Source organism: Pleurodeles waltl, chromosome 7 (genome assembly GCF_031143425.1).
Source record: "Pleurodeles waltl isolate 20211129_DDA chromosome 7, aPleWal1.hap1.20221129, whole genome shotgun sequence".
NCBI classification, from domain to species: domain Eukaryota; kingdom Metazoa; phylum Chordata; class Amphibia; order Caudata; family Salamandridae; genus Pleurodeles; species Pleurodeles waltl.
In genome coordinates, this window is record NC_090446.1 from 55331802 (window position 1) to 55620159 (window position 288358).

At 46.1% G+C, this 288358-nt stretch overlaps 1 protein-coding gene across 3 annotated transcripts; it reads right to left on the reverse strand.

Annotated features, from left to right (window-relative positions):
* Nucleotides 1-7395: 7395 nt before the first annotated feature.
* On the reverse strand, nt 7396-228721 carry LOC138247175 (killer cell lectin-like receptor subfamily B member 1B allele A). Of its 3 annotated transcripts, none has more exons than XM_069201919.1 (6): nt 228405-228721; nt 194883-194981; nt 175765-175821; nt 115907-116067; nt 39642-39748; nt 7396-7699 (listed from the first exon to the last, which is right to left on the reverse strand). In XM_069201919.1, the coding sequence occupies exons 1-6, from the start codon at nt 228487-228489 to the stop codon at nt 7564-7566; spliced, it is 645 nt and encodes a 214-aa protein (XP_069058020.1). In that variant the 5' UTR covers nt 228490-228721; the 3' UTR covers nt 7396-7563. The 3 variants fall into 3 exon arrangements, with proteins under 3 accessions (XP_069058020.1, XP_069058021.1, XP_069058019.1); XM_069201918.1 differs by having other exon boundaries at nt 7397-7699; nt 115907-116070; nt 228405-228717; XM_069201920.1 differs by lacking the exon at nt 194883-194981 and having other exon boundaries at nt 115907-116070.
* Nucleotides 228722-288358: the final 59637 nt, after the last annotated feature.

The window sequence follows — 288358 nt, forward strand, 5'->3', positions numbered from 1 at the left end:
GCTTGGCGCCGCGGTCTTCGCCCGCCGCCCGCCGCGGTGTGCCACGCCAGCGCATTGACCTCACATCCCATTGTCACACTTCACAGGTCAGGCAGCCGCCATTTCCAGGGCCCACATGGCTCAATTTCAACTGCGTCACACAGGCCTAGGCCTTGCATAGCCACTCAGACACGCCATTCACTGCATAGAGAATCGTTTACTGTGCTAGCTGTGAGTACGTACCTGTGGGTTGCTTGACTGTGTGCTCCATGTTGTCCTTCCTAGGCACCGTCCGCTGGGTTGGGCGAGGAGACGGATGAATCCTCCCGTGTACCGACCGCTGGTGGACCTGTCGACAATGGAAGAACGCCACATTATCCTGACCTACCGTCTTAACCGTGCCACTATCCATGAACTGTGTGCCCAGCTGGAGCCCGACCTGATGTCCCCCATCCGCCAACCCACAGGGATTCCCCCTCTGGTGCAGGTCATGTCAGTACTCCATTTCTTGGCAAGTGGGTCATTTCAGACAACCGTGGGAATTGCTTCTGGGATGTCTCAGCCCATGTTTTCGAAGGTGTTATCCAGAGTGTTGTCTGCCCTGATGAAATCCGTGAGGAGCTACATCATTTTCCCTGAGGTGGGCGAATAGGCTACAGTGAAGGGTGATTTCTACGCCCTTGGACATATTCCCAACGTAATTGGTGCCATTGATGGGACCCATGTGGCTTTGGTTCCCCCAAGAGACAGGGAGCAGGTGTACAGGAACAGAAAAAATTACCATTCAATGAACATCCAGGTGGTGTGTTTGGCTGACCAGTACATCTCGCATGTAAATGCCAAATTCCCAGGGTCAGTGCATGACGCCTACATCCTCAGGAATAGCAGCATCCCTTACATGATGGAACAGCTACAGAGACACCGTGTATGGCTAGTGGGGGACTCTGGGTACCCCAACCTGTCGTGGCTACTGACCCCAGTAAGGAATCCCCGGACCAGGGCAGAGGAACGGTACAATGAGGCCCATGGGCGTACTAGGAGGGTGATCGAACGCACCTTTGGCCTCCTAAAGGCCAGGTTTAGGTGCCTGCATATGACAGGTGGATCCCTAATGTACTCACCTAAGAAGGTGTGTCACATCATCGTGGCCTGCTGCATGCTTCACAACCTGGCTTTGCGCCGCCAGGTGCCTTTCCTGCAGGAGGATGGTCGAGACGGTGGTGTTGTGGCAGCGGTGGAACCTGAGGAGAGTGACGAGGAGGAAGACAACGGGGCTGAAACAGACAACAGGGACAGAATCATTGAACAGTACTTCCAATAGGACACAGGTAACATTTCAAAGATAATTTAGTAAATGTTAACTACTCTCCTGCATCTCTGCTGCCTGTCTATTTGCCCCAGTGTATGATGACTGAGTTTTGGCTTTTCCCTCCCTATTTCAGATCTGGGGTCCCCACTACGAGTCCTGTGCTTCGTTTCCCCATGGACTACAGCTTTGTGGCAGCTGTTTGTTGACTTCACCATGTACAAGGACATATTTGCACTGTCATGTCAATTACAATATATTGAAATCACAGCCAGACTCCAGATATTTTGGTGCAAAATAGGTGTTTATTTAAGTGCTCAAAATGGGATGGGTGGTTTCAAGTGGGTGGGGGCTATGGTGAAGGAATGTCCATGGCAGAGTCCAGAGTAACAGTCACACAGGTGCATTGTCCAGAGGCCTGTGGAGAGATGGAGCATGGGCAGTTCAAGGATGGACAGGGTGACAATGTGGGACAGTGGGATGACATCAGGTGGTATCCATTGCTGGCGGGGGTCTTGACATCCTACTCTGTCTTCTTGCGAGATCTCAGGGCCCTCTTGCGGGGTGGTTCTTCTCCTGCAGGAGGTGGGGGTCTGGTGGGCTGCTGCTGTGCGGGGGCCTCCTGTCCACTAGCGCCGGCGGAGGTGGTTGGCTGTTCTTGGTCCAGGCTAGTGGCAGGGGCCCTTGGGTGTTGTTGAGTGTCCGCCCTGGTGTTGACGAGGTCCTGCAGCAGCCCTACCATGGTAACCAGGGTGGTGTTGATGGCTCTGATGTCCTCCCTGTACCCCCGATAGTGTTCCTCCTGCAGTACCTGGATCTCCTGGAACCGGGCCAGTACCGTCGCCATCGTCTCCTGGGAGCGGTTGTATGCTCCCATGATGGTGGTGAGGACCTCGTGGAGAGTGGGTTCCCTGGGCCTCTCCTCCCCCCCCTGTCGCACAGCTGCCCTCCGAGTTGCCCTGTTTCCCTGGGCCTCTGCCCCCTGGCCGGTGTGCCCACTACCACTGCCCGCAGGTCCATGTTGTTGTTGGGGTGGTGGGTTATCCTGGGTGCCCTGTAGTGGTAGACACACCGCAGATTGACGCGCCCTGGAGACAGAGGCATGGGCCCGCTGGGTGGGAGCTGTGCTGGTGTTCCCAGAGGGGTTTGGGTCTGTAGTGGCCTGTGCCTGTGTGAGGGGAACCGACTGTCCAGAGGTCCCCGATGGTCCGGGCTGGTCATCGGTGTCCAGGTCGACAGAGCTGCTGTCATCGCTGACGGCCTCTTGGGTGGGGGGTGTGGAGAATTCTGGCCCCTCCGCCGCGGTGTGTTGACGGTCGGGTCCTGCAGGGGTATAGAGGTATGGTTATAGTTTCAATGTGTGGCATATGGGTGTATCTATGGGTTCTCGTGTCCCCAAGTGCTGGCATTCGTGTGTGGGGGCTTTGGTGAGGGTGGCTTGTGGGGGGGATGTGTATATGCATTGGGCATGCTTTGGTGATGGGTGTCCATGCTTAGTGGACGCATGCAGGCCTAGGTTTTGGGATGTGTGGGTTGTGATGGTGAGACATTGGCGGGGAATAGGTGTGCTGGGGGTGGGGGTGAGGATGGTGGTGGGGGTGAGGATGGTGGTGGGGGTGAGGGTGGGGGTGAGGATGGGGGTGGGGGTGAGGGTGGGGTTCGAGGATGGGGGTGAGGGTTGGGGCATGATTTGGCATGCAGGTGGGGGGGAAGCAGTATTGAAGCTTCAACTTACCAGTATCCATTCCTCCGCCGACTCCTGCGAGGCCGTCAGGATGCAGGATGTTCAAGACTTCCTCCTCCCATGATGTGAATTGTGGGGGTTGAGGTGGGGGTCCTCCGCCAGTCTTCTGCACGGCGATGTTGTGCCTGGATACCATGGAACGCACCTTCCCCCGTAGGTCGTTCCATCGCTTCCTGATGTCTTCCCGATTTCTGGGGTGCTGTCCCACTGCGTTGACCCTGTCGACAATCCTCTGCCATAGCTCCGTCCTCCGGGCAATGCTGGTGTATTGTATCTGTGTGCCGAACAGCTGGGGCTCTACCCGAACGATTTCCTCCACCATGACCCTGAGTTCTTCGTCTGTGAAGCGGGGTTGTCTTTGGGGTGCCATGGGGTGGTGTGTATGATGTGTGGGGTGGAGTATGTGTATTTAAGTGAGTTGAGTGTGGTGGTGTGTGTTGTTTTGTGTGTGGATAGTGTGTGGGTGATGGTGTTGAGTGGCTGTGGCTGTTAGTTTGTGGATGCTGGTGTCTCGCTCTGGCCTTCTTTCAGAATTTTTTAGCGTAGGGGTTTGTGGGTGATGTGGGTGGGTGTTTTATATTGTATTGTGTGTGTGGGAGTGGTGTGTGTATGTGTATCAGGTGTGTGGGATTCAAATCGTCCAATGTGGCTGAGTTTTGTTCGTTTGTGTGTATTCTGACCGCGGCGGTGTGTCCCGCCAATGGAATACCGCGTTTGAATGACCGCCGCGTGGATTCGTGGGTCGTAATGGCATGGGCGTATTTCTGTTGGCGTGACGGTGGAGGTTTTGTCACCTCCACTTTTCCGCCGACCGCTGGTCTGGCGGTCTGTTGTGGCGGTCGGATTTTCGGAGGTTTGCCTTCTGCGGGTCAGAATGACCGTGGCGGGTTTCCGCGACCGCGGCGGGATTATGGAGGATTTCTGACCGGCGGTAGGCGCCTTTTACCGCCGAGGTCAGAATGACCACCTTGGCCTTCTATCTGGACAGCAAACATAGTATGGACACTCAAATTAATAAGGTGTTGGCTAATTGATTTGGGTGGCTTAAATGGTAGCATGAAATTATTGGGCTCCTTTCAGTTTCTACTCAGAAAAACCGTTGCACATGCACTGATTACTTTACTGTTGGGTTATGGGAATGTCTTAAATTTGGGAGCCTCAGTTTGAACAGAATGCTGCTACCAAACTCTTATGCCCTGTTCCTCGGCATGTTTCAGTGTCAGTCCGTCTGCGTAAGCTTCATTGATTGACTATTGAGAAACGGGTCAAGTTTAACGCATTGTGCTTTATACACAGGGCTACGGCTCTTAATGCCCTTAAGTGTCCAACCAGCTTGGTGAACCCATATGTTCCTAACCGTCTCCTATGCTCACGTAGCTTGGGTCTCGCAGTCATCACTCGGCGAGGTGGGGGATGTTCCTTTAAATACTTAGGACCCAAATTATGGAGTGTGCTTCCTCCCAGAGTAAGAACCGCTATCTCGTTAGAGCTCTTTCAAAAGAAGGTGAAGACCTAGTTATTCCAGATTTTGACAGTGCTGCTCTAGTCTGTTTGCGCTAGCGCTGGAAAGCGCTGTTTGGGCAGCTGTGCACTTCATAAATATAATTCAATTATTCATATTCTGGTGCCTACTATTGTGCATCATGATGGATATGGAACTTTCCCTATTGTTGTTCCACCTATACTTTTTGTTAGAACTTTGGGGATCCCACAGACAAATGGATACTCTTCAAACCAAAGAAAATAACTTCTTCAGACACATAGCCAGACTGGGGAGGGGCACACCAATGCTCCCCCTCAGACTGGACCTGGGTCTACACAGTATCAAAGACATAGCATATCTAAGACCACTCCTGTACTGGGTCAGACTATGGAAAACGGATGAACTCGAACCCTACAGGGCAGCAGTTAAAGAACTACTGCCACCTCGTCATGGATGGGAAAAAGTACGGTGGCTTAGGGAGATGAAAGCAGCATGGACCAAACTGAGTCTATCCCATTATTGGGAGAATCCCGAGATGATTCCTGGCAATGCTAAACGCCTGATCAAAGACCACTATTGGGAAAAGATCTATGAGGAATCCCTCGGCTCAAATAGTTCAGGTCGGCTGACAGCAGAGTTCCTGCTGGTAAAGCATGTTCCTCTGTCTGAAAGCTTCCTGGACCTCCCTATACCAGCCCACGCTCGCTCCTTATAACTCCAACTTAGGTACGGAACATTGGCAGTCAACAGTTTCACGGCCGGCTGGTCGACTAACAGTTCTCCATCGGACAAATGTATAAACTGTCACCTATGTAAGGAAACTTATGAACACGTTCTATTTTTTTGCCCTCTGTATAAATGTCCTCGAGGGAAGTGGATTACCCCTCTGTGCAGAACACTGCCCTCGCCATCTCGCAATAGTGTACTCAGAATATGTAAATATGATACTTCCATACTGACAGTGTGCTCTGTTTCCAAATATTTGGCAGCAGCATGGAAAATTCGCAGCAGGATTATTTCAGATCCCAATCCATCAGTTGAAGAGCGGTCTAGCAGCCAGTAAACCAGCATTCGATCATATTAGTCTGGGACTCTAAGGAAAACCGAGACCTATCATGGATATTAGATTGTATCCCCGAGTATGCTGTTTAGTGGGTTACCACAACTATATAATTTTATAAATGCTAAGTTATATCCTATTCTGACCAATCTATTTAATAGAACTGACCAATCATGGGTACCATTCCTTATGGCCCGACCTCTTAACTTTCTTTTTTTTTAATCTGTGCTATTTTCTGGAGTTTTAATGTGTGATTTTATATAGTGATTGGTCTTAGAACAGTTTTTATCTTTTTAATAATCGATTAGATTGGTTCTAGAACAGTTTTTATCTTTTTAATAATTGATTAGTATTATTTTAGTGTCCAGCATTATGTACAGGGCAAGATCCGGAGACCACCCTGAGTATTCTTCTTTTTACAACTATTTATGGAAATATTTTAGCTATACGACCCCTTCTTATCCTTTCTTTTACTATACATTGGTTTATGGTTTTTATTTCTATGTATGTATGTTTACTTTTAAAAATGGCCTAAATTTGGACCGAATAAACTATTGATTGATTGATTGATACTTTTTGTGTGTTGCAACCTAATGAATATTAATCTAAATTTTAAGGACTTCCCATTCCTAACTCCCCCACTCCACCCTTGATATTATGAAGTGCTTGTGGCCATTTTAACTCAATTTAACTACCTTGAGGTAGTGGGCATATCTGGGAATACTGTTCTAGCTCAGCTCTCACGTTCCGGGCAGATCCAACAAACACTGAATTACACAGGATTCAGTCCTCCCCATTCGCCATGTAGTTTGTCACTAGTATAGGTCACTTTTGCAGGATTCAGACAGCACAGAGCAATCTTAAAGTGTGACCCGCCACATAGAACAATCACACCATGCCCCCCTCCGACAATTTAATTTTAAGTCATTTATGTGAGGATTCATATCACAATTTCTCATTCTCAGCATTCTCTGGGATTTCTACCATGGCTAGATTGTATCATTAAAATCTTCTTGGTGCTGTAGTGTTTTAGTAACTAGATCAGACATAAAAAATATCTAGTACTGGATAACTAAACTCTTTTGCCAGTTTAACAGAATTTTGTACAAGCTAATATCATTAAAACTATGGCGGTCATTAGGACCCTGGCGATCTTAAAACACAGGAGGGGCTGGCGGTCCCAATCCGCCAGGGCAGCGCTGCAAGCAGCGCCACCGTGGGGATTACGACCCCCCTCTCTGCCAGTGGTTACTTGGCGGTCGCACCGTCAGGTAAAGGCTGGCGGAGACTATGAGCAGGGTGCCTCAGGGGAGTCCATGCACTGCCCATGCACTTGGCACGGGCAGTACAGGGCCCCCGGTCATCACAGTTGCAATGTTCACTGCTTTGCAGATAGTGAACATCGCAACAGGTACTGTTGCACCCTACACACTACAGCATTGCTTCCGCTCTATGACCAGGGACGATGCTTAGGCTGTTTCCCGCTGGTGTTTCCGCCTGCTGACCCAGCGGGAAACTCCTAATGGAGCCACAGGAAGGCGGCCACCAAAGTCATAATCGACCCCTACGTGTTGTAGTCAGAATTGGACGTTCCCGGACATGTGGATGAGATGGTATTTCACACTGTGGCCTTTTTCAAGGCAAACACTCAAATGTACGCTGCAATTCATTACATAATTAATGCAACCACGCCTATATAACATATAACGAGGGTGTTAAATCACCTTGAAATGCTGATGGTAGGAGAACGATCAAAGACCCGTGTTAGGCATTTATAGCGCTTGTAACAAGAAAGATGTTGAAAATGAGTGTAGTTAGCTCAACTTTATCAAATTCAAGCCTTGCCAAACTAATGCCTTTATTTAATTGCATTAATCACTTCCAAGGCTTTCTACTTTGCCTTTGAGACTACAAACGGTTTCCTAGTATTTTAGTCCCATAAGGTTAATCCTGCTGTGACTTTATTGCTGTTGAAGTCATTGACTCCAGGTTTATACCCAGGAGCTGGAGATCTCTGCTTTCCTCTGGCAGATCCAGTAAAAACTGGTGATACAACGTCCGGATACAATGGAGCTGCTCTGCACCGTTCCACACCGGTCTCCATCAGCAGGGCCTGTAACACGGAAACTGTAGAAACAGGGACATTCATGTGAGAAAGTGGCTGCCAATAATAAGGCATATTTTTTTATTAGAAAACATTGTGCTGACAGACGTTCAATGTAATAAATACTTTAGTGGACATTTTCCTTAAAAAGGATTATACCTAGGGATTCCTTATGATATGAATACATGGAAATGTGTTGCTCTAAAATGGGTTATGCTCCAAATTGCAAAACGTAAACTCCGGATCTGATTTTCTTCGTTGTGGTCGAACTAGTTATATATATATCTTCAATAAGTGGTAGATACAGCTATTCCCCTTTCATGTCAATAAATCAGCGCAAAACTCCTGCGAGTAATCTGCAAATAAATGAGTGATAAAATGAGGGGTTTTCAACATGGACAATACAGTATGGACACTTGCAAAACTAGGATGTAGAAACTCAAACAGAAATAATATTTTCACAAGGAGTTGTCAATCGATTTACAAATGTATTTAAGTACATACAAAATAAAAAACAAACTTGGTTTTGCTTCAGTGGCACCCCTAAATGGGATGTTTACCGGGGGACATGAAAGAGGCTAAAGATCAAACTGGTGGAGCCACCTAGAATAGACAATTGTTAAGTTTGCGTGCATGTGTTTTATATAAACATACCTCCCTGGGGGAGGGGGCAACGGGAATGTGGGGTTAAGGGCAGTGCCTGGCCCTAGGCCAGGCCCTGCGGCCAATCCCATGCTGTGCACAGCAATGGACAAAAAAACCACTGAAATTCACCAGATATAGCTATCCCATGTAACTATAACCCGTGTCCTAAATCATGTGTAACTTGCTCCTGCACCATGCGCTGCTTGTACCCTCACATATTACAGCACTCGTGACATGTTTAATAACAGCACTGAAAACATCCCTAATGACCTCTGACTTTACATCAATGACAACACTACGCATGGCAAGGGTGAGTGTGGACCAGTGGTCGACACTCTCACTACCTCCTCAGTGCATCTGGCAGCCACTGGCCAATACTGGGGAGGCATATAAAGGCCCTTCTGGTGCAGGGCACCAGAGGGATTCCCGTATTATTTTTCAAACCCAGGCTGCTTGGGAAGGATTTCCAGAGTATCCTGAGTCTTTTCTTTTTTGTTTAGTGCAATGCCTATCAGGTAGCAGGGTACACTGACGTCACTACACTAAAGTGAAAGCAAAATGAGGCCCATATTGGAACAGTCTTTCTGCCCCACTGGGGAGTTGGTGGGGTAATTACCCCTCTCTGACCCTGGGGGGACAGAAAGCCTAATAGACACCAGGGTCCATTTAAAAAAAAACATAGGGGTTTGGATTTCCCACTATGGACATGGGGATGCCCTTACTCCCTCAAAACTAAGGTAGCAGTCTTTATGCCCCCCCAGAGGGCAGATGGGGTTATTACCACTGGGTGGAGCAGAAGGCCCACTAGACACTAGGGAATGTATTTTTTTTAAATATATGGGGGGACTGCCTACCATGGGCATGTCCATGCCACCACCCCGGCAAGACATAAAGGGCTGGTTTTAGAGTTTGGCTGATGGGGTTACTTCATCATAAACATGACAGATTTCCTGTCCACCATATTACAATCCCATTAGATCCTATGGGAATCATAATATCGCAGATGGGATTTCTTTCACGTTTATGATGGAGTAATCCATCTGCCAAACTCTGTCAGGCCATAATCTTTATGCCCCCCCACCCCGGGCCTGACCTGTAAGGCTGAAAGCTCAAGAGACAGCAGGGTCTATTTTTAAAATAAATATAGGGGTGGGGGCAGCCCACTATGGGCAGGACCAAGCCATCAACCCCCAAAAATCAATGGTGACAGTATTTCTGCCCCCTCCGGAGGGCAGATCGGGGGGATTACCCCCAATCTGGCCCACCACTTTTGGGGTGGCAGAAAGCCCACTACACCCCAGGGAATATTTTGCTTTTGTTTTTCAAAAAAATATAGGAGATGGAGGCTGCTCACCATGGGCCTGGTAATTCTATCACCCCAATAGGAATCTAGACAGTCTTTATGAACTGGCTTAATTATCTCAATTTTCACTTCCCAGGGGGCAGAAAGTCATTAAACAGCAGAGACTACATTTGCGTAGTATTTTTTGGTGGGGAGCGGACCTCCTGGGGTTTCTACCCCTGCTATACTCCACCTTGTGGCCTACTTGAAATTCTGCTCCTCGGAGGGTGGATAGGGGTATTCACCCTCAATCTGCCTCGTAGTGGGCAGAAAGCCTACCAAAAACCAGGGGGCTTATTTATGAGGCCCTAGCCGCACACTGCACCACTGGAGCGTAATTATTTTTTATACTGCGGTGGCACAGTGTGCCAACCCATGTTTACAAGGCCATGCAAAGCCACTGTGCATGGCTTTTCATGGCCTTGTAAATATGGACCTCTTTCATGCATAATACTGCGTGAAAAGGGTGTTCCATGGGTGTTGCTTAGGGTGTTCTCACGCAAAACCCATGGAACACGAAGGAATTTGATGCATTCACAGATTTACAAGTCTGGGAATGCTTCAGATTCCTATGCCACCTCAGCGATGGCGTAATAATTACGCAACAGAGAGAAATATCTTAATTTCTCCCCATTTTTTCCTCCTTCATTCATTCTGCACCATCCATAGAAAGGGAAAACACCTCTTGTGATTGGTTTTGTGCAGGAAGGTACACCTTCCTGCACAAAAACAACCACCCCCACAACGAATGCACCCTTGCACCATGGTGTCAGGAGTCAGCAATGTGTGCGCCTGCGAAGGGGGAGAGGACAGAAATGCACTATATCGTTTAGATTCAGTGCATTTCTGCCCTTTCCTGGTGGCACAGGGTGGCGCAGCAAAGAACGTGCTGCACCACAAGCCTCGTAAATGAGGCACCCGGCATTTTAAAATGGAGACAAAACAAATATAAGGAGGGTGCGGACTACCTTGGTGTCCAGCCATAACCCTCCCCAGAGGGGGAAACATTGTCTTTCTCCCCTAGGAGCAGGTAGGGGGTCTATTTTTCTCAAAAGTTAGCTATATTTTGCATACTTTCTCCATCCCCTCCAAGGAAATCCACAAGCACCGGTGACTTTTGGAAACCCTACGATGTTGGTAAAAAGGAGGACATAAATTTGGCCTAGATATCTTATGTGGGAAAAAAATATAGAGCCCTAAGAGAGAACTACCCGAAATAACCTTTAAAGGGTTCAGTACGGGGGGAGGGTCCACAGCAGTTATGGAGATAATAACTTGGGCACCATTTGAGGAATATGCACAAAACTTTGCAAACACAAAGTTTATCCACTTGAGCCTTTTTGTAGGATGTTTCAAAACGATCCATCAAACAGAGGCCAAAAAAAGGGTGGCGATCCTAATACTGCAGTTTCTTCTGTTTATTCACATAGGAAAGCAAGACCTCCAGTAAAGAAAAAGACAGAAGTGCACCAAATTTGACAAAAGTAAAAACTCTACTAAGAAAGCCTGCTTTCTTTTATTTGGTGTAAATCTGTTCTGCCATTGTTTGTGAATTTAGCATCTAAAAAAGATGCTCAGGTGAGCACAAAGTAGATAAACCTGGTAAAAAGTTAGATACCTGGACCGTAGGTGTCCAGATGTGCTCTGATTAGTCCATTCAAAGTGGACGGGCAGATTCGGATTGGCTCATCACAACAAGGAAAATATGTTGTGGTGACCATTACAGGAATCGGGGACTTGGTTCCTGAGTCCTGAAAATAAATTAAAGACTCCTTAAGAGGGAAAGCTGGGTGCACTCAAACCCCCAGGGCCATATGTAGAGGCCCCAAATGCCATTGTTCAGACAATAAAGTATGTGCTGGGATGCCACATCCCCTAGACACACAGCCAAAGGCCTTGCACAGCAGGGGGTTGCCGCTCACTGGGCCTTCAGCGCCTCTGGAGAATTAGGTAGAAGCTTGCCTATGGTCATAAGCAGTGCATGACTGGGTCGAAGTTATGGTTACTACACTAAAGTAAAACAGTTGAATTTCAGTGTTTGTCTATTTTAAATGTTAGGTCTTATATCATTTCAACACCTAATTACCATGCCCTGGGTACCTAAGTACCATTTACTAGAGAGTGATAGTGGCAGCTTAAGGTGTTTCCAATTACCTTCACAATGTATTAGGGATAGAACACTGGCACTGGGAACCTGGTTAGCAGGATCCCAGTGCACTCCATTCCAAGTTGCATCCAGAAACCAGGCAAAAAGTGTGTGTGGGGGGGTACTGCAACAAAGTGCCAGTTTCCCAAACAACACTCCCCCAGCCCACAGGCCAAGAGACTCAGACAATATCTTGTAGAGGCTTCCTACTCTGTCAGGTAAGGAAGAGAAGGGAAACAGACTGGTGAACTGACCCACCTCAACAGCTATAGGACCCAATCTGAAATATCTTACACCTGTACCACCAGTTGCTGCACTTTTCCTTTCTGTCTTGGGGGTCCACCTCTGCTATTCCTATCTTAGCAAGGGCAACCCCAACCCCTAGCTTACCCAAAAAGGCTACCCATAACTGGAGTAACCCCACCATGACCAACAGGGGCAGGGGGCCTAACTTACTATTTGGTATCGGGTCAGACCATGTCAAGGATGGTGCAGCCATAAACGCTAACACCCAGCAGAGGCCACTGACAGCTGTCAGTACCCAGAACCACAGATTTAGCTCCATACCCACAGGGGACAGGGCTAACTTACAGGCGTCTTTGGGTTCAGGGTGCCTGTCTGCTGCAAGGGAGTGGGGGATCTGTACCTCCGGCAGAAAACACCCTCCTTTCACTCTCTTTTCTGTCAACTGAAGAGCCACCAACTCAGGCTGAGCTGGTGCCTGACTAGTCAGGTTTTCTTGGGGGTCAAGCTGGGCTTCGCCAGTTCTAACAATGGAGTTCTTCCCTGATGGCGTAGAAACTCATTGGCTCTCTCGTGCCTTAGTTAAAGGTTGCCACCTTTCCTTTCCTTCTGCTTTCCCTTTTTCTCATGGGCCTACTTGCACTCACTGCAGGGGCAGAACCTTCAGAGTCCTTGGGAGAGATCTGCCACTGGGCTAAGTCCTGTTTTGGTCGCTGACCAACCTCTGGGTGGTCATTTCCAAGGCAGGCAGTCACGGGGGAGTTCTGTACTAACTACCACCCATCTCCAGCTAAGGGACCCATCTGTCTCTATAGGCAGTACAGATACTGACCTATCAGTGACTTTTCCTGGGATAACCCTTACCCTGGTAGTCTCTCCTGGGATATACTGGTTTGAGAGCACCAGCCTGTAATGCACAATTGTGTGACTGGCACAGGTGTCTCTCAGGGCAGTGGCTGGGATTCCATTCACCAGTAGGTGGCAGAAGTGTCTATTCCCTTATGGATTTTTCAATTCACCTGTAGGGCACACTTCCCAGTTAAAGGCTAAGTGGACCTCCTCATCTGAGGGGTCATCTCCAATAGCTACACTGGCTACCCCGGGGGCTTACTAGTGGGTTTGTTTTGGGACAAGAAGTGTCCTTGGTGTGGTGCCCTGTCTTTTGACAGTTGTGGCACCATGCCTCAGTGGCATCCCAGTTTGTACCCTGGTACCCACCTTTGTTTTGTGAGTTGTCTTTGGGCCCTCCCTCCAGGACATATTTTTGGGTGCCTAAGGACTCCATTTCTTTGTTCCTAGGGTTCTCCACCTTTTTCTCTTGGGGGTGGGGGCTTCCCTGTCTCATTCTTTTGGTCACCCTCTCTTGAGTTCTGGTTCTGGACACTCTAGTTCTCACCCAATGATCAGCCTTCCTCCCAAAAATGCACTGTATTCAGCCTTAAACAAGTCAGGCAAAAACGATGGGTAGAGATCATTACAAGAATTAAGATCAGTTCTAAACCAGGGGGTGCAAATAGCGGCATTCCTGGTTACAACTGACATAGAAACAGCATTGTTCCTCCTTTGCGACATTCAGAAATCCTGATATCACTGTTTTATTGTATATTTGTAACTTAGAGTTATGTTCAACACTTTTGTAATCAATTTTGGGAATCCCAACAAATAAAAACATTTCTTTACATAGACAAACCATGGAATATGGCTCAAATTATCAAGTGACAATCCTTAAGAAATTCTCTCACCAGGCCAGCTTCCAGATTACCACAACAACAGGTCCATAGAACCAGAGGGGCAAAACCAATTGTATTTTCCAAATAGCTTGAGCCTAACTCTTCATGGCAAATGATGGATGCAGCGCTCCTGGGCATCAACAGTAATCTGCAGTTATTTTCTGTACAATGGAGAATATCCAAGTTATTGTAGTCCCAAATCCCTGATCCGAAGGACCCTACAAGGCCCTAAATAAAACGGATTGTGCCCGTGTGAGGGCACCTTAGTTGAAATACACCTCTCTGACATGCGCAACCTCCTTGGCATAATCTATGAACAAATCTAAACACAGCCTCAATTGTTTTACTAAATTGTTGGTGCCTCAGGGTAAACAGTGGGGTCAAGGACAAAGGAGAATTAAATCAAATCCCCAGATAGTTAAAGTCATAGTTCTAGCTAACTGTGTGCCCCCTAACCAGTGGGACTTAGATTTAGTCTTTGCTAGGGCATAGGTCATAACAAACCATTTAAGAAAATTGACTTTTAGATCCAGGCTCTTCATAAAAGATAAAAACGAGTCCAAAAAAAGTTGAAGGCCATTAGCTGTTCTGATGATAACAACCACTACATCAGCCTGCAAAAGAATGGGAATCAGGCAGTTTAATATCCTAGGCAAATCTTTACCATTCTTTAATAAAATGCTACTGACATTATTTATATAGAGCAAAAAGAGAAAGGGGCCAACACACAGCCTGTGCATGCCTCTGCGTCTTCCAACTGATGGGCTGGTTTTGCCTGAGGGCCCACAGCGGACCGCTACAGGGGTTTCCAATGCATGTGTTTTATGGTATTAACAATTCTTTTTCCACCCCATGCTGTTTGATTATGGCACCTAATTTAGGGGGTGATTCCAACCCCGCCTGGCTGGAACCGCCATATGGCAGCTCCGCTGTCGAAAGACCGCTGGGGCCATTCTGACTTTCCTGCTGGGCCGGCGGGCGCTAGCCAATATAGCGCCCGCCTGCCCAGCGGGAAAGAGGCCTGCAACACTGAAGCCGACTCCGAATGGAGCCAGCGGTGTTGCAGGTGTGCGACGGGTGCATTTGCACCCGTCGCGCTTTTCACTGTCTGCTAAGCAGACAGTGAAAAGCATACTGCGGCCCTGTTAGGGGGCCCCTGCACTGCCCATGCCAGTGGCATGGGCAGTGCAGGGGCCGCCAGGACACCTGTTCCTGCCATCCTGTTTCTGGCGGTGAAAACCGGCAGAAACAGGCTGGCGGGAAGGGGGTCGGAATCCCCATGCCGCCATGGAGGATTCGCCCAGCCGGGGCTAATCCGGCGGGAAACCGCCGGACCCGGTTTTCCGACCGCGGCTGTATGGGCAGGGAAGCACCGCCAGCCTGTTGGCGGTGCTTCCGTCATTAGTGTGTTAAATGTATAAATGTACTAGAGAGACCCTCCAGTTTATAGCGATTTCGCGCATCGTTATTTTACAGCGAAATAAGCCGAACTACGCAATGGCCGCAACTTCTGCCGCAAAAAACAATACGCCTCCGCGTGCTGTTTATTATGATGTGTTCATTGCATTGACTTGCCTGTGCGCGCCGCGAAGGACAACAGGAAGGGAGCTAAAACGATCCTATGAGCAGCTATTCTAAGGGACATGAAAGAGTCAGGGAACAGGGATGGAAACTGTCGGTTCTTTCTCTTCCTTAATCTGCAAGAATGCATTTGTCCGCCTGAGGTATGTACCGAACAGCACAGAAAGAGGAACTTTCCTGAGAACACGATTTCTGTATTTGCAAGAAGAGGGCAGCTTTTGCCTGAGTGTCTGAGAATGAATGGGAAGATTATGTCAATGGTACTGAAGAAAGAAAACAAATTGAGAACAGGAAAAATCTTGAAAAAGAATGCATATCTATTTTGACTGGGCAAATAAAAACAATTGAATTAATTTCAGATATTTCTGCATAATGTCCCACACCTTACCCATCCCTTGTTCTCTCTACATTCTTAATTTGGTCTTGCATTTGTCACTGTAGGTTCGGTACCGCCTCAAGGAACGACACACACGGAGACCAGGTGTGCTTGCAGACACACACGAGACTGCGTCACCGCAGCTCTCTCTTTATTATATACTCGTGCTCCGTGCCCCTCCCGGACACGCAGAGCACGTTGTACAAACAAGGAGAGCCCGCATGGCTCTCCGCTTACTCTCTACATCCCCCCCATGTTTTACTCCACATGGAGACGGATTAACTGACAACTTAAACCAACGACTTAACATTACCCTCCAGGCCCTCACTCCGTAAGGAAGAAAACTGAAAGAAAACAAACTAAACAACCAATAACCAAACAGTACAATTCTGTAACAACCAGTGCCCCATCTTCTCACACTGTCCTCTTTAGATGCCCGGAGACCTTCTCACACTGTCCCCATCAGTCTCCAACACTGTTCCGTCATCAAAAGATGATGATGACATGCAGTTTATGACTAGTCAACTTGACAGACAAAGGGGGTCATTCTGACTCCGGCCGGCGGCGGAAGCCGCCGGCCTGGCTGGGACCGCCAGAATACCGCTGCGCGGTCAAAAGACCGCCGCGGGTATTCTGGGTTTCCCGCTGGGCTGGCGGGCGACCGCCAGAAGGCCGCCCGCCAGCCCAGCGGGAAACACCCTTCCATGAGGATGCCGGCTCCGAATGGAGCCGGCGGAGTGGAAGGGGTGCGACGGGTGCAGTTGCACCCTTCGCGATTTTCAGTGTCTGCATGGCAGACACTGAAAATCTTGGTGGGGCCCTCTTACGGGGGCCCCATGACACCCCATACCGCCATCCTGTTCCTGGCGGCCAAAACCGCCAGGAACAGGATGGCGGTATGGGGGTCGGAATCCCCATGGCGGCGCAGCAAGCTGCGCCGCCGTGGAGGATTCCCCAGGGCAGCGGAAAACCGGTGGTACACCGCCGGTTTTCCGTTTCTGACCGCGGCTGAACCGCCGCGGTCAGAATGCCCAAGGGAGCACCGCCAGCCTGTTAGCGGTGCTCCCGCGGTCGTTGGCCCTGGCGGTTTTTACCGCCAGGGTCAGAATGACCCCCAAAGTCTTTTAGCTGACTACTTGGTGCAGGATTGGGGCGTAAATCATACCTCGCACTTCTAGTGCGCACATTTCCATGCCCAGGAACACAGTCAGGCTGGGTTTGTTCAGTCACAGCTGGTCCAGATGCACTTTCCATCTCTCTGGATGTCATGGAGGGACCACCATTGATATCACCCATTTCACATTCTTCTTCTTCACCCAATTCTCTCAGGCCAGCCCTCCGAAAGTGTGACACATTTCGGGTCACCCTCTGTCTTCCTCTGGACGCAGTTATCATTGACCCTTTTACTCCAATGACCTCCCATACCTCAGGCTCAAACGGTGTCCTAAACTTCCCTCCTCCTCGCCGACATCTTACCACTACTCAATCTCCTTCTTGAAACCCTCGATATTTGGATCTTCGTTTCATACTGGCCTTCTGATTAGTAACTGCTCGTCGTCGTTGAGTGGCCTTGACATCCAGCGCAGGAGGTTTCCATTTAGTACCTGCTGGAATGCAGTCACGCGGAGACACCTTGAACATTAGAGCAGAGGGGGCACACCCAGTGGTGCTATGGGGTGTTTGACGATAAGCACTCAAGAACTGATACAAACACTGTTCACTGTCTTCCTTTTGCTCAACTCCAATTCTGAGGGCCCTATTCAAAGTTCGCATAAACCTTTCAACGTCCCCATTTACCTGAGGCCAGTAGGGCATTATCTTACGATGATGAATTGCCAACCCATCAAGATACGTGCAAAACTCTTGCCCCTGGAATGGGGGCCCATTGTCCGTTCTAATTTCGTCGGGCAGACCAAACAACGCAAACGTCTTTTGCAGAACTGGTCTTACATTTTCGAACGCCGTAGACGATACCAACTCGACCACAGGGAATTTTGTACATGAATCAATCAGGACAGCCGTCAATCTTCCATCCAGAAAACTTCCAAAGTCCATGCTCACCTTTATCCATGGTTTCAAAGTAGCCGGTTCGGTTGCCACTGGGCAACTCGGAGGTTCTATCGATGTGATAATACAGGAGTGACACTTCCCCACCATATCGTCAAATTGCTTATCCATACCAGGGAACCACACTTTGGCACGTAGCCTTGCTTTAGTTTTACCAGCACCTTGATGTCCTTGATGAGCCAACTCAACTACTCGAGACCAGAGACACTGCGGAAGCACAATTCTTCTTCCTCTAAGAACCAAACCATCACTATCTGTAGACAGTTCATCATGCACCTTCCATATACCTTGCACAGCCAACTTCTGATCTGGGCACGACACATTGGTCTTCTCTAGAAAATACTTCCATTTCTTATGGGTCAACGCTTCCTTGACATGACTCAGCACCACATCGCCCTGGGTAGCACTGACAATGTCAGCTATAAGAAGAGCATTGGGACATGCCGACTGTACGACCATGCTGACGAAGACCTCAGTACTTTCTTCATCTTGTTCTTGGTGTGCATCAGATACCTTCGGAGAAGGGTGACGAGACAGATAGTCTGCAGGATTACTCGCCCCAGGCCGATAAACGACCGTGAAGCGATAAGGCTGAAGTAGAACAGTCCATCATTCAATTCTCGGGGGTGCAAGACGTGGGCTGCCCGCAAACAACAAAACCAATGGCTTGTGATCAGTGACCACTTGAAACTCATGCCCATACAAGTAGAGATGAAAATGGCGGCACGCCCATCGAATGGCTAGCGTTTCGCGCTCAATCTGCGCGTACCTAGTCTCTACCGCTGACAAAGCCCTACTGGCATATGCCACAGGGATCCACTCTTGATGTCTCTGTTCTTGCAATAGAACGGCCCCTAGCCCAACGGGGCTCACATCTACCACCACTTCCGTTCTCCTGCGGGGGTTGAAATAAGCCATAGTTGACCTATCTAGCAATGCAACCTTAATGTCCACAAACGCCTTGTGGGCCTCCTGAGTCCAGTCCCAGCGATGTTGCCCTTTCGTGAGCTGTCGAAGAGGTTCAGACATAGTGGCAAGTTGTGGTATGAACCTTCCACAATACGTGGCCATTCCTAGAAAACTACGAACTTCCGTGGGACTTTGTGGAATGGGGGCTTGACAAATTGCTTCAGCTTTCCGTGGATCTACCTGCAGGCCATCTTTCGAGAAGATATACCCAAAAAAATCTACAGATGTTTGATAAAACGCACACTTATTTTTGTGCAGCATCAATCCTGCATCAGCTAACCTTTGCAGCGTTGCTCTCAAATGGCGATGATGCTCCTCTCTCGTCCGGGCGTGTATCAAGATGTCATCACTTAAATTGATCACTCCCGGTAGTCCAGACAATGTCTCTCTGATTGCATTCTGAAAAACTTCGGCAGCCGAGGATACCCCAAAACTTAGGCCCTCATTCTGACCCTGGCGGTCGGCGGAGAGACGGCGGTCGGACCGCGAACAGACCGGCGGTATTAAAAATGGCATTCTGACCGCGGCGGTCCCCGCCGCGACCGACCGCCACTTCTCCACTCCGACCGCCACGGCGGTCATGACCGCCGGGCTGGAGTTTGCGCACTCCGGCCCGGCGGTCGTCCCAAGACCGCCAAGGGTATTATGACCCTGCCTACCGCCGCGGTTTCTTGCGGGCGGGAACCGCCGTGCGAACCATGGCGGTAAGCACTATCGGGGCCAGGGAATTCCTTCCCTGGCACTGATAGGGGTCTCCCCCACCCCCCACTACCCACCCGAGTCCTCCCCCCACACCCTCCACCCCCCTGCCACCCCCCAGAGGTGGTACGAACCCCCTCCCCACCCCCAGCCCGACATGCACATACATGCACCCCGACATGCACACACCCCCAACATGCACATATACACACCCCCTACACACACATACACAACGGGGACACATACCCGCACACATACATGCAGACATGCGCACCTGCCGAACAGCACACATTACCCATAGACACAGCAGCACCCCCCGCCCGCATACACGCACTCACACACCCCCTCTACACACTCACACGCACACCCCCATGCACGCCCACATCACACAACACCCCCCCACCCCCTCCCCTCACGGACGATCAACTTACCTTGTGCGTTGGTCCTCCGGGAGGCGACGGGAGCCATGGGGAGGTGACCGCCAACAGAAGACCGCCAACAGAAGACCGCCACACAGAAATGTGGGTCGTAATTCTGTGGGCGGTGTTCTGCTGGCGTGGCGGTGGAGGTTGACCAGTCTCCACTTTCCCGCCGACCGCCAGTGTGGCTGCTGGCGGTTTTCCGGCGGAACGCTCCCAGCGGTCAGAATGCGCACAGCGGCATACCGCCACGGTCGGCGGTCTTCACCGCGGCGGTAACTCGGCGGTCTTGCGAAAAGACCGCCAGGGTCAGAATGAGGGCCTTAGTCTCTTATATCTTCTGAACCTCACATGGGTCGAGAAGGTGGTGATATTCCTACTTCCAGGGTCTAGTTCCAACTGATGATACCCCACGTTAAGATCCAGTTTCGAGAACCACTGTGCCCCATTCAAATCCGCAACAATGTCATCCATTGTGGGCATTATGTGTCTCGCTCTTCTAATGGCCTTGTTCGGCAACCGCATATCAACACAGAGACGAATCGCTCCCGGTTGTTTAGGCTTTGGCGCGATCACCAACGGTGACACCCAAGGTGTAGGCCCATCTACCTTTTCAATGACTCCTTGGTCTTCCAGCAGCTGCAATTCTTTCTCAACAACAGGGCGCAAATGGAACGGCACTCGACGATGTCTTAGCGCCACCGGAACCACACTGTGGTCTATGTGCAGTTTGATGCACTTTCCTTTCAGCCGTCCCAACCCCTCGAAGAGCTGCGGGAACTCATTGAGGAGCTGTTCCACCTGAGTGTCATGGACTTGACGTGCGAAGAACACCAATTCTAACTCTTCTGCAGTGTGACATCCTAGTAGAGTGCCACGATCCCCAGCCACCACATAGAACTTTGCCTCTGTTGACTTATCCCCGCTATTCACAGCTACCTGTACTGTCCCTTTGAGAGGAAGGGGGTCTCGTCCTCCATAGTTATATATTTTTGTAGTCGTTGGAGTGAGTATCGGGGCAGGTACTAATTTCTGGAAAAGAGTTTCATCCATAACATTAACAGACGCCCCTGTATCAATGAGTACGGATACAAGCATGCCATTGACGTGAACGTCGCTCATGGGAGGCGGTCTCTTCTTTAGTTGTCTCCCTCCCGTGAAAGAAATTACAAAAATGTCCTTTTCTTCGTCTTCATCGAAAACCGGGCCACTCATCATGACATGATCCCTTACTTCTTCCGTGCTTTTGGATACAGCTCTAACATTAGCATCTTTTCCTTTCGTTTCCCCTGGCTTATTCCTCCTGGATCTGCACACTTTAGCAAAATGGTTTGCCTTACCACAGCGGTTGCACGACTGTCCTTTCGCCGGGCACCCCATGTTTGCTCGGTGCTCATAGCCACAGCTTCCACAAACCCTATCATTGGGTTTGGCCGGGTTCGGTTTGCGCGGTACGACCTGGCGTGTCTGGACAGCATCTACCTGTTCCTCCTTAACCTGGACAGCACGAGTCGAAGACGCCGCAGCTAACGACTGACCCCTTACAGCTGCCATCGCGTCTGCTCGTACCGCAGACAGTTCATGCGATCGTGCAAGAATCAAAATATCGTCGAGGGACATACCCTGCTGTCGAAGAATGAGCTTTCTTAAGGCATTGGACCGGCAACCTTGGATGATCTGCGCTCGGATCTCTTCTTGTTGGTTGAGTCCTGTGCACGAGCTCACCAGCTTTCTCAACCTGGCGTAAAACATATCCATCGACTCGACTTCTGTCTGTTGTGCCTGTCTCAATTTAAAGCGTTCATAATCAGAATTAAGTTGAGGATCAAAGTGTCTATTTAAAGCAGTTACCGCTGCATCAAAGTCAGACTTGTCTCCTGTATCAGGGAGGGAATCAAACAGCTCCTGCAGTTCATCTCCTCCCATCAACAGCATTACGGACCTACGTACGGCCCCATCTGTTTCTCTAGCTGCGCAAAAATAGTTTTCTAGGCGATTTATCCATAAGCGCCATCTGGGCACCATCAATCAGTTGGCTAAACGGTGGTAATGACGTGATTGAGGAGTGAATACTATTATTCAGCTGTGCTGGGAGTTGGGGATTCCCTGGTGGTGGTGGTGGATCGCCATTGTCCTGGGGTGGGGCACTCATGCTTGCCCTCTCACGCTCCACTGATTCACAGAAGTTAACGTTTTATTTGCTTTTTTTTTTCTTTAAAACAGTCTTTGCATTAAATACTGGCTCACCCACACTTGTTTATGCTTGTTATTCACCACTGAGCGAGAAAGAAAAAAAAAAATTCTATTTAAAAAAATTTTTTTTTTACTTGTTTGCCGGCCTCTGCCTGCCAGTAGTGCCTCCGTTTTCACAGGCACTCGTTTCCTGTGTTACGAGGCGGTTGCCCGCCTTCTCTACGTTCTCTTATCTCTGTTTCCCCCAGCTCCAGGGGAAACATACGTCTTGCTGCTCTTCCGCAGCGGCCGAAGACTGTGAGGCGGAGCGCCCGATCAAGAAGGCCCCTGCGTCACTGTTGCTCCCCCGGCAACAGGACGCTCGAAGCCGGCGCGCTCGACGTGGTGCGCACTTCGGGGCAGGATCTCCCGGCACCAGGATGCACCTAATGCGAGTGCTCAACGGAGCGTTTCGCTCCACATGTTTATTTTCTCTTCTCTGGGGCGGGGCGTGGCTCCGCATCCGGCCTCCCCGGGCAGGGGGCCAAACCGCACACTCTCCGGGACCACACCAGGCGGTCGGTTTCCAGCAAACCAGGACCGCCGATCGCCTTCGTCGTCGGAGTTATTTTTTTTCCCGCGGTTTCCCTTTTCAGGCAGCCGACTCCGCACCACTTTTGGTACGTTTATTCTTCTCTTTTTTTTTAGTTTTTTTTGTTTTAAGAACTCCACCTCACCACTCACTTGAGGTTTTACTCTTTGAACACGTGGGACATCGACATCCCGCTCGTCGCCATTGTAGGTTCGGTACCGCCTCAAGGAATGACACACACGGAGACCAGGTGTGCTTGCAGACACACACGAGACTGCATCACCGCAGCTCTCTCTTTATCATATACTCGTGCTCCGTGCCCCTCCCGGACACGCAGAGCACGTTGTACAAACAAGGAGAGCCCGCATGGCTCTCCGCTTACTCTCTACAGTCACCACAGCACCTTTGTTCATCATTGCTGGGGCCGAGCCCTGAGGTGAAAAATCAACAGTAGTTTGTCTCAGTCTTGACTAGTTTACAACAGTCGGGCATAGCAGTGTGCAGTGGTTGACAAAAGTACTGGAAACAAAACGTAAAGTTGTAGGAGGATGGGTGGGGGTCATTCTTCAGAAGTTGTGGATCTGGACCAAAACGTGAGTAAAACAATATTCATTCCAAGACCACAGGGATGTTAGGTGTGTAGGTTGTGAACCAACAGAAGGGATCATTGTGACATACAAAACTTCTCAGAGAGAGTGCAAGAACATTTTAAAGTTGCAACCATGTTGTCTCCAGTATTGCTCGAAACCCGGTCATAATTTGTTTATTAAGCCCAAAGAAGGGAATATGAGGGGTCTGCATAAACAAGAAGTTGGACCTCAATGAAGAAAGACAGTGGGTGATTTGCTTTAGGTATTCTGCCTCATTGAAAGGGTTCTCCATGGTTTACAATCCCGTAAGCCTGGCACAGTCATCCTCAGAAATCAGAGCTTCACAGGAAGACGTTTGCTAGCCACTTTGTAACAGGAGACACATGTTCTGTTCAAAAGACATGTCCTTTGTAGTCCCTTTTCTACCTGCTTGAGCATATGGGTTTGGATAGCCAATGTGTTACTGTCCCCATTACTAAAACCATCTTTACTTTCATTCTCCTCAGCTGCTTGCATGCATGCCAGATATTACTCCTTTGATGGGAGAAAGTAGAGTCGGTGAGGGTTCACTGTGTATGTTGTGGGTGACGGCAACAGGGGCTCTGTTGGAGTTTTTATGCCTGCAGAGAGAGTACCAGAGGTTTTCTCCAGTGCAGATTGGCATGTTAGCTGTTCCCTCAGCTCTGGGGGTCGACTGGCACTGATGGCTATACACGGGGGCATGGAGCATGTACTCTATGTGACACCACAGTTTGCTAAGGAGCAGGTTTACCACGCTTCTCTCCCCGAAGGAATACTATGTGACTTTGCATGTGAAGAACATATCTGTTCACTTTCCCCTACTCTTTCCCCCAAAAAAGACACAGGTCTGACCAATGCAGTTCAAGAAGAGCAGAGCGTTTGGAGGTACCGTCCAAGATAATGGAGAGAGTAGTGACATATTGAGCACCTCCACACATTCACCCATTTACTCATAGAGCAAGCAATGCATCCTACCTAATCATCTGATCAACTTTTCATCTACTCGCCTACTCACTCGATCATCCACCCAAACACTCATCTATCAGTGCACTCATTATACAATCGCCCAGCAATCATATACCTCCTTCACACATGGATAACACAAACTCACCTTTTCCACTATCAAATCCTCTTGCCCACCAAGTCACTCAATTATTCTTACACATATCCCTCTTCCTTTCTATTATTCATCCGTTAAGCCATCCCCACATCCAAACTCGCCCATCAATTCTTCCACTCACTGATCCATTCATCCACTTTCCCATCCAAACACCAGCTGAGACACACACTCAAACTCACCCATCAACAATATTTTATAAACCTTTCAGTCATCTTCCACCATTAACTAATTCCCCCCCGTTCTTTTAGATGCATGTTTTATTTTATGTGGAATCCATCTTGTATTGTTCATGTTTTATGATATTGAATGATGACAAAGACCTGTAAAGTGTGTTCAGATTTGGGATGACCGCAGATAAACTAATATACCCAGAAAAATAGCTTGTAATGCAAGGCTCACTTAAAAGCGACACCTTACACGACATGCATTGCTTCATTTGCCCAGCAACAGACAGACATCTGGCTGTCCACATAGGTCTGAGGCCAAGAGCCTACATTTGATTGGACTGAGGTTGTGAAAAATTGTTTTGTTGACGCAGTGGAAAGTCCCACCCATTTGAGTAATGTGAAGGTCATGCTTGTGGTCATCTTGTATCACTCTGCCATCACGAAATGTTGTTTTACTGTTAATTATGAGATGCTTATGCTTGTGTAACTCCATGCATCTCCTGATCAACATCACACCATGTATTGGCTCACAGTGAAGAGGAAATCACCTTTTTGTATATCATGATTGGATACTGTGTTTCTACCCCTTTGTGGTTTTCAAGCATAAAAGTTCTGACAAATATTCTTATCCTCTTATAGGAAATGTTGCTTGTTAATGCAAGGCCCCATGAATTCCTGTATAAAGCTGCCTATGGCATTTGTCAGTGTTAGTTAATTCAGCTTCCACCATTCTCACAAGGGGAAAAACCTCACTCATCAATTCTTTCACTCTCATACACTCACCCGCTCCTCCATCATCCATCCACTCGCTCATCTATTTGCTCATTCAGTCAAGTATTCTCCATTCATCTGCCCAATGACACTTCAACTCACTCATCTATATAGCTATCACCCTTTGGCACTGCTCCTCCCACTCATTCTGATTCATACTCTCATTTAGCAATGCCCAGTCCTACTTACTCATCCACTCAGCCATTCAAACAGACAAACAGGATCCACTAATAAAGATGTTTGCACAGACATTCGGTGTTCCAATGAACTTGATGCAGTTTGTCAGAGGTCACACCCAGAACTTGACTCAATGCAGAAGAGGCAGTGGCCTTCAGTGCTGTATGTAAAATAAGTAGATTGCATTGAAGATGTGGCAAAACACCACAGAAATGTTTGGCAGAATTGAGAATAGTAAAGCAGACATGGAATTGTACACAACTCTAGACGCAGAATCCACATCTGGACACACCACACTTTTGTAAGACGTGACCTCCAGGTCCTTAGACATTAAATGACATTTGGCCCCCAGAACTTGACCATTATGCCACAGGTGACCTTGAGAACTACATTTAATTCCTTTTACCACAAAATAAGTCTCAATTCGAGGCATCGAAAAAAAAGAAAGCTGCTGCATGCTTAACTCACCCTTGGAGTACATCAGGTAGATGTGGAGAGCCCACAAGTAGTGAATCTGTGTTGGATGTATGTGTGCCTGGGAAGGTTACAGTACAGGGATTGAGCATCACTATGCAGTGTAGTTAGTGCATGTATTGAATGTATGTGTGCCTGTTGGGGATACATGATATGAGCCATGTGGTGCTATGTACTGCAGGCACAATGAAGGCATGTGCTGGGTGTGCTTGTGCTTGCTTGAAGTACAATACATGAAGCGTGAAGTGTTGTGCTGCACGCACATGGTGAGTATGTGTGCTGGCAGCATGTGTGTTTGCAAATAGCGCACACTGGTACAGTAAAGAAAAGCTTCAGTGTGTACTTGTCATGGTAATAAATGGAGGTAACAATGATGGACAATAAGTGTGTTGTGAATGTATACTGTGTGAGTGTGCCTGCAATGGTACATTACCTGGAAGACCCTGTGTTCTTTTTTGGGAAGCCCAGGACTGCCTGGTGAAGACATGAGGAGGAGAGGAATCCTGAAGACTGATTTGTGTATTGTTGCATTCCTGTGAGCTAGGTGGGGACACCCATTGGAGGAAAGGAGGAAAAGACTCCCTTTACACTTCGGAAGGTTGCTCTTTGATTCAGTGATAGACCATAAGGAAGGGGCCTGAACACATCTCAGGAAGGAGATGGGGCTGATAAGGGAATCATAAAGAGTAGGTCTGGGAACCTGAGATTAATCTTTAGATGCACATATCACAGTGGCTGACATCCATTTGTGAACTCTGGTCACTCCCATGAATTGTGTTGTCGGTCAATCAGCTTCAGAGTCTTGCCTGCTGTGACGGACATCTTTTCAAGGGGAAAGAAGAAAAAGAGGAGTGGGCACTCCAAAAGAAGCAGAACCCCAACATAAAACTTCAAAGACTCAGACCCTAAATCACATTTTGGTGTCTGGAAATGCACTATAAGAAGTTGTTGTTACTCTGTGCTGTTGTCTGAACCATTGGTTCCAGGATTTTCTACATTCAGATATGCAGGCTGCAGCAGCCGAGATCAATCATGCATACAGTTTAGAGTGTTTGTTAATGTATTTAGTGTTTATGTAGTGCTACTTTATAGTGCTCTATTTTGCATAAATGTCTCCACATAGCCCAAGTGATAGAGGTTAATGCAATATGCATAGCTTATGTGTGGTGGAGGGGACTTCTGATCAGTATGACAAGCATGATAATTCTTTATTTTGTGAAGCCTGAGCATGTAATACTATGGTTGTTATTGCCTGGTGTAAACTCAGCATGAGCTCACAATGTCTCAGTCACCATCCTTTATGTGATTGAAGACATTGTACAAGTTCAAAACAGAAAGTCCTTGGTGGGTATTTAGAATGGATACCATGGTTTAAAATAAAATCACAACTCATAAATATGAATAAATGATTGCCGATATGATAAAATGCCACAGAATTGTAGCAAAAAATGCAATAGTGTGCCTCAAAATGAAAGTTTTTCTGCCACAAAATTTCCAAATCCATGCTGCAGTAGCCTGTGGGGTCTGATGAGACAGGTCCATAAGGGACAAATGGAGAGTTCCCTGCTTCACTAGAACATATTTCCCCGCTAATGATACAGGTTGAAACATTGTTCCACCGTATCAATTCCCAGACGGAAACCGAACTGAATTTCTAATAGGATCTTTTTATAAAATCCAATGCCAATTTATAAAAATAGACTATATTTTTATCTTTAAAATGACAACAAAATGAATAAAATTGGATAAGGGGAACCGGAGATATGAATTTTTGAAAGAATTCGTATTTTTTAGCACCTAGAAACAAAAAGGTCACCTAGTCCCACCTCGACCGGGGCAAAGTCAAAGTTTAAGGCCGACCGCAATGGAGCCCTGCTTGGCTACAGCAAGCGTGAGGCCTCGGTCAAAAGTTTACCTTTAGACTTAGTCGTTTTCTTAAAGATTTTCTTCAGCGGATGAACTCGCCAGTCCGATCCAACCTCCCTGAAGCCCTTCCTCATATACGCATTGCAGGAGCCCTCGGTGAAGATTTCTACGTTCGGGCTTTGATGACTTTTTGAGATGAATATCCTTTGACCAGGCCGAACCTGAATCTTGATCCAACATCCCTGGAGCCCTCTTCAGATACACTGCTCGGGAGGTCCCGGTCAACTTTCTACGTTCGGACTTAGTCACTTGTTCGGGGATTTTCTTCAGCAGGACAAACCTGCAAGTCAAACTGGGTTGGGGTTGAGGCAAGCCGGCTAGAGTTGTGGCGGCAGGTTGGTCCCTTTATGGAGTCTTTTCCAATCTTCTCCAAACTTCTGCATCTTCTTCCAGAAGGTCTTTTAAGGTTCTTTTGGAGTCCACAGCTCACCCCAAGGTTCCACAAGCTCTTGAGTTGCTCCTTCAGGGTGCGTACTACAGCTCCCAGAATGCACCTGACTCAAACTCCAAAACGGACACTGGACAGTGGTCAACTGGTCAGTTTCTTCAGGATTTGATGACGGGACTCTGGTTAGCTATTTTTCACCTGAAGCAAACAGAGAGTGCCTCCTTGAACCTGTTGAAGCCAGGCAAAGTCCTTCTTGTGGTGAAGCCCAAGTGTACAGCTGGTTCAGCTCTTCAGATTGCAGTGTCCAAGTGCAGGTCAGGGCCCAGCAGGGCAGTCCTTCTTCTCCTGATGTTCTTCCTTGTAGGGATCTGGTAGGGATCTGAGGTGTGGGTGCAGCTCTGCCATATTTATCCTTGCTCCTGGGTAAAAAACAGGGGGGTTCTGGTTCTCCAATCAGATGCAGGGTCCTTCCCCCTGTGATGACCTGGGAAGTGTGGCAAAAATCAATCCCAGGGAGTGACATTCTTCAAAAATCTTTCATGCCTGAAACTGATTTTTGGAGGTTACGTCTGGCGTGGCTAAAAATCCTACACACACCCCTCTCCTGCCCTCTCCTAATCTAATCAAGAGGGCACCTAATTGTCTGGGGTTGCAGGATGTGAGGGAGGTGCTGGGTTGCTCCAAATGTCCTTCCTTGCCTTTGAAGACCAGCTTGGTAGCCCTCCCCCTTCCTGCTTCCCCATCTGCTGAGGTAGTTCTCCTCCCCCAGGCACATCCTTTGTGTTCAGCCCAGGCCACTTCACACCTTATCAAGCAGCCTGGCCAGGCTGCCAGAGGCTGGCCAATCAGAGAAGGGCACTACAGAGCTGAGGTTGGCAACTTTTTAGGTAGAGTTAAAAACTCTTTACCTGAACTAGTTATATTGAATCCAACAACTGTAAGTTGTGAAATGTATTATTATAACAATTAATTTGATACCAAACTTGAGGTACCTGACACTTAAGGGAACTTTGTTAATTAAAATAAAGTCTCCCCATTTAAACCTATGGAGGCTATTCACTAAAGTGAGGGAAAAACGCATTTGGCTATTTTACCTCAGCAGGGCTTAAAAAACTATTTTTATAAGGTCACTGCTTATAGTTACATGGCACCCAACCCTAGGGGCACATAGGGTACACCTTAGGGGTGACATGTGTAAAAATAAGGTTGTTTAAGACTTTTGAAGTACTTTTAATTCCAAAGTCGAATTTGATTTTTCTTTAATTTAAAAGCAGCCAGCAAGGCAGGCCTGCCTTTAAAATGACCCTGGGCACCTCAGCAGTGATCCTATGGATGCACTACCTATGCTGGGATCCTTAAACCTACATGCCCTACCATATACTAGGGACCTATAGGTAGGTTGACATAGACAATTATAATTAGCCTAATTTGCATACTTCTTTTATACAGAGCACAGGCCCTGGGACTTATTTGCAGTACCCAAGGCACCCTCAGAGTCAGGAAAACACCAGCAAAAAGTGAAAAATGGGGGCAAAAAGTTAGGGCGCCTCTGCAATCAGCCCTGTTTTCTCACAGGGCACATTAAAACAAATATCAGTGCCCACCTTAGCCTCTTCCCCTCTTTCAGAATACAGAGAAAGATTTGATGTCATAAATGTTGACATATAGAAATACGCCAGATGACAAACTTGAATACCATCCTGATTTAAAGTCAAGCGGGACAAATGGTGTAAAAGATGTCCTACTATTATCGGATCCTTAAAATTCACCACAACACAATCTGTCGGGATGGGCTTTGCAATCTGTCAGGGGTCCAGCAGGGAACTAGCAGGGTGATCGGTCAGAGGACTAGCTGAGTGAAACTGGGACAAGACTGGATGCTAAGTTTGTGTGTGGTTTCAGAAGAGAGTTCTAGAAGGCTGGAAGGGAAGCAGGATAGTAAAAGGCTGGTAACGGGCTATGACTATCTCACAGAAAGTCCGCAGGGCAAACACAAGAACACACAAAAGGAATATAAGCAGGGATAGGGTAGACAACTATCATAAATGATATATTGTCTGCTCCTCTGGAATGATCTCTCTGTGAGGTGGAAAGATCTTATACGAAAGGAAGGAGCAAATTAATCTCAGAGTTCTATGAGACACCCAGCAGCTCCTACAGAGAAGGTGTGCTGGGTGGTTATTTGTGTCAAAGGCACAAGCCTTGGAATCTAACTGGCACACTTGAAAGCAATGACAATCCAGATAACAAGACAGAGGAAAAGGGAACAAGGAACACCAAAACAGAAACTGGGCTCAGGAAAAACAGGACTGGAAATCAGGAACTGAACTGGGATTCTGAGAACAAGGCTAGGAAATGTCCGCACTCAAACAAGGGGAGACAGAAATATGCTGACACACAGGAACACAGAATAGAAGGCAAGGAGTCTGCATATAACAGGACAAATTAAGAAGATTTGCGTCCGGAGACTATGAATAATGCTGACGCAGGAACAGAGATGCAGGACAACAGGGGACAGAAACAGATACTACATATAGCCAAAAGACAGGAAAATAGGTACAGGGAGAAAGGAAACAGAATCAAAGGACAAGCCTGTAGTAACAGGAGCAGGAACATACAGAATAAGAAGACTCATCAGAAGTCAGTTGCAAAACCAGCACACTCTGCGCTCACAGGGCTGAAATAGCTGGAGACTCAGGGGAGAAGCACTGGTGCAGGGAGAGAGCCAGGTTCAAGGAATTAACCGGGTGCAGGGAATCAGGGAACCACCAATGAAGGGAAGGCTGAACTGAGAGGAAGGAAGACCAAGGAAACCAGGAAACACAAGACAGGGAATAGGAAAGCCTGGAATGGAGTGTGGATTGGAACAAACATAGAGCTGGGTACAGAATACAGAGACAACTGTAGGATCCAGGAACAAATCTATCAAACACGAAACCACCACCAAGACATGATCTAGGAAGGGTCTTAAAACAGAGGGAACTAGAAGGACCATAATGCATCAGGACAATATCCTGTACTGGAATACAAAGTGTATCTGGCGAGGTAAGGTGTAGATGTATAACATCATATTTAAAGATAAAGGCAGGAATCCAGAGGGCCTTGGGGAGAACCGCCTAGTGGTAGGATGGTAGAATCCTGACACAACCACCTATAGTACCTTTTGTATGGGGGTCAATCCATTCCACCATTCTAACTATAAGAACCTTATTATAAAAATAATTATGGCAGCTCAATTTTGGTCGATCATAACCAGTGCACCATCTTACGTTTTAATGATGAACAGTCCTCCTTTGATTCAGGCATAACAGTTGGTACGTCTTTCAGCACAATAACGTAAGGGGTGAGGAGCAGCGCAATTTTACCTCTACCTTTATATATCATAATTATGCAATTATATGCACAAATCTGACATTACACTCACTGTCTGCCTTAACTTCGTTAACGTGTAAAGTATTCAAATATTATTGAGGACTAATAATTGTAGGGATTATAGACCCATACATGAGTACACTATTGCTTAGTATAAACATGTAATCTTGTACTCTTCATTCATGTTTGACATGTATCCATCATGTTATACTTGTGTGTATATACAATCATGTATTTGAAGTTCTTGTTAACTGCTGAGTTAACTTAGCCTGATAAATGCATTCAGGGTTGCTCGTATATTCTTTTTTTTTTTGCAGGTGCATTTTCATGCTTCTCCTGAGTTGGAGAAAAATGTGTTTGTATTAGACTGCTGATAATGAGGCATGGAGGGAAGAACTTCGTAGTGAACATGGAGAATTAATGGTAGAAAGAGGCCTTCTGTTCATCATGTACCAAGACGGCAAGATTTTCAAGATTGAGGCTTACAGCCCAAGTTTTAATTCAATGGGAAACTTGAGGAAGGTTGCAAATGCTCCTCTCAAGTAGCTATTTGGTTGGTTACCAGTAGTGTGAAAGGAGCTAAGTATTTTTTGGAATCTCCGGTTATTTCAATTGGTGTGACCCCAGTTAGCAAGGCAGATTCCTTTTAGACTTGGAGAGGTGCAGACCTCTCTGCTTACTTTATTCCTGCAAGTGTGAAACCTTAAGCTAAACACTTATTCCCTTTCTACAGAAGTCTACAGAAGTCTACATTATGCTGACACTTTCTATGTTTCCTGTGTAGAATTACTGAGTAGATGGTCCTATAGTCGATCTTTGTTTAGAAGAGACAAGAGAAGTTTCTTTATGGGACATCTGTTTACTTGAATTTGTTTCTTTAGTATTGTGGCTGTCACTATTCTGGATCTCATTTTATCATGGCTCAACATACTGGGATATTTCAGCTCACCAGCTGTTTTATATTTTGAAATTATTCTTTGTATACTTATATACTGGATTGATTAGTAATATAAAATAAAATTCATTTAGCCATATTAGATGATTCCTGATCCATACTGTGGAGTCACATTGGCTTCACAAGCTAGAAATTTATTCCTGATGACCTCTCCCTTACAGCGCTTCAAGTCAACCAACAAAGGTCCATTCGACCAATGGGGAGAAATCTTTGATGAGTTTACTAAAAGACGCACGCAACTGCATGATGCCAGGTGTAATCTGGTGGTAAGTGGAGGGTGTCATTACAGTAATGATTGCTTTGTTTCCCTATATCAATTCCACTTGGGTTTATGCACTGACCGAAAAGTTGTGTAAGGGCATAATATACCAGTTCATGGTGATGGTTCTTGATATTATCATTTGTGCATTGATGCATGGGCACCAAGGATAGTGTCTCAGGGTGTTGAGATTAACTAGAGACTACCTTATGACATGATAGTGAAAAATAGTTCCTAGCCACTGATTGATCTACCATGTCCGATAGCTTGAGATACAGTTTTGAAAAAAATCAGTCAGCATTAGTTCTACCTTTTGAAGGAAGTGGTTACATATTTCCTAATCTGTATTTGAATGCCCTTAAATAACTCGTGACCAACAATTTCAATGTCACTATGATCCTTAGATACTCCATACACGCCCTTTTGTGAGTTCCTCTGTGTCTTAACAACTGAGGTTTGGATTGCACAAGCTTGAGTTGGTCGTAACTGTCTCAACTTCTTACTCGCGCCTTCTTTTCTCTTTTTTTTATTTGGAGGTGAAGTAAATAAACTTACAGAGCTTTCCCCTACTTCAGCTTTTGCCTCAGTATTGGGAGTTGACAAAGAAGGTAAACTTGTTTGCCAGGCCTCATGCAGAAACAGAATAACTGTACACTGTAGAGAAGCTGAGATGTTAACTGTCCTTGAAATACTTATGTTAATAAAGTCTGCTTAGCTAGAATTTTCTGCAATTAACCGACGAACAGGAGATGATAGATCTATGTATGTAACAATTTCGGTGTAAATCAGATGATGTACTTTCCCAGGACTCGAACAATAGAAACACTGACTGGAGAAGAAGATGCAACATTTTCGATACCTGATGAGCCGGATGATGAGGACATCGTACAGTGAACCAATCAACGAATAGAAAACAGAGTAATATTAGAATTCACAGATTTGCAAAATTAATTTTATTGGGTAGAGTAATAACTGGTGATTGACTGACAAATTACGATTTAGGGGGATGGACTGGCTAACTCTAATAAAAAGTCATAACATGGGGCAAAAACTCCAGATTGAGATTGAGATAAAGATGCGAGGGGAGAACTGATGGAGATGTTAGGTGTCGAGAGACGTGTAGGAAAGTCCCATCTTGCCTGGCATGTTACCCCCATTTTTACATGTATGCAAGTTTGTTTTTGCCTGTCTCACTGGGATCCTGCTAGCCTGGACCTCAGTGCTCATAGTTTGTGGGCTGAATGTGTGTACCTGTATAGTGCCTAACTGTGTCACTGAGGCTCTGCTAATCAGAACCTCAGTGCTTATGCTCTCTCTGCCTTTAAAATTGTCACTAATAGGCTAGTGACCATTTTTACCAATTCTAATTGGCACACTGGAACACCCTTATAATTCCCTAGTATATGGTACCTAGGTACCCAGGGTATTGGGTTTCCAGGAGATCCCTACGGGCTGCAGCATTTCTTTTGCCACCCATAGGGAGCTCAGACAAATCTTACACAGGACTGCCACTGCAGCCTGAGTGAAATAATGCACACGTTATTTCAAAGCCATTTTTCACTGCACTTAAGTAACTTATAAGTCACCTATATTTCTAACCTTCACTTGCTGAAGGCTAGGTGCAAAGGTACTAAGTGTGAGGGCACCCTTGCACTAGCAAAGGTGCCCCCACATAGTTCAGGGCCATTTCCCCAGACTTTGTGAGTGTGGGGACACCATTACACCCCGTGCACTACATATGGGTCAATACCTATATGTAGCTTCGCAATGGTAGCTCCGAATATGGCCATGTAACATGTCTAAGATCATGGAATTGTCCCCCATGCCAAATTTGGTATTGGGGTGCCAATCCCATGCATCCCTGGTGCTCCACCATGGAGCCCGGGTACTGCCAAACCAGCTCTCTGGGGTTTTCTCTGCAGCTACTGCTGCTGCCACCCCACAGACTGGGTTCTGCCCTCCTAGGGTCTGGGCAGCCAAGTCCCAGATAGGCAGAACAAAGGAATTCCTCTGAGAGAGGGTGTTACACTGTCTCCCTTTGGAAATAGGTGTTAAAGGCTGGCGATGGGAAGCCACTCCCAGCCTCTGGAAATGTTTTGAAGGGCACAGATGGTGCCCTCCTAGCATAAGCCAGTCTACACCGGTTTAGAGAACCCCCAGTCCCTGCTCCGGCGCGAAACTGGACAAAAGAAAGGGGAGTGACCAGTCCCCTGTCCATCACGACCCCAGGGGTGGTGCCCAGAGCTCCTTCAGTGTGTCCCAGACCTCTGAGTGGCCAGTGCCAGCAGGTGATGTCAGAGACCCCTCCTGATAGGTGCTTACCTGACTAGGTGGCCAATCCTCCTCTGAGGGCTATTTAGGGTCTCTCCAGTGGGCTTTTCCTCAGATAACGACTTGCAAGAATTCACCAGAGTTCCTCTGCACCTCTCTCTTCGACTTCTGCCAAGGATTGACCACTGACTACTCCAGGACGCCTGCAAAACTGCAACAAAGTAGCAAGGAGACTACCAGCGACATTGCAGCGCCTAATCCTGCTGGCTTTCTCGACTGTTTCCTGGTGGTGCATGCTTTGGGGGGCTGCCTGCCTTCATTCTGCACTGGAAGCCACAAAGAAATCTCCTGTGGGTTGACTGAATCTTCCCCCTGCTCCAGCAGGCACCAAACTTCACCGGTACTGTGGGACCCCTCTCATCTTGGCGAGCGTGGCCCTGAAACACAGGTGGTGGACCCAAGTGACCCAGACTGTCCAGTGGTCCAACTGTCCAAATTTGGAGGAGGTAAGTCCTTGCCTCCCCTCTCCAGACAGTAATCCTGTGCACCACGTGAACTGCAGCTACTAGGGCTTCTGTGCATATTTCCAATAAATCCTTTGTTCACAGCCAAGCCCAGGTCCCCAGCACTCTGTCCTGCAATGCTCAGCTCCCTGAGTTGATCTCTGGCTTCGTGGGACCCTCTTTTGCAGTGTTGAGATTACTGCTGTGTTCAGACTTCTTGAACCCGTGTTCAAGTGCTTCTGTGGGTGCTACCTTCTTGTGCATGGGCTCTCTCTACGTTGCTGAGGGCTCCCTCTGTCTCCTCTCCCAAGTGGCGACATCCTGGTCCTTCCTGGGCCCGGGCAGCACCCTTTTTTTTCAACCACAACTCTTGCAGCTAGCAAGGCTTGTTTGCGTTGTTTGGCAAAGAAACAACTCTGCATACTCCAGCACTCCGTTGGACATCTTCTGCACAAAGGAGAAGTTCCTAACACCTTCCGTTGTTGCATAATCTTCAGCTTCTTCCATCCGGAGGCAGCCATTTTGCACCTTCATCTGGGGTTTAGTGGGCTCCTGCCCCCCCTGGACACTTCCATGACTCTTGGACTTGGTCCCCTTCCTTTGCAGGTCCTCAAGTTCAGGAATCCGTCTTCAGTGCTTTGCAGTCTGTTGTGGTCTTTGCAAAATCCTCTATCACGGGTTTAGTGTGTTTCTGGGGTAGTAGGGTAATTTTACTCCTACTTTCCAGGGTCTTGGGGTGGGGTATCTTGGACACCGTTAGTGTGTTCTTACACTCCCAGCAACCCTCTACACACTACACTAGCCTAGGGGACCATTCGTGGTTTGCATTCCACTTTCTTAGTATATGGTTTGTGTAGCCCCTAGGCCTATTGCATCCTATTGTTTTCTATAGTGTTTGCACTATTTTCTGACTGTTTTACTTACCTGATTTTGGTTTGTGTGTGTATATTTTGTGTATTTTAGTTACCTCCTAAGGGAGTATATCCTCTGAGATATTTTTGGCACATTGTCACTAAAATAAAGTACCTTTATTTTTAGTAACTCTGATTATTGTCTTTCTTATGATATAGTACCTATATGATATCAGTGGTATAGTAGGAGTTTTGCATGTCTCCTAGTTCAGCCTAAGCTGCTCTGCTATAGCTACCTCTATCAGCCTAAGCTGCTAGAACACTACTAATCTACTAATAAGGGATAACTGGACCTGGCACGAGGTGTAAGTACCATCAGACACCCACTATGAGCCAGGCCAGCCTCCTACAAGACTCGATTCGAGTTCTGTCATTGGGCTCATGCTCTTGAGAGCCTGATGTGTTACTGTTCCATTAAGGACCTGAAGACGAAGACTGACGTTGTTGCTGATCCATTCCATGGCTAGGTAGCTATGACTATGTGACTGTTTACCTTTGTGCCTTTTCTTTCTAGGTACCAACTGCACTATTTTTGTAGCTTTTCTCTTCGTTAGATGTTTTCCAAATTCATGTTCTAAATTGTTTTTCGCATGAAGTCCCACATGCTAATGCTAATCTGGGCTAGGTAGGGTTCTTATGGATGACGTTGACAGAGACAAATGGTTGACAGATTGATTTGCTGAACTCTGCTATTGATTTTGACATATACTTCTTTGTTGGCTTATGTTGAAGCATTAGGGCATATATTTTCTCAAGATCTGATTAGATTATGTTATTGGTGGTCTCTAATGAACTTAGCTTGATTGGTTTGAATAAAGTTTGAATTGAAAACATGACTTAGTATTGTAACCAATAGGGAATATAATTGCTGAAATGCTTATTGAGTTGTGGTTATTTAGTACCGTCTATCTGCTTATTGATGATTTGTTCAATGGATATTGATTCTTATGTATTGATTATTGAAACATTAGTCACCCCGTAGCTAGGATACTCCATGCGATTCAAAAGGTTCATCGGCCTATATGCATCCCCTTGTAAGTTTACTTACTGAGTACCAGGCGCGCTAGCAGTTTTATGGTAGCAGAGGATGGTTAGTTTCCTTGGAGAACTAGTTATGTGGTGATTGATGGTTATGGTGGTAGTTTGAGTTAGGGTTAGTTGCTCATTATTATTGTGATTTGGATTTTATTTTTTGTAATGGCAATTGTAGCAAGATTGATGTCCCTTTAAGCCCAGAAATGACTTTCCCAGATCCTGGATCTCGCTAGTAGGGTTGGGTATGTTCTCAGCATTCAAGTGATAGTGTGAAAGTGGTAGGTTGCGCTTGCAAAGTCTTATGCAGACCACAGTTGAATTGTGATGTATGTGAGGGAAAGTAGGGAGTCTGCGTACTCCAGTTGAGGTTTAGTAGAAGTGTGCATACTCCGCAGTATAAGAGTAGGGAAGTCGTAGAACTTCATGTGTGTGGCGCTTTGTGCAAAAAAATTGTCCACGTGGTTGTTGGTGATGTACGGACCCTGCCTGGTCTAAGACTCCGGAGTATATTGACAAGTGTAGGAGACACGTGGTTATATGTTGTCATCTGTCTGGTTTAGTAGGTTGATCGGGCGTAGTCAATCAGTTGGTGTGTGAGTTAAGTAAGAGACATTTTTCGACTGAGATTTGGCGAGACCTATGTGCACCAGGACAGACCCATTGATCAGTTGAGATTGAAATTGGCGGGTCGAATTTTTCTTGTGAATGTGGGAGACTGAGAAAAAGGAATAGCTGCATGAGCAAAAGGGCCATCAGTGAAAATCCATATGGTCTCTGAAGCGATTGTGTACCTTCCTGTAGTAAACCAGCAGGTTTGTTTTTGGATATTGTTTTTTGATTAGTGCTCACAATAATTTTGCATTAGTTTTGTGTGAATCGAAGATCAGGAGGACAAGCCGCAAGACTTTGTCAGCCGCAGAGTGTGAATGTGATGTCAGAGTGAGCCGCGCTGGGACAGGTTGGTTAGTAAGAAGAGTCGCAAGCGGACTGGCAGCTGTCCGTAAGAGGCAATAGGTTGAGAAGGTGGGTGAAGGGAATCTTGGGAGTAAAAGTCATTTCCTTATTGAATCAAATACACAAAAACAGAAAAGATGAAGTTTTTCAAGGCGTTTAGGAGTGCCATGAAGGGTGATACATACATTAAGGCGACAGTGGGGGAGCCGACCTCACCAGAAAATTCCCCGGCATTTATCTGATTGAGGAGCGGGGTATCACGCCATGTCTTTGGTTGAAGCAGTGGTGCAAATTGACAGAGAAATAGGGATCTTTAGCGTTTCCAGAACATGGAACATTTAACTTGAGAATTTTGGATCAGTTGCGAATGACATATGAGACGAAGCCACTTCCGAGACCGGCACAGAGGAGGCCAAACAAGAGAACACCTCAGATTAACTATAGAAAAGCAGTAATTCAATGTTGGGAGCGAACAGAAATTATAAACTAGTCATTTTTAGGAGCCCGAACAGGTTCTATAAAGGAGAAGGAGAATTTGATATAGGGGTAAATGTTATATAGCATTATTGACTCTGTATTCTGTAACTAGAAATGTAAGAAAATGTAAGAAAATAAATAAAATGTTATTTAAAAACTGTATCGTGGGTGAACCCACGTCTACAAACCATTCTTGGCAGAGGTAGGCTTGCTTGCTTCAGTTGGTTACTCAGGCCAGTCCAGGACAGGTATTTATGCCACATCACTTTTAGAAGTCACTAGCTACCACTGATTTCATGGCAAACGATTTAGTGTTCTCATAAGATTTACCATTGATTATACAAGGCATGAAAACTTAGCACATTTTCTCAGTCTTGCTCTTTTCACCTAAGTGAACGGATGTTGTTATGGAAAGTCATGATTGCGTAGATGAGTAGATGAGTAAATCAGCCAATCACATCATCATCCTGCATCCCAAAATATTACAGTGATGTTGGCAGCCTCAGGCAAAGTGTTATAATTCACTGTTTGAGGGTAGATGCAAAATGTAACAAGCTCGACTTAAATACACCTGCAGAACACTGCCCCTTGCAAGAAAACCAGTAACACTTACACATTTGCATTCAGAGTAGATCCATTGACCCAGGTCCAACGTCCTCCTGCAGGTGTGATGAAAAGTCCAATCCAAGCCTGGTTGGTCAGTTTGGATGTAAGATAAATCTGTACACAATAAACACAAATATATCTTTGGTACACACATATTTCCCTTTGATGCAAATACTAACATCCAGCAATGTTTATTATGTGGAGTACATTCATGCTAATGCACTAAGTGACTCATGTCAGCAGACTGGTCAAGAGTTGAGATGTGCCCCCCGGTGCACAGCTGGAACCCACACATGCATGGTTGGCAATAATTTGAGAGGTATTTCTGCTTATGTAGTCAGCTTCTAATATCCAAATCACACCAGTTTATTCAAATTATACATTCAGTTCATCTTTACAATTACAATACCCCAGTGCATTTTGAGCAGGACCCCTTCATTAAGGAGCCCTTAATTACAATCCGATATTCATTCCTGAACTGATGTCTATGGTGGGCCTGATCTACACTGGAGTAAACAAGAGAGCTTGATGACCAAGGGGTTCATTGCTCCATAGTGACTAAGGTCCTGATTTTTATGTTGCCAGAGAGGGAACTCCGTTGCAGCGGCGACGGAGTTCCCACCCCTCCAACATAGTGATCTATTCACCCTATGTATGTTGGGGAAAAATAGATATATCCATATATCCATATGTATGCATTACATAAGTATCATACTTAGATATGGTTCTCACTCAACCTATCTCACTTCTCACTGTAACAAGCTGCTTGGAGCTGCAGAGGCTTCCAAATCTGACCTTGTCTGGACAAGCATCAATAACTGTTCAGAGTTCACTTATAGGTCACTTTGCGTTTCCTGAATTTCACATTACTTTTGCTCATCAGCTTGTTCATTTATGCCTACACTGAATTTCTATATATTTTGCATTTCTATGCTTGCCCATGCTTGGCACTGTGATCTTTTGGCGTGCTTATGTTGCATTTAAGTACTGCATATAAGGACCTAAAACCAGCGCCTCAGGGAAGAAGAAACCTGTTTTATTATGCACACGTCTTCATGTTTGCTCTTCCTCCTTGCTAGCCAGCAAGCATGCTATGGTACCTACAAATAAATTTCATTTTTTCCTGGGCAACTGCTGTGCATTGTGTATTTCTTTCATTGCTCCTGGGAGGATGCAAAAGTTTTTCCCTCACAATATTGATGCAGGGGGAACTTAAATTTGGCTACCACAGTGACTACTCTGTCTCCACCATAGCCAAACATCTCTGGTGGCCCAACAGGGTAAAGGCTGTCAGAGAACTTGCTATATGTCCATCTACCCACTTAAGCTGTGCGGACATATAGCTGTGTTTTTTTTATCCTTCACTGCCAGATGAGTCCCCGGAGTGAGGGACAGTAAAAAAGAAACATTGCCCCCTCCCCCCACCATGGGAGATGACTCTGATGGCAAGGGGGGCATTTTCTTTTTTATGTCTCATCTGACAACGTGCATGCACTGTTGCTGCAAGGGGTATTGTTTACAGTGCTGTGATGGGTATTGTTTACAGTAAAGGCCTTGGAGCCTGCCTTTCCTTAATATTTGTTGACACCATTGTCAATCTTCTTTTCTGCTTTCTAACTAGTCAGCACTAGCCCAACGTCACTTCCTTTTCTTTTTCCAGCGCATGGACCAAGCACAGATTGATTCTCTTTAATTAGTGTACATCTGCTACACATGCTGGGCCTGATTCACAAAGGTAAACTTAGACCAAAAGTCTAAGTTTAGACCAAAAGCCAAAACTTAGATGAAAAGTCTAACTTGACTACTAGTAAAGTTAGACATCTAAACGGAGACCAAAAGTCTAAACTTAGACCAAAAGTAAAACTTTAATACTAGTAAATTTAGACTTTTGGTGTAAGTATAGACTTTTCATCTAAATTTAGACCAAAAGTCTAAAGTTAGACCAAAAGTCTAACTTTACTACTAGTAAAGTTAGAGTTTTGGTCTAAGTTTACCTTTGTGAATAGGGCCCGTTATGATTGGGGCAATAATTTGACTTCTGTCTCCATACCACCCCTTCTCCATGTTGATTTTTTCACTCCTGCTCACCCGTGCTGCTGCTTGCGCACTCCTCCCCGTCATAGTAGCTTAATGTTCCTATCGATTTGCCTGAAAAAAGTTCAGGTGCAGCGTGAGCTAGTAGCACCATAGCGCTTTATATATGCCAATGCTTTTTTTCTGATTTCTTTCCCACAGTTGTTTTACCTGCTGTGATATCAGAGCAGCGTATACCTTTATTGTGTAAAGCCCCCTTTCTCCATGTTGCTGCTGCCACTCTCCTCCCCATCACTGTTGCCTGATGGTCCAGCCTGATGAAAAAAGTGCTATGGCGCACCAATAGCTGCTAGCTCACTGACAGTTCACTGACATGCTCCTTGCCGTTTTATAAAGAGTGGTCATGTTTTGGGTCTATTTTTTGTAGAACGAGTCATGTCAATTCTCTCTGTGGCCGGGATTCTAGTCTCGATTTGCTACGGGCTGGTTTTGCCCGTTCCCAAGATGTTGGCTATTGAAACCGTAAATGTACTCCCTGTTCCGGAGTCTCCAGGTTTAGTAAGTATGTTGTGGGCTGCTAGCTTTAAAAATTCCCTTTCTATGGAATGTTGGTCAGGGCTTACATTTACTTTTGCTGTGCTAGTTTTCATAGTTTTAATCTGCTTTTAGGAGTAAGACCTTTGTTTCTGTGATAAAAAAGATGTTTTTTGTTTACAATACCGTATCCACGGGTATCTTCAGCATGTCTGCTTCTTTTTTAAAGAAGTTTTTCATCAAACTAGGTGACAGAGTTTAAATTTTAGCTCTGTTCCTTGTGTCACTCAGCTGCACTGACGCATATTAAATGTGCTAATGTTTTTATTTTTTGTGGTCACAATTGTGCCTTCCTTATTAAATAACATGTTAGTTAAACAAGGTTGATGTTAAAATGTAATTTAGGATTTTGACTGCATGTACATCAAAACGAATTTGCATTTCTAATGTTAATGAAAGAATAACTTTGAAAATATGTGCAAATGAGAAAATGCAGTTCTCTGTTATACTTAATCTAATGCAATAACAAGAATTTTACAATTTATAATCAAATGTTGTACTTACACTGATGCTATATATTTATACTGGTGAATTTTTAAGTTTGCATATTATGTTTTTTCATTAACAAGTATTTTTCAAATGTGTTTTGTATTTTCTTTTGGTAGCATAACTTAGGCCTACAGATCTTCAATTTTGCAGTCATGTAATTGTGCTGAATTGTTTCTTTCCATTACGTGAAGTCTTACGTCAGGTTTATTGAGAAGCAAAGTCCTACTTGTAAAATCCTACTGTCTAACTGTGGAAGCTGAGTGTATTTAACCTTGAAGATATAGGTTGCAGGAACATGGCATACTTTTTGTTTCAAAATGTTTGGATTCACACAGATCAGAGATGATCACACCTGTAAGATAGAGGGTCATGTTTGCAAGTCCCTAGCGCCTCCTTGTGGCACCGTAGCATAATTTTTTTTTTTACGCTAAGGTATCGTCAAGGAGGCTTTTTTCCTGTGCCAGATTTACAAAGTGGCGCAATGTAAGCATTGCGCCACTCTGTAACTCCTTGCCCCACATTTGCCTGCACCATTTTCCCATCATTTTTAACACCTGCCAACGCAGGCGTTAAAGCAACGCTGCCATTGTTTCCAATTGGCCTCCCCTGGGCATTGCTGTACTAATGCCATCATTTTTGGCGCTAGTCGACCAAAGAGTCACAATAGCATAAAAAATGTTGACGCTATTGTGCTAACGTGTACCATGGTGCACTGTATTGTAACTACGGCACTACCATAGTGATGTTAGGGGGTCAGAGGGTAGCAAAAAAAAGGCTGATGCATCACTTCCTTGTAAATATGCCCCAGAGTACGCTTCTGGGAATAAACAGCAAACAATGAGAAAGGCCCAACCAGACAGAGCAACATAAGAGTGGTGGGGCTACCAAAAGTAACAGTTTTCATGACTTTGTACAACAGTGGCACCGCAGAAATTTTATTCAACAGACATATCAGGTTGTGGCTCATAGACTGAAGCTAGAATCACAGCATAGCCAGTAGTCATGAAGTTCCATCACTTCAGAGACAGAGACATAGGCCCTCATTATGATCTCGGCGGTAAAAAACGATGAGATCAGCGCTGGCGGTCAACAGAAGACCGCCAGCACAACGACCCCCCCCCCGCCGGCCGTATAATGTTTTCCCCACCAACCCAGCATGGAAAAGGGCCATAACATTGACAGTGGCTCCAAATGGAGCCGCCGCCAATGTTGGTGTGTGGCATGTGCAGCAGCACCCGTCGGGCATTGACCTGCGCGACGGGGCACGTCACAGGGGCCCCTGCACTGCCCATGCCAAGTGAATGGGGAGTGCAGGGGCCCACACGGGGCCCCCGAGCACCCCTTCCACCAGCCTTTCCCTGGCAGGGGAACCCACCAGGGAAAGGCTGGAGGAAAAGGGATCATTATCTGAAGGGCAGCGCTGCTTGCAGTGCTCCCCTGTCGGATAATGATTTCCTCCACCGGCAGGCTGCCTGTTGGTGGTAGCCTGGCGGTGGAGGAGGGCCGCCACAGCCGGCCCTCCCTGTGAACATTATATCGTGGTTCACACCGCTGTGCCGGTGGCGGTCTTTGCTGCCGCCACCGGCATGGCGGTCTGAACTGCCAGGGCTCATAATGATCCCCATAACGTTATGTTGAGATAAAAAGGCTTGCTACAACATTGATTATGCTGTTGCAGTAAAACTTCAGAGGTCCAGCTTTTTAGGGGTCAGGGGAAAATTGTGGGATTTAGGACTGAACTATACTCTTTCCCACCAAAATGAATGTCATAGCTTATCAATGCTCCTGTGTAGTAAAGTCACACTCGAAAGACAATGGCTTGGTGTTTTTGACGTTTATTTGTAGCGAAGGTCAAGCGTGACTTCTCTCCTTGCCAGTTCCTCACAACTGTCAAAGACTGGAATGTCGCCACTCACCTGACAACAATAGAATTATGACAACAGAATATTTACACACTGAACGCTTTAGTGCTTGGACTACCTTAGAAATAAATGATCAAACTATACTCTTTCCCACCAAACTGAACGTCATAGCTCATTATTGCTCCTACTTCTTTTTCACAGATCCGGAGGAAGCACTGGACTAGGGAGAAAAATTAGACCCCTGAAAGGTTTGGATTCCTAGACAGCAGAAACAGCATGCAGCAATGGAGATGCAGAGCCCCCAGAAAAAGGTGTCACCTGCATACTGGTCAGATACTGAGTTCATAAGGAGAAGGTGGGAGCACTAGCAAATAGTGGCATTATGTGATCAAGCCAAAGGAGTGAGTACTAAAGACTCAGTACAGAACGTTTTAGGAGACGTTTTACTCCAAAGGCACTGGAAAGTGACACAGACGATGGACCTAAGGTAGCTCCACAGACTTTAATTGGACTTTCTAAAGCACAAACCAAAATTACTTTTGAGGTGAGCATAGCAGAATAATCGCTCACCCATAGAGCACTTTCCAAATCTGGCTTGACTAAAGGTTCCAAAACAAAATTAAACTGAAACTGAACAACATGATTGCTCTTGGCTATAAGTGTGACAGGAAATGACAGAACACAGTCTGGTTGGAGAGATTATAAGAGACATCGGGAGGAGGGCAGGGGGAGCATACGACAAAAGGAAGTACATTCAGCAACAAAAGGGCTACCAAGAGGATGCAACGAGCACTCATTGAACTTGAAGCCTGTTCCCGCGATTCTCAATGCTCTGGACACAGGTCACAGAGAATTGAACAGTTATACGTTTTTGTTTAATGCTTGGGCAGAAGTGGTTGTTTTCTGTCCTGGGATAAAGGATACAGCTAGGGAAAAGCAGGATCTGATGCCCCTTGTAGAGGCAGTATGATAATAAATAAGAGAAAGGGGAGGGAAAGGAAGGAGTAAAATGCCTATAAACACATGGTGCATCTTCTGGAGGAACAAGCATTAGCAAAGCAAACTGGCGTAAATTGTCATGGAGTGGTGTAGAGTAGAGTAACATAGAGTGGAATTAAGTGATGCGGTGTGTTATAGAGTAGAATGGTGTGGAGTGTCATCGAGTGGTGTAGAGTAGAGTGGCACAGAGTGGAGTAAAGTGGAGTGTTGTAGAGTTGAGCAGTGTTGACTACAATGTCATGTAGTATCATTGAGTGGAGTGGCAAAGAGTAGAGTACAGTGGCAGGGAGTACTGGACAGTGAAGTGGCATAAAGTGGAGTGCCGTAGACAGGAGTGTCGTAGAGTGGAGTGTCATACAGTTGAGTGGCATGGAGTGGTGGAGAGTGTAGCGGCATAGAGTACAGTGGAGTACAGTTGAGTAGAGTGTCACAGAGTGGAGTTGCATAGAGTGCAGTAGAGTGGCATAGAGTGGAGTAGAATGTCGTAGAGAAGAGTAGAGTGAAGTAGTTTGTTGTTGAGTGGAGTGGCCTCAAGTGGAGTAGCCTCAGGTGGAGTAGAGTGTTGTAGAGTGGAATGCCATGGAGTAGAGTAGAATAGAGAGGCATGGAGTGGCAGACTTGAGCAGAGTGGAGTAGAGTGTAATGGAGTGAGGTAGGGTGGAGTATTATAAAGTGGAGTAGAGTGGTGTAGAGTGGAGTGGTGTAGAGTGGACTGTTAGAGTGGAGTGTCATAGTGGAAGGCATGGAGTGGTGTAGAGTGGAGAGGCATAGAGTGATATGGAGTAGTGTGTCACAGAGTGGAGTACAGTGGCGTAGAATGGAGTAGAGTGTCATAGAGTGTCATAGAGTGAGTAGTTTGTTGCTGAGTGGACTGGAGTAGTGTATAATTTCATAGAGTATCAGAGTGGAGTGACCTGGAGTGGAGTGGTGTAGAATGGAGTGGTGTAGAGTGAAGTATAGAGTCGCAGAGTGGAGTAAAGTGTTGTAGTTTGGTGCAGAGCGGAGTGGTGTAGAATGGAATGGCATAGAGTGGAGTAGAGTGTCTTAGAGTAGAGTGTAGTAGAGTGCAGTGTCACAGAGTGGAGTGGTGTAGAGTGGAGTGTTATAGAGAAGAGTAAAGTGGAGTAGCTTGTTGTTCAGCGGAGGGGTGTTGAATGGATTAGAGTGTTGTAGAGTGGAATGTCATAAAGTACAGTAGAGTGGCATAGAGAGGAGTGGAGGAGAGTGGAGTGGAGTACAGTGTAATGGAGGGAGGTAGAGTGCAGTATCACAGAGTAAAGTGGTGTGGAGTGTTGTGGAGTGGTGTAGAGCAGAGTGTTGTAGAGTGGAATGTGTAGAGTCAAGTTGAGTGGTGTAGTTTGGACTGTCAGAGTGGAGTATCATAGAGTAGAAGGAGTAGATTGCTGTAGAGTTGAATGGCGTTGAGTGTAGTGGTGCAGAGTTCAGTGGTGTAGCAGGGCGTAGGGAAGTAATGTGTGTTGTAGAGTGGAGAAGAGTGACGTAGAATAGATTAGAGTGTCATAGAGTGTAAGTAATTTGTTGTCGAGCAGAGTGGAGTGAGATAGAGTGGAGTGGTGTAGAGTGGAGACAGAGTCGCAGAGTGGAGTGGAGTACAGTGGAGTAAAGTATTGTAGAGTGCTGCAGAGTAGAATGGTTTGGAGTGGCATAGAGTGGAGCAAAGTGGATTGGCATAGAGTGGAGTAGACTGTCACAGAGTGGAGTGTTGTAAAGTGTAGTGTTGTGGAGTGGCATAGAGTGGATTAGAGTGTCTTAGAGTAGTTGTTGAGTCAAGTGGCTTAGAGTGGAGTGGCGTACAGTGTCATAGCAAAGAGTGATGTGGAGGGGAGAGGCATAGAATGGAGTGTCATAGAGTGGAGAAGTGTCAAGTGGAGTCCAGTGGTGTAGTCTGGAGTTTTGTAGAGTGGAGTGGCATAGAGTGGAGTGGTGTGAAGCAGAATGAAATAGTGTCATAGAGTGGCGGGGCATAGGGGGGAGTGAAGAAGATTTGCATAGAATAAAGTGGCAGTGTGGAGTAGAGTGGCACAGAGTAGAGTGGAGTGGAATAGAGTGGAGAGACAGAGTGGCATAAAGCAGAATGGCACAGAGTGGGGTGGAATAGAGTGTCATAGAGTGCAGTGAAATAGAGGAGAGTGTCCGAGAGTAGAGTGGCATAGAGTGAGGGTAAGTGGCATAGAGCGAAGTAGATAGAATAGAATGAAGTATGTCTTAGTGTGGAGTGGCGGGGAGTGGTGTGGAGTGGAGTGGAGTGCATAGAATGGAGCAAAGATGGCATGGAGTAGAATGGCATAGAAAGGCGTGGAGTGGTGTATAATGGCGTTAAGTGGTGTAGAGTGTAATAGCGTGGAGTAGCATGCCATATAGTAAAATGTCATAGATTGGAGAAGAGTGGAGTAGAGTGGAGTACAGTGTCATGGAGTGGTGTAAAGTGGAGTAGCATAAAGTGGTGAAGAAGTGTTGTAGAGTGAAGTGACATAGAGTGGAGAAAATCACCATAGCCAGGAGTGTCACAGAGTGGCATGTCATAAAGTACAGTGACGTGGAGAGGTGTAAGTGGAGTATGGTGTCCTAGAGTAGAGTCCTAGGGTGGAGTGGGGTTTAGTGGAGCACAGTGGATGAGAGTGGAGTAATGTGTTGTCCAATGGAGTGGTGTACAGTGCAGTGGCACAGAGTGGAGTAAAATGTCATAGAGTGAAGTGTCACAGAGTGGAGTAGAATGTCATAGGGCAAAGTGGCAGAGAGTGGAGTAGAGTCTTATAGAGTAAATTGCTGTAAAGTGGAGTAGATTGTCGTAGAGTGGAGTGGAACATCGTAGCATAGAGTAGAGTGTCCTACAGTGGAGTAGAGTAGAGTATCATAGAGTGGAGTGGTATAGAGTGAAATAGAGTGTCATAGAGTTTGAATAGCTTATAGTGGACTAGAGTGGAGTGGCGTAGAGTGGAGTAGGGTCACATGGAGTGGCATAGAATGAAGCATATCTTAGAGTGGCGTAGAGTGTCATTGAGTGACATGGCGTGGACTGTCGTAGACTGGAGTAAAGTGGTGGGAAGTGTCAGATTAGAACGGCATAGAGTTTTGTGGAGTGGTGTAGAGTTGACTGGAGTAAAGTGGCATGGGGTGTCCTGGTCTGTCATAGTGAGTAGGGTGGAGTCATGTAGAATGAAGCATACCTTAGAGTGGAGTGGCGTAGAGTGCCACGGAGTGGCGTAGAGTGAAGTTGAGTGCCATTGACAGGAGTGTTGTAGAGTGGAGTAGTGTAGCGTAGAGTGGAGAAAGGTGTTGTAGAGTGGTATAGAGTGGAGTAGAGTGCCATAGAGTGTAGTAGAGTGAAGTACTTTGTTGTTGAGTGGAGTGGTATTGAATGGCATAGAGTGTTGTATGGTGGAGTGGCACAGAGTGACATAGAGTGGAGCAGAGTCTCATAGAGTGGAACAGTGTGTTGTCGAATGGAGTGGCATTGAGTGTCAGTGGAGAGACGTCGCGACAAGTGGCGGGACATGGCGGAGAGTGGAGTATAGTGCCATGGAGTTGAGTAGAGTGGAATAGGATAGAATAGAGTGGCTAAAGTGGACTGGCGGAGAGTGGAGTGGAGTGGCATTGATTTGAGTGGAGTAAAGTGCCATGGAGTGGAGTGCCATAGGGTGTTGTAGGGTGTAGCGGGTTGGTGTAAAGTAGCATACAGTAGAGTGGCATAGAGTGGAGTGTCGTAGAGTGAAGGAGGATGGCATAGAATGAAGCAGTGTAGATTGGAATAAAGGCCCTCATTACGGCCCTGGCGGTTGACGGAGAAGTGGCGGTCTTACCGCCAACAGGCTGGCAGTAAAAAAATTGGAATTATGACCATGGCGGTTACCGCCATGGTCATCCGCCACTTTTCTGATCCGACCGCCAGGGCGGAGATGACCGTTGGGCTGGAGACTTGGGTCTCCAGCCCAGCGGCCGTCACAGGATCGCCGGCAGTATCACAACCCGGCTGACCGCCACGGATTTAATGGGGTTTGGAACCGCCATGAAATCCATGGCGGTAAGCACTATCAGTGCCAGGGAATTCCTTGCACAGGGAATTCCTTCCCTGGCACTGATAGGGGTCTCCCCCACACCCACCGCCGCATCCTCCCCCCACACCCTCCACTCCCCCACCACCCCCAAAGATGGCAGAACCCCCCTCCCCACCCCTATCCCCAACATTGCAACCCAGACGCACACCGTACACGCATGCATACACCACCAACACACATACCCGCACACATATCACCAAACATGCCAACAGCCACACACACAGTCATACACGCACACCCACATACAGACATACACGCACACATCCATTCAGACATACAGACAGACACGCACACATTTCCAAACACAACACACACCCGCATGCATACACGCACTCACACACCCCCTCTACATACTCACACATACACCTCCATTCACGCACACAACACAAAACACCCCCCACAATCCCCCCCCAACGGACGATCAACTTACCTGGTCCGTTGATCTTCCGGGAGGGGACGGGATCCATGGGGGCTGCTCCGCCGCCAGCATCCCGTCAACAGAACACCGCCACGCCGAATCACGGAATGTGATTCGGTGGGCGGTGTTCTGTTGACGTGGTGGTGGAGGTTGAGCAACCTCCACTTCCCTGCCGACCGCCAGTATGGCTGCTGGCGGCTCTCAGTCCGGAAAAGGACAGAGGGCTGCCAGCAGTCATAATTTGCGGAGCAGAATACCGCCAGCACTGGCGGTCTTCAGCACGGCGGTCTCTCGGCGGTCTTGCAAAAAGACCGCCGAGGTTGTGATGACCACCAAAGTGTTGTAGAGTGGAGTGACGTTGAGTTGAGTAGAGTGGCGTAGAGTAGAGTGACGTAGAGTGGACAATGAGTGATGTAATAGTGCATTGCCATACAGTCAACACATTTTTATTTGAAATTACCATTACATTTGCACAAACATAGTTTTACTGATAAAATTATAGAGTTCACAAACAATAGTGTGTGGAAATCAGCATCACCTAGTGCCTTGATTTGTTTTGCTCATATTAAAATATTTGTTCCCACCACACTTCAGAACTTCAAAAAATGACTTCATTTCTGCTTTACTAATTCTGATATTTTCTGAAATAGTTGTACAGTTAAATTACTGCCATTTCATTTTTATGGTGTGCTAGACAAAAAATAACACCCCACAACCTTTTCTTTCATCCCCCGTACCCAGCAAGGTTGTTAAATAAATCCTCTCCCGTTGCAATGCGAGAAAGAAAAGTAAACACCAACCTCCCTTTAGAGGCAGAGTAAACATTTGAACTTTGTCTTTAAAAGCACAGCAATGTGGCAAGATAAAAACAACATTTAACGGCTCGTTTATTGCTCATTCACATCTGAACTCCAGCATGGTTATTTTGGGGTTGCTTCAACACCCAACACCCTCCTCCGTGCAGCGCCTATGGCTTGGCCAAGAAAATTTCATTTGAGGATTTGTTTAAGTTATGCTATTAGGGAAAACACTGAACAAAATAAACAAGCGTGTAGCAGAACATTGATCTTCACAGGAAGCTAGATTGATGAATTGGTAGTGGCAGAAATAAGGAGAATCAGTCAAGTAGAAAGACAGGTGGCTGGAAACCGTTTCAAAGAAATATGTTTACTGCTTACTGAACTTTTTAGGGAGACAACTGAATACACATCTACTCTCCTTGAGTGCCTCACGAAAAAGAAAATAAAAGCTCCTCAAAAGCGAGAACTTGTGAAAGAATGCAAATAGCTAGTCAGTGAGGTGGTAGACAGGTTATACTCCACAGAAGAGGCAAAGACCTGCTGGACAGCCTTAAACAAATAAAGCCAGCAAGTAGAAAGCAAGTTACAAAACACAAAGCGAATGTAAGCAGTGGGTGGAATTAATTCCTAGCGAAGCTTTCAGCATGTAGGCAATATCTCTTTGCAACCAGACAGCTGTGCTGTCTTGTGGCTTCGTCCTAAAAAGGGGAGGTGGCTGTGCTGGATTCAGAAGAGAAGAGTCCTAATATCCACATGGTGTGATCAGAGTGTACCACTAAAAGATATGGCTTATCTAACAACTATTTGGCAAATACAGTTAACAGTTCAGTAATATGAAGACAAACAGAAGACTGCTGCTTCTCTCCTAACTGAAAGAAAAACACTTAAAGTTGTGTAGTACGGTTCCTGCTAATTAAATAAGACTGTGCTTTTGAGCAATATAAGCATCAAAACTATGAGGACTTAGGCCCTCATTACAACCCTGGCGTTAAAGTGGCGGTAATACCGCCAACAGGCCGGCGGAAAAAAAATGGGATTACGACCGTGGCGGAAACCGCCAACATAGACAGCCACTTTAACACTCCGACCGCCACGGCGGTACAAACAAACAGCGCGGCGGACACCGCCAACAGACAGGCGGAACACAATGTACGGCCCACCCTATCACAACACGGCTATCCGCCACCTTTTAAGGGGCGGAACCAATGCAAATAAAAGCACGGTGGAACCAGTATACAGAAGGGAAAACTATATAAACAAAAGTGGGGACTGGGAGATTACTGGTCCAGTGCACAGTCTCCCGACCTGAACCTATAATATCAAAATAAGTGCACTGTTCCACGACAGAGAGAAAACAAGAAAGAGATCAGAGGTGGCGAAACTATACTGAGTATACTTAGGAGAGCCCTCAAGCACCCTTTTGGGTGACAGGTATCATCATCGGGCTTGCTCCTCGCCAGACTGGTGCTGCAATGCCTGGCGGGCCGCCCAGCATTCTGGGTGGCACTCAACCATAATAAAATTGCTAACAACGGAGGTCTGGGAAAAGAATTGAATCAATGATGGAGAGTGTAGAACAAAAGACAAGACTCTAAAATTAGCTCTGAACCTAAGCCACTGTTTTAATGCGATAGAAATTGGGTTCAGGCCAATATTAAAAACAAAAGTATCAGAGTGTTACTGGGAATAATGTACCGTTACACTCTATAATCAGGGAAGGTAGTTCACCTAATCCTGCATGGTCAACATGTTTCGCGTCTATGTTTGGTCACAAAGTGATCCAGTGACGCTTCTTCAGGACCCACAAAAAAAAGCCTGTGATTATAAAACTACTTCTCCTATATATCAGTAATATTATCAAGTGCACGTACAGTCACTTACAGAGTGGAAGACAGAATATGCCTAAGTCAATCGGTCAGTATAGTCGCCCTGCATATAATCAAAAAGACACAAAACAATTAGTGCCAATAATCAACACCGAAAAAACATACAATTAGAAAACAATTATAGTGACAACCACCCATAATCAGTGTATAGTACTTAAAGGTGAAAAAGTTTCTGCGATGCTTACCATCCCATATTAGAGATTGGGCTCCCTAGGTCTGCGCTAGCATCAACCAAGGAAAACGAACTAAATAAAAATATTAATAAAAAATGATCATGTAGCACCGCATAGTAATACATGGAGACCTAGTGTCGGACAAATCTGAGTATTTTTGTCTAGGTTATGTCAATATATTCCACATTGGACACACTTGTGCATACAGATGTGTACATATTCATTAAAAGGAGCAATTGTGAAGAGAAAAGTATGTTTAAATATATTATAATACATTAGATAACAATGCCTCTGACCTTGATTTTTTTGTCAGTTTAAGCTACACAGTCTTCTCAATGATCGGTTACCCTAAAAATATATATATTCTGGGGTCATAGTGCCAAAAAACATGTGTTACAAATGCTCCTCTATTTGGTCATTTAATGTCCTCTCTTGAAAAAATTGGTGCTATAATTTCCAAGAGAGGCTAATGTACAATGCTAAACGTCTGTGCGGAAGGTCATAATAGCAAAAAATCCTGATATGTGATAAAAATTTTAACATCTCCGTGTCAACAACTCTGTCTAAATGAAACATGGCCCCTAAAAGCATCAACCTTCCCTTTCTTTTCCTATTTTTCTGGGGCGTCTGCACTCGAATAGTGACATTCAACAACTATCCGATGTCTCCGGACCTTCTAAGATGGCCGCCGAGACGATAGTCCTTTCTTTGTTTTTAGTACCCGGAACACCAGCCGGTGTTCCGGGTTACTCGCGCTATACAGCGCGAGTTTAAATAACCTCCCGCTCCATCCAGACGCCGTCTACAGGCGCGCAGCAGAGGGCAGGTTCCCGGACACACCAAGGACGTGATACAGTAAGCTAATATCTAGAAGCGAGATCTGTCGCGGTTTGCAGGCTTAATAGACCATACTACGGCCACTTGGTTTGTTTTACTGGTTACATGGTGGTTCTATTCCCATTTTTACCGGAAAAATGCCACGAGCTAATAAGATCAGGACATATCAGGATTTTTTGCTATTATGACCTTCCACACAGACGTTTAGCATTGTACATTAGCCTCTCTTGGAAATTATAGCACCAATTTTTTCAAGAGAGGACATTAAATGACCAAATAGAGGAGCATTTGTAACACATGTTTTTTGGCACTATGACCCCAGAATATATATATTTTTAGGGTAACCGATCATTGAGAAGACTGTGTAGCTTAAACTGACAAAAAAATCAAGGTCAGAGGCATTGTTATCTAATGTATTATAATATATTTAAACATACTTTTCTCTTCACAATTGCTCCTTTTAATGAATATGTACACATCTGTATGCACAAGTGTGTCCAATGTGGAATATATTGACATAACCTAGACAAAAATACTCAGATTTGTCCGACACTAGGTCTCCATGTATTACTATGCGGTGCTACATGATCATTTTTTATTAATATTTTTATTTAGTTCGTTTTCCTTGGTTGATGCTAGCGCAGACCTAGGGAGCCCAATCTCTAATATGGAATGGTAAGCATCGCAGAAACTTTTTCACCTTTAAGTACTATACACTGATTATGGGTGGTTGTCACTATAATTGTTTTCTAATTGTATGTTTTTTCGGTGTTGATTATTGGCACTAATTGTTTTGTGTCTTTTTGATTATATGCAGGGCGACTATACTGACCGATTGACTTAGGCATATTCTGTCTTCCACTCTGTAAGTGACTGTACGTGCACTTGATAATATTACTGATATATAGGAGAAGTAGTTTTATAATCACAGGCTTTTTTTTTGTGGGTCCTGAAGAAGCGTCACTGGATCACTTTGTGACCAAACATAGACGCGAAACATGTTGACCATGCAGGATTAGGTGAACTACCTTCCCTGATTATAGAGTGTAACGGTACATTATTCCCAGTAACACTCTGATACTTTTGTTTTTAATATTGGCCTGAACCCAATTTCTATCGCATTAAAACAGTGGCTTAGGTTCAGAGCTAATTTTAGAGTCTTGTCTTTTGTTCTACACTCTCCATCTTTGATTCAATTCTTTTCCCAGACCTCCGTTGTTAGCAATTTTATTATGGTTAAGTGCCACCCAGAATGCTGGGCGGCCCGCCAGGCATTGCAGCACCAGTCTGGCGAGGAGCAAGCCCGATGATGATACCTGTCACCCAAAAGGGTGCTTGAGGGCTCTCCTAAGTATACTCAGTATAGTTTCGCCACCTCTGATCTCTTTCTTGTTTTCTCTCTGTCGTGGAACAGTGCACTTATTTTGATATTATAGGTACAGAAGGGAAAACACTTACCTCTCCACAACCCCGAGGAACCAGGACGCCATGGAGCCTGAATTGCAGATCCTGCCGGCGATGGTCTTCCTGCTCCTCTATCAGGAGCTCTAACGACGGCGGCGATGACCACAGTGAGTATTGCACCTACAACACAGGGGGGGGGGGAGGGAAAAGAGAGTGACACACACACCCCCACCCTCACTCACAACACCATACACACAAATACATGCTGCAACATTACATATACACCCCCCTTCCCTCCTTGAATAACGCAAGGACAAAAAGAAATGATTGTCACGATTGTAATCAATAAAAATCCATTAGTCAAAAGTAAAAATCCAGTATATACAAATATGTACACCAACTACACAAGTCCGGATAGTGCACCAATCATTGTCCATGGACCACTGGGCCCAAAATGCATGGGCGAGGCCCACACATGATACCTAACTCCAAACGGAGAGAACACTGGAGGGGCATCACATAGAAAATATACAGGCACCTCAGGGGGAGGGGGGTCCCCTCAGCCTGATGAACGCACGACGCCACTGCTCCATGAGGGGGCTCCATGCCCATTGATGTATCCTGGGGAGTGCAAAGCCACAGTCTCTCAAGTCTTTTCAGTGGGTGGTTTGCCCACTGTTTATCCTGGGGAGTGCAAAGCCACAGTCTCACAAGTCTTTTCAGTGGGCGGTTTGCACACTGCCTTATCCTGTGGAGTGCAAAGCCACAGTCTCTCAAGTCTTTTCAGTGGGCGGTTTGCCCACTGCTTTATCCTGGGGAGTGCAAAGCCACAGTCTCTCAAGTCTTTTCAGTGGGCGGTTTGCCCACTGCTTTTCCTGGGGAGAGCAAAGCCACAGTCTCTCAAGTGGATAACAGTCTCCACTGGTTCTGGAGGGGTCTTGGTGCCCAGAGTGCTTCATCTTGCCAAGGACTGAGGTAGTGGATGAGATACTCCACTGGTTCTGGAGGGGGCTTTGTGCCTGGAGTGCTTCATCCTGCCAAGGACTGAGGTAGTGGATGAGATACTCCACTGGTTCTAGAGGGGGCTTTGTGCCCAGAGTGCTTCATCCTGCCAAGGACTGAGGCAGTGGATGAGATACTCAACTGGTTATGGAGAGGGGTTTGTGCCCAGAGTACTTCATCCTGCCAAGGACCGAGGCAGTGGATGTCAATCTCCACTGGTTCTGGAGGGGGCTTTGTGCCCAGAGTGCTTCATCCTGCCAAGGACTGGGTTAGTAGATGTCAATCTCCACTGGTTCTGGAGGGGGCTTTGTGCCCAGACTGCTTCATCCTGCCAAGGACTGAGGTAGTGGATGAAATACTCCACTGGTTCTGGAGGGGGCTTTGTGCCCAGAGTGCTCCATGTGCAGTGTGGCCGGTACAATTCCCCCACCTGGGTGTGTGTGCCACGAGATTGCCGAGGTACAGGTAGCATGATACGCCATGGAGGCAGCGACTTACCCCACACTGCTGCAGCTTCACATTCCATATGCAGGTGACAACTGTGATGACAGTGATGCTTCATGGAAGCTGCCTAGGGTCCTGGCACTCCCCACCAGACTCGGCCGACTGACCACTGGGGATGGTAGCCATGTTTGTGGTGGTGCCACTGGCTGAGGATGTCGCGGGGCTGCTGGTGGTGCTTGCGGTGGTGGCAGTTGCGGCAGTGCTGGCGGCGGGGTCTGTGGCGGCGGTGCTGGCTGCGGAGTCTGTGGCGGTGGTGCTGGCTGCGGGGTCTGTGGCGTCAGCGCTGGCTGCGGGGTCTGTGGCGTTGGTGCTGGCTGTGGGGTCTGTGGCGGCGGTGCTGGCTGCGGGGTCTGTGGCGGCAGTGCTGGCGGCGGGGTCTGTGACAGTGCAGGTGGCGGTGCAGGTGGCGGTGCAGGTGGCGGTGTTCTCCGCCGTACAGGTTGGCGTCGACGTGGACAGAAGGTGTGACACTGGTCCCTCAGTCGGTGCCACCATGCCCTCTCCTGACCTGACCTTCAGTTTTTGGCCCTTCCGCAGCTGTCTCGCCACTATCCCCTTTCGTTTTCCCTGACCCCTTGGTGGCAGGTGTTTTCGACTTCTCCCTCCGGGATGTGGGCACCTTTTTCACCTTGGCAGGTGGCGGAATGTCCTTGCCCTCGCTCCGTGGCACACTGGCAGCCCTGATGGTTGGCACACTCCATGACCCCGCAGTTGCTGGCACCACTGTGCCTCGGTATGTGGTGGCTGAGGTGCTGGGCTGGGACCTGGAAAGCCTGGCCCTAGGGGAAGGACGGGGGGGGAGGTGTAGGGAAGAGGTCAATATTAGCCAGGAAACGTTTTTTAGACACACTGGGACGGGTAGATGGAGGGGGTTTGGGTGTGGAGTTAGCGGTAGTGGTTGTACAAGGTGTACGTCTGCTGAATTTGTGTAAAGGTGCATGAGCTGGAGGCTGTTGTGAGGTGATTGGCTGTTGGGTGGGTGTGTGCCTGCGTTTGTGTAGTTTGGAAGGAGGGCTCACAGACACCCTGGGAGAGGAGGTTGGTGAGTGCACGTGAGCGGTGTGTGGTGATGGGCATGCCGGTGATGGAGGTAGTGGCTGAGGATGTAGTGCATGCAGGTGTGAGTGGAGACGAGACTGGGAGGGAGGAGGGAGACGTGGAGAAGGGGCACACAGTGGAGGCAGTGGATGTTGCTATGTGTGCATGGGTATGATGCTTGTGTGAGTGCCTGTGGGATGTGTGGTGCTTATGTTTGCCTGAGCCATCCTTGTGTGTTGAGGTGTGTGCATGCTGGTCTGATGGTGTGCTTGGGATAGGCTGAAGTACAGGGGATTGGGTCTGGGAAGAGGAAGTTGGAGTGGGGAGGCTGGACACAGGGACAATGGCTGCCATCAGTGCTGAGGCCAGAGCCTGAAATGCTCTTTGTTGGGCTGCCTGGCAAGAATGAATGCCCTTCAGGTATGCATTTGTTTGTTGCAACTGCCTCTCAACACCCTGGATGGCATTCAGAATGGTAGACTGCCCAACAGTGAGGGATCTCAGGAGGTCAATAGCCTCCTCACTGAGGGCAGCAGGGCTGACTAGGGCAGGGCCTGAGGTGCCTGGGGCGAAGGAGATGCCCACCCTCCTGGGTGAGTGGGCACGGGACACACGCTGAGGGGCTGCTGGGAGGGCCGTGCTGGTAGAGGGGGTGTCGGCTGTACCTGTTGATGTGGGGGGCACAGAGGGGCCCGCCACCACAAGGGAGCTCCCATCAGAGGAGGAGTCGCTGTCACTGCTGTCAGCTCCTGTCCCCGCCGTGGAGCTCCCCTCACCCTCCGTCCCACTGGTGGCTTCAGACTCCGTTGTTTCTCCCTCCAGGGCCAAGTGGGATGCAGCTCCCTCCTGCTCCGGTGCCAATGCTCCTCCGCCTGATGATGCTATTGCACACAAGAACAGGGAGACCACAAAAAGGGGGGGGAAGATAGAAGAAAGACATGTTCAGTGCATGCAACACCACTACCGTTGGCGGACACTACCGACACAGCAGCCCTCTGCACTACGCCATGCACTTATAGTTCCTAGATTAATCACATGCCCATGGGTTACAAGGCCTAAGCCCGATTGCTGCACACATGGAAGTCACAGGAGCCTGACTAGGTGTAGATGGCACTAACCAACAGTGGATGCCACATAGCCTGCCTCACAAGGGACCTTGCTACCAAGATCGCCCTGGCCTAGGGGAACCCACTGCCCATCTCCCCCACCCACACACCTCGTAATGCGCGCAGAGTCAGCTGAATGAGAGTGTACTCACCCCTTTGTGGCTGCTGTGATCCCCTCAAGCGCCCATCCAACTCCGGATACGCCACTGCCAGGATCCGGAACATCAGGGGGCTCATGGCGCGACGGGCACCTCTCCCATGTTGGGAGGCCATCCCCAGCTGGGCCTCCGCCGTCTTCTTGCTCCAGCAGCGAAGGTCCTCCCATCTTTTCCGTCAGTGGATGCTCCATCTGTGATGGACCCCCAGGGTACGGACGTCCTTGGCGATGGCATGCCAAATAGCCTTCTTCTGGTGGGCACTGACCTAGAGAAATAGTACAGGGAAAAGGAAATTCTTTACCCCTCCGGACCGTCATACTCATTGGCCCACGTTGCCACCCTTGCCCTGACGCACATACACTCACCGTCCGCACATGCAGGCCTCAGTCCCCCCCCCTTTATCTTCCATCCACACCACTCGAAACAGGCATTGCCCATGCAGCATGATCACAGTGTACTCACCTGGTTGTCTGGAGGACCGTACTGTTGTGTGTACTGGGGAGGACCCCATCCACTAGTTTCTCCAACTCCTCCGAAGTGAAGGCAGGGGCCCTTTCCCCAGACACATGAGCCATTGTCGCTTCCAGAATGAAGTCACAGCAGCACTTGCAGTGTAGGTCCTCTCCTGTGGAAGGTCAGGTATCAAGTCAGTGAACAGACAGAAAATGGCGGTCACATCCGTGGCGGTGCGTACCGTCACCACCGGTGTACATCGTCATTGGCTCCTCAGACCCATAGGGTCCAATGTTAACCAATGCAGGATTGCGCCGCGGTCTTCGACCGCCTACCGCGACGGTGTACAACGCCAGCGCAGTTAACTCATATCCCCTTGTCCCACCTTACAGGTCAGGCAGACGCCATTTCAGGGGCCCACATGGCATTAATATTAACTGTGTCACACCAATGTAGGCCTTGAATACACACAGTGACAGGCACATTGTGGATTAATAAATGCCTGCAAATAACATGTTGTGATACCTCAGTGTTAGCTGACTCTCTGCTCGCTGTTCTCGTCCATAGGGCACGTCTGCTGGGGCAGGTGATGAGATGACGGCATCCTCCGGTGTACAGACCGCTGGTGGACCTGTCTACAATAGAAGAGAGACACGTAATAGCCACCTACAGTCTTGATCGTGCAACAATCCATGAACTGTGTGCCCAGTTGGAGCCAGACCTGATGTCAGCTATCCGCCATCACACAGGAATCCCCCCTCTAGTGCAGGTCCTGTCAGTACTCCATTTCCTGGCAAGTGGTTCCTTTCAAACAACAGTGGCCATTGCATCAGGGATGTCCCAGCCAATGTTCTCTAACGTGTTGTCCAGAGTGTTGTCTGCCCTGCTGAAACACATGCGCAGCTACATCGTGTTCCCTCAGGTGGAGGATTTGCCCACAGTGAAAGGTGACTTCTATGCCCTGGGACATATCCCCATCATCATAGGTGTCATTGATGGGACACACGTGGCCTTGGTACCCCCCCCCCACAGGAGTGAACAGGTGTACAGAAACCGGAAGAGCTACCATTCTATGACTGTGCAGATGGTGTGTTTGGCCAACCAGTACATCTACCATGCCAAATTTCCAGGCTCAGTGCATGACGCTTACATTCTGAGGATTAGCAGCATCCCTTATGAGATGGGGCAACTCCAGAGGCACCGTGTGTGGCTAATAGTTGAGGACAAGGACCCTATACAGTGTGAATAGTTGTCTGGGTATGAGGTTGTCACTACGGGTTAGTGTGTGTCTAACAGTTGTCCCTCAACATTTGTAGGTGACTCTGGTTACCCCAACCTGTCATGGCTACTGACCCCAGTGAGAAATCCCAGGACAAGGGCAGAGGAACGCTACAATGAGGCACATGGGCAAACTAGGAGAGTGATTGAACGCACCTTCGGCCTCCTGAAGGCCAGGTTCCGGTGCCTCCATATGACAGATGGTTCTCTCTACTACTCACCAACGAAGGTGTGCCAGATCATCGTGGCCTGCTGTATGCTGCACAACCTGGCTTTGTGACGGCAGGTGCCTTTTCTGCAGGAGGATGGTCCAGCTGGTGGTCTTGTGGCAGCCGTGGAGCCTGTGAACAGTGAAGAAGAGGAAGCAGTAAAAGAGGATATCGACAACAGAAACAACATAATCGTGCAATACTTCCAGTGAGACACAGGTAAGATGTCACTGCCTCTCACATCTCATTTTCACTCAGTGTATGGACCCTGACCTGTCACTTTGCCTTTCCATTTCACAGATGTGTGTTCACTTTGTGCCCTCTGCTATATTTCCTCCAGCCCTACAGCTGTGTTACATCGCCATGTGAACTATTAAATTTGACATTGCTATATTCCATGGTTATTGCAATTACACGTTTGTGAAAGCACAGACTGACTCCAGATTGTTTTGTGATTAAACTGTGTTTATTTCTGTGCAAATAAGTGGAGGGGGTTGAAAAATGGGCAGGGATGATGGTGGAGGAATGTCCATGGCAGAGTCCAGTCTATTTGTTTCACAGGTGAATTGTCCAAAGTGCATAGGAAGTGGAGCAATGGCAGTTTAAGGACGGACAGAAGGGTGACATTCAGGGGGGTCTCATTTCCTGGTGGGGGTCTTGGCAATGTTCTCTGTCTTGTTCCTGGATCTCAGGGACCGTTTGCAGGGTGGTTCTCCATCTGCAGGGGGTGGGGTGCTGGTGGCGTGTTCCTATGGCGGTGCCTCCTGTCCACTAGCGCTGGCAGAGGTGGAGGGCTGTTCATCGTCCAGGCTAGTGTCAAGGGTCCCTTGTTGTGCTACAGTGTCCCTCCTGGTGTTGACAAGGCCTTGCAGCACCCCTACAATGGTGACCAGGGTGTTGTTAATGGACTTCAGGTCCTCCCTTATACCCAGATAGTGTTCCTCCTGCAGCTGCTGGGTCTCCTGAAACTTGGCCAGGACCGTTGCCATCGTCTCCTGGGAATGATGGTAAGCTCCCATGATGTTGGAGAGGGCCTCGTGGAGAGTGGGTTCCCTGGGCCTGTCCTCCCCCTGTCGCACAGCAGTCCTCCCAGTTTCCCTGTTTTCCTGAGCCTCTTTCCTCTGAACCGTGTGCCCACTGCCACTGCCCCCATGGCCATGATTTTCTTGGGTTGGTGGGTTTGCCTGGGTTCCCTGTAGTGGTGGACACACTGCTGATTGACGTGTCCTGGGGACAGAGGGATGGGCCCGCTGTGTGGGTTGCTGTGCTGGTGTTTCCGGAGGGGGGAGGCTCTGTGGTGGCTTGTGCCAGTGTCAGGGGAACCGACTGTCCCGAGGTCCCCGATGGGCCGGGCTGGTCATCTTGATCCAGTGTGCAGAGCTGCTGTCATCACTGTGGGTCTCTTCTATGGGGGACCTGGACATGTCTGGTACCTTCTGTTCGGTGACATTGGGTTGGGGTCATGCAGGGGTGTAAAGGCATGATTATTGCATCTGTGTGTGCCATCGTGTGCAATGGGTGAGTGACCCTGTACTCCAGTGCTTGCATTCTTGTCTTGGTCCATGTGTGATATTTGGGGTCTGTGTGGGTATTTGTAGTGGACGTGCTTTGGTGATGGGTGTCGATGCTTTAGTGTTGCATGCAGGGCTTGGTGTTGGGATGGGTGGGTTGTGATATGGGGCGTATGTGAGGTGTTGGAGTGATGGGGATGAGGGTGAGGGTGGGAGTATGTGATGGCATGCAGGTAGGGTGGGGGATATAATAGTAAAGCTTTGACTTACCAGAGTCGAGTCCTCCTGCTACTCCTGTGAGGCCCTCAGGATGCAGTATTGCCAAGACGTGCTCCTCCCCTGTTTTTAGTTGAGGGGGAGGGGGGGGTCCACCGCCAGTCATCTGTACAGCAATCTGGTGTCTGGAGACCACAGAACGCACCTTCCCTGTGGGTTGTTCCACCTCTTCCTGATGTCATCCTGTGTTCTGGGATGCTGTCCCACTGCGTTGACCCTGTTGATGATTCTGCGCCATAGCTCCATCTTCCTTGAAAGGGGGGTGTGCTACACCTGTGATCCGAATAGCTGTGGCTCTACCAGGACTATTTCCTCCACCATGACCCTGAGCTCCTCCTCAGAGAACCTGGGGTGTCGTTGAGGTGCCATGATGTGGTGTGGGTAATGTGTGAGGTGGTGTGTGTTGTAATGTGTGAGGGGATGTGTTGGTGTGTGTTGTTTGAGGTGCGTGGATGTTGTGTAAGTGATGGTGTTGTGTGTCTGTGGATGCTGGAGTTGTTTATGGCAGTGTCTCTCTCTGGCGTGGTATCAGAAGTCTGGTAGTAAGGGTTTGTGGGTGATGTGGATGTGTGTTTTATATTGGATTGGGTGTGTGGGAGTGGTGTGTGTATGTGTGTCAGGTGTGTGTATTTCGAATTGTCCAATGTGGTTGTGTTTTGTAAATGTGTGTGTATTTTGAGCGTGGCGGTGTGTACCGCCGCATGGATTCATGGGTCGTGATAGTGTGGGCGTATTCCTGTTGGTGTGATGGTGGAGGTTTTGTTATCGCCAGTTTATCACTGACCTTTGGTGTGGCGGACTTGTGTGGGTGTCTGGATTATGGCGGATTCCGAGCTGTGGGTCGTAATAGCGGTAGCGGAATTCTGAGGCCGTAGCGGTATGTTGCTGGTCTTCTGCACAGCGGTAAGTGGCATTTACCGCCAGGGTTGTAATGAGGGCCTTAGTCTGATTTAGATCTTGGCGGTAAAACCGATGTCCCGCGGCGGTCCCAAGTACTCCATCAAGCCAACTGTCTTCTGCCCACCATATTTAGATGCATTGCAGTTGAACCATGGGCCTCCCCAACGGAGGGCTCTTCCTAGCTGTCAGGCTGTCAGGATTCCACCAAGCATATTTAGATGTTACAGATGTGCTGGCAGTGTTCTAGTGGAAGATTGCTGAGGGCGGGGGACCATCGCGGAAACCATTGCACAATGTCAGTGGCTATTGAATTGAGGTATGTGTCACTCACACATACATATACTGTATCTTAGCCATATATGTCCACCTATATAACACACTACACAACACACTACATACTCACCAATATCCATTGCCATTACACAACAACACAACATGTACATTCTGGAAACACACATTGCCATACATCCATGACACTACATACACACATCACTGATACTATACACACACACATACAACACAACTACCAACACAATGACACACTCATCTACATAAACAAGCAAAAGCACAACAACACATGTCACAACTATCACCACACAGCAACACACACCTGATTGCAACACAACACACACCCCAACATACTCAACAGACATCAGACTCACATGCTTGTTGCACACATACTGACACAACCACATCACCCACTCCAGCCACCTCCACCTTAACCAGCCAATCCAATCTCACACACACATACTAACTCACATACACAACTGGACTCGTAACATCACAGGAGCAGGTTCCCTTGCAATGTCCACACATCAACATGGTTACAAGTGTGATTTCATCAATATTGTGATGACAGCATTCATTTAGTAATGAATACTGATACCACAGTAATGATTGTGTATGTGTGTGACATGCCTCTTGTACCAGTGTGTTCCCACCAATCTCAGACACAAATGTGGTCCTGGCATATGCATGTTACAGGTATTTAAAAAAAATACCTGTGACCTGTATATGTCTGTAGAGGTATTGAGCCCATATATAGTACCCACACAACATATACAGGCAGTGGCTATTCTCTACCTTTGAGTATGGTGACGTCACGGTTGTGTGTCGTCCGTGGTCCCGTAGCAAAAGCGATGGCCAATGCTGTCCAGTTGGGTTCAGTCCAAAACAGAAGCTGAAACATGTGCTCCTTTTCCCTCCAATCCACCAACTCAGATTTGGAGGCAGCACCCCCACGCTGGCTGAAAGGCACCTCAATATCCGCTTGGCAGGAATGCTGCTGGAGGCCCACCTCAGACCCCCCGATCCTATCCTACCACTGATACTGCTAGAGATTCCTGGTGGATTCGGCAGTGCAGCGGCGGAATTTCATCTATGGGACCACCAACATCTAAATCGGATGGGTGGACCACCAAGGCATGGGGTGGGCAGAAAATCCAACGGTATTTCAGTAGCAGGACTGTTACCTTCAAGATATAAATCAGGCCCTTAGACTGCACATACAATCAGAATATGTAGACCTAGTTCCTGGCTAGCTCACAGTGCGCCATCTGGGCCCATAAACAGATGGGGTACTGGATGGTGTCTGCAACATCAGAACATGACAACTCTAATTTCCCCAAGAAAATTATGGAAACAGAGCTACCCTTTCATTGTTAACACAGGCATTCCCAAAGGTAAATTCAAGAAGTACACAAATTAGGATTTTCAATATTTATTGAAACAATCGGACTCTTGTGTAAAATATTTGCGCTGCAATGATTAATACAAGAAAACACAATATTGTAACCAGCATTACCAGAATCGTGAACAAGATAAACAATTTAATCACTGTACCACACTGATCACATGGATACATTCAATTGTACTCCTACCTAGCTCTGCCTATCCTAATAAGCATAGGGTGTGCGGGGTCTGTCAGAATACCTTGGAGTGGTCAAACTCCCCATTTATCCCCAGACATGTGTCATCTGGTAGCCAGTCTTGGGGTAGAACAGGCTTCTGGCCCTCGAAAGTTGGTGATTAATTCATCCAGGCTAGGTTTCAGGCATGGGACGGCATCGCCAATCCACTGAAATGCTCCTGTGTCAAAACAAAGACTTGCCTGCCAAGGTTCTATCGCCAAGTGGCCGCCAATGCGGCCGTACACCCGCCGAACCCATTTTGACATCCCCGCTGGGCAGGAGGGTGGAAACAGAGTTTCCGCCCGCCGGCCCAGCGGGGATGTCGGCCGCAACATGGGAGCCAGCTCCGAATGGAGCTGGCGGTGTTGCGGCCGTGCGATGGGTGCAGCTGCACCCATCGTGCTTTTCACTGTCTGCTGTGCAGACAGTGAAAAGCAGGGTGGGGCTGTGCCTGGGGGCCCCACGACTCCCCTTCCCACCAGCCTTTCCATGGCGGTCTCTACCGCCATGGAAAGGCTGGCAGGAAGGGGACTCGGAATACCCTGGGCAGCGCTGAGGATTAAAACCGCAGGGACAACCATGGTGGTAAACCGCTGGTCCCGGCGGTGCGACCGACGGCGCTTTCACTGCAGTCGTAATTAGCAAGATTGTACCGCCAGCCTGTTGGCGGTACAATCGCCAAAAAAGCCCTGGCAGTCTTTGACCGCCAGGGTTGTAATGAGGCCCTTGGTGCTCGTTATAGAATAAACTGGGCCCATTCGTTCTGCGCCTTGGCTGTAGTCCAGCTGTTATTGTTAATTCTACCCACCCAGAGCTGTTGCTGAATGGACAACAACAAACAAGGACAGGTTGTGCAGTGTACCCCAGTTCTTGGACAGAATGGTCTATGGTGTGCTAATGAGACTTATAATCAAACCTTTTCTGAGTACAATACCTCATGTGGGCGCACAAGCAAAGGTGTGTTTAAAAGTCATTGTTTAAAAAGATGTAAACTTTAAACGTGAACATGTAGTATGAACATGTTTGTGCACAGGGCTTATGTAGCCCCACAACAGTTGTAATCATAGACCATTGTAGTAGGGCCCTGTAAGATTTTAAGTAAATAAATGTCAGGGTTGGATGCATCACTGAAGAGACTGGAGAGGTAAGTGGTGAAAGACAGCACACCCCTTAGACTTACAAGGGAGATATATGCTATCCTAGCGGAAAGGCAGAGTGCCAGTTGTTGGGAGCATATGCTGAGAAGGCTTATTTTCTCCTTTCTGCAGTATTTAGGCCCTCATTATGAACACGGCGGACGAAACCGCGGTGTTCATACTGGCGGTCAAACTACTGACCGCCAGCGTCCCTGGATCCCCGCTGGCCGTATAATGAACATTCCTGTGGGTCGGCGGGCGGAAACATTGTTTCCGCCCACAGGAATGCCTGGCCGGACATTGACGGCGGCTCCATCGGGCAGTGACCTGCGCGATGGGGCACTGCACTGCCTATGCCAAGTGCATGGGCAGTGCAGGGGCCCCCAGGGGTGCCCCGGTGCACCCCCTCCACCAGCCTTTCCACCAGGGAAAGGCTGGAGGCTAAGGGAACATTATCCGAGGGGCAGCACCACTGCCCTGTCGGATAATGATTCCGACCACCGCCAGGCTGCCTGACGGAGGCAGCCTGGCGGTGAGTGAGGGCCACTTATGGAAGCCCTCATAGGGTTCATTATGTGGCGGTGTGGCCCGCCATGCCGGCTGGCGGGTTTTCCCGCCACCGCCGGCATGGCGGGCCACACCGCCATGATCATAATGACCACCTAAGTCTTTAATTTTGTGATGTTGGGGCTTCTCATCTAGCGTTGACATTCAGGTATTGATAGTTTGTTAAGTAGGTAGACTAGGCTCTGAAGGCAGCATGTACAAAGCTATCTAGCAGTCGCAAATGCTAAAATCGCCTTTTGCGACGGCAAAATGACCTTGTAGGATGTATCATCCCTATTTTGCGAATTGGTATCCAGTTACCAACTCGCAAAGTAGGGATTGCAACTTGCAATTAGGAAGGGGGTTCCATTCGAATTGTGACTCGCAGGCCCATGTATGATTGTTTTGTGACCGTGAATGCGGTTGATAAAACAATCGGTTACCACCAATTTCACATTTTAAGGGAGACCTTCCCATTGTGAATGGGGGTGCCAACATTTCTTCAGAGAAGGGAGCGGTCCCAGGGGCCACAGCCCACTCTGAAAGAATTAAGCTAAAACACTTTGGCCCTCATTACAAACTTAGCGGGCGGCCCAAGGTTGTACCGCCAAGCGGCCGCCAATGCGGCTGCACTCCCGCCAGCCCCATTTTGACATCCCCCTTGGGCTGGCGGGGATGTCGGCCGCAACATGGGAGCAGCTGCACCCGTCGTGCTTTTCACTGTCTGCTGTGCATGGGCAGTGTAGGGGCCCCCAGGGGCCCCGTGACTCCCCTTCCCGCCAGCCTTTCCATGGCGGTCTCTACCGCCATGGACAGGCTGGGATGAAGGGGACTCGTAATCCCCTGGGCAGCGCTGCCCTGGAGGATTCAAACCGCCGGGACAACCATGGCGGTAAACCGTCGGTCCCGGCGATGCGACCACGGCGACGTAATTCGCAAGATTGTACCGCCAGCCTGTTGGCAGTACAATCGCCAAATAGTTTTTATTTTTTAAGTGCATCCCATTTTCCTTTAAGGAAAACGTGCTGCATATAAAAAAAAACAGCTTTATTTAAAAAGCAGTCACAGCAGACCATCGTTCCTGTCAGTGCAGCTATTCACAAATGGGTCGCCATTTGCAACCTGCCTCATGAATATTAATGAGGCAGGTCCCTTTCAACCCATTTGCGAACCGCAAACAGTGTGCCTGACACTGTTTTACATTTTGTTTTGTGACTCGCAATTTGCAAAAAATCGCAAATTGCAAGTCACAAAACAAAATGGTAGTACATCTGGCCATTGGTGTTTAGGTGTTGTAGCTGATCTTGCAGACTATCCAGGCTTGCAGGAAAATACAGGATAGATACTTCAGAATGAAGGAGATGAGGTAGGACTCCTTCAGATCCTTGAACAGCACTGCAGCTGCAGGAAGTATGCCTTTCAGGAAAGCAAGGGGGGCTTCTGGGATGCCTTTGAGCAGGGCATTGCCTTCATTTAGATAGGAGATGATTTGCGCATGAACTGTCATTCCGAAGTTGCCTCCGGTGAGATAATTATTTTCATGAGAGAATGGTGTAGCCAGACTGGTTTAGTCTTAGTGCCTCATGATGTCATTATGAGTTTGGTGGTTCGACAGTCGGCCTGCCAGAACCAAGGGGAGGAGACCGCCACTAAGCTTGAGGTCCTCCCCACCCTATTACACTGTTTCCACCGGGCTGAGTGGTGGAAACCTCTGTATTAGGAGGTTTCCGCCAGACAGGCCTACAGGCCTCTGGGAGCCGAGGCCAATCCCATTGCCCAGAGGGTGCCCCCAGCACTCTCGGAATGCGCACTGGCGGCCAATATTTATTTAAATCAAACAAGACCGAAATGTCAAAAATGAGCAAGGTGGCGATTCCTTACTCGCATGTGAGGCTGTGCATTATTTCTTCTCCGGCCGGTAGGCAATGCTTTGTTTTTTCTCTCCCACAGAGGAGCAATGCTGCGATTTCTGGACAGGCAACCTTGGGTCTGTGCAGGTTCACTGTGGTTTTGACGCCCAGCAACAATGGATGCAAAATTATGGCGCACAGTGGTGAAGAGCTGTGCTGTGTGGGTGATGCATTGATTTTGGCAGCTGCAAGTGGGTGTTGCGTTGATTTTCCAGCCACGTGGTTCATCGATTTTTCAGCTGCAAAGCAGGCGTTGCGTCGATTTTTCTGCTGCCTGTAGGAAAGTACCCTCTTTTTGCCATGGTTACCCCCATTTTCTGTCTGATGTCCGTGTGCTTGACTGTGTTCGCTGGGATCCTGCTAACCAGGACCCCAGTGATTATGCTCTGTCTAAGTTTGGTTGCTGTATACGGGTAACTCAGTTTTTCACCCACAATCATCGTACTGGTGCCCCCTTGTAAGTCTCTAGTATATGGTACTTAGGTACCCAGGGCATTGGGGTTCCAGGAGATCCCTATGGGCTGCAGCATATCTTTTGCCACCCACAGGGAGCCCATGCAAATGCTTCTGCAGAACTGCCATTGCAGCCTGCATGCATTCACCTTTCGCTGACATTTACACTGCACCACGTCACTTATAAGTCACCCCTATGGCAGGCCCTCCTGCCCTGAGGGCAGGGTGCAAAGTACCTGTGTGTGAGGGCACCCCTGCACTAGTAGAGGTGCCCCCACAACCTCCAGGACCATTTTTCCTGACTTCGTGAGTGCGGGATGCCATTATATGTATGTACTAGACATAGGTCACTACCTATGTCTAGCTACATAATGGTAACCCCGAACATAGGCGTGTTTGGTATCAAACATGTTAGAATCATACCCCAAGGCTTTTGCAAGAATTGGTTGTATGCTTTCATGCACTCTGGGAGGTTCCTTAGAGGACCCCTAGTATTGCCTTTTAAGCCTTCTGATGGTTTCCAGGCAGCCCAAGCTGCTGCCACCTCCCAGACAGGTTTCTGCCCTCCTGTTGCTTGAAAAGCTCGAGCCCAGGAAGGCAGAACAAAGAACTTCCTTTTGGAAAGGGGTGTTACAACCTCTCCCCTTGGAAATAGGTGTTATAGGTTTGGGAGGGTAGCATCCAGGAGCCACAGGAAATGCTTTGAAGGGCACATTTGGTGCCCTCCTTGCATAATCCAGTCTCCACTGGTTCAGGGGCCCCCAGTCCCTGCTCTGGCACAACAGTGGACAAAGGGAAGGATGTGACCACTCCCCTGACCATCACCACCCCAGGGGTGATGCTCAGAGCTCTTCCAGAGGGTCCCTTGGTTCTCCCATCTTGTTTCCAAGGTTGGCAGGGAACTCTGGGAGCATCTGAGTAGTCAGTGCCAGCCAGTGACATCAGAGCCCTCCACTGATAGGTGCTTACCTGGTTAAGTGACCAATCCCCCTTTCAAGGCTATTTAGGGTCTCTCCTTTGGGTGGTTCTTCAGATTCAGACTGCAAGACTCCAGGAGGATTCCTCTGCATCCTCCACTTCACCTTCTCACCGAAGAAACTGCATCTGGACCCTTCAGGAACTCTACGAACTACAACAAAGAGGCCAAGACAACTTCTGCAACATTGTATCTTCAGCTCCTGCTAGCAACGGCAATTGTTTCCCAGTCGTGCATCCTCAGAGGACAGCCTGTCTTCAGGCTGCATCAGAAGAGTGAAGGAATCTCCGTAGAGGTGAAGGCATGTACCTGAAGCAGGTACCTGGAACCTCCCTAGGAGTGAAGGCATCACTCCCCTACTTCAGCAGGCACCTGCTGCATTGATGACTGGTGGCTTGGATCCCCTCTCCTGCCGAGCTGCGTGGATCCTGCATCACAGGTGGTAGACTGAAGTGGTCCGACAGTCCTGACATCCTAATGTCCAACTTTGGTGGAGGTAAGAGCTTGCCTCCCCATGCAAGACAGTACCCCTGTGCACCACGTGTTTTGCAGTTGCCAAGGCTTGTTGGCATCCTTCTATGAAGTTCTTCGTGTAGCTCCGGCCCCCAGAACTCCATCCTGCAACGCACAGCTTCCTGAGTGGTTCCCCGGCGGCGTGGTCGCCTTTTTTGTAGTACTGCATTGGGCCTCCATTTGCATCTTCATTGTCCCCATGCCCACTATGACTCCCCCTCCTGGGTAGAGGCCACCTGGTTCTTCCAGGTCCCGGGCAGTGCAATTTTCGCTAACCGCAAGCTTTGCATTTAACAAGGCTAGTTGATGGACTTCAGCGATGTAAACCAGACTGCAATCTTCCATCACACGTGGGACATCACTTGCACCAACCAGGAACCTGATTCTGTATTCTTGGGTTCAATCCTGACTCTTCTTCTTCTTCGGTAGTTCTTCTTTTGCACCTTCATCTGGGTTAACAGGGGCTACTGTTCTTCCTCTACTCTTCTGTGCTTCTTGGACTTGGTCCTCTTCTGCCACAGGTCTTCAGGTCCATGAATCCACTGTTGGTGTCTTGCCGTCTCTTCTGGTTCTTGCATAATCTTCTTTCTCGTGTTCTTGTGTGTTCTAGGAAAGTTACTGTGTTTTACTCCTGCTTTCCTGGGCTTGGAGGTGGGTTCTACTACTTACCTTTCGTGTTTTCTTATACTCCCAGTTTCCCTCTACATACTACACTTGCCTAGGTGGGAAACTGACTTTCGCTTTCCACTTTCTTAGTACATGGTTTGTGTTCCTCCAGGCCCATTTTTAGCTATTGTGATTTTCACTAATTGCACTGTTTTCTAACTTTTTTCTTGCCTAATTTTGGACACTAGTGTATGTAATTTGTGTATTACTTACCAACTAGGGGAGTATAGCCTCTATTGAAGTTTTGGTATTTGTGTCACCAAAATAAAGTGCCTTTATTTTTGTAACACTGAGGCCCTCATTAGGAACATGGCAGCAATCACGGCCCTGCCGGCGGTGGCAGTAACTACCGCCAACAGGCTGCCGGTCCCGACCGCCAAATAATGAAGCTCATGAGAAACAGCCAGCGAGCAATACACACACCACCAGCACTGGAGTGCCGACTACGATGGAAGAAGCCCCAACCGCCCAACAAATAATGAAGCACAAGACTGACGCCAGTTCCGGGACGGGAACCATGGAAACGAACCAAATAAAAGGAAACACTCACCGTAGGCACACACAACACGGCGAAGCAGACATGGAGAGAGAGTTGCAAATAATGCCAGTCCTGCTCCTTGCAATATACTTCCACGATCAAGACCGCCGACAAAGATAACGACGGTAAGTACCGCAACCTAGTAAACAAGGGAAGAAAGGGCACAGTTACACAGCCATGCACCCCACCTAACGCACTCCCAACCCCTCACACCATCACAAGCCATACATACCAGAATAAGAGGTACTTACCCAACACAAGGCAAATAAAACCTGCCCAAAGTACACACATGTGCATACCACACCCCCACAATGAAACGATGAACCACGTCTCCATATTGTGCCAACGGCACCACTGGGCACACAAAATTTAATAGAACATTAAAACGTAATGTCCAAATAAGGCCATTGGCAAGTCTGTGAGAAATAGCCTGAGGGGCCCAAATGGCCTGAACTTAACTCCCACATGTGCACAGGGTACTTCACCATAAAGGGACATCAATGGGGCAGCCAGGCACCTCAGGGGCAGGGGGTGGCAGGGTGGGGACTTATGTCTGGGAGGGGGGGCTTGGGCTTACGTTTGGGAGGTGGAGGGGGTTTGGGTCTGCTCTTGGAAGGTGGGGGAGCAGGCTTGGACCCTGGGGTGGCAGATGGACCTGGGGCAGCATGGGGCTTCTTCCTCTCTGGGGTAGGGGCACGGGAATGGGAAGGGGGGACTGGGGCGGACTTAGACGGGGAAGGAATGGACAGGGCAAGGAGATGGGCACGTTTAGGGACGAGATGGGGTGGGCCAGTGGGTTTGAACAGGTCAACACAGGACAGGAAAAGTTTTTTAGGGGCAGTTGGGGTGGACATGGAGGAAGGTGTGGGAGTGGATATAGAGGGAGTGATTGTAACTGGTTTAGGAGTGCTGGATGTGGATGCAGGTGACTTTACAGTATGCTGAGGTGCAGTGGATGTGTGTTGTGTGGTTGTCTGAGAACATTTGAGTATCTTGGGAGGAGGGGGGTGGACACAGTGGAACAAGACAGGCTGCCAGTGTAAATGGATGTTGTCTGGGTGTCTGTAGGTCTGGTGAGTGTGCTGCATTTGTCAGTCAATGTTGTTGCGGTGAGTGCAGGTGTGGTGTCTGGTGTGGATAACTGGATGTCTGATGTTGTGGTGACTGCAAGGATGGGGCCAGCAGCAGTGACTGAGGGTGCAGTGCTTGTGGGTGTGCATATTGAGGTGACAGACAGGGAGGAGGGAGAGGTGGACACACTGGGGGACATGGATGTTGCTGTGTGTGCCTTTGTATGTCGGCTGTGTGTATGCCTGTGGTGGGAAGTGTGGTGCTTGTGTTTCTCTGTGTGCTTCTTGTGTGTTGATGTGTGTGCATGGCTGTCTGAACATGTGCTTGTGATGGGTGAAGGGAGTGGGGTGCTGGAAGGGGTAGAGGCGGTTGGAGGGGGGACGGAAAGACCAGGGACACTGGCTGCCGTCAAAGAGGAGGTCAGAGCCTGAAAAGATCTTTGTAGGCCAGACATGGCACCGTGAATGCCTTCCAGGTATGCATTGCATTGCATTGCTGCATCTGGGATGCTAGCCCCTGGATGGCATTCATGATAGTTGTCTGCCCTACAGAGATGGTCCTCAGGAGGTCAATAGCCTCCTCCGTGAGAGCAGCAGGGCTGACTGGGGTAGGGGATGAGATGCCTGGGGAGACGGAGATGCCACCCTTCTGGGTGAGCAGGCACGGGCAACTGGGTGGGGAGCAACTGGGAGGGCTGTGATGGTATGGGGTGGCAGAAGATGACACAGAATGCGTAGGCCCACTGATGTCCGCCACCACCAAGGAGCTCCCATCGGAGGAGGTATCAGAGTCACTACCGCCAGTGGTAGTTGCCTCCCCCGTGGTACTCCCTTCACCCTCCAACCCACCTGTCCCCTTGGCGTCGGTCGACTCTGCCTCCTTGGAACCGTGGGCTGCTGCATCCCCACTTGCTGGTGCCACTGCTCCCTCGCCAGATAATGCTGATGTACACAAAGAACACAAGAGCACAGGGGTGGAGAGACAAAACATGAGAAAAATCTGTAAGTACCTGAATGGATGTATATACGTGGTGCACACACACTCCCATCCGGCTTACACACCTACACGCAGTACCTACAACTATAGTCATGACTATGCCCCTGACTAGGGGCCACTACCCCAGCATAAAACTTACTTCCCACATGACACACAGACCTGATGAACTGTTAGACCTGCCCCTAATCACTTCCGTGCCTATGGGGGGCAGGAGTACTGGAAGACACCTGTCAGAGCGCCTGGCACTAGACAGCATACATACTACAGCACCCAAACACATCCATCAAAGTGGTATGAAACGGTATTGGTACTCACCCCCTTGTGGCTGCTGTGCTGCCTTCAAGCGCCCATCCAAATCCGGATATGCCACCACCAGAATGCGGCACATTAGGGGGGTCAGGGTCCGACAGGCACCCCTTCCTCATTGGGAGGCCATCCCCAGCTGGGCCTTGCAGGTCTTCCTGGCCCAGCGCCGCAGGTCCTCCCACTGCTTCCTGCAGTGGGTGCTCCGCCGGTTGTAGACCCCCGGGGTCCGCACCTCCCTGGCGATGGCCTGCCAGAGTCCCCACTTCTGATGGGCACTGACCTGTATGGGACACACAGAGAAGAAAAACAGACGTCAGGATATGGTCATTTGATACAGCTGACATATCGTTCCCTATGGGATGGACACTTCACAGGATCATTTTACCACCTCACTCACAGTACTTGCCACACAATCTATGCCTGTGCAGTTATATATCAACCACACATGCATACAGGCATCCGCCACCATCACACACATCCATGCAAGGCAAACGCCAACTCACCTGCTCCTCTGGTCGCCCATATAACTTGGCAAACAGCGGTAGGACCCCGTTCACCAGCTTTTCCAGCTCTTCCTTGGTGAAGGCCGGGGCCCTTTCCCCTGTGACTTGTGCCATTGTTGTAACCAGAGTCATGACACAGCAGCTCACTCAGTGGAGTACTTTCATGCACGGGTTCCGGGAGTCAAGTGAAATTGGGGTGACAACATGGCGTACGCTCTGCGGCAGTGTGCATGATAGGCCCAGGGTCCCCATTGACAAACAGGTAAACCAATGAATGGGTGCATAGCGGTGAACATCACCTTCCGCCATGACTACCGCCAGCGGAATGAGGTCACTTCCACTCCTTCATATCTAGATGCAGGAGTTTGCCATTTTGCTAGCACCACGTACATATTTCCTGGTCAGGGGCCCCATTCAGGGCCTTCAGGTCCCAGCCCTTTTTTGCCTGCCCACATGAGTGCCTGTTCCTTACATCAGTCTAGAGGTATCACTGCATACATGTCCCAAAAGTTGTACTTTATACATCGCTTGTGTGTGTAACCAACGTATTGCACAGTAGTTATTCGTACACAATATGTTTTGCATGTGCATGAGTGTCCCTCATATGTGTTCATTCTTCCCCCTAGGTACAGACCCATGTTGCGAGGGAGGGCCCCATCTGTGTACAGACCTCCTGTTGATTTGGAAACCATGGTGGAACGTCACATCATTGTCACCTACAGACTCAATCATGCAACAATCCATGACCTATGTGCTTTACTGGATCCAGTACTGAGACCGGCTAATCGGAATCAGCATGCCATCCCTATTGAAGTGCAAGTTCTCTCTGTATTCCATTTCTTGGCTACGGGCTCATTTCAGGTGACAGTGAGCATGGGTGTAGGGTTCTCAAAGCCAATGTTTAGCCGGATCCTGTCCAAATTCCTGGATGCATTTGTACAACACCTGCACACATATGTCAAGTTTCCCCAAAGGGCTGAACTCCCTGCCATCAAGTCTGAATTCTATGCCTTTGCTAACATTTCCCATGTGATAGGTGCCATTGATGGCTCTCATCCCCCCAAGAGTGAATGAACAGGTGTACAGGAACAGGAAGAACTTCCACTCAATGAATATACAATTGGTGTGTACTGCTGACGAGTACATTTCACATGCAAATGCCATGTTTCTAGGATCAGTTCATGATTCCTTTGTCCTGAGGAACAGCAGTGCCACACATGATGAAACAACTACAAGGGGACAGAGGATGGTTCATAGATGAGTGTGTATGACACTGGATCAGTACATAGCTGACAGCCAGGCTGTCTGCAAGTAATGGCATTTTGTTACAGTCCCATTTCAACCACTTTTGCAGGTCATTCTGGCTACCCCAACTTGCAATGGCTCCTGACACCTGTGAGGAATCCCAGGACAGATGCAGAGAGGAATTATAATGAGGCCCTTGGACGTACTAGGAAGGTGATTGCGCGCACTATACGTCTCCGGAAGTCTATATTTCGTTGCCTCCATCTCTCTGGGGGATCCCTGTGCTATGGCCCTGAGAAGGTGTGTAGAATAGTGGTGGCCTGCTACATGCTGCACAACGTGGCTATGAGGAGAGCTATCCCCCTACTAGAGGAGGAGGAGGGTGCTGTACATCCAGACCTGCTACTTCTGAGAGGGGATGAGAGTGATAGTGAGGATGAAGAGGGGGAAGATGTCCACTCCAGGAACGATCTGATCCAACTATACTTCCAGTGACTATGATGTACTGTTCCCTGATGATGTTGTCTGCACTGCATAATGTTTGTCTAACTCATTTGTTTGGGGATGTGGTGTCTGTAGTCATTGGCACTGTTACCTGAAGAATAAGGTGGCATGTGCCATGGAAACAAACATGGTGTACATTTTGGTTTACTCCAGACGATGTTGTGGGTGGGGTATCATTCCTGCAATAAAGGTATGAATATGGAATTGACTGGCAAATACATTCACAATTACAATTGAATCTTTATAATGACAGGGGACATACAAATTGGTGTAAATGTGTTTTATTTGGTGTCACAAATGCATTGGTGCGCTGTACAGTGATAGGGAGTGGGCTCATGGTGGATGTCCATACTAGGTACATGGGCTCAGCGATTGGCGGCAGTGGGTATTTGTAAAGAAATGGCTCCCTGTTGCAGTTACCCCGCACTTTTGCCTGATACTGATGCTGACTTGACTGAGAAGTGTGCTGGGACCCTGCTAACCAGGCCCCAGCACCAGTGTTCTTTCACCTAAAATGTACCATTGTTTCCACAATTGGCACACCCCTGGCACACAGATAAGTCCCTTGTAAAAGGTATCAGTGGTACAAAGGGCCCTGTGACAAGGGACGGTCCCTAAGGGCTGCAGCATATGTTGTGCCACCCTAAGGGAACCCTCACCTAACACATGCACACTGCTATTGCAGATTGTGTGTGTTGGTGGGGAGAAAAAGGCAAAGTCGACATGGCATCCTCCTCAGGATGCCATGCACACAAAATGCTGCCTGTGGCATAGGTAAGTAACCCCTCTATCCAAATGGTACCGTAGAACACTTCAAACCTAGAATCAATCTGACCAGAAGATTTGGCTGCTAAGACTAGAGCATTATAGAATAGTACCACTGGGAACGGCCCTGAGGAAGGTTGTCCACAATATCCTAAAACACCGAAACGCGCGTAGGCCTTCGGTCCCTACGGTACCATTTGGATAGAACTATGTCAGCATTGTTTCCTTTTTTGTGTATCAGATTATTAATGCTAATATATTAGAACAATTAATATTTTCATATTCTTATTATTCAAAATTGTTTTATTTCTATTATGTTATTCGGATTAGCTTTTTGATGTGTTGTTTCACCTGTAAATAAGACACGTTTATTCATTTGTATAGTTCAGTGTGCATGTGGTATGCTTGATTTAGGTGCTTCGTATGTCTTTCCTATTTCTTTGATTTAATATATATTCTTCATGATTGTATTATTATTGAACAATAAAATATTTGTATTTATAAAATAAGTTTATATTAATTATGCAATAGGACTACTTTATATGTGACCAAGCACCTAAGTATAGTAGCCTGATATCATGAGCATATAACTGGTCAGCAATATATAGTTAGTATCATTTTAAACCATAGTGTTGGTACGTGAAGATGATGGTATCTTCATGGTTATTTGAGTAGCTCTCATAGTAGTTTTTCTCTACATTGGTTATTTCCCTGCTTGAGCTACGCTTATTAGTTCAGGGAATCCCCTTATAATTATTTTCGTGTTACAATGCCCCAGGGCACTCCAGCTAGTGGAGATACCCGCCCCCTGGACACAGCCCCCACTTTTGGTGGCAAGTCCAGGGGAGATAATGAGAAAAACAAGGAGGAGTCACCCACCAGTCAGGACAGCCCCTAAGGTGTCCTGAGTTGAGGTGACCCCTGCCTTTAGAAATCCTCCATCTTGATTTTGGAGGATTCCCCCAATAGGAATAGGGATGTGCTCCCCTCCCCTCAGGGAGGAGGCACAAAGAGGGTGTAGCTACCCTCAACGACAGTGGCCATTGGCTACTGCCCTCCCAGACCTAAACACACCCCTAAATTCAGTATTTATGGGCACACCAGAACCTAGGAAACTAGATTCCTGCAACCTTAACAAGAAGAAGGACTGCTGACCTGAAGCCCTGCAGTGAAGACGGAGACGACAACTGCTTTGGCCCCAGCCCTACTGGCCTGTCTCCCAACTTCGAAGAAAACTGCAACAGCGACGCATCCAACAGGGACCAGCGGCCTCTGAAGCCTCAGACGACTGCCCTGCAACCAAGGACGAAGAAACTCCAGTGAACAGCGGCCCTGTTCAACAATCTGCAACTTTGTTGCAACAAAGAAACAACTTTAAAGACTTTATGTTTCCCGCCGGAAGCGTGAGACTTTCTACTCTGCCCCAACGCCCCCGGCTCCACCTGCGGAAAACCAACACCACTGGGAGGACTCCCCAGCGACTGCGAGCCCGTGAGTAGCCAGAGACGACCCTCCTGAGCCCCCACAGCGACGCCTGCAGAGGAAATCCAGAGGCTCCCCCTGACCGCGACTGCCTGTAACAAGGGACCCAACGCCTGGAACCAACACTGCACCCGCAGCCCCCAGGATCGGAAGGAACCGAACTCCAGTGCAGGAGCGACCCCTAGGCGACCCTCTGCCTAGCCCAGGTGGTGGCTACCCCGAGGAGCCCCCCCCTGTGCCTGCTTCCATCGTTGAAGTGAGCCCCGGGTCCCTCCATTACTTCCCATCTAAAACCCAACACCTGTTTGCACTCTGCACCCAGCCGCCCCTGTGTTGCTGAGGGTGTACTTTCTGTGCCTGCTTGTGTCCCCCCCCGGTGCCCTACAAAACCCCCCTGGTCTGCCCCGAGGACGCGGGTACTTACCTGCTGGCAGTCTGGAACCGGGGCACCCCTGTTCTCCATTGAAGCCTAGGTGTTTTGGGCACTTCTTTGACCTCTGCACCTGACCGGCCCTGAGCTGCTGGTGTGGTAACTTTGGGGTTGTCTTGAACCCCCAACGGTGGGCTACCTTGGACCCAACTTTGAACTCTGTAAGTGTTTTACTGACCTGTGAACTTAACCTTTACTTACCTCCCCCAGGAACTGTTGATTTTTGCACTGTGTCCACTTTTAAAATAGCTTATTGCCATTTTTACAAAGACTGTACATGATATTCTTTTCATTCAAGGTTCCTAAAGTATCTAAGTGAAGTACCTTACATTTAAAGTATTAACTGTAAATCTTGAACCTGTGGTTCTTAAAATAAAATAAGAAAATATATTTTTCAATATAAAAACCTATTGGCCTGGAGTAAGTCTTTGAGTGTGTGTTCCTCATTTATTGCCTGTGTGTGTATAACAAATGCTTAACACTACCCTCTGATAAGCCTACTGCTCGACCACACTACCACAAAATAGAGCATTAGAATTATCTCTTTTTGCCACTATCTTACCTCTAAGGGGAACCCTTGGACTCTGTGCACACTATTTCTTACTTTGAAATATCATATACAGAGCCAACTTCCTACATTATTGATCCATATGTCCCTTGCAAGTTGTTAAGTTGCTATTGGCGGGTGAGGATAGTAGCACAGTGGCACCCTTGAGAGACAGTTCAGGCCAAAGTCACTTTTTTGTGGGGGCCTTGGTCTTGGCAGGTGTTCCAGTGCGATATGTGGGTCTGAGGGACCGTTTGAGTGTCTGGTGCTGGGCTGCACGGGTAGGGGTGCTGGTCTCTTGTGTGCCCTCTGCCAGTGCCACCAGACCAGTTGCTGCTGCTGACGTAGAGGGCAGGTCTGTGTCCTGGGCAGTGGTAGGGGCTTCCAGGTTTGTGGGGGTCTCAGGCTGGGTTGAGTAGTGGTGCTGCAGCACCCCTGCAATAGTGGCCATGGTGGCATTGAGTTGTTTCCACTGCTCCATGGCCTCTTGATGTTGGGCTATCTGCAGCTTTTGACTCTGCTCCAGGGTGGCCAGGATCTGGCCCATCCTGTCTTGTGTATGGTGGTATGCTCCCAGGACCTCAGAGATCACCTCCTGGGCTGCAGCATCCGTCCTTTGGCCTACCCCTGTTCACTGATGCCCTCCCACTGGGCTTAGCCCTCTGTGCCTGTGTCCCCTGCACAGGTCTGGCAGTCCCACTTGCACTGGGGCCATCATCATCCTGCCTGTTAGTAGGTTGTGACTCTGGCCTCTGTACTTGTGGTCCGCCAGTCTGTGGCCTAGAGACACTGGTGTGGGGTCGTTTGGCCAGAGCTGATGTTGGTGGCTGGGTGGTAGGGGTGTCAGTGGTATTCTGGGTGGGGCTGCTGGAGGGTGACAGTCCAGGACTGTGTGACGGGCCAGGGTAATCCCCATTGTCCATACATCCCTCTCCAGTCTCCTGAGTATGGCCTCTGTCTCCATGTGGGGCGCTGGCACTCCTTGGCCTTTCTGTCAGGGTGGCATGGGTGGTGGTGCCTGTGGAGGGGAATAAACAGGTATGTTACATGTACTAATTCAAATTAGGATGCACAGCTCTGCCCTGTTGGGCCATGCAGGGACCTATTGTGGGGTTGTCCTAAAATTTTGCATGTGATGTGGAGGTGCATTGTGGGTGCAGTAGTGCCATTGTGATTCCTTGCAGGGGTAGGTGGCTGTGCACAGGAGGAGGGATGTGGGCCTGTTAGTGGGTTTGTGGGCATGCAGGGTGACTGGATGTAGTGATTGTGGCCTGGGTGGATAGTGGTCCTGGTGGTAGTTGGAGGGTTGGTGTGGTACATGCATTACAGGTGTGGTGGATATGAAGTAATTGTAGATGACTTACTCAAGTCCTGTCCTCCAGTGAGTCCAGTGAGGCCCTCAGGGTGCAGGATAGCCAGTACCTTCTCCTTCCACTCGGTGTAGTCGGGGGTGTAGGTCCTCCACCAGTCTTCTGGACCGCAATGTTGTGCCTAGATGCCATGGAGCTCACCTTCTTGCGCAGGTCATTCATTCTCTTGCGGATGTCGTCCCTTGTGCCTGGATGGTTTCCTACTGCGTTAACCTTGTTTACTATAGTCTGCCATAACTCCATCTTCCAGGCGATGGGTGTGTGCTGGACCTGTGCCCCGAAGATTTGTGGCTCGACCTTCAGTATTTCGTCCACCATTGTTCTTAGCTCCCTATCTGTGAAGCGGGGGTGCTTAAGGGGTGCCATGGTGTGTGTTGTGGGTGGTGTGTTGTAGGATTATTGGTGAGAGTGCTGTTGTGTGGTTCGGTGTGTGACTTGTGTGATGTTGTGTTCAGTGTATGCGTGTTGTGTTGTCAATCTCAGTTGTCCTATTGACGATGCAAAGGATTGTGGGGTGTGTATGCAAGTGTTTTATAGTGTTGTGGATATGTGTCAGGTTTGTGGGTTTCAAACTTGCCAATGTATGCATTTCTTGCTGTTGGGTCCACTTGATGGCCATGGCGATCCGTACCGCCAATGGTTGTTCGACATCCACTATCCGCCGCTGTGATTTGTGCATAATTATTTGAAGGGCGGGGGATTTGTCTGCTTGGCAGTGGCGGGGTGGGGTGTGCAGTCTTTCTGCCATCAAGGGCCCTGGCGGTGGCTGGAGGAAGCCGAATTTTTGGAGGTTTCTGGTTTTGGCATCATAATATGGCGGTGTGCTGTTCACCGCCAATGGCGATCTTCTGTTCACCGTCGCCACGGTGGTCGGCGGTGTTTCCTGCCATGTCCATAATGACCACTTAAGTATTTTCTTTCATGTGTGTGAGTACTGTGTGACTGTAGTGATATTGCATGAGCCTTGCATGCCTCCTAGTTAGGCCTTGGCTGCTCATCCAAACTACCCCTAGAGAGCCTGGCTTCTAGACACTGTCTACATTTCACTAATAAGGGATAACTGGACCTGGTATAAGGTGTAAGTACCACAGGTATAAGGTATAAAGTGAAGTACCATAGGTACCCACCACAAACCAGGTCAGCCTCCTTCACTGCATGGCTCCCGTAGATGGATTTCAGTCTTGGTTCCACCAGCTTCTCCTTTCAAGGGCCCAGGGACTGAAATAATCACCATTTGGCACATTAGAAATCTCAGCGTGAGAGTCCAGGTGCTGTCAGAGGAAGTCTTTGATGGCCCTGAGACTTCGGAACAGGGTGCAACCTCAGGCCAAGCCCTTGGAGACACTTCACAAGCAGGAAAACACAGCAAAGTCCAGTCTTTGCCTTTCTCAGGCAGAAACAGCAACTGCAGGCCAACCCAGCAAAGCACACTCACAGGCAGAGGTACAGTACTCCTCCTCCAGTTCTTCAGCTCTTCTCCTTTGCAGAGGTCCTTCTTGAATCCAGAAGTAATCTGAAAATCTGGGGTTTTGGGTCCACTACTTATACCCATCTCTGCCTTTGAAGTAGGCAAACCTCAAAGGAACGTCTCTGTTGTTCGCAAGATTTGGCCTTGCCCAGACCTGTCCCCAGACATACACGATGGGGTTGGAGACAGCATTGTTTGATGACGGGGACAGCCCTTTCAGGTATAAGTGTCAGCTCCTCCCACCCCACTCAAGCCCAGGAGACTCATCAGGATATGCAGGCTATACCCCAGCTCCCTTTGTGTCACTGGCCCTCATTACGACCCTAGAGAAAAATACTGCGAACAGGCTGGCAGCACTCTTCCACAAAATATAACTGGCGGTTTGGCTCAAGCCAAACCGCCAATGTACCAATCCGTCTGTCAGGGTGGTAACAGCCGCGGGCTGGAGACTTCAGTCTCCAGCCAGACGGCCGTCACTGTCCCACCCACGGGATTATGACCCGCCTACCACCATGGTTTTCGTGGCTTCCTTACCGCGACGAAAACCATGGCGGTAGGCACTATCAGTGCCTGGGAATTCCTTCCCTGTCACTGATAGGGGTCTTGGCACCCCTCTCCATCACCCCAGAGTCCTTCCCCACCCTCCCCCTCCAAATCCCCCCACGACATACACGCACATTCACGCACCAACATACACATGCATACAAACACTCGTACCCACATTCACCCACGCCTGCAGATATCTATTCACACACACATCCACACCCACTGACATACATACAAGCACCCATGCATTCACACAAGACAACATACACGCACTCACACATCCATACACGCACACACAAACAACACGCATCACACACCTGCATTCACGCACACACATTCACTCACACCTCCCCCCACACACACACACACAAAACCCCCCTGACCCCTCCCCTGTCAGAGCACCCGACTTACCTGCTTGCAGGGGGTCCTCAGGCAGCAGACAAAACGGGGTGCTGCTGCCAGCAGCAGCATCCACCAGCAGAACACGCCAAGCCGTATCATGTGTCATGATATGGTCTGCGGCAGTCTACTGGCATGGCGCTGCTGCTGGCAGCAGCGGCACCTTACCAACGTCCGCCGCCATGGCCGCAGCCGGAATTCTCCAGCCTTCTGGTGGAATTCCGGCTACGGTCATAATACGGCGGACGGTAGGTAGCCACGGCGACATGTTTTGGCTGCCATCGCCGCGGCGGTAGGCGGTAGGCAGTCATTACTGCCAATGCCATAATGAGGGCCACTGTCTAGAGGGAATTCACAAACAGCCCAACTGTCAGTCTGACCCAGACTTGGATTCCACAGGCAGGCAGAGGCACAGAATGGTGAAGCAAGAAAATGCAGACTTTCGAAAAGTGGCATTTCCAAACTCACAATGTAAAAAACATCTTTAACAAAAAATGTATTTTTAAATTGTGAGTTCAGAGACTCCAATCTCCAAATCACTATCTGCTCCCAATGGGAAACTGCCCTTAAGAGATATTTAACCCCTCAAGTGCCCTGGGCATAACATTTACGTCCGGGGCAGCACTGCTCGGGTGCCCAGGATGTAACCACTACGTCCAGATAGGGGCCCTCGGGGGAAGCACTAGCGATCCCCCCCGGGGGCCTCACACCCCCCTCTCCCCTGGGCAGGGATGGAAGGGGAATCACTTCCCCTTGCACCCCCCCCATTACCTCCCTGTGGCGTCTGATGACGTCAGTGCTTGATCGCGCACTGACCTCATCAGACGCCTACCCCTTACAGCACGGATAGGAGGAAAAATACAAAAGGATTTTGCCTCCGATCACGTGGAGGGGCCGAGATAGGCATCAAAGGAAAGGAAAGGCCTTTCCTTTCCTTTGATGTCTTTCTCAGCATTTCTGCCCACTAGACACCAGGGAGTTTTTTTTTTTTGTAATTGAATAAGGGGAGTAGACCTTGGGGGCAGATCGGCCTATTTCTATTAGGTCGATCTGCCCCCAGGGGGCAGAAACCAGTTAGGCACCAGGGATTGGTGTGTGTGTGTGTTTTGTTTGGGGGGGGCAGCCCCTCGGGCAAGGGTCGTTCCCCATGGGGGCACATTACAGTTGGCCATATCTGATCAGTCAGGTGGGGCAATTACCCTCAATCCACACCCAGGGGGGCAGGAAGACTACTAGATGCCAGGGTATAAATAAAAAAATAGTGGTGTGGTGGCTACCAACCAGTATGGGCCTGGATATGCCCCCAACCAACTGAAGGGGGTTACAGTCTTTCAGGTCTCCCCTGCACACTTAAACATCTTACCCCACGGCAAGCAAGAGGACATTCAATTGTTTGGGGTTTTGGTTTTACATTTGGGCCATGAGAGCTTGGCTAACTGTCAAAATCGTCCCACTTGGAATGGTGAGGTCTGCACTTTTTGGATTTTGGAACGCTGCCATGTAGAAAAATCCACAAGACCTAGAACATCTGAAAACTAAACATCTGGGTGATTCCAGGGTGGTGTGCTTCACATGCACCCGCAGCATTTTCTTACCCACAATGCCCTAAAAACCTCCAACTTTGCTCAAAATCACCCATTTTTCCCACATTTTTGTGATGGAACCTTACGGAATCTGCAGTAATCCACAAAATTCCTACTACCCAGCATTATCTCATCTATACTGATAAAAATTCTGCTGCACTTGTCAGCCTTAACATTTTTTTTTTTCGAACTGCCCTTTTGGGCCCGCTTTGGTTCCTCCCTCAATTTTGACATGTTTATGGCTCTTCCCTGTCACAGGCACTTGGCCCACCTACACAAACGAGGTATAATTTTTACCAGGATACTGAGGGGAATGTTGGGTGGTAGGAAATTTGTCCCGGTGCAGTGATCCCACAGAGAAATGTGGAAATAATTTGATTTTTTTAGCTACATTTGAGGTGTGCTGAGGATTCTGGGTAAGAAAACATTGGGGGATCCACACAAGTCAAACCTCCCAAGATTCCCTCGGGTGTCTAGTTTTCATAAATGTTTGTGTTTGGTAGGTTTCCCTGTATGGCTGCTGAGCCCAGGACCAAAAACTCAGGTCCCCACCCCCGCAAAAACAGGTAGTTTAGTATTTGATCATTTTGAGGTATTCCCTTTTGCGGGCACTAGGCCTACCCACACAAGTGAGCTACCATTTTTATCGGGAGACTTGTGGGAAAGTTGGGTGAAAGGAAATTTGTGGCTCCTATCAGATTCCAGAACTTACGGTCCCTGGAATGTTAGGAAGAAGTGTTTTTTTGGCCAAATTTTGAGGTTTGCAAAGGATTCTGGGTAACAGAACCTGGTGAGAGCCCCACAAGTCACCCCATCCTGGATTCTCCTAGGTGTCTCATTTTAAAAAAATGCACAGGTTTTGTAGGTTTACATAGGTGCCGGCTGAGCTAGAGGCCAAAATCCACAGCTTGGCACTTTGCAAAAAAACAGCTCTGTTTTCTTTGGCAAAATGTGATGTGTCAATGTTGTGTTTTCGGGCATTTCCTGTCACGGGCGCTAGGCCTATCCACACAAGTGAGGTACCATTTGTATCGGGAGACATGGGGGAACGCTGGGTGGAATGAAATTTGTGGCTTCTTTCAGATTCCAGAACTTTCTGTCACCGAAATGGGAGGAAAAAGTGTTTTTTTGGCCAAATGTGAAGTTTGCAAAGGATTCTGGGTAACAGAACCTGGTGAGAGCCCCAGAAGTCAATTCATCTTGGATTCCACTAGGTGTCTATTTTTTAAAAATGCGCAGATTTGGTAGGTTTCCCTAGGTGCCGGCTGAGCTAGAGGACAAAATCCACAGCTACGCACTTTGCGAAAAACAGATCTGTTTTCTTTGGGAGAATGTGATGTGTCCATGTTGTGTTTTGAGGCATTTCCTGTCGCGGGCGCTAGGCCTACCCACACAAGTGAGAAAACATTTTTATCTGGAGACTTGGGGGAACGCTGGGTGGAAGGAAATTAGTGGCTCCTCTTAGATTCCAGAACTTTCTGTCACCAAAATGTGAGGAAAAAATGTTTTTTGGCCACATTTTGAGGTTTGCAAAGGATTCTAGGTAACAGAACCTGGTGAGAGCCCCACAAGTCACCCCATCTTGGATTCCCCTAGGTGTCTAGTTTTAAGAAATGCATAGGTTTGGTAGGTTTGCCTAGGTGCCGGCTGAGCTAGAGGCCAAAGTCCACAGCTAGCCACTTTCCAAAAAACACATCAGTTTTCTTTGGGAAAATGTGATGTGTCCATCTTGCGTTTCCTGTTATGGGCATTAGGGCTAATCACACAAGTGAGGTACCAATTTTATCGGGAGACTATGGGGGAACACAGAATAGCAGAACAAGTGTTATTGCCCCTTGTGTTTCTCTACATTTTTTGCTTCCAAATGTAAGACAGTGTGTAAAAAAGACGTCTATTTGAGAAATGCCCTGTAATTCACATGTATGGGGACCCCAGAATCCAGAGATGTGCAAATAGCCACTGCTTCTCAACACCTTATCTTGTGCCCATTTTGAAAATACAAAGGTTTTCTTGATAAATATTATTCACTCTTTATATTACACCAAATTAATTGCTGTGTAACCGGTATAGAATGAAAACCCCTTGCAAGGTGCAGCTCTTTTATTGGGTCTGGGTACCTAGGGTTCTTGATGAACCTACACTCCCTATATATCCCCACAACCAGAGGAGTCCATCAGACATAACAGTATATTGCTTTAAAAAATCTGACATCGCAGCAAACAGTTTCAGAGTAAAACGTGAAGAAAAATTGCTGTTTTTTTCAACTCAATTTTCATATTTGTGTATTTCAACTGTTATTTTCTGTAGGAAAACCTTGTAGGATCTACACAAATGACCCCTTGCTGAATTCAAAATTTCGTGTACTTTTCAGAAATGTTTAGCTTTCCAGGATCCAGCATTGGTTTCACACCCATTTCTGTCACTAACTGGAAGGAAGGTAAAGGCACAAAAAGTTGTAAAAATGGGGTATGTCCCAGTAAAGTGCCAACATTGTGTTGGAAAATGTGGTTTTCTGATTTTAGTCTGCCTGTTCCTGAAAGCTGGGAAGTTGGTGATTTTAGCACCACAAACCCTTTGTTGATGCCATTTTCAGGGAAAAAAACACAAGCCTTCTTCTGCATCCCTTTTTTCCCATTTTTCTTTTTAAAAAACGAAATTTTTGCTGTATTTTGGCTCATTTATTGGTCTCCTTCAGGGGAACCCACAAACTCTGGGTACCTCTATAATCCGTAGGATGTTGGAAAGAAGGACGCAAATTGGCATGGGGAGCTTATGTGGACAAAAGGTTATGAGGGCCTGAGCGCAAACTGCCCCAATTAGCAAAAAAAAGGCTTGGCGGGGAAAAGGCCTGGCAGTTAAGGGGTTAAAGGCAGCCCCATGTTAACCTAAGAGAGAGATAGGACTTGCAACAGTGAAAACTGAATTTGGCAGCATTTCACTGTCAGGACATGTAAAACACATTAGTACATGTCCTACCTTTAAAATACATTGTACCCTGCCCAGGGGCTACCTAGGGTATATCTTAGGGGTGCCTTACATGTGCAAAAAGGGAAGGTTTAGGCCTGGCAAGTGGGTGCACTTGACTGGTCGAATTGGCAATTTAAAGCTGTACCCACAGACACTGATGTGACAGGTCTGAGACATGTTTACAGGGTGTGGGTGCGCAATCAGTGCTGCAGGTCCACTAGTAGCATTTGATTTACTGGCCCTGGGCACCTCTGGAGGACTTTACTAGTAAATCAAATATGCCACTCATGGAAAAGTCAATTACACATACAGTTTACACAGAAAGCACTTGCACTTTAGCATTGGTCAGCAGTGGTAAAGTGCCCAGAGTACCAAAACCAGTAGAAATGAAGTCTAGCACACAGTAAAAACACAGGAAGTAGATGCAAAAAGATAGGAGAAACCATGCCAAGGATGCCAGCTCTAACAGTGTTCTGTACTGAGTGTACAGGAGAATCTTTCTAATTGTAAGTAATGGATTTAAAGTCAGAAGATATTAGAAAATCAATTAATGTCTTCTGCAGAACAGATGAAGTACATATTAATGTAAATCGTTTGCACATAAGCAGGGAGAAATGTAAGGTATCTGGAATATACTAATTTTTATAAGATAATGCCCTATACGTTAGCCCAGAAATTAAAAATAATCGGACAATCAAATAACATATGTGTTAGGGGGCCATCGTCAATTTTACAATGTCAGCACTTGGGATTATTAATGAATTTAGCATCAAATAGCTTAATGGGAGCCCAAAAGTGATTCACTAAGGCTTGTTAGGTTTCACAATAGAATACTGTCACAATACCCCAAACTGGGTCCTTTGGATGCACGCTAATAAATCCCTAGCTCAGGACTGGTAGTGTGGCACAGAGCTTCAGGTTTACTAGAGGAACATATGTTAAGTATTTCGAAGTACCAACATGAATGTTAAGTAAATGATACGACTCAAAAGAAATCCGACACCAATTTATAGAAATAAAGCAGATTTAAGTATAACTTTAGACTCCAAACTCAACGCAGTTGGAACAATATAAAAGAAGTTATGGATTTTAGAGTTAAAAATAAATCAATACTTTAACACTTAAACTTTACCATTGCGGTCAATGAGAAAAATCACTAATGACAATCGGTCACTTGTAAGGTGAGTTCAGTGGAATCCACTGGAGGTTAAGGTGATGCAAATGCAGGTCCCAGGACCAAGCTTCGACCGTCAAACCAATTTTACCTGGTTTGTGGGGCCTAGTTGCAGTGGTGTCCTAGCTGTCCTTGGTGCTGAACATGAGAGTGACAGGTGCTTAGAAATTACACAAGTGACACTCTGTCACTTGCAGGTCGGGTTTGAGGTGGCCCACTGGAGGGGATAGTGTGTGCCTCCGGGCAGGGCTCACCAGGCAGAACAACTTTACCTAGCTCGTTTGGCTCAGGTGCAGAGGTATGCTGGCTATCCTTGGTGCTGAACACAGGGGCTGCTGGTGCTGCTTCTACCACTTAGATGGTGCTGGTGAGGAAACTGATGGAAAATCTGAACATCTGAGCCACTGAGTTGGATGGCTAGAGTTGTGGTGGTATTCCCTGGAGGGTCAATGTTGAACAAAGGGGTCTGTAGCCAGGCTGGCCATGAACAAACCGTGGCAGCGGCAAACACAGTGGTTGGCCACTTCGAAGTCCTGAGGTCTGTGGGAAAGTGGCAGCCGTCTGAAACTTGCTCAAGGTAATAAACAGCACTGTCAAGAAAAACTTGCTGAAGGTCAGGACTACACTTCCCAGAAGGCACTAGACCAGTTACTTTTGGGCGATCCCATGAAGGGCCCGACAGCCAGTCATTCCTTGGTTTCGGAAGTGTGGTTTCTACCTACAGGCCACAGGGGACTAGTACCTTTAGCCCAGATGGGTTCTGGTGATGGTTTTTGGTTGCAGAGGGGTTCTTCTTTTTGGGACCGGTCTCTTTTCCGGGACGAGTCTCAGTCGTGCAATGGGAGGGTGGTTGCACCCTTTCTTTGTTCAGTCCTGAAGTCGCACACTCAGGTCTCTTCTTTGTCATTGGTTGCAGTTCAGAGCAGATCTGAGGTTCTGGTGTCAAGCTTTATGGGCATTAGGGGTGTGGAGGCTAGTGGCAAATGGGCTACTAGACGCAGCAGACTTATCGGCCCCTGAGGTGAACACATCTGGAGGTGTGTTGCACCTTTACTACCCAGAACCCTCTACTTTACCACTTTTAAAAATGGCAAAACCTTTCTTCTGCTGTACAGACCAGGTAGCCCACCCTCGAGGTGTGGCTAGCTTTCTGTGGGGTGTACACCTCCTGACTATTTAATTTTCCAGGGTGCCTGGGTGCAAATTTGCCTGGGGCAGGGGGAAGGCTTTGTCCTCCATGGGGGACGACCTGCCTGCATGTTAGAGGCAGTGGATGCTTTGAAGCTCACCAGCTTGATATGCTCCTCAACTCCACATCCCGTCAGGGAGGGAGGTGACACCTCCCGCCCTCGCAGGCCTTTGCTTCTGACTCTTGGGAGAGTTGACACCTCCAGGCAGGGGGTCAGATTCATGTCTCTGTGGCAGCAGCAACCTCTAAGGTATCCGCCTTGGTCCATGCAACTTTAAATCTGACTTTCAGTGATACCATAAGGGAGCTGGCTTCCTTGGGTGCCCAGGTGCCACCCTATGGCTCTCTGAACACTTATAGTAGCCCTTAATAGACAGGTGTCACTTTAGGGATATATATGCTTGCACTTGTATGTCTGCACCTTTAATATAATGCACCCTGACTCCTGGGCTTAGAATATCTACCGTAGGGGTGACTGACCTATAATAAAAATGCTGCTTTGACTAGGCCACACATGGTAAGGTCAAAGTCGAGTTTGAGTGGTTTGCATTGCTCCTGCAGTCTGCACTGGCAGGACCGCTGTCTTATGATTACTTGGGTCACTCAGGGTGTCACAAAAAGTGCTTCAGGCTCTAGTGACCCCTTCAACTGCCATGCCCTGGGTACCACTGTTACCCTGTATTAGGGACTTATAAGAGGGTTAAAGTTCTGGCCAACTGTGGTTATCAATTCACACACATCATTTTTGGCAGCGTGCACTGGCATTGAGGCCTGGTTAGCAGGCTCCAGTGCACTTTCAGAGCCGAAAACCAGCAGCTAATATTCCAAATGTGGGCAAAAAGTGTGGGGAAACCTGCAAAAAAACTATTTTTCTACACAATTTTATGGATTCACTTTTCCCCCACTGGGTCACATGTAAAGAAGACCATTTATTAATTTTTCTCTTTATGTTTTGATAATACTTAATCACCATTGAGAGACTTAATATCTGTGATGGATTTTGAAAATAAAATTCCAGGGTACTAAATAGTCTCTTTTTTCCATAAAATGTTAGTATTGTATTGTACAGTGGACATTTAATGTGAATCACTCAGTTTGATCTACGTTTAGAGAATGACCAGAACCGTTATCATGTGGTTGAATTAATGATAAAATAGCCTGCGTAGTAGTGTCAGCATTACTAAATACTAAGGCCCTCATTACAACATTGGCGGTAAAAGCCGCTTACCGCAGTGCAGAAGATCGCCAACACACGGCCGCGGATTTCCACCACAGGTATTATGACCCACATTTCGGAATCCACCAAAATTCAGACACACACACAAGTCAGCCACACCAAAGGTCAGTGATAAACTGGCGAAAACAAAACCTCCACCGTCACGCCAACAGAAATACGCCCACACTATCACGACCCACGAATCCACTTGGCGGTCTTTCAACCGCGGTATTCCATTGGCGGTACACACCACTGCGCTCAAAATACACACACTCTTACAAAACACAACCACATTGGACAATTCAAAATACACACACCTGATACACATATACACACCACTCCCACACACCCAATACAATATAAAACACACACCCACATCACCCACAAACCCCCACGACAAAAAATTCCGAAAGAAGGCCAGAGAGAGACAGCACCAGCAAGAACAACAGCATCCACAGGCACACAACACCATCACCCACAGAACTTCCACGCACCTCGCACAACACACCACTACATATCAGCACACTTATCACCACACAATCCACCGTCCGGGTACAGCCACAGCTATTCGGAGCACAGGTGCAGCACACCTCAATTGCAAGGAAGATGGAGCTATGGCGAAGAATAGTGGACAGGGTCAACGCACTGGGACAGCACCAACAAATCAGGAGGACATCAGGAAGGTGCGTTCCGTGGTCTCAAGACACCACCAGGCGGTTCAGCGGACTGGCGGTGGACCCCCACCTCCTCCCCCACAACTAACAACATGGGAGGAGCAGGTCTTGGTGATTCTACATCCTGAGGGCCTCGCTGGAGTTGCTGGAGGAATGGACTCTGGTAAGACAAATCTTAATTATGACACCCTACCTGCATGCTATCACATACCCCCACCCTCACCCCCAGCACCCCAACTCCTCACATATGTCCCAACATCACAATCCACCCATCCCAACACCAAGCCCTGCATGCAACAACAAAGCATGGACACCCATCACTAAAGCATCCCCACTGCACATACCCATGCAACCCCCTAAACCATCATCACACAAGGTCCCACACAGGAATGCAAACACTGGGGTACACGGGCACCCACCCATTGCACACCATGACACATACAGATGTAATACCCATCCTCTTATACCCCTGCAGGACCCCTACCCAACGTCACGGGACAGGAGGATCCACACATGTCCACACCACCAACAGAAGAGGCCCACAGTGATGACAGCACCTCTGTCCAACTGGATCTAGATGACCAGCCCGGCCCATCGGGGACCTCGGGACAGTCGGTTCCCCTCACACTGGCACAGGCCATCACAGACCTTCCCACCTCTGGAAAAAACAGCACAGCACCCACCCAGCGGGCCCATAACTCCGTCCCCAGGACACGTCAATCAGCTGTGTGTCCACCACTACAGGGAACACAGGATAACCCACCACCCCAACAACAACAAGGACCTGGGGGCAGTGGCAGTGGGCACACGGTCCAGGGGATGGAGGCCCAGGAACACAGGAGAACTGGGAGGGCTGCTGTGTGACAGGGGGAGGACAGGCCAAGGGAACCCACTCTCCACGAGGCCCTCTCCAACATCATGGGAGCATACCACCACTCCCAGGAGACAATGGCAACGGTCCTGGCCAAGTTTCAGGAGACCCAGCGCCTGCAGGAGGAACAGTATTTGGGCTTCAGGGAAGAACTCAAATCCATCAGCACCACCCTGGGCACCATCGTAGGGGTGCTGAATGAAGTAGTCTACACCTTGAGGGACACTGTGGCACTACAAAGGGCCCCTGACACTAGCATGGATGATGAACTGCCCACCACCTCCGACGGCGCTACTGGACAGGAGGCACCGCCACAGGACCACCAAACCATCACCCCACCCCCTGCAGATGGAGAACCACCCCGCAAACGGTCCCTGAGATCCAGGACAAAGACAGAGCACGATGCCAAGACCCCCGCCAAGAAATGAGACCACCCTGATTGTCATCCTACTGTCCCACTTTGTCACCCTGTCCATCCTTAAACTGCCCCAGCTCCACTTTCTATGCCCATTTGGCCAATGCACCTGTGAGACTAATAGACTGGACTCTGCCATGGACATTCCTCCGCCATCACCCCTCACCATTTCACTACCCCCTCCAAAATTGAGCACTTAAATAAACACACTTAAAGCACAAAACAATCTGGAGTCTGTCTGTGATTTCGAAATAGTGTATTAGCAATTACAGTGACAAAATGCTCTTTCAATTGTAATGTCAACATACCTATGTCACACAGCTCTAGTCCATGAGGAATCAAAGCAGATGTCACACAGTGGGACCCACATCTGTGAAATCGTAAGGGAAAGTGACAACTCAGTGACCATACACTGGGTGAAAACGACAGACAGTAGAGAGGTAGCAGTGTTTAAGTACATGTAGTAGGCAGGTCTGTACTCTTACCTGTGTCTCACTGGAAATATTGATGGATCACTGAGTCCCTTTTGTTAATGTCTTCTTCCTCTGCTTCCTTGTCTTCACTATCCACAGGCTCCACAGCTGCAACAACACCTCCATCTGGACCATCCTCCTGCAGAAAAGGCACCTGTCGTCGCAATGCCAAGTTATGAAGCATACAGCAGGCCACGATGATCTGGCACACCTTCTTTGGTGAGTAGAATAGGGATCCACCTGTCATATGGAGGCACCGGAACCTGGCCTTCAGGAGGCCAAAGGTCCGCTCGATCACCCTCCTAGTTCGCCCATGGGCCTCATTGTAGCATTCCTCTGCCCTTGTCCTGGGATTCCTCACTGGGGTCAGTAGCCATGACAGGTTGGGGTAACCAGAGTCACCTGCAAATGTTGAAGGACAACTGTTAGACACACACTAACCTGTAGGTTAACCCCAGACAACCATTCCCACTGACTTGTCTCCATGTGCTCACCTAATAGCCACACACGGTGCCTCTGGAGTTGACCCATCACATAAGGGATGCTGCTATTCCGCAGGATGTAGGCATCATTCACTGAGCCTGGGAACTTGGCATTCATATGGGAGATGTACAGGTCTGCCAAACATACCACCTGTACATTCATAGAATGATAACTCTTCCGGTTTCTGTACACCTGTTCACTCCTGTGGGGGGGGACCAAAGCCACATGGGTCCCATCAATGGCACCTATGATGTTGGGGATATGTCCCAGGGCATAGAAATCACCTTTCACTGTAGGCAAATCCTCCACCTGAGGGAAAACAATGTAGATCCGCATGTGTTTCAGAAGGGCAGACAACACTCTGGACAATATGTTGGAAAACATAGGCTGGGACATCCCTGATGCTATGGCCACTGTTGTTTGAAATGACCCACTTGCAAGGAAATGGAGCACTGACAGCACCTGCACTTGAAAGGGGATTCCTGTGGGATGGCGGATTGCTGACATCAAGTCTGGCTCCAACTGGGTACACAGTTCCTGGATTGTGGCACGGTCAAGCCTGTATGTGATTATGACATGTCGCTCCTCCATTGTCGAAAGGTCCACCAATGGTCGGTACACCGGAGGATGCCGCCATCTCCTCACATGTCCCAGCGGACTGTGCCTATGAAGGACAACAGCGAGCACAGAGTCAAACAACTCAGAGGTACGTACCCACAGTTTACCCAGAACACGAATCACACACAAAAGGTGGCCTGTATGTGTGTTTAGTCTAGGCCTAGGTATGTGTGACGCAGTTGGAAATGAAGCCATGTGGGACCCTGATATGGTGGCTGCCTGACCTCTAAAGTGGGACAATGGGATGTGAGGTAACTGCGCTGGCGTTGTACACCGTCGCGGTAGGTGGTCGAAGATCTGGGTGCAATGCTGCATTGGTTAACATTGGACCCTATGGGTCCCAGGAGCCAATGACGATGTACGCCGGCAGTGACGGTACGCACCTCCGCGGACGTGACCGCCATTTTCTATCTGTTCCATCACTCGATACCTGATCTTCGACAGGAGAGGACCTACACTGCAAGTGCTGCTGTGACCTCAGTCTAGAAGAGACAATGGCTCGTGCGTCTGGGGAAAGGGCCCCTGCCTTCACATCGGAGGAGTTGGAGAAACTTGTGGATGGGGTCCTCCCCCAGTACACACTACTCTACGGTCCTCCTGACAAACAGGTATGTACACAGGGAGCATGTTGTATGGGGTATGCCTGTGTGGAGAGGGCTGGATGTAAGAAGGAAGGGGGGAGAGTGCTGCGTGCATGAAAGACGGGGAATGCATGTGCCACATGGCAAGGGTAGGGATGGGGGCCAATCACTTTGACGGTGCAGTTGGTAATAACTTCCTTTTTTTCCCTGTACATTTCATGTAGGTCAGCGCCCACCAGAAAAAATATATTTGGCGTGCCATCACCAAGGACGTCCGGACCCTGGGGGTCTACCACAGACGGAGCACCCACTGCCGTAAAAGATGGGAGGACATTCGCCACTGGAGCAAGAAGACGGCGGAGGCTCAGCTGGGGATGGCCTCCCAACGTGGGAGGGGTCCCCGTCGCACCATGACCCCCCTGATGTTCCGGATCCAGGCAATGGCCTACTCGGAGTTGGATGGGCGCTTGAGGGCATCACAGCAGCCACAAGGGGGTGAGTACACTCTCATTCTGCTGACTTTGCGTGCAGTGGAGGTGTCTGGGTGGGGGAGGTGGGCTGTGGGTTCCCCTAGGCCAGGGCGAGTTTATTAGGCAAGGTCCCTCCATAAGGCAGGCCATGTGGCACCCCAGTCCACCTCTGTAGAGTGCCAAGTACACCTAGTCATGCCCCTGTGTCATCTATGTGTGCAGATGTCGTCCATAGCCTTGTAGGCCATTTCCCAGGAATTGAACAGTGGAGCCCAAGAGCGCGGCGTAGTGCAGGGGGCTTCTGTGTCTGTCGTGTCCGCCAACGGTAGCGGTAATGCATGCACTCAACATGTCTCTCTTCTGTCTTCCCCCCCTTTTTGTGGTCTCCTTGTTCTTGTGTGCATTAGCATTATCAGGCGGAGGAGCAGTGGCACCGGAGCACGAGGGAGCTGCATCCCACATGGCCCTGGAGGGCGACACTACGGAGTCTGAATTCACCAGTGGGACGGAGGGTGAGGGGAGCTCCACGGCGGGGACAGGAGCTGACACCAGCGACACGGACTCGTCCTCTGATGTGAGCTCCCTTGTGGTGGCGGCAACATCTGTGCCCCCCGCATCTACAGGTACAGCCGCCACCCCCCCTACCAGCACCGCCCTCCCAGCAGCCCCTCAGCCTTTGCCCCGTGCCCGCTCACCCAGGAGGGTGGGCATCACCTTCGCCCCAGGCACCTCAGGCCCTGCCCCAGTCACACATGCTGCCCTCAGTGAGGAGGCCATTGACCTCCTCAGGTCCCTCACTGTTGGGCAGTCTACCATTTTGAATGCCATCCAGGGTGTAGAGAGGCAGTTGCAACAAACAAATGCATTCCTGGAAGGCATTCATTCTGGTCAGGCGGCCCTTCAGCGAGCTTTTCAGACTCTGGCCTCAGAACTGATGGCAGCCATTGTCCCCGTCTCTAGCCTCCCCCCTCCAACTTCCTCCACCCGACCCAATCCCCTGTACCTCAGCCTATCACAAGCACACCTACAGACCAACATGCACACACATCAAGACCCAAGGGTAGCTCAGGCAAACGTAAGCACCACACATCGCACAGGCATTCACGCAAGCATCACACACATGCAGGCACAGCAACATCCACTGCCTCCACTGTGTCCCCTTCCTCCTAGTCTCCCTCCTCCCTCCCAGTCCCGTCTACACTCACACCTGCATGCACTACATCTACAGCCCTCTCCAGCACACCCACCACCACACACTGCTCACGTGCAGTCACCACCCCACTACCATTCACACGTTCTCTGTGTCCTCTCCCAGTGTGGCTGTAACGCCCCCTCCCAAGATACACAAACGCAGGCACACACCCACCCAACAGCCATCCACCTCGCGACAGCCTCCAGTGCATGCACCTTCACCCAAAGTCACCAAACGTACACCACCTACAACCACCACCTCTTCCTCCACTCCCAAACCCCCTCCAGCTACCCGTCCCACTGCTCTCCAAAAACTTTTCCTAGCCAAACTTGACCTCTTTCCCACACCTCCCCCATCCCGTCCATCTCATAGGTCCCGAACTAGCACCTCAGCCACAACATCTCCGGGACCAGTGGTGCCTGTAGTCACTGGAATCTGGAGTGCACCGGCCACCAGGGCAGCCAGTGTGGCACGGAGCCACAGCACAGACAGTCCTCCACCTGTGAAGCATCAGAAGTTGGCCAGTGCCGGGCAGGATAGGGGGAAGACTCCAGCCACCAAAGCCGCTCCCAGGGGTCCCGGTGGGAGTGTGGAGTCAGCTGTGACACCTTCCAAGGTGGGGAAGGGCCACAAGAAACCTGGCAGGTCTGGGAAAAGCAGCACGGCGGAGAAGACCACCATCATCCACTGCTGCCCAGGAGGCCACCGCCAGCACCAGCCCAGCTGCCCAGGAGGCCACCGCCAGCACCAGCACACCTGCCTAGGAGACCACCGCCAGCACCAGCCCAGCTGCCCAGGAGGCCACTGCCAGCATCAGCCCAGCTGCCCAGGAGGCCACCGCCAGCACAGCTGCCCAGGAGGCCAGCACCAGCACAACTGCCCAGGAGGCCACCACCAGCAAAAGCCCCGCTGGGCCATGAAGGACCGCCAGCAAAAGCCCCGCTGGGCCATGAAGGACTGCCAGCAAAAGCCCCACTGGGCCATGAAGGACCGCCAGCACTAGCCCCGCTGGGCCATGAAGGACCGCCAGCAAAAGACCCTCTGGGCCATGAAGGACCACCAGCAAAAGCCCCGCTGGGCTATGAAGGACCGCTTGCAGCTGAGACCCCGCAATGGAGACTGCCATCTCAAGCACAGCTGAAAAGGGCACCGTCATCTCAAGCACCGCTGAACAGGACACCGCCATCTCAGGCACCGCTGAACAGGGCACCGCCATCTCAAGCACCGCTGCACAGTGCACCGCCATCTCAAGCACCGCTGCACAGGGCACCGCCATCTCAAGCACCGCTGAACAGGGCACCGCCATCTCAAGCACCGCTGAACAGGGCACCACTATCTCAAGCACCGCTGAACAGGGCACCGCCATCTCAGGCACCGCCATCTCAAGCACCGCTGAACAGGGCACCGCCATCTTAGGCACCTCTGAACAGGGCACCGCCATCTCAGGCACCGCTGCACAAGGCACCACCATCTCAAGCACCGCTGAACAGGACACTGCCATCTCAAGCACCGCTGAACAGGGCACCGCCAACTCAAGCACCGCTGAACAGGGCACGGCCATCTCAGGCACCGCTGCACAGGGCACCGCAAGCTCAAGCATCGCTGGCCCATGAGCGGCAAGGGCACTGACGCAGCTGAATCCGTCATGGGGTGAATGATGCACACTGGGCACCATGCCCCCTCCAGAACCAGTGGAGAAATACATCCACTACCTCAGTCCTTAGCAGGATGAAGCACTCTGGGCACAAAGCCCCCTCCAGAACCAGTGGAGAAAGGCATCCACTCCCTCAGTCCTTGGCAGGATGAAGCACTCTGGGCACAAAGCCCCCTCCAGAACCAGTGGAGAGATACATCCACTCCCTCTGTCCTTGGCAGGATGAAGCACTCTGGGCACCATGCCCCTTCCAGAACCAGTGGAGAGATACATCCACTACCTCAGTCATTGTCAGGATGAAGCACTCTGGGCACTAAGCCCCCTCCAGAACCAGTGGAGAGATACACCCACTCCCTCTGTCCTTGGCAGGATGAAGCACTCTGGGCACAAAGCCCCCTCCAGAACCAGTGGAGAAAGGCATCCACTCCCTCTGTGCTTGGCAGGATGAAGCACTCTGGGCACCATGCCCCCTCCAGAACCAGTGGAGAGATACATCCACTCCCTCTGTCCTTGGCAGGATGAAGCACTCTGGGCACCATGCCCCTCCAGAACCAGTGGAGACTTTTATCCACTTGTGAGACTGTGGCTTTGCACTCCCCAGGATTGAACAGTGGGCAAACCACCCACTGTAGAGACTAGTGAGACTGTGGCTTTGCACTCCCCAGGATTGAACAGTGGGCAAACCACCCACTGCAGAGACTTGTGAGACTGTGGCTTTGCACTCCCCAGGATTGAACAGTGGGCAACCCACCCACTGTAGAGACTTGTGAGACTGTCGCTTTGCACTCCCCAGGATTGAACAGTGGGCAACCCAGCCACTATAGAGACTTGTGAGACTGTGGCTTTGTACTCCACAGAATTGAACAGTGGACATGTGGCCCGCTCGTGGATTTGGCATTGTGCACTCAAGCGGCTGAGGTGCCCCCCCCCCCATTTCCCTCCCCTTGAGGTGCCTGTTTAGTTGCTCTCTGATGCCCCTGCAGTGTTCTCTCCGTCATGGTCGGGGATCTTGTGTGGGCCTCGCCCATACCGTGTGTTCCCAGTGTTCCACGGACTTTCTTAGAGCACTACCTGGACTACTATGCTTGGTATATATTATGTACTTGGTGTATATATATATTTCTGCCTACTTGCTTTTAATATATTATAATGGTTGCACTCATTTTCTATTGTCTTTGCATTCTTCCGGAGGGTTTGGGGGTGTAACTGTGATGTATTGATATGCATTAGTGTGTGTGTTGTAGTGGGTGAGGGTGAGGGTGGGGGTGGGGGTGTTGCGTGTGTGTGTCCCTTTTTTTTCCCTCTCCCCTCCCCTGTGTCTTAGGTGCAGTACTCACCGTGGTCTTTGCCGCCGGCGTTTGTGCTCCTGGTAGAGGAGCAGGAAGACTATTGCAGAGAGAATTTGGAGTTCCGGGTCCATGGCGTCCTTGTTCCTCGTGGAGTGTGTAGAGGTGAGCGTTTCCCTTCGGGATTACTGTTTCCGCTGTGTTTTTATCCGCAGTGAATCCGCCCTGGAAAAGGTGGAGGATTGGCCTGTCATAATAGTGTGGGCGGTACATTGTCTCCCGCTTGTCTGTTGGTGGTGACCGCCGCGCTGTTTGTTTGTACCGCCGTGGTGGTCGGAGTGTTAAAGTGGCTGTCTTTGTTGGCGGTTTCCACCACGGTTGTAATTAAAAAAAAATTACCGCCGGCCTGTTGGCGGTCTTACCGCCCCTTTAACACCGACCGCTAGGGTTGTAATGACCACCTAAATGTACATCATCTGCATATGCAGATACTTTAACGTCAACATCTTGAATACAAATCATTTTATTTTCTTGAGAGTTCCTAGATGAACACAGAAAACATTCAATAGCTAATATGGAAAGAAGAAGAGACATTGGGCATCCTTGTCTTGTACCGCTAAACAATTTAAAAGATGGTGAAAAGCTAACAATCAAAAACTGTACTGAATGTTGGCAATATAAGGCTTGAACCGTATTATCAAGATTATTAACAAAGTGAAAAATTGCCATTGTATAAAATAAAAATTGCCAATGGATTTTATCAAAAGCTTTCTTAGCATGGAGTGGAAGCAAGTCAGACGGATATTGAAAAGAGGAAACATATTCTAATATGTGAAATATTAGCTTAGTGTTATTAGCAGAACATCTTCCTTTCATAAATCAGGTTTGATCAATATTTCTAAGATTATGTAGGGCTGTAGTTAGCCTAGCTCGAAGATATTTTGTCATATTATTTGCAATATGGATTAGTAGGTGAATTTGGGCCATAAGAAACTAGAGTAAGGTCCTTATCAGTTTTGGGTAAAACTATTATTAGTGTTTTGGTTTAGGATCCAGAAATTACACCATTATTAGCAAATGTGGTAAATAGTAGAAACTGGTAGGGGCTATTGTTAGACCTGGTCATCCCCCCACTTTTTGCCTGCCTCCAGATATCATGAGTAGAAAACAATTCATGCCAATCTGATGGTATCCCTTGAGGACCTCAACATTTTTTTACTTCAAAGAACCTTTAGCATGTATAATTTCATCAGCAGCTGTAGGAGATTCTAGGATGACTTTATCTGCGTGAGATAGAGTAGGTACTTTGCATGAATTTAAAAATATATCAATTTCATTTTCACATATGGCTCTGAGTTTATTGTATAACTCTGAATACCAACTTTTGAAATTCCTTAATAATAATTGTGGTAGAAAGCAACAATTTACCATTTGTCCCACACATTGCATGAATTTGAGATTTGCGTTTTTTATTCTAGAGTAGTTGTCCAATACTTTCCTAACTTTATTTGCATTGAAATAAAAGTTTACATTATCACTTGATACTTGCAAATCAGGCTTTTTGCTAAGTAATGACCTAAACTCATAGCAAAGTTTCTGCAACTTCAGTCTATAGGCATTGTTATTAGAGGTAATAAATAATCTTTCAAATTTAGCAATCTATTTTGCAACATCTTTGATTTTCGAATAAAATTGTGTGTTTTCATAAGCCATTAAAGAGATCACAGCATTTCTTATATATGCTTTTAAGGCATCCCAACACACAGGGCCTTATTACGATTTCAGCAGACAGAAAAGCCGTCCGCCGAAATTCCAACAGGAAGGTGGCCGCCAGTGTGGCTTTCTCCGCCCTGGGCACATTACAAGTGTCCCATTCTGTCAGCGGGCGGAAACTGAGGTTTCTGCCTGCTGGTCCAGCAGGAAATAGCCTACAGCATTGTCTCCGGCTCATAATAGAGCCGGCGACAATGCTGTAGTGTGCAGGGAGCACCAGCACCCTCGCAATGTTCACTGTCTGCAAAGTATTCAGTGAACATTGTAAAGGTGCTGGCCATGGGTTCAGGGGGGGCAGGTGGCCCCTGCACTACTCATGATAACTGCATGGGCAGTCCAGGTCCCCCTGGGCCCCCCTGCACCTGTTCTCTTCTAGCCTTTTCATGGCAGTAAAACTGCCATGAAATCGCTGGTGGAGTACAACGTCATAATCCCCAGGGCAGCGCTGCCCTGGCAGATTAGGACCGCCAACACTGCCAGACCGCTGGGACAATTAATCCTGGAGGTTTTGGTGGTCCGACCGTGGCACAACCACTGCAGCCACAATGTGATGTTCCCTACATTTGGCTGCAGTCCGTACGCCTCAATGAGTCTGGCAGTCAAGAGGCCCATAATGTCTGAAGTTGCATCTTTTGTACTAATGCTAAATATTTATTTATAGCAAGTAATGTTCTACTTTCGCTCTCATAAAGTACAGCCTCAACTTTAAGGCCCTCATTATGACCCTGGCGGTCAGTGGAGAAGAACAGGCCGGTGGAAAAAAAAATTGAATTATGACGTCAACCGCCACTTCTCCACTCCGACCGCCAGGGCGGTGATGACCGCTGGGCTGGAGACTGCGGTCTCCAGCCTGGCGGCCGTCACCAGACCGCCGACGGTATCAGGACCCCGCATACCGCCATGGATTTCGTGGGGTTTGGAACCGCCACGAAATCCATGGCAGTAGGCACTATCAGTACCAGGGAATTCCTTCCCTGGCACTGATAGGGGTCTCCTCCCCAGAGTCCGCCCTCCACCCCCTGATCCCCCACCACCCCCTAAAGGTGGCAGGACCCACTCCCCAACCCCCCCAACATCGACACCCCCCGCACACGCACACAGACACTACCACTACACATACCCGCACACATACTAACAAACATTCCAACAGACACACACAGAGTCATACACGCACACATACACAGACATTCACGCACACATACTCACAGACATACAGACAGACATGCACACATTTTCAAACACACAACACCCACCCTGCATGCATACACACACTCACACACCCCTCCACACACTCACATGCACACCCCCATGCACGCACACAACACACAACACCCCCCCACCCCCTCCCCTAACAGACGATCACCTTACCTGGTTCCGGTGATCCTCCGGGAGGGAACGGGATCCATGGGGGCTGCTCCGCCGCCAGCTCCCCATCACCAGAACACCGCCACGCCGAATCATGGAACGTGATTTGGTGGGCGTTGTTCTGATGACGTGGCGGTGGAGGTGGAGCAGCCTCCACTTCCCCGCCGACTGCCAGTATGGCTGCTGGCAGCTCTCCGTGTGAAAAAGGACGGAGGGCTGCCAGCAGTCCTAATTTGCTGTGCGGAAAACCGCCTGCACTGGTGGTCTTCAGCAATGTGGTACCTCTGCGGTCTTCCAAAAAGACTGCAGAGGTTAAAATGAGGGCCTAAATCTCCATCTGGAGCAAGAAATAGAAAAGACTTCTATTTTACAGCCATAGAGATCATAGCATGATCTGAGATGTGTATGTTCCCAATAGTTGGATTGGTGATAAAATAGGACATACATTTATTGACAATGATAAATAAAAAATTAGGGAATGAGAGAAATGAGAATTAGGATAAAAAATAAATAAAAGTGAAGCCTCAAGTGGTCTACAAGCTTAGTATTCCTAAAGGCAGAAAAGATTTAGAATGACTAAATTTAGCAGACAACAACCTATTTGGATTTGGATCTCTTATCACATTGAAGTCAACCCCTACTATGAGCGGAACATTACTTAACTGTATAATTTCAGTAGTGATATTTTTCCAAAACAGAGGGGGCTCACTAGTTGACCGGTAAATGTTAATTAAACAAAATAAATACATTTATCCATATGAATCAGCATGTTTGTTTAGAATGTGTACGTTTTGTTTCTTAGGAAATAATATTGCAGCTCCATTTACCTTTCTAACGACTGGTGAAGATACCATATTTCCAATACATCTTTTAGTCATGTAGGTAAGGATTTTATCATTAACATGTGTCTCTCATAGTAAATATATATCAGAGTTATGTCTTGCAAAATAATCTAATACTGTCTTAAGTTTAACTGGGTGCCTTAGTCCTATAACATTACGAGAAGTTAGTTAGTAAAAGAAATGTAATGGATATAAACCAGATAAAGTAAGGGCATTTATAGTTACAGTTTTATGACCAACATAGCTAACTCTGATCATAGAAGTAAAAACACTGAAATAAAACAAGTAAATAATACAAGACATATAACATTTACAATAGAACAAATATAACTGTTGGAACCCAGCCTTGCATATTCAAAATACCCAGCAATCTAAAGCCCACTAGTTATATCAGTAATCAGGACTAATTGAATACAATGTAAGTATGATGTACATATATATAGAGAGAATCAGGGGTTAGTGTAACTCTGAATTTCCATGGATAAAAATGGATTTGATAAAGATAAGTTAATAAATTTGCAGGTTGTTTGAAAGATCCGTACATTTTACCTATCCAAATTCACATGGAAGAAGGATTAAAAGAGACCTTATTTAAAACCAAGATTTCTAAGTGTAGGTCTCAAGGCAGAACCTCTTTTACAATGGCAACAGTTTCTTCTGCAAAATCTTGATGTGTAAAAATGTTGTTATTTTTAACCATCAGAGATGGCATTTTTCATCCTCTCATCTTATCATAGCAAGAAGATGATGGTAAAGAACTTTAAATAAAATAATTTGCCTTGGATTAGGTTGAATCACTTTCAAATAAGAAGGAATGTGATGTGCGTTATCTATCTCAAATTTCTCCTCACAATGTAGATTCACAAGCTTAAGAAGAATGCCATGTAGATGCGCTTCACAAACGTTCTGTAACATTACATTGCTCAGGTTACGTTGTTTGTTGTGGTTCTATCAATCAAGGCGTGATTTCTTCTGAAGAATTTTAGTTGAGGTAGGAAGCATCTAGCCCATCATAGTCTTAATGTCTCTGATTTTAATTTCTATGGCAAAGACTTCATGGATTAATAAGGAAAAGTTAATCGACTATTTGTAATATCAGCACTGATGGAATTAGTGTTAATGTGAATGGGTTGAATTTCATCTAGAATTGTGTTTAGAGATGGTTTCAAAGGACAATTTTAGATTTGACAGGAGGAGAAATATCCTGATTGTGCTGTTTGCCTGATTAAGCAAATTATTATTATCCATATATAGGTTTTTTTGTGTAAAAAATAGAAAGCTAGTAACTGCAGTTAAAATTATATAGTCTGTATAAAATAAGTCTTATGCAAATATTCCATTTTGTTGGTATTAGGTATGCCAAGAAGGTGCAGAAAATTAATATTATGCCTTTAAAATCATTGAAAACCAGTCTTCAGCACTTATGCAGGAGCTGAAGCAGACATGGCAGTGCCTTAATTGAAGTTACACTTTTTGTGTGAAATCTCCACCTTTTCCAACAGCAAACATAGGTATAAGGAAGCAAACGATAATTAGAGCCAGCTGGGAAAACACACAGATGCAAAACACCACTAAAGATGCAGTTTGGCATTGGTAACAAACCGGAGGAATTCCGAGCTTCATTACAAGTCTGGTGATCCATGGACCACCAGACTCGCGATGGCGCTCTGACCACCGCCGACAGGGGCGGTCCAACCGCCGTATTATGACTGTGACGGAGGTGCCACAGTCCGACTGCCGGCACCACCAGGTTTCTGACAGCCGACGGCAACAGCACTGCCCTCCAGATTATGAGCTGTGTTTCTGCCAGCCTTTGCATGGCGCTCCCACCGCCATGCAAAGGCTGGTGGAAAGAAGGTGCCGGAGGCCGGAGGCCCTCATGGACGGGAAACGTCCTCTACGCCGACTCTTTAACAACGAAGGACTGGTTAACGAAAGCGGAACAACGCTTTCCTTAACCACAACTTTGTTGTTTTGTGCCTTAACCATGCTTGTCCTGAACAACCAACATGCGTGGTTAAGGCACAAACAAGGGAGTCGGCTGAGGAGGACGACGCGGACGACGAGGCGACGCCTCAGGTAAGTGGGGGGGCGGGGGTTTTAGGTTTTGGGGCGGGGTGGAGGGTTGTGGGGTTTTAGGTTTTGGGGCGGGGGCGGGTGGTTTTAGGTTTTGGGGCAGGGGTCGGGGGTTTTAGGTTTTGGGGTGGGGGTGTTGGGTCAGAGGGTTTTAGGTTTTGGGGCGGGGCGGGGTGTGGGGTTTTAGGTTTTGGGGCAGGGGTCGGGGGGTTTTGGAGTGAGGGTAGGGGGTGGGGATTTAAGGTTTTGGGGCAGGGTGGGGGGTCGGGGTGACGCATGCAGGATCAATGGATGCCTATTACTAATGCCTTTACCAGGAATGCCTTCACAACGAAATATCGTTGTTAAGGCATTTGTGGTAAAGTCATTAGTGGTAACAATGAGGTTGTTGTTCCGACCTCGTTGTTTAGGCACTCGTTTTCCGGCAGGCGGCGTTCCGACATACAACCCTCATGGACAGCCACATTGCACTTTTCACTGCCAGAATTACGGACATAACTACTTTTCCACAATTACTTTACTAACCTTCTTGCTGTCTCAATTTTGCTTGATAATGCACCATTTGCCCACTCTTTTTTCAAAATTTTCCCGGGAGAAGAACCCTCCCACCCCGAACACCCCCACCCGAATCCACTTTATGGCAGACAGACTCGCTAAGCTCACTCACTAAAGGGCACTCATCTTGAACTTTTATGCCCCATCAGTTTCAAATATCTCAAGCCGCCACTGGGTGCATTGACACTTCATTATCACTGACCAATTAATGTGTGGCCTCTCTTTGATGCCTCATATGTCGAGGTAACCTAACCAACCCTAACCTAACCCAAACAGTGCTCAGACATCTCATGCACTATCTATTAATCATCCCCCCTGAGCATTCTGTGACTTTCTTCTCATTGCCTTTCACTATTGAGACATTACTGGAATGAATTCTGAAGTGTGCAGATATCCTGACCACAACTGACCAGAACTGAGATATCATCATACACATCTCTATGGTCACCCACCCAAACAATAAGTGTATATCTGACTACAATCACTGACAGGCTATATGTTGTTTTAAAGTGATGGTGCCAATACACTATTGAGCTCAATCTGCACTAATGTTATCATTGTTATTGATGGCAAGGGCCTATTGTGAATACAGTAAGGACAAGGAGAGGAGAGAGCCAGCTAAATTTAAAATAATTGTCAATGCCAATCGGTCTCACTTACATATTACATTCAAGCAAGACCGATTAGCATTTCCACTGCTTACTTAAAGTAGTCTTTGATGTCTGTCAAGACGAGGGTTCTGAGAGCCCTGCTCATTTGCACTGGATCGTTCAAGCTCAATGGGGGCAGAGGTGTGCAATATAGTGATTGGCTGTGGTTTGGGCACAGATGCCACGTAGGTGGCTGGTGGCATGTCTCAGGAATCAGGAGGAGGGTTTGGGGATTTCGCAGGGTTTGGGGGTTTATCTCCTTGTTCCTGGTACATGGCCTTTTCTAACCTGGCAGCTCCTCCCACGGGGCCCTTTAGTAAGTCTAAACCCTGGGTTCCAATGCCAGAATCTCACATTTCCTGGACATTTGGTAAGTTGCAGGAGGGACCAATCAGTGAAGGATTGATGCTGAATGGAACAATGCTTTAATAACACAACTGTCTGTTCCTGTTGCAGAATTCAAGAGTTCCCTGGAAAAGGAAACACTTGCCTATAGGGAAAGAATTCACAATTTATCTACAAGTAGATTTGCACCTGGCTCTGCCTTGGGCATATTGACACTTCAGAAGGGGCAAGCTATTAGTTCCCAGTCATACGGTCTTTCTGAAACCCTCAATGGCCATTTGCCCAACTCTCCCCCAGCCCAACATGGCCTTCAGTAGCAATAACACATAATTTAACAACACGTGCATAATAACCCCTGGCACCATTTTAGAGGCAGCAAGTACGTCTTTAACTCTCACTGTTTTCCTATATCCTAGCATATGACATGCTCTATCCAAGACTCTTCAGGGAAACTTGAGATTTTGAGAGGCTGGTGTCGCTGTTATGTTGCCATTGATGACACAGTCTCATGTTAGATAATAGTCAGATATGAAGTCTAGACCTCTCTCCCTCCAACAGCCTTAGAAAGGCTGCAGTCTGACCATTCAGAAGCAACGCGCATTTGGAATCTGCAGGTCTTCTAATGTACTGATCAGATATATGACTCGCTCTGGACAGTCCCTGCAGTTTTCATCCCTGATTTAATGCTGACCTTGACAAAGTGGTGGTTAATTCCTCGATTATTATAGTTATCCAGAACACTTTACTGTTAATCACTAACATAGTGCAGTCAATAATATAATGATGGTAATTCTTGGCATATTGAACGGTGAAAGAGGTTACATGGCAGGATGGTACCCATCCCTAACATTGTGTACCCCCAGACACAATGGTAAATCGAGGAACCTGGAGGGCATCCATAGCATGAGCAACAATGATGCCTGTTAGACCTGGCATCATTAGGTGGTCTTCCCCAAAAAATTTGCCTCCCTCCTTCACTATTCTGACCTTGTTTTTGCTCTGCACACTTTACCATTGCTAACCAATGTTACAGTATTTATGCTCTCTCTCCTAAACATGGTAATATTGGTTCATCCCCAATTGGCATTAATTTACTGAGCTATCCCTAGTAAAGTGGTACTACATGTTTAGGGCCTGTAATTTAAATGCTGCTAATGGGCCTGCAGCATCAATTGTGCCATTCAATTAGGTAGGCCTTTAAACATGTCGAATGCCTGCTGTTGCAGAGCCTATGTGCGCAGTTTAAACTGCCATTTTGTTGTAGCAAAATAAACCTTTTCACCCCAAGAATAGTCCCTGGACACACCAGAGGGCAAGGTGCAATGTATTTAAAAGGCAGGACATGTACCTTTAAGCTATACATGTCCTAGTAGTGAAAAACTCCCAAGTTTGTTTTTCACTACTGCAAGCCCTATCTCTCCCATAGGATAACATTGGGATTACCTTATTACATTTTATAAATGTAATTTCCAATTGGAAAGAGATGAACCCTTTGAGTCTGGTATCTCTGGAAACAAAATATAAAATCCAAATTTACAGTGAAGTTGGATTTTAAATTGCTATTCAAAAAATGCCACTTTTAGAAAGTTGGCATTTTCTTGCTTTAGCCAATTGGTGCAGCAGCCTATTTCTGAGCAAATGTGTGGGGTAGTTAGCAGTCGGGCTTCGTGTATTACTCCCAGAAAGCCACACACAATGGGAGCTAAGGTGTGTCTCAATGGGCTGTCTCTGGCAGGATGGGTGGAAGGAACTGGACACAGCCTTGCTTACACCTAGATAGGTGGCGTCCTGTCCGCACAGGAAGAGCAGCATACCCCCTTGCCATGCGCCTGGAGCTAGGGCAGGAATGGAGTACATTTGTGCACTTCAAAGGCATGCCTTTGACATCTTCCCCACTTCAAAGGCACCACAGGGTATAATCACTGGTTCTCAGACACCACCACTTCATTACAACTTCATTACACTTCTGGACTGGGGATACTCTGCCAGGAAGAAGGACTGCTGTGCTGCTGAAGGACTGACACTCTGCTGGACTGCTGCTTTGCTCAACTTCTGCCTTGTTGAGATACCGTACTGCCTGCTGCCCTCTTGCCTGGGTGAGAAGGACTGGACCTACATCACTCTTGAACCCGAACCCAGAGTGACTCCAAGGGCTACTTGGCTGGCCTCCTGATCTGAAGTCTCAAGGACATAACAGACTTAAAACACTCTGCTCCTGCACCTGGACCCGCCATCTATGTGTCTACCCTGCTAAGTGGTGTAACTCCAGCCCTGGAACCTTGAAAGTGGGCCTGAGATACATTGTTTCGGTGGACTTCTAGGAACAGACGAATCCTCTGCTGTGCAGGACAATCCTGAGCATCAACAATGCTGCAAGGATTGGACCCGTTGCAAAAACTCGCTTTGCCACCACATCCCACATTTTGGACCCGATACATCACCTTCAGAACCAGCGATGTGCAATGCTTTTCCCTGCTCAAGCTCCTCGCACCTCCCATTGACGGCAGCCTTGACGATGACGCTGAAACTATGCACTGCAGCTTCACCACTCATCGAAATTGACGCATCGCCCTGGCTATGCCTCGCATTCTCTGCACCGGGATTTGTATTGCAAGCTCCGTATAGAAGATCCTCAAAGTCGACATAACAAGACCTCACACCGCAGCTTATCTGCACCTTGGAAACATCACATCGTCTCTGCTGTGTAACACATCTTCCATGTGAGCCACGCAAAGCTCCGCAACCTAGAATTTAAAGTACTTTAGTTCAGCTGGCATGATTGGGTCCTTGTAGCTGGCCCGCACTCCATCGCAGTCACCCTGAACTTATGACTTTGTCCCGGTCCGGCGGAACCAGATATACACAGTTGGCCCTTTTGCTTACCTTTTTTCAGTAACGCCTTACTAATCATATCTGGCCCTGTGTTTTTCCATATGCTGCTTGGCTGAAGACTTAGGGCCTGATTTTGATATTGGCAGAAGAGTTACTCTGTCACAAAGGTGACAGATATTCCATCCAGTGAAATCTAAATCCCTTGGGGATTTAGATTTTGGCAGACAGGACATCCGTCACTATTGTGACTGTGTATCTTGTCTGTCAATATCTAAATCAGGCCCCAATTATCTAAATATGGCCATGGACCTGCATTAGTAACTCCTTACCAGCTCTGCCTCCTCCTGTATTACTGAATCCTTGTCAGTTCTGTCTGCTCCTCTGTCACTGTTGCCATATCAGCTCTGCCTCCTCCTCCTGTATTACTGAATCCTTGTCAGTTCTGTCTGCTCCTGTGTCACTGATGCCTTACCAGCTCTGCCTCCTCTGGTATTACTGAATCCTTGTCAGCTCTGTCTGCTCCTGTGTCACTGATGCCTTATCAGCTCTGCCTCCTCCTCCTGTATTACTGAATCCTTGTGAGTTCTGTCTGTCTACTCCTGTGTCACTGATGCCTTACCAGCTCTGCCTCCTCCTCCGGTATTACTGAATCCTTGTCAGCTCTGTCTGCTCCTGTGTCACTGATGCCTTACCAGCTCCGCCTCCTCCGGTATTACTGAATCCTTGTCAGGTCTGTCTGCTCCTGTGTCACTGATACCTTACCAGCTCCGCCTCCTCCTCCTGTATTACTGAATCCTTGTGAGTTCTGTCTGTCTGCTCCTGTGTCACTGATGCCTTACCAGCTCTGCCTCCTCCTCTGGTATTACTGAATCCTTGTCAGCTCTGTCTGCTCCTGTGTCACTGATGCCTTACCAGCTCTGCCTCCTCCGGTATTACTGAATCCTTGTCAATTCTGTCTGCTCCTGTGTCACTGATGCCTTACCAGCTCTGCCTCCTCCTCCTGTATTACTGAATCCTTGTCAGTTCTGTCTGCTCCTGTGTCACTGATGCCTTACCAGCTCTGCCTCCTCCGGTATTACTGAATCCTTGTCAGCTCTGTCTGCTCCTGTGTCACTGATGCCTTACCAGCTCTGCCTGCTCCTGTATGACAGAGGCCTTACCAGCCTTACCATCTCTGCCTGTTCCTATATCACTGAAGCTCTAAAAGCTTAGCCTGCTCCTGATTCAGTTGAGGGTTTGAAGTGGGGGTGAAGTGGGGGGCGGGGCGTAAGATTAATAAATGAAATTTGGTGTGTCACCATAGCGAGCGAGCTGAACTTTTCCAAGGGGTGTTCGGTGGTATTCACATCCCAAAGATTAAAACTTGATGTAAAATTATGCACTTTCAAGCACATTTTCTATAAAAAATTGACAATAAATGTCGTTACTGGCATTTTTGAAGAGCATTTCATAGAAGCTTACATATGATTTCTAGTTTGTCTATCTAATTTGACCTACCGAAGGGTGTGGACACCAGGCACAAGTGCTTGGTATGTTCCCCTTTAGGGTAAAATGGGAATAAGACCGAGAAACTCATCTATGAGCAGAATTGCACAACATGAGATCAGGAAACTTGCGCCAACCCCAGCTTTGCCGCTTGTCCAGATTGTGGGGTCCTAGAGAAGTGTCTAGCTTCACTGTACCTCACTGTCTTTTATAGTGACATTGGGAACACACTGACATACTTCGGTTCAAGATGAGCATTATTCAAAAATCTCTTTTGTAGGCATTTGACTGGAGTATAAGTTGCTTCATGTATGATAACCTAGGAGACATAAGGTGCACATGATCACTGACCAAACTGTGCCACCCTAGGCAATTGCCTTATGTGACTGTAGATCTTTTGCCCTTCATCATTACATTGTGTGATCCTCGGCAACTGCATTACTTCACCGTCCCTCTCTGTTCTTCATCAGAACATGAAATCAAACGCGATGACAAAAGAGTGTAGTGCAGCAGTTGCTTCAGATAAAGCGGTGAAGCTGTGATAGATAGAGCGCCTTGAAACCTCTCTAGCGCTCTAGTAAAGCCTCTCTAGCACTTTCTAATAAGCCACAATGCTGCCCCATCTCGGATCACAACCCTGGCCACATGTAAGGTGACTATGATCATTCACGTGCCTCTTGCTCTTCTCTGGGGTGCCAGCCTGCCAGTGGGGTCAGTGGCAGAATGACGCGTGTTTAGAAGCCATCACTTCTAATAAAAGCCACTCGTAGTATTCTATCTAATGCGCTTACATGAAACGCTTTTGCATGGTGTATAAATACAGTAGTTCTTTAACACGCTGAAGCATTTCATTCAAGTGCACCACTTTCCTTAAATCTGCCCTATATTTCATCATTGGAAGTCAGCGCCCCTTTAAAAACTAGTCTGGCAGCTAAAACATGCACCTCTCGGGGGCAGACAACCTACAGCGCACTGGCTACAGCAGGGCCGAGTGGCCTATAGGGCAATCAGGCAGCGCACCATGGGCTGGTCTGACAGGTCGGGTTTGTGGCTGTTTGCGGGCTTTTTTTGTGGCTACATGTGGACCTGTTTTAGTTGGATGTGCACCTGTGTTTGAGTGCATGTGGGCTTCTTTTTTGGCTGGATGTGGGCCTGGTTTTTGGCTGGATGTGGGCCTGTTTTGGGGCTGGATCTGGGCTTATCTTTGAGTGCAAGCAGGCCTGTTTTGTGGCTAGATGAGGGCCTGTTTTTTTGGGCTGGATCTTTGCCTGTTTTTACCTGGTTGTTTCGCTGTTTTATAGTCTGCGGGGCTGGTTGTTACTGTTGATTTCCCTGATATTAAAGGAAGTATTGAATTCAGCAAGCTCAAATCAATGCAGTCTTCCATACCTCATAAAATAAAGATACAGAGGGCCTGATTACAACTTTGGAGGACGGTGTTAAACCGTCCCAAAAGTGACGGATATACCACCTACCGTATTACGAGTTCCATAGGATATAATGGACTCGTAATACGGTAGGTGGTATATCCGCCACTTTTGGGACGGTTTAACACCGTCCTCCAAAGTTGTAATCAGGCCCAGAGTGTCTTCACAAGTTCAAAACGGTCCCAATTTGCAAACCTGGCCCACTTTTTAGCTTTCTAATTCACTCATAGGGGACACTTTTAATTTGGTGCCAGGATCTATTTTCTGTCCCTGTCCAACCCTGTGCCTCAGACCTCTAAAGCTAATGGCTCCCATGGTCCCTACCAAGTACCTGCCAGAACCTGGCATCAAACGCGCACCTGTAGGCTGGATGTGCACCTCTTGGAGCAAACTGCCCATGAGCGATTCCAAGAGGACTCTTGGGGGGAACAGCCTAGCAAAGTGGCTTACCAGTAGCCGGGACACAGGGCACATGGCTAAGGGCCTGGTGCTCAGAACTGGTCAGGGGATGCTGCCTCGCTTGTAGCTGGTCTGGTTCAGACCTAGAGTGGTGAATGGAGACGCTGAAACAGGAACTAGCTTGCGTAACCAAGTACTGAAGTCACCAAGGATAGTGAGATTAGTTTAGGAAGTAAGGAGCTGTGGAACAGAGTCCGAGAAAGCATATTTGAGGGTCGTGCATAAGTTGGCAGGGCAGTCAATGGTTTAGAGATGAAGTAGATTCAGAAGTGAAACAAAACCTCCAGCACAACTCGATCATGTGCAGTGAGACAGTTTACATCACAGAAGCAGTAGTGATTGGCATACTGCCTGAGTTGTATAGGGCGTAAGCATAAAAAGCGCCCGGAGGAGGTGTAAAAAAGTAAAACTCCTGTGTGTCATCAAGGGGTGGTACCTGAGGACCCTTAAAACTGCAGGCCCCGGTGGATGCAGGTAAGCTCTTAGCTTGCTTAAATAAGTACATGAAGTCAAGCACGTGCACTAGTGCATATGTTTGTAAATAGTTCTTGGCTGCCTGGCCCTCACTAATGCAAGGGTCATAGGGCAACAGCCAGCCAGGATCTGCCATTGTATTGTCATCTTTAACACTAATTGAAAAAGTTCAACTCCTTTAAGGAGAGCAATACAATGACTAGTACAATCACTCAAAAATTAGGAAGGATGTGGCCCCAAAACCCTAAGAATGCAGCTGCCCCTGCAGTTCTACCTGCCCCTGTATCACCGATGCTTTACCGGCATTGCTTGATCCTGTATCACTGAAGCCTTACCAGCTCTGTTTGATCCTGTATCACTGACGCCTTACCAGCTCTGTGACTCCTGTACCACTGATACCTTACCCTCTCTGCTGTGTCCTCCATGTATGATGCCCTGATAACTCCCCTTGCTCCTGTACCACTGAGGCCTTACCAGCTCAGCCTCGTCCTGTAGGTCTGATGCCTTGACAGCTCTCCTTGGTCCTGTACCACTGATGCTTTACCAGCTCTGCCTTGTCCTGTAGGTCTGATGCCCTGACAGCTCTGCCGCTCCTGTACCACTGAGGCCTTACCAGCTCAGCCTCGTCCTGTAGGTCTGATGCCCTGACAGCTCTCCTTGGTCCTGTACAATTGATGCTTTACCAGCTCTGCCTGCTCCTGTACCACTGATGCCTTATCAGCTCAGCCTTGTCCTGTAGGTATGATGGCCTGACAGTATTCTTTATCCTGTGCCACTGATTCCTTACCAGCTCTGCCTTGTCCTGTAGGTAGGATGCCCTGACAGTATTCTTTCTCCAGTGCCACTGATCCCTTACCAGCTCGGCCTTGTCCTCTATCACCGCCAGACGGGAGTCCCTGGCGGAGCAGTCTTCATGGCTCGCGCTCCAGTTCTTCAGATCTGATGCTCCTGGATAGTAATAGCACTTCCGCCCTTGCAGCTCCCAGTGCAGAGGACAAGATGGTGTACGATAAGCTCCTGCTGGGAGAAGAAATTGAAAAATGTTGCCAAGTAGTTGAGGTATTGAGAATTGTTTTTAAATTTCCCAGTAAGATTTCCAGTAAGATTTCCCTGTCCGGTGATTCAGCTGGAGAGACACCTTAGAGACTTAAGTGTTCACTGCTGACTTGCAGGTCACAGGTGTGAACACTACCAGGCTGACCTGGTATTATGAAATGGGGTAACAGTAGTAACCCACTACTATGTGCAGCTCTTTAATATGGCAACATTTTAATAGTGGTGCAGCAAAAAAACAAGTTATTATTGCTTTGTTCCGCTGTTGCGCAAGAAAATGAAGTAGCAGCGGTGTAGCAAAACACGCCCACCCCCAGCAGAGGCGGTAGCTGACCGGCCTGCAACGTGTGTTACGATGTGAGTTTAGAGATTGGGTGCTCGCAATCATTTCAGTGGCCAAAAAGTTTAGTCTGTGCTGTGACCGAGGACTGCATTGATGCTAGCAAGGTGGCGGTCAGGCAGGGTGGGATTTCGGGGAGTGTGGTGCGTAGTGGTAAGGTAGGTGTAGGGAAGCAAAGCATATGCATCTAGTGCAGAGGTCTCTAAGCTGGTGACCTGCATTCTGGTGGCCCGTGGTGTAATTGCCAGGGAGGCACACATCCTTCAGTAGCCAGAGGAGCTACAATGTGTGGGGAGGGACTGATTGCAAGGCACTTTTACCATCGTTGAAAGGTAGCTTGGAAGCATGGCCTTTCTTGGGTGTGTCCTATTCTGTCTTTTACACCCTATTTACACATTGATTGAAGGGGAGTGGGGGAGCCTGCTGCCCCATCAGGCTGACAGGGGACCAATGGAGAGCAGCCCTACCCTTTGCCAGGACTCCTGCGGGGCTATAAATGTTGGCCGGTGGAGGGTGCAGAGCAAGATGTAAGGGGAGTGTGGGGGGGGGGACTCAGTGTGATGCTTTACAAATAGGGAGAGGCGACTCTTTCTTGGGGTCTCATAACAATATCCCATAGTACAGAGCGAGGAGAGGATGTCTTCGGATTGCTTTACTAACAAGAAGAGCACACTGCCTGCTGGGGCCTTAGACCAGTGGGACAGGAGTGGGGAGCAACTCCTGTCTGCTGTAGCATGTCACCTTACCTTGTCACAACGGTGAGAGACCTACCCTAGCGAAGTAAGTGTTCTCATAAAAAACTGACAAACAGATCTCAGACATGTTGCTTTGAGAAGCCCACTATTGAAACTCACTTCAAAGCTGCTTTAGCATGAGTGCCCGGAGCAGCAGATCTGAACTGTTTCTTTACCAAGGTCTGTGTTTATAATACTTTGGCAAAAAATATTGTAAAGCTCACTTTGTGGACCTTTAACCACGCCCACCGCACGGCCATCACTATCATTCATTCATGGGCTTGCCTTTCAAAAATCCTTTATTATCATTGGTAAATGCTTTACCTTCGTCCCTCCTTGGGGCAGTTTTGTGACGGCCTTGGCCATCGACCCTGTTACATGGATCATTGCACGTTTGCTGATATGTTTGACTCCGAGCAAACTTCTTTTTTCCTTTTATGTCTCTCCTTCGCGCTCATGCTCATGGTGGCCGTGGCACTTTGAATTGGCTCGCTTATGTCAACTGTTTTACTTTTCATTTTCAATTTAGGTGGCAAGAAAAGTCCATTTAGGAATTTACAACGCTAATAACTCTAACTTGAGCAAACACGACACCCACTGCATTGCAAATGTTTGTTTTTAGAGGATGTCAACCTCTTTGAACTCAACACCTTCCAACCCATGGGCATACCTCCTATTAACTTTTCTGTTTTGCATATATTTTTCACAGTTGAAAAACATTGGCTTTTTCAGAAGGTGACCCTTTTTTTGCCTGCCTTAATGTAATTTAATAAGCCTCATTCCCTCCATCCCCACTGCCTTTCTCACCTAAAAGGTTTGAAGGGGAGCCCGGCATAAAAATATTTGGTTCAACAGGGGCTTGGAAGAATAACCTTTGAAGACCTCTGATCTAGTGAATGAATTGCACAATGTGAAACCAGAAAACCTGGGACTAATCCTAGCTTCCCCATTTTATCAAATTGTGTGATCCTTGGCAGTTGTTTTATTTCACTGTCCCTCCTTTATCTTCATTATCACTTGTAAGAGAACAACACAATACATGATTTAAGGATGTGTGTTGTACAAAACTTTCTCCTGTGTTTGATTTAATAAACTATAATGTTGTTCATGTATACTAGAAGCCCAGGCCACCAAGAGAGTGCACATAACAACTGACTTGCCTCTTAGTTCACTATTGCCATTGTTGTCATAGTGGGGGTAAGATTAATGTTTCTAAATTCAAGGGTGAAAACTGTCTCTTTCAACATAATAATTCGGAATGCACTGATATAATCTGATGAGGTGAAATTGTTCTGCTTGTTGATGAAATACACTGTTTGAATTTTGAAGAGACTATTATATTTTAACACTTTTGCTCCAAGATGTCTTTTAAAATGGAGGTGCTTTTAAAGCTAGTTGGCGCAGGACAACCAAATTACTTTCTTTCTTTAACTTAAATTAAACTTTAAATAAAGACTTGCCTGTTGATTTAACATGTTTTAATGTTGGTGCTGAGTCGAGCTCAGGGAGCCTCCTGTAAAGGTCCAGAAGGCCGCGCGCGGCCCATGGGCTGTACTTTGAGTATCGCTGGTTTAGAGCGTAGATCAGAAATCTACGCTTAACTCGCTTTGCCCGTCATCTCTGCTGCACAGAAGTCAGGCTCAGTGAAGGGTGATATGGCAGGGATCAGCTGGCAGCACAGCTCCCGCAAGGGGCTCTCCGTGGCTCAGTGAGAGGAGGTGCGGCTGCATCAGAAGTACGCTTGCAGGGCCGCACTGGCCGTCCCGGGCATCGGGCGTTTACCCGAGAGGCTGGAAGGGGACAGAGCCGGCCTGTGCTCAGATAGCGCCCTGGGCATGCGCGGAGAGACACCTGGTGCCCTTACTGATAGTAGTGAATTAACAGAGGCAGCAGGGGTCACTTTTGTGTTCACTGGGTACCTGAGTGATCACCAACTGGCCCCTGAACACAAACATCCCCATGCCCCCCCCCCCAACACCTCCAGCGCACCTAAATCATTGATATCTTAGCTGCCTCCCCCGGATAATGGTTTGTCGATGTGTGCAGCAGGGGTGAGAGGCTGATAATGATGGATTAAACCCGCATTAAAACGCAAATTAGACAGAAACGAAAAGGTAGGAACACAGACAAGGCTGGAGCCAGAAGACAATTGTGAAGCTGTTGACATAAACTTGATGCACAGCTTCGTGCGCCCCTCAGAGTATTGACGCCCTTGGCCCAGCTCACCCATGCTAAAGGCCGGCTCTGGGTGGGGGGCCGCTTTTGTTACTGGGGGCAGTTTTGTAGCAGTGCAGCAGTTTAACAAGAACTGCAGAGTTCCTTGTATATCCAACAGTTTCGGGCAACAATATAAGTGCCAAGATAACGCTGGTGATTAATGCACCTGCTGGAGAGAGATCAGAGTTTTGTCTAGTGGCAGTTTTGATGCATCTGAGGTAGTGCAGTGGGCAATGTGCCTGCTGCAAAGAGTGTGTACTATGCAGATCACAGAACAGTGGGGCACATTTACAAGCCCCTAGCGCCACCGTGCGCCACCCTGGCATCATTGTCTTTTACACATGGCATTAAGGAGGCCTTTTTCTCACACCTTATTTACAAAGTGGTGCAATGCTTGCTTTGCGCCACTCTGTAAACCCTTTCGCCACATTGTGCCTGCACCAGACATAATGTATGCGGGGGGCATTCCAACACAGGGAGGCCCGAACAAATGGCGCAGTGAAGATGACATTTTAACATTGAGGTTAGAAACTTATGTTTTTCCCCCAGTCTTTCGTTATCCTAATTTTGCTATAAGGGTTTGTTTGGGTAGAAATAACCTCTTCCTAGTAAAGTCAGCCCTAACCACCGTGCTACATTCTGAATCCTGAGCTTATGCTTCCCCCGACCAAGGAATCTTAAAGATGCCTCCCAGTGAGGGTGACCTGAACCCTACACTTTGGAGTCCACTCTATCCAATATGGCATTTTCACTACTCTGGTTTACACAGGTAAGATTAATTGTCTGTGTGGGGGATGTAAAATGCTCTGACATGTGACACTGGTAAGAGAGGAGCTATAAAGCAATGACATGCACATGGCAGGGGGCCTGTGGAGAGGTCAGAGGCACTGTTAGAGGGTGACAGTGATGGAACCTATGAAGAGCCCCATTAAGACTGCCATGTCCTGGTGCACTTTACTATGTTTTAAAACAAATGCAATTGAATATATAATGAAAAATGTGTTTAAAATGCACCATTTCTTCCAAAATGTTGTAGGGGAGGGAGCCCCCAACCGCTCTTGCAGTGGTCAGGCTCACTCGTTATGCACTGTATGGGGGCTGGTCTGACAAACTTTGCCCGGGCTCCTTTGGCTTCCCAGTTTGGCCCTGTGTGCATGCTCTGGTGATCAGGCTCACAGTGGCAGGTGCAGATAGGCGCCTGTCAGAAGCCCTGCTATTGGCCGACAGTGCCCAAATGTGATGGAGAGCCCTGTGAGGGCCACAGGTGAGATGAGTCTCTTTGACATGTTCTGGCCAGTGGATCCTGCTGGCTCAGGGCTGACTAGTGCTGCCAGAGCTGGTACAACCCGACATTGTCACCCCTGAGAATTAGCTTTTCATGCTGAACCTAATGTTGCCGCCTTTCATAAATATGCTGTTCATTTGATTCTATAATGGGTCTTTAGAACTCGAGTTGTGCCTCACTTTGCATTCGTATTCTTTGGAAATAGTTTAGAAAGCTCGAGAACTCCTAAATTAATTTCTTCCTGTAATTGCAATATGGAGATTCACTTCGAAGGGAAAACTTTGTTAACGAGGAAAAATGCTCAGGTAATCACAGGAGCAGATTATAAATGATTGGAACATGGCATTGTCAAATCCAAAATAGGTCTGTACTTGGCAAGCAAGCAATTTTTATTTTTGTTTATTCATATATTTGTAAATCATATGCAATAGGATTAAAAGTAAAAATAGGTAAAACTCCCACTGTATAAACATGATAGGTATATGATTGGAAAGAAAAGTAAGTAAGAAATTAACAATTACAAGGGGCAGCCATCTTGCAGTGGTATTGCGCATCCTTTAGATTGTTCTATAAAATATCGACCCCAGCATATCAAGGGACAAACTATCCAAAGACAAGAGCATAGATTTACTACTCCTAACTCTACTTATCCTGAAAATCTTTATGTGTAGCACTAATGTACATATAGGTGGAGTTAGGGATGAGAAATCTACAGGGAGTGCAGAATTATTAGGCAAGTTGTATTTTTGAGGATTAATTTTATTATTGAACAACAACCATGTTCTCAATGAACCCAAAAAACTCATTAATAACAAAGCTGAATATTTTTGGAAGTAGTTTTTAGTTTGTTTTTAGTTTTAGCCATGTTAGGGGGATATCTGTGTGTGCAGGTGACTATTACTGTGCATAATTATTAGGCAACTTAACAAAAAAAAAATATATACCCATTTCAATTATTTATTATTACCAGTGAAACCAATATAACATCTCAACATTCACAAATATACATTTCTGACATTCAAAAACAAAACAAAAACAAAAACAAATCAGTGACCAATATAGCCACCTTTCTTTGCAAGGACACTCAAAAGCCTGCCATCCATGGATTCTGTCAGTGTTTTGATCTGTTCACCATCAACATTGCGTGCAGCAGCAACCACAGCCTCCCAGACAGTGTTCAGAGAGGTGTACTGTTTTCCCTCCTTGTAAATCTCACATTTGATGATGGACCACAGGTTCTCAATGGGGTTCAGATCAGGTGAACAAGGAGGCCATGTCATTAGATTAACTTCTTTTATACCCTTTCTTGCCAGCCACGCTGTGGAGTACTTGGACGCGTGTGATGGAGCATTGTCCTGCATGAAAATCATATTTTTCTTGAAGGATGCAGACTTCTTCCTGTACCACTGCTTGAAGAAGGTGTCTTCCAGGAACTGGCAGTAAGACTGGGAGTTGAGCTTGACTCCATCCTCAACCCGAAAAGGCCCCACAAGCTCATCTTTGATGATACCAGCCCAAACCAGTACTCCACCTCCACCTTGCTGGCGTCTGAGTCGGACTGGAGCTCTCTGCCCTTTACCAATCCAGCCACGGGCCCATCCATCTGGCCCATCAAGACTCACTCTCATTTCATCAGTCCATAAAACCTTAGAAAAATCAGTCTTGAGATATTTCTTGGCCCAGTCTTGACGTTTCAGCTTGTGTGTCTTGTTCAGTGGTGGTCGTCTTTCAGCCTTTCTTACCTTGGCCATGTCTCTGAGTATTGCACACCTTGTGCTTTTGGGCACTCCAGTGATGTTGCAGCTCTGGAATATGGCCAAACTGGTGGCAAGTGGCATCGTGGCAGCTGCACGCTTGACTTTTCTCAGTTCATGGGCAGTTATTTTGCGCCTTGGTTTTTCCACACGCTTCTTGCGACCCTGTTGACTATTTTGAATGAAACGCTTGATTGTTCGATGATCACGCTTCAGAAGCTTTGCAATTTTAAGAGTGCTGCATCCCTCTGCAAGATATCTCACTATTTTTGACTTTTCTGAGCCTGTCAAGTCCTTCTTTTGACCCATTTCGCCAAAGGAAAGGAAGTTGCCTAATAATTATGCACACCTGATATAGGGTGTTGATGTCATTAGACCACACCCCTTCTCATTACAGAGATGCACATCACCTAATATGCTTAATTGGTAGTAGGCTTTCGAGCCTATACAGCTTGGAGTAAGACAACATGCATAAAGAGGATGATGTGGTCAAAATACTCATTTGCCTAATAATTCTGCACTCCCTGTATACTTGCTTACCTTTCGACATTTTAGATTCAATATTTTGTCCATGATGTTTGCATCACTCAATATTCTGGTTTCGATATTTAGGGTGCACCGACATCTTTTCCACTTACATTTTCAGTGGACGACAGAAGCTACTTTATGGCTGCAAACACACAATTTGAGTGACAAATAGTATGAATGTTAAAGTTACCCTAACTCTTTATTCATAAGCATTTTAAAGTCCTGGTGACATCCCTGCGAAAACATTTATGAACATAAAAATACTATTAGTGCTAGGAAAGGCCACTTTTTTGCATGTCCCCCACTCATTTTTCCCCTACTGCTGCTGCTTTGTGGACCCTTTGAACACAGTGACCCTGTGGTCCAGTGTCTCCTAAAAACATGTAAAATTAGCTAATCCCTGACTGGCATTCTAAATGTACCTGTAAGGCCCTAGTCTATGGTAGTCTCTGTATCCTGGGCAGGTAACTTAAATGTTCCAGAGGACTGCAGCGGTTATTGTGCCACCACTAAAGTGAAAACATGACTGTAGGCCTTCCACTGCAGCCTATGTGTGCAGTTTTTAAATGGTAAATTCGGCCCTGTGAAATATACACTTTGCCGGGCCTAACCTTTCCTTTTTATGGTCTGGCTTAAAAGCGCAGCTGTCAGATGACAATTATGTGAGCATCACTAGAAAGGGGCTTTGACTCTGCCTACACGTTCGGAGCCAAGAGTATACGTGTTGATTGGGCAGACGTTGTGTGCTTCCACAAAAAAGTGCTTGCCCATCCACACAGCTGTGATCATTTTATTTATGCAACTGCCTGAGGTTGGCTTCCAGGGGTGCACACATGCCATAGGAAAGTTATTAAATTGCCTTAGATAACTAGATAATTTATGTTGTGTTTCTCTGACAGCAGTCCAGATGGAAAGAGGGCAGCCATTCACTCACATGGATTTGTAGGCCAGGCTTGACAGTGCAACTGTCAACTGAGCTTTTCACTTATACCAATATTATTCTACCATTCTTTGCTTCCACACAAATCCATATCTATTCCCTTGCTATTTACCCATAATGCTTTGCATTACCAAACAACATTCCTTTAAAGCCAGACCTATTGGTCTTGCCAATGCTTGTTCATAAAGATTAAATCACCCCTAAGGTAAGCTCTAAAGGCTCACAGGGCAGAATGCATGGTATTTTAAAAATTGTTCTTGTTTGCAGGTCCTGGCACTGAAAAAATTCTAAAGCTGTATTTCACTGTGGCGAGGCTGATTCTCTGAAAGAAAGGCACTGGGTTACATTATTGTAATTGAATTGGTATTTATATAGCGCTTACTACCCCTGACGAGGCGCTGTGCTCTTTTTGGCAAGTAGCTTGCTATTCCAGAACCCAAAAGGATTAGGGGTGGAGTTTAGGGAAATATAAGTATAATATTTGTAAAGTGACATGTGAGTCTATTAGTTGGATTGAATAGAATAGTGGAGGGATAAAAAGGGACAAATCAGAAATTGCTAAGTGAGAGGTTATAGTAGTAATATGAGGTTTGGGATGAGCAAGGAGAGATGGAGAAGGGAAGATTGGGTAAAAAGCGATTAGGGAGATGATAGTATTAAAAAGATGTTTGGGATGAGACAACGGAAAGATACATGAAGGCGAATTTAGTAGATTTGTTTGGGGATCATTGTAGTAAACTGAGGTTTGGGGTGAGCCAGGAGGGGTAGATGAAGGAATATTCCAAGAAGGGTTATTTGGAGACTATACTGGTAGAATAGAATGAGGTTTGGGATGAGTCTGAGAGTGGGGATAGAGGATAGATTGATAGAGGTAAAGGGTGAGACAGAGTAGTGCACTGGAGAGAGTAATGTTTTTCTTTTGCCTCTTTTTTTCTCTTGTATGGTAGGATGAAAGTAATACATTTATAAAATGAATGCTTGGATAGGAAGGAAATATATGTGTAAGGAAGAAAACATATTGAGATTCAAAGTTGTATCGTATAAACACAGACTTTCAAGTGTTGCTGTATTTGAAGTTAATTTATTTGTGTACTTTTTGTACCATTATTTTTATATTATCCTCAATATTTCAATGGCGAAAAGTTTGTAGATAAATAGTTAAGATAACAGTTACCTAGTGTGATAGATAAAAAAAAACAGGGACTCGTAAGCATCTAATTAAACAACTAATATATGCAATGACCTATGAACATGTTAAGCGTAGAATAATAAATGTGTATATTCACAAAAAAAGGTTACAGGGATGTTATAGTTAGGCTTAGATTTTAAATTACAAAACCATAGAAATTCATCTGTTATAGTTAGAGTTATTTCAAGTAACTGTAACTCATGCCTTAAGGTAACTAACTATATTTTTCACCCTCACCATGCACTGTTAATTAGCCCAGGTATTACAGCACCTATAGTATCTTCTATAACATAATTGATGATATCACGCTAACATTATTCATAATAAAACTGTGTTATAAATGAGTTATTCTTACCTTACAGTGCAAGTTATAGTTATTTGAACTGACTTCAATTATAACTGCTGAATTTCTGTGGTTTTATGCAAGTAAATTCAGAGCCTGACTATAACGTTCCTGTAACCTTTGTTTTCTTAAGTGAATTTCTATGATGAAGTTCTAAGGTAACTATAACTCACGCCCTCACCATGCACTGCTAATTACCCCAGATATTACTGCATACATTACAACTTTCGCAACGTCAATAAAAATGGCAATGGAATATTAGCGGATATATACATAAATATATGTATAAAAATAAGTATAAATATATACATATGTATATAAATGGCAGTCGCCAGTAGGTAGTTATAGTTAGGATGGGGGTAAGGTACGGTTACTCTACTCTTCTAGCCTTGGTTCAGGGGTACCCCAGGGACACCCCCAAGGCCTAAAAGTATCTTTTATAAATCACAGTGGAAATTGTGGGAAATCTGCAAATGTTGCCATGCTTTTGTTTCTCCCGGGTTGGCCAGGTCCCAGGCACAGACCACACAGGGCCCCCCTCGTAGGGCTTATGAAAGCCCTGAGGACCACCACCTCCTCAGGCCAAATCTCTATAAACAAATGTGGGGGGGCATATGCACCTCACAGCCCCAGGGACTGCCACCTCCTTGGGGCACTTAGATATAGATATAGATATGCGGGCCGGCCCACTGGGAATGCCCGTTCCCAAGTGACTGCTGCCTCTTTGTGGCAAATCACACTAAAATAATGCGGGGCCCACAGGCCCCCCATCCCCTGGGACCACCATCTCCCCAGGGCAAAACATTTACTATTCATGGGAGGGACTTTACCGCCTCCCCTGCAGCACTGGGGACTGCCACCTCCTCTAGGATAAATATGAAATTAATGCTGGGGGCTCACATGCACCCCTTGCATCCTCGGGAACCACCTCCTCCCTGGGACTGAAATAAAAAAATGAATGGGGTCGATCGAGGATCCCTGGGGACCATCACCTCCATGGGGTAAATTAAATGTTGGAGGCGGGCCGTATGGCCCCTCACGGAGCCATAGATAGCCCATGGACCACCCCCCATCCCGCAGGCCAGCCTCTGCTACCTCCATAGGTGGTGGTCAAACTTGGGAGGTAGCTGTTTGCTTTTGGTTCGTGGGCGCTGACAGTTCCCACCAAGCAAAAGCAAATATAACTCTGCTTTCTGCAAGTGGGAGCTGTCAAACAGCTCCTGCTTGCAGAAAGCAGAGTTTTCATTGGTTTCCCTGCATGCTAATTTGTATGCAGGGAAACAGATGAAAACATTTCTCCTGCAAGCAGGGAGCTTACATTTAAAGCAGCTCTCTGCTTGCAGGAGCAATGTCCGCTCCCGCAGGAATCAGGAGCGGGTAGGACCCGAGGGCCTTTAGGCTCTCCCTGTGGTCCCCGAAAAATTTGAAAAAAATATCGTCATATCTAATGGTAGTGTGTCTGTTTATTTAATAGAGATTTTAAAGTTAAATATTCCTGGTGATTGAAAAATTAGGTATTTTTCCCTTCAAAATCTTTAGGTTGGATGTCATAGTTATGTCAAGACACTGCACCATCATTTCATTACTCTACTTTCTTTTCAACTTCAAATATTTGAGGCACCTAATGAAAGGCCAGCAAACTCACTTTATTTGACAAGTGCATCTTTCTTTTCAATTTGTCAGAAAATACCTAATTCTAAGTATATCATTGGTCAAAGTCTAAAAAGCCCCCCTCTCTCTCTGCCTCTTTCTTTGTCTCTGTCTCTCTATCTTTCATCTCATAATAGAATAGAAGAGAGAGAGTTTGTTTTTCAATGGTCTCTCCATACAATGACGCAGAGTTGGTTGGTTACAGGGGCTTGACCGCAGAGCATGGCCACTGGATATGCCCTGCAGCCAAGCCCCACTTTGCACGGCCAAAGGCAGTGCGCCGCAGTGGTTGGATTAACGTATAGTAATTCAAATTACATTACACTAAAAACACCTTTGAAATGCACTTAAAAAAACAGAGGTCACATGGATGTTATGGTTAGATTCTGAATTTACTCACAAAACGAAAGAAATTCAGCAGTTATAGCTATTGTTAGCTCAAGCAACTATAACTCATGCCCTAAGGTAACTATAACTTGCACCCCTGCCATGCACAGTTATCTTCTCAATAATTTTACTGCAAATATTACATTAATATTATCAATGAGGTTATGAAAGATGTCATGCAATATGTGGGGTAATTAGCAGTGCATGGCGAGAGTTAGTTACTTTAGGGGACGAGTTATAGTAGAGCTAACCATAACTATAACTACTGAATTTCTATGGTTTTGTGGGAGTAAATTCAGATCTTAACTATAATTTCTTTGTAACCTTTGGCTCATTAAGTGAATTTCTATGCTTTTTTAAGTCTGTTTGCTAACTATAACATCCCTATAGCCTTTGTTTTTTTATTGATTTTCTATTTTTTATTAACGTAAAGTAATTTTAATTAATTTACGTTAATCCAACCACCGTCCTGCAACGTGTGTGGTGGGGGTTGGCCGCTGGGTATGGCCTGCGCCCAGGCTTTGCACCAACCTTCTATAACCACCCAACCCTGCACTTTGCTCAACTGGCGGAGGTTGGCCACAGGGCCTGGCTGAGGCCAGGCCCTGAGGCTTACCCCCTGTAACCACCAAACTCCTCAGGCATAAGTCTCTGAGAGGGTCTGTGAGTTTGTGCATGAGTCCCTCAGAGGGTTTGCTGGTGGGGGCATGGGTCTCTGAATGGGTCTGTGAGTGGGTGAATGCATCTCTCAGTGGATGTGTGAGTGGATACAGGACTCTTTGAGTAGGTCTGTGAAAGGATGCATTACTGTCTGATTGGGTCTCTGACTAGGTACTTGATTGTCTGAGTGTGTCTATGATTGTGTGTACGAGTGTCTCAGTGGGTCTGTAAATGGGTTTGAGAGGGTATGACTGGGTCTGTCAGTGGTGTACAATGATCTGAGTAAGTCTGTGATTGTGTACATGAGCCTCTGAGTGCGTTTGTGAGTGGGTGCATGAGTGTCTGAGTGGGTTTGTGAGTGGGTGTGTGGGTGTCTGAGAGGGTCTGTGAGTGGGTGCATGAGTGCCTGAGTGGGTCTGTGAGTGGCTGTGTGAGCTTCTGAGTGGGTCTGAGAATGAGTGCACTGGTCTCTGAGTGGGTTTCTGAGTGACTGTGTGAGTGTCGGAGTGGGTCTGGAGTGAGTATATGATTTTCTAAGTGAGTGTGTGAGTGTTCAAGTGGGTCTGTCAGTGGTGCATGTGTCTGGGTATGTGAGTGGGTGCATGAGTGTCTGAGTTGGTCTGTGTGTACGTGTGTCAGTTACTGAGTGGGTGTGTGAGGGTCTGAGTGTGTCTGTGAGTGAGTTTGTGAAGGTCTGAGTGGGTCTGTAAGTGATTTGATTGGCAGTTTTATGATGTGCTCGAATACCCAAGGGCGTCTTGGCGCTGCTGCCTAAACAAAAGGGGGAAAAAACTGAAGGAAAACAAACTGCCCTACTGACAGAACAACCAGGTCTTAAGGAGTTTCCTAAGGGTCATAAGCCACGTACAGTTCTTTAAGATCCAAGAGAGCCGGTTCCATAATTCTGCTTTTCTACCAGAGAAGCTCCTACCACCCCAATATGCCCGCTTTGCCCGGGCAAACAGTAAATGCTTGGCTTTTGCGGATTTAAGCACTCGAGACGGGGTAAACCATGCAAATCTGTCCTGGAAATATATTGGGCCAAAACTATGAAGTGCTTGAAGGAAATGGAGAGAACCTTAAACTCAATTATCCTAGTCTCCAGCAGCCAGTGCAGCTTAATCAGCACCTTGGTTGCTGATTAATATTTTGGAATATGTAACAAAAGCCGAGCTGAGGCATTCTGTAGCATCTGCAGTTTATTGAGACTTCATTTTTGAATGCCTATAAATAGAGCGTTACAGTAATCCGGCTGCTTTAAGACAAGAGTGGTAATCATCATTTTTTGAAGCTCCAAAAGGAATGAAAGGGCAAACTTCAGTTTTTTTCTGAGGTCAGCTTTAAGCAACTTTGCTTCAACCAGATGTCTACTTGGAACATGCAAGAGCTGAATCATTGTGCAGTGTTCTCTAAATTAGAGGAGAGGATTCTGGTACCACTATTTGGGTATCATAGGCATATGATATGACTGAGAAGCCAAAAGACTTAATCAGTCTCAACAAGGGAGTGACATAAAGATTAAAAAGTGTGGGGCTCAATGACGGGCCCTGAGGCACGCCCCATGGCGTTTTGGTAAGCAAAATAGATCTGAAGTGAACTCGCCCAAGGCCACCAGTTGAACTCTGTCAGTGAGAAAAAATCTTAACACGCTGAGAGCAAGACCACCGATTCCCAGCTCCACAAGCCGATTGATCAGGATGGTGTGATTGACAGTATAAATGGCTGCTGAGAGGTCAAATAATATTACTGCGGCCTTACCTCCCACATCGAGAATAAAGCTCAACTCCTCTGATGCAGTTAATAAGGCTGTCACTGTACTGTGAGACCTTATGAACCCATGTTGAGTACAATCCAACAGATTGTTTGCATCTATGAAGGATGTAAGTTCGATGTTTAACACCTTCTCCAGAAGTTTTGCTGGAAATAGGAGCCTTGATATTGGCCTATAGTTGCTGGGAGTTTGTAGGTCCAGATGAGATTTTTTAATAGCGGTAGGATAGAGGCCTTTTCCATTCACACGGGAAATAGCCCAGATTCATTATATCATTAAAAATCATTGTTAGTTGCCTGGTTAAAATCTCAGGAACAAGATGAACAACTTTTGGGGGGCAAGGGTCCAGATGCGATCCTGATTTTGTAGATTTCAATAAATTATAAACTACTAATTTGTGAAAATGTATTGAAAGACTGCAAATGAGTGACGCTGGTTGCTATCTAACAAAGGTTCAACTGATATTTGACAGTCATTTGCAAGGGTATTAAAGACTTACTGAACTTCCTTCTGAAACAAATTAGCTAACATAATTGAAAAAATCTTGACTGCCACTTTTAAAAACTGGTACGGGCAGTTTGGCCGAACCTTTCACCGTACTAAAAGGCTATTTAGGAGAGTTCTTACCTTGCTTGACTTTATTTGTAAACTATTTAGAGTTTTCCTCTAAAATAAGTTTTGTATATTTAGCAAATTGAAGGTTTATAGACTTGTCAAAATTGGAACTGTGGTTCATGAGTGCTTGTCTCGGATTCAAGAGCGCTCGTATTCTTAATATGTCACAATAGAATGTTTGTTTTAGGATGAGAAAAAGTGGTTGGAGCGGGGCTGGCAAACGGGATATACTGCTGGAGTAGGTCGATTAAAAGGAACTTAAATTGAGTTGCCGACAGTGTACTCGCTTCATTTACTACATTATTTTTGGTGATGAGTGGTTATTGACGGTGGTTATCGACCTACTGAGCGGAACGAACCCAGCGGCAAGCAACAGGCCCGAAGTCAACGCACGCAGCATCGGCGGCAGGATTGGGTGTCTCTCGCTGTACATAACTGTCAGTATAGGCTTATCAGGTACTGTGGGGGGCAATGTGAGGAGCAGCACAAAGGAGAGTGGACGGTCTGCCTTGAAGTTGCTGCAGTGTGCCCTTAGCGCTTCCAGGGTTAAAGGGGCAGCGCATTTAGGAGCAAACGGAGTTAACGGTCTGCCTTGACATTCCTGCAGTGTGCCATTAACTCTTCAGGTCTTAAAGGGGCGGTGACCTGCTTTTCTTAAAGGAGCATTCCAGATTTAAACGCGTAACGCTTATTTTCTTAAAGGAGCAATTCAGATTTAAGGGGCAACGTTTATTTTAAAGCCTGAAGCACCGCTGATGTATTGAGGAAACTCAACGTGTTCAGCTTTAAATTTCAAAGCATGGTGACATGCACACCTCTTATTCTAGGATCAGCAGTGCGTATGCTTCATTTTTATACATAGTGATGGCACACCTTCAAATACTACCGTCAAGGTCAATGAACTTTTGTGTTGATGCTATTGTTAAGTGACATTACGTTGTGGGATCTGTTTTCTTGGTTTTACTGTGTTTATTTGGTACTAACTCATTATGGAACACCTTTCAATTTCTGCACCGCCATGTTTCCTACCACATCAGGGTGTACCAGCAATCCAGTGGGAAGACTGGATAGATATTTTTGATAATTATTTATTGGCATTAGATAGTGAGGATTTTAGCTCTTACTGCAAAAAAAGCAATGTTGTTAAATTTCTTAGGGTCAGAGGCACAGAGACTATTTAAATTTATGCCTGTGGCCAAAGAAAATGGAGTTCGCTTTACTGATGAATACAGAGAAGCTAGATTGAAACTAAGCAATAGGTTTGCAAAGGAGACTAATGTGGTGTTGGCACGGTATAAGTTTTATACTCAACCACACAGGGTGGGCGAGTCCATTGATGAGTTGGTATCCAGATTGAGAGAGTTATCTGTGAAATGCCATTTTGGTAGCATGTGTGAAGAAATGATTGGAGATCAGTTAATGGTTCAGTGCAAGAGTAGAAAGATTCAGGAAAGATTGTGGGCTGCAAAGAATCCTAGTTTGAAAGACGCTATTGACATGGCCAAGGTGGTTGAAGAATCAGAATTGTGCATGAGAGAGATGGGGAAGCATAACAGTGGATGTGGAGAACAGCAATTGACACAGGAAATTGTTGGTGGTGTGGAAAGCAATTGTGGTAGTGTGGGTGTTGTGTGGACAAATACACAGAGTTCACAAAAGGTACAGAAATTAATCTTTAATAAGAAGAAGTGTAACAGGTGTGGTAGCAATTTACACAGCAGTGAATCTAAAGGATGTTATGCCATAGGTAAGGAGTGCAAGAAGTGTGGATGCAAAGGCCACGTTGCACGCATGTGTGTTGAATGGCCTAAGTCAAAGGGTGTGGCGGCATGTGAAGATAGATACGAGCCATCCGATCGTATACTTAGCTTAGGTGAGGACAGCACAACTAATAGTGACAGAAGGGAAAGCAGGCCCAAAGCTTTGTTCACCATTGAAAATATAAATGTAGAATTAATGGTGGATACCGGATCAAAGTATACCATTATTCCTAAAGATGTTTTTCTGAGAAACTGGCCACAACTTGATTTGACAGCTAAAGATATTTGTCCAGGTGGTTACCAAGGGGAAGAAATTGAAATTGTGGGGTTTTTCACAACTGTGATTTGCTTTAAAACAAGATAAACCTATGGCAAGGTGTATGTGGCTGAGAGTGGACCACCAATATCAGGCTAGATGCACCAATACAACCTTAATATAATTGTGAATCCAAGAGGTGCAGAACAAATTTTAATTGTTGAAAATGGTGATGTGAATGTTATTCTTGAAGAAGTAAAAGAAGTGTTTTGAGAATCGTTGGGTGAGCTAAAAGGCTATGTGCAGAAAATTCACATGAAGCCAGGAGCAGTTGCAGTAAAACATAAAGTTAGGAAAATACCCATTGTAGTCAGAGAGGAGGTTAGTAACTTGTTGAAAGATATGTTAAAGGAGGGTGTAATTGAACCTGTAGAAGCTTCTGATTGGGTTTCGCCTGTAGTTATCACAAAAAAATCCAATGGCCAATTGAGATTTTGTGTGGATCTTCGCAGCGTTAAGCAGAACATTGTAACAGATTATTTTCCTCTACCCAACATTAATAAACTCATCATGTTACTCAAAGGAGGCAAGTAATTTTCTAAATTGGACCTTAAGAGTGCTTACCATCAGATCGGTTTACATCGCAGTTCTCTGGATGTTACAGCATTCATCACTATGGAGGGCACCTTTCATTTTGTCAGAATGCCCTTTGGTCTATCATCTGCTGCGAGTGTCTTCCAACATATGATGTCACAGGTGTTTGAGGGCTTCAACAATGTTGTATTTTTCCAGGATTACATTTTGGTTTTTGCACCAACCGTTACTGAACTAATAAAATTTTGATAAGTGTGCTTAAAAAACTGTTGGAGGTTGGGATTACTCTGCGTAAAGAGAAATGTGTTTTTTTGAGTAAGGAAATTGAGTATTTGGGCCACACAATTTCTGGTGAAGGAGTAAAGCCAAAAAAATATCTGTTGGAAGCTATAAAACTGTCTCCGTGTCCACGAAACAAAGACAAATTAAGATCCTTTATGGGACTCATAGAGTATTATTCAAAGTTTGTAGAAAACTTTGCGGACAAAAAAGAGGGGTTGAGAGTGTTGTTGCGCAAACGTTGCAGTTTCAATTGGTCAGAAGTACAACAAGCGTGTTTTGACACTATAAAACGCAAAGTATGTACTGCAAAAATGTTGGTACCCTTCAATACTTCATTCTCTACTGTTGTCACTGTGGATGCAAGTGTGTCTGGTGTAGGTGCGGTATTATCTCAACTGCACCAAGGTGTTGAAAGGACGGTGGCTTTAGCCTCGTGATCACTCACTGAAAGTGAAAGGAATTTCTCGGTGATAGAGCGAAAGGGCCTTAGCAGCTGCCTGGGCTGTGGAATACATTAGGACGTTTTTGTGAGGCATCAGTTTCAAGTTGAGAACAGATCACAAACCCCTAATAAAAGTATTGTCAGCAGGGGGTGTAGGCAAAGGTTCTGCAAGATTGGCCAGATTGGTGGCTCGTTTACAGGAGTATGTGTATAATGTGGAGTACATTCAGGGATGGCAAAATGTTCAAGCTGACGCTCTTTCAAGGTTTGCTGTTGATTGGAAGTTGGTTGATGATAAGGCAGTTTTGATAAAAGAAGAAGAAGGAGCAGTAGCATGGATGGAAGATATAGTACAACCTGGATTGGGTGTTTTTTCTAAAACGGAATGGCTACAAGGGATATTGAATGATTCTGTTTTACACTGTGTCAGCAAAATGATCATTGAGGGTGCAAGGAGAGAGAGCGCAGTTGCGGTATCGGTGAGACCTTATATCAAAGTTTTGGATGAACTGTCGTTGAGTGATGGTGGAGTGGTGATGAGAGGTGACAAGTTTGTACCTCAGGAGAACGTAAGAAGGAGAATTATACACTTGGCACACAAGGGACACGTAGGCCAAACGTTGACTCAAAGGAGAGTTAAAGAAACATTTTGGTAGCCTGGCATTGATGTGCAAACTGCCCAGTGGGTGCAAGTGTGTACATTGTAGGGAGAGTGAGAAAAGACTGAAAGTAGGGAAGAAGTCATTGATGGGTCATATTGAAGCTCTGGGCGAAGCGTGGCACACAGTTTGTTTGGATTTTATAGGGTCATTACCTAATTTAGGTTATAGTCAGAGATTTGCCTTAGTCTTAGTGGATGTGTTTTCTAAATGGATGGAAGTGGTGTTTATGAGAGAGGTGTCGACTAGGAGTACCATTGCCATTTTAAAATATATTTTTGGGAGGGAAGGTTGTCCTCATACTGTAATTACTGGCAATGGTACACAATTGACATCTGTTGAAATGAAGGAGTTTTTGATGGCTTATGGCATCATGCACAATCGTACAGCACTACATAATCGTCAAGTAAATGGCGTTGTTCAACGCATGAACTGTATGACTAAAGGTACAATTCAATTGGCTGTGCAGAGTAATCATAAAATTGATATAGAAGTACATGAGGCAGTTTGGGCTCATCGCACTACTGAACTCAGATACCAGAGAAAGACACCTTTTGAGTTCATGAGGGGATGTAAAGCCAGAACAAAGTTGGTCCCTAGTTGGTTGGAGGATGGCTGAGTAAAGGTGGACAGCCAAGTGGAAATTTCACAGTTGAGTAGACGTTCAGGTTTACAAGTGGGTGATTGGGTGAAAGTCAAAGATGGACTCAAGGGTTTGGGTTGGTTTAAATTCCGTGGTCCTTTCGAGGTTAAGCAAGTGATTTATTATTATGCGGTTTTAGACAATGGAAGTAAATGGAATAAACACAGAGTGACTCTGTATCAGAAGGGAAGTGTACGTGACATGTCACGGAAGAATGTCAGTGACGTTGAAGAAGGTTGCAGTGGCTTTATGTTATCTGAGAATGAAGTTGAGAAGTGTCTAAGTAGGAAAGAGCCAACTCTTGAGTAGTCTCTGAAGATAAGATAGTTTTTTGTGGATCTTATATTTGAGGTAATGAATTCCATAGCTTGGCTGCTGAACAGAGGAAGCTGTACCACCTATTGTCTTTTTCTTGTATCGTGAGGTTTTGAGGCGACTTGTTAATTTGTTAAATATATTTGTTGATTTTATTCCTGATGAAAAGCAGTCTTGCTCCTTGTATTGCTTTGGGGTAATATGCAAACCGATATTCTGGCAACTGGTAACCAATGTAGGGCCTTCAAGGTGGCAAGGGAGATAGGAACTTGTGGATTTACATGTAAGAGGAATTCAGCAGCACAGTTCTAAATCCGTTGTACTCTTTTATTAGTAATAGAGATGATCCATGGTAGAGGCCATTGGCATAATCCAGTTTACATAGTACAAAAGAGATAGAGGACTGGACCTTGTCTGGAAATCCCAGGTGGGGGAAGATGTGTCTCAGAGTTTTCATGGTGTTGAAACTTGACTATGCTAATTTGTCTACTGAGGCATTAATTGTTAACTTGGAGTCCATGGTAATTCCAAGGTTTCTTACTTCCTTAGATACTTTAGGAGGTGGTCCAAGATCCTCAGGCCAGTCGCCACATGGGAGCACTTCTGTTTTGGATGCATTCAGTTTGAGATGGCTCCATGTCATCCACTCATCATCGGTTCTGAGGCAACTGAAGATTTGTGAGTTTCCAAAGTATTTGGGGCATTCAAGTTTAAGGAGTATTTGTGGTCATCTGCATAGATGTAGCATGTGAACTGAAATTCATAGATCATTGCCAGCAATGATATCATGGGGATATTGAAAGGCATGGGTGAGATGATTGAACCTTAATGGACCTCTGCTTTTGTGAAGTATGGTGGATGAGAAAGGGGAACTATGGATGACATATGTTCTGTTTTGAAGGTAGGATGTGATCCAGTCGAGAGCAGTCTCCTCTGTGCAGCTTTGGAGAGTCTTTGTATTAGGGTGTTATTGTCAACTGTGTCATAAGCAGCTGAAAGGTCCAAGAGAAGTAGTGCAGCAACTCCATTGTGGTCTACTGTGTTTTTAAAGTCATCCCAGATGGTGATGAGTGCAGACTGTGTGCCTCTTCCTGGGCAGAATCTAGTTTGGTGGTCTGACAATATGGAGTTAGCTTCAATGAATTGTGACATCGGAGTGAATGCTGCTCTTTCCATCAATTTGCAAAGGAAGGGCCATTTGTGAATTTGTGATCTGCCTGTAGTTGTTGGGGGTCATGTGGTTGTAGGTTTATTTTCTTTAGTAATAGGCATATATATGACTTTTTTAGGTCTTCTGAAAAGATTCCTGTAGTTAAAGAATTATTGATGATTCTTCTTACCGGTGTGGCAGCAGAGTTAGAATGTGTAGTGGAAAAGGTTCAGAAGGGCAGCCTGAAGGTCTGCTTGCTTTGACCAGATCCATATATTCAGTTTGTGATATTTGTTTGAAAGAATGTAGAGGCTAGGTTGGCTTACTCTTGGAAGTTTTGGGGGGAAATGGTTTTCCTTTGTTTTAAATAGGAGTCCAATGTGTCATGATTTGCCAGTTTGTCTGTGAATTCTTGGGTAATGGGGTGAGTTATTTCTGTGTATGCAAGTTTATGGAATTCAGTGAGAATTGTATACAATTCTTTATTTGGAGATTTGGTATTTTTAATTCTGTCTTTTTTTATTGTTGATTTGTATATTCTGTTAGGTTGGCATAGGTGACGTTTGTCTTCATTGCTGTTTTTTTAGCCAGGTTCGTTACAGCCTTCTGATTTGTAGTTTTATCTTTCTTTTATTCTGTATTTCTCCATGGTGCTTGGTTCCTTTTATCCTGTATTGTTGTCCTGAGTGGGATTAGGATATCAAAAGCTTACTTTAGCCACTCATAAAATTTTGAACATAATTTATTGTGTCTAGATCTGTGATGGCTGTTAGTTGTGTTTCTACGTATTCAGAATTGAGTTTGTTCAATGGTGAATAGTTGGATGATTTGTGGTGTTTTATGTTGGAAAGCTATCAAATGGTGGTCTGACCATGTGACAGGTGTGATGCTGTGAAAGGTAACTAGTTCTGTATTTGCAAACATCTAGCATATGTTCAGCGATGTGTGTGGGATTGTGTATGATCTAATGTAGGTTCAGTGTGACTAGGCCAGTGGTGATAGTTTTTGGGCGGGGCATGGTGGGTTTGTCAAACCAAATGTTTACGTCCCTAAGAATGCATGCATATAGCGTTATAAGGTTTGAAGGTTTGAAACTATGTCTAGACATGTCTGGCAATGTTGCATTGTAGGTGGTGGCATGGAAAGAAGGAGGAAGCTACAGGATGAAGCTGGTGTGGGGTTGCATCTGGTGATGAAGGTCATACAACCTTGTATGGAAATGTCTGTTTTGCTGAGATTTATTATTTGCTTGACTAGAACAGCTAGTCCCCCTCCTATACGGTTTTGTGCAATAGTTTGATAGCCCAGAAGAACTGCTTAATGCAACACCTGAGCCATATCATCTCCCAACCATGATTCAGTTATGAAGAGTAAGTCAGATTGTGTGTCGGTGAGAAGATCGTAGATGTGGTGGTTATTTGTAGAGAGTGATCAAGCATTTATTAGCAGGCAGTTTAGGGATTGGGTTTTGGTGGTAGTGTGACATTCTTTTGTAGAAGAGTGAGCAGTGTATTTTGAATTTGTAGCAGGTGTGTCATTAGTGCTGATATTAACTGTATCAGAGGCACAATAGTTTTGTTTTTCAATATCATGTTCCTCGTCCAACAGGCTAAGAAGGAATTTTGTTGGGCCTGTGTGTGTGTCAATGGTGGAGATGGTGGAATGTGTTGTTTTTGTAGAGTAACCTTGTTGTGTAATAGACATGAAGATGCGAAGAGTAACATTATGTTTATTTTGTTTGTGTATGTTTAGGGTGGAAGTAGTATGGGTTGGGGTGGTGGTGGAGTATGTGGGTCATAATGTAAAGCTCTATGTTATGCAATGGATGAGAGGCGGGTACATGACAGTTGTTGTGTTGGTGTATTTGTTGATGGTAGTGGTGAAGATGGAACATTTGGGCCATAAGCGTGGGAGTGGGTGTATGTTTGTAATTTGTGGCAGAAAGCATTATGAAAGTTTGTGTGATTCCTATGTGGTATTAAGTGTGTGTTTTGTTTTGTTTTTGTGGAGTACTGAGAGCAGATATTGACGTAGTGGTTTTCTGAGAAGTATCTGTATTTAAAGTACTGTTGCTGAGTGGAAATTGAATGGTAAATGGGGTGGTGAAGTGTTATGTAGAAAAGTGTACGTGGTGTGTAAGATGGTATGGACAAGACTTATGAGTGTGTTAAATTTGATCACTAGAAGAGGTAATATGTGTGGTGGAGTGGCGTATAAGGATTGTTTTTTTTTTTTTTTTTTATAAAAGAGGAGGCTAGTATTAATGGATTATATGATGGAAAGCTGGGTATAGGTTTTGTCTTGATAAATAGGGGTCTGTTAGTAGAAAGTAGAGGATAGAGTTGGTGATTAGTCTAAATTGGGGGTGTGAGTCTGGATGCACCAAAGTCATGTATAATGTGGCTTTGTGTTGTGTTGGTGAGGTATGGAGTTGTTAGTGGTATTGGACAGCATTGTGTTTTGTGTGAGATTGAAGGTGCCATAGAGTTGTAGTTGGGTCAGAAGGGTGTATAAGTGTGGTTTGTGGGGTTTTGTAGTGGTAGTTGAGACATTGAATCTGTATGTGGTTTGTTTGTGATACATGAGTAGAATGTTTTTGCTGAGAATATGTTTGAATGTTTGTCAATATAGAAGGCTTAAGGTGGTTGCTTGAAAATGGAAAATTGGGCAGCATCCCAGGCCATAAATGTGACCCGAACAGAACCAAACAAGCAACTGCCCTTATCCTTACCACCCTTAGCCTCAGCGCCTGGGCTGAGACACCCTAAACCCTAAGGTTAAATAACCCTTTTGGCCTAACCTTAATCAATCAGTTACCTAACCCTAAACCCTCGAGCAAATAAGAGTCCTGACTCTATTAACCAATCACAGCCCTAGCCCTATTAGCCAAACAAACAAAAACTTAAAGCCCTTAGTCCAATAGAAAGCCTAGCCCTAAGAGCCAATCAGAACTTAAATCCTAAGCCCTTCAACCATTAAAAACCGTAGCCGTAGCAACCAATCAGAAACCCTGGCCAAACAGCCAATCAGAACTCAAACCCTAAGCCGTCAGTCCAATAGAAATCCTAGCAACCAATCAGAGCCCAAGATGCAACAACCAGTAAAAACGTATATAAGGGACAAAAGACCTTAAGCACAGCCTGCTGAAGCAGGAGGCAGGGAGGTGCTGCTCTGTTCAGAATCTCCTTGGATTCAAACATGCTCAATAAACACTTTCTGGCGTCCTGATTGACCTCTGCAAGTAAGGCCCAAGTCTGAAGCCTCTAAAATACTGCTTTATGCACTTAAAATAATCACTTTTTTGAGCCAAAACTGAGTGCTAAATACACTTTCCAAAGATAGTTAAAATCATAAAGCAGGTTAAGAAGTCGCTTAAATACACTCCGGTTAGCCACTGAGGTGTATTTTGCCTATTTACCATGTAACTCGGTGGGGGGCTGGCACAGTATAGGGGAAAACTGGGAGAGAAATGTAAATAGTCATGGGCAGAAACAAAACAGCAGTTTTAAAGTACAAAATTTACAGAAACCAAGAGGTACATTTATACAGTCATGGATAGGGGAAAAAGCACTTTTTACAAAAAACAACAATACATAGATTGTGTTCTTACCACCTTCTTTGTCTATTGCTCACTTGGCTTTTTAGGGCACAGAGAAGTTTGACTCACAAAATGGAGGCAGCTGACTTGGGGTTCCCTCCACAAACTTAAAGGGCCAGTGCATGATTGAGACAAGGGCTCATGGTTGCCTGGGAGCAAGTAAGTCCGTCAGAGGGGCAGAAAGGTGGTGTTCTATTTAGAATCCCCTTGGATACAGACAGGCTCAATCCACACTTTCTGGCTTCCTGATTCATGTCTGCAGATAAGGCCCTAGTTTGAAACCACTAATATATAACTTTGGTATTGGAATGGTAGACTAAAGATTCAGGGACTCAAAGCAATAGGAATTTAAAATCCAATCTGATGGCAACGATGGATTTGAAATTACTATCTCAAAAATGCCACATTTCGAAAGTTGTCATTTTCCTGCCTCTAGTAGCCCTTTCTAATGCCAAACTGCGACCTGGAAGCCTGCTGGAGAGGGAACAAAAGGGCCTTGGCTGGGGAGAAGTGTGACCTATGTTTGACAGAGTGACCTGGGGGAGGTTTGCACCAACTGGCTAACGTTTAGAGGAGCAGCCCTTATCACAGGCAGATGTAACTAAGGCCTGCCCATGTGCAAGTAGCCAAAGTGGCATCAATTCCAATGGGGATGGGGACCTGTCCCAGAACAGGTTTTTTAGGAGAGCATCTCATTTCCCTTGACACACCTCAGGTATGTGCCAAAAACTCTGACAAAAGGCAGAGAAATTCTGCAATTTTGGATTTTGGCAGAGCAGGACACTGTGGGATTATGTCAGGCCAAACCTTAATGAAATGATGTCAAAGTGGTTGGAATGCCCATGAGAATGTTGTCCCTATAGGTGAGGGAGTCACACCAACCAACAGGCTAGTGCCAGGCATAAAAGTAGTACCCCTGTATCCCCTCCTACGAACACTGATCACTCAATCAATGTAGGATTTATAAAGTGTGGCAAATCACCCATGAGGGCCTCAAGGTGCTGCAGTTGCTAACTGCTTCATGATGAAAGCAATAACATTGTGGGGCAAGAAGAAGGCACTCAAAAACAGGGCAAAAAGCAAGGAGAAAACAGTGAGGATGAGGGAAAAGCAAGGAGAAAGCACTCACAAAATGAGGAAGAAGCAAAGGGAAGACAGGAGAAAGAGGCGTGCAGCAGCACGGGAACAGTTGGCTTGGGACCTGCTCAATGGGGTGGTGCTGCGGCCTCCATTAAGTAGATCCTGGGAGGAGGGAGGGCCACTGGGGCAGTGGGCGGGCTCACCAGGAGGCAGGAAAATGGGCAGCAGTTGGGAGCCGCAATGAGGTATAAACCAGTAGAAAGCAATGAAAACATGGGGAAAGCAATGAGAAGGCACTCAAAAACTGGGTAAAAAGCAAGGAAAAGCAGTGAGAATGAGGGAAAAGCAAGGAGAAAGCTCTCAAAAACAGCAGAAAAGGAAGAAGGCAGCAGTGAGAACGAGGGAAAAGTAAGGAGAAAGCACTCAAAAAATGGCAGGAAAGGACAGAGAAAGCAGTGAAAAATTTGGGAAAAACAAGGAAAAAGTGCCCAGAAAATGGAGGAATGAAAGGCGAAAGAAGTAAAAATTGAGGAAAAAGCAAGAAAAAGAACTCAGAAAATGGGGAAGAAGCAAGGAGTGACAGGAGCAACAGCGATGCAGCAGCACAGGATGAGCTGAGCCTGAGGAAGAGAGAAGAAGCTCTGCACTACACCTAATGTAACCTGTGGAGGGAGACCCCCAAGGTCTGGAACTACTCCCACTTGTATCCATGATTGAAGAGTGGACTCCAAGGCCTAGTCGGTTTGCTGCCTGTTAAGCTATTACTTCATAAGAAGATGAAAGTAGCCCACCTTCCTGAAGACACTAGCTAACCATTTCCAACAGGACTTGCTTAGGACCCTGCTGGTGTCTTTTTCCTGGAATGAATGCTGACCTCTATATGGTGTCTTCATGGTCCTGGGGCCCTTGGATGAGTATCAGAGTGTACTCCTCCTTCCTAATCCTAGAAGGTGGGACTTACAAGCTTTTCCAAGGATTTTTCCCAAAAGAACCAGAGGTTTTCACCTGACTGTTACTGAATGCAGCCGCCAACATTGTGTCACCGGTCAGATTCAACTTGGTATTTTACATCACTGAAAAAACTTTGACTTCCAAAACAGTTTTGGTAAATATCTTCACAAGATGCCAATGCTGAAAGTATCCGTTCAGCAAAAGACCTTCCCTGGGCATGAAGTTTGAATTTCTCCTTCTCTTGGTGATTTTCCTCCAAAAGTCTCAATGGCTTAGTTGGGACATTGTCTAATGGCTGACTGGCCTTGTGGAAATCATCTCGGCCATAGCCTGTTACCTGGCCCCACTGAGCATCTTCCATTCCAAACAATTTTCTAAGTCAGAAGCTTAATATTTCCACACTAACCTAGTCTCTGTATCCAACCTTGCTCCATAGCAGTTGACCTTAACATTTGACTTTGACGTAGTCTAGCGTGACCAGATATCAGCGATTAGTGCTTTGCTCTTGTTGACGGTACTAGAAACATCTAAAAAACATTTAAAATCATACCTCCGGTTCCCTACATCTGATTGTTGTCATTTTATGTCTATTTGCTCATTAAATCTTAGGATATGATTAGACATTGGAGTGGGATTTTCATTGTGTTTGTTGACTACTTTTAAAACTGTTTTAGTATGGATAAATGCTTTACACATTTCTCCTAAGTTAATCCTGTCTGCTTTTTGCTACAGCTATCAAGGGTTATTATTGAGACCCAACTGGACCTATTCAGGAATAGCGGCATCATTACTCGGAGAAGACTATCATCTACTTCAGTTCATAATCTTCTTTCTCACAATTAGTGATTTGATGCATGATGTCACTGATGATGACACCTAGAATTGTATGTTTTTAAATATCAGCTCCCAGATGTCATGGAGGTACCTTTTACAATCTACTTAATTTTTTAAGAGTTGTCTGTTCAATCAAAGAAGAAACCTGGTGTTTAGGTAAAAATGTATTTTAAAATGTCAACATAGCAAAATATAACCATGTGATCATTGGAATAGCCACTTGTCTAGATGTCAATCCAACTCAAACAGTTAATATTCCTGAATTGTTCTCTAGTAATGCGCAGAAAATCACTCATTGTACATCTAAGATATTGCGATCCAAGGACTCATGCTTTACTTCACAAAGCCAAAGGTATTTGCACAGTAGAAGGAGGAAAATTAACTCCATATCTACACCAGCAGAGACTTTGCTGCCTAACCGACTACATTGTCTTGAAGAAGATCACTGTGGGGGTATTTCTCATGGCTGTGCTGGAAATAAGTCACGAAGCTACATACTGCACATCTGGCAGGAGGCAGGAACAGATGGGCTGAACCACAGCTGTGATAAGCAGTCCTTCCAAAGCCCTACAGCCTACAATAGCACTTGGTGTGCAAAGGCATACACTGCACACCTCACAGCAGAGGAGAAGGGCTGAAACCATGCTACTGAAACCAGTGGATTTTGAGCTGTATAGCACACAAGAATACATGGCCACAGATTTATGACAACTTCACACAAGGTAGCATAGCAACTAAATTAAGCAGCTCAGTAAGGAATAGTTTTGATACTGAATGGTACTCTTTCAGTACATAAAAACTACATTTAACACTTTTCTACTCTGTAAGTGTTCTGTATAATAGAGCACACATGCAGAATAAGAAAAAGAGGAAAAAATTTCTCCTTGTTACGGCTGCCTCAAGGAAGCATAAGATTTTTGACACAAATTCCAGTCTACCAATGTTTATAGAATGGAAATTGCCTCAAACCCCATGATCGCAAGGAAATACCCTTGTGCCACCTCGACACAAATTAATGCAAAGCAGCACAACTGTTTGTCACTTTGGGAAACTATACAACCTAAATCCTGATTTGTGTTGTATTGCAACTCCAAGCATAGCACTTTGCATTGGGATTTATTTACAAAAGCAATGCTATATATATTAAATTATTTTCCCAAGCTACAGGCCTTCTGTTGGCCATTAAATTCTGATTTTCAGCTGAAACTGTGGGATGCAGTCTTTTCGAATGCCTGTGAAGAGTGGCATTCCCTTTGTTTTATATATACTGGCGGTCACCAGTAGGTAGTTATAGAAAGGACCTAGTTGCCATAGAAAAAGTGTTTTTTGACTTGCCTATATCAGTTTCGGGGTGATCCGTCAAGTGGGAGATGAGAAAAAAGGGGTATCTAAAATGTGCTTCCCATTTTAATTCCCATAGGGATTTTGAACGCAACTACAATTTGAACTACTGAACATAATCACACCAAATTTAGCAGAAAGGTAGCTTTTGGTCTAGAAAGAAGTCATTTTGCTATGTGGTGTAAATCCAATCAGTAGTTTTTTATATATTAAAAGAAAACCAAATTAGTATATCTGGAGGTGAGAAAGCTTTGTGAAAACTCCTGATCTTGCTCAGAGGGCCGATTGGTTGCCAACACTTCAACCAGGGAGTGTTGGCAGACATTTTGAGAGTCGGCTTCAGCCGAGTCTCAAAATAAATTTAAAAAAAAGAAAAGGGGGCAGCATATGTATACCCAAACCTCCTAGCCTTGGTGCAGCGGTCCCCTTGGGACCACCCCAAGTCTTAAAAAGCATTTTCTTTCTTAATCATGGCAAAAATTGCAGCAGATCTGTGAATTTCCCTGTGATAAGAGCCCCCACATTTCTCTGTTTTGTTGCCTTTGGATGGGTCAGGACTTGGGGGAATTTTGGGGAAAAACAAAGGAGAGAGGTGAAAGGGGCCCCCTCCTAGGGCTTTCAGGAGCCCCAGGACCACCACCTCCCCGGGGCTAAGTTTATAAAATATGAGGGACACATCCACCCCCGGGGATCTGTGGACAGTCACCTCCCTGGGGCTTAAACTTAATTATATGCTATGTGCCTCCCCAATGACCCGGGGACCAACACCTCCCTAGAGGCAAAATATTTTTATAATAGGGTGAGTCCTGCAAACAGCCCCATCCCCTGGGCCTGCCACTGCCCCGGTCTTAATATTATACGGGGCTGTGCAGTCCCTCCAACCCCCAGGGACCACAACTTCCCCGAGGCAAAATACTTTTATAATAATAGGAAGGGTCCTGTTGAACTCCCCCATGCTCCGAGGACCACCACATCCCTGGGGCAAATACTTTTATAAAAATAGGGGGTCTTCAGGACACGCAGGGCCTGAGGGTTTTCCTTCTCCCTGGGGATACTAAATGGAATTAGGAGGGGCTCTGTCATGGACCCCCGGCCCCAAGGACCACCACCTCCCCAGGGCAAATTTCAAAAGATGGAGGGGAGATGTGCTGCCCCATTCTTGTAGCCATACATGACCCTGGGGACTGCCACCCACCAGAGCCTGCACCCGCTATCCCCTGAGGCACCTACCCTCCAAAGGTACCTGTTTGCTTTTGCTTTGGGGGAGCTGAATGTTCCTTCCAAGCAAAAGCAAAAATAACTCTACTTTCAGAAAGCGGGAAGTGTAAAACAGATCTCGCTTGCTGAAAACAGAGTTTTCATATTTTTCACTTCATGTTAACATGAATGCTTAGCAAGAGATGAAAACATTGCACCCGCAAGCAGGGAGCTGCTATTAAAATCATCTCCCTGCTTGCGGATGCAATGCTGTCTCCCACAGCAGACAGGAGCCAGGTTGGACTGTGGGGGCCTTGAGGGTCCCCAGCGGTACTGTCACTTTCTCTCGCTCTTCTATCTGATTGGGGGTGGAAGAGAGAGACAGAGATTGTTATTTTAAAGGTCCTCCCCATACAATGACTTGGAAGTGTCACACTAGCAAGATAGTTGGTTGGAATGTTATAGTTCCATTTTTATGCCCAGCAGAACAGAATCACCTCTGTCTTACTGGTAAAGCTCTTGGACTGTCATTCAATAGGGTGAAGGTTCAAATCCTGGTATCTCATGGCAGTGTGTCTGTTTATTTACTTGTGTTTTAAATGTTCATCATTCCTACTGATGGAACATTTATGTCTGTTTTCTCGAGCGCCATCTTTGGATTAAATGTCATAGAGATGTCTAGAGACTGCACAGTAAAGAGTTACCTGTGACCTGATGGTTACATTTTCAAACCCTCACGCAGAAGGTTGAGGGTTCAAGTCTAGGTGAATCAGTTGTTATTTCTCAGTTTTAAATTCTTTTCAACTTCAAATATTTGAGGTATATACAGAAAGGTGATCTCACTCTTTGTACTTGTCAAATATATTTTTTGTTCAATTGATCATAGCATACCTCATTCTAAGTGGTGTGGCATTGGTTGGTTTAATGTATAGTAATTAAAATAACTTTATGTTAAAAACATAGAAATTCACTGAACTAACAAAGGAACGTTATAGTTAGGAAATAATTAGCAGTTAGAGTTATTATTTTTTCAAATAACTATAACTCGTGCCCCAAGGTAACTATAACTCGCACCCTTGCCATGCATTGCTAATCACCCGAATATTACAACACTCATGACATCTTTGATAACATCATTGATAATATCAATGTAAAATTTGCAATGCAACCATTGAGGAGAAAGCTGTGCATGGCTAGGTATCTGAAGAATGACTTTCAGAAGAGATCACAATTTAAAGAACAAGCTTTTACACTGTCCTTTTAAAATGGAAAAGGAGAAATGGATCAAATATTTATGGTTTTGGCTATGTAAATAATGTAGAGCTTGCAAAATTGCTAGGCCAAACAAATGCAAAAAGTCCATTAAAGTGATTTGCATGAAGGTAGCTTCTATAGAATTGATCTTGAGGAAAAACTAGGAAGAGGAAGTAACAGAGAAAAAATGTTGCACCAAAGAGAATCACAATAAATATTGTCACTCCATTCAATGGGCCCTAATGGTTTGAATCAGCATGAAGAACTATGAGTGCATCTTTGAAATTGCAATCATTGAGAACAGATAAATAACCAATGGAGATAAACACATAGACATCAGAGTGTAATTCAAATTACAGCATAATAGAACACATTAGGAGTAAAAAAGGTCAAGAAGGAGTGTGCCCACAGGGCATTAAACCATGAACATACATGCATAGAAGCAGGGATGCAATATATCAAGTGATAAAAAGGCTGAAGCAGGAATAGGCCACTAGAGGGCAGGAGGATAAAAGTAGACTTTAACACCACAAACCTTTAGGTGATTGCCCCAAAAATGCAGGGGCAGGAGCAGCAATTTACAGATATTGATCCTTAAGCCACATTTTGATTAATTTTATGTTTCAGATTTAATGACAAATTTGGGAATATGAGTTTGATACTAAGGAGAAGAAAATCTATAAGGATTAAACATGTACACTGCAGCATTCCACTGTAGAAGGATCCCAAGGACAATCCTTTTTACAGAATATATATAAAATTTAAAACATGATTGTCCCTGCATAGGTGTCTTTTTAAATGTATTTTGATTTTTAATAGTATGGCACTTTATTCAGTTTTTTGCACACAGCTTAGTTTGCACATGTAGAGGAACATTGTCACTTTAAATGAAAAGGAAAACTTCAGTTCCCATGCGGGAACTGGAAATGGTGTAGATAATGAGGACGATACTTGAACAATTAAGAAAGACTCCATTGTAATCTGCGATCAACAGCCGGTGAAACCAAAATACATAGGTGATTTGTTTGTAGCAATATGAAATAAAATGGAAGTAACTCTGTGAGTGGAATCTGTTAGATTAGGTATATTTATGTTTGGATTTTATAACTACATCTATATATATTTTTATATATCTGTCTATCTATCTATCTATCTATCTATCTATCTATCTATCATCTATCTATCTATGTATCTGTCTATCTTCCTGTCTGTCTATATGTCTATCTATTTGCCTATCTAATTCAATGATAAAGCCAAAGGTTTTCAGGGACATTATAGGTAGGAAGCAGAATTTAAAAATAATTCACTAAAAAACGAAAAGTCACAGGAACTTTATAGTTAGGTTCACAATTTACACACAAAAAACCATAGAACTTCAGCAGTTTTAGTTAGTTATCTCAAGAAAATATAACTTGTGCCCTAAGATAACTATAACTCGCACCCCAGCTATGCACAGTTTTCTCATCAATAATTTTACAGAAAATGCTGCACTGAAATTATCAACGATATCATAGAAGAAGTCATGAGTGATGTAATATGCAGGGTATTTAGCAGTGCATGGTGAGGGTGAGAGTTATAGTTACCTTAGGGCATGACCTGCAGTCTCCCTCCCTGGACCCCATCTCCCTGGCCCAGCTTTATTGTAAATCGAGAGTGTACCACACAGCCCCCTTCCCGGGCTGATTTCTGGCCCAAAGGATCCCGTATCCCAGGGCCGGCCATATTTCGAAAGGAGAGTAGGGCACGTGGCCCCTCCCTGGCCCATATTTTGGCCCTGGGACCCCACCACAAGGGGCCCAGCCTTATTATAAATGGGGAGATGGGCACACAGGTCCCCTCCCTGGGCCAATTTCAGCCCCGGGGAACCAGTTTCTTAGTGCCTGGCCGCTCTGTGAAGGGGGCATGCAGCACTTCTCCCCGGGCCAATATTGGCCCCAGGTACTCCATCTCCCATGGCCTAGACAGTTAATGATGTGTGCCCTGTGGCCCACGCAGTGCACCCACTGCCTCTTTGTAGGAGGCAGAGAGGGCATTGGGGTCGGCATTGCTCCTGCCGCGAAAAATGCTGCTCCTTGTGGTCAGGAGCAATTTTTTCATCTATTTCCTACCTGAAGCCCACTCCCAACGGGTGGGAACATTTTAATGTTCCCATCCTGATGGGAGCGGTCTTAGTGTTTTCAAATAGGTGCAGGCAGGGAAAACACTATGTCCAGTGGATGGGCACCCTGGCATATAGCTAGAGCTGGCCCTGGGGGATGGTGTCCCCAGAGCCATTAATGGCTCAAGGAGAGAGGTGGTCCCCTCCCTCTTTTTTTATGGTGGTGCCCAGGATGTGGTCAACTCTTGGGGATGAAATAGGCCAGAGGAGAGGGATGTTTCCCCCGCCCACTTAATTTCTAATCCCAGGCCCCAAGGGATGGGGTCCCCGGGCCAAAATCGGCCCTGGAGGGGAGCCGTAGGCCCCCACTCCTCCTTCTCTATTCGGCCAGGGGATAGGGTCCCCAGGGACCGAAAAAGAACTGAAGAGGAGGGCCACCCGCACACCCTCCCCAATTGTATTAATAAATCCACCCCAGAGAGAAACCTGGTCCACCTGAAGGGCATATAGAAAACAAGCACAGAAGCATGTGGTCATTAAAAAAAAAAAAATCCTTGGATTTGTAGATCCTCTGTGAATTCACAGTAAAATAAATAAATAAATAAATAAATGGTCCCAGGCCTATGGAGTCAGGGTATTCTTAACCTACCCTTTATGTATCTTTTCTGTGTTTTTACGAGTCTGAGTCCCAAGATGGCTAGCAACACTTCCTAGTTGAAGTGGTGGAAGCCTATCAGAACTAATTTTGAGGTCGGTTGGATCCATGGACCGTCTGCATCGCCATATATCAATACATATTTTTCTTTAATAACTGCAAACCTACTGGATGTATTTACACCAAATCACAAAAAGAGATATTTCTGGACCAAGATCTAGCTGTCGGCTCAATTTGGTGTCAGTGGTTCGGGTTGTAGTTATTCTAAAATCCCTCAGGGAAATTGCATGGGGAAAATGCATTTTGGGACCCCCCCTTTTTTTGCGGCCCCTGCTTGACAACTCAACTTGAAACTTTCAACACAGCAGCTGAAGTGAGTGGTACCAAAGTTATTAACATTAGGTAATATATATACATGCGATCTTGGAATAGCAAATTCATCATGCGTTACAGTCCATTAGTCCCAAATTAAACAAGAACATGTATAAAAAATTTAAGTCTGACAAATTTTAACATGATATTGACCAGTCACACAATTTGTTAAATAATCAGTCCAAGACTATATTTAAGATATTCATATCAAATCTATACATTAATGAATACGGACTGCAATGTAATCACAGTGGACGTTTGTATCAAGACAAAATTTAAAGTATGTATATAATATAAATGACACAGCCTAAATAAAATAAAGAAACATCAGTTCAGAATCCTGCCTAAGTGGCCGAAATGTGTTGGGTGCAGTTTTTAGATGTACTGCTTGAGTCAGATATGAAATCCTCAAAATTATTTGATGAAGCTGCAATTGCTGAACACGTGACTGCATGTCCCTCTAGTGCCTACTCTAATCACTTGTGTTCATTGTCTGTAGGATGAATGAATATGCCAGAGCTGGTTACAGTGTGGAATGAACATTGCAAAATACAATACAGGTTTTGAGAGTTATAGAAATAATTGATGAACCTCCACCATAAATAGGGACTAGCAGTAACTAGGAAGTACTAGTGTTTAAAATTCTATTCTTGGGGCTCTATTTTGTAGATGTAGCTATGTGAATAGAGTCACTGAAAGTGAAAACATTCAGTTGCTTGCGTGGGCTGGTCCACGGATCGATCCCAGGTGTCTCCACCAGCTCCATCACAAGGTACCAGTAGCTCGCAGCCTCTCTCTCAGTAGCCGCACTTAATAGCCTGTCAGCTGGTCTGAAAAGCAGCTGCCCTTTTACAAAGGCAGCACTTTGACACAACGTGAATCCCATTCTATGAGGCCAGGGAAGCCCTGAGTGCAGAATATCCTCTTCTGAAAATGTCTTTATTTCTCTTCTTTTCACTATTTACCCAGCCACCGGCTAAAGTGTAGAGATTCTGCACTGTCTGGCCGATGGACATGGAAATACCAGACCAACCTAATTATGTACCTGGCCGTTGCCTACGTTGTAGAAATTCCACACTGTTCGGCCAGTGGCTGTGAAAATAGCAGAACAAATGCACTATTTACCAGGCTGCTGGCTAAATAATAGCAATCCCTGCACTGCTTGGATAGCAACTGTGCAAATATCAGCAAAACTCCCATATCTACCCGGCTGCTGGCTAAATGGTGGTGATTCTTCACTGCTTGACTGGTAGCCATGCGAATTGCTGCAAAACATACTGTTTACCTGGCTGCTCTCTAAATAGTACAGATTCTGCATTGTTCAGCTGGAGGCCGCGCAAATAACAAAAAAAGTCACCATTTACGTGTCCGCTGGCTAAATAGTAGAGCTTCTGCATTGTTTGGCCGGCAGCCATGCAAATAACAGGGAAACTTCACTATTTACCTGTCCACTGGCAAAATAGCAGAGGATTTGTACTATTTGGCTAGCAGTTAAGCAAACAAAAAAACTTCACCCATTAACCAGCTGCTAAAAAAAACAGACGTACAATTATGACAGAATGTAAATAGCAAATAAACGTAATTATTTATGTGGCTGCTGGTTAAAAAGCAGAAATGTTAAATTATTTGACCAGAGGCCTGGAAAGTAGCAAGGAAATTTCAATATTTAACCGGCAGCTGGATAACCATTGTGTACTGTATTGTCAGTAGGCTTTCAAATAATTGTAAAGAAACTTCTTTATTTACCTGTCTAAACAGCTTGTCTGTTTTATTATGCTTATGCAAATTTCAACTGGCTTTTACACTGGGTAGAACTGCAAACAAGGAGTGAATACAATTGGCATCCATCTACCTATGAAAGTTAGAGTCCTCCTGTATTATTTATTTCGCAAAAAGTGGTTGCATATTCTGCAGGTTTTGTGAAAGGAATAGTATTTTGCAAACCAGCATGCATACAGTTTGGTTTGTTCCCGAAATACTGAATCCCCTAGGGTTGCAGAATGACCTGCCTAATTAATATTCACTAGGCAGGTGCCCATTTTTGACGCTTTGTGAATATTTAAGGAGGAAAGTCATTCTTTTTTGCCCTGATCACTGGTGATTACTGACTCTGAAAGCGCCCTGTGCTCTGCTGATCAGGCCCAGGGCCAGTGCTCTGTCCTTAGAAGGTATATGGTAATTGGGGTAAATATAATTTGTCAAGACAACCTACCTGGTAGGGCATGTAGGTTTCAATCAATCACTTGTTAAGTGCGCTACTAGAGACACTAGTGGTTTTAGTGTACCTAAGTGTGTTCTGCTGTGGTGTCTGGTGTCAGTTTAAATCCAAGCCTAACTTCCAGGCTGTTTTAAAATAAAACCAAGTCCAACTTCCACTTTGGAATTAAAAGTACTTCCAAAGTCTAAAACTGCTACTTTATTACATATACCTCACCCCAAAGTCCTGCCCTAGGTGCCCCCAGGGTATGGTGCCTTGGTATAAATGCAGGTACATTATAATATATGTTTTATATGTTCTGGTGGGGGAAAAACAGTACATTTTTCCTTCTGTAGTGCTGCTAGCGCCATACACTAACATGGGAAGGCTTTATTAAACTTTGAGAAAATCTAACTTTTGATTGGATTTAGCTTGAACATAGTTCAAAGTATCAATATAATAGTTACAGTAAGTTCACCAACTTGCCAAGGTCAGATTTATTATAACTATTACAGGAAAGTAGATTTAGAATGTATAATCCTGAAGTTACCTAAAGTAGCCCTGTAGCGGCCTCTTCTGATTGGCCAGCCTCCAACATTCTGAACGAAGTTGCTCCATTAGTAGGTGTGAAGAGGCCTAGGGCTGAAACATTAGAGCCATCTGGTGGGAGAAGATTTGCTTCCTGGAGAAGCCAGGAACAGGAGATAAACTGGACATTAATGCTAGAAGAACACATGTCATAGGACCCAGGCCAGTCCTCACATCCTTGATCTCCAACAGCGTGGGAGCCACCCCTCCTAATTAGATTAGGAGAGGATCTGGAATGGGATTGTAGTGAAATGTTAGCCACACCTGTGGGTTGGGTAAGCTAGGCACACACTCCAAGGTGATAATTTCTCCTTTTAGATTTTTGAAGAAAAGTGCCTTCTAGACCAAACATATGCCACACTTCCCAGGAAGTGGTCACCGTAGAGGGTGGCAACTTGAACCTGTTTGGTATCCCCCCCTTTTGCCAGCCAAGAATGGGGAATAAATATGGAAAATCTGTATAAGCCTCTCAGATCCCTGCCTGAAACATCTGGAGAAGAAGGACTTCCCTGCTGGACCCTTGACGGCACCACAGAAGGATTGCACTCAGAAGGACTGAACGTACTGCACTCTCACGGCTCCACAAAAGAAGGTCTGTGCCTGATAGAAGAAAAAAGAGTAGACTCCTGAGCAGCAACAGGTAGAAAGGACCTGGAAGAAGCCACTTGCAACATCAACTGAAAAGACTATTATAGCTGAACAGTTACAACTGGATATTCCTGAACTGACCAAGTGCACTTTGTAGAATCGAGTCCTAGACCACCAAGAGGCAAATCAGAGCTTCTGCATCCGAGATTGGTGCTCTTGGAGAATTTCTGACCCCCAGGAAACCTTTCTGAAGATCTGAAACTTTGGGAACTTTTTGCAAAGTTTTGTGAAAAAGCTCCAGAGGAACACCAGCACAGACGACAAGAGTCAAGCTGGTGGCGTTGAACCACGACTCGGCCTGACCAAACTGGGATGTACAGCTGAAAGCTCCTAAGCACCCCGCTGTTGGGGCTGAGAATAAAGGCTTTCAGGGCTGAGGCTTTGTGCTGCAGCAGGCTGCCCTCATTGATATGAACTGAAAATTGAAGGACCCGAGGGTACGATGTCAGGAGAAACAGCCCCAAAATAGTGACGGAGAAGGTCAATTATTGACCGGGACCTATCGATTAGCCCGTCACAGATGGCCTGAATCTCTGACTTTGTACCGGTCCAGCATGACCAGATAGCCACAGTCGGCGCTTTATGCTTTTGGAGCTAGAAAGCACATTTTTTAATGTAATCTTTAAAAATTCCTACCACTGCTTCCCTACAGTGGATGGTTGTCATTTTAGTGTAATTTTAAAGATAGAAATATTCTCTAGTTTTATAAATTGGTGTGGGATTTTTATTGTGTTGTGTATTTTACCTATTTACTGTTTTGGTGATATTGAATGCTTTGTACATCTGTCTCCTAAGTTAAGCCTGACTGCTTGTCTGCCAAACTGCAAAGGGTTGAGCAAGGATTAATTTATTGTGACTTGACTGGTCCTTATTAGTGATTGCAGTATTATTACTAGCTGATGGTACCTACCTTCACCTACTAATCACAGAAAGGGTGGCCTGCAAAAGGACAGCACGCTACCATCTCTATGGCTGCATTCCAAAATGAATTTTTTTTTTTTCTAAACAGCCCTTGTTCATTAAAGGAAACATGCTGTTTTAAAATAAATAAAAAATCTTTTGGTTTTGGAAAACCTCCCCCTTCTGAGGCTGCCAGCATGAATCCAAATGAAAGGGGTCCTCAAGGGACCCATTCCCATTTTCAAGTTAGTTAACACCCCAAAGTGAGGGTCATTAGCTCATCAAATGTTTCGAATGCAGTCAATAAATTCCAGCATTTTTAGTAACAATTGATCCATTTGAGCCAGAAGCAAGGATCTCCAAGTTCTACGCCATAATACGAGAGAAACTGAGGACTCACTGTTCGTAATCTCTAATAAATCCATCCAAGAGGCTAGGCCAAAGACGATGCAGCTAAGATCGCCTGTAGCACAACGAAGGACAATATGATGATGTGCTAAAATCTCTAACTAACATGTTTTGCCAGATGTACGACCGTGAGTTTTGCAACTCGCAATTTATGACTCATTTGTGAGTCGCAAAGAGCGAGTCGCAAAATCAAATGTACAACAGTTAAACTCAGGCGGTTTGCAATACCCAATGGGGTCGTAAATGACCTACCTCATCAATATTCATGAAGTAGGTTGCAATTTGCGACCCCATTGGGAATGGCTGCACTCACAGACACCATTGGGAATGGCTGCACTCACAGGGATGGTGGCCTGCGGAGGACAGCAGACCACCATGTCTGTGACTGCTTTTAAATAAAGCAGTTTAAGTTTAAAGAAAAACGGGATGCATTCCAAACAAAAAAATGAAAAGTTTTCTTTTCATTTTTTCAGAGCAGGCAGTGGTCCTTGGAGCCACTGGCTGCTCTGAAAAAATATTTTCGCTACCATTCACAAACTGGAAGGAGTTTTCAAATTGGTGATAACTGTAATTGTTTTGCAACCGCAATTGAGGTCACATAACAATCATACATCCCCCTGCGACTTGCAACTAGGAAGGGATGTCCACGGGATGCCCCTTCCTAAATGTGATATGTAATCCCTACTAATCAGTAAGTGTGTACTGACTCACAAAATAGAGACGGTACATCGTACGTGCTCATTTTGCATTCGCAAACGGTAATATCCAATGTTTGCAACCGCAGAAAGGCGTTGTACATCGGCCCATTGTTTTTATTCCTTTGCATGCATTTTAGCCTGTATGGTTTCAATTGTTTAAAAAATGTTAAATTGCACCTGTGATGCCATGCCTCAGATGATGCTGTTAAAACCGTCATTATTACGATCGCTCATATAGCGTTTGGGTCTGATTACAACTTCGGCGGAGGGCATTACTCTCCCAACTGTGACGGATATTTCACCCACCGTATTACGAGTTCCATAGGATATAATAGACTCATAATTCGGCGGCCGGGACACCCATCACATTTGGGATGGAGTAAACCCCTCTGCCGAAGTCATAATCAGGCCCTTTATCCCTTTGAATGCACCTTAGTCTGTAAAAGTAAAATAATGTTAAATTGTACCTGTGACGCCAGGCTTAAGACAAAGCTGCTAAAACCATCTCTGTTATAAAGCCTTTACCCCTCCAAATGCACTTTAACCCGTATGGTTTTAATGAGTTGTAATAATGTCAAATTGCATTTGCAAAGTTTGCCTGTGGCAGGAGTGCAAGCATAGCTCAAGTCCCCATGAATGCACTTAAACTTCAATGCTTCTTTTTTAATTCTTACTGTATTAATGTTACCTGTATTAATGTTACCTGTCAGTCCACGGATGATGTAGCAAAGATCCTCTGTAGTATGAGGCTAGACTAAAAGACATGTTGTTAAAATCTGCCACCATAAAGCACTTTAGTCTGTATGGTTTGAATTGGTATCATAATGCTAACATGATGCCCGGGTTAAAACAACACTGTGGCTGTCGCCCACACCACGTTTGCTCAACTCTCTGAACATAGCTTAGCCTGAACAGCCTTACGGGGTACAGCATGCTGTAACAAACCAAATCATTTAAACATTTACAATCATTTTAACAAGGTTGTTAATGAAATATTTTTTATTCCTATCCGCTGTGAATATATTGTGATGATTTTAATTAATCAGACAATAAACTTTGAAATGACAAAAACAACATAGGCGCTGTGCAATTCGGCCATTTAATGGGTATCTCTTTATGGCATTAAAGATTAATGCCTCATCTTTAGCTTGTGGAGCATGAGACTAGAGTCTGGATGACAGGCACGGTCCACGTTGTATTTTTGGCAGTTTTACATAGCACAGCATTGACTATGGACATAAGAACACGTAAAAAAATACACAGACTACAGTCATGTTTTTCTAGCACGGAGATTTGTCTGGATTCAAAGGATGCAAGACCCGGATTGAAGCCTGGCTCCTCTTCATGCACGATGGGCACAGTTGCGGCTCGCGGCAGGGAAAAGGGGTGGGGCTGCATAGCGGGGCAGTGGGAGAGGGATGACAAACACAAACAATAAATTAAAACAAAAAGTACCTTACTAGCCACCTCCGCTGTGCCGCTCCTCAGTCCTCGTCACAGCAGGCACAGGCTCCCAGCGTGCCCCATGGCCAATCCTAAGTTTGCTTTCTTGCTGCTGGCAGTTAGGATTGGCCAGAGCACTCTGGCTTGGCGCTCAGAGGCAGACTGGAAGCATCTGCCTGCTGTCTCCAACCCGGCAACAGAGTGCTGGGTTTACGAGAGCTCAGTGCGCATGTGTGTTTGACTGGCCCGAGACCACTGGCCAAACACACATGCGCACTGAGGTGAGTGCTGTGCAGTCCCCCTCTGTGCTCATCTTGCCAATTTCCCCGCACCTTAAAAAATATAACGAAAATAAGCATAGTTTATAATCTTTTTATTTTCAAAGTTTTGCAGCTGCTGGCAAGGGAAGGGTGTGATGCTCCTCCGCCAGAGTGGAAGAGCCTCCGCTGGGTGGGCAGCTTTAGCCTCTTGGCCATGTCGCCACCTGTGAAAGCTTGGCTCATTCTCGGCTTGCGGTTCAAAGAGGATCTTGAGCTCAACAGAGCCAGGCCTCTGGCTCAAGTTTTCAGTGGCTTGCCCACATATGAGAGCATGATTAAAAGAGTAATGTTAGGAGGGGCAGAATTAATTCAACAATGTAAGAAATATTCGGAGGGTGTGAGTCTGGAAGGAAAGAGATGAATGTAAAGAAAAAGAACTTCTGAACTAAGGTAAGAGGCCAGAGAGAGAAAAGTGGCAAAGAGCAGCATATGGAGGAAAGATGTGGATGCAAGAGGGGCAGAACCAGCAAGAAGAGGCTAGGGAAAAGGGAGAGATTGATGTAAAGGGGGCAGGACCAGCAAAAAAATTAAGAGGCTGGAGGAGAGATTAAAATGTTGGTGAACCAGTGTGTGCTGCTAAGAGCCTTCTGCCAAAGTTTGCAATTGCTTATCTCTTTATTTCCTGTTAAAAGTCTTTAAAAAATATATGTTAGTTTTGAGATGAATGTGCCAAGAGGGTGCCACTTTGTCGCCCCCTCATAATATTTTTATTTGAGGGCCAGTGGGGTCCTCTCTGCCTTATTAACTCTATGAGCCCCCAGTTGGCCTCTCAGCACTGTCAGCTGCTGTTTGCAATGTGCTGGGGGATGCTGTTTGTATATCAGCTCCAAATCCTGGATTTCCTAAGTGGGGTTGGCTTCAAACAGGTGACCTTCACAAAATCTAGCGACAGATATGGAGGGGTTGACACCCTTGAAGGTTGCCTTAAAACCATCCCAAAGCACATGCCGGGAGGTGTCCGGCAGGGTGTTGTGGTGAAAGTATTCACTGATGGCCTCTTTGATGGAGGCCATATCTACTGGGCCTCATAAGAGGTGTGGGTGTAAATGACATCGGGTGAGGCCTCTTGCTGGTGCCTTGCGCGGTGTCCATGCGAGTTTGACATGAGTATGATCTGATATAGAGATGTCGGAGATCTTTGCAGGTTCAAGGCCCTGTAGGAGGAAGTGTGTGAGAAATATATAATCAATGCATGAGTATGACAGATGCAAATGTGAATAAAAGGAATAATTCCTTGTATCCGGGTGGAGATAGCACCAAGTGCCTACCACACCAGCATCTATTAGCTCCTGTCGAAGCTGTCTGGACATGGCCCCACTGCCCTGGGAGCATTTTGCAGTTATGTCTAAGTTAGGATCTCAAACTAAAGTCCTCATCCACTATTAAGTCTCTTCCCACAGAGCCTACCTGGCTCTCGAGTATTCTGTTTGGAAACGGACTTCCATATGATTTGGGGCATATAGGCTGAGTAGAGTTAAGGTTGATCACTTTTCAACCAGGTTGAGAACCACCTTCCTGGGTCCCAAGACATTTTCAGTAACTTGGAATAGAAGCGTTTCTTAAAGAAAATATCTACCTCGCAGTTTTGGAATTGGTATACACCCTGTCTATGTGTGTGTATAGTGAGGGACGGCCATATGGTGACAATCTTCCATAAGCAGGTGGGCTTTCTTGTAAGAAAATTATGATTTGTTCCCTCTTAGTGGGGGAGTTAAGCCCTTCGACATTTAGGGACAGAAGTTTGACGCTGAGTGCAGCAGCATGCAGTGGGACATGGATTCAGTCAGCAGAGGGCGCAGAAAATAGCAGTCAGTGATCTAGAGGCTTCAGCTGCATGGGTGGGTGAGAATCTCTGTCAATGTGTATCCCTTCCGGCAGAGTCTAGCAATCATGGCATGCAATCACTACAGGGTGCCCACCAGGGTGCTGAGCAGGTCCCACCAGGACCATGATTACAGATAGCTCTGTGGGAGTTGCTACTCTTTCACCTCCAGTGACTATTCCACTTCAAAGGCAGAGGACTGACTCTCAGCTTAGGTCTCACCCAGGCTGGTTCTATAGCACCTCTCATGAGCAAGGGTTTACTGCTGCAGTAGGAAGGGGGGGCTAGCAGTTCGCTAGGCAAACTTACAGTTTCTGATGAGGGCCCCCTCCAGGCTGGGTCAAGCCTCAAGACAAAGGGTCAGCGGTCAATAGATGCAAGATTGAATGGGGGCCCCCCACACCTCTTGTGGACCCCAAGCACTGTAACCTACCTCAGGTCCAGGGGTCCTAACTGCAGCTGACATAGAAACTGTTCACTCCCAGGAGGGCTAGGTTGGGGTTAAGTCTTGTTGATGGTAGCCCGTCCGCCCGGGGCAAGTCAGAGTGAGGTCCCTGTGCTCTTTAGCTGCTGGCAGGTGCTCCCACGGAGCCACGGAGACCAGGGGAACCACAGTGTCCAAGGCTGCATGGCACCCCTCATGTAGGAACTTCTGAGGAGGATGCTTGCGCCTCAAAATGGCAGCTTGGACCCGAGGAATTCCATGAAGGGACTTCTGGCCTAGTGAATAAATCAAAGTATGTTAAAGAGGGCAGCCCGTCTTGCTGGGAAGAAGCTGCCACAGTCTAGGCAGAGGTCGAGGCCCCACAAAGTGCAGGTATCCGCAATGCGACCTCAGCAGTTGCCGTCTGCCGGACCTCAAACTCGGGGGCCGAAGTGCTGATTCTCTCCTGTGATGGGGTTTCCCTCACAGATCACAGACCCCACCATGCTCACTTCAGCTAGTGGAATTGCCACTGGCCCCTGCAGTCTCCACACATGGCCGATGCTGCAGTTAGAGGAGCGCAGCCCTCTTTCAAAGGAGGGGGCTGAATTTGGGGTCATGGCCACTGAGCGATTCTCAACGCAATGTCTTTCCCAGATAATGTGCAGTAAAAAGGCAGCCAGGACCCCTGGAGTGCTGCTCTGGGCCTTCCAGTCCAACGGAGATGCCAAAGTTCATTGATGGAGGGCCCACCTCGTTTGGGTGATGCTGCCAGTGTCTGTAATGAATTCCACAGAATACAGATTTAAAATGTACATACTTATTTTATTAGAATTGTTATTTATATTTTTAGCCGTTTTAGTGATATCCACACTAAGTAATTTGTTTCTTGCAAAGTTGCTTCAAGAATTCCAGGACATTAATGTTCAATTGATGCCCTTTCCTGCAGCATGAGGCTGTGCATGACCCCCGGCTTGGAGCAAGCATTAGTCCTTCCATATTGTAGTTCTCATTTTGTTTTCTCTCACACACTTGTTCTCTTAATTCCCCACAAAAATCTTTTTGCCCTTTCATTGGCTGTAGTGTCCAGAGTAATACTTTTGACACTCCTCCTGAGCCGTGCTGCTGATACCCAAATAACTTAATGTTCCCAGGAGGAGCACCTTTATATTGCATTAAGACAGTGTGGGGTCCCATTTATATCGGAAGCACTTATTAATCTTATTATTCCCTTGCTTTTCAGCATGTCAGGTGCACAGGTGCTGCAGTGGCTCCAACTGAGAGGCTATTTATATTATTACATATGGGCAAGCTAAGAAAATCAAACTGAGAGCTAAGCCAGAGGTCTGGCAACACCTTTTAAAACATAATTATCAGATTAAAAGCAGATTATTTCTTGAACGCCTATTTTAAAGCACGAGCAAGTTTACAGAGTACACATTTTGAATTTCTTCAAGGTGTTCTCGGATATCATGCTAAACTAAAATATGACACAGTGAAATAAAGTCATTTGCATACAGTCACGGAAGCAGGGTGAGTGCGGCACGGGGGGCACCTAAAATGTAATAAAATTACATTTTAAAAAACCAAAACACTTACCTTTTCTGGGCTGAAGAGAGCCTACCACGCATGTGTGTTTGGCTGGCCTGAGTTGGCTGGCCAAACATGCATGCGCAGTGAGGCTCCTCACCCCAGATGCCCCTCCCTTTCACAATGATAACCTATGTTTATTATCCTCTCGTTGTGAAAGTTTTGCAGCTTCTGCTGCTGGCAGGGGGTGGGGGTGATGCTCCTCCACCCTAACGGAGGAGCCGTTCCTATTTGCATACGATCTCACAATTTGCTACAGTGGGAAAGCAGAGATTTGATTATAGTTTCCTGGTAATGCACTGGCTGTTAACTCTCAGGCAGTCTATCTGTCTCACAGAAGCACAAGGCAATGCTTAATGCCCCAAAGCAAATGATATTGTTTAATTTTTGAAAAGTTGTCCTGGGGGACCTGAATTCTTTGGGCTATTGTAGAAGTATCCTTTATTGGCATGAATTACTAAGGTGTAACATCATCACAAACCTGGAAGAACTGAGAAGAACTAGCTGACTTGAATTGGGGAGCCCAGAACTGAATGAGTAAGTGTGAATTTGTAACTCTTGGTCCTTGATGGGTGGAGGTGCAATGGGGGAGTGGTGTGCCATTCTCAACCCTGCATGGGTTCATGTGCAGTGATAAACTAGTATTTAGGTTATAGCCGTAAAGGTGTCATGACTTGTACTGAAAGAGCAGTGTGAGGTTTCCTACCCCTAATCCTAAATGTGTTACTTTGCGTTAAAAGAGGAGTGTGGTGTCCACAGAACAGACAGAGCAAAAACAGTTTGTGAAAACAGTAGAGTGTGGTCTTCATTCTAAAGTTGATGCGGTGCATTTGTCTAGCTGTGTGCTTGACCCTATTTTTGATCTACTGAGATGCATCGTTAGAGCAATGAGGTGGTGTCAACAACGGATGGCTTAATGTCTCTGGTTTCAAGTGTCTTGGCAGGACAGAATTCAGGGACCAGTCATGAGTAGATTACAGCCCTTTATCAGAGCAGTGTGTAGGCCTTAGTACTTGGTGAGTTCAAATGCACTGGCAACATATTTTAATACTTTCATCCCACATGTGTTAAGGTGCACTGTAAAACCAGTGCTATGGCTGAATGGGCTCAGATGCATTCACTGCCATAGGACTGTGGTGGTTCATCCAAGCCTGGAATAATGCAAATATTAGCAGGACTTGCATGCTTCCTAAGTCAACCTTCCCCCTAATGTTTACACAACACTACTTTGAAAAGTCACCAGTTGCCACTTGGTCACAGTAGATACGTTTTCTAAGATGGCTCCCTAGTTTCTATTCTGGAGGCATCTGACTGTCAGCATGATGGCTAGGGGATTTCTGACAAATATTTCACCTACCTAGGCTCCTTGCCACCATAATCCCTGACAAGGGCTCTCAAAACATTTCTAGGTTCTGCTTCTACCCTGGTAGCCATCAAGTTCTGCCCTCAATTCACCACCCACAGTCAAACAGTCAGATGGAAAGGGTCAATCAGAGCCTAGAGCAATATCTGAGTTTTTTCTGCCACTCAAAACAACTGGGCAGAATAACTATTTTTAGCAGACTTCTTGTATTACAACTCTGTTCACTCTGCTACTAATGTCTCCCCTTTGTATTCCATTCTGAGTTTCTGTCCACGTTCCTTTTTCTCTTCTCTGTTGTATACTTCTCTTGTGCCTGCTGCTGCTGATTTTCTAGGGAAACATGACTCTGAAAGGAAAGTTTTTGCTCTAATTATTTACAATCATAAAAGAGCTTTGAAGGTTAGGGCTGACAAATGAAGAAGGCCTGTCCCAACTTTGAGGTGGGGTGAAGGTTGGATTGTCTTCCAGGTTCTTGTCCATTTGAAAGTTGGCAGACCAGTTTCATTCTCAGCTTTTTGGGCCCTTTGTTATAACCAAACTAATCAGCTCAGTTGCCTATAGGCTGTATCTTCCTACATCTTAGAAAATGTACTTTACCTTTCATGTTTCCCAGTTGAAGACTTTTGTACCTGATCCTTTTGCCAGATTTCTCCTCTATCTGTCAGGATAGATGTTTGAATGAAATATGAGGTCAAATGAATAGTCCATTGTCAGGGTGTTTCTCTTGCAACTAAAGCTATTGGACCAGGTGGCCAGACCACCCCCTCAAACTACCCCTCCCATCCCATAGCATCCTGCTCTCCTCAGCCATCCAGCCTTGTCTACCTAGTACTGGAATAGTCTGGAGGGGCGTGACTTCACAATCTAAATTGTGGTAGGTTCTCCACTGTCCCCACAGTGCAAAATATGAGTTGCCTTCTGGATATATCTCATTAGCCTGGTATTCCCAAAATTATAACCTGTGTTGTGGAAGGATGTGAGCTTCCAGAATGTTTGCTAGTTCTGTGACTACCTTTTTTGAGAATGACTGTATATGCAGACAAGCCCAAATAGAATGTATGAAGGAGCCCGAGACATCTCTGCTCCGTCAATGTTGGGGCTTGTACCCTTACCACTGTGAATAATCGTAATCTAGTATGTCATATCCTGTGGAAGATTTAAATTGTATGAGCCTTAAGCTTGTTTTTATCACCACCTCTTGGGGGTACATCAATGCTGTTTCTCAGTCTATGGGCCTGATTTAGATCTGGTGGGAATAGTCCCGCCATTGTTTTTTCATTAAAACTTTGGGGGTCTGCTGGGCCGATTTAGATGTTGGTGGTCACATGGGTGATAAACCGCCCGAGTCCCGCCGACACTACCAGGAATTTCCTCCCGCGTCTACATCACCATTGAAAATAGTGGCTACCAAGTAGGTTTCAATGTGCCTTACCGCCAAGCCAACTGTGACGGTCCGACCTCCACACCAGAGTTGGCGGATTGGAGGGGAAATGAGGTAAAAACGTACCTTTTTGCTCGCTTCCACTTCTGTTTTCGACTACATAGGAGTAGACAAGATCCTCCGTGGCTGCTGCCGCTGGACCATGGAGAAAGCACTACTTTCCCCCATCACAGGACTTGAAGGGGATCCGTGTTGCCAGGATGCATTGTGTTGTCACTGTATATAAGCTCGGGACCACTGCCGTCATGTACGTCACAGTAATTTAAAAAAATTACTTTGACATGTATATGTCGGGAAAACAATTGTGTGAGACAAGGATAGGGGCACACATAACCAAATGCCATTTTGGTGTCAGTATTCATTGCCAAATGAATGTTGGCACCACAATAATGTTACAATCACACTTGTCAACTATGTCCATGTGCACACATTGCAAGGGGACCTGTACCTGTAATGCTGTGCAGTTAGTTGTGTATGTGAGTCAGTACTTTTATGTGTGTATGAGATTGGATTGGCTGGTTCAGGTGGAGGGAGTTAGAGTGAGTGATATGGTTGTGTTAGAAAGTGTGCCACTTGCATAGGGGTCTGATTTTTGTTGTGTATGTTTGGTTGTCTGTTGTGCTGCTGTGAGCAACATTGAGGTGAGTGTTGTTGTGTGGTGGTTATTGTTGTTATGTGGGTAGTAGTGCCTTTGTGAGTGGGTTTGTGTAGATGAGTGTCTAGGTGTGCTGGTTGTATTGGTTGTGTTGTGTCTGTGTACAGTGTCAATAGTGTGCGTATGTTGTGTCATGGATGTATGGCAATGTGTGTTTTCGTCATGTTTGTGTTGTGTTGTGTTGTGGTGGAATGGCAATGGATAATAATGTGTATGTAGTGTATTGTGTAGTGTGTTGTGCAGGTGGACACATATGGCCAAGATAAAATATGTGAGTGTGACTTACATCTATTCCATAGCCACTGTCGTTATACAATGTCGATTGGGTCCCACAACGGTCTTCCTCTTCACCAATCTGCTGATATACACAGCCTGTAGAACTGTAACATCTCGGTCTTGTCAGAGGCAACACCCCAGCCTGACAACTAGGAAGAGCACTCCGGTGTGGCGGTCCATGGCTCAGCAGCAGTACATCTAAATACGGTGGTCACAGCACCATCAACTTGACGGAGTTCTTGGGCCCGTGCTGCGGCGGATTGGCGGAATACTGTCAAGATCTAAATCAAGCCCTATGTCTTCACTGGGCCCAGGCCTGTTTCCCAGTTAGTCCATAGTGAACGGAGATTATCTGGCCTATTTCTAAGGAGGATACAATATGTTTTTAGCTTTATCCCTGGCCTCCAGGGTACTTTTAGTGGGTCTAAACAGGAGTGGCTCCTACATTAGGGCAGAGGTGCATCACCCCACTAGTAAAATGGTCCAGAGATGAAATAGTAACTAAGTTAATTTATTAACATTTTATTTTTCCCTAACCTGTGTCCCGAGCTGTGTGTCAGAGTGGGGCCATTGCTGCTGAGTAGCAGCAGCGGGGAGGAGTGGGGGGCTGTGCACTTAAGTGTAAAAAGCGTATGGCACTTTGGCTGGCTGCCTTGCGACAGGCATGCCAGACATGCCCACTTTAAACCTCTCCAACCCAGCACTCTTAGTCAGCTGGGTGGAGGCAAGCACAGGCCTCCAGTGCTCTTGGGAGCATTGAGCAACCCACTCCATCCAATCCTGGATCTTCTCTCATGCTGGTTAACATCATGAGAGCAGCACCTTGATTGGTTAGGGGAGTTGGCTGGGGTCAGCACTGGATGAAAGAACAACCCCATTACAGAAACAGGGACATGCAGCACGGTAAGTGAATATTTTATTTTACGTTTTGAATTTATTTAATGTGCAGTAATTCGCTGACATGAACTACATTCAAATTTTAAAGTTAAACATTTGAACATTAAAATGAAAATGTAATGCACGTCAGCAAATGAGTTAATATATTTGCATGCATGCACTTACTCACCCATTTTCCCACCCCACCACTTTCCATAGTTGAGAGCCGCCATTGGGTCTAAGCAAGTTTGATCAGAATTATTTACCATAGATGTGATGCATGTGGGACTTTTGTCTGTGACAGAGTATTTCAGTCACGCCACTGGGTCTGACTTGGCTGCAAAGCACCATTCATTGACCACCTGGAGTTGGGAGGGTCAGTAGTGAGCCCTGATGTCTGGACTGAGATGCCACGGTTAGAAATGTTTCTCTGCAAGGTTCAAAGGGCAACACAGTGGGGTTCCCTGTCCCAGGGTAGGGTCCTTAGCATGCTGTTGATTTTATTAAAGAATTCTTCAAGTATTGGCCACAGGGCGTTTAGAACCACATACAAGACTTTGGGCAGGGTGATCATCGAGAGAGGCAGTCTCCTCCAGGGACTATATCCTGCAGGAAAGGTCTGATGGACTGACTCAAAGTTCTGTTGTAGAAACCGATGTTGGGATAGTATTACTTCTAACCCAAGGTAGCGGAAGCCAACCCTGGTGCGGTCACCATCTTGGGTGGAATCAATATCTCTGGGTACATGTCCTCATTTGGCATAATATCGACACATACTAGTAAAATTATTATCCCACATTATCTCTTGAAGTTCTGGAGGACTGCTGGGATTATAAAAAAATGGTTGGTGAGGTACAATAATGGGTTGTCGGCATATTGACTGACCTTCTGCGGTTCTCCAGTAACCTCCAGGAAACCAACCACTTCTCTGCTGATCCCCAGCTAATAAAACAGCGGCCCCTGACAGAAGGTCAAACCAAATACGGTATTGGCCAGGGCATGAAAAAGATAACCACAGGGCTCATGATCAAAACCAGTCATGCTAAGCGGACACAACAGCAGTAGGTCGTGTTGTTACATGCACAAACTGTTTCCTTTTTTAACATTACTTTTAACCTTTTAAAACCTGGTTGCTTTAAAATGGAATTTTGTTATTTGTTCACTGTGGCACTTTGAAAAATGCTGGGAGATTGGGAGCAGCTAAAACTTTTGGGGAAAGGAAGGAAGCCATTTTTATTTGTTTGGGACAACTAGCGGAGCCATTTTAAAGCCATTTTAAAGCAGTGCGGGCTCTGGTTGTTTCCAGGGTGCATGCTCATAACTAGACACGCTGCGTAGATCCACCACCGCCACGCCAAAGGTGCACCAAAGGCAAGCCTGTCTGCACCCGTCAGCATCCTGTAAGCAGCCAGCATCAGCCATGTTGCCCTTTGCCTTTCTAAAGCTAATGCTAATATTTACTATAATGGGTGATTATTATTATGTGACTGAATCAAACAAAGCTTTCTGACATCTCAGATATTTCCATTGCCATTTCTATCCCCAATGGCTTCAAAATATACAAGAAAAATTGTCAGGTGGGGAAGGGGAGTGGTTTTGCGTGATTCTTAGGGAGAACTGGAGTTGTCAATCCTTTGAGATTAAAGACTTAATGGGGGCTGAAGCTATGAACTTTTGTATTTTCTTATCGTATCAACAAGTAGTGGCTGTGGTTTTAATCTATAAGCCGCCGGATGCGATGTGCTTGACCAAGTGTTCTCCAATATTACCCTGCTAAAAGAGGAGCCTTCGCCCCTGGTCTGGTAAAACCATTAGTTAATCAGATTCTCAAGGCAGATCATAATGAAAATATACCTTGCCTGGTCACAAAATTGTCGCAGGGAAATTTACAAGAATTCACTGCAACATTTTTTCCATCATTTTTAACACCTCCTCAGGGCAGGTGTTAAAGTGACTGGCCCATACTACCCATGGGCCTTCGTAGTGCCTTGCTGCACTAGCACCATAATTTATGCCGCTAATCCTGCAAAGAGCTACAATAGCTTCCTAAATTATGACGTTGTTTTAAAAACAAGCACCATGGTGCACTGTATTGTAAATATGGCGCAACCATGGTGTCGTTGGGTGGAGCAAGGGTGGCTTAAGAAAAGTGGCGCATCAGTCCTGTTGCAATACTTTCTCATGGAACTGGGCCTAAGATTCTAAGCATCCAAGAGAGCCAGTCTTCCTGCACAAGTTTGGATGAAGAGCTACTGAACAAACTTCAAGCCAAATGGTTATTTTTTTCCAAGGCTAAGCTGACTATTGTTGAGCCTATTTCGATGGAATGTTCATTGATAGCTCTGAAAGCCCTTAAATCTGGTTCTTCAGCAGATCCTAGTCCTCCCAATCTGCTTGCCTCAGGGTCTACTATTATTAATACTCTTTATACTTTGAACTACTGGAACATCTGTTGGATTGGCTTTAAGTGATCCAAAATGCAGCAGCCCATCTGCTCTTAAATATGCCAGCTAGAACACAGATCTCGCCCTATCTGTGGGCCTTACACTGGCCTTACAGGAAGAGAGTTAGGTATAAGGCTCTCATATTGGTGCATGGAGCCTTTTACCAAACTGGGGCGTCTTATCTCAGAGCCAGATTTGGATTTTACAATCCATTCAGAAAGTTGAGATCTGCTAACAAACCTTTGGCAGTGATCCCCAAAATTCAGCGTGCTAGAGCAGGTGGAACATCTTTCCCCTATCTGGACTCAGTAGCAGAAAATCAGCAACCTCTTGAGCTGCGCAAAGTGAGTGACATTACAGTGTTTAAGCTTAAAACCTGCCTCTTTGTGCAGGACTAAATACTTTTCATTCACCTTATCTGACCTTTGCACTTCACTCCAGGACACTCCATGGAGTAGATGTGCGTGCTAAAAATTGCTGTCATCAACATCAATGTATAGAATCAAATACCTTCTCCACGTCTAGGGATACAATCACCAGGGGTATTTGCATATCCCATTGGTAATCTAGCTAACAGCAGAGATGGTGCAGATTTTGTTGCATGGCTCGATAAGGTGAAAACTCCTTCTAACCCGGAGTGCTATCTTAGGGATAATATTCACTAGCTGAAGCACCAGTACTTTGTCCTAGATCTTCACCTCTGTATTCAGAAGGGATATTGGTCTGTAAGAAGGACATCAGGTATCGGGCCTCCTGGTTTTGGTTACCACCACTATTGTTGCTGTATGCATGTCTGGGGGAAGTTTCCAATTTCTCTAGGGCCTTTGAGAACATGGAGAGGATGTGGGGGCCCAGTATCCAAAAGGTCTTATAAAATTCCACCAGGATGCCATTGAGTTCCAGCTTTTTACCTGGCTGCATCGGACATACTCCCTCTGTTAATCTTCCAGGAAGAAGGCCTGATCCAGTGTTATCCTATCTACAGAGTATAGCTGTGGGAGGAGCACTTATTCTAGGAAGGTTCTGAAATCTGCCTCAGAGGTTCGGGCCCGCTGCCTACAGAGCTCTTGGTAGTAATGTGCGAATCGGTCTGCTATGCTCTCATTTGTTATAATCTGAGATCTGTCTTGTGTCTCCAATTCTCCCACCCATCTGGCCGCTGACTCACATCTACTAAGCCAAGCCAGCAGCCATCCTGCCTTGTCATCCACCTCATAATTTTCTTTGGGTTGGTATGAAATGTTGAACTAACTCATGGGTCAGGGTGTGGGATTCACCTCCAAACAGTTCAGCGGTGCTCACTCCCCTGTCTTAGCATAGGCTGTCCCAGTGGCTCATATGTGGTGTTTCAGTGTTAGCATGTTGGGCTTTCTGTGTTGTTTTTTGTGAGAAACAATGTTCTGTGCTTTGTCTAGAAGCACCATTTTAAAGGCTTCCCAGAATATGTCAGGGGAGCTCACAAAGTCCTTATTTTCTTGAAAGTACAACTTGGAGTCAATACAGAGCTACCTCACTGTGTGCCCCTCCCCTTTTTTCAGTTTAATGGGGCGTGTTCTGATATATTTCTGGGTAGGTATTCCACTGCTGTGTTACCTGGACAATCTATCATTGGTGAAAACACATAATCTAATTGGGAAATAGATCTATGAGCTCTTAAGAAAAATTAGTATGACCTCTCTGCAGGGTGCCTGTATTTCCATATGTCTAGGAGACTCAGGGCCTCATTTAACAAGAATATATCGGCATTGATGCATCAAATTTTTTGTGCTTCCCTAACATCCCCTAACAACACCATGGATGCACTGTATTTACAATACAGAACTCCATGGCGCACGTTTTCACAGATGCATCAGAAATTCTGACACATCTGTTAGTGCTTAACTCACGCATTGCTGGAGTGGTTTCATTAAACTGACGCAACTCCATCAATGCGAGGAGTCCTCCCTAGGGAAAAACCCTGCAATAATTTTATGCTGGCTCTGAGCAGGCGGTGAACGTTTGATGCAGTAAAGTCACAGAATGACACAACAAAATGTTGTAAATTCCACTGCGTCAGTTCAGTGTGGCTTTTCCCATGGGAACGCCTACTCTGAATACATTATACCTGGAGCACGTGTAATGTGACTCATGGCTTTACAAACTGGTGCATTAGGCCCAATGCGTCGGTTTCTAAATATGGAGAAGTGTAGTACACTGCTAGCTCCACCGCTGCATTAAAAAAAGAATACGCAGCTTTGACGCAGAGGGTTTGTAAATGAGGCCCTCAGTGTTAATGCTTATTGTGAAATTAGGTACAGTTTCTGCTTGGGTGTCAGGGGTGTGGGGTGCCTGTCCATTGAGGTGTATAACATCATTAAAACTCTCACCCATTTTGTGTATATCTGTGACAACTTTCAGGCAGCTAGAGATCACTGCCTTAAACACTTGCCTATGGAACCGAAGGAGGGTGGTGGGGAGTAGACGCTAATCACCATTATTGCTTTTCTGGCTCTAGTTCCCAACACACTGACAAATCTGCCCATTTGGTCATTACATGTCCGTACTACCTGGAATGTGGGATTTGTTTTGGCAAGGACTGCAATCCCTCTTGATCCTTTGATATATCTAGCGTGGGCCAATAGAGTGTATTGTTTACTGTTAAGGCAGGGGCAATGGTACCAGGCCAGGTGAGTCTCTTGAAATAACACCATGTCTGGATTTTGTCACTCGTTATATTGTGCAACCACCCCTCTTTCAATTTTGTTCAACAACTCACTGACTTTCCATGATAGGATCATCAGATGGGCCTCGTTATCCATCTATGGAGGGAATGCAGGAGCGTGGAGTCTGGCAATGCTTCCCTACCTCACATGAGTTTCTGTATCTGTTGTGGCTACTCGTCAGCCATGTTCTGTCTTCCTGACACAGAGGGGTCTGGGGAATGCCTCTGCCTTAGCCAAGACCAGGACTGCTGTGCCACTCATTTTATCTGCTACTTTGGGGGATGTTTCCATGGAGGTTTCGAATTTCAAATATAACAACAACCAGAACAACTGGAACATACAAGAACTGTCTCACGTATTGGGGTGAAAGGTAACCTGAAGTCAAACACCATCCTCCCCACACTCTTGCAGTAGAAGTGTCTATCACCTATCACAGCATACCCCAACAATACGTAAGGGAACCAATGTTTGTGAAGGGTTACCCAACAAATGACTTTAATCTGCTAAATGCAACTTTTAGAGGATCTTCTCCCTTATCTTGCTAGTCAGTTCAATCAATGTTTGTGAATGCGGCACCCTGCTATCCATCACACCTCCCCATCTTCTCCAACATTATCATGTCTGTTAAAATTCTTGCTGATCGATGCAGTCATTTTCCAGGTCTGATGTGTGACAGGGGCTGGCATAGGGTTCAGGAAAACATCTCTCCCTGTCCAATAAACACATTTTCTCCAGTATGTTGCTCTCCTCCCCGATGGAGAAAAGCCCAGTTCCTCTCCCTGCTTTGTTTATAAGGTGTAGTTGCTGTCTTTGCTCATCTCTCAAGACATTTAGCCCTTGGTGGTATGACTGTCTGCCAGGTGTTACATTTTTGGGTACATTCATGTTGGCTGTAGGTTTCAGCTTTGGTCTCTTTGTGGCCCATCGCCATGTTTCCTCTGGGTCATTGAAAAAGTATGTTTTGCACTCGCAGATTATTTTTAGTTGGGCTGGTAATAGCTGCATGTACTTCATTTCCATCACTTTTAATTCCTTCTTCACCTCCATGAAGGCCCATCTTTGTTGCTGCACCTGCTGTAGGTAATCTGGATAAAGCATCACCTTACTAAATTCTAGCAGCATTGTCTATTGATTTCTGGTCTCCACAAGTATAGCATCCCTGTCAACATAGTTAAGAAGGCACAAAATCATCAGTTTGAGGGTACTCAGAGGTGGCCAAAGAGCCAAGGGTCTATTTGCCTTTTTGAGGGCAAAGCAGGGAGAAAGAACTCCTTCTGGTTTCCAGGAGCAAAACCTTCAGAGAAGTACTGTTCTGGATTTGCACCTTCCGGATCCTCAGGGATCTCCACCAGTCATAATTGTTTTTGCTGTGATCGACCCTCAACGTCCCCCACATGCTTCTCCAATTGCAGTGCCATCCAGCATAGTTTCACAAAGTCTTTTTTGAGGGATCTGCACTCATCTTCTGCTGAGGAGATTTGGGTTTCCACCTTTGTCATGCGGCCTGCCATCTTCAAGACGTCATGGCGTAACCGGGAGACTTCCATCCCCACACTATAAATGCAATTTTATGAGGCTGTCCTGATCTCTTTAATGGCCTGCAGGATGGCTCCAGATGGGTGGACGTCCTGTTGTAGGGATTGGCTATCTATCACTCCTCCCACTAATGGTGTCCTATTGGGGACATCTGTTTGGTGTATTTGTCCAGTGGCTCCTGTGAGGGCTTGGCCGCCACTCCTTTCATCATTGCTACAAGGGGCTCCACTGTTTCAGAGATGAATTCACCTAAATATTTAGGCTGCTGGGAGGCCCTGTGGATCGTAGTGCACCTCCTCTGCGAAGTTTTGATGGTCACCTCAATCTCTCACTCTGGAGTATGGTGTCCCATGCGTCCCTAGTGGCCCAGTTCCTTGGAGGGCTGGTGCCACACACCAGGGTTGTATAAGGGTCACACCCACATCCTCTCATCTTTCCAAGTCCTCTTCATACACTGGGCTGCCCCTGTGGCAGTTCTATTAAGAGTTTGCCAAAACCACTCTCCAAGGGGGTTTGGAAGTCTTTCAGGCCACTTGGGTTTACCCCATCTGGTCTCCTTTTCACTTCGGCGGTCCCTGATTCACCTACCTGACCTCTGTGTTACTCGAGGGTCAGGTGAGCCGCTGCTTCCTTGGGTTCTCGAGCTTGTGGTCTTCTGTGTGTGTCGTCCCCTCGGTCGGTTACACCAACTCCTTGTGTTGGGCCTCTACTATTCCCAATCACTGGCCTGTTCTGTCGACCTCTGGAACCAGGTTCTCTCATGTGGTCTGGGCTCCTGTTAAGGTCTGGGCTAGTTCTCCCTGTTCCGGGCCTTCTGGCCCACTCGGTATAGTCAGTGGGGTGGGACAGAACCAAGTGGATTCAGACTTCCAACTCCTTTCGGATGGGACTGGGCTGCCGAGGTTACAGAAGTCAACCCAGCACGTTCACTCCCCGATGGTCGCTTTTCACCCTTCAGCTCAGCTTAGTCTCTCTGATGGGAGGAAGTGGAGATGGGTGTTCCTTCTGTCTGCAAAGATTCCTGAACCACGCCTCTACTTTTGGCTCTCACCCTTCCCCAGTCATGGCTGTCTCATCTCCTTTCTAGTCCTCACAGATTCTGAGGTGGTATGGGTGCTGCATTCACACCCTTCCCTCAACTAATGGCAACCGGATGGGCAGGGGACCCTGGGAGCCGAATCTCTGGGTTGTCTCAGCCTTATCTCCATGGATGATGGATTAATTGCGAATCAAAATTTGACAGCCATTTTAGGCCACTCCGCTAGTTAGTGTTCTTAGACTCCTGACTCTTCGGTCCATGCTCTAAGACTGATTAATCAGTTTCTCTGGCCTTTGGAGACACACCTTTATGGCCACCTGGGTGCGCAAAAACCACAGTACTTTGTGGGGTCCGGTGGTATTGGGTGCTCTATAGACCCTGTAAAAAGCACATAGTTATGGGCTGATAGAGACTTTTGACCTGGGCCTGTGCCCTCTCATTATACTGAGTGATGCTCTTTCTCTCTTTATCTCCAAAATGGCAATTACCTACCTCAGAATTTGCAGCTGCCTTTTAAGGCATCTCCAAATCATGTCCACATTTACGTTCTCCTTTCCTTTCCATCATGGCTGTTCCTCCCTTGGTTTCTTCCGGACTTTCCCACTCTAATATTGTTCGCTGTCATATGGTGTTATTGTCATTTACTTTTTCTGTTATTTTACTACTTAAAAGCCTCAGCCTCTTTAGAGAGTGTGTCAAAACAAAGTTGTGTTTAACTTGTTTCCTCTATCCCTTGATTTTGTGACCCTGACTTTTGCTCTTGGGACTTCCTCATCTGGATTCATAAATCCTGGTTTTCTCGAACCCTATGAAGACTTCATCATGCAAGAGGTTTTTTACACCTTTGCTTTTCCCTCCTGAGAAGGTGGGTGCTTCTCGAGGGCACTTGCTCACCACATATTCCAGTGTGAGGTGACAGTGTGGCTCTCGGCCACCCTTACCTCAGACAGCAGAAGATCTGGTTCTAGATTACAGATAAAAATCCACCCCTGAACATTTTTCCCCAATGTAACACACACCTACAAAGCTGGCTTTCTGAGTGCGTTATGCCGCTCAGAGGGCTGGTTGTCTGTCTCTCGTAAGCCACTATAATGTTTCCAGGATCTTGCAGCACAGTCTTGTTCAGACAGGAATGAAAATTCCCATGACATCCTAAATATAGCAAAAATTGTAACAAGCTGGGCCAAGGACTGATTTCAATGACAACCACTGTCACCTTTGCTCTGCAACCGGCTTACATTGATTGGGCCAAACAATGATTAATCAAACAAGAGCTGACTGTGCGCTTATCACCTCGAGCAATGCTGAAGAAGAGATAAATATGCACGACAATGCATGTACACGCTGTGATTGTCTTAGCAGCTTTTGCTCTACCCACAACAAATAACTTGCTTTAATGGTGGTATATGGTGTGCAGTGTTGATGGTTGGAAAGGGACAACTATGGCACTTGGGGGGTCATTCTGACCCTGGCGGCCGGTGACCGCCAGGGTCACCGACCACGGGAGCACCGCCAACAGGCTGGCGGTGCTCCCGAGGGCATTCTGACCGCGGCGGTTCAGCCGCGGCCAGAAAGGGTAAACCGGCGGTCTCCCGCCGGTTTACCACTGCCCTTGTGAATCCTCCATGGCTGCGGAGCGCGCTCCGCAGCCATGGGGATTCTGACACCCCCTACCGCCATCCTGTTCCTGGTGGGTCTCCCGCCAGGAACAGGATGGCGGTAGGGGGTGCCGCGGGGCCCCCGTAAGAGGGCCCCGCAAAGTATTTCAGTGTCTGCTAAGCAGACACTGAAATACGCGACGGGTGCAACTGCACCCGTCGCACCCCTGCAACTACGCCGGCTCAATTCTGAGCCGGCGTCCTTGTTGCAGGGGCATTTCCTCTGGGCCGGCGGGCGCTCTTTTGGAGAGCGCCCGCCGGCCCAGAGGAAATGTCTGAATGGCCGCCGCGGTATGTTGACCGCGGTGCGGTCATTCAGCGGCGGTACCTTGCCGGACGGCCTCCGCCGTCCGCCAAGGTCAAAATGACCCCCTTGGTGCTGTCCCCTACCTGATGTGGAATAATGCCCTTCTCTATGTCTTATTACTTAAATTCTAGTTTACAGAAGTACATGTCTAACCAGGATACCAATTCTAAAGCGAGCTTTGACCCAGGCACACGGATCTTTGAAAAAAGAGCAGTTGTGGATATTATACATTTTAATTTCTCTTGACTAAGTTTGGAAATACACTTTGTGCGAATTAGCAGAATTTCCATGTCCTGATAATACATGCATCAAAGATCTGACTCTAATTATTGACCGTGCTGTAACAATTAAAAAAGGAATCAACAATGATAACTCAATTAGCTGGAAAAATAAATTCTGGCATTAAAAGCTAAAACTTACTGCCCAGCTTACCTGATTTGTTGTTCAAATTGCATTCATGTCCAGTGATCTTCTGATTTAACCTAAAGACTGATAAAATTGAAGTCTGGGGTTAGAAGCGAAGAGATTGATTAGGGAGTAAATAATTATCCATCTGGCAATCCAGTAAATACAAGTCTGAAATTTTTAAGAGAATGTAATGAACAAAATTTACCTTTAGCAACAACACAGTGTTTATGAAGCAACTGAGCCAGCACAACCTGATAGTTTACATTTGTCAATTTATCATCCTCAAAGGACCACTGTCATCGACTGCATATCCTGATGAAATTCATAACACCAGTATCACTTTAATATTTTGGTTTTCTCATGATGTATTAGGAAACTAAAGAACCTGCAAAGCGTTGTCAAAAGGCACCGCAATAAATGTACTCTGTGCAAGTCCTAACGTCTGAGCATGCCATGAGCCTGGTCTCAGTGCCTCCAGATCCCCATACCTGTAGCTGCCCATGCCATGTCCATGTCTAGTGGTCTTAGGAATTGCTGAAAATGCCCCTTGGCTATAAAGAGAGGTGAACTCCAAATTTAATCCACTGAATTCAGAAAAGGCCAGGCACTGTGAAAACCAAAGATAAAGGCTGGTGCATATCAGTCACATACAATATACAACCAATATCAATAAAAACAATTAAATGATTTCATAAACTTTATTAAGGGGAAGTTGTGGTATTTACTGAGATTAAAAAAACATGTAAAGATGTTTTTCCAACAAATAATTGCAAATTTCCCTAAAGATATTTAGTTAGAGAAGCATTCTGGTTATGGTCTAAAATATCAAAAAAGATATCTGCTAGCTTTTGTAGCCTCCCTGACCATTACTTCACCAGTGCCCTGCTTCTGACCACACTCATGATATCACAGATTTGTAAATTATAACACCGGTAACTTAACAACATGGTACCATTGCCATCATCAATGACATGTCTGGCATTGCCGTACGGAAGCATCAAATGTGCTTCACCTTTGGCTATTCTAGGTAGATTATTGGCACAGGACCTGGTTTTAGGCCAGTGCTGGATCCATTAGCTGCAGCCCACAGGTCATGGCCCCAAAGCAAACTGGGCTTAATCTTGGTTATGCCAGTAGACTATGGTCAGTAGGGTGGGACTTTGACCGATCTCTGTAAAGCATCCCTTTCCCCATTATCCACTGTACTCAATCTTTGGTTAAGGCCAGTAGACTTGAAACATGGCCTGCCCTGAGAACCTTTGCACATATCACCTCCCTCACAATCCACTAGGGTGAACTTTAGCCCTGCCTAACAGGCCTAGAATAACTCTTAATGTCCATACATTCTTTATCAGTCCCCGCTGAGCATGGTCTAAGACCTAAGACACACAATGGTACTAAATTTGTTAGTGAGACATATATTCAATTTACTGTGAAGTGACCACTGTGACCATTCCACCTTGCTATTGCAAACTGTATAATAAATATATACATATTTATATTAACTTAGATAACTTCAAGTAGATACGCTTTCTTTTGCTTGTAAAGCTGAACGTGGGGATGAAGGAACAAAAGGTTGATCACATGAAGCTGGATGTGGGAAATTAATAAAACAACCCAAAACCTTTTACTGAAAAATTATGATTTTCAATAAATCATCATTTGATAAAACACATATCCAAACAAAAAATGATACTGTTTCCACAGTGAAGTCATCAAAAATGTCAATGTTAATCAAATAAGCATTACTGCCAGTGATGCCAATGTCATATCTTTGGACATCTATCATATCTTGTGTGAAGTCATGACTAGTTCATTCGGCAGGCTAGTTATACTTTTCATGGTAGGAACTGAATTTGTATCTATGTAGCTAACATAACTCCAAGTTGCAAGGCAGTTTGGCTTGATTTTGTAGCCATACTTTTCTTTATCGAAAGTGCTATAGGAACATTTTTGATTTTTTTTTCAAGCAAATACTAAATGAGTAGAAGAAGCTGTAAGTTACTCGGAATAAAGGGTTTTCAGTAACCCCATATCACCTTCTTTGCAACCTACCCCACTTCTGTGCATTTAACCTTCTGTGGGTCCAAACTGCATCAGACAGCTGCATTTAGACTTTTGCAGTAGGGGCTGCTCGCAGGGCCCGATCCCACCCTCCTACACACCCAACCTTCCATGTGCCCTTCCCAGTAGTGCATTTCAGGGGCTGTGCATGGTACGGGTGACCAAAACCCATACCCTGTGTTTAATTACTTGTGCTCCTCATTCCACTGCACACAGCCTTTGGCCATGCACAGCATGCAATGGTCACTGGGCCTGAGCTTTGACCTAACCCTTCACCTGATATGTTTTCTTGTGAACACAACCCGGCAAATCCTTTGTGGCCCCGAGGAAAGCATAGACATTAGTCAACTTACCAGCTCGGGTGTAAGGAGCAGACAGGCTGTGATCCAAATATTTCCCTCAACATACCCAAAGGCCATGTTTATTGGATAATTAATCAAATCCTACCAGAAACTGTCAGTAATATAACTTAAACTTCTTAGTGAGCTGCTGTTACTCTGTTCCCAAAAGGTGTGCACACTCAACAAACCCACTCCATTGATTCAAAGGTGTTACTAAAGTTTAGAAGCTCAATTTTAATGCAGGATAGTGTACTTGCAGATATAATAATTATGTTGAATAATATGAATGGACCATAGAGAAATACTAGTATGCAATGGATTCCATTCTTTCAGTCTCTGCTAATGATTACATCACTACCCAAAATTTTCCCTTAAATAAGAGCTTTCAAGATTGCTCCAAGGGGTATGTAAACAGCATTCTGTTTTTTCCAGTCCGCATCCTGCCTTTCCCTCATCCTGCCTTTCGATGAAAGGGTGAGATTTATGTTGTGTTGCCAAAGAGGTGAGACAGAGAACAGTCTTCATGCAGTTTCTGTGATCTTCTACAAAATCCTAAGCATCTCTCTCCTCAAGACAACTGTGAATGTGCTTCACATACTGTGAGAGGACGGTTCTGACCAAATGGTTCGCCCTGATTTTTCGCTTTTTGACCACTTGGTTTTTGACATTTTACTGTTAGGGAGCCTCCTAGTCAGGGAATCCCCCACAGTGAACTTATGGTAAAATGGCCAACGCGTTTGACCACTGGTGCTGCCTTGCTAAGGAAAGGCTGCTGTGGCGCCGCAAGAGTAGGAGACCCCGGGCTGGCTGCTTTTATGACTGCATCCTCTAGGGGTGTAAAATGGTATTCCACCAGCTAAACTCAGGGTAACCAAAAAGTAATCCAAAAGTAATCTTTACTTTTTAAAGTATTTAAACCTGTCTCTATATATTTCTTGTTAATGCTGATTTGCGTAATGAGACTGATAACCACTTTCTTGCACAGTAGATGTACTTATTTGCCAGATTTTGGTGCTCTCACTCTACATTACAGTCAAGTGTTTCATTGGGATACCAGGGATTGTCTTGCCATGTAGGTTGTTGGATTATATTTCCCCTTGGGGGACACATGAGAGATTACACAATGTCATCCAAGAGTAATTCCATCAATTTGTGTATATTTGTAAATTGTTGCATAGTACCGAGTAGTGTGTGTGTAATAAATGTACTTTTACTTTATCAAAAGAAAAAGCAAAGACTGGACAATCATTTATTGAGTATCATGCTTCAGTGCTTGTGAATAGGGATTACTAGCCCAACCCACCTCCCTCGAGTAAGCCTTGGACTGCTCTGCAACGCTACTCTATGAGAATCAAGTGCTACAATGGGGTGTTTGGTTCCCAGTGGTGGTCATGTGCGGCCCCATTACTTGTGCAGGCCACCCAACTAACGACCCACCTTCCAACACATTTTATTTTTCAGCTTTGGTTTGAGAAAAAAATCACTTGTCATTTATGATATAAGATGAAAATGAAAGTGTGTGAATTTACTTCTATATTCACTCAAAAAAACTATGCTTTTTTCTAAATATCACACTTTCTGAATTTATGAATAAATAGTGTAAACTAAAAGCACACTGTCAACTAGAAATCACACAAATACCGTTGTGGTATTACCTATTAATATTGTAATAATCCCTTTGTTCTGAGTGTATGATCATACTCGAATTTTGCCTCACTCAAAGTCTGAGTTGAGGCTCTTTGCAACTAGCGATAATGTGATGTACACAGATTCAGGTTACTTGCTTTGATAGCAGCTTCTAATTTTGAATGTGGGTACAGGAGAAGCTATTATAATCTGCTTACCCTGAGCAAGAGGACGCTCCTTCGATATTGCCATCTGCACAACCGTGAGAAGTTTCTCACTCAGAGAGAATTGTTACTCTGTTGTTGAATACAAATGTAATTTGTAAGCCATGAAGTTTGTCTGTCCCTCATTGCAAATTATATATGAGTAGTTGGAAGTCCTAGGAAAAACACAAATGTTAGGATTTTTCTTCTCGTCTCACATCTGGAAACAGTAGGTCCGGATTTATTGAAGCTTTGTGCCGGCAAAAAGTGATAGAAAGCTATGCAGTGTCACTAGGGTATTTCCTTTCCAGAACCAAAGGTATTTTGCACCGGAAAGTTGCTTTTTCTCAACCCAACTAGCTCTCCTTTGCATCATGGGGCAGTTTTCATTTCTCCAAATTACCCCCAAGTTGAATGTGTGCACTGCACACCACATTTTTAACTGTTTATTACTGTGTTATACTTTGGGCACTTGTTTAGCTTTGTGTCGTTTTCCTCAAGGGGAGTTTTAATGTGCTCATAACTACTTACACGCTCTCTGGTCTGCCATGGCACCGCTGATTGTTGCGGAGAGGGTCCATACAGCTGCCTCACTTCCTGGTTGACACTTCTCAAGGCCATCTTGGGCAGTTAGCGGTCCAGGCATTTGCTCCTAGCTGGAGACACCTATTTAAGACTGATGACTTGCAGTGGGCAAGCCCTTCTGCACCCGACCACTCTGAAAGCTGGCAGGCATCAGAACCACTGCCTCACTGGCTAGCAAGGCTAGTGCTACAGTAAGCCTGCGCTACTCATCTTTAGAACTCCAACATCAATGCTAGGCTCACTAACCTTGGTACTCAGCTGTATTGTTGTACCTAGCACTTCCCTTCCTATTTGGAAGGCTCAATCTCAAGCACCAGTTGAAGATTCTCCTACTCGTATATTTCTTCAACAAGGGAGGCCACCAAGATGACTATTTCCTCTCCCGATTCAATCTCTCTTAACAGAAAAATGCTTAGGGCAGCTCACAGGAATAGCTAGTCCAGTCCTTTAGATGCACCCAGGGCCGGTCCTAGGGTTTGTGGGACCCCGGGCAGAATAGAAACATGCAAGACCCATGTAAGATATGACATCACCACAAGTGACATCATAAGAAGGGACATCAATTGAACATTAACGTCCTGGAATTTGTGACATCGTAGGAAGGGACATCAACTGAATACTAATGTTCTGAAATTGTTGAAGCCGCTTTGCAAGAAACTACGTACCTGGTGTGCATATCACTAAAATGGCTAAATATACAATAATACTAGGAAAAAGTGTATATATTTTTTACAGTTGTATCCTGTGGAAATACATAACTTTAATCAAACTGACTTGGCCTAAGTCTCTTCAATACTAATATGATTGCTACAGTGTTCTTAATTTTTTCCAGAGTAGGGCATGATTCAAATTCCAGGTCAGATTGACCCAGAACTACATAGTGAGACTCCAAGTGACTCCCCAATCCCCCCCGCCTTCCCCTTTATGCTACTGAAGTTCAAAATAAGGCATTTGGGTTTGAGCAGGCATGGGGGATCCACACAAACAGATATATGCTAGATGGGGTGATTGACCTGCAAGAACTGCAGCAAACAGAACATAGAAAGAATAGACAACACAAATGTCATACACAGGTGGGGGGGCTAATATCTTGCCAAGCAGAAGCACCGTAGGTTGGCCCACATCGACTCACAGAATCCTTAAACTTGGCAATTACTTTCAAACTCCATTTTAAAAGATGCAAATAACTGAAATAACTTAAAGATATATATATATAATGGATGGCTTAAAGGGAAAGCAGTTTGACACCTGGGACAAAAAGACTGCCCAAGCTATAGTGGGGCCAGTCTGTAAAGCAACAGAGCAAAAAAGGCCTGGTAGACTTTATACAGTTTACAGCTAAATGTAAAGGAAATGTAGCAATGAGGAATAGGTAGGTTGGGGGAGGTGGTGTGTGACTTGCAGACTAACGCTAAAGTAATACCAGAGACTTACAGCTTAAAAAGAATTAAGGGCCAGATGTAGCAAAGGGTTTTACCCATTCTGTGTCTATGGGAAAATGTGTTCGTACATATGGCCCTAAGTAACATATGCAGAAAAGCTGAGAAGACACTTGCCAAATCCAAAGGGATAGAATCATGCTACTTGACTCCTATTTAGCCTTAGAAGCAATGACAAAGTTATGTCTGCCCTGAGGTAAAACCATGGGGTCTTGGTAAACAAGATATTTGAATGCGAGGTCATATCCATTATATGCTGCCTTTTCTTGCTGCATAGTTATAAACCCAGTCACCTAATTTGGTACTTTCTTGCCACATAATTCCGGTGGCCCTGCTCTTAGTTCACTAATACCATTATCACCAGGGCAAGGCCAGCAATATTTCTCAGTCCAAGCTTAAAAATCCTCACTTTCACTAAATACATCTCAATGCAGTGATATAATCCCATTTACCAAGATAAAACGCTTCTATGTGTTGGAGAAGTGTATGTGTGTTTTATTTTTAATTTTGATGATGCCGGACATTTTTTAATTTCTTTTGTTGCGAGTCCTGCCACGCACCCTGCTTAGCATTCATGCAGGGGCAGGGTTCACGTCACACCCAAGGGCGCATCTAATCGCTGTTATCAGGCAGATGCAGCATTAGGTTTCTGATGCCAGGGGAGGGGAGGCCTCCCTTGGGCCTTGCAGCTCTGAACCGTTGCTGCTCCCTTTGCCTCATAATACTGAAATTGTTTAAAAGGTGGTGCGAGGCCTCTTAGTTACAAGCAGACACTGGGCCCTGGGCAGCTGCCCACACTGCCCATGCCCAGCGCCGGCCCTGGGTGCACCCCGGGGATCGATGGTCTATACTGTAATACTAGGTCCATGGTAAAACACTCTACTGAAGTATGGGACCTTATTGCTTCATTCTCTCCAGACATTGGCTTCTTCAAGAAAACATGGATGAATTCAGTCGCTTTCCCTTTTCTTCCCTTGACTCTTTCAGAAAACTACCATCTGGTCAAGCGGGACAGAGAGTCCAGACCGGGAGGTGGCGTTGCCATTGTGTTCCCAGGCAGGGTCAATGTTGTACCTATTGGGAGGAACTGTGTATTTTAAGAATTTAGATTTCAGCTATGAATCACTGGAAGGGGGTGCTTAACTACCTCCTATCTGTAGCGAAAAAGGAGTTCAGCCATTTGTTAGTTGATTACATTGCACCACATGTACTGGCATCCAATGACTTCTTGCCTTTGGGGGACTTCAATTTTCACGATGAAAATACCACGAACACTGAGGTGACCTGACTTTTGTCACACATGGAAATGATAGGCCTCCAACAGATAGAGACATGTCCTACTCGTAAGGCAGGGCACACCTAAACTTTATTTTTACAAACTCCCTGGTGCACAAACTCCTTGGTGCCACCTGGAGTGAAAAAAGAGTTCAGCCATTTGTTAGCTGATTACATTGCGCAACATGTACTGGCATCCAATAATGTCTTACTTTTTTGGTGATTTCAGTTTTCACTGTGAAAATACAATGAAGACTGAGGTGACCCAACTTTTGTCAGACATGGAAATGTCTTACTTATAAGACAGACCACCCTGAGACCTTTTTACAAACTCCTTTTCACTACCTCTCAAATGGTCTGACAACTACCTGGTCAAGTTACTGATCCCAAAAGACAATGAGTATGTTAAACTTACTGGAGTGGCTGGCAGTGTAAAGGACAATGGAAATTAGTCTCAAATGATTCCTTTTCCAAAGTTTTTAAACCCTTAGAGATCACAGAGAGTAATGATATAAACATGGCTCTGGCAATTATGACAGCTCCTTCATGCGGGTGTTTGATAAGATTGCCCCAGTTAAGCAAGTACCAACCATCTCAAGTACAAGTAAAGCTCCCTGGTAAACAGCTGAATTAAGAATTGAAAAGCTAGGTGCAAACGGCTTGAACTGAGATGGTGCCAGACCAAGGTCCTCATTATGAGTTTGGGGGGCGGCAGAGCCCGCCCGCTAAACTCATCCGCCATCAGCCTGCCTGTGCGTCCAGAACGCCGCCAGCCCTATTAGGAGTTCACCGCAGTGCTGGTGGGCGGAAACATTGTTTCCGCTGCTTGCCTTGCGATGAACAGGGCCTTACATTGACGCCGGCTCGTAATCGAGCTAGGGCCAATGTGGCGGTGCGGCAGGTGAAGCAGCAACCGTCGCACTTCCCACTGCCCATAATTCAGCCAGTGGAAAGCGCAACGGGGCTGGCCATGGGGGCCCCCGCACTGCCCATGCCAAGTGCATGGACAATTCAGGGGCCCCCATGGGGCCCCCAGCACCTCCTTTCTGACAGCTTGTACATGGTGGGGCTACCACCATTCAAAGGCTGGCGGAAAGGGGACTTATAATCTCCAGCGCTGCCTTGGCAGATTACAACCGCTGACAGGCTGTCGACTGGTGGCAAGCTGGCGGTGCCGGCTGTCTGGGTCATTATGAGGCCCCAAATCTTCTTCAGGTAAAGAAGCTTATAAATCAATGCTCAACTGCTACTAGAAAAATAATAAACTAGCCCGAAAAAAAATGTAACAAATTAAATTAACCGAGCAAGCAATTCAGAGAAACAAATTTTTAAAGCTCTTAATGAATTTGCTAACCCTCACGCTTGCAATCGGGCCATCCCTGCATCACAAGACTTGCATGATTCATTGGTTAAGTTTTTCAACAAGAAAATCAACACAATCTATAAGAGCTTCCCTACTAATCATGGGCAGCTAGAGGAGGTAGTTGATTTTAACTTGACACCTCCGAATGGCATCTTCTTCTTAGAGAGGTTCGGACCATGCCCCTTGAGCAAACACTAGGGCTGCTTTCTCACACCAAATCAGACTCTCCTCTAGATTTATGCCCTCCTAGTACTACTGCCTGCCCAATCAAGCGCTATTGCATTGGCTGTCATGGTCCTTTTTAACTTTTCCTTGGACTCAGCAAAAATTACATCAGCCTGGAAATTCACACTGGTTTCTCCAATTTTAAGAACACCAAACGCTGACCTGGAAAACCTCTCCAACTACCTTCCCATCTCGCTGTTTTTTCTTTTAGAAAAAAAACTCTAAAAAGCCATATAAATAAACAGGTAGCCTCTTTTCTAGAACAGCATCAGATCCTGGATCCTACAAAATTAGGATTCAGAGCATTGCACAGTACCGAGACCACACTGGTTGCAGTCACAGATACCATCAGAGTGTCCCTAGACACTGGTATTGCAGTGTTGCTGGACCTTTGGGCATCTATGGCAAAGCACTTTATTAGCTCTTGCATTCCTTTACATCGCATACAATGCCTGTTAATAGAGGGGTCCTGCAGAGCTCTTCTTTGAGTCCCAGATTGTTCAATATCCATGTGCAAAGTGTCAAATCATGAAGATTTGAGATTATATCCAACGCTGATGACACCCAACTAGACATCTCTTTTGGGCACCACTCTGACAAGGAGAAATCAAAATTTTCGGACCACACGAGGAACATTGTGAACTGGATGACGAGCAATTGTCTTCAATTAAAAGGCAGCGAGACTTAGATACTCTTATTCGAAAAGGCTCAGAAGATGTGGTCCTCTGACTGGTGGCCTGCTGAACTAGCTCCATCTCCGAGGCAGATAGTATAAAACCTCAGCATAAAAATAGACCAGACATTATCAATGAAGGAGCAGGTTATTCCTACTTTTTACTAATGCTTTGCTAGTATGCGCCTGTTAGGGAAAAAATGTCCTTGGCTTCTGTCACCCTCTAGGAAAACACTTGCCCAGGCCTTGATTATGAGTTGCCTGGACTATGGAACGTGCTCCTGGTTGCAGTTAATGATGCGCTGATGTCCAAACTACAGGTTGTGCAGAACACAACCGCCCGACTCATCTGCAATCATTCCTCAGGCTGTCCTTCAGCACTCATTTTGAGTGCCTTCCATTGGTTACCAGTGAGGACGCGCACTATCTTCAAGGTTTGCTGTCTTGCTCACAGGACCCTAACTAGCAAAGCTCCAGTCTATCTACATAGTAGGCCCTCCTATTATTGCCCCCTCAGACTGCTTAGATGTACAAATAAAGCTTTGTTATGGATTTTCGAACTTGCACCTTAAGATTTGATGGAAGATCTTCCTCGGACCTTGCCCCTTTCCATTGGAACATACGTCATCTGCAAATTCACTCATGTTGGAAGCTGTGCAAGTGTAAAAGACTTCTGAAGGCATGGATGTTTTAATGTATTTCTGTAGGGGTGAGTTAGTGAAGCGCTGAGATACACCTCCGGGTGCGAGATGGCGTACTATAACAAGTGGTAGTAGCATATCATAACACATCAATGTTACAGAGTTTGTCAAGGCACTGGATATGAACTGGAAGCAAGTGATTCTGGTACAAATCCTATGTGAGGCAGCATACACTCACCTCTGCATCGACCATAGTGCAAAGGTTGTGCATCACACCAGGCAGATATTTTAGTGCACCAGAGCAGGCCACATAAAATAGCTGTATGTGTTTCCACTGAAACCTTTCGAGAAAGGCGGGTGTCATCTAGCATAAAGGTTTCCCTCTCTCATTGTAGTGCAGCAAGTAAGTCCTTCCAAATTCAAGAACCCAACAAGTGCTTGTAATTTTCTCAATGTATCTGTAGGCTGTAAGGTGGTTCTTGTAGGAAATGCTGTATAATTTATATCCCAAAAAGTTTACATTAAGGAACTCTATCTTCAATTTGTAAAAGTTTATTTTATAGCCATATCAGGCTGGATAGTCGTAATCTGCTGCGCTTTCTAGATACCTATCTAAGACACTATCATTAAACATATCATCAATGTCTAATGGCATGTCAGGATTGTCCTGTCGGTTTCCCATTTTTCCTGCTACAAATAACCTTTGTGGTAATCTCGTATATGCGTACTGGATACCACTGACTGTAAAGGCTGTTAGTTTCTGTGGATAAAGAAACCATAAAAAATGACGAAAGACATTATGTATGTCTTCCTAAATTCGCATCAGTCTCGTACCGTGAGCTTTTTGCACCATGTGTGAGAGTTCAGTACAGTACAGTCCTGTAAAATTTCATATGAACGGTCAGTCTCAATCACCCGGAAAAGAGGAGTGTTACTTGTCCAGTAGCAAGACAACATAACTCCCTGATAGTGTAATGGTGTCATGATTGCTTTTCGACCGTGTTTTGCCTCTGGTTTCAATGAATTTGGGCCCTGTACCTGTAGTTAATTCACAGGGGGAATCAGATGTGGCACAGATTACTTATCTCACCTTGTTCGTATATGTCTCTGAGTTCTTCAGGCATTCAAAAGAATGAAGTTCCAATTTCTATTTTCTCCCCACAAGATGTGGTCCTTATATAGGGTGGAATCCAATCATCCTCAACTGGGATTATGCCATAAACATAACACTAAATCTGACAAAATGGGACCCTCTATCTCTATTTCTACATTATAAACTCTATCATGGACATTCACATGGCCATCTGGTGTTTCTATCTGCATGTATTCATCAGCAGGACTTGTGGCCAGATGCTCCCAAAGTGGCTGGTGTGTAACTTCTGCGGCGCAGTCTAAGAGAGCCGCTGCTCACATCCCATCCCACAGAATGCTTTCATTTTCTCAGGCATGTTCATTTTTTTTGATAAACCAACCATTATCTTCATATAGTGAGCATTTGAATCTGTTTAAACCTTTTTCCTTTTTTGGCCCTGTATTAGGAATAGCGAGATTGCCCTTTTTCAGCTTTCTGATGGGTATAATTGTTTCTTCTATGATACTCTATTTTGGAAAGGACAATCTTTTGCTTCATACTCCACCAGAAATTTGCCTTCTTTTGCTGAACCCACTTTTGCTGGCCATAGGACTCTGAGCACTTTACTCCTGCTACCCAGTGGTAAAGTGCTTGTTCTCCACCGTTTAAACATGGCAACATTGCCATATACCTAATTGGCACATTCAATTTACTTGTAAGTCTCCAGTATATGCTAATGCATGTAACCAGGGCCTATAAATGTAATAATGCTACTAGCGGGCTGCAGAATTCATTGTGCCACCCATTAAATTAGCATGGTAAAACATGTCTCAGGCTTGCCATTGCAGCGTAGATAAATTCAACAACCACTTGTGCCTCATGTGATTCAATTTACCATAATAATTTATCCCAATCAAGACAATCTCATGGTCATGTGAACACAAGGATACATTTACTTCATTACATATTTTAAGAAACCGGCTGACAATAATTTGTTGTTATCATACACATCAATTGATTATATCTGTAAAGATTTAGCATATATTTACAGAGATCGGTGCAAGGAAAAATTACTGCAAAAGGTGAGTACCGTCACCAGAATCTTACCAAACTGTAATTGCTAATTCATTAAGCCAGTTTCATTTAACACGTTAAAACTGCATGATCAATATACACATACACAAATGTCTCACATTGTGCTCTTCCTGTTAAATTACAGAGAGCCTAAAATGGGCTGGGTCACAAGTCCTTGGGAAGCCTCTATCAAATTATGAGTTCCCTTTGCTTTAGGTCCCTCTCATGTTCCTCAAGCTGAGTACCCATAAGAGACCTATGTCACTGCGATTCAACCCCTATCCTTTAGGGGGTCTCCTCAGGACTGGGAACTGCAGTGCATGTGTGAAAATAATGGTAAGATAAAGTCTACTAGTCTCAATGATATGAGCCACCCCACTGAATTATGGAACAAAAAATCCATAGTGTACAATCACATCTTGAAAGAAAGTGAAAAATGGTGTCTGGAATGAAAAAGGAGTGTTGTAAGTAATGCATCTGATTTTCAAAAGAGAGACTTGAAATAGACACTGACCTCCATTCAGAAAGGTCATTCATAGGTTTTCCCATAACAGAGCTTCATTGGCCTCCCAACAGACATAAGCTGTGGGGAAAAATGTTAAAAACTGAAAGATTAATTTCATCAAACAATACTTTTTCAGGTACTGGTATATACAATATTTTCAAGGTATGCTTACAAATAGTTGGCATCATCAACCTTCACTCTTGTTCTTTTCCTCAGAGTTTTCGGGCAATATCGTACATGGCTGCCATCTGGCTGTTTTTTCATGTCCTGCTGATCAGATTCAATGGGCTCACTGCCCTGTGTCACAGTGTTTATTCCTGTTACTTGGGAAATGTAGCAACAGTGCGATTCTTGGACTCCCAATCACATTCAATGGAATCAAAGTCACGCATCATGGCATTCTGTTTCGGGGAAATGTGGTTCTCTTTTCAGATTGTGATGCTGCTTGGATATGAAGCTCTAAACTGCCATTTCTACTTGGCTAAACAAGTCTTTTGTCCGGCCTAAACCTTCCTTTTTAATACAGCTAAGACATTCCTAAATGTCAAAAGGGTAAGATGCATGGTGTTTAAAAAGTAGGACGTGTATATTTAATGTGCTATATGTCTTGGCAGCAAAAATACTCCAAAGTCATTTTTCACTGTGGCAAGGCTGACCATTCCATAGGAGAACAATGATTACAAAATAATAATTGATACTGCTTAATTTCAGTTTGGGAACAGCTAGAAAAATGACTTAATTTAGTAGTAATCTAAAATCTAACTCAATGGTCAAGCCAGATCTTACATTACTATTTTAGACATGACACTTTTAGAAGGTTGTCATTTTCCTCCATAGACCAAAAAAGGCTTTCTTTCAGTGCCCAGTGTCACAGGACTGTTGAAATAGTTTTTTTGGTTGAAGGGGGAGTAAACCATTCTCTTGCAACAACCACAGTCATTGGCAAGATGAACCGCAAAAGTCACTAAATTAACCTGTACTTAATTCCATGGTCGCTTGGCACAAAAGCAGTCAGGCTCAACCTAGAGGCACTGCCTTATATTTTACCTAATGGGTTTTTGTGATTTTGGTCTTGGTCTAATTTTATTTATTAAAATGCATTCTATTGTTTCCAATTTCGTTTGGGATTGTTCTTGTGTTGAGTTTTCACTTTGTTTCTGTTTGAGTGCAGTACAGATACTTCACACAGATTGTTAGTCCCAGGCGTATTTAGTGACTTTAGCAGTTCACCACTGACAAGCGTTGTAACTATTATTTGAAGTGGGTTCCTTCAAATAATATTCCAATTTCTTATACTCCAATGACAGCTCCTTTCATTTATTCTAGGGCTATACTAGGCATCTAATATCTCCAGGTTCCTGTTAGGAACACACTGAATGGCTGTGAGTACACTGATACCAATCAGAGGTTTTTAGTTTTTGAGGTCTTTCTAATTATAACCACTCACTCTGGATCCCTACAGTGGTAGATGTCCAGGTTTCGTTTTTGGTTTCATCTTTTTTTTTTTTTTTTCATGTTTGGAGCTTTTTCTCTCTATGTGTCCTCTACCTCTCCTTAGGGCTGAGTTGTTGTTTGGAAGGATGAGTACCCAAGGTCTCTCGACCTATGGATCAATAGGGTTCCAAAAGTAATTCTAGATCGTTCACCCTCATTTATCAGAACAGTAGCATGAACTAGCATATGGCCAGATGCTAGATCAGCTCCATTTTAATTTTGTATTTGTTTCAGAGTATCTGCGAACACCACTATGGAGGTTGTACCATATATAGTGGGTATATATACTCCTAAACATACTGTCTCAGGTAAAACACTCTTCTATAGGTCATACCATGTCCGGTGGAAGACACAAAGATGATGTTTTGTGCTTGTCTTCAGGTGCCGAGTGAGGATAAGCCAATTAATTAGCTTCACGGGCTATCCAAAGGGAAATCCTATCTCATTGAGTGGGAATTTTGCACATTAAATTGACAAATGACTGTGTAAGGGACCCATTAGCGATTTCAGGAATTCCAACATTATCCTGTACTGTCTGCACATTACAATGTCTAAGCTGTCCTTGTACAGTCACTAATTCTAACAATTGCTGTCATTTTCGATCTACAGTCAAACTGAGTGTAAGGGTACTGCATATAACACACTGATACTGGCCATTTATTCCCCATAAAGTCATAATGCAAGCTCTTGATACATTATGGGAATCTCCTGGTGGTAATGTGGTATGTATTGTGCAGGTATTGGTGCTGGCTTGCACGTGGAATAGAGTCCAGAGTCCAGTAGCAGCCTCAACTGGTTGAAATTTTACCTGAGTTAAATATTTCAAAAGGCTAAGGTGGACTCACTGTGATTAGCTCATTCCCTGTGAAGCTAAATCCTTTTGAAGTCAAACTTTGTGTCAGTGATCCTCTAATACTTGTACTTACTTATACACGCCCAGCTGCCACTTATTACACATTCAGATTGAAATCTGATAATCAATCGAGAGACGGGGAATTCTTTTTAATAGTCAAGCCTAAAAAACCTGCAGCCCGGCAGGGGATTTCTAACTGACCTGAGGGAGGAAGTACTAAAATTACAGTGATGCCTCCGTCTTAGTAAATCTTGGTAATTTACTTGTGTGTATAGTCACTGAAGGTACTCAATATCCTATTCCTGCAGTAAGTATCATGAAATGTTTTCACAAGGTGTCTTGTGAACATAGCCAGGTAAAGCCCTCTTATCCCCTAGACAAGCCCAACTATGTATCAACTCACCACCTTGAGCAGAAGGACCAGACAGGCTATTGCTCAAGCATCTCCCTCATCCTACCTAAAGTCAACATGTATTGTGTAAGTAATCAGATCCTACCACAGAATGCTGCACACATCAAATAACTGTCTTACTGAGTGGCTGGTAACCTTTCTCCCAAAAGGTGCACATAAACAAGAAACCCACACTATTATTTGTGATTGCTTGATTAAAATATTATAGCTCAGATTTGCAGCAGAATATGTGTAAAAGCACTATTGAGTTATAATAATTGTGTTGCTTGTTATGAAGACTCAAAAAGTAAACACTATTAAAAGAGGCAATAAAAGACATGCAATACTTTAGATAATTACTTCTTTTAGTGTTTCCTAACCCTACATTAGCACCAACATCTTGCAATAAATAAAAAATTTCTAGGTGGCACCTCTGTGTATCTGAACATTATTATTTTTAAAGCCTGCTGCTCCATCCTTTAAAGCTCTGCTAGTATTTGTTTCTCTTATTCTGTGTCCCCAAAGAGTTGAGATAGGGCACAGCATTGATGCAGACTGCTTGTCATTTCTGTGCTTCACTGGAACATCCAGTGTAGCTCTCTCCGCAGAAGAGTTGTGCACATGTTTTATATACTGCTTTATCTCTTTGTTTATGATGTAAGGAAGAATCAAAACCCTGAGAATTTACTTGCATACTCCCCCCAAAATAATCTTGCTTACAGCTACTATTATATTCATGAATATTTGAATATATAAGATGTGAATTAGAAGCACAGTATCAAAACATATAATAAAAACAGTTTTACCATAATGAATACAAATGTATAAACAATAAAGTTAAGCAAAGGTGCATTATAAAGTTAAGCAAACAGGCCATAAATAAGACCACAATACTTATATCTAGAAAAATACTTCAACGCTCATTTATCTGAGAGTGATCATATAAGCGATGCGCTCACCAAAGCCACGAACCATGGCTACTGGAATTATGCAATTCGCAGCTACGTGTTTTTTCACACAATTGCAGATTTGCCACATTTGCCAAATAATTCATAATTTGCTGCATAGTCTGCAGATTTTAACAAAAAAATGTTTCTGCCTCAAATGGATTAAAAGTTACTAAAAATGCAGAACAGTGGGTTCGTGTGCAGTGGAAGGCCCTTTGCAAAGGTTAGCCAGACCTTTTTCCATTTCTTTTCCAGCACTTGGTTGTTAAACTGGTACTAATGAGGGAAATTCTTTTCCCAGGCAGTATTTCCATGAGGCCACAACTGCAAAATAATTAAGTAAAAGCATCAAAAATGTACTGCATTATGCCACATAATTTGTGCTTTTTTGTGAAGCATAATTTAGTCAACCCTGCCGCATAATTTGGTGCTTTCCCGCAGCATGATTCCAGGGTCCCTGGTTTTAGGATACAAAGACTTCTAATGGTAAACTTGGTTCTATTATCCAGTGAAAGAGAGGATATGTGCTGTGGGAAGTTGTTCAGTTCTCAAACTGTCCTGTACATGGATTTAGATCATGTTTGTATCTCTGTTTGATTAGTTTCTTGTTTTACCTGTTTATTTTTTCAAGTCACTTGGGGTTGGGCCTTCCTTAGAGGTTTTAGTTGGTATGCCCGCAGGTTGTCATATCTGTGCCAATAAATTGTGATGTCTATGGGGCAATTAATGCAATTCATGATTAAGGGCCTGAGTTAGACTTCAGCTGTCAGATACTCCATCACAAACATAACGAATATCCCCTCCGCCTTAATACACGTCCATTAGGATATAATGCACTTGCAAAAATGAAGTATGGAAAATCCACCACTTGTGTGATGGCATTCTGTCCACCAATATCTAAATTTGGCCCATATCTAATAGTAGACCATGTGGTTGAAAGAGTTAAGCTATCCAAGATATCCTTTATTTCACAGTTTTTCGTATGGCTTGCCTGATGCATCAGCATTGGCTTCTAAAGCCCTTTGGAGTTTAAAGTTATTCCTCCATGGGACTCCCTTTCGCAGCCTCCCACATATTTAGACTGCTAATTCTTCAGTAAAGCAAGACTAGGGGGCATATTTATACTCCGTTTGCGCCGAATTTGCGTAGTTTTTTTCGACGCAAATTCGGCGCAAAACTAACGCCATATTTATACTTTGGCGTTAGACGCGTCTAGCACCAAAGTCTTAGGATTGAGCGTCATTTTTTTGCGTGAACCGCTTCCTTGTGTTAATGAGATGAAAGGTAGGCGTTCCCGTCTAAAAAAATGACTCCGACGCAAATGCGTCGTATTTATACTCCCGGGCAAAAATCACGCCCGGGAGTGGGCGGGGCAAAAAACCCCGCATTTGCGCCTCTTTTTAACGCCTGGGTCAGGGCAGGCGTTAAGGGACCTGTGGGCTCAAAATGAGCCCACAGCTGCCCTCCCCTGCCCCCAGGGACCCCCCCTGCCACCCTTGCCCACCCCAGGAGGAGACCCAAGGATGGAGGGACCCACCCCAGGGACATTAAGGTAAGTTCAGGTAGGTATATTTTTATATATATATATATTTTTTTGTGTGGCATAGGGGGGCCTGATTTGTGCCCCCCTACATGCCACTATGCCCAATGACCATGCCCAGGGGACATAAGTCCCCTGGGCATTGCCATTGGGCAAGGGGGCATGACTCCTGTCTTTACTAAGACAGGAGTCATGTTAATGGGGGATGGGCGTCGTTAAAAAATGGCGCAAATCGGGTTAAGACAATTTTTTTGCCTCAACCTGACTTGCCCCATTTTAAGACGCCCATACGCCATTTTCCCCTACGCCGGCGCTGCCTGGTGTACGTGGTTTTTTTTCACGCACACCAGGCAGCGCCGGTCTGCTAGCGCCGGCTAACGCCATTCAATAAATACGGCGCCCGCATGGCGCTTCAGAATGGCGTTAGACGGCGCTAATTTTTTTCACGCTAAACTGTGTTAGCGCAGTTTAGCGTCAAAAAGTATAAATATGCCTCTAGATGTTTGCATGAAGCACCATCAGCAAAATACTTTCACTTTTTAACATGTTGCAGTAAATATCTGAATGGAACGTGAAGATACAGGTCCTTTGCTTTGTGCTTGTTTCTCTAACAATATCACTATACCTAATGGATGTCAAATGTCCAACATTCTCAACTATTAGAAGTCAATTGTTACTTGAACTCGCCCTTCACTAAAATTATTATTATTTGTTAGTCGGTGATTGGGCGGCATACAATGAAACCATTGCTAGTTTGTGACCTTGATTAGTGAATTGAACTCACAAATGACAAAATTGGCTATCAAAGACTCTCAAATGTTCAGTGCTTACCCCAAACACCAAATATTGCGACAGCCAGGACCGCGATTATATGAACCCCTCCGCTGATCCATAGTGTGCGTCTGTGCCAACTGGGGCAGTGGGAGTCACCTGTGAATTAAATGTTTGAGAAAATAAGAATACATTGTTCATTAATGAATATGAATAGAATAATCTGCGTAGGCTCATACTTTAGTCAAACATACAACTAAGGGCCTAATTTAGATTTCAGTGGACTGGTTATGCCGTCATAACAGTGATGGATATTTCATCCCCCAAAATATAAATCCCATGTGAAATAATGGGATTTGTATTTCTGCAGAAAGGATGTCTGTCACCGTTGTGATGGAGTAACCCGTCTGCCAAAATCTAAATCAGGTCCTAAGTGTCATCATTCCAAAAATTGAAGATGATATAGGACGAGCCTTTAAAATCCTATCAAATCTACTACTAAGATGCCAGCAAAATAAAGTTCATGTGGACTTTTGAGCCCTCCTCGAGACAAGGACAAGTGAGGACCATGAACCAAAGAGCAGAGCTTCATTACAGAATATTTCATTATCCACCACCGGACATCCATCAAAACACACCATAAAGAGGGAATGAGAGTGATGCAGAAAATGTCCTTCTTGGCAGCTGGCAGTGCCCTACACATGATGAGAGCTACTTTTATGAAATACCAACCAGCTTTATCACCGGTGAATCCTTCAGAGGAGTAGTGAATTGCTCCTCTTCACTACGTCATAGGCCACTCTGCATGGGAGTGGGATGGGTACGCCCAGACGTGGGAACAGTGCACGCTGTGTTACTGGAACCAAGCTGTCCCCGGCTGATGAACCTAAAACTAGGATGAAACCGGTCCTGGGTTGCCTGTGTTCCATTCAAGGAGGACCTGGCTTGGCAGTTCAGTCTGGACTGTTCAGATTGGATCAGGGCCAACACTGATTTGCATAGTTGGGTCCAAATGGAGGTGGCTTGGTGCAAACTAACAATGGATTGGGATGCGGCTCGAATGATTACCAGTGGCTGAGATTAATTCAAGCATTTCATCCTTCACTGTTATGTAAACTAAGTGTGTCATTTGAGAGCATTGGGAATGGACCAGCTAAGCTTCTTTAAGGGATGTTTTTGACTTTCTAATCATCTGACACTGAAGCAGTCCCTGGCAGAGTCCATTTCCAATGTGACAGCCTGAGGTTGAGGCATGCAGTAGTGAAAGAGCCACCTATACGTTGGACTGTAACTTACATCACTTTTGCTGCAGCCAATTTCAGTTTATAAATATTCTGAAGAACCTCTATTTTATCACAGTTTCCTGGAGTAGAATTGCAAAGTGACACATGGTTTGTGCCAAACAAATAAATGCATTGAAAGCCATGCATTGTCTATAAATGAAATCCTAAATATTACCTGAAAGTGAGGAGAACCTCACAAATATAATTCAAAACATGCAGAAAAACAAGACAAAAGACACTGCCTCTATTCCGATAGAGCAAACGCTTCAAAGGTGTCTGCAAGAATCAGTGTGAGATTGGAGGAATCAGTTGTGTACTGTTAAAGGCAAACAGGAAGGAGTCAACAATATCCCCCCCTCATGAAGCCACATCTCATGCACATATTGTACCTTCATTTGTATTTGTATTTATATCTTTTATATAAAGCACACATAACCATAAGGCATCAAAGCGCTAAGATAACACATCAGCACATCAGGAAAGCCACAAAAGCCAACACTCCCTAAGGATCCCCACCTCAGCTAAGGAGACTTAAAGAGCCAAGTTTTCACCAGTCTACGAAACAGTAGCTATGAACGAACAAGCCTGATAAGTTCGGAAGGTTATCTAACAGCCTTGCAGCTGCCCCCGAAAAAGCCCATTCCCCAATCTAGTCTTACGAAACCTAGGTACAAGCACTTTTGTTTACCTAGGAGATCTTAAATGACCTACCAGGGATATAACAGCTAAATGCTGATCTGAGATGGTCTGAGCCCCTCTGGTGGAGAGCTTTATGCCCTAAGCATACTGATTGAAAAATAACTCCCTTTCTCACAGGGAGCCAATGTAAAGGTCTCAGGTATTCTCTAACCGAGCAGGCTCAAAACTACTGTAATGAAGGGTATGAATTTAAACTCAGATTTAGATGAAACATGCAATCTCTTGATACCCTGTGGCATGCTCCTGTACTGCGCATCAAAATGTGAAGACCTACCTTTCATCATTTTAGAAGTAAATTGGAGGTTAGGTGATCTGATTTAGAGAACCATGTCACGCTTGTGGGTAATTTCCACCAAAATAACTTCAATGATGTAGCATGAGCACTTTCCGGGGACACAAGCTGACATTTTATTCTTAATCAGAAAAAAACACAAAAGGTGGTGGTTGTTTTTGACAAACAAAAATTAAATGTCCTTGATGTGTTTTCTCCCAGTGAGTGTTTGACATTATCTGTTTTTTCTGTTTCCATAAGGAAAAATCTGCTTCAGGTTGCCCATCCGGAAACAGGACAGGACTTTGCACTCTATTGAACCAGTGGAGAATGGCCAGCTGAAGCTCTGGCATTGGAAACTAAAGTGGTTCTTCCACCTGAAGATAAGGAGATTGAATCATGAGCAGCAGATGAGGCATTTGTTAATTTTGAGCAGATGCCCTATTACCACTCTGCTCTAAATGAGGTCCATGGCCAACAGGAAAATTGTTAGGTTGTCTTTATTTCTTTATTTATGAAGTTGTATGTAGTACTAACATTACCCAAAGGTGTTGGGGAGCTTCTCAATAGAACTAAAAGATAATATAAACATCACAAACAGGTAACTTCTACATAAAGTATCATACAGTATTGAGGTAGATAGGTGATCCATAAGGCAGGGATGAATGGAATGTCAGTTCCAAGAGTGTTCTATTGAGATGAGCAATTAACAAAAATTTATTTCAAGTATGAGGTGTTCAGTTCAGATTTCAAGGCTGTCTTTGATGTAGTGGTGCATAAGCCCAAGGTAACAAATTCTGGAAGTGATTGTTCCATAAATCATACTTTTAAGAAGGGTGTTCCCCAAAGCAGACACATTGGAAACCACACATTTTTGAGCATGTTGTTGACTTGTGAGATTAGATTGAGGGGGTCATTCCAACCCTGGCGGTCGGTGTTAAAGCGGCGGCTAACCCGCCAACAGGCTGGCGGTTAAAAAAAATTGAATTCTGACCCTGGCGGGAACCTCCAACAGAGACCGCCACTTTAACACTCCGACCGCCACGGCGGGACAAACAAACAGCGCGGCGGTCACCGCCAACAGACAGGCGGGAGACAATGTACCGCCCACCCTATCACAACCCACCAATCCACCACCTTTTCCGGGGCGGTAGCCCCGCCGATAAAAACACGGCGGAAACAGATATTTCGAATGGAAAACGCTCACCTCCATACACCCCACGAGGAATCTGGACAGCATGGAACCGGAACTACACATCCTCCCAGCTATTGTATTCCTGCTCCTCTACCAGGAGCACGAACGCCGGCGCAGAAGACAACGGTGAGTACTGCACCTACGACACAGGGGAGGGAAAAATATTACGGGGACACACATACGTGATACCCCCACCCCCACCCTCACCCACTACAACACACACATAAATGCATAGCAATACATCACAGTTACACCCCCCCAAACCCCCCCGGAAGAATGCAAAGACAAAAGGAAATGATTATAAAATTTGAATAATAGTGCAAGGCTGAGTATAAAATATATCAAACATCTTTAACTATATACACATAAATTGTCCTGTCCGAAATGTGTATCAGCCATTGTTCGTGGGCCACTGGGCCAAAACACATGGGCAAAGCCCAGACAGGATACCTGCCTCCAACGGAGAGAACACTGCAGGGGCATCAGATAGGAAAACTACAGGCACCTCAGGGGGAAGGGAAGGGGGGGCACCTCAGCCAGATGAGTCCACAACGCCAGATCCACGAGGGGCCTCCATGGCCACTGTTCAATCCTGGGGAGTGCAAAGCCACAGTCTCACAGGTCTCTACAGTGGGTGGGTTGCCCACTGTGCCATCCTGGGGAGTGCAAAGCCACAGTCTCTCAAGTCACTACAGTGGGTGGCTTGCCCACTGTGCCATCCTGGGGAGTGCAAAGCCACAGTCTCTCAAGTCTCTACAGTGGGTGGGTTGCCCACTGTGCCATCCTGGGGAGTGCAAAGCCACAGTCTCACAAGTCTCTACAGTGGGTGGGTTGCCCACTGTGTCATCCTGGGGAGTGCAAAGCCACAGTCTCACAAGTCTCTACAGTGGGTGGGTTGCCCACTGTTCCATCCTGGGGAGTGCAAAGCCACAGTCTCTCAAGTCTCTATGATGAAGTGCCCAGCGGAGCGGTGCTTGAGACGGCGGTGCCCAGCGGTGCGGTGCTTGAGATGAAGGGCCCAGCGGTGCGGTGCTTGAGATGAAGGGCCCAGCGGAGCAGTGCTTGAGATGAAGGGCCCAGCGGTGCGGTGCTTGAGATAAAGGGCCCAGCGGAGCGGTGCTTGAGATGAAGGGCCCAGTTCAGAGGTGCTTGAGACGGCGGTGCCCTGTTCAGCGGTGCTTGACTTGAAGGGCCCAGTTCAGCGGTGCTTGAGAGAAAGGGCCCAATGCAGCGGTGCTTGAGATGACTCTCCAGGTCATCAGATCCGGCCATGGCATGGATGTCACTCGCCACCTGACATGTGGTTGGCGGGGCCTTCCTGCCCATCCGTCTGTTGGCTTGCAGGGCCCTCCTGGGCTGCAGTACCGGGCCTGTGGGTGTCCTCCTGCACACCTGGAATGGGGCTGGTGGGGCCTTCCTGGGCAGCTGGCCTGCTGCCGGACTTGTCGGGCGTGCTGCCCTTCCCTGCTCGTCTGTGGCCCTTTCCAACCTTTGGCGGTGTGCCAGGTGGCACACCACTTCCTGACGTAGCCAGGGTAGGGATTTTGCTCCCTGGTGTCGTTGGCCTCTCGCGCCGGGCACTGGAAATTTTTGGCTGCTTTTCCGGGGGTGGGCTGGCTGTGCCCCGGCTCCTAGCAGAACTAGCTGGTCTTGAGGGTGGGGGACTCCACAGTCCTTGGACAACAGTCTTGATAGGTCCTTGTTTTGTGGTGGCTGAGGTGCTGATTGGAGTCTTATGAGATGGACGGGGTGGGGGAGTTGTTGGAAAGAGGTCAAGTTTGGAAAAGAAAAGCAATTTAGAAAGAGAGGGACGGGTAGGTGTAGTGGGTATGGGAGTGGAGGAAGAGGATGTGGTTGTAGGAGAGTGAAGTCTGGTGTGTTTGGGTGCAGGTGCTTGGGCTGGAGGCTGTCGTGAGGTGGATGGCTGTTGGGTGGGTGGCTGCCTGCGTTTGTGTGGTTTGGAAGAGGGGGTGACAGACACACTGGGAGAGGACACAGGGGACGTGTAAATGGTAGTGGGGGTGGTGACTGCACGTGTGCAGAGTGTTCTGGTGGGTGTGCTGGCGATGGACGTAGTGGCTGAAGATGTTGTGCAGGCAAGTGTGAGTGGAGACGTCACAGGGAGGGAGGAGGGAGACGAGGAGGAGGGGGACACAGAGGAGGCAGTGGCTGTTGGTATGTCTGCATGTGGATGTTGCTTGTGTGAATGCTTGTGTGATGTGTGGGGCTTATGTCTGGATGAGCTTCCCTTGGGTGTTGAGGTGTGTGCAGGCTGGTCTGATGGTGTGGCTGGGATAGGCAGAGGTACAGGGGATTGGGTGTGGGTGTAGGAAGTTGGAGGGGGGAGGCTAGAGACAGGGACAATTGCTGCCGTCAGTGCTGAGGCCAGAGCGTTGAACGATCGCTGATGGGCAGCCTGACCAGAATGAATGCCCTCCAGGTATGCATTACTCCGGTGCACCTCCCTTTCTACACCCTGGATGGCATTCAAAAGGGTAGACTGCCCAACAATGATGGTCCTCAGGAGGTCAATGACCTCCTCACTGAGGGCAGCAGGGGTGACAGGGGCAGGGCCTGAGGTGCCTGGGGTGAAGGAGATGCCCACCTTCCTGGGTGAGCGGGCACGGAGCGAACGCTGAGGGGCTGCTGAGAGGGTGGTGCTGGTAGGGGGGGTGGCGGCTGTACCTGTTGTTGCGGGGGGCACAGATGTTGCCACCACCACAAGGGAGCTCCCTTCAGAGGACGAGTCGCTGCCACTGACATCAGCACCTGTCCCCGCTGTGGAGCTCCCCTCGCCCTCCGTCTCACTGGTGAAGTCCGATTCCGTGGCATGGCCCGCCATGGCCATGTGAGATGCAGCTCCCTCGTGCTCCGATGCCACTTCTCCTCCACCTGATGATGCTAATGCACACAAGAACAGGAAGACCACAAAAAAGGGGGGGGGAGAAAAAAAGACATGTTGAGTGCATGCATAGGCGACACCGTTGGCGGAGAGGACAGACACAGATGCCCCCTGCACTACGCCGCGCACTTGGGGTCCACTACTCAATCCGTGGGACATGGCCTACAAGCCTATGGACGACAACTGCACACATAGATGACACAGGGCCATGGATACCTGTACTTGGCACCCTACAGAGGTGGGGGGCGGGGGCACAGGGCCATGCCTTACGGAGGGGCCTAGCCTACAGAAATCGCCCTGGCCTAGGGATACCCACAGCCCTCCTCCCCCACCCAGACACCTCCACTGCACGCAAAGTCAGCAGAATGAGGTTGTACTCACCCCCTTGTGTCTGCTGTGATGTCCTCACGCGCCCATCCAAATCGGGGTAGGCCACCGCCAAGATCCGGGACATCAGGGGGGGTCAAAGTGCGACTGGCACCCCTCCTACGTTGGGAGGCCATCCCCAGCTGAGCCTCCGCCAACTTCCTGCTCCAGCGGCGGATGTCCTCCCACCTCTTCCGGCAGTGGGTGCCCCATCTGTTGTGGACCCCCAGGGTCCGGAGGTCCTTGGCGATGGCACGCCAAATATCGACTTTCTGGTGGGCGCTGACCTATGTGACATGTACAGGGAGAGAAAAATTGTCATCACCTTCTGCATGCTCGATGTGAGTGGCCCCCCATCCCCACCCTTGCCATGTGGCACATGCTCTCATCCGTCGTTTGATGCATGCCTCAATCGGTCTCCTCCCCCCCATCTTTCATCCACCCCACTCAACACAGGCATTGCCCACAAAGCATGCTCCCAGTGTACTTACCTGTTGGTCTGGAGGACCGTAGAGTAGCGCATACTGGGGGAGGAACCCATCCACAAGTTTCTCCAACTCCTCGGTGCTGAAGGCAGGGGCCCTTTCCCCAGTTGCATGAGCCATTGTCGCTTCCAGACCGAGGTCACAGCAGCACTTGCAGTGTAGGTCCTCTCCTGTGGAAGATAAGGTATCGAGTGATTAAGCAGGTAGAAAATGGCGGTCATGCCTGCGGCGGTGCGTACCGCGGCGGTGCGTACCGCGACCGCCGGCGCACATCGTCATTGGCTCCTGAAACCCATAGGGATCAATGTTAACCAATGCGGCTTTGCGCCGCGGTCTTCGACCGCCTACCGCCATGGTGTGCCACGTCAGCGCATTGACCTCACATCCCACTGTCGCACTTCACAGGTCAGGCAGCCGCCATTTCAAGGGCCCACATTGCTTAATTTCTACTGCGTCACACATACCTAGGCCTTGCATCGACACTCATACAAGCCATACAATGCATTGGGAATCGTGTTATGTGCAAGCTGTGGGAACGTACTTGTGAGTTGATTGACTCTGTGCTCGCTGTTGTCCTTCATAGGCACCGTCCGCTGGGACATGCGAGGAGATGGAGGAATCTTCCCGTGTACAGACCGCTGGTGGACCTGTCGACAATGGAAGAAAGACATGTCATACTGACATACAGGCTTGGCAGAGCTACTTTACAGGAACTGTGTGCCCAGCTGGAGCCAGACCTGATGTCACCCATCCGCCAACCCACAGGGATCCCCCCTCTAGTGCAGGTTCTGCCAGTACTCCATTTTTGGGCAAGTGGGTCATTTCAAACTACAGTGGCCATTTCATCAGGGATGTCTCAGCCTATGTTTTCAAAGGTGTTGTCCAGAGTGTTGTCTGCCCTGATGAAATACATGCGGAGCTACATCGTTTTCCCTGAGGTGGGGGATTTGGCTACAGTGAAGGGTGATTTCTATGCCCTTGGACATATTCCCAACATCATTGGTGCCATTGATGGGACACATGTGGCTTTGGTCCCCCCCAGCAGGAGTGAACAGGTGTACAGGAACAGAAAAAGTTATAATTCCATGAATGTCCAGACGGTCTGTTTGGCTGACCAGTACATCTCCCATGTAAATGCCAAGTTCCCTGGGTCAGTGCATGACACGTACATCATGCGAAATAGCAGCATCCCTTACGTGATGGGTCAACTTCAGAGGCACCTTGTGTGGCTAATTGGTGACTCTGGTTACCCCAACCTGTCGTGGCTACTGACCCCAGTGAGGAATCCCAGGACAAGGGCAGAGGAACGGTACAATGAGGCCCATGGCCGTACTAGGAGGGTGATCGAGTGGACCTTCGGCCTCCTGAAGGCCGGGTTTAGGTGCCTCCATATGACAGGTGGATCCCTAATGTACTCACCAAAGAAGGTGTGCCATATCATCGTGGCCTGCTGTATGCCTCACAACCTGGCTTTGCTACGCCAGGTGCCTTTCCTGCAGGAGGATGGTCCAGATGGTGGTGTTGTAGCAGCTGTGGAGCCTGCGGAGAGTGAAGAGGAGGAAGACGAAGAGAACGACATAGACAACAGGAACACAGTAATACAGCAGTATTTTCAATGACACACAGGTAAGAATCAACACCGGCATTTTACATTTACTTAAAGACTACTGCCTCTCTACTGTCTGACCTTTTCCCCCAGTGTATGGTAACTGAGTTGTGACTTTCCCTTCCAATTTCAGAGATGTGGGCCCCACTGCGTGACCTTTGCTTTGTTTCCCCATGGACTACAGCTGTGTGACAGTGGTATGTCATCACAATGTAACTGAACATTTTGGCACGGTTATGTCTAATACATTTGTTCAAAATTACAGCCAGACTCCAGATTGTTTTGTGCAATAAGTGTGTTTATTAAAGTGCTCAAATTTGGTAAGTGGTTGCAATTCGGTGAGGGGTGATGGTGGAGGAATGTCCATGGCAGAGTCCAGATTATCAGTCTCTCAGGTGCATTGTCCATATGCCTGTGGAAGGTGGAGCAGGGGCAGTTTAAGGTTGGACAGGGTGACAATGTGGGACAATGGGATGACAATCAGGGGTATCCGTTCCTGGCGGGGGTCTTGGCATCTTACTCTGTCTTCTTCCTAGATCTCAGGGCCCGCTTGCGGGGTGGTTCTCCTTCTGCCGGGGGTGGGGTTCTGGTGGCCTGTTGGTCTTGTGTCGGGGCCTCCTGTCCACTAGCACCGGCGGAGGTGGTAGCCTGTTCTTGGTCCATGCTAGTGACAGGGGCCCTTTGTGGTGCCACATGGTCCCGCAATGTGGTGACAATCTGATTGAGAGCCACTACGATGGTGCCCATTGCGGAACTGATGTTTCTTAGTTCTTCCCTGAATCCCATAAACTGTTCCTCCTGCAGAACCTGGATCTCCTGGAACCTGGCCAGGACCGTCGCCATCGTCTCCTGGGAGTGGTGGTATGCTCCCATGATGGAGGATAGGGCCTCGTGGAGAGTGGGTTCCCTGGGCCTGTCCCCCCCGTCGCACAGCAGCCCTCCCAGTTCCCCTGTTTCCCTGGGCCTCTGTCCCCTGGACCGTGTGCCCACTACCACTGCCCCCAGGTCCCTGTTGTTGGGGTGGTGGGTTAACCTGGGTGCCCTGTAGTGGTGGACACACCGCTGATTGATGTGTCCTGGGGACAGAGGTATGGGCCCGCTGGGTGGGTGCTGTGCTGGTGTTCCCAGAGGGGGGTAGGTCTGCTGTGGCCTGTGGCTGTCTGAGGGGAACCGACTGTCCCGAGGTCCCCGATGGGCCGGGCTGGTCATCTGGGTCCAGGGAGACAGAGCTGCTGTCATCACTGGGGGCCTCTTCTGGGGGTGGAATGGACATTTCTGGACCCTCCTGGGCGATGTTGTGGCGTTCGGGTCCTGCAGGGGTATAAGAGTATGGTTATTGCTTCTGTGTGTGCCATAGCGTGCAATGGGTGGGTGCCTGTGTACCCCAGTGCTGGCATTCCCTTGTGGAGGCTGTTGTGACGGTGGTTTGTGGGGGGGATGGGTATGTGCAGTGGGCATGCTTAGGTGATGGGTGTCCATGGTTTGTGGTCGCATGCAGGGCTTGGTGTTGGGATGGGTGGGTTGTGATGGTGAGACATTAGCAAGGAGGATGTGTGATGGGGGTGGGGGGGAGGGTGGGGGTATGAGTTGGCATGCTGGTGGGTGGGGGGGATGAAGTAGTTGAGATTTGACTTACCAGAGTCCATTCCTCTGCCTACTCCTGCGAGGCCCTCAGGATGCAGGATCGCCAAGACCTGTTCCTCCCATGTTGAAAATTCTGGGGGTTGAGGTGGGGGTCCGCCGCCAGTCCGCTGCACTGCGATGTTGTGTCTGGATACCATGGAACACACCTTCCCCGTAGGTCGTTCCACCGCTTCCTGATGTCGTCCTGATTTTGTGGATGCTGTCCCACAGCGTTGACCCTGTCCACTATTCTTTGCCATAGCTCCATCTTCCTGGCAATGGTGGTGTGCTGCACCTGTGTCCCGAAGAGCTGGGGCTCTACCCAAACTATTTCCTCCACCATGACCCTGAGTTCAGTGTCTGAAAACCTGGGGTGTCTTTGGTTTGCCATGGGGTGGTGTGGATGAGGTGTGGGGTGGTGTTTGTGGTGATGAGTGTGGTGAGTGTGGTGGTGTGTGGTGTTTTGTGCGTGGATGTTGTGTGGGTGATGGTGTTATGTGCCTGTGAATGCTCTTGTACTAGCTGGTGGTGTCTCTCTCTGGCCTTCGTCAATACATTTTAGTCGTAGGGGTTTGTGGGCGATGTGGGTGTGTGTTTTATATTGTATTGAGTGTGTGGGAGTGGTGTGTGTATGTGTATCAGGTGTGTGTATTTCAAATTGTCCAATGTGGCTGTGTTTTGGAGTTGTGTGTGTATTTTGACCGCGGCGGTGTGTACCGCCAATGGAATACCGCGGTTGAAAGACCGCTGCGTGGATTCGTGGGTTGTAATGGCATGGGCGTATTTCTGTTGGCGTGACGGTGGAGCTTTGGTCATCGCCAGTTTAACTCTGGCCGTTGGTGTGGCGGACTTTTGTGGATGTCGGTTTTTTGGCGGTTTGACTGTTGCGGGTCAGAATGACCGTGGCGGTTTACTGCGGCCGCGGCGGTGTTATTGCGGTCTTCTGACCGGCGGTAAGCGCCTTTTACCGCCAAGGTCAGAATGACCGCCTGAGTCTTTTGTCAACAATGACTCTTGCAGAATTTGGCACTGTTGATGATGGAAGTTTCACAGTTGAAGATATTCACACGTCACTAGAAGATGTGAATCGGAGGCAGAAATGAGAAGGAATTATGTTTTGGATGAAAGGAACAGGGTGCATTATATGGTGTGGTTGTAAGACCTCACTGTGTAATATCCTTACCAACTGCTTTACGGCCAATAGGTTCATTTGTCAAACCTACAGCTCCTCCCTGAGTAGCTGCGACTCTGAGCTGCAAGGCTTACGCAAAGAAGCCAGTGTTAAGCATTTAAAAAGCATCAAAACAATGGAAGAAGAAATAACTGGAACACTCAAGACCTCCAACACCAATTCATAAACAATACACTGTATGTGTATGTATTTTTAGACACCACAACAAAAAAGACCCACCTGAGGGTTCCAGAGATATATAATTTACAATGTACAGCAAATCAACCGTGAACAAGCCTTGGCAAATTCAACTAACTTGAACTTTAGAAACTTTTTCACCAAAAAGTTAGTTGCAATACAGTCACTTGGAGTCACTTTAGGTGACCAACTTCAGTAGGGAACCAGACGGGGGGACCAGCAACGTCCTCCCAAACAGTTACCTTAGCAGGTGAAGCAGTCTTCAGTCAGTTCCAGGCAATTTTATCCATTGCGGGCATGTCCTATTCAAGTGGTCCTGATGCAAGGGATTAAGGATGCTGAAGGTGCTCAAGGATGCTGTGAATGCAATGCGGTCATTGGGCGTCTTTCTGCAACTGCTCCTCAGTCCACAAAGGGGGGGTAATGGTACTGGTCACAGGGTTGACACCTCTCAAAGTCCTCTCTGTGGTGCCAGTAGCCCAGTCAACACCGGGCTACCAGTTGCCAGGTGACCGGCTAATCCATCCTGGGTTGATAACTCATCTTCTGGGTGTCCCAGCTGCACCCTGGTGACACTCAAGGGTGCAGAAAATCAAGGTTCAACTCTATGCACTAGATTTCAATGCTGCAGATTGTGTTTGGCAATGTGCTTTTGTGCTATGTTTGAACAGGCTTTTCAGCTTTTATGGCCCAATGCTTTGAACAGGAGGTCAGCTAACTGACCCTTGGAGTCTTTCAGCTGGGCTATGGATGCAACTTCTCCTTGAGCAGGACGCAGCAGGCACAGTCCCTTTTCTGTGTTAACCACCGGGCTCAGCAGATGCAGTCCTTGCTGGTGCAGCCTCCCTTTGCCTGTTACAAAGTGCAGCAGGGCAGTCCTTCTTCAGTCCAAGCAAGATCTTAGTTTGGGGCGCCAGGGGTACCCTACTTATGCTCAGAAAATGCCCTCGTGACAGGATACGGTTGATAGCCAGTGGACTACCAGGTACTCTTCCACTTGATGACTACTTCCTGCAAACTGTGGCATCTGGGCATCCCAGGTTGCCCCTTTTTGTCCACTTCGAACATGGAAGGTCCGCTCTCTTGGCCTGTGGAGCTCCTAAACCCAACCCAGAGGTGTGTCTGCCAACGGGGCTACATGCCCCTGGAAAACAGGTTTGACTACTGGCTTCCCCTCTCTGTATCTTGTGCCAGCCTGTCTGCCTACAGAGTGAAGCAGCCTGTCTCCCAAGTGTTACCCATTTGCCCTTCTAAGGCATCTTATCTTTGAAAGTTTTCCTTTTAGGCCAACACCGTGGGTCTTCCTGCAGGAGGGAGTTAACAACTCCTCCCAGAGCAGGCCCATACTGTACTCTTTATTGGGAAATGTTAGCACATCTCCTCAGGAGGGCAGAAAGCTGTCTCTGCAAGAAGACCTCAAATGCAACACTAATGGCACAGCGGACTAAAGGCAACAAAGTAGCAATTTCCTTAAAGTTGTAGACTGCAACTAGTTACATTCTTTTCAACTTGAGAATCAAGTTGGGCTTAATGTAACACACTGCCTGATACCTTAGAGGATCCACTTTGGTCACACCATTCCAGAGTTAGCACAGTGAGGGGTCAGTGTGTAACTCTGTACTGACCAAATGGGAAACCAGTCTTTCTATAGTAAAACCAACAGTTTTGCGTTTTTACTATCAGGCCATGTAAAATACATGTTCTGCCCATGGAATATGTTGCACCCTGCCTTAGGATTTGGCATTCCTGCCATCGGGGTGGCTTACACATATGCCAGGTAAGTCTGGCTTCACCAATACTTTAAATGGCAAAGTCAAGCTAACAATTTAAACTGCTCTTTCAGTCTGCATTGACAGAATGGGTGTCTCGTTTTACTTGTGTCACACCCAGGTGGCACAACCAATGCTTCAATCCCGAGAGTGACCCTCTGACTTACATGCCTTGGGTACCCATGGTGCCATTTACTCGGGACTTACAGCTAAGTTAGCTTAGATAATTGGGTAGGAACCAATTCAAAAAATGGGTTTAAAGGTAAAGACACAGGCACTGAGGTCTGGCTTGCAGGCCACAGTGCACTCTCAGAGTTTAAACACCAGCAGCTTACAAAAAGAGGGGGCTGACCATACAGTTGTAAATTATAAGCATTCATCCTGTCTTGGACAATTTTAAGAGTAATGGCAAGGTGGATAATGTAATTTGGAGGAGATCTGGGTATCATCCATGTAACAAGGTGGTAGTATTATGTGGTATGACTGGGGAGTCTTACCATGTTATACTAGCACATTACCCAGTAGTGGACCTAGGTTCACACTAGTAAACCTTAGCTCAGTCCTGGTAGTCTAGGAAAGAGCAGTCAGGCTACTTAGAGGAGCATATGTAAAGCATTTCACAATACAACATGGACGATATGTAAATAACACAACTTAAAGAAATACAACACCACTTTAGGGAAATGAAGCAGATATTTATATACATTTACACACCAAAAATAAGCATTTTAAAAAATACACAGCCGGAGTTATGAATTTGAGAAGCTTTGGAAAATAGGGCATTTTCACTGTTTAAATGGCTCCCTTTGAAGTCAATGGAGAAAATCAAAGTGTGTACTCTTGCACTTTCAGGGTGAGCTCTGGGGAACCCACCTTGATTTAAGGTTCTGTGGGACCCTAGACCAAGAGTAAAGTCAGTTTTTTATTACCTTGCCCAGGGAGTACAGGTGCAGATGTGTGTAGGCTGTCTTTGGTGCCGACAGGTCAGCAGCTGCTGGTGCGTTTGCACGACTTGGCAAACGGGTACTTGTGGTGGACATATGCTCCAACCTTTGGATGTAGAGATATTTGGGGGGCCAGGACCAGGAGTCAACAGCTGGATCTTCGCCACCACGTCCAGTGCTCAGGGTGCAGTGGGGCCTCTAGCTGTCAATCACGGGAGATGGTCGTGCCAAAGATGCTTTGCTGCTTATCTCGAGGTCACTCACTTCAGGATGCAGAACCACAGGAGAGGGGTCATTGCTAACATCGGTCTCTATTCTGTGGGTCTGCTCTAGAGTAGGTAATGTCTGAGTGGCCTTTGGTTTCCGGATTAGTGGCAAACAAGCCATAGTAGCTGCAAGGTGGTCCATTGGTGCTTAGTTGGCTGGAGGTCGTCCGGTGGTTGAAACTTGGCAGAGACTTCACTCTCGCTCTTTGGATGCTGGACACCAAATTTGCTTAGTCTCATTCCAGAGACTGTCAGGTCACAGTTCTTCGACTTTAGCACACCATTACTCCTGCAAGTTGCAGGGGACTGGTACCACTAGTCAGGGGAGTCTTTCTTGACTTCTTGGGGACCACTGGGGTCCCGCTTATTAGGACCAATAAGCTTTAATCTCGGGCACATGTTGGCCACTCAGTTCCAGTGGTGGTCTCCTTAGGTCACTTGCGCAGTGGCTGGAGTCCAGGTCCTGTTGTAGATGACAATGTCTTTTTTGTGTCTCTTCTTTTTTGCAAGTAAAAACTAAGGCTCTGGTGCCAAGTTTAGGGGGCATTAATGGGGAGGGGGACAGTGGCCACTGAGCTACTGGTCCCCGCAGCTGCCACGTCCCTGTAGTGACCACTTTGTGTGTGGGGGGGGTCCCTTTTCTACCCAGAATCCACTAAACCTAAGGGTTGCCAAGATGACAGCACCCTTCCTTGGCTGTACCGACACCCTAACTTACCCTAAATGTGTGGCTAACCTTTTGGGGGTGTACGCCTCCTGCATAGCTCATTTTCCCACCTGTCAAGCTGGACAGGGCAGGAAGGGCTTTGTCCTCCATTGGGGGACAAGCAATTATACCTCAAGTGTGGGTGAAGCCTTTAAGGCTCACCGCCTTGATTACCTTTTCATACTAGCCAGCCTGGAAGGGAGGAGGGACCTCCTGCCCAGGCCCTTTGTCTCTGTCTTGTGGAAGTGCCAGCACAACTAGCAGGAGGGCAGGCTCATGTTTGTGGTGGCAGAGGCTCGAGAGAGCCCGCCAAAACAGCAGAGAGCTTGTTAACTTGGTGGGCACCCTCTAAGGGTGCCACCTGGGCACATGCTAGTTAATCCTGAGCATGGGCATCATGCTCAGGGTTAAAAAGCAAGATGTTTGATACGAAACACGGGGTAATCTGCAAGGCCATCTCGGAGCTGGACATCTGGGAACCGCCCAGATGCCAGTCCATGTTATCCTATGGACCACCGGTTACTCTTGGTAGCAGTGCCTTTTAAGTGCTATCACTGGGTCATATATGCTGATGCATATATGTCCTCTTTCATAGTACAGCGCACCCTGGCTCCTGGGCAATAGGAGGCCTGCTTAAGGGTGACAGACCTGTACTATAGGAAGTACAGGGACTGTGTCTGCACCTGGTATGGGCAGAGTCGCACCTGAGCAGAAAGCTGCTCATGCAGACTGACATGGCAGCTCTGCAGTCTCACATTTAGTTGGGTCACACAGGGTGGCACAATAACTGCTATAGCCCTGGTGACCATTTTACCACCCTTGCACTGGTACAAATTGCTAGGGACCTACAGGAGGGGGAAAAGTCCTTGCAAATTGGCTTATACAATTTGACATATAGTTTAAGGGAACGAACATAGGTACTGAGGTCTGGTTAGCAGGCCACAGTACACTAACAGGTTAAAAATAACAGCATCAAGCAGACAAAATGGGGGCAAAAAGTGGGGGGCATCTGCAAAGAAGACCACTTTGCTCAAATCCACATATTGATGTTAGAGGATACTAGAGATCTTTCATGTGGTCCGAAAGGTTTGTTGGTATGTGTGGAGCCAGGTCACTGAGCAGATCCAAGAGACAGTCATAGAGAGGGAGGTTCAGTGGTTGAGGTTGTTGTTTGGACTGATCAAAGGGAGTAACTTCTGTGCACTTGTGCCAGTCTCCAAATGTCATTATTTTTAGCATCATAAAACCAGGATATCTCTTTTTTGTTGGCTTCAGATAACAACAGTCTGTCAGGAACAAAGGGGCAGCATAGTGGTCTGACTAGCCCACAGTTATGGGTCTGTCCACTGAAAGGATGTCTCTCTTAGAATTCATTAAGGTTAGTGTGGGCAGGTCAGAGACTGCTGAATAAGCACCATGCTGGGAAAGAACACAGAGGAGAATCACTGCAGTATCATCACTGTTGCCTCAGTGGAGAATCCAAGGTAAATAACCTCAGCACACTGAAATGACTGGTTTGTTGTGAACTCCATGCATTCCTTAAGATGCATTCATCACAAGGCTACTAGATGGCAATCAGTCTAAAAGGGGATTTATGCTATGGATGTATTTAAAGGGTCAGGCATTGAAAAGATGAAAACAAGCTACAGAGTAAACCTTTGCAGTGAAAGGATTTCCTGTAAATAACTACAATACCGCCACAATCCTTCTTTAATTGTTGTATTTAGTGATGCAGTAATTTGAATGGATACGAAGGTCACTGAACCATGCTTCTGTAAGACCAATACCTATAGATTATATTGGAAGATTGTAATGGCAATTTTAGTTTGTGCTTCACAGAGCTTAGGTTGTGCCATGAATCATTTAAGTTGTGTAACTTCAGGTCAATGACCAAATATGATATCTGATACTTAAGCAGGTGTATAGCCCTTGCCTCCTAGGATTTACCTGTGTCTGGTTCTTTGATGCGGAAAAGCCCTTTTAGATCCAGCTTCTGTGCATGAGACTCCCACCTTGACCCTCTCGTTGCTGTTGCTAACTCTCTCTTTCTCTCTCTCTCCCCTTTTTCCCTCACTGAGTTTTAGCTTTTTTGCCATTTGTTTGTCAGCAATTTACATTCTCTGATTGATCCTACCTTTTTTGTCTGTTTGCCTTCTGACCATTCTGCTATTTAATGAATAGCTCCAATGGTCCAACACTTCTCTTCTATTTAGAAAATGCCAATCTTCAAAACACTGTGGATCACCAGGTGAGGTGTGGACCACTTTTCCTCAGGTACGTTCCTTGTATCAGAAAGAGATAGGTGAGCCCACCCAGATACAGATATAAGGATCCAACTTTCAGAAGCAGTTTTTCAATCAATAAGCGGAATTGTATTGGTGATCCAATGTTATTTTACAACAAAAACTTCAAGACAGCCAGCCGACACGTGTTTCGCTCTCTAAGCAGTTATGAACCTGGGGCTTTCTCAAAGCTCTAGACGCAGTAAGAAATGTATGGCCATTTTTAGTTGGTGCAGGTTATACAGGTTACCAATCATAAGAGTATCTATATAAAAATGCAGTCTGTCTCACAGCGGTACCGGGTTAAATCATGATCACCGGGCCTACAGAACAAACATCCTGGTGTTCTAGTACCATGCCATGTGATATTGCTTGCCTTGCCCTCCCACTTTTTTGCCACTCCTGATCTTCCTCTCTAGCAATCTGATTGTTGTTGCCATTGTTTGTCTTGTTTCCCACCATTTTACCTCTATCTTTCTCTTTCTCATACTGAGCGTGTCTGCTTTCTGTTGCTCTCTGTTGGTGCCATTACTTGTTTGGACTGTTTTGCCATTGTTTGACTTCCCTTCCCTTCTGGTTCTGATCACCATCTTTGCCCCTTTCTCTTAACTGCCAATGCTTTTTCCCTTTTTTCTTCTTTCAGTGCCACTACAACTCATCCCACCCCCGGGCTCCATCCCTCTCCCAGGACCTACTTAATTAGGTTGCAGTGCAGACCTAATATTAGGCAGGTGCATACCCTAGCCCCCTAGGACTTACCTGAGCCGGGACCTCTGACCAGGCAATGGTCCTTTCAGAACCTGCTCCTTTACATTAGGGACCCGCCTCTCTTCTCTCCTTGCTGTCTCACTGTCTCTCTCTCGCCTTTTTCTCACTCAGGTTTTTTTTGTTGCCGTTTGGTTATCTGCTTTTTGCATTCTCTGATTGTGTTGCCATTTTGACTGACTGTTCTGACACTCCTTCTCGTCTTCATACGTTTTTGCCTCTTCTGTCTTTCTCACTCTTTCTCTCCTCCTTGCTTCTCGCCCTTGTATGCTTTCTGCCACTCTCTGACTAATATTACCATTATTTGTTTTGTTTGCCATCTGATTGTTTTGCCATTGTTTGACTTGCCTTACCCCTTCTTTGCCAATTCTGATGACTGGCACTGATTTAGTTCTTGCCAGAGGGGAATACTCCGTCACAAATATGATGGATAGCCCATCAGTCGTATTACGATCCCATTATATTCTATGGAGATCGTAATGCAGCAGGCGGCATATCTGTCACATTTGTGATGGAGTATTCCATGTGCTGAGAACTAAATCAGGCCCTCTGTCGTTTCTTTCACCTTGCAGCTTTCTCCATGCCATTTTCACGGCCCTCTGCTCCCACCTTCTGCTCCTTACCTCCTTCTCGCACTTCTCCACTCTTCCCTCTTTGTCAATTTCCAACTCTCCCCACCTCCAACGCCCCTACCAGCCCTGCCCACCTCCCCCTGCCTCCTGCACTCCTTCCCCTCCCAGGACTTACTTAATGGCAACAGCAGCAGTTCAGAGGTGCGCACTGGGCATGCCCCTGGCGCAATGAAGGCATGCCAAATGAAAGTTCCCCCACACCTGCTCACCTCTACACTGTCATATCCCTACATGCCCTCAACCCTGGTAGCCACTTGCTGTACTGCTGCCCCATCGGACTATACAACATGGAAGAAGGGGTCAGCAAAATAATTCAGCTCTGCTGAGGGAGATTGCAGAGTTTTGCCCTCTCCGCATTAGGCTTGGAGCTCTGACAAAATTCTGATAAACCGCCCTGTGGGGGAATATTTTCTCACACACAACTCACCAATGTTAAGTTAGAGAGTACAAGTGAGAATGTGCATTATGTAGCATGATTTTTGGGTGCTAGAATGCTTCCCTGTGAAATTGCTTAACGGGGGTGGTCTCTGAAAGCTGGGACCATTCTTGTTGAGCAAGCTGTAGAAAGAAGCTGCAGAAAGAAGCAGCACCCTTTGGCGTGCTGTGTGGTGCTGTTCACACTGATTCTACAGCTTGGAAGAGGCTTCCAGTGCTAAACATCTGTGAGCAGCGTGATATGCCTGATTCCCCCCACTCACAGGTCTCTGCAAAATCTCATGGAGTGTTTTTGTGAGTTCTGCCCAGGCCTACACTGAAGGAGCCTTCACTTGCCTCTTCTGCACGCTCTCCTGTACGCTCCTTTCCCCAACATTCATCACTCTCGCAACAATAGCACCCATCCCCAACCCACTCACATGCACCCTAACCAGCTACCACCCGCACACCACTCCAGACACACATGCTTGTTCCTCAATCCCAATCACTCAGCACATACACCACGGAGTTATGGGCCCTATTGCACGGTCATGCCCCTGACCTGCTCACCCTCACAGAAACAGGGCTGAACCCGACCTCTTCACTGGACATTACCAAGGCTTTCCACGCCAGCTACAAGATCACCAACAAAAACAGGCAGCACAAACCCCGAGGTAAAGTCACCATTATCTTCAGACATGTTTAGCTGCATGACCACAACAAGCACCACAACCATCTAAACTGAGCACCTCACTTTCAAGCTACAAATCACAGATAGCTTCATCCTGTGCTGGATACTCTGCTATCGGCATCAAAGACTTTATTGTGCCACTGATGATCAAATCCAGTACCTTCATCCTCCTAGGAGACCTAATCTTTCACCTAGAAGACCACACCAACCCCACCTTGATCACCCTTCTGGAAAACCTCAGGAACCTTGGCCTCACACAGCACATCACTGCATCGCCCATGCTTCTGGACACCCCCGGACCTGATCTTTTCCTTATTCAGAAGCATCTTGAGCAACAAATCATCACCTATCATCAGGACAGAACACCTACTTTTCAGCTTCAGAATCCCCATCATGCACATTGAAGACCTTCCACCACCAGACAGTCCAGCAATTGCTAGAAAAACATCACAGAGGAAGATTGAGCTTTACCCTCTCCACTCACCACCTCAAGGACACCAGCAGCCTGACAGATGACATCAAGCACTTCAAGGTTCATCCCTCAGCCTGCTCTATTGAATGTATACATGACTTCACTGTCCAACGTCACCCACACCCATGACATCAACATCCCCTCATACTTCACGATTGGTAACTCATCCTGTCCCTCTTGGACAGAACCACCAGCACTAGGAATAAGTTTACCTCCTGCATGACTGAAGTCACCACCTGGATGAAATCTAACTGTCTCATACTCAAAACTGACAAAATTGAAGTGGTGATCTTCAACAACACCTTATAATGAGACTCCACCTTTTCATGGTTGCCTCCTCATATATATCAAGGTTAAGCTCCCTTATGACAAGAATTACCACCCATATGCTACCAAAACTTTGTCATGCGTGCCCTCTATTTCAAGAGTTTTCAGAAGACTGCAACCACCAGCATTTTTCTATCAGTGCCTTGTATGCTAAGAATTGCCTCTAGTTTGAAATGCCAGAATTTTCCTGTGGTTGCTGAAAATTCGCTTCAGTATCACAGGGCTAACGTAAGGCTTGTAGGCATAACACCACATTCTGCTCATGCTCACATACATTCACTCAGTAACACGTATTCTCACTCATACTCACTCTCATTTATTCACACTCTCAATCCTTCAGTCTTATTCTCTTGCACACACTCTTACATATCCCTGCTCATTTGTACTCATTCAGTCATTCTTACTCTGACTCCCTCATATTCTGACTTAACAACTTGCACTCACAATTGATCAAACTCTCGCCTTCTCATTCACTCTCACTTGCTCTTACTCACTCTGATTTATTTTCACTCCTCCATGTTCACTTATTCTCACATTCCCTCTTAATCACACTCACATTTACAATCACTTGCACCCACTCTCACATATACTTATTCTCACTCACTCTGACTCACTCATTCTCAGTCACAGTTACAGTCCCTGACTCACACTCTAACACTCCCACACACTCAATTTTACTAATCTCCACTCATCCACTCTCACACACTTACAGTCACTTTTACTCTCACTCGTTCGGACTCACTCATGTTCACTTACTGATACACAATATCATTCATTTTCATTCACGACCTACCACAGACTCTAAATCGCACATGCACACACCGACACAGGCTCACACATATGCGTTCACCCTCTGAGTCCAGGGGTCACAAAAGCAGTGCCAGGGTTTGCCAGGCCTGGGGTCACAGCTGCGACCGCTAGCAACCCCTAAATACTATCAAGGCTTAAATGAAGAGAAACTAAGACTTCATAAAACATGAAGGTGGAGGGAGAATAGTTGTGATGGGCTAACAGTTGGGAGAATAATTGGACATCCTGATCTCATTTTGATGATCATTAACATGTGCATCTAATCTCTGCATCTCCAGCCTTTCTGTTGATGGGTACAGAAGTTTACACAGTTATAGGTGGAGTGATTTTCTTATGTAGGCTAAACTATATTTTTTTTAAACACATAAAAAGTAGACCAGAATCAACAGACTGAAGGTGTGATCACAGGTGTCTATCACCAAACCTTTCAGTCCTCTCGCTTCACTTGACTTAGGTATCAGGGTGTCAATGAGATCCTCCTTTCAGTGTGCGCCTCACAGAGGATGTCATGCACTGAGGGCTTAGTCTTCACGAACCCTCTGAGGGGGTAAATTCGAGGGATTATGAACCTCAAAATGATTTTTAAATGTACTAAATCCATTTAACAATTCATAAAAGGTTCTTCGAATTGTTAAATGGATTCAGGAAACGGTTAGGAGTGTTAATGGCATGGCTTCTAAACACTGATTCCTTACGGCACAGGTTAATGTTTGGCGACTAAAATCCGGCCACAAAACAATAACATTTCCCAATAACATTTCACCAAAAGCTGAAATGAAGTTGTAACCCATTCGTAAACAGGGAGGGTCGCCAACAGATCCTCCCCACTCTGTGACCGTTTCAAAATATGTTTTTTCGAAGTAGGCAGTCGTAGATGGACCAGTGCTTACTAACAAAACAACATTTTGCGAAATCTTGCATTTTTTAAAAGCACATCCTGTTTTCCGGAATATTGGCTCAATTAAAAAAAACAATCAAAGACCACAATCCCTGTGATTGGTGAAAATTATATTGGGCTGCAATTTACGATGCACCTACTGCCTGTTAATAATGAAGGTTGGATTTTGACACATTGAGTGTGCATTTTGTATACAAACCTATTAATGTTGGTGCACACATTGTGGCCCCTTCCACTGAATTCATTCTTCATGGATGAGGCTTGCTATTGCTTAATAAAGAATATTAAGAAATTACTATTTGGGATACTAGAGACACTAGGCAGTCCCCATAAAAACATGGTTATTAATATGGATTAAATATCTCTCCGAAACATTAAGGGCCAGATGTAGGAAACTCCCAAATTGCGACTTGCAATTTGCGAGTCCCTGCGACTCGCAAATTGCAAGTCGCAATTTGGGATGCAGAAAGGTGTCTCAGACACCTTCTGCGAGTCGCTATGGGGTCACAAAGACCCACCTCATTAATATTAATGAGGTGGGTCGCAAATTGCGGCCCCATAGCGACTACGGGCACTCGCAAACATGGAGGCCTGCTGTAGTCAGCAGACCTCCATGTTCGTGACTGCTTTTAAATAAAGCAGTTTTTTTTTTTTTTAAGTGTAGCCCGTTTTCCTTAAAGGAAAACGAGCTGCACTTAAAAAAAAATCCGAAATCTTTTGTTTCGGTATTTTTTCAGGGCAGGTAGTGGTCCCTTGGACCACTACCTGCCCTGAAAAAATGTTTTGGGGTCCATTCACAAAGGGGAAGGGGTCCCATGGGGACCCCTTCCCGTTTGCGAGTGGGTTACCATCCACTTGAAGTGGATGGTAACTGCGACTCCATTTGGAATTGCATACCATTGCGAGTCGCAAATAGGAAGGGAACACCCCTTCCTATTTGCGAGTCGGAAATGCATTTTGCGAGTCGGTCCCGACTCGCAAAATGCATTTCTGCATAGGAAACACGCATTTGCGAGTTGCAAACGGCAAATTTTGCCGTTTGCGACTCGCAAAGTGTTTCCTACATCTGGCCCTAAATCCCTCCAAAGTAGAATCATCTCAAAGGTTTTAAACAGTGTGTACATTCCACTGTTTTGAGAGAGAAAGAACTGGTTCTAAAGTTTAAAACTCCTAATTTAAAATCATTTACCAAAGCCTCTTGTTACTTATTTCGTGAATTTAAACTTTTCTTTGGGCCACCATATGTAGGGATAAAAGAGAGTTAAGACCGCATCCCTCACGAGCTCACACCTTTGCCAGAGTAAGCTGCAAACAGGCAGCTTTTTAGATTATTAGAGCTCCGACTATTAGTCCCTGAAGCCTTCACATCATCAGCAAGGCCATCACCCACTCCTCTGACAACAATCTCCGGAATAACTAGGTGAGACCAATCTGTTGTTGGGACACACCCATGCAAAAGGCAGAGCTGGCACCAAGGCTTGGTTGATAGTGGCCACCACCAGGTTCAGTTCTGTCTGCCGATGAGGACAGAGCACCACTCACTTGTGACAGGCCTCAGTCGGTTATCACTCTAAAGCAGGCTTCTCCAACAAGTAGCTCATCAGCTACCAGTAGTTCTCCAGCTACCTGTGAGTGCTCCGCCTGTGTGAAGCCCAACCTACAGAACTAGCAGCTTTTTCTTGGTTTAGTTATTATATGTATACCAAAATTTAAAAGCATATATTTGAGATGAAATGTGAGTATTTTCAGACCTTTATTTCAGAAACAGTTTGGAGAAAAAATGATTGAATTCTCAAATATATTTAAACCTGACATAGGAGTGATACACCATGCAGCTTTGGGGAGATTTGTTAATCATATTGTTATCTTGGAGTCAGGGGCATTTCAGCTATGACTTATGTGTTACCCAGGAAGAGACATACCAAATTGAATAAAACATGTTTCATTACTGCTAAGCAACCTTGAGTTATGCACTGGATTCACTGATGCTATGAATCTTGCATGGAGGGGACACTGATGTAATCATGGCCAGTATAGTCACCATTACAACAGTAGTAATATTAGTAGCGCCAGAGGATTTTCATTGAACATAATTAGCTCTTATTACAGAAAAGGCTGGAGGCCCCTGCACTAAAGGTACTAACAGAGCAGCATAAATTGAAAACAAAGTGTAGTTTTTTTTATTTAAATGTAGTGTTGTGTTTCTTTTTAAATGTAACGTAAGGTGCAGTGCTGAATTTGAGCCGGTGGTTGCCAGTGGTGCTACCATCTCTTATTTTCGGGGGCGACATTTAGGGGCATATACATGATCCCCTAGAACCACTGTGCGCCACATTTTGTCGCGCTGCGTGCTGCGGCGCGAGCCGAACATTCGGCTCGGGCCGCACCACGCGTCTGCAAGACGCGGCACACCCCCAGTCTGCTGTGTGCTTTGCGAGGCCCCAAATTGGGCATGGGGCCTCGCTCTGTTTCTGTGCACCACGTTTTTCGGGCATTCTGACCCCTCTTACCTGTTCTTTTCTTTTCTTCTTTTTCTGGGACATCTGGTTGTGCCTTCCTTTATGTTTTCTCCCCCTTCCCATGTTACCTTTTTCTTCCCAGCATTCCTTGTTCCCTATTCTCTATGGTTCCTAGTCTATTCTGTTCTATGTACTTTTCCCTATCTAAGATGGTGTCCTTTTACTTCCTGTTGGTCGTTTCCTGTTTAGTGGTATTTAAGGGCTGTGTTTCTTTCTCTCCTTGTGCTGCAACACTTTCTGTTTGGATGGTGTCTTCGCTCCTGATTCTTAGCCTTTCTGTGCTGGTTCTCGTCAATTCAGTGTATTTCCTATATTTTGCCTCTGTTGATTCCTGTTCTTTTGTTCCTGTTTCAGGAATCTATCTGTTTGGATGTTTTTTCCCCTTTTCAGGGTTTTTTTCCCCTCTGGCGCTATTTCTGAAGGGCACGGTCTGTTCTTGGTGTTTCCATTGCCTACAGCACCGTGGCTACCAGAAAGAGTCGCCCCTATCTGGGCCAAAGCTGAACATTCAAGACCCACGCTACTCGATCTGCGGATTCCAGGCATAAGCAGCACGTGAGTCGTGACACATTTGCGGCATTTATTTTGACAAAAAAGTGGCGTAAAGGTGGCATTTCCCACACCCCATATTTACAACATGGCGCAATGCTTGCATTGCGCCCCTTTGTAAACCCTTGCGCCACATTATGCCTGTGCCAGGGGGACTTTCCCCCATTAGGGAGGCTAAAAAATGGTGCAAGGAAATCTATGAGATTTCCTTTCGACATATTTTTGGTACTTTTAATGCCTGCTTAGAGCAGGCGTTAAAAAGGGGCTTCCATTATTTAGAATCGACCCCTGTGTACTCTGCAGGAGTAGCCCCAACATTTCCTGCAATCAATCAATCAGTGTATTTGTAGAGCGCACTACCACCCGTGAGGGTCTCAAGGCACTGAGGGGGGGGGGTGCTGCTACTGCTCAAATAGCCAAGTTTTGAGCCGCTTCCTGAAAGTCAGCAGGTCTTCGGTCGGTCTTGGCGGCGAGGTGGGAGAAGGATCTGCCTCCGGTAGCCGCTCTTCGGATGCGGGGGAGGGTGGCAAGGGTGAGGTCGGCTGAGCGGAGTTGGCGGGACGGGGTGTAGAAGGTGAGTCGTCTGTTGAGGTAGGCTGGACCGGTGTTGTGGAGCGCCTTGTGTGCGTGGGGGAGGAGCTTGAAGGTTATACTTTTGTTGACGTGCCAGAGTTTAGCGTAACATAGAATGACGCTATTGCCGCCTACCTTGCTCCATGGTGAACAGTATTTTAAATATGGTGCACACATGGTGGCGGTAGGGGGGCTTTAAGGGGCGCAGGGAAAGTGGCGCTGCACTCGATGCCCCTTGGTTTTCCACATCAGATATTCCCCGGAACCAAAAGATGGGAAAACACACGAAACCGAAACACGGAGGAAGACATATCACAAAGGGAGAAAGCTTGAACATGCAAGAGTAAAATAAAGTGGCGGGGAATGTTTGGTAGTGAATTAAAGAGGCCAAAATTTAATTGCAATGGCCCTGACTTCTGAGTTGGAGCTTTGGGCACTGGCACCCATTCATTTACAAATTAAGCACGGCTAAGTTGGGAAATTCATAGGAGTCTCAAAGGCCTCACCGACTACAGCTCCTAAAGAGGTGGAATGCTGCCGTCATCTCTCTAAACTAGTCTGAATTAATTAGTTCAAAGTCACCTAGCTGTCTCATATTCACATTGGGGAGTAGGGTGACCACCCGTCCGTAAATTTCACTGACTGGCCGTTATTTCGCGCTGCCGTCCGATGTCCGTGATGATAGGCTTAACGGACGCCATTTGTCCGTAATTTTAGCCTTTCACCAAAAGGACAACGGACGGCAGGGCGAGATTACGGGCGGATTGGTTTCCCCAGCTGGATTGAAAGGCAGGGAGTCTCATGTGCTCTGAGGGAGGGAGGGCAGACAGATAAGAAAAGGCCTTCTTGCCAGGGTGTCTCCTTCCCTAAAAAAATGCAAATGTGGGCAACATTCAAATCTGCAAATGCAAAGGGGCTTGAAAACCTGCATTGACTTTAATCAAAGAAGTCACTTGAAGCTTTCTGATGGTAAAGATATTTTTTTTTACAGAGACACTGCAATGGTGTTCCAAGGTGAGCTGCGGAGTGTGTGGTTTTAATGGAGTGTTATAAAAAATGTTAGTACTAGGTATAAACTGTATATTATTGAAATCTTTATTTGAGAAGCACTTTTTTTTAAATTAACCGAAATGCATTTGCGCATTTTGTAGCAGCCAATATTAGGATGTAATTGTATTTATATAGCGCTTACTACCCCTGATGGAGCGTTGAATGCATGTTGAATGCATGTTTAAAATAAGGACTTACAGATTCACAGTTCTTTCAGGGACCTCAGTACCTCGTAGTACTAACAAACATTGGCAAAGCCAATAGGTCTTGTCTACGCAAGAGTTATTGGCTTCGCCAATGTGTTTTAGCCATGTTATACACCAGAGTTGCTGCTGTTCAGCATGGCTAAAAGTTAGTGGCATAGTGGTGTGGTGTCGAGTCATAGGAGCAGTGGTGTAGGGCCCAGTGACGCAGAGTACAGTGCATTTGTTTAGAGTGCATTGGCTTAGAGTGCAATGGTTTAGAGTGCAGTGGCATGGAGTGGTGTGGGACAAAGTAGAGTGGCATAGAGTGCAGTGGAGTAGAGTGGCATACAATAGAGTGGCATAGAGTGCAGTAGTGTAGAGTGCTGCAGTGGCACAGAGTGCAGGGTAGACTCGTGTGGCAGATAGTGCAGTGGCGTAGTATAGAGTGGTGCAGTGCAGAGTTGAGTATAGTGCTGTGGAGTGATGAAGAGTAGAGAGGCATAGAGTGCAGTGGCGTAGAATGCAGTAGTACAGAGTAGATTAGTGTACAGTACAGAGGCGTAAAGAGCAAAGTTGCAGAGTAGAGTGTCCCTGCAGTGATGTGGAGTAGAGTGGCACAGAGAGCAGTGGTGTAGAGTACAGTGGTGCAGAGTAGAGAGCAGTGGTGTACAGCACAGTTGTTTAGAGTGCATTGGCACAGAGTGCAGTGGTGTAGAGTGGTGCAGAGTCGAGTATTATAGAGTGGTGCAGTGCACTGTAGAGTATAGTGCCCAGAGTGCAGTGGTGTAGAGTGCAGTGATGCACTGAGTGCAGTGGCATAGAGAGCAGTGGCATAGAATGCAGTAGTACAGAGTAGAGTGGTGCATTGGCGTAGAGTGCAGTGGTTTAGAGTGCAGTGGCATGGAGTGACGTGGGACAGAGTAGAGTGCCATAGAGTGCAGTGGAGTAGAATCGCATACAATAAAGTGGCAGAGAGTGCAGTAGTGTAGAGTGATGCAGTGGCACTGAGTGCAGAGTAGACTTGCGTGGCAAATAGTGCAGTGGTGCAGTGCAGAGTAGAGTATAGTGCTGTAGAGTGCAGTTGCATAGAGTGGAGTGATGAAGAGAAGAGTAGCATAGAGTGCAGTGGCGTAGAATGTAGTTGTACAGAGTAGATTGGTGTACAGTACAGAGGCGTAAAGAGCAAAGTTGCAGAGTTGCAGAGTAGAGTGTCAGTGCAGTGATGTGGAGTAGAGTGGCACAGAGAGCAGTGGCGTAGAGTACAGTGGTGCAGAGAAGAGGGCAGTTGTGCACAGTGCAGTTGTTTAGAGTGCATTGGCACAGAGTGCAGTAGCGTAGAGTGGTGCAGTACCGAGTATTATAGAGTGGTGCAGTGCAGAGTACAGCATAGTGCCTAGAGTGCAGTAGTGTAGAGTGCAGTGGTGTAGAGTGCAGTGGTGTAGAGTGCAGTGATGCACCATGCAGTGGCATGGAGTGTAGTGGCATAGAATGCAGTAGTACAGAGTAGAGTGGTGTAGAGTGCAGTGTTGCAGAGTAGAGTGTCAATGCAGTGGTGTAGAGTGGTACGGAGAACAGTGGCATAGAGTACAGTGGTGCATAGTAAAGGGCAGTGGCATGCAGTGCAGTTGTTTAGAGTGCGCTGGCATAGTGTGCAGTGGCATAAAGTGGCATGGGGCAGAGTAGAGTGGCATAAGGTGCCGTGAAATAGAGTGTATTGGTGCAGAGTGTGGTAGTACAGAGTAGAGTGGTGTGTAGTGGCGGCCAGTGCAGTGTTACAGAGTAGAGTGTCAGCGTGCAGTGGTGTAGAGTGCATTGAACAAGAGTGCAGGGGTCAGAGTGGCATAGAGTGCAGTGGCGTAGAATAGATTGTTTCAGAGTAGAGTGCAGTTGCATAGAGTGGAGAGGTTCAGGGTAGAGTGCAGTGGCATAGAATGCAGTGGCACAGAGTGCAGTGGCTTAAAGCAGATTGTTTCACAGTAGAGTTAAGTGGCTTAGAGTGGAGAGGTGCAGGGTAGAGTGGAGTTGAATAAAGTGGCATAGAGTGTGATGGCACAGAGTAAAGTGGTGTAGGCTGCTGTGGCATAGAGTGCAGAGGTGCAGAGTAGATTAGAGTGCCGTACAGTATATTGATGTAGAGTGCAGGGGCTTAGAGTTGAGTGTTACATAGTAAAGCCCCCTAGCATAGAGTGTATTAGCTTAGAGTGCAGTGGCGTACAGTGCAGTGTTGCAGAGTGGCATAGAGTGGAGTTGTGTGGACTATATTGGTGTTGCCTAGACTGGAGTGGTATAGCGTGCAGAGTGCAGTGGTATGGAGAGGCGTAAAGTGCATTGGCATAGATTAGAGTGGTACAGGGTAGAGTAGAGAGGCACAGTGTGAAGTAGCATAGAGTGCAGTGGCATAGTGTAGAGTGGTTCAGAATGAAGAAGAGTTCAGTGCAGTGGCATGGAGTGGTGTAAAGTGGAGTGATACAAAGTAGGGTGCAGTGGTGTGGAGTGTTGCAGAGCAGAGTGGAGTATGCATGGTGTAGTAACACACTGTCGTTACAGACAACACCTTTTTGATTAAAATGACCATTACATTTGCACAGACATACAGTTTTTCAAATCAAACTATACTGTGCACAGACAATGGTGTGTGGAAATTGCTTCACCTAATGCAATGATTTGTTTTAATCATATAAAGGTATTTGTTTCCAGTTCAGAATTGACAAAAATGTGCTTCATTTGTTCTCCTAATTCTGATATATTCTGAAGTTTATTTAAATGTTGTCATGAGATAAAAAACACTCTTTCCTAACCCCAGTATCCAGCAAGATTGTTGCATAAATTCTCTCACTTTGAAGTCAGAGAAAGAAAAGTAAACACTAAGTTCCCACTGAAGACAGAGTCTGACATTTGACTTTGTTCTTTGAATGCACAGCAAATGGGATGACATAAGAACAAGACTTACAGGCCTGTTTACAGAAAGGGAGCACTCGGAAGGATACTGTAAATAAGATGTGAGCAAGGGAAGGGACAAACTCAAGCTGCATGGCCTAAAACAAATAAAGCCAGCAAATTGAAAGCAACAAAATGTGAGTACAACCACAAGGCCAATGGCAAGCAATGGGCGGAATGCATTCCCAAAATCGCACTATAACTTACTCAAAGTGACAGGTGTGGGATACTTTGTGGGGAAAGTCCAGTATTTTAGTCCAGTCCATATCTTACAGAGGTTTGGCCACATCAATCACCCAGGTAGTATGATGAGAAGAACTGGAGTGGTCTCCATGTTGCAGGAAAGGTCTGTACACCCATTCTATCAGTTTGCCACCAGTTCCTATGGTGTATAGCTTCTGGCACACCTCTTGTAGGGTTAGTGCTAGGTGGCAGACATGACATAGGGGATTTAATGATTATTAAAGGTGGTTGTAAGTAAGGAGTTGACCGGGGTGGAGATGGTAGTCTGCCACAAGGGTTTGGAAATGTAAGCACTGATTTATACTTTTTTTGCGCCACATTACCGTCATTTATTGAAGCAAAAAGCGGTGCAAACTTACTAAATACAATTGTATTTTGTAAGTTTGCACCGCTTTTGCGTCAGAAAATGACAGTAATGCGGCGCAAAAAAAGTATAAATCAGAGCCTTAATAGCTGGCTGTCCAGAAACAAATCCCCCAATTTTAATGCACCTGCAGCATGCCACTGATGGAGTTGCTCTGAGCACAGCTGTCCTGTGTGAGTGGGAAGGCTTAGCAAAGGTAGTGCAGGAGCACAGGGTTTCTTCATGTCAGTGAGTTTAGAGGTTCTAGCAAGGCAAGAGAAAGATGTGCATGATAACCCCAGATGGTGATCCGTAGAATGGTCAGTACGAAACAATGAGCAGTGCAGTAAGCACTCCTTAAAAGTCTTTACTGATAAACCCCATCTCACGCAGGGAGGTGGGCAGAAAGCCAGCAAGCCACCCATTGGACCTGCGCAGCTGAATAATAGCATTCTAAGTCCAGAAGATCTAATCCACCCACAGTCACAGTTAGCTTTAGAGTGGAAAGAGCTACCCAACGGTGCCACAGCGACCAAATCAGATGTGTGGCATGTCTGAAGAAGGAATGAAAGATGTGCAGGGGAAGTTTTGCTAAATAATACTATCATTGGGGTAGCACCCCATCTTCACCAGTGCAACGTGGCCCATAACAGAATGCAGAAGAGAAGAACAAAAAGCAATCTGGGTTTGGAGGGACCGTGACGCTCTGCTGAGATTTCCATACTGCAAATCAGTGAGAGAATTGTAGGTATTAATCACTAGGTATCAAAAGGTAACTGGTTCCCAGTTCAATCTGAGATCTAATTGTATGTAAAGGGGAAACAGTGCCATATGTTAAAGAAACACCAATTACATTTTTACATTTTTACATTTTGTTTGTGCAATTTACATCCCAAATATGTTAAAGATTCTATATGTACTTGACACTTAAGGATCACCCAGATCACTAGTTTGGCTTTTGCTCAATTTCAAAACCATTTAAAGACATGGACAAAGCTGGCAATTGCCTTGCACAACCTTGGAAGGGGTCTGGCCCCTGCTCACCCTTCAAAAGCACGAACAGCGGACCATTGCACCAGAAGAGTTTGCCAAGGTTGATGGGTGTTGCTTGTTCACCCACTTGACAGTGCCTCTTCTGCTTCTCTCCTGTGTGCAGACAACTCCCCAGGTACCCAATACCTTCCGATAGTCTCGGTAGACCCATCTTGTCTGATTTTAGGAATTGTCCATTATCCAGTTCTTAGCAACAACACCTTTTGAATCACTTGCCATGAATCTCCCATTTGATCTTGATTTCTTCCTCCTCTTTTATTATTTTTGATTGGTAGTCCAGGCTCGCATTTCTGAGATAAATGTAGAGTCCCATTCATACACTCTAGTGCTGTGAGACTACAGACAAGTTGTGGGTACCTCACACCCTGACATTAGGTGTGAGACTGTTGTTCACACCATCTGCCCTGCCTCGTTAAAAAAAGAATTAGGTTGAAAGTCCCAGGGCGGTTGGGGTAAGCCAAATGTTTTTGTTCAGTTTGTTTAAACTAGCGTAAGGTTAATCACCTTAATGATTCCCAAACTGTTGCCAGGGGTTTTAAAATGTCAGAAACATAATCAAAATGTTGTTGTTACTTTCCCTTCAAGAAAGATTGGGTAGATTTGGGGAGTGCTGAAGGGCATTAATTTACTACTGAACAAGGACGTAATGTGACACCTGAATGTGGCACACCAGGAGGCAATCACAAAAAGACCACAGTGAATAAATAGTGCTATGTTAAAAAAGAGTAAATAAATGCACTGACAGCACAGTGAGGCATGGCCACTCTTGGGTGTGTCTGTAAAACTGACGTTTGTTCTTGAATTTTTGTCCTGAATTTTGACCCTTTGTCTTGAATTAATTTTTGTCCTGAATTTTGACCCTTTTGTCCTGATTGTTTTACAGTCCTGTCCGGGATTTGCCTCAATGCCAGGTGATCTCCCTATTGGGGAAGGAGAACCATGAACCTACGTTTGGGCACTTTGTTCAAGCGGTTTTCCTATGTTCATTATTGCAAGGGATGTGCTGCTTAGAGATGCTCATTACATTCTAGGGGCGCGTGCCCCCCCCCCTTTGAAATATCAGTGCTAGCGAGACGTCACTAGATTAGCTGCCCCACTCCAGCACCATGGCAATTTAAGGCTGCACATACAACTACTTAATGTAGTATACATAGCAGATATTTCAACATCTGTCCACTTTTATAACTCTCCCAAATATATTCAGTATGTGAGAGAAATCATCTAATTCAGGCGGAGTCCAGTGCTATACAGAACGCTGCGTACTTGATTTACAAGGTAAACCATGAATAGCTCCCAGAAACGGCTTTGCAGCGCCGAGCAGCGCCTAAACATCTTAACAATAGACAATTACTTACAGCGCCCAGCCGCTGCTCTCCGCTCCTCGGTGCGCGAGGCGCTCCCAGGGGTCCTGATATCGGCATACACAACTCCCCCCGCCATGTCAAGGGCTGGTGGCCGAGCTGTGTGGCAGGGGCCTGCGACGCATCCACTCTCAGCTCCTTCTGGGGCCACAGAAACACGCAGAGGAAGTGGGCCGAGCCACGCGCCAGGGGCCGAATGTCACCCCTTAAGTAGATTCCTTAAACACGATGCCACTTCCTCAATGAACCCTCTCACTTCTGGGGCAGCGACTGCAGTGATGGATTTGAGGGCTGCGGGGAGTGAATCAGAAATACGAGCGTAAATATTCATTTCTTAATATATGTTAAAATGTTTAGGTCGTGCATGCCTACGCAGAATCCGAGCCCTGTGTGCGTCAAAAGACACCGCCCACTCGTCGCAAGCAGTACAGAAGCGGTTCTGAAAGTTCACACCAAAGGTATTTTGATGTAGAACAAACCATCCCGTACATATTTGTTGTGGTGAGACATTTGTAGAGTAACACAACTTTTGAGACATTTAATCTCCGTTGTAATACATAATACGCCCAGAACCTAAACTTCTTGCCCCCCTGGTTTCCCATTTCTTTCTGATTGTGCTAGAATACATCAATATTCACCGCCAATCAGAAGCTTTACGAGTCAGATCCTCCGTAAAACGTTTTGTTTAAAGTTTGTGATGGCGTCAGTGCGGCATGGCTGGTGGACACTTCACCTTCTGATGCGATTGATCTACGGACCACACAATAAAACCCGACCCTCGGAGGTCCACGCCCTCCGTGTGAGCTAGAGCGATGTTTGTCGGGACAGAACAACATATGGAACTGCATTAAAATAAGTTTGACATGATGACACTCTAAGAGTTTCCATGGATATATTTCCCTGATGCTATGAACAGTTCTCATTAGTTGCAAGTAATCCTTTGGTATCAATTTGATGTGCATTTTCGAAAGCACATTTGTTTTTAGCAGTGTCCAGCTGAACGCTGGACAGTGAGGGGGTTGTTTGAACCTGTCCCTCTGGGTCCCCTGTTACTCACTCGTCGCTGTAAACGCATGCTGTGTTCGAATGCGGAAATATTTTGTATTTTCAGAGTACAACACATTGGGTCACACATAATACACTATAATTTCCCTAGTTTGAATGACGAAAGTCTGGCGTATGGTTTCTTTCTTTTCTAACTATATCTTTATTACTATGATGCGCAAAGACACTTTCAGTCCCAAGCATTGGGACTGTGTCATGGGTCAGTACCAGTACACACCTGTACATTCTCCAACAGTATATCAGTGCTGGTGTTATAGATTTCAACCTTTGTCCAATCTATTATCATTTGTGTTTTTAAATTATTGAGTTTCAATTTTTCAATTCACAATCATAAATTGTTCAACACAATTCGTTATAACATTTAACGGGTTTAAACTGTGCAACAAAGGGTGTGGGACTACCCAACTTATCCAGGGGGAGAGTAGGTGGGCGGGAGGGCGCGTGCGATCCCTGAGGGTCTTGCTGGCTGTGTACAGCGTCTGTTTAAAGGAGAGAGTTGGGGGTGGGGATTGGGGGGGGGGGTGTGGTACTGCCCATCCGCAGAGTCACGCGCAACCTTGCATCTGAGTAGGACGGGGGCAGGCATGGTCCTGCCCATCCGCAGAGTCTTGCGCAACCTTGCATCTGAGTAGGACGGGGGGCAGGCATGGTACTGCCCACCAGCAGCGTCTCGCGTAACCTTGCATCTGCGTAGGTAGGGGGGCAGGCATGGTACTGCCCATCAGCAGAGTCTCGCGCAACCTTGCATCTGAGTCGGTAGGGGGGCAGGCATGGTACTGCCTATCAGCAGAGTCTCGCGCAACCTTGCATCTGAGTAAGTGTTCAGGGTCAGGGTGAGGTGTTATCAGACTTAGCACCCACCACCGCCAACTATCGCTGCCAGTTTGAGGGGTTGTGAGAAAGTAGCCTCTTTCTAGCCTTGTTACCCCCACTTTTGGCCTGTTTGTGAGTATATGTCAGGGTGTTTTCACTGTCTCACTGGGATCCTGCTAGCCAGGGCCCAGTGCTCATAGTGAAAACCCTATGTTATCAGTGTGTTTATGTGTCACTGGGACCCTGCTAGCCAGGACCCCAGTGCTCATAAGTTTGTGGCCTATATGTATGTGTTCCCTGTGTGATGCCTAACTGTCTCACTGAGGCTCTGCTAACCAGAACCTCAGTGGTTATGCTCTCTCTTTACAAGTTGTCACTAACAGGCTAGTGACCAATTTTACCAATTCATATTGGCATACTGGAAAACCCATATAATTCCCTAGTATATGGTACTGAGGTACCCAGGGTATTGGGGTTCCAGGAGATCCCCATGGGCTGCAGCATTTCTTTTGCCACCCATAGGGAGCTCTGACAATTCTTACATAGGCCTGCTACTGCAGCCTGAGTGAAATAACGTCCACGTTATTTCACAGCCATTTACCACTGCACTTAAGTAACTTATAAGTCACCTATATGTCTAACCTTCACCTGGTGAAGGTTGGGTGCTAAGTTACTTAGTGTGTGGGCACCCTGGCACTAGCCAAAGTGCCCCCACATCGTTCAGGGCAAATTCCCCGGACTTTGTGAGTGCGGGGACACCATTTCACGCGTGCACTATACATAGGTCACTACCTATGTATAGCGTCACAATAGTAACTCCGAACATGGCCATGTAACATGTCTAAGATCATGGAATTGTCACCCCAATGCCATTCTGGCATTGGGGAGACAATTTCATGATCCCCAGAGTCTCTAGCACAGACCCGGGTACTGCCAAACTACCTTTCCCGGGGTTTCACTGCAGCTGCTGCTGCTGCCAACCCCTCAGAGAGGTTTCTGCCCTCCTGGGGTCCAGCCAGGCCTGGCCCAGGAAGGCAGAACAAAGGACTTCTTCAGAGAGTCGGTCTTACACCCTATCCCTTTGGAAAAAGGTGTCAGGGCTGGGGAGGAGTAGCCTCCCCCAGCCTCTGGAAATGCTTTGATGGGCACAGATGGTGCCCATCTCTGCATAAGCCAGTTTACACCGGTTCAGGGATCCCCCAGCCCTGCTCTGGCGTGAAACTGGACAAAGGAAAGGGGAGTGACACACTCCCCTGACCTGCACCTCCCAGGGGAGGTGCCCAGAGCTCCTCCAGTTTGCTCCAGACCTCTGCCATCTTGGAAACAGAGGTGTTGCTGGCACACTGGACTGCTCTGAGTGGCCAGTGCCATCAGGTGACGTCAGAGACTCCTTCTGATAGGCTCTTACCTGTGTTACTAGCCCATCCTCCTTCCTAGGTAGTCAAACCTCCTTTTCTGGCTATTTAGGGTCTCTGTTTTGGGGAATTCTTCAGATACCGAATGCAAGAGCTCACCAGAGTTCCTCTGCATCTCCCTCTTCACCTTCTGCCAAAGGATCGACCGCTGACTGCTCAGGACGCCTGCAAAACCGCAACAAAGTAGCAAAGATGACTACTGCAACCTTGTATCGCTTCATCCTGCCAGCTTTCTCACCTGTTTCCTGGTGGTGCATGCTCTGGGGGTAGCCTGCCTCCTTCTTGCACCAGGAGCTCTGAAGAAATCTCCCGTGGGTCGACGGAATCTTCACCCTGCAACTGCAGGTAACAAAAAACTGCATCACCAGTCCTCTGGGTCCCCTCTCAGCACGACGAGCGTGGTTCCTGGAACTCAGCAACTCTGTCCAGGTGACTCCCACAGTCCAGTGACTCTTCAGTCCAAGTTTGGTGGAGGTAAGTCCTTGCATCCCCATGCTAGACTGCATTGCTGGGTACCGCATGATTTGCAGCTACTCCGGCTCCTGTGCACTCTTCCAGGATTTCCTTTGTGCACAGCCAAGCCTGGGTCCCCGACACTCTAACCTGCAGTGCACAACCTTCTGAGTTGTCCTCCGGCGTCCTGGGACTCCCTTTTCTGACTTCGGGTGGACTCCGGTTCACTCCTCTTCTAAGTGCCTGATCTGGTACTTCTGCGGGTGCTGCCTGCTTCTGTAAGGGCTCCCTGACTTGCTGGGTGCCCCCTCTGTCTCCTCATCCAAGTGGCGACATCCTGGTCCCTCCTGGGCTACAGCAGCATCCAAAAACCCTAACCGCTACCCTTGCAGCTAGCAAGGCTTGTTTGCGGTCTTTCTGCATGGGAAGACATCTGCAAGATTCTTCACGACGTGGGACATCCATCCTCCGAAGGGGACATTTCTAGCCCTCTTCGTTCTTGCAGAATCCACATCTTCTACCATCCAGTGGCAGCTTCTTTGCACCCTCAGCTGGCATTTCCTGGGCATCTGCCCACCCTTGACATTGTCGCGACTCTTGGACTTGGTCCCCTTGTTTCACAGGTACTCAGGTCCGGAAATCCACTGTTGTTGCTTTGCTGGTGTTGGTCTTCCTTGCAGAAACCCCCTATCACGACTTCTGTGCTCTCTGGGGGTTATAGGTGCACTTTACACCTACTTTTCAGGGTCTTGGGTTTGGCTATTTTTCTAACCCTCACTGTTTTCTTACAGTCCCAGCCACCTTCTACAAGCTCACGTAGGTTTGGGGTCCATTCGTGGTTCGCATTCCACTTTTGGAGTATATGGTTTGTGTTGCCCCTATACCTATATGCTCCTATTGCAATCTACTGTAACTTTACATTGCTTGCATTACTTCCTTTGGCTATTACTGCATATTTTTGGTATTGTATACATATATCTTGTGTATATTTGGCATCCTCATACTGAGGGTACATACTGAGATGCTTTTGGCATATTGTCATAAAAATAAAGTACCTTTATTTTTAGTATATCTGTGTATTGTGTTTTCCTATGATATTGTGCATATGACACCAGTGGTATAGTAGGAGCTTTGCATGTCTCCTAGTTCAGCCTAAGCTGCTCTGCTATAGCTACCTTCTATCAGCCTAAGCTGCTAGAAACACCTCTTCTACACTAATAAGGGATAACTGGACCTGGTACAGAGTCTAAGTACCCCTTGGTACCCACTACAAGCCAGGCCAGCCTCCTACATGGGTCAGATGGGGTCGGGTGCCCTGTCCCTGCATTACGCAATGCTTCTTGTTCAACCATTATGCCTAGTTCCATAGCCTGTGCAAAAATTATTGGGGACAGTTTTGACGAGTGAAACTGCAACTCTGGCAAAATGTGTCATACTGGGAACCTTCCAGTTTTGGCAGATGGCCACCACAAATTCTAAAAATCACACTCTTTCCACAAAAGAAAAAGGGAGGCAGTCCACTACTAACATTTTAGCCAGCTTCTCTTTGTACAAGTGTGACATTGAGTGCTTGGATTCGTAGAGCCCCTTCTGCTTAGCCACGCCCTTATTAGTAGCCTGATTTGTTTTCTTTTCTGGTGATCCTAACACAGATGACTTCTGAGAACTAGGAGGTGGTAGACTCATTGTGCATCATGGAGTAGTTACTGTATGGTGTGGTGTCTCCATCTGACTCTTGTGCCATTTGCAGGTTGCATAAGTGGGTGATAATGGTCCACGGCTGGGGACAGGGCTGCTTTGTGTAAAGCTGTCACCCTCTTCATGCTCCTTGCCTTCACCTCCCACTGCGATTGGAGCTGATTCTCCTATCTTATCACCACCGCCACCTGCAGCAATTATTTTAAGGTGCTCCTCTCACCAGATTGCTTGGTGCTTTTTCATATGGGTAATTTGGCCACAGTGTGAACCAAGCTTACCTCAACAAACACTTGTGTGGCTCATGGAGCATATTGCAATGTTATCCTCCTGCTTCTAATCGTAAAGACGTCCCAAACTTGAGGGGAGAACTTTTTTAGTGGACCTCTGGTGCCACTGCCAATGCCCGCAGAACTGGAGGTAGGTGGGTGTGTGGACCACTGGATCTCTGCAGTGTGTACTTCAAGAGAAGTAAAGGATGCAGGTCCCAGCGTGGGCCTTCCAAATATGGAGGCCGGTGGTGGTGATACCAGTGCAACATTCCTGAGAGTGGGTTGAATAGGAGGGGTAATATTGGTGTCCTCTGAGCTAGCTTCCATGACAATGACTGGCTCGTCCTCCAAATAAATGAAACAAGCATGGGGTTGGGTTGTTATAGGGTTTGGCCACAGGGCGTGACCATTTGCAAGGCGCTGAGGCCAACCACTGCAGCGCATGGCCGAAGTCCATAAGTGATGCAATATAGAAGGGTATAACCAGTGCATGGAGAAGGTACAGCACACCTAGAAAGGTGCATCACACTTAGAAAGAGCAAAATGTCTCTGAGGATTGTTTTCCTGCCTGCAAATTAGGCATCCTTGCAACATGACGCAAGGGTGTCTGCATTGGCGCTAGGCAGCTAAAAATGCACCAGATCTACAAAGGAGAGGAACGTGCCATTTAATGGTAAATACAGTGCTTTCCTGTCCATTCACACAGGACAGCAAGGTGGCTTGCTGCACTGAATGCACGAATGCTTGATAAATATGGCCCGCTTCTCCACCCTCGACATCCTTTCAGCATCAAACCTGACAGGGAGGTACTTTGAAAATCAGATGCAAATTTGTGAAGCCCTTGCATTGCCTTTGTGACACGCAAGGTAGCGCAAGGGCTTCAGTGAGATTGACTATGCAGCTCAAAGCCACTTTGCATGGCTCTGCATGGCTTAGTAACTTTAAAGTAATGCAAGGCAGCACAAGTCGCAGCTATGTGTTACTCTGCCCTGGAAAACAGTCCAGTTGAGCGTGGATGTTCCCATGCATCCACTGATGGTTTTTGGCACCATCCGAAATTTACTAATAGTAGTAAACCTGGGAATGCCCCAAAATGATATGTCTTCCCAGGTGCGGTGTAACTAAAGAAATATGTTTATTTCCCCTTGTTTTCCCTGTTTCTACATGTGCTGCTCTCTGCATTCTGTGGCACACGTATAAAGAGGAAAAAGCCTCAGAGGATTGTTTTTGTGCAGGAAGGTGTCCCTTCCTGCACAAAAACATTCCCGCCTGCAACACATGCACACTTGCACAATGGCAAAAGGGTGCCTGCCTTACCACTAGGCTGGACTAAGTACAGCAGTGCAGGGAGAGAGCAGCAGCGAGTCATATCTTGATACAACACACTCCTGCTCTCCCGGCTGCGCAACACAGCGCAGCAAGATGTGTTGTGTGACATGTTAGTAAATCTGTCCCCCAGTAGCATAGCAGTGGTAGTATGGCTCTTTGGTACCAGAGAAAACAAGCAACGTTTACATCAAAGACTGCCCAGATTCCCCAGAGTCACCTAGGTGAGGACTGTGGACAACCGGTTTGCCAATGGTGATTTTCTTTATTAAGAAGTTTTGATATCATGTGTTTGTGGTTTTGATGTACGCTTAACGTGAAGCACTTAGACTTTTGCTGTATGTTTACCGATCTAACAAAACACAAAAATATTTCTGTGCGCAATGTCCGTCATAGATACATCAGAGATAACAATCTTCTGCTCATTTCTGAGAAAGAGGTGAGAGGTGATTACAGAACCACAGTGCCACAGGAAGCTAATGGCCACACTACGTTTCCATTCAGCAGAGTTTTACATTCAAAGAAAGGTATTTTTATCCTAACACCCAGAGACCAAAAGGCTATCAGGAAGGTTTACTCATATTTAGCAGTTTATCGATCACAGAGCAGCAGCACAATCAGACATTTTCACTATCTGCTCACCCCCTAGAAAGCACAGGTCACAACTCATATTTATTTGGAGCAGTGGTGTAACACAACATGGTTCCCCTACGCAGAATTTCATAAGGGAGCCCTGAATCTCCTATACCTCACAGATAGTAATTTACCTTGTCCTGAATGGAGGCTCCTGAAGGGTGCAGGTGGGGCCTCCTCTGTGCCACAGGGTCTGCAGGAGCTTGTGTTACACCCAGATTCAGAAAGGCCATTAAGGATTCTACATTCATTTTAGTTAGTAAAAACCCAAAATGGCATTTGTCTGATGCAGCCATTCAATACTGTCCTTCATTCCAATACAATCTTCAGACTGGAACAGCGTTACAATGTCAGTGGGCCATCAGCAAACCTTTACAAAGCGGTGAAATATGAATTAGAACATTGGAGTGTTGGGATCTCCATTGCAGACAATGGAGTGCTCTGGGCCTTTACTGGCTGGTAAAAGCCCAGAGCATCAACATTCCAATGTTCTTTGTTCATAGCTACAGATGTGAACAAAGGCCTCACGGAGCTGGAGGGGATTTTAATTTGCTTAGGCTCCATAAGGACTTTGTTTTATTTATTAGAACATTCTGCCCTCTAGTGGCTTCGTAGCTGGGCTATACCTGGGCTATACCGGCAATTGAAGTCCCACTCCCTTGTTATAGGACCTCGCCTTTGGCTCAGGCCTTTAAAGCTGGAGCAGGCCTTTAATGGCTAGCATAGCCCGTTACAGCGGGCTCTAAGGCTCTATTAAAACATTCTTGATTGTAGATAACTCTTTTAAGATTGCTAGTCGTAGACTGAAGTTTTAATCCTGCACTGTACAAGCCTCCACACTCTTTTGAAGCTTGACTGGGACATCTTTACTGAGGAAGCCCGAGTCAGGTGCCCTGCTGTACCTCGGGGAATCTCACACAACTTTGTGTCTGCCCCATGCTCCCCTATTAGGTTATTTTCTCAGAAACCCATTGTTAGTTCTTCCCTGCTCAAAGCACCTACTAATGCAGGCTAGCTCATTCAGTAGCACATTTGCTGTGGAACCCCCCCTTATTTTGTAAATTAATTGAGTTGGATTTGTAACAAGGCAACGTTCTGGTTGGGATGATGGAAGTGGAATCATGGGTTGGGAGGTGTGAGATGGAATCTTGGGGTGATGTCAGCAGTTGCAGGGGGAACCTACCCATTTGAAGTTTCTTCTTCCTCTTTACTTTACTTCACCATGAAGATCCACACAGGGCCAGAGCTATAATAACAGGTAGGGTTGGAAGACAAAACTCACCGAAAGCTGCCAGATAACTGAGAAGATGAATGTTGTGTTCGCCTACGTAAAGTGTGCCATATTTACTTTCTGGAATAACTATAACGTGGCATCCAAGTAACCTCATTCCTTTTGTCCTATTTTCTACCTTCCAGCAATATCTCATGAGGAATGTTCCTGTCAAAATTATAATGTCTGCTATGTAGTTGGTCAGTTTGTTCTCTGGCAAACAACTGACAAGGTGCTGGTGATACCGTTCACTTACAATAAACTGCCTTTCAACACCACATGATGTACTCAGTGCCTTCATGATTTAGACTTCGTCACTGGTACAGTGCCCCTTCTAGCGTGAATTAGTGTGGGTGGTGACTGTATGTCCCTGCAACAGGATAAAATTAATCTCCTGCACGTCACTGCCACTGTGAATTTGTTTGCCACTGGCTTTGTATAGACTAGTGTCAATGTAAAGAGAAAAACTATAGGACCACATGATTTGATTAGCCCTTGTTGGAGCGATTTTTCCCTCCTATTTGGATTCTGTAACGGTGTCTGGGTGAGACACAACAACTTATCTCACCCAAACGAGAGGTTGATGGAATCTTTTGGCTCAGAGAAGAGTGTGGTAATCATGCATTCAACACAAATCAAAGACATGAGAAATCTAAACAATTTAAACACCATGACCAATTTGGCCACCGAAAGAAGACTCCAAACTGAAACAAGTTTAAAAGCTTTATTTAAACCAAAGTACCAATGTAGTGTAAATAGCACGGAAAACTAAATTGTAGATATACATGAAAACCATTGAATGACCAAAAAGTCTAAAGACATTCAACCTGTTGAGCATTTAAATTATCAAGCACTCTAACAATATAACACAGATTAACAGCACAATAATGTGATCTAATGAGATAGATTTCAGATTGTTTGATGGTGACATCAGCGTTGCTCAAAATTCAACTACTAACAATTAATTGTTGGGCCCAGCCATCCCGATTCCTATTGAGAATTTGGACTTTCATGTGCGGGGACGGACTAACACATGCAGACAAAACAAAAGAAGAAGAAGAAGACAAAAATATTTTGGGAAATCATCTAACTAGGGTAACTCACCACAAATTTACACTGGTGTAAATCAACTAGACTCAAAAAGAAACAAGAAGTGTCACTAACTTTCCTCATGGGTCACTAGACAGGAAGGGTTCGTCAGTCCAGTGCACCAACAGCTTCACAACATCAGTATCAGGGACAGTGCAGTACACGGACTGCACATAGGACAAGACAACCGTTCAGAATTGGTTGGGCATATTAGTCCTGAACAGCATAAGTAAATAGGGTAAATAGAAGAGATGACCTGGATTCTTCAAAGGCATCAAAGGGTCATAGGGAATCAAGAGTTAAAAAAGGAGTGTACCAGCAAGGGGCCAAAGTGGAATGCACAGCACGAAAGACAAGAAGGAACTCACTAAAAATCTGAAAACTCTCTCCCCAACTAGAAATGTCCATGGAGTTCTGATTGGTCCTCAGAGTGGGCCCATCTTGTGCTAGTATCCAATGAAAATTATAGATGCCCATAAGGTTTGCAACTTTTCTGGATTTTCTCAGGGAAGGTGCAAGGTCATCTCAATGAGTTCATACAGTTCTGTTGAAGAATGACAATTTGTATAACATTTGAAACATTACGATTTCTTCCCAGGGGTCACAGGATGGTAATTTTTCATGTGTATTCAATAATACTTGTTGTCAGTCCGGTAGCTTAAACAAATGTTGTTACTTTTCAGATTAAGAAGATCACAGTTTCTATCTTTAATACAATAAGACATTCTCCAACACATCAGCAACCTAGGAAATAGTTGAGGTCAAAGGAAACATGATAAATCAGCACTTCTCACTACTGCTGTGAAAATTAATCTTCAGGCCTAGTCTGGCTAAGAAAGCTTAAATACATAAGTCGAATTACTAAACACTTATGCTACTGCGTACCATTTAATTTACACATATGCAAATTCAAATAATTTAATTGCGGTCATTTTTAATGCCTCACGTTAGAAATCATTGAACGTGCATTTATTTTTCTGCACACACAACTCAACATTAATTAAAACCATTATAAATCAATATAAGTACTGTTAAATCAGGTTTGTTGACTTTTCATAATATTTTTTCACATGTACCTCTAAAAGTAATATTTTCATTAGAAATCTATATGAATAATTTACTTAATATAAATGCACAACATCTGCCATTTTAATACGCGATGCCCAATCAAGTGGAGGGCACAACGTCCACCATGTTTCAAACATGCACATTATTACATTTCATGTTAATGTTCTCAGTTAGGCTTTTAAAAGAAGATTGATAAGTCTCCATGTATTGTTTTCTATGCCAATAATGTATGAATAAAATGTGATCTCTGCCACCCTGGAGGCTAGAGAGGGCTTAAAAATCACTCCTTAAAATAAATTGTGAACTTCTTCACTTCTCATTAAAAGAAATGTTTGGGCTTTAGAAAACAAGATCAACATCTATACACATTGCCCCTCACTTGTTACGCCACCAGTGGGAGACTACATCAACTTTACAAATACCAAACTAGATACAACCAACTGAATTAGGCACTTTACTCCCACTTTTTAAACTTTGTTTAGCCAAGTGTCCAGAAACCAGTGGAAGATTACATTGCATTTTGCATTTTTAGGTGTGCTATCACAATTCAATTGTCTGATTATCATCTGATATAAATATGGTGCTGCAAATATTATTTACGAAAATAACACTCCATTGAATGTAATATTGGAAAATCTACACCCAGTGGAATGTTTTTGAAAACAAATCTACAACAGGATAAGGTAAACACAAAAATATTAAAAAATACAAAATAAATACAGAATCTTTTGGCAGTTCTCTTCAGCCATTGGATGGTTTGTCTGTCATTCACATTTTATAAGGTCCCATGAGAGAGTTTTTTGTGCTAGGGAAGAATATGTGGAAAACAACTCTAGGATTTTGAAGGTACTGACTTGTTCCCTATTGTGCCTCAATGCTAAGCTTTGAGGCCTTGAGGCTCAATACCCTCACATTGGTGTGATGCTTCTGTAGTTGCTGAACTCAGTTCCTATTTACTTGATGTCAGAAACAGGGTTATTAGTTTGGGAGGGAGATACCTCTACCAACATATTATATACATTCTGGTTAGATGAAAACACAGTTCCTACAGAATCTCTGCTCAACTGATGGCAGCTGTTTCACAAGAAGCATTCAATCCCCCAAAGAAATACAAGTTCATGCAGCACAATTTCAAAAGTTAGAAAACAATGCAATATAATTTGCAAAGCAATTTAGAAAAAAAGAAACATTATTTTTAATGAACAAAAAAATCAAAATCCTCAAAACTGGATAATGGGAACCAAAAATTTATTTTTTTAAAGCTCTGAGGCAAAAAGCACATAGAAAAATTAAAGCACCCCTGATAAACTACAGCATGCAGCTGACAGGGATGATGGTGCAATTTGGGGCTGACTGCAATGTAGCGGAGGCCAGATAAACCAGGAGGGTCATCATGGTCAAAGTTTTCATCTTGTGGCTCACTCTCTGGGATGGACGTCAAAATCTTCCACAGAGGCAAGGCAAAGATTGTGTCCATTGAGGGCTCTCAAAGCAGGATATGTCAAGCTCCCACTGTAGCCATTGTTTTGGTGCCACTGAGGTTGCTGTGTGAGTCAGATAGATTTGTTGCTTCGACCTGCACCAAGGATTTACCTTCAGACTTACGGCCCGATTATGAACACGGTGGTCTTGGTGCAGAAAGCCGTGGTCAGTCGTGTCGTGCTGATCCCAAACTGCCTTTCCACCAATCTTTTCATGTGGGATCCCCGTCGGGAACAATGTTGCTGGCAAGGATGCCATCTTCCGGCGGGCAGACTGCCACGGTCATAATGTGGTGGTCGGACTGCCACTGCGAGGCTGGCAGTCTCAAGACTGATAGCCTCGTAATGAGGCCCAAAGTATTTTCCCATTTGTACAGCAAAATCTTTAAGCATAGGATTGGCACAGTGCCATGCTCCCCGAGCTGTAAATTGACAAAAACCTTTCACCACTCCAGGTACAGTATTACAGCTTTTGATTTGTAAAATACCATCAAAACCAACCTTGAAAGAGGAAAAGACCCCCCTGACACGCATTACGCTATCATTATAGATCTTCAGAGAGTTTCAGCTTTGTCCAGACACACGGAAGCACCCAGTATGAGTCAAATAAAAATCCATTCAGGGCTAGAGTGATGCAGTGAAGCATACATTTATATATATATATCTTCAAAAAAATTTCCAGAAAGATATGATGCTCCCGTCACCTGCTATCTTGAAAGTTTTGTAGTGATCCACCAAGCAGGGACCAAGAAAAAGGGGGGGGTTCCAAAACGTGTTTTTGCCACGTTAATTTTCATAGGGATTTTGAATAGGGATCGAGGCCGAGCCGCTGGTTGGAATTATACTAAATTTGGCAGAAAGGTAGCTCTTGGTTCAGATATAGCCCTCTTTGTAATTTGGTGTAAATCCATTTAGTCGTTTCTGAGATATTAAAGAAAATTCAAATTTGTATATATAGGGAGGCAGACCCTCTGTGGATCCTCCTCGAAATCGCGAATCCACGTACCAGCAACAATGTTGTGATTGGCTGGCCGCAACCTGAAAGAAAAGTTGTGGCCCCCATTTTGTTCATCAGGATTCGGTTCCAGTGAGGAAAATAAAGATTAAAAGTGATAGAAGGGGTCAGGGTAAAGGTACCCTTACCCAATGGGACTGATGGAGGGGTCTGTGAGGGACCCTTATTGGCAAGAAATCCTCCCCGAATCCTTTCGGGAGCCTCATGGACACCTGTAAATTCAGGGGCATTTGGGGAGGATTTGGGGATCCAGACCCCAATTTTAAAAAATCAGAAATCCTCACACCGACTCACACACTCACTCACACACCCACTTACACATCCACACAACCACTCACGCACCCATACAGCCACTCACACAGGCACTCACAGACTCACACAGCCATTAACACACACCCTCAGACACACACACAACCACTTACACACCCACTCACACACCCATACAGCCAAAAACAAACCCATACACCCACTCACACACCCATTCACAGACCCTCAAAATAAATCATACACCCACTCACAGAGCCACACATCTTTCACACACCCACTCACACAACCACTTACCCACATAACCACTCACACATCCACTCACACACCTTTTAATGTTTCATTAATATTTTTATTGAAGTTATAAAAGTTGTCATGAGTGCTGTATTATCTGGGGTACTTAGCAGTGCATGGCGAGGGCGTTAGTTATAGTTACCTTGGGCCGGAAGTTATAGTTACTTGAAATAACTGTAACTGCTGAATTTCTATGGTTTCTATGGTTGTGCAAGTTAATTCAGAACCTAACTATAACCTTTGTTTTTTTCAGTGAATTTCTAAGGTTTTTTAACTTATATTTCCTACTGAGTGTGTGACTGTTAGTGCATCTCTGAGTAGGTGAACAAGTGTCAGTGCATCCGTCAGTGGATGCATGAGTGTCTGTGTGGGTCTGTGAGTGTGTGTGTGTGTGAGTGGGTCTGTGAGTGGGTGTCTGAGTGTCTGAATGGGTCTTTGAGTGGGTGTATGATAGTGTCAGTGGGTATTTGAGTGGATGTATGAGTGCCACTGTGTCTCTTTTGGGTGCACAAGGGTGTCAGTGGGTTTGTGAATGGATGTATGAATGACTGGGTGGGTCTTTGAATGGGTGTATAAGTGTCTGAGTGGGTCTATGTGTGGGTGTCTGTCTGGGTCAGTGACTGGGTGTGAGAGAGTGTGAATGGGTCTGTGAATGGGTATCTGAGTGGGTATTTGAGTGGGTGTCTGAGTGTCATTGTGTCAGTGAGTGGGTGTTCAAGTGTCTGGGTCTGTGAGCAGGTGTGTGAGTGTCTGAGTGGGTCTGACAGTGTATTAGTCTATGAGTAAGTGTGTGAAAATATTTTTGAAAATATTTTTTATCTGTAGGGTTTGCAACTCTGTCGCAATGTTACATGGGGGGGCTGCATTGAGTGCCGCGATGGAGTCAAGACTCCATGCTTGAGGCAAAAAATGCTCTTGTAACCTTTCAAAACTAATAAAGTGTCCCTCAGGTTCCCATGAACAATCCCCATGGGGTCAGAGTACCTCTACCCTGAACCCTTTTATTGTTTTCTGCCTCAGCTTCCATTGCCCAGGATCTTGGCATGGTTCATAAAATGGCAGCTGTAACCTTTTGTACAGGTTACTGCCAGCCAATCATACTGCTGCTTCTGGCACGCGGAGTTGCAACGCTCTACACAGGAGTCGCTACGGAGCCACGTCCCTATATATACAAATTTGCTTTCCATTTCATAACAGGAACACCACTAAACAGATTCACACCAAATAACAGATAGGTTGCTTTCTGGACCAGGATCTAACTTTCTGCCAAATTTGTTGTAATTCCATCCCGTGGTTTGGGCGCCATCGCTGTTCAAAATCCCTATAGAAAAATAAATGTGGAAAAAGCGTCTTGGGCTCCCTCTTTTTCTCGAGCCCCGCTTGACGGATCAGGCTGAAACTTTTCAGATTTTCACGGATAAGACAAAGGTTAAAGTAACATTTGCTATAGTTTGGTTAATATGTCAGTGAAAACATTAACGTTTTAAACTAAAACATACGCAGAAATTCACCATGTACTTGCGCCCCCGCCATCCACTGCTGTTAGGGTTTGTGCACAGCAAAGAGCATGTCCCCTCTCACTGCACTAGTGGGTTCTGTAATAGCTCCCTTTTAAACTTACTATTGAAAGCCTTTCTTGTTATCTCACCTTCCCCCCCCTAGGCTTCTGTGTATGTTGTTTAATGTGCTGTTTTGTTTACACATTGAGCCTTGCTTTTACCAAGGCTTCTTTAAAACACTCCTCCCTAGGCCATGTGTTAATTCAACTCATTTGCATAATAACTGAAACTCTGCACACCTTTCAAGAACATGTGCAGCATGTGAGGACCACACCCAGCCCTTCAAACCACACCCAGCTCTTCGAACCACACCCAGCCCTGTCTATAAAAGGCAGCCCCCGAGCCTCACCCAGTGCTTGTGCTCGTCTACCTCCCGCTTACCTGAGAACAGATCCCTCGGCGCTGGCACTCCTGCTCTTTACAGACTTCCATTGGCTTTAATGGGCACAGCTGCTGGCTCTTCCTTCTTCCGGTTTCCGGTTCCTCCTTGCCTCAGCCTCTCTCCTACAAGCAACCTGCAAAAGAGAAATAAGACAAGGTTAGACTGATCAGTATCTCTTGCCAGCAACAAGTAAGTGCAAAACTTTTTATTACCTGAAAGAACTTTGACAACAATTTCTGGATTCGTGTATAGACAATTTGAAACAAGATACCTTCCACGAACATTGTGATTCAAACTCTTTGTTACAAGAATACTTTGCGGAACTTTGTGAAGCAAACATTGTTTTTTTTCATGGAACTTTTAAGAATCGAACAGTGGAAACCATTAACAGCAAGGCAAACAGTAAATCAAGGACTTGCACAAATTACATGCTGTATTTTGATGTAAAAGTACAGTATTTGTTTTATAAAAGATTCTGGAAATATGGGAAAAGTGAGTCTGCTATTGGGAATTTAGGCTTTAGTTATATTAAGATGAATGTTTGATATTGGTAATTCTGATAACGGTATTTGTTTAATGTTTTAGAAGCTTTACAGTAATAGAAAGCACATCCCAGAGCAGTAACACATTCCAAACCTGGAAACTAGAGACCAGGATCCAAGAGGTACTTTTAGAAGAGAATTGCTAATCAATAAAGGGATAGTCAGGAACCCATTTAGGAATAGGTTGCACTTATCTGTTCTTTGTTTTTGTTTCATTAGGCACCAGTTTCTACAGAAGTCAGAAAGGGCCGCAGATTTGTGCAGCACTTCAACAGTGGAAACGCAAGAACGGTGTTGTCTCTCTATTTTTATTTTATCCACTTCCCCCCTTCCCTTGAGCTTCTGTTCTTAGTGCACTGTTTTAAAAACTAGTGTGCTGGAACAAGCAGTTTCAGGGTGGGGTCGGATTGTCTTCAACCTCCATCAGAACTGAACAAGAACTCAGGTGAGCTGGGCTTTGACAACTGCTTATGACCTAACATATGACATAATTCATGACATGTAATATGACATCATTTATAACATTACTGATGACAACTCAAATAACGTCATTGATGCCATCACTGATGACCATCACTGATGGTCTCATCCAACAAGTGTGTTAGTTTGTTTTATGGTTTACATAGTGATGGGTAAGTACCACATTACATTTCTACCAAATATTGTACAGCGTGTATCCAGCCAATGGTTGTAAGTGTTTAGAAAACACATGTGCTGATAATGCATTGTAGGTTTTTAGAGGTAATGAACACATACATCGTTGTATTAAAGAGTAACTCTGAGTGCATATGACAATTGACAACTTGTGTCCAGTATGTTCCTCAAAAATGTTTTGTTTCTGCAGAAAAAGTTTCCATTGTGGCAAAGAATCTATGTAGTAGGTACTAAGGGGCATATTTATACCCTGTTTGTGCTAAATTTGCATGAAACCTTTTTGCCGCAAATTTGCCGCAAACTGAACTCCATGTTTATATTGTGACGTTAGACACGTCTAATGCCAAAATATAGGAGTTTGAGCCATTTTTTGAATGCGTGCACCTACCTTGTGTCAATGAGATGCAAGGTAGGCACTCCCATCCAAAAATTGTGCTATCCCATTAGCCCCATATTTATCCCCTGTGCAAAAATAATGAACAGGTGGGAGGAGGGGATAAAAAATAGTGCTAAGATTGCTCAGCACCACTATTTAACATCTGGGTCGGACTTGGTGTTAGGGGACCTGTGGACCCATTTCCATGGTCAGATACCATGGAATAGGTCCCCCCCAAGCCCCAGGAACATCCTCACCCACACCAGACGGACACCAGAGTATGGGGGTCCGCTTCTACATAACATAGGAGACTGTGTGCACCAGTTACTAACCTTTGTAAATGTGCTTCTTTTACTTTAGCAAATTGACTATCTGTGAGGTTTTCACCACAGTGAGGAGGATGCAGGCTGTGTAATCTTTAGCACCTTCAGGTTTTGGTTAATTTAATTGAAAAGTGTGTTTTTTTGACAAGTGTTGCATAGAGTATACACTGTTCTTAGTAGATACTTTTACTAATCTGTGTTGTATTTTTCATGAGAGTTTCACTGTCTACAAACAGTGTGGTGTAGAGTAAACTATCTTCATAGACCAAACACTGTTTACAGAAAGTACTTTTCTGCCCATATCAACCTAATTTCACAATGTAGGTACAGTGACTGTATAATAATGCATATAAAGCTGTTCATATTACTGCATTGGTTTTGGACCAGACGTTGATTATCTTGAGGAACATTACTTTCTCTGAACAGTTGTATACATATTGAATGCCATGTGTAATGAGGATTTTGTCAACATCAGGGCAGTGCTCGCTCTACGGGCGACTAGAATGCAAAAACCTAACAATTTCAAGCTAACATAATTTATGCATAGTGCTGATATAATGTTTAACCTTTTGCATTGCAGAGTTTAATCCTGAAGACTTATGTTCAGCATGCATATAAATACTGTTCACATGCAATGTACTGCTGCAGGCTTTTAGACTGTGTCAGGGTGTGGTCCCCTTCCCGGAGCCTTCTAGAAGCTTTCCCTGCAGCATGCCTGGGTGTGGTTGGTGGGCTGGGCTAAGACTCTATAAAAGGGAGCCAGCCCAGCTCCACGTGCTCACTATTCAGAGGTCCCGGTGCAGAGCGTCAGCAACTTCCTGAGCTCCTGTTCCAGAGGCCTACTTTGATCTTTCAGGCCTTTGCCCTTCATTTACATTGGTGGTCCTTGATCAGTGTGGTAAGACGGAGTTCGGGCTGGGCCCCGATCCAGTTTTCGAAGGCATCCGAGTTTTTAGGCCTAATTTTCATGTTGATAGATTTTACCTTGTGTGTGTGAATGTGCTCTGGGTTTTTCTGGCATTTACATGTGTATATTCGAATCGGCAATATGCGCGATTCGTTTCTCGCGCTTTAACCCTTGATGTTCATTGTGCACTACCATTTCTTGGCAGTTACATGGTGGCATTCGAATCGGCAAGACGCATGATTCGTTTCTCGTGCTTTAACCCTTGATATTCATTGTGCGCTACCATTTCTTGGCAGTTACATGGTGGCATTCGAATCGGCAAGACGCGCGATTCGTTTCTCGTGCTTTAACCCTTGATATTCATTGTGCGCTATCATTTCTTGGCAGCTACATGGTGGCATTCGAATCGGCAAGACGCGCAATTCGTTCCTCGTGCTTTAACCCTTGATATTCATTGTGCGCTACCATTTCTTGGCAGTTACATGGTGGCATTCAAATCGGCAAGACGTGCGATTCGTTTCTCGTGCTTTAACCCTTGATATTCATTGTGCGCAACCATTTCTAGGCAGTTACATGGTGGTATTCGAATCGACAAGATGCGTGATTCATTTCTTGTGTGTAATTCATGTTCTTCATTGTACGCTACCATTTCCTGACATTCATATGGTCACATGAATCGCCAATACCCGCAATTCATTTCCTGTGTTTAAAATCACGATGTTCATTATGTGCTACCACTTCATGGCATTTACTTGGTGGCTTTCGAGTTGGCAAGACGCGCAATATTTCTCAAGTCTAATTTATGTTATTCATGGTGCACAATCATTCCATGGTATTTACAACCTTTGTAAAAATCTGCAATATGCACAATTCATGTTCTGGTAATTTTGAGAAAACAAAAATGCTAGAGTTCTAGATGTAATGTTGTACGTACATAATAAGTTCCTCAAACACGATTCATATGATGGTTTAGAAATCATTCAGATTATTTCCTGATCCTCATGCAAAAGATAATACTTGAATTTGAAAGTTGCATTTAACCTTTCTTGATTCCCTCACAGGTATCCAGTCATCTTGAAGCCTAGTTATTTAAGTCTATGCTTAGGTTGTCCATGTTTTCAAAGTGACAATGCTTAGAGTCATAGCCTGGTACTGATTAATAAGATATAATCTTGATATTGTGTGTTTTAACCTTTTTGCTTCCTACAGGTCTCCTTCCTGGCTGTTCCCTTCCTAATCCCCCTTTCCCCACTTGGACTCTCTTAGACTCTGTGACAATTCTACCCAGAGTATTGGAGCTGTCTTGTGGTGGAAGTGTTGGGAACGTGCACAGACCCCGAGGATCTGGTGACTCTGACAGAATAGTGAGCCCACAAATTATTATCCTCCTGGTTTGTGTATGTTCTCAACCTGGCCACACTGGACGAACTAGTCAAGGCTATCACTCAGCTCCAAGCAGAGGTGGTATCATCAACAGATTTGGCAACTAGCCTAGCTGAGAGAGTGAGTCAGTTACAGGATAAGGTAGAGAAGAAGGAACAAAATCCCACAGGTGTGTCTTGGCCAGGTCCTTCTTCTCAGACTTCCTGAGGTAATCCGACAAACATTTCCCTCAATGTTCCTTCAGCCATTCCTTTAGCTCCCCCCGAACGTTTCTCAGGCAACCCCTTGAAAGTGCAATCTTTCCTGGTTCAAGTGGAATTACACTTCACCTGCAGACCACATACTTTCCCCGATGTCCAGTCCAAAGTAGCTTTCTTCTTATCATTTCTGACTGGAGATGCAGCTACCTGGGATATTCCTCTTGTGCGTAAAGACAGTCACCTGCTGTACAACAGGAGAAATTGTGTTCGCGAGTTTGACTGAGTTTTTGATCGTAGAGCTGTAACATTGTCAGCAGATCGTGAATTATTAGACTTACGACAAGGGAATCAGGACTATGGGGGTCATTCTGACCCCAGCCGGCGGCGGTATCCGCCGGCCTGGCTGGGGCCGCCAGAATACCGCTGCGCGGTCAAAAGACCGCCGCGGGTATTCTGGGTTTCCCGCTGGGCTGGCGGGCGACCGCCAAAAGGCCGCCCGCCAGCCCAGCGGGAAACACCCTTCCACAAGGATGCCGGCTCCGAATGGAGCCGGCGGAGTGGAAGGGGTGCGACGGGTGCAGTTGCACCCGTCGCGAATTTCAGTGTCTGCATGGCAGACACTGAAATTCAAAGTGGGGCCCTCTTACGGGGGCCCCTGCAGTGCCCATGCCATTGGCATGGGCACTGCAGGGGCCCCCAGGGGCCCCATGATACCCCATACCGCCATCCTGTTCCTGGCGGCCGAAACCGCCAGGAACAGGATGGCGGTATGGGGGTCAGAATCCCCATGGCGGCGCAGCAAGCTGCGCTGCCATGGAGGATTCCTCAGGGCAGCGGAAAACCGGCGGGAGACCGCCGGTTTTCCCTTTCTGACCGCGGCCATACCGCCGCGGTCAGAATGCCCTTGGGAGCACCGCCAGCCTGTTGGCAGTGCTCCTGCGGTCGTTGACCCTGGCGGTCAACGACCGCCAGGGTCAGAATGACCCCCTTAGTGTCATATTTAGCCATCTTTAATCGGCTGGTCGCCGAGACATCCTGGCCTGAAGAAACACAATCGGCCATGTTCTACAAGGGACTCAAAGAGGAGCTAAAAGATATTCTAGCTCAAATAGACCCGCAGCCTACTGATTGTCAAGAATTGATGAACCTTGTCTTGAGGCAGGATCATCGTTTAACAGAACGAAAAGGAACATGCAAAAAGAGTGAAAAATATTCCTGCCATGTTCACGATAATAGAGACTCAAGAACTCCGAAAGAAAGAATGCCGGAGCCTGTGGAAATTGGAACCATCAGGAGACCTTTGACCAAAGACGAAACGGACCTACATAGAAAGAATGGACAATGTCTCTATTGTGGGCGCAAGGGTCATTTTGCCAAAGAATGTCCAAGCAAACGAGGTCCGGTCCAGAAGGTTGCAGCCAATGCACAAGTCGAGTCGGAAAACTAAGGTTGCTCTTGGGTGTCACCGTGGACCCTTCACAATCTAGACATCTCAAACTGGGCATAAAAGTTCAGGTAAAGAAAAAGAGCTATTTCAAGAAGGCTCTAGTCGAATCTGGGGCTACCGGGAACTTTGTTGATGCCCAATTGGTTCATGCATGGGGGATCCCATGTATTGACAAAGAGACCCCAGAAATCATCCAGGCAGTCGATGGAAAACTCTTGACTGGAGGTCCGGTAACTCTTCAGACTGTCCCCTTGTCGGTGATTTGTGAAGATAAGAATCAAAGAAAGAAACATAAAGAGAAACCCATCCTTAACGTGATCCATGCTCCCCAGTATGGAATTATCCTTGGCTTGCCATGGTTAACTCACCACAATCCAGAGATTAATTGGGTAGAACGAAAGGTCGTGTTCTCATCTGCGCTATGTGAAGAACAATGCCTCCAAAAGTTTCAAGTATCAAAAGTTTGCAACTCTTACATAACCACTGCCGCAGAGAAAAAAGTTAAATTGCCCAAACAGTATTCATCTTACGAAGATGTATTCAATGAGAAAGAAGCAGAGAACTTACCTCCTCATATATCTTATGACTGTCAAATTGATCTAGTTCCAGGTGCGATACTATCCAACTGTCCTGTATATGCCCTGTCAGAACATGAAAATCAACATTTGCGAAAGTATCTAGATCAATTCTTGGAGAATGGTTTCATTCGCCCTTCTAAGTCTCCTGCAGCTTCTCCTTTGTTTTTTGTTCTGAAGGCGAATGGAGAACTTCGAACTTGTATCGACTATAGGGGATTGAACAAAGTCACCATCAAGAATAAATATCCTTTGCCCCTAATTCCGGTCTTGATGGAACAAGTAAAGAAAGCAAAAATCTACATGAAGCTTGATCTTCGAGGTGCTTATCATTTGGTCAGAATGAGAGAGGGTGACAAATGGAAAACAGCTTTCAAGACAAGATATGGCCTCTTTGAATACACCGTCATGCCTTTTGGTCTGTTTAATGCTCGAGCAGCATTTCAATATTTCTTGAATGACGTTCTAAGAGAGTACCTTGACATATTTGTCATGGTCTACATCGATGACATTTTGATCTACTCAGACAATGAAAATGAACATGTACAACATGTCAAGACAATTCTTGCAGCCCTTCGAAAGCACCATTTATATTGCAAATTAACCAATTGCGAGTTTCATGTTACCACAGTTGAGTTTTTAGGGGTTATCCTTACCCCTCAAGGTATGGTGATGGCAGAAAAGAAAGTAAAAGCCGTATCTGATTGGCCCACCCCAAAGACTGTTCGTGATGTACAATGTTTCCTGGGGTTTTCAACTTTTTTACCGGAGGTTCATAAATCATTTCTCCCAGACAGTGGACCCAATCACTAAGCTATTAAGAAAGAAAGAAAAATTTGTATGTTCCCCAGAAGCTGACCAAGCCTTTTCAACTTTGAAGGAAGCTTTCTCCACTGCCCCAGTCTTGACTCATCCTGATGCGGATCAACCCTTCATAGTGGAAGCTGATGCATCAGATGTGGCGATAGGAGCAGTCTTGTTGCAACGAAACAAAGACACTGGTCAACTTCATCCTGTATCTTACATGTCTTGGAAGTTGAACGAAGCCGAACAGAACTATGTAATTGCTGAAAAAGAGCTTCTGATGATTCGTGACGCCTTTAAAGAATGGAGACTTCATTTGTTGGGTGCCAAATACACTGTCACGGTATATACTGATTATCGCAATCTTCAGTTCATGAGTTCCGCCAGACTTTTGACTCCTCAGCAATTACGCTGGATGCTGTTTTTTGCCGAATTTGATTTTGTGGTAACTTTCCAGCCTGGTAAAGAAAATCGCAAAGCTGACGCCTTGTCCCGCCAAGAGTCTACCACATTGCCTGCAGTTCAAACCTCCAGAGCTATCATTGCTCCAGACAAAGTCCTATGTGTCATAAAAACTGAAGATTTCTTTGAAGACATCTGCAATTCTTTCACTGTTGAGAAATGGCAGACATGGGCCCAAGCAGATCCCAAAAGGTCAATCAAGCAAGGGTTACCTTTTCATGACGCTCGTTTGTTCGTGCCCACTACCAAACTTCGCAAGATTGTGCTTCATTGGTTGCATGTTATACCTACGGCAGGTCATCCATGTACTCCTAAAACTCTTGAATTAATCCAACGCTATTTTTGGTGGCCTACCTTAACAAAAGAAGTAAAATAGATGGTAAATAACTGCGAAGTCTGTGCTCGCACTAAAACAAGCCATTCAAAACCAAAAGGGTTGTTGCATCCACTCCCAACTCCAAGTCGTCCTGGGGAGCACTTTTCTTTATACTTTATTACAGGTCTACCAGTAGTTCAACAGCATTCAGTAATCCTGATGGTAGTAGATAGTCTCATGAAATATGGACATTTCATTGCCTGTAAGAAATTGCCCACCTGCAGTGAACTGCCAACTATTTTACTGAATAGAGTGGTTCGTTATCATGGACTGCCGAAAATGATACTCTCAGTTCGGGGTCGCAATTTGCCTCCAATTTCTGGAAGACATGGTGTAAAACACTCCAAGTGACATCTACACTATCTACTACCCACCATCCTCAAACTGATGGTCAAATTGAGTAACTAAATCAGACTTTGAAGCAATACGCTGAAAAAGAACTTCATTCTTGGACATCAATGCTCTGGTTAGCTGAGTTAGCCTACAATAACTCATTCCACACTTCTACTGGCGTTACACCTTTTTTTGGCTTGTTTGGCTATCATCCTGACACCTTGCCAATCACAATCCCTCAAGAAAGTTCTCTTACTTCAGCTGTGTCAGAAACCATTCAACATCTGCATTAAACCCAGAAATTGATTCAACAGCATTTAGAAAAGGCCAAACAAAAATACAAAAAGCATTATGACAAGAAACATTGTGAGGGACCGCAGTGTCAACCAGGTGATAAAGTGTGGCTTTCCATAAAACATACAGGGGGTCATTACAACATTGGCGGTAAGAGCCGCATACCGCCGTGCAGAAGACCGCCAATACACCGCCGCGGAATTCCACCACAGCTAATATGACACACATCTCAGAATCCGCCGAAATTCAGACACCCACACAAGTCCGCCACACCAAAGGTCAGCGATAAACTGGCAAAAACAAAACCTCCACCGTCACGCCAACAGAAACACGCCCATGCTATCACGACCCACGAATCCACGCGGTGGTCTTTCAACCGCGGTATTCCATTGGCGGTACACACCGCCACGCTCAAAATACACACACATCTCCAAAACACCACCACATTGGACAATTCGAAATATACACACCTGAGACACAAACAAACACCACTCCCACACACCCAACACAATATAAAACACACACCCACATCACCCACAAACCCCTACGACCAGAAATTTTGAGGAAGCCGAGAGACAGAGAGCACAGCAATTGAGAACCCCACCACACAGAGGCACACAACACCATCACCCATACAACATGCCACGCACAAAACACCACACACCACTACACATCACCATACACACCAACACATACACCACCCCACACATTACCCACACCACCCCATGTCACACCAAAGACACCCCAGGTTTTCTGAGGAGGAGCTCAGGGTTATGGTGGAGGAAATCATCCGGGTAGAGCCACAGCTATTTGGCTCACAGGTGCAGCACACCTCCATGGCCAGGAAGATGGAGCTATGGCGCAGAATCTTGGACAGGGTCAACGCTGTGGGACAGCATCCAAGAAATCGGAAGGACATCCGGAAGAGGTGGAACGACCTACGGGGGAAGGTGTGTTCTGTGGTCTCCAGGCACAACATCGCGATTCAGCGGACTGGCGGCGGACCCCCACCTCCTCCCCCACAACTAACAACATGGGAGGAGCAAGTCTTGACCATCATGCATCCAGAGGGCCTCGGAGGAGTCGGTGGAGGAATGGACACTGGTAAGTCAAATCTTAACTATCAGATCCCCAACCCTACCTGCATGCTATCACACACCCCCACACTCACCCCCTCCCCCATCACTAAAACTCCTCACTAACGTACTAATAACACAAACCACCCATCCCAACACCAAGCCCTGCATGACACAACTAAGCATGGTCACCCCTCACTAAAGCATGCTCACTGCACATACCCATAACAACCCCCTAACCATCATCACACAAACCCCCACACAGGAATGCTTGCACTGGGGTACAGGCACACCCACCCATTGCACACCATGACACACACACATGCAATAATCATGCTCTTATTCCCCTGCAGGACCACTACGGAACGTCACCACACAGGAGGGTCCAGACATCTCCACTCCACCCACAGAAGAGGCCCACAGTGACGACAGCAGCTCTGGCCAAATGGATCCAGATGACCCATGACCATCGTAGGCCTCGGGACAGTCGGTTCCCCTCGCACAGGCACAGCCCAACACTGACCTTCCACCCTCTGGTAACACCAGCACAGCACCCACCCAGCGGGCCCATACCTCCGTCCCCAGGGCATGTCAATCAGCGGTGTGTCCACCACTACAGGAAATCTAGGCTAACCCACCACCCCAACAACAACAGGGACCTGGGGGCAGTGGTAGTGGGCACACGGTCCAGGGGACGGAGGCCCAGGAACACAGGGAAACTAGGAGGGCTGCTGTGCGACAGGGGGCGGACAGGCCAAGGGAACCCACTCTCCACGAGGCCCCCTCCTCCATCATGGGAGCATACCACCACTCCCAGGAGACGATGGCTACGGTTCTGGCCAAGTTTCAGGAGACCCAGCGCCTGCAGGAGGAACAGTATTTGGGGTTCAGGGAGGAGCTCAGAACCATCAGCTCCGCCCTGGGCACCATTGTAGGAGTGCTGAAGGGCATACAAAAGACCATGAGGGACACCGTGGCACTCCAAGGGGCCCCTGACACTAGCATGGACGATGAACTGCCCACCACCTCCACCGGCGCTAGTGGACAGGATTCCCCGCCACAGGAACACCACACCAGCACCCCACCCCCTGCAGACGGACAACCACCCTGCAAGCGGTCCCTGAGATCCAGGAACAGGATGGAGCAAGATGGCAAGACCCCCGCAAGGAAATGAGACCACCCTGATTGTCCTCCCACTGTCCCACTTTGTTACCCTGTCCAGATTGGAACTGCCCCAGCTCCACTTCCTATGCCCATATGGGCAGTGCACCTGTGTGACTAATAGACTGGACTCTGCCATGGACATTCCTCCACCATCACCCATCACCATTTAGCCACCCCCTCCAATAATTAGCACTTCAATAAACACCCTTGAACCACAAAACAATCTGGAGTCAGTCTGTGATTTTGAAAATTTGTATTATGAATGACAGTGTCAAAATGCGTTTTCAATTGTAATGCCAACATACCTATGTCACACATCACAAGTCCATGAAGGATGCAAGCAGATGACACACGTTGGTAACCACATCTGTGAAACCGTAATGGAAAGGTACAATTCAGTTACCAAATACTGCTACTAAATGACAGACAGGATAGAGGTAGAAGTGTGAAAGTGAATGTAATAGTAAAAAACATTGTTCTCATCTGTGTGTCACTGGAAATATTGCTGTATGACTGACTCCCTGTTGTCTATGTCTTCTTCCTCAGCTTCCTCCTCATCACTGTCCACAGGCTCCACAGCTGCCACAACACCGTCATCTGGACCATCCTCCTGCAGAAAAGGCATCTGGCGTCGCAAAGCAAGATTGTGAAGCATCGAGCAGGCAATGATGATCTGGCACACCTTCCTTGGTGAGTAGAATAGGGAACCACCTGTCATATGGAGGCACCTGAACCTGGTCTTCAGGAGGCCGAAGGTGCGTTCGATCACCCTCTTAGCCCGCCCATGGGCCTCATTGTAGCGTTCCTCTGCCCTGGTCCTGGGATTCCTCACTGGGGTCAATAGACATGACAGGTTGGGGTAACCAGAGTCCCCTAATAGCCACACCCGGTGCCTCTGGAGTTGACCCATCATATAATGGATACTGCTATTCCGCAGGATGTAGGCGTCATGCACAGAGCCAGGGAACATAGCATTTACCTGGGAGATGTACTGGTCTGCCAAACATACCATCTGTACATTCATCGAATGATAACTCTTCCAGTTCCTGTACACCTGTTCACTCCTGCGGGGGGACCAGAGCTACATGGGTCCCATCAATAGCACCTATGATGTTGGGGATATGTCCAAGGGCATAGAAGTCACCTTTCACTGTAGCCAAATCCTCCACCTGAGGGAAAACGATGTAGCTCCTTACGTGTTTCAGCAGGGCAGACAACACTCTGGACAACACGTTGGAAAACATAGGCTGGGACATCCCTGATGCCATGGCCACTGTTGTTTGAAATGATCCACTTGCAAGGAAATGGAGCACTGATAGCACCTGCATGTCAGGGGGGATTCCTGTGAGATGGCGGATTGGTAAGATCAGGTCTGGCTCCAACTGGGTACACAGTTCCTGGATTGTGGCACGGTCAAACTTGTAGGTGATGATCAAATGTCGCTCCTCCATTGTTAACAGGTCCACCAGCGGTCGGTACACCGGAGGATTCCACCATCTACTCAAATGTCCCAGCTGACGGTGCCTAAGAAGGACAACAGCGACCACAGAGTCAACAAATTCCCAGGTATGTACCCACAGCTACACAGAACACGACACCAAATATAAAAATCTTCCTGTATGTGTGTTGAGTGTAGGCCTAGGTATTTGTGACGCAGTAGTAAATGAAGCCATTTGGGCCCCTGAAATGGTGGCTGTCTGACCTCTAAACTGGGACAATGGGATGTGAGGTATCTGCTCTGGCATTGTACACCGTCGTGGTAGGCGGTCGTAGACCGCGGCGCAATGCTGCATTGGTTAACATTGGATCCTATGGGTCTCAGGAGCCAATGATGAAGTGTGCCGGCAGTGATGAGACGCACCGCCGCGGACATCACCGCTGCGGACGTGACCACCATTTTCTATCTGTTCAATCACTCGATACCTGATCTTCGACAGGAGAGGACCTACATTGCAAGTGCTGCTGTGACCTCGGTCTGGAAGAGACAATGGCTGCTGCGTCTGGGGAAAGGGCCCCTGCCTTCACTGCTCAGGAGTTGGAGAAGCTCGTGGACGGGGTCCTCCCCCAGTACATGCTACTCTACGGTCCTCCAGACCAACAGGTAAGTACACAGGGAGCACGTTGTATGGGCTATGCCTGGGTGGAGAGGGCTGGATGTCAGTAGGAAGGGGGCAGAGTTCAGGGAACATGAAGGACTGTGAATGCATGTGCCACATGGCAATGGTAGGAATGATGGCCACACACTTCGATGGTGCTGTTGTTAATGACTTCTCTTCTTCCCCTGTACATGTCATGTAGGTCAGCGCCCACCAGAAGAAGGACATTTGGCGTGCCATCGCCAAGGATGTCCGGACCCTGGGGGTCCACCAGAGACGGGGCACCCATTGCCGGAAAAGATGGGGGGACATTCGCCGCTGGAGCAAGAAGATGGCGGAGGCTCAGCTGGGGATGGCCTCCCAACGTGGGAGGGGTGCCCGTCGAACCATGACCCCCCTGATGTTCCAGATCCTGGCGGTGGCCTACCCTGAGTTGGATGGGCGCTTGAGGTCATCACAGCAGACACAAGGGGGTGAGTACACTCTCATTCTGCGGACTTTGCGTGCAGTGGAGGGGTCTGGGTGGGGGAGGAGGGCTGTGGGTTTCCCTAGGCCAGGGCGAGTTCCGTAGGCTAGGCCCCTCCGGAATGCAGGCCATGTGGCACTCCACCCCACCTCTGTAGAGTGCCAAGTACAGGTATACATGCCCCTGTGTCATCTATGTGTGCTGATGACCACCATAGCCATGTAGGGCAGATCCCAGGAATTGCATCTGTAGAGGCCAAGAGCAAGGCATAGTGCGGGGGACTGCTGTGTCTGTATTGTCCGCCAACGGTAGCGGTAAGCCATGCACTCAACCTGTCTTTCTTCTGTCGGCAACCCCCCTTTTTGTGCTCTCCCTGTTCTTGTGTGCATCAGCATCATCAGGCGGAGGTACAGTGGCACCGGAGCACGAGGGAGCTGCATCCCACATGGCCATGGAGGGCCACACCACAGACTCTGAATACACCAGTGGGACGGAGGGCGAGGGGATCTTCACGTCGGTCACCGGATCACCAAACAGCGACACGGACTCGTCCGCCGATGGGAGCTCCCTTGTGGTGGCGGCACCATCTGTGCCCCCCACTTCTACAGGTACAGCCGCCACCTCCCCTACCAGCACTGCCCTCCCAGCAGCCCCTCTGCCTTCGTCCCGTGCCCGCTCACCCAGGAGGGTGGGCATCACCTTCGCCCCAGGCACCTCAGCCCCTGCCCCTGTCACCCCTGCTGCCCTCAGTGAGGAGGCCATTGACCTCCTCAGGTCACTCACTGCTGGGCAGTCTACCATTGTGAATGCCATCCAGGGTGTAGAAAGAGAGTTGCAACACAGTAATGCATTCCTGGAGGGCATTCATTCTGGTCAGGCTGCCCTTCATCGAACCCTGCAATCTCTGGCCTCAGCACTGATGGCAGCCATTGTCCCTGTGTCTAGCCTCCCCCTTCAACTTCCTCCACCCAGACCCAGTCCCCTGTACCCCAGCCTATCCCAAGCACACCATCAAACAAACATGCATACACCTCAACACACAAAAGTAGCTCAGGCAAACATAAGCACCACACAACCAAAAGGCACTCAAACAAGCATCACCCACATACAGACACAACAACATCCACTGCCTCCACTGTGTCCCCCTCCTCGTGGACTCCCTCCTCCCTCCTAGTGTCGTCTACACTCTCCCCTGCATGCACTACATCTACAGGCACTAGGACTCGCACAAGAACACCCAGCACCACACCCGCTCACCTGCACTCACCAACCCCACTACCATTTACACTTCCCCTGTGTTCACTCCCAGTGTGTCTGTGACGCCCCCTCCCAGAGTACACAAACGCCGGCACCCACACACCCAACATCCATCCACCTCACGACAACCTCCAGTACCTGCACCTGCACCCAAATCACCTAAAGTTACACCTCCTACAACCACCTCTTCTTCCTCCACTCCCAGACCCCCACCAGCTACCCATCCCAGTCTTCGTCAGAAACTCTTCCTCAGCAACGTTGACCTCTTTGCCACTACCCCCACCCCTCCAATTCATAGGTCCCGTAGTAGCACCTCAGCCAAAAAAAGTGCAGTACCAGTGGTGCGTGTTAAAGGTGTGTGGAGTGCACCGACCACCAGGGCAGCCAGTGTGACACGGAGCCAAAGCACTGCCAGTCCACCCCCTGTAAAGCACCTTAAGTTGGAAAGTGGCCGATGGGACAGGGTGAAGACTCCTGGCGGCAAAACTGCTCACAAGGGTCCCAGGGGGAGTGCCGAGTTAGCTGTGACTCCTCCAAAGGTGGTGAAGGGCCAGAAGAAGTCTGCAAAGTCTGGTAAGAGCAGCACGGCTGAGAAGGGCGCCATCCTCCCCAGCGGCCGGGACGCCAGCGCCAGCACTGTCGTCACTTGTCCGGAGACCACCGTCAGAGTCAGTGCCCTGGAGGGCAGCACTGTAGTCACTGGTCCGGCGACCACCGCAAGAGTCAGTGCCCTGGAGGGCAGCACTGTAGTCACTGGTCCGGAGACCACCGCCAGCGTCAGTGCCCTGGAGGGCAGCACTGTCGTCACTGGTCCGGAGACCACCGCCAGAGTCATGGCCCTGGAGGGCAGCACTGTAGTCACTGGTCCGGAGACCACCGCAAGAGTCAGTGCCCTGGAGGGCAGCACTGTAGTCACTGGTCCGGAGACCACCGCCAGAGTCAGTGCCCTGGAGGGCAGCACTGTAGTCACCGGTCCGGAGACCACCGCCAGCGTCAGTGCCCTGGAGGGCCCCGGCAGCCACAGCCCCGTTGGGCAATGAGGGACCGACATGCCACACACCAATTCACAGGTCAGAGACAGCAAAGGCAAGCACCGCTGAACATGGCAAAGACCGCCATGGCAAGCACCGCTGAACAGGTCAGAGACAGCAAAGTCAAGCACTGCTGAACTGGGCACAGACCGCCATGGCAAAGCACCGCTGAACAGGGCAAAGACCGCCATGGCAAGCAATTCTGAACAGGTCAGAGACAGCAAAGTCAAGCACTGCTGAACAGGGCACAGACCACCATGGCAAGCACAGCTGAACAGGTCAGAGACAGCAAAGTCAAGCACCGCTGAACAGGGCACAGACCGCCATGGCAAAGCACCGCTGAACAGGGCAAAGACCGCCATGGCAAGCAACGCTGAACAGGTCAGAGACAGCAAAGTCAAGCACCGCTGAACAGGGCAAAGACCGACATTGCAAAGCACCGCTGAACAGGTCAGAGACCACCATGGTCAAGACCGCTGAACAGGGCAAAGCACCGCTGAACAGGGAAAAGACCGCCAAATCAAGCATCGTTAGCCATGTGCAGCTGGGACAGTGACGGAACAGGAACCGTCACGGGGAGCCTGATGCAGTCTGGGCACCAGCCCACCTCCAGAACCAGTGGAGACTGTTATCCACTTGAGAGACTGTGGCTTTGCACTCCCCAGGATAGTAGAGTGGGCAAACCACCCACTGTAGAGACTTGAGAGACTGTGGCTTTGCACTCCTCAGGATGGTACAGTGGGCAAACCACCCACTGTAGAGACTTGAGAGACTGTGGCTTTGCACTCCCCAGGATACATCAATGGGCATGGAGCCCCGTCGTGGATCTGGCGTGGTGCTGTAATCCGGCTGAGGTGCCCCCCCTTCCCTTCCCCCTGAGGTGCCTGTTGTATTTATATCTGATGCCCCTGCAGTGTTCTCTCCGTTTTTGGACAGCTATCTAGTGTGGGCCTCGCCCATGCATTTTGGGCCCAATGGTGCACGGACATTGTTATGTGCATACCTGCACTACTAATCGTTATGTATAAATTCTGGAATGTGTATATATATCTGTATATATTTGGTTACTGTATTTTGATACATTACAATGGTTGAACTGATTTCCTTTTGTCTTTGCATTCTTCCAGGGGGGTGGTGGGTTGTTACTGTGCTGTTTGGAAATGCATTGGTGTGTGTGTTTTAGTGGGTGAGGGTCGGGTTGGGGGTGGGCGTGTTGCGTGTGTGTCCCCCTGACTTTTGCCTCCCCCCTCCCCTATGTCGTAGGTGCAGTACTCACCGTTGTCTTTGGCGCCTATGTAGATGGTGATCGTAGAGGAGCAGAAAGACAAGCGCAGGGAGTATTTGTAGTTTGGGCTCCATGGTGGCCTCCTTCCTCGTGGAGTGTGTTAAGGTGAGCGTTTTCCCATTGCAAAAGCTGTTTCTGCCGTGTTTTTATCCACGGTGAATCCGCCCCGGAAAAGGTGGCGGATTAGCGGTTTGTGATACTGTGGGCGGTACATTGTCTCCCGCCTGTCTGTTGGCGGTGACCGCCGCGCTGCTTGTCTGTACCGCCATGGCGGGCGGAGTGTTAAAGTGGCTGTCTATGTTGGCGGTTTCCGCCGCGGTCATAATTCCCTTTTTTTGTCCGCCATCCTGTTTGCGGTATTACCGCAGCTTTAACACCGTCCGCCAGGGTTGTAATGACCACCATAGACTTCAAGAAGAAGCACATGATCAACCCCAAATTCATAGGTCCCTACACTGTCCTTCAGCAAATCAATCCTGTGACCTATAAACTGCAATTGCCAAGATCACTACGGATTCTTCCAGTGTTCCACACTTCCCTCTTGAAAAAGGCAGTCCAGAAGGTCCACCCTCATCCAGCTCCAGTTCTAGTACAGGGGGAAGTAGAATACGAAGTCAAGAAAGTGTTGGATTCTAAACTGAGAGGGCGTAATCTATGGTACTTAATCTCATGGAAAGGTTATGGCCCTGAAAGTAACTCATGGGTTTCCGCATCTGATATTCATGCTCCAGTACTTGTGAGGCGTTTTCATCGTCTCAATCCAGACAAACCAGTCCCTAGAGCGCGTCTGGGAGAGGGGAGTACTGCCAACATCAGGGCAGTGCGCGACCCACGGGCGACTAGAATGGAAAAACCTAACAATTTCAAGCTAACATAATTGATGCATAGTGCTGATATAATGTTGTTTAACCTTTTGCATTGCAGAGTTTAATCCTGAAGACTTGTTCAGCATGCATATAAATACTGTTCACATGCAATGTACTGTGCAGGCTTTCAGACTGTGTCAGGGTGTTGCCCCGTTCCCGGGGCCTTCTAGAAGCTTTCCCTGCAGCATGGCTGGGTGTGGTTGGTGGGCTGGGCTAAGACTCAAAAAAGGGAGCCAGCCCAGCTCCACGTGCTCACTATTCAGAGGTCCTGGTGCAGAGCAGCAGCAACTTCCTGAGCTCCTGCTCCAGAGGCCTACTTTGATCTTTCAGGCCTTTGCCCTTCATTTACATTGGTGGTCCTTGATCAGGACGGGGGGTCAGGCTGGGCCCCCGATCCAGTTTTCGAAGGCATCCGAGTTCTTGGGCCTCATTTTCATGTTGAGAGATTTTACCTTGTGTGTGTGAATGTGCTCTGGGTTTTTCTGGCATTTACATGTGTATATTCGAATCGGCAAGACGCGCAATTCGTCTCTCGTGCTTTAACCCTTGATATTCATTGTGCGCTACCATTTCTTGGCAGTTACATGGTGGCATTCGAATCGGCAAGATGCGCAATTCGTTTCTCGTGCTTTAACCCTTGATATTCATTGTGCGCTACCATTTCTTGGCAGTTACATGCTTGCATTCGAATCGGCAAGACACGCGATTCATTTCTCGTGCTTTAACCCTTGATATTCATTGTGCGCTACCATTTCTTGGCAGTTACATGGTGGCATTCGAATCGGCAAGTCGCTCGATTCGTTTCTCGTACTTTAACCGTTGATATTCATTATCCGCTACCATTTCTTGGCTGTTATATGGTGGCTTTCGAGTCGGCAATACGCGCAATTCGTTCCTCGTGCTTTAACCCTTGATATTTATTGTGCACAACTATTTCTAGGCATTTACATGGTGGCATTCGAATCGGCAAGATGCACAATTCATTTCTTGTGTGTAATTCATGTTATTTATTGTACGCTACAATTTCCTGACATTCAGATGGTGACATTCGAATCGGCAATACGCGCAATTCGTTTCCTGTGTTTAAAATCACGGTGTTCGTTATGCGCTACCACTTCATGGCATTTACTTGGTGGCTTTCGAGTTGGCAAGACGCATGATTTATTTCTCGAGTCTAATTTATGTTATTCATGGTGCACAATCATTCCATGGTATTTACAACCTTTGTAAAAATCTGCAATGTGCGCAATTCATGTTCTGGTAATTTTGAGAAAACAAAAATACTAGAGTTCTAGATGTAATGTTGTATGTGCATAATAGGTTCCTGAAACACGATTCATATGATGGTTTAGAAATCATTCAGATTATTTCCTGATCCTCATGCAAAAGATAATACTTGAATTTGAAAGTTGCATTTAACCTTTCTTGATTCCTTCACAGGTATCCAGTCATCTTGAAGCCTAGTTATTTAAGTCTATGCTTAGGTTGTCCATATTTTCAAAATGACAATGCTTAGAGTCATAGCCTAGTACTGATTAATGTGATATAATCTTGATATTGTGTTTGTTAACCTTTTTGCTTTCTACAGGTCTCCTTCTCAGCAGTTCTCTTCCTAATCCCCTTTTCCCCACTTGGACTCTCTTAGACTCTGTGACAATTCTACTCAGAGTATTGGAGCTGTCTTGTGGTGGAAGTGTTGGGAACATGCACAGACCCCGAGGATCTGGTGACTCTGACAGATTTACCATAGATCTGTGGCTGATTGTTTATGTGGAATAGGCTTCCTGTGAAGTGTAGGGTAAAGGGTCATTGTTGCACATTGCACGTGCTCGCTACAGTGACCTAAGCAAATTGTGTCTTTAATGGGATTAATGATGTTACATATTATTCTGAGCTATTTTGTACTTACTTTCAGGCCTTTAATTCTGTACTAGGATATAGAGCAGTATGTGCAAAAGAAGCATGGATAAATGTCATAAATGATGTCATAGAACATGTCATGATTGATGTAATATGTGGGAAAAACAGTGCCTGGTGGTAGCTCTGCTAACTGTAACTGGTGGATATCTGTGTTTTTTTAGTTCAAACTGTTAATGTTGTAGAGTACATTATGGGCCACATGTAGCAAAGTCCAAGATTGCGACTCGGAAATTGCGAGTCTGTCCTTCTCGCAATTTCCGAGTCGCAATCTCGGATGCAGAACAGTGTCTCAGACACCGGTTGCGACTCGCTATGGGGTCACAAAGACCCACCTCATCAATATTCATGAGGTGGGTCACATTTTGTGACCCCATAGCGAGTCCCTGCCCTCACAGGGATGGTGGCCTGCTGAAGTCAGCAGACCTCCATGTCTGTGACTGCTTTTTAAATAAAGCAGTTTTTTTTTTCATTTTGCAGCCCGTTTTCCTTAAAGGAAAACGAGTTGCAAAATGAAAAAAATACCGAAACCAGCTGGTTTCTTTTTTTCAGAGCAGGCAGTGGTCCATAGGACGACTGCCTGCTCTGAAAAAATATTTTTGTCGACATCCATGGGGACCCCTTCCCTTTTGCGAATGAGTTACCACCAGTGTGACACTGGTGGTAACTGCGAGTTGCTTTGCGACCGCATTCGCGGTCACAAAGCAATTCTGAATTGCGATGCAAGTCGCAAATAGGAAGGGAACACCCCTTCCTATTTGCGAGTCGCATTCCCAAATTGCGAGTCGGTACCGACTCGCAATTTGTGAATGTGCACCGCGTTAGGCCATTTGCATGGCGCAAACTGAGATTTTCGCAGTTTGCACCATGCAAATGGCTACCTACATCTGGCCCTAAATGTGTAAATTAATCACAAGCGTAATTTACCCTTGTGAACAGCATCAATACTCATTTGCAGCAAAGAGTTTCTAATTCACACCCTGTGCCATTCAATTTCATGATGGCATATATTGTCTCCAGATCACTTGATTTTCTTAACTCAGAACCAAATAAATGCAAGAACATTAATACAGAAAAATAATTTTAAAAATTGTATTATGGATTTAATTTTTCAATAACTTCTAATAGATTCTTATAGCTTATTACTCACAAGCCAATCCATTATCCACCACTAATGAATTGAAATGTGACAGTGCATGACTATATATCTAATTGCTGGATGTAAATGTGATAGTCTTGACTACAGTTCAAATCTAACATTGAATTTTAGTTATAGGTTAGAGTTTATTTGAATACCTTTAAAAAGTGTACAGTTTATAAATGTATGTCCATTTTGTTCTTTTTTGAGAAAATACTATTATTATTATTTTTATATGTTTTTTGCTTTATCGATTATTTTTAATCAGGATTATGAACTTAGATATACATGAATTAAGCAGAGGTCATGTTGTTTTTAATAAATGCTTGGACAACATATTGAGCTAAAAATATAGAGAGAGAAATATTAGGAATTAACACACAAATATCGTGATGCACAAATATTGTTGACAAGAATATTTTTGGGGGGAGAAATCATATTTTTAAAAATAATAACAATGTTTTTAATACTGTTATCAATACTATAGTGGTTAAAAATATTGTTTTTTAATTTATTGAATATGTTTTAGTTGATATATTAATGTTATGTGCTACTATTATGATATAAATGTGATTATTATTTTTTTTAAATAGCCAGTCATTTTAAATGATTTACAATGTATTTATTTAATTTTTAATAGTAATTTATATTGTTATATTAGGTGGTTGGGTTTGAAGGGTGAAAGGGTGGGAAGTTAATTAAGTAATAATTATTTATGAAATATCTAATAAATTGTATTTAGTTATGTGATTTTGTTATGTAAATTATGCAATACTGATTTATTTTATGTACATGCTGTTTGTGGGCTGTTAGGTTTGTAGGGACTATATATAAATTAATTATGTAATAATTAATTAATAATTAGTTGTAAATTAATTATTCAATTGTACGGGTATAGGGTGGGAAGTTAATTAATAGTTGAAAAACAAATATTTATCAATTTATATTTAGTTATTTTTTTAAACAGTAATTAATTGTTTTGGGGGGAAGACTGGAATATAGAACACACTATAGGGGTTTGGTGTGGGAGGTCTGTGGCACCTGGCCGATGAATTCCTATACCCGGAAGTACAATATTGTTCTGGTCTATGGCTCTTGAGATGCTTCTGGCCTTTCTGTCGGTTCCCACCTGGACTGTGTTCCTGTCTGCAATGGAGCACCCAGCTGCTCTGTCCAGCATTCAGGTTGCTTCATGCTCAGTGAAACCCCAAGCATTCTGTCCAACAAGCACCTCCAGCCTAGCTGGATAAAGGAGGGCATATTTGAGACCCATTACTCATCTCACATACTTTCCATTTAACTCCCGCAAGTAAAAGCTCTCTGGTGTTGTATCATCAGAGTGTAGTGTGGAAAGATAAGAACCTTCTTGGCCTCCACTTCAAAATCTCCAGAGGTTCCTGATGCCTGTAAAACAACATGTAGTCCTTATACTGTAATGTAGGACCTTTGGCATCCTGCATGCCCTTTCTAATGAGAATGATGATAGGCCTTGTGTGGTTACGGTGCTGTAGAGCCAGGTTTCCAAACAGTTCGTAGTGTCTTTGCCTTCCAATCTTACAGGCATTCTGACCCACTGTATTTATTAGGTCTGACTAACCCCTCTGAATCTGTGTCTTTTCCCTCTATGAACTAGATACGGTCAGAAAGTTGACATACTAAATTTTGCAATTATGAGGGTTGATGAGTGTCAAACGTCGCCATAGTGCAGGTTATTCTCTCAATTAGATTTCTCTGGTGCTTTTTAACTATGCCAAGGTGAATCACCACTGCATCCATTGTAGCTTTCTGGAGCCCAGAATTGAGTTAACAACAGTTAAAATCATGTCAGACTTGTCTGTTGGCTCATGAATACTGTCTGGGGTTGGTCCAGTTTGTGCCCGATCCAACCAGTTCCTCCATGGCCAGTGCTACCAGGGACATCTTGGTGGGTTTAGTATGTACCATGGTGGGCACAAAGTACTGTGTAGTGTCATGAGCTTATTTTGGTGAGTATATCACAAGTTGGATCTTCAGTGAGCAGTATCCTATTGTCTGCCCACATCCAAATCCCATTTTAACATGCCCTGCTCACCTGTGCGATTAAAGTACAAGCAGACTAACACATAAGAGAGATGTAACTATTACCAAGAGCAGGTTTCTGCTATTAATTATAGTTCCTTTTATCAAGCAACAGTTAAGGCCCTTTCAAGGATGCTAGGAGGTAGGGACCGGTTGCAGGCAGCGGGATGGCTAATTGTCATCTTCGTGCAACAAGAAGGGGGGGTAGCTGCTCAGCTGGGGGTGAGTTCCATAGACCCTGCTTGAACAGGTCATGTGGCAATCTACAAGTTGAGTAACATTTAGCTGGGGCATAGTATCTGGAGGCCTTCCTGCCCATGAAGAGTGGGGCCAAGCATAAGAAGTGCTCAAGGTTTCTGAGGTCTGCTTGGACTTCGTAGCGGGCCTGATCAGAGGCAGTGACGCCTTGAGTAGCGTAGTATCCCAGTTTATGATCCAGGGCTCAGATCAATGTGCAGCGCAACTGAGTGAGCTGGCAGAACCCCTACCTTTGGGTCTAGAAATGCCCTTTCAGCCAACACTGCTAGGTGCCAGGCCCTCTGGAGCATCCCCAAACACACAGGATGATCCCAGGTTCACAAACTTTCAACAACGTGGCCAGCCCCTCTATATCGCCTTATAGCAGGTTCACTCAGCGCTAAAAGAGGAGTGCCTAAGGCCACTCCAATGCATAGCCATAGGCCGGCCTGTTAATGCATCTTGACTGGTGCAGAGTTGGTCCTGCTACAGCACTTTATTGATGTTATGGGGGGTCCCCACAGATACCAATGGGGACCTCCCTCTCTCCACCTCGCCCATGGTCCACTCTACTGCACTGCATCCATCCAGCCCCTGCCCAGCAGATATGATTAAACCCCACAGGAGCACAGAACTGAGGTGGTGTGTAGACTTCTCAAAAACAATGCAGGAAGGAAGGAATGTCAACATCTGTCCACATCAGGCTCTGATGGATGATGTTGGATCCTAAAGGATATTTATGGATCCTGGGGCCTGAAGCTGGAGCAACTCAGAAAGCTCAGCCATCTGTGCAAGCTTGTCCTTTCCCCTTACCCACCATCCATGGTTGACAAGATCCTTTCATGTGGTGGTGGTTGCAGTTATTGTAAGATTTCTTTAACTAGAGACAAGGGGTGTTAAATGTAGAAAATAAATATAAGATTGGCCCTTTTTATCAATGTGAGAATAATAAATAAATAAAAATATTAGCGGTAGTTTAATATTGTAATAGAGGAGCATGTGATTAAAAGTTTTGTTTTTAATAAAAATGCTCTTGTAATTATGCCCAATATTTAAATTAACTAGTGTATATTAAAAAGTGGAATTTTCTAGGATATTTTCATGGTTCAAATTTGTAAGAAAATCTTTAGAAGTTTGAATATATATTGAGAAGGAGGATGTTGCAGTGCCTCTCATGCAAGGCCTGAAGAAATATGATCATATCAACCCCATTCTGATGGAACTCCATTGGCTTCCTTTGCCGGTCCGCACCACCTTTAAAACCTCCTGGATCATTTAAAACTCATCACGACCAGCACCCCCATTTATCTTGGGGACAAACTCACCATCTCTGATGATTCTTACAGCATCTGCAACCAGGACAGAATCAGACTGCAGGCTAAGAAGTGTGAAAAAACAAGGCAGCAGGCCTTTCCATCTAAGCATTGAGAATCTGGAACTACATCCCTGTACCCTTGAGGACCACCCCAACGCTGCTTCCATTTCGGAAAGAATGTAAGACACACCTCTTTAGAGTGAGCTACTTCATAATGCAATAACAGTTAAATCTCCTATTACTTGTTAACGTTATGCTTGTCTTTGACTTTGTACAGCACTCAGCTCCCTTTTGGCCTGGTTTGTGCTACACCACATAGATACATACCGCATGCATACAAGGAAGAGTTAACCAACAAACCCACTAAAATGCTGTAAAGAACTTTTAAAGAACAATCACTTTTACGTTGGACAATACATTCATGAGGAACAACCTACATTTTTGTATTGATACAAATTGGGTATAGTGGTGTGGATGATTAGAGAAGGAGTGTTATGATTTTGAATAAATCCTTCCAAAATGACTAGAAAGTCTTTTTTAATTTAACAATTTCTTTCAGTGCTTTGACTATTGTGAAAGTTAGGTTTCAATGGATATTTGTAGCCAATGGAATTGTATTTTAATTAATGGAAAATAAAAGAAAACAATGATAAAAAATTGGTTGCAGTAGTCTTTTTGATTTTACTCTCTTAACACATAGCCCTTATACTGATATGGTTTTGTATTTAGTGCTCCTACAATTTCGAAAGTATAGTTGATGTTTAGAGGTAAAAACATCCACTTCATTTGATTAATCACAGGGGGTGTTTTTTTTTACTGTCAACAGTTTTAAATAGATCTGCTTCAAATACATCAACCATTAGACCTCGGCACCGCTACATTGGAGGGGAGATTTTAACACAGTTCTAGATGTAAGATAGGACAGAATCTGGCCTACACCCAGTCACTTTTCCATGCTGCTAAAGAAATCAACCATGCCATAGAGCATCATGAACTGGTGGATTTAAGCAGACAGGCATCCACAGAGAATAGGCTTAACATTCCTTTTCATTGGTTCATAGAATGCACTCTAGGACAGGGCAGGAACATGCAGCCGGACGAGGAGCCTAGAATACAAGATGAGGAATCTGCATATGTTAAACATGCCAGTATGAGTGCAGTTAGACCTAGGAAGAAGGAAAACACAAGAACAAAGAAGCAAGATACACAGGAGACACAAATAGTTAATCAGAACTGGAACATGGAATCAAGTAACAATGAAAACAGAAATCAAAAGCCAAGCCTGGAATATGGTATCAAGATCAAACAGAGCAGAAAGAGACTCAACAGTGTGGGATTTGTGCTCCCTTTTCTCACTTTAAATCTAGGAGAAACTGGGCTTACGTTAACATAACTCTGTGTTTACACTGTCTTCCATCTTGAATTACTGTCGTAGTAGACCACGTTATGACTGGTGCTACTATTCTTGTTCTAACTACAGAAGTGTAAGTTTTGCTTTAATAATTCAGGAGCCATTCCAGAGACTTCTCCCAGCACCATGCTTAACCAAGGACGATTCAACTGTCTCAGGCTATCCGTCCACATGTATCAGCTAGTACGCTCAAATAAATTATGGGAATGACTACATTTAGTGTAATCCTACTATGAGAGAATCTCCAAATATATTCTGTGTAAAATGTTTCCTCTTGGTTGTTCCTCATTGACGCACAACTTGAGGAGCATGTATTTGTGAAACAGATGTATGAAAGTATTTGTCGAAAGCCCTATAGATGATGTGCATTTCCCTGTATCCCTGAACCCCCTGCTTCCCAATTTGAGAAGACATATAGGGGGTTATTCCAACTTTGGAGGAGGTGGTAATCCGTCCCAAATGTGACGGATTTACCACCAGCAGTATTACGAGTTCCATAGGATATAATGGACTCGTAATACGGCTGGTGGTATATCCGTCACTTTACAGTCACTTTTGGGACGGATTACCACTTCCTCCAAAGTTGGAATAACCCCCATAGAACTTTAATGACTTTTTGTACTTATGAATTCCACACTTTTTTGCTGCTAAACTCATTGATGGCATATTTCTTGGAATTTGCCTATTAATTCCTTACATAAAATTTCAAACTAAAACCGGTGTCTGTCATTCTTATCAGAATGCCTTCTACTAGTTTCTACACTTGAACACTAATGTATTACTGGTGGGTCCAATCTGGGAGCACAAAATAATGTATCGGGACTACACCGCTGATGGTCCTAGTGGTTGCCGTGCTTTTTTGCATTGTAGGAACCACCAATGAAGGGAATGCAGAGCAGGGACTTGGAAAGTGGAGAACCAGGGAAGCCAGCATGCACAAGACAGGGCACAGAAAAATCAGGACCAGAATGCGGATACTAACGTGTCAGAAAGGCTGAGGATCCAGGAATCAAGTAGATAATAGACTACTGCCATCAAGACGTGAGCGTGGCATGGTTAAGAGACAGAAGGGACTACGGGGACCATGATAAATCAGGAAGGTGATACGAAGTCTGGACTGGAATATGAGGTGTATCTTGGCCTATAACGTGTAGAAGTGTATGATGTATATTCCTATTCAGAGATATATGCAGGATCCTGAGGGCCTTCATGATTGTCACCTAGTACCAGGATGGTAACATCCTGACACCAAGAAATGCTTAATGGCTGAGTGCTGTGCGCAGTCATACTTACTGTAGACTTGTATAAGGAGCACATTGATGAGCATGTCCACCCTTTAATAGAAGTGTTCATGAAGTCTACCTGTCCCACTTAGAGATCAGATCACCTTAGTAAACCTGTGTAATGTGGGTTTGAAACACACCTCTTACTCACCATTATGACTTTTGAATACAGATACTAAACTTCTGGCAAAAATAACCACCTTCTGAGTGTAGTGGGGAGGTGCATGTTTTTATTGTGATATGCAGATACTTTGCTCTTTATACAAGACCTGGAGACAAACTATTCTCCCATCACACTCAAAATCAGTGTATTTTTGGAGGGGCCATTAAGACTTATAATAAATTGTAATAGGTTACTGATTTCCCCATTGGTGAGGAGCACTATATAGCATGACATATATTTCCGTTTAAAATGGCAAATGGCGTCTGATAGGTATCTGCGAGTCTAGGGTATCAGAATCAGGTGGTATTTTAAGACTACTTTGGGGCAAGGTTGGATACACCTTTTCACTAATACACCGCTCACTCCATCTCACGAGTGCTTTAAATCTCTAATTTCACTTATGATCCCACTGCCTCAGACTGGCTCGGACTGGCAAGCCATCCACAGTAGGCTGGAGGAACCTGATGCTACCATACGAATAAGGTGTTTAGCACTAGACCTAGAGGTATATTCACATGCAGTCAAAGAACAACTTGCACACAATTTGCACAGTTCTCTATGGAGAGGCCCTGGGTGAGGGTGCATTTGGCAGATGCGGTGGAGGTAGTGCCTCCATGTCCACTGCACGCAGTAGTGCTGTTGTCAGTCAGCACTCCCAGCAGGGATTTGAATGCAGTGAGATGCTTGGAGTTTGTATGTATACGAACTATAAAAAGACTGAGGGTGGGCGTAACTTGTGTAATTCTGTGTGGCCTAGTCATATGGAATTACCTAAGAATGCCATGAGATTATGCTTTAATTACACAAAAAGAGTAATTCTATGTTTAGCCCTATTTCTTACAACACAAATGTCCCCCACGCAGGTCGCCGAAATCTCAACACAACCTACCGTTGCAGCCCTCATAGACCTTCAATGGAACGGATGCAGCGTGATGCAGCCTCACATCGTTTCTTAGAACCGCCGCTGTGCGATGCAACGCCCCATATCCATGACTAAAGAAACGATACTCTGCGGGCCTGCCTTGGTCCCTGTATCTGGCCTATGCTCCATTGCTGTTGGCCTCGTCATCTGACTTTGTCCCGGTCCTTTATGACTAGATAACCACAGTTGGCCCTTTGCGCTTTTAAGCACTATTTTCAACTACACGTTTAAAATTGCATATCTTCTAATTGGATTTTTGTTGTTTTCACGTCAAATAATTCTCTATTTTTCAACATTGGTATGGGATTTTCCTTGTGCTGTATTTCACTTTATTACTGTTTAAGTGGTGCATAAATACTTTACACATTGTCTCTAAATTAAGCCTCGCTGCTTTTTGTTCCAAGCTACCAGAGAGTGAATCACAGGTTAATTTAGTGACTTTTGTGATTCACCCCGACAGGGACTGTGGTCATTGCTTGAGAGGGGCTCACTATCTCCTCAACAAGCTACTCAATTTCCTACCATGAGCACTGTATCTTTATTGAACAAAATGCCCTTAACAAACTGAAGTTTTGTAATGAAATTTTAACTATCGTTTTACTATATAATTGTACTGAAGAACTGGATTGCATAAACTCTATTGATCAGACACCAATGTTATTGTGCATGGTGGTGCAAGGGTGTCTGTGTTTTAAGCAGGATTGTTTGTGCACAGGAAAGGACACGTTCCTTCACAAAAACAATCCTGAGAGGCATTTTCCACCTTTTATGTGTGCACACATAGAAGGAGGAAAAAAGGAGGAAAAATAAAGATATTTCCTATTGTTATGTCTCCCCTGGGAACGAGTGGCATTTTGACACATTCCCAGGTCTACCACTAATTGTAAAACTGGGAATGGACTAAAATCCATGGGTGGATGCAATGGAACACCCACTCTCCACGCTTACAATGCATCCATGAAGCAAAGTAACACAAGGCTCCAATTTGCTCTGCCTTGTGTTACTCCAGATTCATCAAGCCATGAAGAGCAATGCAAGGTGGCCTTGCACGGCTTGATAAATCTCACATAGCTTTTGCATCGCCCTTGTGCCTCCTTGTGGGTCACAAGGGCAACACAAAATCTTCATACATATGCCCCATGATGTGCTTTGAAGTTTGAAGTTTTGGATTTGTTATTGCAGTTGTTTTGTACATGTAAAAGGATTCTGTTTAAAAAGTAAAGAAAGATAAACCATAATCCTTGCCTCCATGTTGTTAATAGAATTAACCAGTTCCTGAATGAAAGCAAAGACTTTTTACATTTTTGGCAGCTGACCAGATCTTGAGCTGCAACCCCAAGGACACCAACCTTTCCTGTGAGAAGGCTGACATGTGACTGGACTCTTGGCTTTATGCTGTGGTTTACTGGGGTTGACTTTCACCTATGTTTGGAGTCTGCAGGGGCGGCCCCTCCACTATGGTGGAGGTGTGTCGCCCCCCTGCTGAAAGCAAGAAGAAAAATACAATGATAATAAAAGCATTCGATTATCTTTTTATTCTTCCGCTTAGGTAGGGAGGGACCAGCATTCTCCGTGTCAGAAGGGGGAGGGAAGGCGAGGAGTGCTAGGTCTAATGATGGTTTGACCAGCTGTCTGGCGCCGGCCAAATCAACATGCACACTTAGAACTCTCCACTCTGCTGTGTTGCAAAGCCGGGTGGAGACCAAGCCCAGGCTCCCACTCCCTCACCGAGTGGCCTTTCAGCCCACTGTAGGAGGTTGGCCCTCTATATAGTGTGCAAAACTAGGCACACTGTGAAGGGGGTCCAGGCAACCACACATTGGTTTCCAGAGGTAAATAGTAGACCACATAATGCTCCATTTTTTAAGGTAGCTGGTTGAGTAGTTTGGCTAATCCAGGAGATGTGTTAAGCATTTGTTGTGCTCACAAATCCAGTCATGCACCCCACACACTCAATGAATCAATCAAGACCAAAATTTATAAAACATACTCCATACTTTTATATAATTTTTAAGACCAAAATGGTTAAGATACGTAAAGTATTTTTTGAGTTATGATTTTTCAAAGTTTGAATAATGTTAGTCTTTCTGTTCGTAATTACGCACAATGGGAATCAATAGGAGGCCACACAGAAAAATGCATATAAAATCACACAGGTGAGTTGCCAGTCTCTTCTTTTGCAGGATGGTCGATGAGGTTAGTGGGCACACCGTGCCAGCTGGACAGTCTCGGGCAGTTCCCGGTTTTGGCAGGAGCAGTGCTGAAAAGGCTCTCTGCAAAGGCTCAGGGCCACTTGGAGGGCCACCAGGAAAAGGAGATGGTTTGCAGGTTTAAAGGTGGTGCTTTTGGGTCCCCTAGGGCTGTTGAGGTCACAATGGGTTAGGGATATGGGGCACACAGCAGGTTCTACGATGCAGGGCTCAGGGCGGCCAGATGCAGGGCAAGTTGGAGGTCTTGGAGGCTGTGCGCAAAGGAACCCTTTGAAGCTGGAGGTAAGTCTTCTTCTAGGGGCCTTGCAAGATGGTCTTCCAGGGTGCTCTGGTGGGAGGTCCAGGGTGTTCCTGAAGTCCCTTGACTGGGGCTTCCTCCTGGTCTAGTTGCAGCTCTGGGTGAGCTGTTTTTGTTGTTGTCGGATATACACTGACCAGTACCTGGGGTACTGGCACAACTCGGCCACAGGAGGGCACAGTGCCACCAAAGTTAGTACACTTGTAGGTCTCATCCGGGCGGCTGTTAATGTGTTGTTGGGTCCAGCTGCAACTTCCGGTTGTGGAGATATCAGCCGGTCGGTGAAGTGACCCTCACATTTTTGCTGGTTCTTTGTGGGCTACTTGAGTGGTGCCTCCACTCAGGAGGGAGATCTTGGGCTATTTGCAAAGCCTGGTGGTCCTCTGGGTCTTTTGAGGTGGGTCCAGTGGTCAGCTCCTCTGCAGCGGCAATTGTTGGGACTCTGATGCAGTAAGCAGGGGTCTTGGAGCCTCTTCTGCTGCGACAAGTACTCTGTCAGGTTCTTTGGGGCTGTGAATCTGATTTCTTGGTCTGGGGGAGCCCACTAAATATTGAATTTAGTGGGTGTTTTCAGAGGAACCTGGTAGTATCCAATGGGACACTCACCCGTGGGTGGCTACACCCACTACAGTGACCACTTCTTGTGGGAAGGGTCACTTCCCTAAACCTCATTGGCTATTTTCCTGCCATCCAACATGAAAGAAAATGAAATGGAGAGTCGACTTCGCCTGCAAGCCCCTAGGGGTGGTGCATTCTCAGTGAGACCCCTCCTACTACCTTTTGTGAGGTTTCCATCCTTTGCTCTGGCCAAAAGTGGGGGTTGACAAAGGGAGAAGCCATCTGCTGTGAGCAGGACTGGGGCTCGACTTTCAAGGGTGGTAGCCCTTTGAAGCTCACCGCCAGGAGAGTGCACATTCCTGAGGGAGGAGTGTTAGCTTCTCCACCCAGGAAGGGCATTGTTTTGCAAACCAGAGAGCCAGAGCTCTCCCCCAGGTTTGTATATTGGCCATCTGGAGGTGGCATGCTGGATGGAACCAGTCAGCAATCATGCCAATTAGGTTAGCTTTTGCAGGGGGCACCTCTAAGGTGACCCCTGGGTACTTTTAGGAATAAATCCTATGCTGGTACCATTTTGGATTTATCTTCCTAAGCTGTTTGATACTAAACAACCCTGGGTGCAGATTACCCAACATGTAGATTGCAAACTTGTGTTTGACGAGTGCCCAGTGCATGTATTTAAAATGGCTGCTCTGTTCACTCACTATGTCCTAGGTTTGGCAAGGACAAAGTGAGGGCATACTGCTCATGCAATTCTGCCCTCGCATATAGTATGGTGCATCCTGCCTTAGGGATGGAAGGCCTGCTAGAGGGGTGACTTACCCATACCACATGCAGTGTAAGGTGGACAGGGAACACAAGGAATGTGCCATGTCGAATTTTTCTTTTCAGGTGTGCCCCAGAACACTCAGCCTGCACTGGCAGTGCTGGGTGCAGGGCCCTAGAGGGTGGCACAATCAGTGCTGCTGCCCTCAGGGGCCTACCCTTAATATCCCATGTCCTGGGTACAGGGCTACCCATTTACTAGGGACTTACAGTGATATTTTAGAGTATATCCAATTGTGCCAATCATCACAACAAATTTAGGGAAAGAGCTCTGGCCCAGGGAACCTGATTAGTATGGGCCCTGGGCACTACAACTTCTAGGACATTTCAAGATCAGGCAAAAGGTGGGGGGCTAACCATGCAAAAATAGGCTTCCTCTCACACCCACTCAGGCCAATCCCGGTGGTTCTGTGTAACAGCATGAGAGAAGAATCTAGACTGGGTGGGGAGGAGAGCAAGGCAGAAGCACCGAGGCGGCGGGAGTGGCAGAGGCGAGGTGGCACGGCAGGAAATCGTTATTTTCACAGCAGGAAAGTGTACTGCCTCCCTAGCCCATCCTGCAAGCAGCCGCCCCAGGTCTGATGTCATACTGATTTCCTCCTTCCAGGTATTGCCTGATACAGAGGCAATCAGACTGTATTTTCTCACAGAGCACAGCACAGCTTTACCGTTTTGCCTACTCTTTCAAGTTTTAGTAATGGTAGCTTTCATGTTGAGACTCACTAAGTGCGTTTGGTTAACTATGACTCTCTAGTGGCGGTAGGCGAGTCGCAATTACATTTTCACCACACGCATGGGCATGGTAGTGTTGCAGTGTATGCTTTTTTGCATGGTGTTGTGTCTGGCTCTTGGAACTAAAATGTTCATAATTTGCTACAAGAACTCATTTTGAAAATTCTCATATTCAAGTCACAGAGTATGGCTCCATGCATCTCATAGAACTAAGGGTCGAGTTTCCTGATCTTTATTCACCTGCAGTGGCAAGATCGTATTTGGTGTTTTTTTCTGCATCTAACACCCACATCAGCCACATCCTGTGCAGTGGTGGGCTTTGCACTCTGGTGTGTCCCACAGTATACACAGAGACTGTAGTTGCCCTTCAGAGGCTCGCCCACAATCTTCTTATCTTCGTTTATATTTAAAGCAAAGGACGTTTGACAGCCATGTTTGTGGCGCAGGACAAAGCCGCACCAGCAGTAAGTAGGTCATGTCCTGCCGGCCGCCATCCACTGTGGGGGACAGGGCTGAACACTGAAACCTTAAGTAGGTCAATGGACAGAATCTGCTTGAAATCCACTGCTGGGCAGCAGCTGGCAGGATGCAAGCTTTAAAAGAAACACCTGGCTGCTGCACACACTTTATTCCTGCCCTGCAATAATGAATTGCTGCCCAGAGTTGCAAAGGAGAAAGCATGCCCAGGATGGCATTTGAGATTGAGTTGAAACATTGTGTATTTGGCACACTAGATACAATAAAGTACCATGCAGGGTGAGAGGTGTGCTAAAGAACAGGAATGTGGGCACACTAATGGATCATCCATTCTTCGTGGCACTCATGTCATTATTTCTATTTGTGAATATTTTGATGCAAAATGTATCCAAGGTTGGCTGCAAGGCGGTCTGCTTGGTGGTGACAACTCTCTCCCCTCTCCTCCTTGCACCTAAAAACGTTTTAATGGGCAAGTAAGCAAAGACTCCTGAAACCTAAAGATGTCCTCAACCTGGAAATTAAAAAAAACATGAGGATAAACCTAAACACCCTTGTGAACATCAGATTCATTTTATTCCTATTTTTCATAGCAATAGTTTTCAAAATGATTGGCACCAGGAAATGTTCACATAATCTGGGTCCGTCTTACAGAAAGTGCCCTGGGGCGCAACAGGAATGTGCGCTACCAGGGCACTTTGGTACTACAGAAGGGGCCACAGATGCTTGTGCAGCCCTTCTGTACCATAGATAGCGCTGGAGAACATGTAGCACCAGCGTTATCTCAACAGTGCATTCGCTCATTTACATGGCGTGGTGGCCCAGTGTTAATGAGGGACTCGCTTTACCTCTGTCCCTAAGCCGTATGATGGACTCAGGTGCACAGGCAAGGAAGCTGTCGAGAAGCGCACTGAAAGTGGGCCACAAAAAGGTGGCTCACTGCTAATGCACCCCCCTGATGACGTCCCTCTGAAGGGGGGGAAAGGGATCCTAGGGTCACTCACTGTACCCGTCTGCAAAGGGATCTCTTCACCCTCTTTAAAGTGCAGGTGGGTTGCTACCTGCACAGTCAACCAGGGAACGGCTTTGAAACAGCTGCTCCTTATTTCACTTCAATGCACAAGTTGGCGACTGCCCTAAGAGCTCACATTTACTGTAAGAAGGCATACCTTCCCCGTTTGTTCAGGATGCACCTATTCAAGTGTGCGGCATGGCACACACAGCAAAAGTGTGCCCTGTCTGTGATAGGGCCCCTGGTTGTGCCCACACCCTTGAATAGTATAATAGCAAGGAATACCTTCTATTGCTCAAGGTTGTCTGCCCTGTTACAGAACTTCACCACTCCATGAACTTTTGCACAATTTACCATATGTTGCTCTTATTTCATCGGGACACAAATATCAAAATTCGAGAAACAGTTATGGACTTGTTGACATCCCACCCACTTTCTCCCCAGCTCTGCTGTATGTGCCTGGCACCACTGTTCTCTATTATTAACCCTACCACATAGGATTTTGCCTGATCTCTGGCGACACTGAGCTGTATCTGAAGCTGCTGGAAGGCACCCAGTATGAAATGAATTTAGACTGTTTAAACATTTGTCTCATTTTGTACACATGTGATTTAAAATGTGTACCTATGTATATCTCTAATGACCTGATAACATTCTTGCATGGAACATAACACATTGCCTGAGCAGAACCATTTTCATGGAACTTTCGATCAGAAATTGTAGGACTTTGCTCTCTCAGGATACCCCTAAACCTTTTGCTTTCACCCCTCCTGATTCTCTGTTTTCTTTTTGGTAGCCATTAGGACGCTGTACACATTACCACTGTCAACCAGTGCTAACGAGCTTGTGCACACTCTTCTAAACATGGTGTTTTTAAATTTTACTTGCCCTAGGTGAGAAAACTCCTTGTTTTTTTTGGTACTGTGGCGGCTATCTCTCTCACTGGATAACTTTGGATACTTTATTACATTTATTAAATGCTAACGTTTGATTGGAAACAGACAGGGATGTAAAGTTTGGACTCAAATGAGTTGTAATTTAAAACTCAGTTTAATAGTAAATTCAGATTTTAAGTCACAATTCTGAAAATGCGACTTTTCGAAATTTGTCATTTTCTTATCCTCCCTTGTGAAATGAGCTGTTCCCTGACTCACTTCCACTTCAATAGGGCACGACTCAAGCACACACAAAAAAAAAAAACTAAAAGTTTTTTTTTTTTTACCCTAGACACCTTGGAACCTTGGCAGGGGAAGGAAGGAACTTTCCAGAACATGATGTTTTGGTAGCATAGACGTTTTACTTACTTCAAAGGTTGGCACCAAGTATTAATATTGGACCATCAGAGAAACACTTCAGTTCACTCATGGACCTGTGAAATACTTCAGATAGAATGCCTTGTTCCCCAGAGAACTCTCCTGCTGCTAAAGGCTTGCCTGGACCACCAGAGGACTGCCCTGCTGATGGATGCCTAGCTGGATGCCCAGGGGGCTGTCCTGCTGCTTGAAGCTTGCCTTGCTGAAGGCAAACTGGGCCATCTCCTTTTTCCTGAGTGACTCCAATGGTCAGTTGTCTGACTTCCTGCTGTGAGCTACAGGAACAGATCAAACTCCAGAGGCCTCCCTGAAACTACCCAGCTGAGGAGTTGCAAATGGATTTTCTTGGAGGTGCAATTTGACCTCCCTGAGTCGTGCTGGCCTCTTCTACAATGAATCCTTGATCCCCAAGAAGTGTCTTCCCAGGTCCTGGACCCCTGGGTGACATCAGAGGGTACTTGTTTGAAAGAAAGGGAGAAATCCTGTAATTTGGGCTCTTCGTGCCAGTGAATGTGCCCATTCATGCCGAGACTCTGCCACTTGTGCAGTCCACCAAAGTAAAGCTCCTGTGATCCCAACTCTTTGCGCTACAACGACCACCAGCGATGACCAGCAAATCGAGATCTGCAGGTCGCGCTACAGCAACAACAGCCTGTGGTGACAGCCAACGTAAAGCTCCTGCAATGACCGTCCACGACGCCCATCCGGATCTTTGTACTATAGCAACATCAGACCACACCGCCTGGCCTGCTGGTTGCATTACAGCGACAAACCTCTGCAATGCTCTCCCTGCTCGTTGCCTTCTGCACTGCCCATGGAACTCTTCGCACTGGACATGAGAAGGTAACTTTTTCAGTGGGACTTACATGGTCCTTTTATTATGAGATGTTGCAGTGTTACTTAGTAATGTTGTGTAATATAAAAATAATGTATAAATAATTTGAAACCAGATTCAAGCTTTTTCAGTGCTTCTTGATTGTCTTCTTTTGCTTTTTCAAAATTCACTTCCATTACACCTGCATTTTCGCACCTGAAACTCTGCCTGCAAGCACAGAGTTTGAGTTCAACAACCTGGAGAGCTACACTGTGGCTGAGCTTATGGGATTCTGCAGGGAAATGGGGCTTCTAGCGAGCAACAGCTCTAAGAAGCAGGAACTCTTGAAGGCCCTCAGGGCCTGGAAGGAGTCCCACTAGTTACAGTCTACAGCACAGGAGGAGGGTGAGGATATGGGGACCATGAAGAGAAGGTGATTGAGGAGGAGGGAGAAAACCACCTGATCATGGCCTGTGAGAAGAGAGGTGGGCCCACAGGAGTGAGGTCCCCTCTAGATCCAGAGCAGGCAGCAGTATCTCTTCCCACAATCACTCCTCAGAGGAACTGGTGGACTGGAGACCTGAGAAGGAGCTTCAGCATGCCAAACAAAATATGGAGGGCTCTGCGGCTCAGAAGGCCTAGGAAGAGAAGAAAATCATGTTAGCACATGACAGGATCCTTAAGTAGCTGGACCTAAAGCCAAACAGGCCTCAGAGTCCATCAGTAATGGTGGCAGCACTAATTCAGTGTCCTGGGGAGACTTAAAGGCCGACATTCCCCAGGAGCTGGTGCCTAGCTGTATAATGAGGGATGACCTTAATAAATAGTTTTCAGCCTATGAGGTAGCCCTTTAAAAAAAATAAGGCCTCAAAGGAGGATTTAGGGGCAAGTCTCTGCAAACACATGCCTACAGTATGGAGTGATACTCTCCTTACACTAGAAGTAAGGGGCCCGATAAAGTATGTTCTCATGAAAGCCTTTCCACTCAATGAGTTTGGCTCATCCCAGAGACACACTGCATAAGGTTCATTGATAGCCAGAAGTTGCCAAACTAGTCTTGAGTGGATTTCTTGGATTACTTCAGCAATGCACTGAGCAGTTGGGTGACGGAGCAGTAAGGTAAGTGATTTTAATGGGCCGTATTGCTTGATTTTGAGAGAGCAAAACCTCAGTACATGCTTTACAGCGTTGTGCCACTGCATAAAGGGGCAATTGTTCACATACTGTCACCTACGTAGGAAAGCCCATCAAGGTATTAAGTTGTCTACCTGTTATGCTATTAATTGTGTTTGACCAATACCTTTGTGTTTCACCACTGCGCATATTAGTTGCTCAATGTTCACCAGTAGCACATTACATGTTGTATTCAGTTTAGCTGCCTATTGGCTTTAACATGGCATTAGACATTACATTTGGTATTTAGGTTAGCTGCCTATTGGCTTTAACGTGGAGTTAGACATTACATTCGGTATTTAGGTTAGCTGCCTATTGGCTTTAACGTGGAGTTAGACATTGCAGTTGAGGCATTGCAGATGAGCTGTGTTTTTCCACATGATAGACCAAGGTATGTTTTTCAAATTGAATTCATACCAAACCCTAGCTGTTAAGAGAGAGTACATTTTGTGTTTTCTTTTCTGCTCAGCCTTGGGAAGAGGCGGGTCTAGGAGATCTGGCCAGTCTCCAAAGGCTTGCTTAGTTTTCCTGAGTCTGAGAGGAGGGGCATGTTTTTGGAACGATGGCCCTGGGCAACAGTGAAGGGGAGAAAGATCTTGACTTCAGACAGGAAAGGACGTCAGTTGCCTGTCTCCAGTTTGGGTAGAAAATCTCTTTCTCGCAGTTGAACCGGAGTCATCAACTTGCAGCTCAGAAAGATGAAGCGGAGTGATAGGCCCTACGGTGATGCAATTTTGACTTTTCTGCTTTGCTTGGAAGTTATGCTATAATATAATCACATGTATTTGCTGTGTACATTGCAACTGAGAAGTACTTTGATATATTTTGCTTTCATTGCTGCAACTACTTTTAAACGTGTGCTTCCAACCTTCTTATTTCATCTTTCAGGAACCTCATGGTGAAGTAATAATAATAATAAATGTCTTCTTTAAACTAAGAAGTGCATTCCAGAGAAGTTTTGTAAGCTCGGTCATAAGATAAGAGAAGGAAAGTAAAACATTTTGGCGTTAATCGTCAGTCTGGGAGTTGGAGTTAGAGATTGAAGTGCACTATTTAAAAGTGTAATTGTTTTTTGTTGTTTAGAGAATTAAAGAAGCACAGCAGACCATGTTTGAAAATGCATGTGAAGTTAAACTGCCTTATGGTGCTGTAAGAGACATGTTTTCTTGTTTATCAGGACTTTGTGAGTCTTGGGATGAGTGCTTTGATAAAGCATATTTAGGAAATGTGCCATTTGGAAGAAAGGATGTCCCTTTTGTTCTTGACAGAAGGGTTTGGATACTTTTGTCTGCTTACACAAAAATGCAGGAGAGATGTAGGCAGTTAGAACATGAAAATAAGAATTTACGTGAGCAAATTAGCCAGAACATATTATTGCAAGATAATGCTAAAATATATAAACCTGCTGTTTTAGAAGAATCTAGCTTTTCCCATTCCAATAATGAGGAGGTTAAAACAGATGTGGGCCAGTTTGAGCCTCTTGAGCAGAGCGCAGATGTGCAGAACAGCCCACGGTTTTTGGCAGTTGAAGTGCATTCCTTAACAGATAACACTGAGAACAGAGTTAGGAATGTTATTTTTAGACCGCTTTTGCAAAGTACGATGTTTAAAATTAATTCAGACAAGGCAGCAGTACTGTCGCAAAATGTGCAGTTACTGGGAATTCAGTGGAATCCAGAAAATAGACAGATGTTGTCACAAATAAAACAAAAGATTTTAGAGTTTCTTACTATTTGCACTAAGCAAGAGACACCGAGTTTCATGAGCTTGTTTGATTTTTGGAAACAGTATAGCCCTCATCTGAGTGAAATATAACACTTTGGTACAAAGTAACTAGGAAAAGACATGAGCAGCTGTGCGCTTTTGATTTGGCAAATAAAATAATTCAGACTTTAGGTTTCTGCGCAGTGCAAGACAGAAACTCTGATTTACAGGTAAATCAGGAACAGGGGAGGACAAAAGTCCTCCTGGAACTTTGGATTAAGCTTTTGACTTGTTATTGGGCTCTAGTGAATACTGAGCAAAGGACATAAAATGATAATGTAATTCTGAAACCTCAAGCATGCAGTGGGTGATGAGTTCACCTACTTCTCACAGTTTAGGACAGGCACAGGAGGCTAGTATCATACACTGGATCTGGTACATGCCAGACAGGGCTATAGTCACTGCAGCCCTATATAAACAGATGTCACAAGCCCCTTTTCAGGATGAGGAGAGGGTGCAGGGAGTACCACAGCTAAAAGAGTCACTAGTGAAACAGAGTGCACCATTTGAATTCATGTCCCCTGAGGATAAAAATCATGTTTGTTTGACTAATGATTCATTGACTGAAACGTTGTTGTCTACCACAGGAAAAGGAACAGAGTTGTACAATGTGTGTCAGAATTTGAAGCAAGAGCTGCTTTAGATGTGTCATTTTTACAATGATTCTTGGTTCACTGCCAATGGTTTAGCCGTTTGGTTTTCCACCTGGCTTGTACATAACTGATTCAATTCCCTTGCAGATGTTAAAGAGAAATATTCAGAGAGAGAATTGTCCACCCAGAATTCTGACTTAGTGGGGATAGCTAAGTGGGTGCACCAGAAATGTGGACATCTGGGACAAAAAGCCTCATACAGGTGGGCAGAGATTGGAGAGATGCACTTTCCTTAGATTTGATAGAAAACTGTGATTTTGCAATGTCCTATTTGTCAGCACGCACAACATAGATCTGTCCCACAAACAGTCAAAGATCAGTTGGGTAGAGGAAAGTTACCAGGATGGATAAGGCAAATTGATCAGGTTTTAGGGGGAGTGATTGCTGCAGATTACCAAGTCCAAATCAAAATTATGCTGATAACTAGAAGAAAATCTGATTTATTCATACGGATTGGAGACAGAATTGCCCAACTTGTCAAAAGTTCAGTCAATGGAGGTTTGGTAAAGAAGGAGTCTGCCCCAGCCCTTCTGACAGTGCAAGGAAAGGAAAGCTGTGGTGCAGCAGATAAAAACCTCAGTGCTAAGGTGTGGGTTGAAGCCCCAGGTGACCCTCCAGAACATTCAGAAATTATAACAAAGGGCCCCAAAAACATCCTGCTGATTATAAAACAAGGAAAGTAAGAAGGAGGGCACATTCTAGATGACAAATGTTATTGGCAAGAAAAGTCACACTTTTTTCTTTTGCAGATCCTACCACGACTCGCCACTGACCATGAATGTGCTTTGTGGTCTCCCTTCGGGTGTGTGCGTGTGGAATCGGGGGAGGGACCAAACCCCCAACCTGAACCTGATTGAATAAAGTACGAACACCATGGATCCATTTTGCATAACTGGCGCCTTCAGTTCAAGTTTTACATGGGATCAATATAAAGTTTGTCAACTTGTTTGATTACATTCTTCCACTGGAACTAAGCAACCTTACCAGTTAACTTTCTGTGTTTTTTTGTGTGGAACTCTGACTTTCGCTTACATTCCTGCAAACCTTTCAGGTGGACCGTGTACCTTTACAGTACAGTTTAGTAGAACTCATGCTACATCAACTTGCTGTTTTAGAGACACTGTTATCCCACTCAGAGTATATAAGCTTCAGTCTTTTCATTGTAGATGTATCCACTTCCACTGCTTTACAGTGATTGCTTTTATCATTCAAATCTGATTTGCTTATAATGGTTTTTTTTTGTGTTGATGTTTTTGTTTTTTGTTTTTGTTTGAAATAAGAGGTATGTAAACAAAAATTCATTGGTCATAGGGTGGAGTGTTATGCTATTAATTGTGTTTGACCAATGACTTTGTGTTTCACCACTACGCATATTAGTTGCTCAATGTTCACCAGTAGCACATTACATGTTGTATTCAGTTTAGCCGACTATTGGCTTTAACATGACATTAGCCATTACATTCTGTATTCAGTTAAACTGCCTATTGGCTTTAACATAGCATTAGACATTACATTTGGTATTTAGGTTAGCTTCCTATTGGCTTTAACGTGGAGTTAGACATTACATTTGGTATTTAGGTTAGCTGCCTATTGGCTTTGACGTGGAGCTAGACATTGCAGTTGAGACATTGCAGATCAGCTGTGTTTTTCCACATGATAGACCAAGCTGTGTTTTTCAAATTGAATTCACACCAAACCCTAGCTGATAAGAGAGAGTACATTTGGTGTTTTCCTTTCTGCTCAGTCTTGAGAAGAGGAGGGGTCTAGGAGATCTGGCCAGTCTCCAAAGGCTTGCTTAGTTTGCCTGAGTCTGAGAGGAGGGGGCACGTTTTTGGAATGATGGCCCTGGGCGACAGCGAGGGGGAGAAAGATCTTGACTTCAGACAGGAACGAACGTCAGTTGCTTGTCTCCCGTTTGGGTAGAAAATCTCTTTCTTGCAGTTGAACCAGAGTCATCAACTTGCAGCTCGGAAAGATGAAGCGGAGTGATAGGCCCTACTGTGATTCAATTTTGACTTTTCTGCTTTGCTTTGAAGTTATGCTATAGTATAATCACATGTATTTGCTGTGTACATTGCAACTGAGAAGTACTTTGATATATTTTGCTTTCATTGCTGCGACTACGTTCAAACGTGTGCTTCCAACCTACTAATTTCGTCTTTCAGGAATCTCGTGGTGAAGTAATAATAATAAGAAATGTCAGAGAAGTTTTGTAAGCTCGGTCATAAGATAAGAGAAGGAAAGTAAAACACTACCCTGGATTTTGGCTAAGGGGGATCATGTTGGACTTGGCCCCTCTGCAATGCTGCACCAATACTTTTTGCTTTCACCCCTCCTATTTTTTTTTATTTTTTTTTGTTGGCCCTGGGAATTTTTGCACTTTACCACTGCTAATCAGTGCTGGTAAAGTGGCAATATATGCTATCCAGGACCGGTAAATTATATGCTATTAGTGGGCCTGCAGCACTCATTGTGCCACCCACTAACATAGCCATTAAAACATGTATTAAGCCTGCTATTGCAGACGGTACTGCAGTTTTGAACTGCCAATTCAACCTGGAAAATAAACCATTTGCCAAGGCCAAACCCTTTCTTTTGAATAGATATAAGGAACCCCCAAGGTAACACCTAAAGATCCCATAAATTAGGGTACATAGGGCCAGATGTAGGAAGCAAAAAATTAGTGATTCTGACTCGCAAAATGGGATCCAACAAAAAAAAACAACATCAATTTGCGACTCTCACCGCAGATTGCGAGTCCGCTATTAGAGAGGTCGCTTTTTGCGACCTCGCTAAAAACGAACGTGCAAATTGCGAGTTGAGTATCGCAAATTGCGACTGTGCCGCAAATTGCATGCAGGTGCAGCAAAACAGTTGGAAAAACACTTACTGGCTTTTGCTGATGTCATCAGAGCCAGGAAGACATCAAATATACCTGGGAGGAGGGAGGACCACACCCTTTTCTAACTGCTGAGCAACTACCTGGAGGACCAGCTGCAACAATGGAAGACTCAGGCAGTGCAGGCAGGAAGAGGAAATTGAAATTCTCTGAAAAGGAACTTGAGGTGCTGACAGAGGAATGCTGCCAGCACCATGACCAGCTGTTTGGAAAGGCTGCCCTGAGTGTCCCGGACACTGAAAATAGGAGAATCTGGCAAGCCATCCAGGAGAGGGTCAATGCCAATAGGGGTGAGCCACAGAAGCATCGAGGAAATTAAAAAACTGTGGTATGACCTGCGCTCCAGGACAAAGGAGAGGGTGGCAGAGCGCCTCAGGGAGATGAGGTGCACAGGAGGACGCCCATCCACCATCCCACCACCCACAGCCATGGAGGAACTGGTTGAACAGACCATGGAGCCTGAGGCAGTGTCAGGAATGGGAGTACTGGACACATCGGCGCAAGGGACATCAAAAAGTGAGTACCATGAAACATGCATGTACACCTATAAATGCTATACCCGCACCCACCCAGTACACAGCAGCATGCACAAACAGACTAGCTCCATTCCAGACTAGCAACCACCAGAATGGTGCATTATTGGCAATGTAGTACAGTAGTCAGCTTGTAGGCAACTGTTTATTAGGAGGCATACAACATATGCTAGATACTGACAGTGTGTTTCCTATGTCCCACAGGTCTCCCACAAGACACCCCCAGCAGCCACAC

What these genes read in the sequence shown, in the direction of transcription:
- LOC138247175 (XM_069201918.1), bottom strand. Translation starts at nt 228,489, where the DNA reads ATGGCGGGGGGAGTTGTGTATGCCGATATCAGGACCCCTGGGAGCGCC. An exon ending in CGCAATATTTGGTGTTTGGG is followed by an intron (nt 175,822 to 194,882) that starts GTAAGCACTGAA and finishes CAATTTTATCAG; the next exon opens with TCTTTAGGTTAAATCAGAAG. An exon ending in TCTACTCTGAATGCAAATGT is followed by an intron (nt 7,700 to 39,641) that starts GTAAGTGTTACT and finishes CTGTTTCTACAG; the next exon opens with TTTCCGTGTTACAGGCCCTG.